Source organism: Ammospiza nelsoni, chromosome 5, assembly GCF_027579445.1.
Source record: "Ammospiza nelsoni isolate bAmmNel1 chromosome 5, bAmmNel1.pri, whole genome shotgun sequence".
Lineage (NCBI taxonomy): Eukaryota > Metazoa > Chordata > Aves > Passeriformes > Passerellidae > Ammospiza > Ammospiza nelsoni.
In genome coordinates, this window is record NC_080637.1 from 32836050 (window position 1) to 33124407 (window position 288358).

Genomic DNA, 288358 nt, shown 5'->3' on the forward strand with positions numbered 1-288358 from the left:
TAGGGAAACCAAAAAAGAAAAGTATTATTACAAAATTGCCAGGTTTAGCATATTCTGGTAATATGTTTTGAAAATGTGAACTGTTTACTTGGTTGACATTTCATTTCCAGCAAAGTGACCATAAAGCTAAAGACTGTGGAATAAAAATGTGTATTTCAAGGTAAAAATAGAGAGCTCTTTCTTGAAAATATTTGATAGCAATATATTTCATCTGAAATACCAAAATTACTTTCTTTCATTTGTTTTTAGTCTTGGGCCATACTTTTCTGTGTTTGTGCTCTTTCATTACCTGTAGTTACAGCTGGATGTTCAGAACCCTGAGTCTTAGACACGAGCCTACCTGTAGCTTATCTGATTGCTCAAAATCTGCTGAAACTCATCAACGCCAAAAGATGGCAGAAGTGTAATACTGCATGGTTATGGGACTGTGTGTACCATAAACAGTTTCAATGCTTTTTTGTTAAATGTAGCCAAAGGGATCCATTCCTGTTCTTGTGTGTGTGCAGTTCCCTCCAGTCTGTTCTGCTGAGCAGTAGGACTGCACACACACCGCTGCCATACCAAAGGGCTGTAGGAGCCACTTGTGCCTGACCACAGCATGACACGTGGGGTCATTCTCATGCAGCAATTCACAGGCTGTACAGCTAAGTAGTAGTCATTTGTGTACTGATTCTGCCTAGTTCTGGAGCATGTGTCACACAAGGGCAGTTCTGTGGTAATGTGAATTGTCTGTCTAACATGAACTGCTGTGACTTGCCATCCACCCATTTCATCTGAAGTGTCCTGCAGTTGCAGTACAATGCAAACATACTCCATTCAGCTGAGACTGGAAGTACTGCAGTGAGTTGATGAGAACTGCTTACAGGTTGACATTGCTAGACCAAATTCACAACAAATGTCCAGCACACTTAGGATTTGAAGCCCATCAGCAGTACACAGCACTCGAGGGTTAGAGGAAGCTTGAGTATCTGCGGTAACCATAGAAACGTGGAATGCTTTAGGTTGGAAGATCATTAACCCCCCTGCCAGGGCAAGGATGCCTCCCACTATCCCAGGTTGCTCAGAGCACCATCTAGCCTGGCCTTGGAATAATTCCAGGGATGAGGGCATCCATATCTTTTCTGGACAGCCTGTTCCATGTCTCACTACTGTAATAATGTAATCTCTGCTGTATTTTTCCTCTAGTAGAATCTTTATCTCTAAACAAGCTACAAAACTGCAGAACAATCATTTGGAGCAGTGTTTCTCAACTTGTCAGCAAGAGATTCCTTGGCACTCCTGCAGGATTTCAAGAAACTGCAGAAAACAGCTCTCAGAAGTCTTTACCAGTTAGGCTGAGGTTCTTATAAAAGAGGCTGCAGCTCCTAAAAACCTGTAGTGGTATGCAGGTTGAAGTCTGCAAAACAGTTGAGTGTGTAACTTGGCTCATCAGCAAAAGAAAGATGCTGCTATTGATGTGCTCATTTCTAAGTAATGTGTTTTTCCAAACTCACAGCAGTTGTATGTTAAGGGAGGCTAACGCATATACCAAAATTTTAATAGAATTTCACTTTGCAGCTGCTTGCCTGCTTTGGGAGTTCAAAGGGAATTATTTTATCTATTGAACCAATTCTTGACACTTCAAATTCACCTTTTTCCAGCAGGAGCTGGCACCAAGAGTTTTTTCTTGTGTACTATTTCTAGTGCTAATGGAGCAAAACATTTTGAAGTCAAGGAAGGGATTCCTAACACATTAGGCAGGTTGCTAGTGTTTTAATTGTTCTCTCATTCCACTGTCCAACATGTGGAAGAAATTGTCAACTCTGCTGTATTTAGATCCAGAGCTGAGCAAGACCACAAAAAGGACCTTGGTAAAGAAAGGATGAGACTGATGGAGGAAAGACAGTGGGGAATGCAAGAAATCAGAGATATTTTACAGTGGTAGAGAAACTGGTTAAAACAAGGGAAGTGGTTAAGCCACTGGCAAAAAAGATGGCATGCCACATCCATGTAGGAGCAGATAGTATCTTCTGTCTGTGGGAAGATGACGAATCAGTTCAGTTGTTTAATGCTAAGAGGTGAATGCACCCACTGGTTTTGTTCTCAGCCCTCAGGTTTGAGACTGGGATCATGGAACATCACTTTCCAGGCACAGAGCAATGCCTCTTGTAACTGTGCCTGGTGTTTCTTGGAGAGGTGCACAGAACTGAGCCTGTCTGGAGTTGGAATGCCAACTGTAGCTCCAAATGTTAGACAGATTGCTAATTATGTGGTGTTTTGCATCACGCTTACATTGGTGTGTGGAGTATATAACTCTACCAGTTTCATTATCAGAAGCATTTCCTGCTGATGAAGACTTTACAAATTAAGCTGAATTGCCTTGTTATAAGAAAAAGAGATCCAGCTTCTCCAGACCTTAGTGTAACTCCCTCCTACATTATTCTGAGCCCATTGAGTGGCTGTGAACATATGGCATAAACGGTTTAGAAAATCAGTTTCCAGAGAGCAATATGATTCCAAAGAAACGTAACCAGTCTTCTTAACTGTTTGTAATCCTGTAGGTAAGGATGTGGCTTGCAAATGACCCATCTGCCATTTGCTTACTATTCTTGGATATTTAAGTTGTGATAGTGTATTTCAGTTGTTAGGTTATCATCTTTCCATGGCTGAAACTTACAAAAGGGGTGATACAATGGAGAGTTTTCTAGAAGCCTTTCTCACAGCAATTACTAAGTCTGAATTAGGATCACTGTGTGCTGGAGCACCAGTTTCTGTCTTGGCTTACTGCCCTCACCAGAACACTTGCAAAGCCACAGAAATTCTGTTTCTTCTTGGCAAATGCTGCATGTTAGTAATAGCCACTAAGAACTGGGCAAACTCAGGAGCAGCTTCCATGCTACTGATTCCTAAAATAGTTCCAAGAATTCTTCCTGCTGTGATCAGAAAAATGAAGAAGATTGAAGAAGATTATGCTTATTTTGGCCTGTTCATAAAGACTGATGTTGGGAGAGGCAAGAAGTATTTCAAATGCGGTTTCAACTGTGCTGTAAGAAACTGTTGCTTCCAAGAAAACTGCTAGCATAAGGCATGTTGGGACTGCCATTTCCCAATAGCTAAAAAGGGCTTTAATGTTTATGTAGTGCTGTGAATGCTACACAAAGGGTTTGATGAGTAAGATGAAAAGAAGAGCTGACCTGATGAAAATGTGCCTGAAAGGATGATGTGCAGTTTGCATTGTATCCCAGGACTCCATGTTGGTTGGGATTTTTTGCTTTCTGAGTCCACAAAGTTAAGTTTAATAGTTTGTATTATAAACCCTTCAGGGATCACTCCAAAGTGATGCTATAAAAACCATGCTGTGCAGCAGAAGTGACAGTGGATCTAAAATCTCTTTCCATCATTTTATGCAGTTACACAGAATTACATAAAATTCTTACTCCTCAACAGTCCATGAATCATAACTGATAATCCTCTTGATAAAGAAACTGTTGCAAAAGGTCACATTATCAGTCCATATTTAAGCTATTTGGGTGGGTCAAATATCAGGATTTCTTCAGTGTCTCCTGAACAATAAAAACCAGTTAATGTTTCAATATATCTTACCAATGTAATTTCCTTTCACTACTAACCTGAGCAGGGATAACTGCTTTGAGTGTTAAAATGTCTCCACATGACTCTAGTTTTAAAGAATTGAAAGCTGAAAAGGCACTGGATGTAAAATCTGAGGACCAAGAGGAATGCTCAAGAGAAAATGTTAATGCCTGTATACATGTAGATTTTGTATTTATTTAATTCAAGGGTTTAAAGAGAAAATCCATCTCAGACTGGAGCTACATGGCAGTAAGATGGTAAAGTGAAGATTTTTAAAACACGCTGTGTGTACCATTCACCCCCCAGGGTCTGGTTGTTCAATTTGGCAACTATTTTAAGTGTCTCAATTCAAGGTCCAATAAAGAGGCCTCAGTCTTCAGAGGAAACTGCTACACATTTTGACAGTCAAGAATCTGTTCAAATTGCTGTAGTTCAGTACCCAAAAGCCAGTGCCTGGTGTTGAGAAGCTGGCCACCCAGCCAGGTAGTGGTACAGTACCATCTTTTACCTCCTAATTGTATCAAGTGCCCTGGCAGCACAGGCATTGGAATTCTCATTTTCTTCCCTGAGCACTCTTGGATCCTGAGTGCAACTCCATGAATGATGCTTTGGTAGAATACAAGATATTTCTGATCCACAGTCACACAAGATGTATTTCATATTTCTGATCCACAGTCACACAACACAGATGTGTTTCATCAAGCATGCCATGAAATAACATGACATTCTCTTAGCCAGTCTTACAGCAGCTTAATCACACAAGGATTGCCTGAGGTAAGAATCCTCAAATTGCTTCCTGCATTCAGCAATCCCATTTGACAGTGCAAAACTTCTGGACTTCACATGACAGCATTCACCATTCCTATAGTCTTAATTTTTTTCATCTTCAGGAATATATAATTTGTAGCTTGGGGGGCATTTTAAAATAAACAGAACTGGAGGTATTACACACAGTTTCATTGAATATGTGCTTTCAGAAGATATGAGATGCAAAGTGAATGCATCAAACAGAAATGAGTCATTCACTAGGATCCAGATGAAGACACAACCCATTGAAAGACAGCAAGTTATGCAGGTGGCCACAAACAAAGAAAAATAAATCTCTGAATGACTGGAATTAGCCCGATTCTTTAGATTAAGTTATTCAAGCAGCACCAAACTGTTAAATGTTTTATTTTGAGTTTGCTGTGTCAAAGGGGTTATGTTCAAGGCTCAAAATGTAAGGTTTCTACATAAGTGTTTATTTTCATGGTTTTTTTCCTCTGCAATGGAGTTCTTTTCTGAAGAATAAAGGTAGTCTGTGGTCATGAGTGGAGATCCACTTTAAGTAATATTTTCATAGCAGATGCTGAAACATCTTCCTCTGTGGCTGCTTATTTAATACATGAAGGTGTTTGTGACAGCCCTTGTCAGCAATGGGGCTACCACGGTGCTGTATCTTATTGCAGGGACTTCTCTGGGATGTGAAATAATCTTGGTTCAGGCCTTCCATCCAGCCTGGCCACTGCCACTGCCCAGCTGCCATTTCAGAAACACAACCACAGGGAGCCTCTGTGTTGAATCTCATTGCTCCTGGTGGGATGGGATGGTAATGGATTCCTGGGGAGAATGAGGCTACCCTAATTCTCACTGAATATGGAAATGGAGAATTAGGAGCAGCTCTGTTTCCCCTGAGGGGAAATAGAGTGTAATGATTAAATGCTGTAGGAGTTTAAATGGTGCTTCACACTTCCTTCAAATGCTAGCATAGCTTTGAGATAGCCAGTGATGTGTGTTTTGTGGTATGCAGTCTTTAATTGCATATCCCTTTTTGCTGGAGGGTTCAATTTATTCATTTAATAGTCTTATATCAATCTCTGTCTCTTTGCTGGTGATTGTGGAGTATCATGACTGTTTTACAGTGAAAACTAAATAGTCTTACTAACGCTAAAATTGAAGACAATATTCCATCTGATGAGTACATAAGCAGAGATCTGTACATTATGCCATGTGGTACCAATTTTGCTTCCTTCCCCTCTCTAATCAGGCTCTGACTGTTTCTTCTTCTGTGTCTCTTTTCTTTGCTGACCCTCTTTTCACATTGTTATTTTCAGATTAGAGAAAATTGCCTTCTGTCTGGCAGGGATATAATTTCCTTGTACCCATGGAGAATTTCACTGGGTACCCAATCTCAGAGTAGATGTAATTAGGCTTTTGCTGAAGTCCTACTGTAGCAAAACTCATGCTATTTCACAGCATGCTGCCAAAATACCTCTCCATAGGATATTATGTCTTCTGAGTGCTTGTTTCTTAAACATTTGGTCTGTAATTTAAGATTTTTGACTGTCTGTATCAAGAGTTCAGTAAAAAGGATTATGTTTGTGGGAGAAAAAAGAGGACTAACTTGAAACATCTCTTTGGTTTCCATCTTACAGCAAGGAATGCTCCTCATTCCCTGAAATTCCCGGACTTCATATGCAACTATAGATACCTGAACACAGCTTATGGTATTTGACACCAAAATCTCAGACACTGGCTCATAAGTTCTGGAATCTGAATTCGGTTCCCCACAACATAATTTACCAAGGGCCAAATCCACCAGAGATATTCTTATCCAGGGTAAAGTCTAGGGCAGTGCAGTTCTGCTTAGATTGACTGTCCAAAGGACCAGTGTTTTCAAATGCTGCTGGACAGCCTGTGGTGCTTGGCCTGCTGGTGAGCTATGCAGCACCATGAAGTGGTACTTAAAACTGTTCCTTTTTTTGTGTCTCCATTGCAAATGCACATTCCGCACACGCAGGCAAAAAAGAAGCCCCCCAATCCTTGTGTTGGACAACAATACATTTTGAAACTTGGGGAGTTTGAGTGTGCTTTGCTCCACTATCCCAGCCATTTCTACACTTGATTAGCATTTTCTGATTGTGATTTTTTATATTGTTTAAAAAAGCCTTTGAAATAATTTTTCTTAAGCAGCTGACAAGTGGATGTAATATTTTTCTGTTTAATACTTAAATCAAGCACTTCACCTGCTTCTGGGTATATAATCAACAAGACATTTCTACTGTGTATAGCAACTACCAACCTCCCCCTGTTTTCCTGTTGACTTTAATTGGGAGTATTTCAGTTATTAACTGAACCTCCTTTGAACATCAAATTGTTTTATCAAAGGAGCATAGCTTCTCTCTGTTGAATTCACAACTACCAGTAACACCACCACCCTCTAGCATCTTGATTACTCTGATATTTAATTAGAGATGGCTCTTCTCCTTCAGGGTTTTGACTAACTTTTGTTCCTCAGACTGCAAGACCAGTCATCATGGCTATCCTTCTACTACCTGCTGCTACAAATAGGGATTACTACAGATGATCCCGAAGAGAGAGATTATTTGTTCAAATCTGGTATCTTGGAATGACCACACATCACTGTAATGTACCTACGCTCTATGAGAAGTATAAATCTTTCAAAAACTTTGTAACAATTTGTCAGCTGCTTAATGTAGCTGACAAATGTGAAGTGTGTGCTGAATGGCTGACTTAAAACAGTTCAGGAGGCGGAGGAGCACTCACTGAATATTGTATGAACTTGGAACTACACTTGACAGAGAAACATATAAGTTGCTAAGAAATAAATATTACGGCACCAAATTAATTATGAAGTTTTTAAATCACCCACAATCAAACAGCACTCTGAGTTTTGGTGACCCTTTTTATAGTGTTTAGTAGCTTGCTTTTCACATGGATGGGTCAAGGTGACAAGACTGAGGGAGGAAAAGAAGGACAGAAACCTGAGGCTGCAAGAGCATGGGAAAAACGAGGTCTGGGCACAGCAGTAGCAACCTCTGCTTCAAACATCTTGAAGCACTGCCCAAGGCAGTAGCTTCACCCCCTGCTGTAAGAAACACTGTGCCGTGTGTGATGCTTGCACTACCCCCATAGAGTGTATTTCCTGGAGAGCATTGTTTCAACAGCCACCTGTGAAGTGACTCAGTAACCTGGTGCAGATGCACGCTTGCTAGAGACTAAAGACTGCCATGGTTTGAGCAGATTTTACCTGGGTTTATCCCAGAACAGCTTGACCTCCTGTGTTGTGCTGGCTGATGCTGGGTATGTAGGCTCTGAAGGGAGCTCTGCAAACATCTAAAGGCAAAACCATGTCTCAGGTAAGCACTCTTCAGATACATCTGCATGAAGAGAACTATAGACATGGAGGGTTACTGTGTGCTGACCAAGGGCTGCAGCTAAAGAACCCACACATCCTCATCAGGACAAGAGAGAGAACAGGAGTGAAAGCAAGAACACTCATAGGCTGAGATGAGAGCAGCTTAATAAGTAAGGGAGGAAAAAATAAGTAACGCGACAGCATTCATTCACCACCTCCTACAAGAGAGCAATGCCAAGGTAGTCTCAGAGCAAGAACTGATTTGGAAGAAAACCCTCCCATTTTTTAGTGCTGAACATGGCATGATATCACATGAAATACCTTATGGCCAGCTTGGGTCAGGTATAAGGTCAGATTTTTTACCCAATCCCATCCTGCTCACTGGGGGAAGGGGGAAGAGAGACAGCAACAACACTGCAAGCACTGCTCATTAGTGGACATAATATTGGTGGTGTCAACTGTTTTAGTCACAAACCCAGACTACATCACAGGGGCTGCTATGTTGAACATTTACTCTGTCCCAGCCACAGCCAATACATCTTGCTGTCTACCTTTCCCAGGCATCCTCCTTTGCTCTGATGGTCAGTGGCTGCTTTTCATGGCTGACTGCTATTCATGTAATTCCAGGCAGAGAAACTTGAAGAGCTTTTGTTTCAATGCAGTTATTATGTGAATTTCACCTCTGCCAGATGTGATTTCCAAGAGATTCCAGGGAAAAGCCATACTGGAATCATTCCAAAAGTGTTTTCTTCACCAGAGTAACTGAAGACTAGTCTTACCACATCATCCCTTGCTGTTCAGTGAAAGCTGAATCCACTGAGGCTGCAGCAAACCTAAAGGCATTTAGAGAAAGCCAATGATCCAGAACAGGCATTACTAACTTATCATAGCACCCTCTGTGCAAGAAATTTTGACTCAATTAATGAAGAAGTTCTGCACCACAAGTCCAGTAGCGGGTCTGTTATAATTTAAACATCCCTGGTAAGCACAAGAAGGTCAAACTACACTTGGAACAACAAAGGAAAAGCTAGAAATTTCACAACACAATATCTTTAGATTAATCTGTCCAGATTATCTGTCGGTACATGGAACAGATGGACAGTTTGTCACATGGGCAGCTCTGTAGATACCACAGGCTTCTATGTCCTTCCCAGCAAGTCTCTGAGGGAGCAGTGTGACCTCAGAGAAGATGCCAGCTGTGCTCCTACATCCATTCCCAGCTCATCATCCAAGATTCTTGTTCCTGTTGTATTTATGGCTCGTAATTCTGGTCCGTGTTTCTCCTGATAAAAGCAGAATCACAAATGAGGAAAGAAGTTCTTAGAGGCTTCTTGTTTAAAATCACATTTAATTTCTTTCATAGAAAGTAGATGAACTGCTCCTTTCTTACCCTGCCCTGCTGAGTTTTCACAGAAAGAACTGCTTTGCTGGAGAAATAAAATAAAAACAAACTGCAGAGAGCAGAGCTGTAACTATTTTTTATTTAAGGAATAAAAAAAGCAATACTCCAATCCTTAATTAAAGCAAGTTGAGACAACTATGCGGTTTAATGATCTGGTAGAACCCTTTTCATTTCAAGAAGAGGTACATTTGTCAAGACAGGAACAATCAGGGCACTATATCATGTTAATCTCACAGAATGGCTATTGTCTCCTGAAAATAGCAGAGTTCTCCATTTTAGGAAGTGCAGTTAGAGTCAGCTTCCAAGTTCCCTCTTTGTGCCCCTCAGTAAATGCATATGGGAATTTTTACTCAGGAGTACTCTCAGAAGACGTGGAGCTGGCATCACTGCTTGGTAGCACCTATTCTCCTTCATCACCCCATCCCAATAAGTTAGCAATGCCAGTTAATGAATTGCAGCACTGTAAAGGAGTATGGCAGAGGGCACTTGGCAATTCTGGACTACTGTTCTGGGTTGTTACAGGACTATCTCTCAACCCCTCCCTTTCTCAGCTCTCTTCAGCTCCTTATCCCCCAGGTCACACATGAATGATTTGTTTCTACACAGCAAGGCATCCTCTGCCTCCGCACTGGTAACATATTCTCTATCTCAGGTCCATGATCTTTCCTCAGCAGCAGCTTGCCATGGGAATGGAAATGGGAAGGGTCTTGCAGAAAAGCAACCCATGTCCTGCTTTGTCCAGAGGTGCTCCCCTGAGATGTCCTGAGCAGCTGTGACAAGTCAGAGTGGTATTATGCTCAGTGAAGATCATGCACAGACAGGTAACAACTGAAGAAACCCCTTGTGTCCTTAAATGCTGTTTTGTCCTAAAAGATATTTGAATTTGTCTCTTTTATTAAGTACAATGGCTTCCTCAAAGCAGCAGGTGGCTGGAACCATTTAGTCAGGTTTGTAATTTTCCTCTGATGCTCACATTTACCAGTGTTTAGCTCCTGGGAAGCTGGTGAGATGTCGCAGACATTTCTCCACAGAAATCCTTTCTTTCAGATTTCTGCATCTTCGGGAGGCCAGAGGCCCCCGAAGAGAAGGTAAACAATTATTATCAGCTGCTGGGGAATGCAACAGGAACACCTTGATTGGCTCATTTTCTATGTTTATAATTAAGGGCCAATCACCAGTGCAAGCCAGGGGACTGAGTCCTTGGCCACAGCTTTGTTGTGGATTCTTTTCTATCTCTTCTTAGCTTAGCTAGCAGCTCTGCAAACCTCTTTCTATATTCTTTTAGTATAACTATAATGTATTATATCATATATTAATAAATTCAGCCTTCTGATTCAAGAAACAAGATTCACCGTCTCTCTCTCACCAGCTGCGCCCACAGGACGCTGTAATAGTGAGACACATGCCCACAGTATCAAGAGCACTCTGCCAAACGCTGGGAGCTATGTTCTCTGCCTTCATGTTTTTAACAAACACAAACACAGCCAACCCTGCCAGCTGGGTCAGACAGGATAAGGAGAGGCTTATTGCTGGAACCAAAAAAAGATACTCTCTAGTTCATGAAGAGTATCTTTAGAACTGTTTTATGAATAGGATGTAAAAATTGGAAAATACATATCAGGAGAGAATTTTCTTTGTACTAATCTTGTCCTTTTGGGAATTCCCATAACTGCTAGGATATTGGACTACAGGGTTTTCTGTATGGGATGAGTAGGAAAGACATACTTTCAATGGTTACAAACTGGTATAAGCTAGTAATATTGAAGATGATCTGGGTTTCTTTTTAGATTTTCAAAGAGAGTATTTCTATTATGAATATTTAGAAAAAAAGATGTGTAGCCAGGCCAGTTTTCATATGGCACCTCTTCACAGAGGGAAATAGCACTTTATGATAAGGTGCTTTTCAAAGGAAATTTTTTACATGTCTTTTTCTGGAAAGCCTCTCTCTGTGCATATTTTGGTGTAAATCTTGTTTGTCTAATACATATTTAGATAATAAATTCAAGCCTTTTATTTCAGAAGGCTTTTGCAGATATCGACTCAAAGACTTGACCAGATCAAATGTAGCAGATCTGGTGGGTCTGCTCAGCAAGGCCTGAGATTAATCTTCATTTCTGAAAACTAAGCAGTTAAATTAAACTAAACAGCAGTAAGGCTGAGCAGTGGCTGCACTGCTGACCAGGTGTGCTCATGAGATGGGGCACGATCAGCCATGGGGAGAGGAGAGCAGAGCCCCTGCCTTGCCAGATGCACACAGGGTGCCCAGCACAGACACTGGAGCTTGACACTGTGAGAACATTGCTGCCAGTCAAGCAGGAGAGATCTTCTGGGGTATGTGTTCTGCTAGGAACAGCAAAGCAAATCCTCCCATATGAGGTGAGCAGATACAGGAGGGTGCTCAGGGGCTCCCAGGGCTGGTCAAGGCAGGGCTGAATGTATTTTGAGCTGACAAAAGAGGCTGTGCTGGTGGCTGTGTGCCATGGCCTCCTGCACAGCCCATGCCCTTGGAGGAGTGTGGGAAGCAGGGGAATATTGAGACCACTTTGAAACTTCCTCTGTGACTCTGTATTAGAGAAAGATTAAACCCATTCACAGTAAGGCCTCGAGGGATGTAAATTGTTGGTGCAGCACAGCCAGTGCTGGGGACACTCCTGACTCTTTACTCCCGTCCCAGTTCCCACTGCATCCTGGCAAAAAAGTAAAAATCAGCACAAATTTCAGCTGAACTCAGGATGTCAAGAACAAGAACTGACCCAGATGCCAAGGAATATAAATGAAACAAAGAAATAATTTTCAAGAGGAATTGAAGCTTTAAGAACATAAATTCTAGCTCCTTAGTGCTTTTCAGACCTGTAGGATGATTTGGATGGTAAGACTAACAGTGTCCCACAGCCTGCTGAAGAAATACAGAGAAGGCAAAAAGGAAAATTATGTAGGTTTCTGTGTCAAACATCAAATCACAGAACCACAGGATATGCTGGGTTGGAAGCAACCCGCAGGGTCATCAAGTCCAACTCTCAGCCCTGCACAGAGCATCCCCAAGAGTGACACCATGTGCCTGACAGCATGTGACCATTTCTCTCCAAGCCACTAACAGCTTGAAAATAAATATCCATGGTTACATCTGCTCTGTGAAGGCAGAAAGAGCCTTGCATGTTGATATTTGCCACAGACGAGTATATCACTTTGGTAAACATGAGCACCAGTACATAAACAGCTGTTGGTAACATGCAGGGAGAAAAATCAGGATCACTGTGAGGGATTTCAACATCAGTAACTTAAACAAAAGACTCATAAAGACAGAATGAAATATCCTTGAAATTCTTCAGCATTGAAAATGATGATTTGCTAACTAGCAAAATACTGCATCCAGTACTGTAGTCTTGTCAAAACTTAATCTTGCAAAGGAGAGAAGTCTGTGCAATAAAAAAGCAATAGTTGTTTAGGTTACACTGACTGTTTTGGCCATAAACAGCCTGTTTGCTGTGGAGAAGAATCTCAGCCAGCTCTGTAGACCTTGGTGACTGCCCCCAGAAAAAAACTGTCTGGGTTTGGGGGGCAGTTCTAGTACTGCAAATATTTAAATCAAGATTGGATCTTTTTCTGAAAAAACACATTCTGTTTCATTTCGAGCTATGAGACCTGAAGCAGCAATTCCTGAAATCTCTGCTCTGTATAATGCAGCAGATCACCCTGGGAGATCCATAGTGACTTCTTAGTAACTCAGACTTAATAACTATGACAAGTAATGTAGGCACGTGTCATAATTTAATGGTGATGCCATATGCCCAAGTACTTGATGTTCTCAGTGGAAACACTACAAGCTAAATTTCAGAAATGCAGTTTAATTGGAATGCTCAAAATTCTTTATGTACGCTTGCCCCTAGTAGAAGGTGGTCAGTTCACATTTTGCTGTTTATGCTCCATTTTACTTAGAGAAGAGCAATCTTTTCTAACACCACATGATGTGACATATCATGGCAAAAAAAAAGAGAATTGTTTTCATTTAAATAAGACTAATGAAAGGAATTATGCAGGGAGTCAATACTTTATTGACAAATAATCCCAGGGGCCATGAGCCAGCATATTTACAAAAATAAAGGAGGAGCTGGCACGGTGTCGAGCCACTCTAGAACCTACATTCATCTGTCGCTTGCTTTTCATTGTCTTCTTTTGACAGCTTTTATTTTTTATTCCTGGTCAAGACAGAATGTCAGGCCCCCAGAGATTTAAGCAAACATTTAGAAATTATGTGCTCTGTTAAAAAAAACAAACAAATTTAGTCTGATACTGTAGGTTCAGCATTGTGACGATGAACTAGTTATCATCCTGGTTGGGCACTGAGACGTCTAGACTTTATAGAATATCATTAAATCAACAACATGTGATCTTTAATGTTACACATGAATATCAAAAGGAGCTTGAAATGTTCGTTGAGTTGGTGGTTTTGTTCTGCTGGCAAAACAGGCTCCTGTATCTATCAATCAACCAGGTCAGGTAGTCAAAACTCCAAATGCTCTTTTATTTGTCTGTAACTTTTGAACTATTGTTTTAGAAGATACTATTGTGCTACTCAGTGCAGTCAGAAATACTGCTTTGACTCTTGTACAAACACCACTTATATTGCTCATCAATTCTACTTCCCGAGGCATTTTTATCTTAATCTGGTCACAGAAAAAAAATTAAAATAAAATTTTCTATGAAACACTCAGTTTGAGCTGTTTGAAAGAAGCAGGACTGTATTGATAACAGTATAAAGAAAGTGAGCTTTAAGCTTTTGTATTCAGATTCAATTCTAGCTCAGCAGGGTCTCTTGAATGACATTCATGGGAGGAAAAGTCAAGTCACCCTGAAATGGAAGAAAAAATATAAAGTCCTTTCTGGGAGAAACTTTTCAGAAGCATTTCTTGTATCTTAGCAACAGTATGCGTAACAGTGCACTGATTTTTTAAAATTTATTTTTATTTTTTTAATCTTGTTTTCTGCTGGTTTACTACCTGGGCTTAATGGATGAGATCAGACTGTGCATAGGCAGCTGGAGGAAAAGGATGCATCTCTGGCCCAGCCGTGGTGCTCACAGCATGTTGCTCTCAGCCCCTAAGGAACCACCACAATACCTTGCTGTTGTATGTCTATTGAGGAAAAGCTGGCTGAAAAGTCTGTTTATCATTACTATTTTTCAGCTGTATGTGATTTATATGATATAAACAGAGAAATTCAGTAGATTTCCTCGTTTTACAAATATTCCTCATGCTGTGTATTCTTCAGAGATTAATGCTCTAAACCTGCTAAATGTGTAATCTACCAGTGACACACTTCAATGCTTAGAAGTCCTTGGCCTCCAGCCTTGGCCATATCAAGGACCAAGCATGTTTCTCTTGGATCATCCTGTTCACTCCCTCATGGCTCACTGCTCAAGAGCCTAAACCTGCCCCCATTGAAGGAGGCGGCAAAGCTCCAGCTTTAATCATTGTGTGCAAAAACTTAAACCTTCTAACAATGGAGGCATTTTGTTTCACAAACAAGGTCAAATTAAGCATGGGGGCGAGTCTTGTAGCTGTTTGTGAGGAAGACTGGGATGATGGAGAGAGACCCAGATTTGGCAGCAGTTTGGGGTTCTGCCAAAAGATCTCCATAATTTACACATACCAAGTACAGCTGTACTACTAATCCAAGCTGGGCTGTCTTGTAGCTGTTCAATTGTGCCAGCTCTCTCTCAGCTTCTGTCATCAAGGCAGCTAAATCTGCGTTTATGTTATAGATGTTGTTCCACAGCACAACTTACCACATGGCAGCTGGTTTTCTAGTGAGATGACATTTTGTTCCTAATTAATGTATGCAGTTCTTTGCTCAGGATAGGTGATCAAAACAAGCCATGCCAAGATGAAAGGAAAGAACAACTCACAGCGTGAACACTGGGCCAGCTTTCCTAACTATTTCAGACAATTAGTTCTGAAGCTGATGTAAAATGTATCCTTCCTTTCTGTTCCTGGTACATCTGCTAGATTATGATTATATTGCCCTCCTCAAGATTGTGGACAAGTTAGACCACTGGAGAGCAAGCTGTTCTGGGTGACTGTAGGCGAGGAATCCTCCCTGTTCTTCCTTTTCTTCCTCAATGAATTTTCATTCTTGTATCATGAAAATTAATGCTGAGCTGCTGTGTATCATCAGAGAACTTACAAGTCCATTAATGGAAAAGAGATTTTGAAAGAGGATAACCTTTCCAAGTTATACTCTTGGATGATGGGAGCTAGAAGATAGTAGGGGGCAATAGATGCTGGCTAAATCAGTAGAGTACTGGAAAGGCACTGGAAAAAAAGCCTGCATCATTTAGAAGCTGGGAAAGTATAACTGGTGTAACATTTTGCTTACCAAATCCTGGCTTCTAACTCTGACTTTCAGGTGACCAGTGTGTGGCTAGGTGATTCTTCTTCTTAGCACTATTCCTGTACAGCCCAGTGCAGGTTGCTCATCATAAGCAATAGCTAAATTTTCTCTCCAGGAGCTCAAGGTCCCCAAAGCAAGCTGGAAGTGGCTATATTCAGACATATGATCTGGTGTATTTTGAAACTGAAGTGCACATCAGACTGCATGTGTGTAAATAAAGCTATCATTCACATGTGAGTAGGCAATGTGACTCTGGTACAGCCTCTCTCCGAGCTTGTAATGAAAGAAACACAAAACACCAGCACAGAACCAGGGTATCCTCATGCAGCATGAAGGCAGCTAGCCCCATCTGTGCCAGGTACAGTGCAGGCCAGTAAATCATCTGACCCATGTTTAGATTTCAGTAGAGCAAACAGGATACAGCCAGGCTGACAGGTCCTGGTGCAGGCAGAAAGCACACACAGTGACAGCTTGCTGTGCTCCTGAGGCCAAAGCACTAACTAACTGAAGACAACACTTCTGTGCCTCTGACTGCTGCTCCTAAACAGAGCATTGAAGAACTCATCTCTTGTCACCAGGCCTCAGCAAGGACCACCACTTAAAGAGCTTCAGAAGCCCAGGAGGTGCTCTGGCAAGGGCCTTGTAAATACCACAGATACAAAGTATCTCCATTGCTCCTTATGTTCAAAGGTTTATTGCTTCCTCTGAACTGTTTCTCAAATGTGGAGTTTGCATTCATCAACTGGTTAGCACCATCACTTCTCAGTAAAGACAGAAGGCCATGTGCCCCCTTCCCTGTCCTCTGATAAACAAAGCCTCTGCCACTCTGCCTCAGTGCTTGTCATTCCTAGCCAGACAGTTGGAGGACACTTGGGTACACCTGCATTGTCACCTTAACTCAGAGCATCAGCCTGCAGCTAGCCAAAACTCCCTGCTCCCTGTCATGCTCTGCCTCATCTATGCCATAGACCAGAGAAAGGTGACTGCTGTGACCCTCCCTGCAACTAAGGTAGCCCAGTAGAGAGAAACACTGGCCCACAGGTGTATTCAACACCCCTGGGTTGGTGGATGCTCTGGTTCTGCAGATTTGTACCTGGCAGAGCTAGCTGAGCCTCTGCACACCAGACCAGCCAGGCCAGCAAAGCAGCACAGACATGTTGCCCTACTCATGGCTCCTGCACTGTTGAGGCAGGAATGGCAGCTGCTGCAGTGATGGATTCAACTCAGTGCAATTAGCAGGAAATCTCATTTACCCCTACACGGTGGGACACACTTCCTTTCTTCCGAGGGGAGGATGGTCCTTTGTAACAGGCAGTGAATGAAGAGGACAAGGTACGGGTGTGGTTGGAGAGATATGGGCCAGAAAGGGTCAGAAGAGGGATTGAACTGACTTTACAGACCTGGTGACTGGGCTTATCCCATACATACATGGAGAGGTTAAATGGCAGGTGAGTGCCCATGGAGGGGCAAATGCTCTGCAAAAGGGAAAATACACAGAGGGGAGGGCAGCACAGGAGAAAAGTGAAGGGGAATTGTTATTTGTTTAATGCTGCAGCCTCTCCTCAAAGGTTGTTATTTTTCTTTAATTCCTCACACTACAGAAGGAAGTTATTAAAACATGAAAAGATGCTGGAATAAAGCATATACATCACTGTATGCTCAGTTTTAAAAATCTACACCAATATCCTAATGAACTTTTAGCTAAGGCACTGCAGTCTCTTCTTCTTACCTAGTACTGTGAGGAAAAATATCTTATTTATCCTCAAAGTATGAGTCATCAACAAAAGGGGAGATTATTGTGTGTATTTGCCATAATTAATGACACCTACATAGAATGAGACTTTTGCCCCCTCTGTGAGCTGAAGCTTAACTTTCAGAAGGAGCCTTTGAACACAGTGGCGCTAAACTTATCGGCGACTGAGCACAAAGCATTTGTATCTAGCTTTGAAGCCATTTATGAGGTTCTTGCAGAAAGAGAGAACAAAGTTACCTTTCTCTCCTACATGCTCCTTCATTACAAGCTCCCCAAGGATCATGGACAAGCAAGAAACATAATGAATATTCATTTCCAAAAGTTCAGTTAATACTTGTGCATGAAGACTTTCAGCAGGCATATGCAAAAGCACACTGGAGACTTTGCTGTATGTCTGTACATAAAGCCAAAAATATCAAGAACTCAGAAGCAGTCGTGACTCTCTTTCTATAAATTGAATTGCAAGACTTTATTCCTCATCTACTTCGTGTTTTTATCATCAGACAACTTTCATCTTGAGAACATTACAGGGTACAGTGGACTGAATATAATATGCAATAAGCTTTAAAAACTTTGCCATAGGACTATGGGTGGAATTGCCTCTCTTTAAATATTTTTTATACTTGATAATTTCCTTCTTTAAAGCACATGTGCTGCCTTCTTCATTAAAGTTAGTAACCATGCTGAATAACATTTCTTTTTCTTTGTCATATATTACGCAGAAGAGATTTTTTAAAATGTGGCTTCTTATTCAATGCCTGCCTGGGTTCAGTCCAAGTGTCTGAGCAGTACAACTTTAATTCTTTGCTTTCTTCTTAAAGTCAATTCTAGTTTCTTCTTTATGAGGACAAAAAAAAAAAAAAAAAAAAAAAAAAAAAAAAAAAAAAAAAAGAAAGAAAATTACAGATTTTGGTAATTTTTACTGGTTTTATTACTTTCAATAATCAAGAACCTTCAATTCTCATCATCTAAGCCACTTTCCACAGCATTGCAAAATTTCAGACAAGGCAGCATTTTGAGCTGGGCTTCCATGACATGCCTACTACCACCACCACCTCCTTCAATCTTACCCATGAGGTGGCTGCTCAGGCAATGGAACTTCCTGAAGTCCCCAGCTGGAATCCCACCACTTGGCCTCCAGCCCTTTGCTCTTCCAGCTCCCAGGAAGGAGGAGCCCTGTTCCTGGCTGAATTGAGGGAAAAGAGGTCTGTGGATATCTTGTGCCAGTGTGACAGGTCCAAGCTACAGGCAGGAATTCAGAAGGATGGCAAGACTGACTCTGTCTTGGTGCTGGGGTAATTTCTTGGGGCACAGTGTGACAGGAAGATTTAAGGGTAGTGTGACATTTGCACAGGTGCAGTAAAGGGGGCATGGAGCACTCCCTCTCCATGGGCCAGAATGCTACAGCCAAGAGTGCTGGAATTGCCACTCGTGGGCTCTGCTCCTCAACAGGGTGCGTGAGGGGGAAGGAAGGGAGATGGATCAGAGTTACAAGAGCTACCTCCTGCCTTCTCTTCCTGGCCACCCCAAGAGCTACACAGCTTTACATCCAGTGAGGCAGTGTGCTGCTGGGAAGAACTGAACCTATGTCCCTCTTCTTATTTTGTTTCACTCACCATGAATACATCCTGGAAAACAAGAGTTAAAAAGGCTTACTGCTTAGTCTGATATAAGATGAAAGGAAAGACAGTTTCTGGCTAGTATATAAGAGTAAGGCTTTGAAAATATTTGAAGAATTATGAAGAGCAGTACAAACATTCTAGTATTGTGGCAGGACACAGTGATTGAGAATGAGGTGAGGTCTCAGGTAACTGAGCTGAAATTAAATGGAACAAGGGCCCTGATCCAGCAAAGACACTTCACACAAGCACAGCAGCTTCTCTGATCTGTTCTGAAAATAAGCTTTGGCTCAGATGTTGTGATACCATTTATTGTCTGGTTTAATATCTTAGTGAATGAGCTACTGACGCCATAGCTGAAGAGGGGATATGTGCTTTTCTTAGCAAAAAGGATACAGAATATTGACAAGAAGAGAACTGCTCTCACTAGAGCTTAATTTTCTCTCCTTTGAGAGCCAGCTTTCTGTAAATGGCATTAGCTTCATGCTGCCTTGGCAAAATCAACCACAACAAGCATCCCCACTTTGAGTTGTGCAATACAGGAACTCTGAAATGTTCATTTTCAGAATAGAATACTCACATTATTATTTCTGTTGCCATGTTAAAAAAGGTTAATAAGAGTTCTGGTGGTGAGAGAAACATCTAGATAAAATGCTTTCTAAACATTAGATATAGACTTATTGTATCCTTTCTAAATAGGAACATCAAGCTCTTTCCTCCCAGTTCAAGATAAGTTGTAGCCACACATTCAGTGAGTTCCTGGGTTGACTCAAGATAAGTTAACATAGAAACTCCTAAAAAGAAAAGTGACAGAGGGTTTCTTTCACTATGTCTGTTTTTTTGAAAGAGCTAAAGGAAAGCAAGCTGGTTGAGATTCTGTTTGCCTGAGGTAATCAGTTTTTTGATGGGTGAGTAAGGTACAATTTTTTTTTTCATCAGAGTAAACATAGGGTGAGTAGGACTGTGAGCCTAGACTTGCAAATTTTCATGACAGCTTTGCATACTGAAATGATTCACATAGTGAAATAATGCTGGCAGTCAAGAAAAGAAACACAGCTTCTCCTGTCATCCAGATACTTTCCAAGATACAGAATCCTACAGACTCCCGAAGTCAGTAATTTTATATCAAATGAGTTCAGCAGTTCTGAACACACACATAAAGACCAATTCAAATTCTCCTTCCATGTTGGTACCTGCTTTGCATGATTACTTACCCAGGGCATTGTTCTAGCAGAAGGTAAGTAAAATACTTGTTTAACACTAAAGATAAATGAATCATTCCTTTGTTTCATTAGCATAGTAATGAAGATGCAGAAAAAGACAGAATCTAACTCTGAATACCAATCTGGACATAGGCCTGCCCTAGAAGAGGACTAAAGCATTGGCCAGCTTGCTGTATACACACTTGTCTGCTTGATGGTCCTCTCCATTCCTGCTTTTGTACGTGAATGGTTTGGGCCTGTAATTAAACATGTCCAGAAAACAGAAGCTGCATACTCAGAGAAAGAAAAAGAGAAAACAGAGGATTTAATGTCTAAAATTTACACAATGAACTTGAACTTATGCACTGCAGGGATTAATGTTGAATGTCTGGGCCCCAAAAGAGAGCCCAGGAGTTTCCTACAGCTTCATATGAATGCCCAGAATAGGTCATGTATTGCACATTGGCCTGCTCACACGTCGGTTTTATAGCTCTCCAGCCTGATATAATTCATTCTCCACAGGCACAGCACAGATTCTTACCTGAGTTTGTACAAACTTGGGAGATGCTTGTCACAAGCCTTGGGACTCTGTTTTGCATCCCAAATACTTCAAGGCCCGTATATTATCTAACTCAGCAGCACTCAAGTCCTCTCTTGGATTCTGCCAAGGGAAGGTGCAGCTTAAATCCATCAAACAGAAAATTGGGCCTCAGAAGAAAAGGAAAATTTTAACTGCATGGATAGATGTCAATATGCTATGGGGCCTTTGGGGAAGGTGCAGCTGCAGCTGCTTGATGATCTTGAGGAGTTGTCAAAAGCTGCTGCTCTGCACAGTGAACCTGATTTAACTTGTTCCCTGTGGCTCCCAGAACTGAGTCATCCTCTTCAGTATGTACTCCTTTGATACAAAACCTGTTCATTACATCACCTCCAGATCAACCATGCAAGTAAAATGGATCTGACACACATTTTTAACTTGCAATGATTGTTTTTGCCAACTTTTCCTAATTAGTGCAGATTCTCTCTGTGACCTATTTTCAGGAACTGAGCAGTTCAGTCAAGCCTGGATTATAAGAGCCTGTGGTTTTACTTCTACAAAACCACATAAAGTTCATCTGTAACTTCAAGTTTCCCTTTAGCTGCTGCTATTGCAGAAAAATTAGAGGTCCAAAACAGGATGCTTATTTTCAAGGTTAAACCTTGAAAGTCCTCAGCACTGAAGACATTTTTAATCAGAGAATCTCTTCTCTACTTGATCTCCACATTGTGTCTATAAAGCAGATGTGACTCTCCCACCTCATTCCTCACCAGTCTTGCTGCAGAGGAAGACTTGCTCTCATTTTCTCTCTTGTGGTCCTGCCTGTTTGTTCTTCAGTGATTATTATCCTATCTGAGCAGCCACACAAATTTAATGACTGGGGCAGAGACTACTTCCCTGGCCGGCTGTTGCCTAGGGTCTGGTGTTTCTAGTTACATTCTTGGGCACTAAGAGCTGTGGCTGTGAATTGCCCAGGCCATGGCAGGTGTGCTTTCTCCAAGACACCCACACTGGAGAGCTGAGGAGGGATCCCAGGCTCATTCCCGTTGCTGTGTCTCCTGGCCCACACAAGGCAGCTGCCACACAGCACACTGGATTTCCTGGGTAGTCACTTCTCCCCAGGCACCATGAAAGGCAAATGGACAGCTAGGACTGCCCTTGGCATTAGGCACTGCAGTGCTTGAATGGCAGGGACTAAAATCTTACATCGGACCAACCTGACAAATACAAAAGACAGCTTCTGAAGTGCACTGATGATCTTCTATCTATTCTTCACTTTTTCCTTCAGGAAAATCAATATAAAGTCCTCCCAATCTAATACAATTGGAAACCAAAGCAATTAACTCTCAAGAAAAAAAAAAAAATCTTTTGCTAGATGGTTCTATCTTGCTCTGGCCTGACTGGCCAGGTGGGATGCATCAGCTGCTAGTCCCCCAGCTCATTGTGGCTGCTTGGAAAACTGCCCATCAGACTCTGGATTTAAGGATGGGCTTTTTCATTCTGCTCCACAGGCTGAAATTGCCAGCTTCAGAGTTGTGTCCTAGTGCCATGGATTTGGATCTTGAGACTGATTTTCTTTCTCTGTAGGTATTTTCAAGTTAGCTGAGAAGGTCTGGGGAAAGGGAAAGGAAGGGACAGTTAGTAATTGGGTCTTCTGATCAGGGTCCCTTCACTGTATGTTTCACAGAATCATAGAATGGCTGAGGTTGTAAGGGACCTCTGGAAGCCATCTAGTCCAACCCCCCTGCTCAAGCAGGGCCACCTGTAGCTGGTTGCTTGGGACCATGTTCAAATATCTTATTAATCCTAAGGATGGAGACTCCACAACCTCCCTGAGCAACCTGGGCCAGTGTTGAGTTTAATAAAGTTCATATGTTTAATAAAAGTATATGTTCATATTCATATTAAGTGCATTTCCTACATTTTATCAAATTAGGTAAGGACTCCATACACAAAAGAAAAAAAAGCCAGAAAGTGTAATATAAAATTAATGTCTAATATTCTGAGTCTGAAGCAATAGTACCTGAGGAAATTTCTGTTCCTATGTAACCATACAGTGAAAAAGCTGTACAGAACTGAAAATGATTTGAGGGACTACTCTTAATGCCATCCCCTCTTAGATGATCTGTTAGGGCTATTTTTTTAGAAGGAGTCATCTCAGTTATTTCTTGAAGGTTTCTTAATGGACAATTAGGCGTTAAAACATAAAAAGAGCATAATCCCCATAGGGAGTTGGGATCATGTAAAAAAATAAATCAATAAAATAAAATTGTGTTTGATAAAATATACAAATAACATAGAATGGAATACCTATGTACAAGAATTCAATTCAAAGGACTCTGCAGCAGGTGGTTAGTAATGCTGGAGGCACCCTGACTCACTAGAAATTTGTCCGTGCCACTTGAAAATATTTGTTTGGTGTAGCTCAAATCTCCATTCATCTGAGATTTATTGCCTATGAGCAACTAAGCATCTCTTTAAGTCTCTTCAGAGGTTCAGTCCAAACAGGTATCTCAGAGTATATTTAAGGCCCCACAGAGCTGTGAAATTGTGACACCATTTCTATAACTCACCTTCTAGCTGGAGTATTCACCCCTAAAATAGAAGAGCTATTCCTAATCCACTCAAAGGGGGTTTGAATAGAGAGAGACTCCCATGGTGCAGGGTGTCCCAGGCAGTGTGCTCCAGGGGATTATTTAGTCCTTTCCTACTGAGGCTGGACCTGCAAAGATGGGTGATATCTACAATTTCCTCTCCAGGTATGTTCTTTGCAGAAGATAGTACACTGAAGGCCGTGCCTCAGCTCCATGACTTTGCAAATGTTTTACTAATGTGCTCCACTCTTAACAGTGCAGAAATTACTGTTTACAGAAATCTGGGAATATAGTATATATATGGGATCCAGCTTTTCAGGTGTACTTAGCTTACCTAAATCCAGCTGACAGATGTTGTAAACTACTGGTATGTGCCAAGTTGGTCTGTATATTAGTGCCTTTCCTTACACAAGATAAAGTCCAAGCCACAGGAGAGCCACACAGCCCAAATTTCTTGTCTCTGTGAGCTGAGAGATGTAAGCACATCCTTACAGAGAAAAAAAAAAGAAGAAGCAGTAGGCCCTGACTACATGAAGGATGCTTTATAAATTCTATAAATCCTGAACTATTCAGGGAAAAGAAGACATGTTCTGCAGAAGCACAGAATGCTTGATTGAGGCAAGGCATATTGATGGTTCAAAAAGGAGCATAATTTTTTAATAAATGTCATCTTCAAAGAAATCAGGCAGATTCAGTGTTCTTAATTCTGTGGTCATACAGTATCACAGGGACATAATTAAAAACAGTTACTTTTCCAAGCTGAGAGACATGTGGTTGCCAGGCAACATATTATATATTTGAGAACATACAACACTGCACATGATTTATGTAGTGCTGTTGTTTTGTCTCCAGATGCTGATACCATTGTATCTAATGCAGATTCTTATAGGCTCAGCAACCACCTATCTATAACCATCATGCTCAATCCATTCCCTGGTTTGCCAGCACTATCCATCAGCTGCAAGCCCATTTTTAAACCTACAGCTTGAAACACTACTAAGGAGTCAGTAATGTGAACAGAAGTTGATTGGAAAGGAGTAGTAATGAACTGCATTAAACTCCTTTCATTACTTTTCTTTTAATATCAAATAATAATATTAAATAAATAATATTAAATAATCAATCTAAAATTATTAACATAGATGTTGTGGTTTACAGTATTTGTGAAAATTAAAATATTTATAACGTGCTTATGTCACAAGACATCATCTCCCAAGAAAAAAGACACTAAGAATTAGAATTATTGGAAATCTCCCAAAATAACTGTTCTGTGTTTTCAGGTTCTTGGAAAGAAAGAACACATTTCCATTATGGATCTGTTCCTTAGGTTGGACTAGACTTTGTCATTCCCATGGACATGGCTTCATCCACTGCCACACTTGAAAACTCATAAAAGAAGGCATCAGCTCCTGTGAAGGTCCGTAAGTACCAGTAATCCATGTTATGAAAACAAACCTACATGGAGTCACATATGTTCAGATGATGTCATTTGTGTTGAACTTTGCAGTAGTTTGATGTTCGAGAATGATGACTTGGAGAATATAAACATAGGAAACCTTCCTTGTCCTACTACAACTCACATGTTGTGGTTTCACAGGCTATGCCACCCTACTCCAAATGAAAAACTGTATTTACATGGCAGTCAACAGGAAATAATTGGTTTGAGTCTATATGAAAATCTGGTCCATGTACGTTAATTTTCTCAGATTTTATCCAAGTCTTTGCTTCAAATATTATTATACTGTGAGAAGGGAGAATCAGCTACTACATTCAGGGGAAAAAATGCTAAAAAAAATATTTTGAATATTTTCTGTTTGAGGTTTGGAAGCTTTGGGTTGGTGCCTGCAGAATCCTCCTCTTGGAAGTAGCCCGCTGGAGGGAGCTGTGACATCTCAAATATATCAACAGCTTCGGCTGGAAACTGCCCTGGAGGCCCCCAGGAAGGATTTTCTACACATCTTTAGTTTTATGCTTTTGAAAACTATGAATCACTTCAAACAGATAGTAACTTTGGTCAAAATGAATTTTTGAAGCAGTTTGGTTTTGTGTCTGAGATACAGACTTTATAAAAATAACTTCCTTTGGAGACAAATGCCTGTGTGCAGTTTGCAATATTTGCACACCCAATTATTGTGACATTGGGTGGCTGAACAGAAATAACAAAAGGCATGACTAAGAAATGTTCTTAGTCATGCCAAAAATGAAACAAAAAGATTGCTCCGGAACTCCTTACTGATTTTCTTCCATGTGAGACACATCTTCTTGGACTCTGGCATAAAAGCTTAAAAGCTTTACCTTGAAGCCACAGTTGTGAGGCTAAGATCGTTGTATTTTACCTTTGAGCTACTGTGTGTCTCCTGTTGATGAGAGACAGCAGCCCAGGTGTGCAGAGAGGGTCAGCTGCAACCTGAGGATGTGACAGAAAGCCAGGTTTAACAAAGGACATGGGCACCTTCAAGCACCCAGTGATTCCACACCTCTGCAGCAGGGACTAGGGCATTGGCTGAGGAATCATTGACACCTCAAAATCCACCCAGATACTGAGGCTGCAGCAAGGAGCACCTTCTCTGTACAAAGTCATATTAGTATCAAACACCTAAAAGAACAATTTTCAGGTTAATCCTTGTCTTTTAAAATCCAGTGGCAGAAGAAGGACATCCCGATGTCTTTTAACACAAGGGGACAGCAGCCCTAGAAGCAGGTCTGGATTCAATTCCTTCTGCAGCCTGAAACTGTTCCAGCTGACACCACCCAGCTTACCCTGGAGTGCTCTCCGGCCATGCTAGCAGCTGGGATTTTGAGTGAAATTAAAGTGGTATTAAGCAAAATGTAGAGATTCTGGGTGTCCTCAGACCCATCTTGGAGATTTTTCCCTTCCTACCTCTATTTCACAGTCTAAGACTCAGTTATGTTGGCATCAGCATTTCCATGTAGGATCACAGAATATTTTGAGTTGGAAGGGACCCACAAGGATCATTGAGTCCCAGGTATCACCACCCCTCCTGCATGAGTCTGGTTTGTCTTTGTCCAACTGCGAAGGCAAAAGTAGCTAAGAGAAAAAAAACCTCAGGAAAGCAGCATCATGCTATCAAAAATCAAAAGAGAAGATGCTACAGAAGTAGCCTTCCTTTTCCACATTTGCCTCCCTCTGCATATGCCTTTTTCTCAGGCAAGGGCTCGGCCAGAGGGTAGACCAAGGGGCTTAATCAGAGAAAGGACAGCACACTGCATAGACCATTAATAGCCAGGCACTTTTTCAAGCAGATAGACTGCAGCTGTTCCCACCCAGCCAGCCACATTAATGAATAAGCAGACTAGCTGGATGCTTCTGAGAAAATGAACAAGGCTGACATTTGAAGTGTCATTGCTGGGCTTCAAAATTAATGCCCTTTTGAGAAAAATGAAGGCAATTCGCAGCCTTTAAATTACTGGCACAGACAGAAGCAGCCCAGAAAGCTGAGATTCCTGGATGGCCCATGAAGGCCATATAAGGATAGCAAGACTGGCAGTTGTGTTCCTCTATCTAAGTCCTGAGGGTACAATCCAGCAGCCTTGTTCATAGAAGCATTCCAGTTAAAGTCAGATAACAGCAGCATGATGAAGTAGGTAGGACTGATTTTTAAAAATGTGATGTTCTTAATTATCTGATGCTGCTTCAAGCAGTTCCTTCTTTTAAACATAACCCAGCTTCTAATGTTTTCCACTCAAAACCATTAGCATGAGAAGGTCAGGAATAAATAAAGTAGCAGAAGCATTTCATTTTTAGATGAGAATGGATAGAACAAACACAAACAATGCAAGCAGAAAATTTAAACCCAAAAGATGCTTATCAGAGTTGCAATTATCTGCTCATCAAAGACTTTAAATACCACTAACACAGCTCCTTATGCTCACTTGGAAGAGTTCTTTCAAAATACACTGGTGTTCCCTTACCAGCCTTAGAAAGAAAAGCCAAACCAAAAACAATCTTCCTGCTTCTCTGGACAATATACTCTTAAATTTAAGAAGTAAGATAAAGATACAGAATAATGCTAGTGTATGTAAGCTGGCAGGTATAAGGTGTGTAAAGCCTACAAATTAGGCATTCAGCTCATTACGTTCAGAAGCAGAATACTAGAGTCTCAAAGGCTACCAACAGAACAAAAGTAGCCCCACAGAGAACACAAACCCTGCAGTGAGGATGCAATTATTTCTATATTTCTTCTCCTTCCAAAAGGCAAGATTGCCTCAGTCTCTTCTCATTAAGTGAGAAAGTTATTACTTGGAATTCATTCCTCCTTCTAATTACTAGTCGGGAAGTGAATAGCAATACCATATAAAAAAGGATAATATTCTTAACAATAGTAGAAGGCATAAAGTAGCCTCGTTACTTTCTATATGTTAGTTATGTCATTGATCCTATTAGCACTGCTCAAAATTAACAAGTTAACAAGGAAACATTAAGATACACTTCAGAATTGTAAAACCAAAGAACTAAATATTAACATATCAACCACTTATTTAAGTCTCATTAATGTCTTCAAACAAAATAGCAATGAAACTAATGTAAGAAGGTTTGGGTTTGGTGCATTTCTTTTTGATTTAGAAGAAACACAAGGCTTGTTCAAGTCCCAGACTCTTTCAGTCCTCCAGGACTGAAATCTCACCTTATTGAACCAGAAGCATCTCTTAACATTTTAAGTCAGTGATTTCATTTGGAAGATTTTTTTTCTGCTATGTGAACAATTCTCCACTGGATTCAGATGCATTTCATGCTGAGAGAGCTATTGCACACATTTGAACATGGCAAATTGGCTGTATATGCACATGCGTGCACACGCATATACAGAAAACGTTACCTAGTGGCTGTTTTCCTGAATCCTCCTTCAGATGACCGGCCAGCAGGATTACTTTCCAATGTGACTGCAATTAGTAAATGAGCAAATGCAGTCTGCATACCCTTAGCTGTGCATGTTACTCAGCAGCAAATTACTATAAATATTCCTAATTGTTGTTAAGATTCAGCATATTACTTTCAGGTTTTATGAAGAGGATATAATTTCTGTCTTATATGACCTCTGGTTATGACACTAAGGAAAATGGGAACAAAATCTATACTAAATTAACTATCTAAAATAAGTGAATTTCAGATGCCCACCTCTCTTGATTGACTTTTGAAGGTTAAAAATTTAACCAATGATGGTTAAATTACAGAATCACAGAATGGGTACAGTTGGAAGAGACCACTGGAGAGCATCTAGTCCCATCTCCCTATTCAGACAGAGTTACTGAGGACTGTGTCCAGACAGCTTTCGAATATCATCCTCCACAACCACTCTGGACAATCTGTTCCAGGGCACAGTCACCCTCACAGTAAAAGAAGTTCTTCCTCATATTCAGGTGCATCAGTTTCTGTCTGTTGCCTCTTGTTCTATCTCTCAGCACCACTAAGAAGAGCCCAGCTCCATCATCTTGATACCCCTCCCTTCAGATATTTACAGACACTGATGAGGTCCCCACTCAGTCATCTCTTCTTGAGGCTGAACAGGCCCAACCCTATCAGCCTGTCCTTGTAACTGAGATGCCTTAATCATCTTTGTAGTCCTCCACTGGACTTTCTCCCAGAGCTCTATGTCTCTTTCATACTGAGGAGCCCTCATTTGAATTGGGCATATGACTTCAGTTGCCTAAATCAGGGCATGTGAAGCCCACAAAATGGATATTCTGATCATTAGATTCTAAAAAAACTCAGCATAATGGACAAAAAAAGTAACCTGAGGGGGTATGTAATAAAGCCTAGGGCTTGGAAATGGTCATGGACATGGTATAGCATGAACTTCCAGCATAACCAATTCTACATACTCCACCTGTAGACACTCTTACTGAGGAACAAGAATGCCCCTTCTTCCTGTGTCTGGAAGAAATTGTGTACACCTGCCCTTACAATCAATATACCCATGCCAGTGGTCAGAGTACTGTTCCTGGCAATGAAAGCTGAGTGACAACTTAGGCTCACAGAGAAACTTGGGTAAGGGAAATGTCTCTCCTGAACTACTAAAGTTTGGGCAGCTCACAGTCTTCATTTCATTTTTGTGAAGGTGCAGCTGATTGCTTTGGATCTGCTTGCAGGTCAGCCAGGGTGAAGTCCTGGCTGTTCTGCAGCCTATGACAAACCCCATAAGCCCAGATTTCATCCCCATGTTTCAGGAGTTTATAAGCACGGAGCGGCATTAAGAGCTGCAGTGGTTGGGGGCAGGGGAGAGAAAAAAAGCCTCACTGGTTTTACATCTTAGATAAGCAACTGTATTTGCTAAAATAATCTCATTCCAAAGCAAATAGATTTGATTCTTTAGAAATGTGCATCTTATCAGTGACAAACATTTGAACGAGCTCTTTCAATGGTGCCTCTTAGTGATTTTTCAGTAACAATCAAATGTTTCATTGTTTCAATTAAAGCTTGGTCTTTCACTTAGACACTTACTGTCCAATTGTAAAATGACTGATTGACTGCAATTATAAAGCAAGATGAATTATTTGTCTTCTTTTCTGACTAAAAAAAATAGTGTAAGGTTTTATTGTTTAAGGGGGTCAATAATGTTTCATTATGTACTCACAGAGAATAGCTCAATGATATTCCAGCAATCAGTTATATGGACTGTTTTTATTAGCAGCTGAAGAAACCAAATACTGCACAGCTCATCAGGCCGTGCAAATGAAATGCAATAATGAAGTTCTCAAGCAAGCAGAATCAAACATGCCTGTGTTACTTCCTTTTTGCACTAAGTGTATGAAGTATTGCAGGAACTGCTCTCTGAATAAACACATCTCTCTTCTATCATACATAATTCAGGTTTTCCAATTCCCTGGTGGAGTAGATTATCTAACTCCATACACTGAGGTACAGTCCACAAACCCTGCACCAGAACTGTACCACAACAGTACTGTACTACACTGCATTATTGATACAACTCGGTCTCTTGCAACAACATACGTGCTCTCCATCAGCTTTATCTTAATACTTTTTAAATGTCTATAGCATTCTCCCTGTGAAGACCTGATATGCTCTGCAAGCAGTAAGAGCACATAGAACACTGGATAAACATGATTTCTCTAGTATCATTCATGAGTGCACAGGGATTTATATAACAAGACTGTTCCACAGCTCTAGTACTCGCTGCTCTCAAAATTCATGGCAACTCTGTGGGGATCTTTGGGAACAGGCCTCAAATGACAGGCATTTCTGTAATAATCTTCTGTGTCCTGTAAGTCACCTCAAACGTGGCATTGCAGAGCCCAGGCAGGGTCTGCTCCTGTGCAATCACCACCCTCACAATGGGATTGCAGGCTGTGTAAATCAGTGCGGAATTGAGTCTGGAGACTTGAGCTGCCATGAACATCTTAAAAGAAGATTACACCCATGTAATAACACACAATCCTTTGCCAATCCCTAAAGAAGAGCGGGGCAGGGAGGGGGGGAGGGGGGGCTCAGTAAGCAGGGGGAGAACAGGGACAGGGGGCCAAAATCAGATTTCTCAGTTAGCTCAATCCTGGTTATCCTGGAGTCCAACACTAACTCAGGGATCCAGAATCTATGCAGCTCTAAGCCTGGCACACTCAAGCCTGCTGGGTCCCTGGCCCATCCTTCCTCAGTGGTCTTGCTATGGACACACAGCCCTGAGTTGAATGGCTGAATACAGGGAGGTCAGTCTCCAGAGCCCAAAGGTGGTTTCTTCATCTTCTCAAGCAGTAACATAATCTGTCTTCAGCTTCTCTTTTGGCTCTGTAGATCCAGGCTGATCCTTTGGACGCAGGATCTAGTGCAGAGGGAATGGATGGTGTTGGCATGGGCATTCAGCCTCTCTCTGCTCCCTTCTCCTCACAGTCTTTCCAGCACAGGCTCAGTGGTAAGAGAGGGCTGCATCCTTCAGGACTCAGGAGAGGATGCACAGAACATTTCTACACCTTCAACCACATTTTGACATGGTTTGTGTGCCCAAGTCCTAGGTAAGGGACAAAGGGACGGGCCTGGCTGGAGGTGCCTGCATAACCTCACACAGGGTAGAAGGGGACTTGAGCACTGTTCCCTGCCCTGTTTGTAAAAACACAGTGCTCTGAAAGACCAGACAAGACTTACAGCTAATCTCCAGCTAGTGCCTCATGTTCCCAGGGAAAACGGCCTACTGTCTTGTAAATCAGCCAGTCCCCAGCCAAATAGATGGACTCAAACAGCCAGGAAGCAAGATGCTGGCATCAAAGGTTGAGATGAAAATCAAAGTGGTTGGGATTACAGAGATGACTGCTCTTTTGAGGCTGGGCTTCTTATTCAAGGGATGTAATTTGACTATCCAACCTAAATTTTTAAATTGGTTTTAAACAATAACCTCCTGTACTAAGACAGTGTTAGGTGATCTGGATTGGGATCAGAGTGGAAAAAGATTGCACTGGGAGGACAGGAGGAAGAAACATAATAAAATTACAGAGAACAAAACATGAAGATGGAAAAGGGAACAGGAATCCTGTTACCCTGATCCCCTGGCAGGAAGAACATGGTACTTAATGAAAGATGAACTGCAAAGGACAGATGTACACTTACTGCTGAAATGCAGAGGTGTGGAAGTGACCAACTGTAAGACCAAGGCAACATGCTTATAAGAATTAAATATAAACACAAGCAAGAATGTCTGCATGAGTAAAGTTAACTGTGCCATTCCTCTCTGAGCACCAGGTCCCCCCAGCACTCAAGATCAAATCTCTTGAGCCTTTCCAATTGCAGATTTTCCCACAATTCACTTGTTTGTCCCTAAGAGTCAGGTCCTGGCAGCATCAGAGCTAGCTGTCCAGGACAGGATCTCTGGGAACTTCCACCACACAAATTATACAGCCACTATCTTTGGAATTTCATTGTAAATAGTGTGCATCTTTGCTTAATCACTCCTGGACATACCTGTTATCAATGGAGCCCTCTGTCTCCAGAATATCCCCTGCCTGCTTTTAACCTCCTCAGAGCTGACCTCCCTGAACCTCAAAGTCTGAAGCTGTGCCCTGGTTTGACTTTTGGCTTTGACCCATGAATGACAGCCACATTCTTTGCTCATCACAAGGCAGCAGTGTCCATCATTCTGCTTTTTCAATGTTTACTTTTTTCAGAAAGCTCTTTTGCAAAAGCAAAGTTTCAGAGCAGTCGGGGGAAAAAGAAAAATGGGTTGTACAACCCTGAGCCACACCTGAGCCCTTGTGCATCTCCAACATTGCAGCCGGGGACCTTAGAGAAGCGTGGCTACCAGCTCTGTGAACCACTGTGCTTGACTCCTGCAGGCATGGTCTCACTGCACCTATCACTGTGTTTGACTCCTGCAGGCATGGTCTCACTGCACCTGCAGAGCTGGCAGCCAGCTCTCATCCTCCACAGCCTCCAAGGGCTGAACCAAGTTCCAGCTCTTCAGGCAGAGGAGGCTGTCCCCACCGTAGTTGGAGGTACCCCAGACCAAGGGTATGCCAGGGTCACTTACACCCTTTCAACAACTGGCCCCATGCTCCAAATTTCAGCTATTCCTGCCCTTCTGGATGATCTTCTTCCCCTTTTCCCAGCCCTAGCTTTTTGGGGAGGACTGTGCACCACTGCTTGCTGGGCTAGAATCCATCCTTCTAAGGCTGACATTGAACGTGACTATCAGACATCAGGGCCAGCCCCGTGTGTGCCATGCACAGCACCTCAAGGGAGCATCATTTTGAGAGGCCTCCAGCCCAGCTTTGCTTGTTTCCCGCAGATGCGGGGAATGCCCCACACAGGCGCTCCTGCCCTGGAGAACGAGCTGCATCCACCGGGCTGACAAGAGCGGTGGAAGCGAGACCTGCCGTGATGAGGGTGCAGCTCTTCCCTTGGGCGCTGCCAAGCTCTGGCTCCCTGTGTCTGGACCCCTACGCACACCGGTGCAGCTGTGCCCTGTCTTCGGAGGCACTGGGGAGGCACATGGTGTCCCCAAAGGCCACTCGTCCCCTCCGGGCTCCTCCTCCCCGGGCGGCTCGGCGCTGACGGCAGCACGGGGCTTTAACTTTCCCCGCCGAATCAAGGGCCTTCTGTAACCGCACCGCGGCCTCACACCCCTGTCCCCCGAGAGCATCCGGCCACCATGTGCTCGATGGGGGCGGCGGGGCGGGCGTGTCCCTCCTCCCACCCCCACCCGAGCCCGAGGCCCCCAGGCCTGCTGGGCCTCCGGCTGTGGGCCGGCCGGGCAAGCGGGCGCTGCACCCACGGGTCCGGCCCGGGGCGGTGAGCGGCTGCCGGCGGGGCGGGGGAGGCGGAGCGGGCGGACAAGGCAAGCAAGGACCGGAGGCGGGCGGGCAGGCAGGAAGGGAGGAGACAGTGGTGGGAGGGCGGGGAGAAGTTTATTCCTGGAGACACCTCTCCAGGGCGCGGCGGGGGAGCCGCCCCGAGTCGGCGACTGCTCGCTCCGCGAGGTTGGGACATGCGCCGCGGCGCTGCCGCCCGGGGTTAGTCACGGCGGGGCGCCGGCCCCGAGTTCTCAGCCAGGCGAGCGCGGCGGCAGCAGTGACCAGTGTCTCTGGCGTACGGACCGAGCGCGGCCGCCTGCCTCCCGCTCACCGCTCTCTCCCTGCTTCCCTTCCCCTCTCCCGGGTGTGTGCGGACAGATAACAATGGTGGGGCGCAGCCGCCGGGCCCCCGCCCTCGCCTAGTGGAAGAGAGTGCCCCGCGGCCGCTGCTCCGCCGCCCCGCCCTGCGGCGGCCCCGGGCCGCGGACCGCGTTGCTGCCGGCGGCGGTGCCGGGAGGCGATGGTGCCTGCGCCGGGGTTAGTCTGATCGCTGCTCCTCGCCTCACCGCCTCCGGTGCCGGCGGCGCTCCCGCGGGGCCAGCGCCCGCCACCTCCCCGGCTCGCTCGGGCTTGCGGCCGCCTGACACAACTTGGGAGCACCTCCAGATAAACAAGAACAATTAGTGATAATAATTTAGAACGGGGCGGAGAGGCAGAAGAAGCGAGTGGATAATGTCAACCCCGAGCAGATTCAAAAAGGACAAAGAGATTATAGCGGAGTATGAAAGTCAAGTGAAAGGTAAGCGCGGGGAGGTAGCGGGGAAAGCGCCGCGGGGGCCGGGCGTCCTGCCGGCCCCTTTCCCCGGCTGCCGGCCGAGCCGCCAGCGCCGGTGGGCCGGCCGGTCCCAGTTGCTCGAACTTCGGGGCGGGAGGGAGCGGCGAGAGGGCGGCGGAGGCTTTTCCCCCTCAGCGCTCCGAGCGGCGCCGGTGGGTCCGAGGGGCCGGGCCGGACGGCAGCTGCGGCGGCTCTTCCACAGCCCGGCCCCGGCCGGGCACCTTCCCTTCCTCCGCCGGCTTCGGTAACGCCCGGGGGGGAGGGAAGGGGAAAGGGAGGACAAAAAAAGAAAAAAAGCTTGTCAATTACTGAGGCGAGAGACAATGCTAAGCCATACCCCTTTCTTGAGGCACATGGCTGGTGTCTCCCACCCTCGCCTCAGGGCTGTAGTTTCTGTGCTGGGCTGTAGAAGATGGCTAATAAAGAATTACCCTTGACTATTGAATGAGCCCATTCAGCCATCCCAGGAAGTATTTCAGCCTCGCATCGCCCGCTGTATCGCATCCAACTATTGTGCCAAGGACAGCGCCGGCAGATCCTGGCTTGAGCCAGCAGCGCTTCCAGACCCCTCGAGTTTCCTCGCCTAGCGTTTTCCTTCTGGCAGTGTCTTGGGTGGAACAGAGATGGGGAGAGTAGCGCCATGGCAGTGGGGTGTGGGTCTCTTGGTGCGCATCCTTCTGAGTGCTGTCGGGGAAAATATTGCATAATATATAAATTGCAACAAATCCAGGGATGGATGTGACCGTGAAACACGGCATTTAAAAAGCTATGCAACATCTGAACTCTGCTTTTTAAAATGATGCTGGTGTGCTCTTCACATCGGTAGGGTGTTCCCTCCTCGATGCTGCCCACAGTCTGCGATGTGCAGAGATGGAGCATGTCCTCATGCAGGTCCGTGGGCTTCAGGAACAGCCTTCCTGCTCCACAGGGCATGGGCTGGGGACCTTCCCTAGGAGGCGTCTGGAACAGGGTGGGAGGGACCACTCCTCAGCTGTTGAAAGATTTATTGACTTTGTGTACTTGCACAATATATTTCTCTCTCACTTGATCCTGTGACATCAATTTTTCAAGGCAATGCTTGTCCTTCTGTTGGAGTTTTTCCTCTTAAAAGTAAAGAGGTAGTTCTTGATTTTTTTTCTTCTTAAGCTTAACTTTTTGTGAAAAATACCTGTTACTATCAAAAGTCATTTTGTGTCCAAGAAAGGATCTATACTTAAAATAAGAGATCTGCCAAATAGGTGGGCAGTGAGGGGTCTGAGCTGGCAGGTGGGGCATGCTTCAAGTGTCTGTCTGACATGGGCAGGGCCAAGACAGTTCTCACATAGCTGCTGTATTCACTGCCATTGAGCCCTTGAAGGGTTGGCGCTTTTTCCTCTCTGTGGACATGGTGCAGATTTGTCTTGGTCAGTGAGCATAAAAAATGTTTGAGATCTTAAGCTCATTGCACAGTGTGCAGACTGTTCTTTGCCTCCTCCTAACTTGATTGTTAAAGGCTCAGCCTTTATTATCTGCAGCTAGTTGCTATATATGCCAGTCTTTTGAATAATGAAGAAAAAATGCCATGCCCTTCAGCTACATCTATTGTATCGTTTCAAAAGACACTAAAGATGAAGGCATGAAGTTCTGTTGATAAACCTTGCTCTCCTTTGGTGTCATGGTCCTCCATCATAATTGCAGAGGGAGGTGGCATTTGTAAATATAGCTTAATAGGATTTTTAACTTCTTTGCTTCTTTGTGGTGATCTGGGGTGTGTGCAGTCTGGTCCCACCCAAGTGTCTTGCTGGAATTGTTGATCAGCAGCTGTTTGAAAAGGTATGCTGGGCTAGATGCTTTTTCTTCAACCAGCATCGCTAGAATTGTATTTCAGATGTCAAGAACTGTCTGTGCTAAGATATAATTCTGCTTGACGCCAGCTGTGATAGTATAAAAAAGCAGTGATACCACTGTGTGATACCTTGAAAATCTTTTTGATATTGAGGGTTCAAGGCCTAAGAAATCAGCCCTAATTAGCCAGCAAGATAGCTTTAAAGGAATGTAAATTCAGGAAAGTCAGATCCCTATATACTGCTTGGAATTTCTTATATTAGGTTAGGAGAAAGGGTGTGGCCAAATTGCTTTTGCTGCCTGTGATTTCTGGTGTTTGCAATGGCTAGCTGATTTCTCACTGCTGATGTGTGTAGTTGCTGAAGGATGTGGGCAGCTGGGCAGCAGACTGGCCCTTTGAGGTCCTCTGGACAGTCGTGTGCACAGGAGTGCAGCAGCTCTCCTGTACCTCCTGTACCTTGGGGTGAGATTGCACTGAGCCCGGCTCGCTGAGCATCTGCGTTGGTGCTGCAGAAACCACGCCGCTGGTGGGTGCAGCTGGAAATCCTGCCCTGAGATTATGTCTGAATATTAATACTGAAGGAAGAGGGGCCTGCCCTGTACATGCCCTGTAGGGTATGTGTATGGTGCCATATTTGGAAATGAGGATTTGGTAGTGCCATTCTTCACATAGCTTTTCTACTCTTAACTCCTCAAATAGGAAGGAGTAACAGATGTTAATTGTTGTGCCTGGTTCCTGAGTGGTGTAAACTGACATCTTCTCCTTCGATTTTTAGCAGTATCACTAGATTGTCTATTGCTTTAGTAGAGGTCATGCAGGAGCAGCAGAAAGTCTGTAAATGTTTGTCAAACTGAAGTAAACAAGGTACTTCTGACTTGTTGGGCAGAGTATTTTATTGCACCTTTTTTTGCAACATCCCTGTTCTTCAGTCTACCTTCTGTCAAGAACTGTCCCAGTTGAATCAATAAGGTAAGTGTGTTTACTTCCCTGCATATTGTATAGAAAGCAGAAGAATATTTCTTAAGGATGTTTTAATACTGAAGTCAGATCTGTCCAGCTGGATACCTATACGTATGGTTTTGGGGGATGTAATAATATTATGATGGCATGGGTACCTTACTTTGTAGACATAAAGGCGCCTGGAAAGTAACACAACGAATAAAATATTCTTGGTCATCCACAGTATAAGTTGTATCTGTGTTTTTCTGAAGATTGAGGTAATTTTATTTGCACTCTGAAGTCATTAGATATAGTTTTGCCAACCTTGCAGCTGAGGTGGGAGATACAACTAGAGCTAGAAAGTGGAAGGAATACTTTTTAGATGAGCAACAGACTGGTGGTATAGTTATGAGCCAGGTATTAAATTTCTGCTGTATGACCCTATTAAATTTATAGTCAGCAGTAGCCTATCTTACATTTTGTGTTCTGAGGACCAGTGCTCCTTGGTACTGCTGATAATGTCAAGTAGTGTCTATTGATAAAGTTACTGAGCAATTCACACTAGTGAAGAAATATTGGAGCATCCTCTGATGTCTGTGAGTGGGTGTCTTGAGATGGTAAAGGGTGAGCTGGTAAGATCTTGAATACCTGGTTCCCTTCGGAAATTTATCCTTCTGAAAAATAAGTCTCTCGTAGGAGCAAGAGGATTAGGGATATACTGCTCCAGAGCTTTTCGATCTTTCATGTTAAGCTGGCATGTTTGCCTTCTTAGGACTTGCAACAGGCCTTCCACGGGCAGGAGAAATGTGCTTTGACTAGGTAAGCATTGTACTGCCTAATTATCCGGCCTGTCTCTTCAGAGAGATCCTCCTTATGGTGTGAACTGTTGAGAATCATTGCAGTTTAAGTCTCAGCCTTCTTACACTACTGCATCTCCAACTGAAATGGGCTGAGGAAGAGCTGCTTAGATCCCTCCTTTTTTCCACCTTAATTTTTCAGTTGGAATTGACCTAGTGGAAATGCAAGCCCAAAAGCAGTTTGCAGCAGTTCCCCAAGATCAATATTTGCATGGCCTTCTTCAGAACAAAATACTCCTATTTTTCATCAGAAAGAACTTGGTAGTAGTCTGTATTACATTCCCTAACTAATTTTTATGGAAAATTATAATTCTGAATTGTGAAACTGAATTTCAGCTTCACATTAAAACAACAACAGAAGCCTCTCTGAGAAAAGGCTGAGTTCTGAAGTACAAATTGGGCTGTTGTTTTAGTAAACTGATAGCTATTTTGAATGAAGTCTTTGTAATGAGACATTTGGTACCTTGGATGATGCCAGAATTCTTGAGGTTTGTTTAAAAAAATCCGATGAATAGATGCCAGTTTTAAAAGTTCAAGTTTATCAAGTGTGGTTTAGCAGAAGTTTTTCTGGTCAAAGAACTCGACCACACACAGGACTTTGTCTGATACAGAAAGGATATTGTTCTCCATGCTGTTTTCCAGTTGGAGTTATATTGTCTAATGATGTTCCTTATCTTTTCCCCCACCATTTTCTCCCAGCTCTCTGATCCTTCCTTTCAGAGTACAAACACCAGTTGTCCAGGTAAATGTTAATGAGTTTGTCCAGGCAAAGGTTATTGGGTTTGTAGTTGACTATGCAATTGAAAGGGGTATCTGCAAGTAAAGACAGTTCAGTCGTAAACAGAACAGTTTTTTGGTTGGTTTTGGGTTTTGTCTTGTTCTTTTTTCTTTTTTTTTTTTTTTTTTAGTTAACCAACATATTCAGTATTCTTAGACTTCCACAGCTTTCTTGGAATGAAAACTAAGGAACTTGGTTTATTACTATGCTGTGTACCAAAGTATTTGGGTTGTGGGGGAGCCCTGCAAAATGCCTGCTTCCCAAAGGTCATGACTCAGGAACTTCAGAGGCTTTGGCTTCTTAGTCTTTCTATATAATTAAAGAAAAAACCTCCCACCTTTTCTTCATGCCTTTTTGAAAATATGACAAAGAGTCAGGAAAGTACACTTCTTTTTTTTCTTGGTTTGACCACACACTGTAGCTGCTGTGTTCCTGCAGCACAGTGAAACGACATTATTTTACTTGAATTTAAAGGTGAATAAAGTCTTGATTACTATAGCACACTTTAAAAGGTAGGCAGTGAATGGATTGTCTGAACAGTGTTTCTTTCTGGCAGTATGGCACTCATAAGGCATATTTAATGCATGTGTTTTGTCGATACACATTTTTGTTAGTCTCTAGCATGAAGTTTTAACTTGCCTCTGACTCTGAAGCAATTTGGAAACTTTTTATGATCACTTCTTTGGGGCTTTTTTTTTTTTCCAAGCATACCTTATGAGCAGTTTTGCTGTTGCAGAGCAATGTTCTAAATCATGCTAAGGTCACTTAATTTCCTGCCATCATCATTTATTGGTCACCTTTTTATGAACTGGAGTTCTAGTTGCTAATAAAATTAAACATAGCTTTGAAGTGGCTGCAGTAAGACAGAATGGGATCCAAATTTCTTTCCATTTTCTGCTTCAGACTTGTGTTAGGTTTTGCCTTTTGTTAAAACTGGACTCCTTGTCAGTCAGAGGTGATGGATGGTAGTGCTGGAAGAAAGTGGGTCAGTGCTGTTGAGATTGGATAAGAAATCTGCTCCTGACCATTACACAGCCTGTTAGAAATCACTGACCATGACTTGACAGTGCAGCGTGTCTCATCTCTGCTTTGGGCAGGGATGGACACGAGGAAGAGCAAAAACAGAGCCAGCAGGTGTCAATGCAAGCTTCTGCTGTGTTACTTGTTCTTCCTTTTACCTTTTTTTTCCCAACCCTTCCTACATCTACCTGTCATGCTATCCCACGTCTAACCTTTGTGGTCTCCCTAGTGGAAATTGCTGCTACCTTGACTTGTATTAATCCCTATTAGAGTCTAATCTACTCTTACTGCTGGCTTTCACAGGGCAAAGTAGGCTTTGGAGTGTGGGGGTTTGTTTGTGTGTGAGTGATTAGGCTAAATGTGTAGCAGGGCTGCCTGTGCTCGGGGTGCTGCTGCCTCTGCTTCCTGCAGGGTTTAGTCTTAGGCAGCATTTCCTCTGGGAGTGCTTCTCCCAGCCTGCCATGTATGGATGACCCTTCCAGGGATCTGCCCCATGCTGTGAGCTGTGTGGGCTGATGTGATCGAGTGCTGCCCATCTCTGGGGCAAGGCTGGCTGACCTTGTGCTGTGCTGCTCAGTCTGGGAGCTGCGAGTCATGAATGGCCTCTTGTTCCTGAAGTTATTGCATCTTTTCTTTCCCCACTTTTTGTCTCTTGGGCATTGTGCCACACTCCCTGATGTTCAGGAGATTGTGGGAGTATGTGTGTAGGTATATACATATGGATGTGGAAGAAGAGCAACAGCTGAAAATTGGAGGCAGAGGTTGAGGGTGCAATGACTGGCATTGCTGCTTGTGTACCAGTAACAGGGATGAGGCTGGTGGGCTCTGCAGTAGCAGATATTGGGATGAAGGACAGAAGGCCATTGCTGAGAGCATGGGTCCATGTCTTGAGTAAGAGACAGAGCTGTCTGCACAGGAAGACTGCTTGCTGTGTATCTTTTACATTATGAAGGCTATATCTGGCGCCAAAACTGAAGGAGTTGGTTATCACTGCTTTTTCCTTTGTTTCCAAGACTTAAACAACTGCAGGCTGTTCTGGCAGTTTGTGTGGTGGCTTGGTCCTGTGGGAATGCTCTAAGACAAACAATTCACTTTGATCTGTTGTAATGGAGCCATAATCCTGAGGCACTACTTCCTCTGGAATCTACTGTTTTCTCCAACTTCTGGAAGTCATCTTCTTGTAGACATTGACATGTGTACAGGTTAGTTACAGCCACCTGGGAGGCTAAAGGTGTGTTACCTATGCTCTGCCCACTAAGCCATCTTGTCCAGGCAAAGCACTCATATTCTCAAGCCGTTTTCAGTTAATTTCAGTTTTGTAACTGATCAAGGAAGATCTCTTCAAGAGCTCCTTACCTCTCATTTTTTTCTCTTCTGTCACTATTTCTCAGGCATATACCTGTATGAATTTCAAGATGCAATATTCAGTCTTGCATTGTACAACCTGCTGGAAACCTGAATTTTACCTGGAGGTGACTGATAAGTCCTGAGATTGAGATGTAATGTCATTATGAAAAATGAAGAGCATTTTGGAAATAACCCCAAGCAAATCTGATGTCCTGTTTCCTGTATGTGGGCATGGCTGTGACTTCTTGTTATTCTCCTGTCTTCTCTGGAAGGTGTAAATGCTTGGTGTAGTTCATACTTGGCACAATAAAATAATCCCAGCTTCAGATGCATGGTAATGGGGTAGATGTTGCAGGTAGGAAGGGAAAACCTATGACATGCTCTAAGAAAATGGTGTGGATAAAACATATGCTTTATGATTTGACTCTTTAATAATAATATCTGTGAAATAAATTTAAGATGGTCTGTGTTATTTACTCCAAACTCTATCCAGTGCAGGACAGTGCTGTTGATCTGTCTTTAATGAAGTCTCTCCTAAGGTTCTTTATCTGTGTTTACCTTGATCATAGCATCTGGGGGGCTTGCTTTTAATTAAGGTGGTGAGAAGGAAGAAATATTTTTTCTTTGTCTATTTTTCTCAAAAAGTTCAGTAGAACTTGCTTAAAAGTGTGATCATGGATTCACCAGTTAGAATATTCCTGTTAACTTTTTTTATCTATTATTGACCAATAAAACATGCTTTAGTTTCAGTTGCAACGTCCTGAGACTTTGCTTTATAGATGCAGAAGTGCTGACAAGCAGGCAAGGGAGTTGTATTAGCATATTAACCAAAACATTCTTGAAATATGCTAGACCTAAGTGGGTTTTTTTTGTTGTAAAATAGAAGTTACAAAAAGTGTAATTAGAACACTTATGGTGCAGTATTTCTTGTTAGCTATATTGGGAATAAAAAGCAAATGCAGCTGGCTTACCGGATGATGACTTCCAGGAAGTAATGATTGTAACCCTTTACATAATTAGCTGTTGTGGGAAACAAAACTGACTAGAGATTCATGTAAACTATCCAGACTCCTTCACTGACTCAGTGCTTACTCATCCGAATTACTCAGCATGTAAAATCTTCTGGCAGTTTGTTGGTGCTGTCTTTTGTGGGGAGTTTTTGAGATGCTCATGTTTCTTCCTGCATGTCATAAACAGAGTGGTGCACGCTTTTGGATTTTCTCAGTGTGTAAAACTAAATAAGGAGACATGCTGATCCCCTTTCACTTTGCAGTGTACATTCTTTCATATGGGAAAAGAAAGCAGCCTCTGCTGTTTTAGCCAGTTCCAGAGTATCTGCTTCCTGAAAATCAGAGGAATCTGTTCATGTTTACAAAGTACAGAGTACACCAGAAGTCTAATAAGATTCAGTGATAGCTCTTGTATGACTCTGTTCTTTCGACAGCGTGTTTTTTTTCAAACCTTGCTGTTCACTGCTTTTCCCCCTGATTCTTTTTTAAGCAGAGAGAGGATAAACAATCTAAAGCATCAGGTCCGAGGCAAGATAAAATAAATGTTCATTCCGTACCAAGATGAGCAGGCATCTCAACTGAAACTTTCTAATTCATCAATTAAGTTACTGCTTTACACAAAAATGGAGAAATTAAAATGATTGCAAGTTACTTAATTGAATTTTTAAAATATAGATCAGGATGATGCTTGTGCTACTAAAACCAAGAAAAAACACCCTATAAAAGGGGAGGTGGCTTTTGTCATATGCTTCAATACTAGTCTCTGTGACCAGTTGCAGTGACTAAATTGCTAGGCATAAAGTTACTTTTATTTCTTTGAGAGTATTTCTGCAGGTGCTCAAAAGGCATGCTAAAAAGAAAAAGTTCTTAACCCTTATCATAGGATTCTTACCACACCAAGGTTGCTAAGTGGTTAGACAGCGCAGCAAGCTCTACCTCTTGCAAATCACTGATTTGCCAATGAGTAGAAATGAAAGTGTATAAACTCTTGTCCATAGATGCCTTGTGTATTTTGCAAATTGGTGTCTGCATTCTTGGCTTAAATAATACTAGTTTCTTGAGGAACCAGCTGTGTAGCAGAAAGCTAGCTTTTGTGTGTGTTGGCAAATGGATAACCAGTATGTTTAAGAACTTGACAACTATGCTGTGCTTACTGCCTAGCAGATTACTTGAGGTTAAGACCAATGTAAGAGGGTTCTTTGTATTATGTACCTTTTCTTGGGCTGTCTTTATTTGTGCCTTCCTAATTTCCAAGTAACAGTGCAGTGCATAAAATTAGTGAGATTCTTAATGTAATGACAGAAAATAGAATCCAATTGTTAATCTGCTCAGATACTTCAGCATTAAAATCACAACCATGTGTGGAGTGGGAGAAGGTTCCCCTGTGCAGAACAGATGAGGGAACCGAGTGCAGGTAGCAAGTCCACACCTGCTAGGTGCTCTCTCCTCTCCTGCCAGGGTGCTGTGGGGGAGCCTGGTGGCAGTGAGCACTGTTGTGCATGCCTGGCATCACTTCTTCCCCAGCAGCCTGTGATGAGCAGTCTATTGCATCTGCAGCCGAGCTCATCGGATTATTGTGGACTGTATTGTAATCCTGTAATTGCCAGCCACTTCTGATGCCATGGTAGTGTAGTTGTGGGTCATATTCTCTGCTTCATAAGCAATATTCCCACTTTACCTGTGGGATGGTGCAATAGACTATGCCTTGTGAACTTGGTCGTGTGGCCTTAATGAGAAAAAAAACCCTCACCACTCTTACAGTAAAGATTTTCTTCCTTATATCTAATCTAAAGCTACTTTCTTTCAGTTCAAAGCCATTACCAGTTCTTTTATGCCTTTCTAAAAATTCTCTGTCCAGCTCTCTTGTTCCCTTTAGGTACTGGGATGCTGCCCTAGGTCTCCCCTGAGCCTTCTGTTCTTCAGGCTGTACAGCTCCAACTCTCTCAGGCTGTCCTCATAGGAGAGGTGCTCCAGATCCTTGATCGTATTCATAGCCCTGCTCTGGACTTGCTCCAGCAGATCCTCATCCTTCTTATGTTGGTGGCCCTAGAGCAGGATGCAGCCCTCCAGGTGAGGTCTCACCAGAGCAGAGGGGAAGCAACACCTCCCTTGGCTCACTGGCTGTGTTCCTCTTGACGTAGCCCAGGATGTGTTTGCTGTTCTGGGCTGCAAACACACAATGCCAGAGCATGTTGAGTTTCTTGTCAACCAACATGCCCAAGTCCTTCTCAGGGTTGCTCTCAGTCCATTTTCTGCTCAACCTGTATTTGTCCTTAGGATAATCCTGACTTACGTACAGGACCTTACACTTGGCCTTGTTGAACTTCACGAGGTTTTCAGGGGCCCACCTTTCGGGCCAATCTAGGTGCCTCTAGATGCCATCACTTCCAGCACGTCAACCACACCACACAGCTTGGTGTCATTCTCAAACTTACTGAGAGTGCATTCAATCCTATATTTCCGTGTCACCAGTAAAGATGTCAAAATGCCCTGCTCCCAATATTAACCCCTGAGGAGCACCACTCAACACCACTGGTTTCCATTTGGCTGTCGAGCTGTTGGCCACAACTCTTTGAGTGAGACTATCCAGCCAATTCCTTGTTGACCAAGTGGTCCATCTGTCAAATCCACGTGGCTGCAGGTTAGAGACAAGGATGTCGTGTGGGGTAGCATCAAGTGCTTTACACAAGCCAAGGTGCGTGACACATTGCTCTTCCCTTATCCTCTAGCGCTGTAACCTGCATTACAGAAGGCCACCAAGTTTCTCAGGCACAGTTTGCCCTTATAAAGTCATGTTCACCCGCCACAGTATTTTCCGCCTGCCTTAGCATAACTTCAAGGAGGTTCTGCTGCATGATCTGTCTAAGCACTGAGGAGAGACTCACATCTCTGGGAAACCTTTCTGGACAACCATAATATTGAGCAAGAAGAACCCTCTTTTACATATCAAAAGGGATAAAAATCGATGGAAATAAGAGTCAAAGTGTAATTCCTCCAAAATATAATCCCTGAGAAGCCAACTAGTGGGTTGCTGGTGAGAGGGTATGGGTGTTGAGAAGGATTGTTCAATGAAATTGCAAGCACGTGCCTTGATAGTGGCCTGCTTGACAGTTCAATACAGCTCTGTGTTGTTCCCTGGTGGTTCCAAGATGGCCTCTGTAATTGTGGGCAGGGGGCTACTGGAGTCTCTGCTCAGGCCTAAGAAGACAGACTTTCAGGCTACAGTAACAGTTTTCAGTCTTCCTTGGGGGCTCAAAGAGACTTAAGGTGTAAAATATCCCATGGGATGAAATTAATAAAAGAGCTCAAGCTTGTGTTTGCCTTTCAGATGCCACATTCAGTTTGGTTGCTGCCTTGCTTCTGAGGTGTTGGTATGTTTGTGTGATTGCACATACTGGCCTACATGTTTATTCTGTAGTATAGTTTGAAATGCAGCATCTCTAATGTTTATAGACCAGAAACTGCCTTGCCTGCAGCTGGCAAAGTCCATCCTCATCCATGTTGATGTCATCTGAGTTGCCACCAGAGTAGACCTAAAAATGTTGCTTTTTCTGCTGAGCCATGTGAGAATATGTATGAAATTGTGGCATCAGGAATCAGATCAGTGCATCCTTCCTAGGGATCAGAGCATTTGTGTGAGGAGTTCAGTTCCATATTTTGCTGCCTCAATCTTATTCAAAATTGAGTCTTGAGTACAGATCTCCCACCTTGCAAATGATTGCTCTGAGAACTAAGGAGCTGAGTATTCTTGGACAAGTCTCCCTGGTTTCTTGTTTATTGAAGCTCTCAAGCTCTTTCCCAGACTTAATGAATATTTAATTATTTACAGGGTGATTATGAATCCATTGCCTGGTAGTTAGAGCAGGCACCATAGAGATAGGGTTCTCTATGCATTCCAGCAAGAGTGTGTTCCTGCTCTGCTTTTTTAAAGAAATGGAAAAGGAGGAGGACTGTAGAATTGAGATAATTACATGACCATTCTAAATTAAGAATACTTACTTTATTAATCTGGAGGGCAGAGTGTTCAGAGGCTACCTTATTTATTTATCACAGTATACAGAAAAAAACACAGCTCTTTCCTTTGTAATGATTTTTAATCTTAAAGCCCTTACAGGATTTGCACCAATTTTTGGTAGTTTGTCTCTAGTTTTGCAGATAATCTGTGAAGTAACCGTTTGCTCAGAGTTATTTTAAGGGGTCACAGATGAATGTCTGCTTGCTTGAACCTTTGCTTTCTGCAGCACTCCCTCCATACAGCAGTCAGTCCTCTGTCCCATGGCAATTCTGGTCCCCAGGTGCCTGAGCTGCAGATTCACAAACAGCTTTTTTTTTTTTTTTTTTTTTTTTTTTTGGGGGGCAGAAAAATTACTTCAGCTGATGTTTAAGGAGGAAAGAAGGTCAGTTGGTCTGCAAATATTACCAAGGCAAACCTGCAGGTTTTAGTCAAATAACAGTGAATGTTTTGGGGTTTAGCAACTAGAGATGAATGATTACTGTGCACTAACATAGCTCTAAGGAGGAAAAATGAAGAACTCTTTATCAGTCATGATAGCTGATCGGGTTATTTCCTTTGCAGAGCTGTTTTGCAAGGCAGCAGGCAGTCCTTCAAGAAGCCAAGCTACTTGTTACTGATTTGGGGCTTTACTTTGGTGTATTAATGGGGTTATTCTTTACTTCTACTGCTGCAGCTACATGTGGTGAGGTCGGGTTGTTTGAACAGCTGTATGCAAAATGCCATAGCTGAGAATCAGGCATGGAAATGTCTGAGTTCTTTTGCCACTTAATTTAAACGTGGATTTAAGACGACCCTACAGGTATGCTTCTGAACTTGTGCAGTGATATGTTTTGCATTAGAAAGGACAATTTGTTCTTAGTTCTGTTCTGTACTCCATTCAGTTATCCGATAATTTATGTAACTATTCATGTGATGATTTTTTTTAATTGTAATTGACTTTTGGGTTAAATGAATAGCTAATGCATCATGAATCAGTAGCACTTCCTACTGAATAAGAGTATTCTTATAAGTGTATTGAAGATACTGTAAGGAGATAGCATATATATGAAGACTTAATAGAAATTTTAGTTCCCTATTTACATGTAATCTATTGCTTTTTTAGTTGTAATATCTGACTTGGAAAGCACACGTTTGCATTATATGGCTTTGGATTTGCTTAGCAATGTTCGTGTTAAGATATTTGGAAATAGATTTAATTTAATTGCTTTTTTTACTTCCATCTCTGGAATTACTTTTTTTCTCAGTTTGTTAACTATCAATAGTGTGGGAGATCATGGGATTAGTTATGATCACTGAAAACTCCATCTTATGCATAGGTCTGTAGCAAGATGCTCTGGAAAAGAGCTTCTTAGGTTACAACTTCAACCATGTGTAGTGCAGTGGGGATTCAGACCTGTTACTAGAATCATACAGGCCATTATTCCTATTACAGTGTGTTTATAACCTTGGAAACCCCTTTGAATCTCATCTGAAGAGTCTGTGATTTTGGGAAGACATACCTCTCGTATAGTTCTTGTGCAAACAAACCTGACTTAGTGAAGAAAAAGCGAAAGCTTTCAGCCTCCCCTACATCAGGGTTAAGACTCTGCTCTAACTTAAGCAAGAGGATTTAAAGTGAGGAGATATCTTAATTCCAGGTGACTGAACAGACTGACAAGTGTCTCCTTAAGTATGGTGAAGGTAGCTGTACTTGAATCAAAAATGGAGTACCAAGTTCCTTGTTCACAGCATTAAATGAGTATTGATGAAACAAACTGGTATTTCTCTTTAGGAATTTATTTTTCCTATAATGGGTAATATTTTTGCCCAGATCTGGTATTTAGGTGGTTTCCTAAGCAATGAGGTGTGCTTTGCTGAAGCAGTGCTGCATGTGGATGGTGTGGAGCTGGCACTGGTAGGTGCTGAGGAAACTTCTCAGTTGTGTAAAGACACATCAGTGCTTTCTAATGTGCCTTGGCTACAGGAAGAGCTCGAGACCCACTGCAGTAAAATTTCAGTCAGTTAATGGAATAGGCTTTGATTGCATTCAGTGCACTGAATAGTTGCTATGTGTCCTGTTAGGACAGCATTGCTTACTTCACACACATCAATTTGTTGACCTGACTAGAGCTCTTAACCTTCCTAGGGCTACTAATCTCCATAATGTCTGAAGAATTTGGCTTAATTTTGGCATGGGAATGTGCCAAACGAATCCAACTGTGAGTCATCATTTTTGTAGTAGGACATTCAGACCTAGCCCTGCAGTCAATGTGTCTGGCTGATACTTGCCTGAGAACTTGCAGGATCTGATCCATGCATTTGGAATCCTGACTTCTTAAGTGTAGGAGAGACTGCTCTGAAACAAAGGAAATGTAATGCAGAATATACTGAAGCAAAGCAATAACTGTCACTTGAATCAGATGCAATTCATAAAATATAATCAGCGTAGGTTGTAGACGGGATTATGCATACATTACAGAATGTTTCAGTAGTACTCAAGATGCCTTGTGAAAATGGTAGCAGTGATGTTTTCAAGTTATTGACTGTTACTTCTTTTTTGCAAATGGCTAAACTAAAGCATGGCACAATAAAATAAAGTCACTTTTAAAATTTATTGAAGGCACTGAATTGTGGAGGTAATGGAGAATGATGTGAATGTCACTTTCATGTCTGCACTATAAAATGCAAAAGCACAAACATAGTAACCACAAGGCTCTTTTTGATGTTTTAATCTTTTAAACCTTTGAAATGGTGGTGTGCTTGAAAGGGCTCCTAAATCCATTGGTTAGTCTGTGCTGTCTCGTATTGTGTTCAAAATCATAGCAGATAAAGGAAGAGTGATCAGAAAGCTTAATGCAGGCAGAGCGTCACGACCTGTTATGTAAAGCAACATTTGGCAGGGCCTTCCCAGCTGCTGTAAATGAATGTTAACAGCATTTTATCATCTGCTTTCACTGTCTTTATTACATAATCTGAATATTTATGACCCTATTAATATGTTTAGCCTTGACATTGCAATATTGAAGGAATGAAGGTTCCATAGAATATTGAACAACAAGAATTATTTTATTTTTTGCCTCATGAACAAAAGTTGTGTTAATATTAAAAAGCTTTGAGTTCATATTTCAGATAAGTTTACTGAATTGCTTTACAGGTATATATTGTTCATTCCCTAAATTATGTATTTCTCTGAACATTGTTATAAGAAAGGTATCTTGATGATAGAATTGCATTGCTGACTGTGATGGGCCTGTGTGTATATATGAAATACAGAGCACTAACAAGAAAGTGATGACTTTTGTTGCCTGTAATGCAAGTCCTTGAATGCATTGTGATGATTCTCTGTAGCCTTGAGCAAGCATAGCCAACCTAGACCAGATCCTGGCTATCAGAATCACCTCCATCAGAGAACTGATCCAGGTGGATTCTGGGGCAAGCTGTGGACCTAGTTATCACTACAAGGGTTTTGTGTGGGTGGGTTTTTTTTTGTTGCTTGGTTGGCTGGTTGGTTGGGTTTTTTTAATAACCAAAATCTTACTTTCTACTGTACTTCCTCACAAACATACATGCCATTCCTCTGTTGTGACTAGCTATACTGTTGTCTTCTGACCTGAAATGCATATCACATAATTAGGGGTGTGTGTACCACATTACAGAACTGGGGACTGGTTGCAGATGCTGTCCCACTCCTGAATGCACACTTGCCTGCATCATGATTGTACTTGAAATTATGTGTAGGATGGTAATATGCGTGGTCAGAAGATGAATGAAGAGCTGCAAATCATTTCCCTTGGGAGCCTCTTGGGTTATATTACATCCCCAAAAAGAACTGAACATCACCATTTCAATAGTCATCTGCAAATTTCTAACAAGATGAGGTGTTCAGCAAGTGGCTCTCACTGATGGAGTTTATAAGTGACATTGGTATTGTGATTCTTTACCATCCTGCAGTTAGCGGCTCAGTTAGCTGCAGGCTTATGTTTGCAGATTGTCTACAATCATCCAAAATGGAAAATGAAATTTTACATCTGAGTAAAATTAAGTTCTTGATCACTTTTATCTTTAAGTGCAAAATCTATAGCCTGTGTGAAAGCTGCTGTCCTAGACTTTTTCCTACTGATTGCCAGGGCTAGAGTTGGAGAGATGCAGGTTTGTGGAGGTAGGTCCCTTGTGTTTCTAAAGGTCTCATGGGTGTAGTGCAAATTCTGTGGTGTATTGTGGCACTGTATCTAACTCTGACTTGTAATGGTCTGTACTTCCACCTCTCCACAGTCAAGCCTCATGAACTGGTACAGGAGGCAGCTGCACATGACTGTAAGTGTACAAATTCTTAAAGATCAGTGGTTACAGGGTATGAACTGTTAGAGTCAGGAAGTAAGTTTAGATTAACACATATTTTTTAACAGTATTTTATCCTCAAGCAAGATTGTTATAGTTACTGCAGAACTCCAAATGGACTCTCCTCCCTTGTGGGGATTAGAGATTTAAATATGTATTGTTCTTCTGGGCAATAGTATTGAGCAGTCAAGTAAGGTTCATAATAGAATAAGGAAGCCTTTAATTAGGACAGGAGTTTCAACTGCATTCTTTTTTGCTTTGTGTAAGAAAAACTTGCATTAAATCAGATAAATAAAACAATGGAGGGATGAAGGAAGTTTGGAAGAAACACATCTATTTACAGATTTAAGGCCGAGTTTACAATAAACCAGTAGTTTTTATTTGGGAAACTTAAAATATGATTTGCCTTCTCCCAGTCCCTGAGCATCTGAGTCAAGATATATTAAGGAGATGTTTTTCAGGTTATTCAGTGGTTTGAGGATTTCTTGCTATCTTTGTTTTTTTTCATCCAGGAGATAGCTTTATTGCAATGTAAATTTAATAGCGATGTTTACATGGTTCTAATATGTTGGGTTAGGTTGGTACATGCATTGTAATTGCATTCTTCCCTTACTCACCTTTGTACTTACTTTGTGTGACCTAAATACAATGCAGTATTTCCTTTAAGCATAAAGAATGATAATGAAACTTTTCTGGTATGTTCTGGAGTGTACTTTTCTTTGTGTTGTTGAGGTCTTGAAGTCAGTAACCTTCTCTACAGCCTCAGCAAGTTGCCAGCCTGCAATAAATTATAAAACTGGCAATTTTAAGGAATAATACCTAGTAGCTTCAAGGGTTCTTTAATTTGTTTTTGAAATTACCTCTGGCAAACAAACTCCAAACTAGTCTCCTCTGTCCATCAGACACTGGTAAGAGGAAGCCTTGCAGGTGTGAAGCTTTCTTTTGCACTGGCTTATTTAATGTTCACTAGTTTACTATGTGTGATGAGGCAATGGAATAATCTGTCTTAAATGAGTTTTTTAAAGGAAAAGCTCAAAAATATGATGGTGGTGAATTTGGTCGTGTCTTATGCCTGTCCTCTGCAGTTTAAATGCCAAATCCAGCAATGACAAAAGACTGCTGTTGTCTGGGAAACAATTGATTCTGCTCCTTGTTTGGATAGAAGAGCTCTCAGGCATGGCTTAAGGTAGTCCATTTCCCTCATTACCTATCTCTTTGAGTATTTTACAGCCTTCTGCTCAGTCCTGTCAGGAGAACGCTTTTCAGATCAAAATCCATGTCCCTTTAAAGAATCTAACCATTTTGCTAAATTCTAAAGAAAGCAGCTGTTGACTTCCTTGGACTTTGGGAAAGAAAATGCGGAGCCCTTTATGTTAAGTAACTGTTGTGATCTTCTTCCCTCAAAATTTTATTTTGTGGAATGCTCTTGAAAAATTTTAGTTTTACTAAATTTTCACCTTGTTTTTGGTTTACTTAAATTTCACCTAGTTTTACTGGGTGAGTGGTAAACTCCACTTTGAGTGCAGAACAGCATCTGAGTTGTGGAGGTGCAAAGAATACTTCATAGTAGCAGTATACTTGAAACTTACTGAAATCTCCTGCCCTTACCCTCATCTTTCATCCCCTTTAGTGCATCCCATATGAGTAATTTATTTGCCAAATAAAGCTATTATACTCCCTCCCTTGAAACAACCTCAACTGGCATTTGGGATTCTTTACCAGGAAGGAGGGACAGGGACATTGTGTTGCATTTATAGAATGTGCTACTAAATGGCTCTTCCTGTTGCCTGACTTGATCATGACTGGTTCTTCTTTGTCACAAGGATCAGTACAGTAATTTTATGTAAGGGAGGTATTAGTAATCTGAGAGTGGAAATTCAAAAAGGTCTTTTTTTCCCCTGAATATCAAGTAGTGTCTGTTACCTCTTGTTCTTTCTATTGGCATTGCTGAGAAGAGTCTGGCTCCATCTTCTCTCTTCCTTCCCTCTGTTCTCCATTAAATATTTTAATTCATTGATAAGATCCTTTGTTAAGAATCTGTTCTTCTTCAGGATGAAAAGTGCTCTTGTTTTTTAATCATTTTTGTGATTCTTTGCTGAACTCACTCAAGTACTCCTCACTAGACTGGACAGTCCAGAACTAGACACAACAGTGCAGATGAGATCTTACCAGTTTTGAGTAGAGACAAAAAATCTTCCTCTACCTGCTGACAATGCCTTCCTAGTGCTGCCTAGCAGGCTGCTGGCTTTCTTTGCCACAAGGACACTTTGTGGGCTCATGTTTAACTTGGTGTTCATTAAGACTGTTTTTTGTCAAGCAGTTTCCAGCCTGTACTGTGTACTGGTGCCTGCAGGTGCAGAACTTTGAACTTTGCTTTGGTAAATGTTACGAGGTTCACATCTGTCCATTTCTCCAGCCTAATGGGGTCCTTTTGAATGGAAGTTGATTCAACCATATGCTGTATCAACATGCTCTTCTCAGTTTTGTATTAGTAGTAGGCTTGCTGAGGATGTCCTCTGACCAATCATGTAGGTCATTAATGAAGATGTTAAAAGAGTAGTGGCCCCAGTATCAGCCCCTGGGGTATGCCACTGGCTGCCCGCTGGACTTCATGCTGCTGATTGTAAATCTTTGAGATTGACAGTTCAGTCAACTTTCAGTCCACCCCAGTGTTTGCTCCTTTAGCTCATACTTAATATCAGTTTTTCCATGAGGATATTGGAGGGGAACAGTGCTGAAAGCCTTACTAAAATCAAGATAGACAATATTCTGTGTTCTTCTCTCCTCTGCCAGGGGAATCATCTAATTGTAGAAGGTTATCAGGTTAGTCAATCCTGATTTTCTTTAATAATTGTATACTGACTATTTGAAATCACCTTCTTGTCCGTAACATGTTTGGAAAGTATTTCCAGAATTGCTTTCTCTTTCACCTTCCCTGGGGTCCTGGTGAAATTGGCTGAACTTTAGTTCCTGGATCTTTTTTCTTTTCTCTCTTGAGTATAAGAGTTGCCTTTGCTTTTCTCTTGTACTGAGGAAGCTTTCCCAGTACTTATGACCTTGTGAAGGTATTCCAGAATTGCCTTGTAATGGCGTTAACCATCTCTCAGCATTTATGGATGTATTCCATCAGTTCTAGTGGACTTAAGTATGTCCAATTTGTGTGTTTGCTAGACTAATTCACTTGTACCAAAGATAAGTTCATGCTTGCTCCTGGCTTTCCCATAGGTTTCAGGAACCTGAGAATGCCAAAGCCAAATCTTTGCCGCTCAAGTCCAAAGGGAAGGTGCCAGTGAACATCTCTGCATTTTCTCTGTCCTTAGTCACCATGTTCTCTGCTCCATTTAGCAGTGGTCCCACATTTTTCCCTCATCGTCCTTTTGTTGTTGATCTACTTGCAGAAGTCCTGCTTGTTGTCCTTCATGCCCCTAGCCAGATGCAATATCAGACGGGCTTTGGCTTTCCTGATTTTCTCCCTGCATTCTTGGATAGTTCCTGGGCTGCCTATCCCTGGCGCTTCCTCTCATATGCCTCCTTCTTATGTTTGAGTTTTGTCAAGAACTCCTTGTTCATCTATTTAACCTTCCTGCCACTCTTGCTTGATGTTCTGCTCACCAGGGCAGACCATTCTTGAACTTGGAGGAAGTGATCCTTGAAAACCAACCAGCTATTCTGCTGATAGCAAGTGCCTGAACAGACCAGAGTCTGCTCTCCAGAGGTCCAGGGCTGCTGTCCTGCTATTTATTTTCTTCCTTTCTCATACCATCCTGAATTCCATCATCTCATGGTCATTGCAGCCATGAGTGCTCCAGCCTTCACGTTCCTGGCCATTTGTTTTTGATTTTTAAGTATGAGACCAAACAGAGCATCTTCTCATATTTTTTCCTTAATCACCCATGTCAGGAGGCCACTATCAGGGTGCTCCAGAGACCTCCTGGATTGCTTGTGCTTGCCCTTCTCCAGCAAGAGTATTGCTTATAAATCTTCCTGTGACTACTCTTCAAGTAACAAGTGCAGCTTAGGAGCTTTTGGTTTTTTGATTGTTCTTCCCTAGCTCCAATATAAATCAGTTTTTCACCTTGATCCAAATGGGACAGATCACATGATGAGATTGTACCAGCCGTGAATGTGTATTTATGATGGATGGATTTCTGGAGCTTATTAACAAAATTTCATACAACTTAGATTACATAATTAAATAAACCAGGAAAATATGAAACTGTAAAATATATAAAACTATAGACTGTGCTGATACTACGGGTCTTTGTGAATTAACTTTTTGGTTAAGCAGTAACTTTATAAACCTTTTAAACTAATCTTGCACTGAGTAATTTTACAATAAATTCTGTAGGGTGGATTTAGTACAAGAATGCCCTAGGTTAGTGACACATGCTGACTATACTATTTGCGAGAAACAACTAAAAAAAAGGTGCATCTTCCATTTTAATTGAACCCTTGAAATTTGTGCCTGCAAACCAAATGAAAACTGATACTAGATGTCTTGTCAGCAAATTGCAAGCTATCAGTCACAGCTATAGATGAAAGTTAGCACGACCTACATCTGTCGTGTTGATACAATGGTGCCGGCATTACAGTTTCATTGTTCAGGTTTAGGGTCAAGCCTGTTGAGACCTCTTTTTATTCAGCTTTGAATGTATCCATTTTCATTAAGTTTTTCAAAGCTGTATGAAAGACTCAGCAGGGCAAGACGTGGTGATGCCGAAGCTACGTTAGTCTTGCAGCTATCAAACTGTCTCCTAGTCACAGATGGTCAGTGCGATTGTCCACACCAATCTACCGCCAGAGCTGCTATTGAAAGGGCACAAAACTGATGCTACAAAGGGACGCCTTTTTTCCCGCCACTAAATGAAGCTAGTGTTGCTGTGAGCTGGCATTGTCGGAGGTTTTGTGCAGGAGAAGAATGGTTGTTGACAAACCAGTTTCCATGCTGAGAAATGCTACTCTTATTCCTAACCTTAGGGATCTTTCCTTGGCTGAGTAACTGCTAATAGCAGAGTGGTATTTTCAAACTATTTTCATTGATTCTTTGGTTGATAGTTGTATTGGGAAGTCTAATAGTGACAGCAGTAAATGTGGGCTTCCTAAAGTAGACTTGTTTCTGTTTTGTGACTCTGTTAGAAGAAAACCTCTTTGACTGTACACCATTAAAAACATCAGAGGCCCTAATTGCTGTATTTCTGTGTTTAATCCTCAAATGTTAGTGTCCTTATATACATTGAAGGAGTTTGGACAGTTGTCTCTCTGAGTTAGCTAACTTAGTTAACCAAGTACCAAATATCTTGCTTCTCATGCTATCAAAATGGATAGTTTTGGAGTGGGTAAATAAATCTTTAAATCTTCCATTGTCAGTATGAATGTGCTTTTTGTTTTGTTTGTCTTTCAACAGAACAGATTTTCGTACTGCCATTTTCCAATAACCTTTTCTTCCTTTCAGGGTGGGGTGAAAGCCTCTGTACAATGACTTGCCTGTTCTTTAACAGACTGAAGAAAGTTTTTGTGAGATTAAAACAGTTCTTGCCTGAAAGAACAATAAAAAGCAATAAACCTGATTCCTATTGTATGGGATCCTTTGTGGCCTCTGATAGATCCTTTTACCAGTGGCAAAGGAACCTTTAAAATTCAAGTGACCACAGCGATGAAATGGATGCTTCCTGGAGGGCAAGTATCAAGCTTCTGTGGAGACCAATTGAGTAATTCACCCCATAACAAAGTACAAAGTAATAACCAAGTACAGATTAGAAATCATACTTTCATTATCATAGTATGGGGATGTTGGGGTGGTTTATTTCACTGAAGCTATCCATTGGTTAGCCTCCTGTGCTACTGTGGAGTTTTTTATCCTACTAAGGCCCTGAGTAATTTCTGAGTTGCCTTTTGCCCTTGGAATTTCATAGCTCTCTGAGTACGTGAATGTTTGTTTTTGTTTCTTCATCTGGATGTTAGTCTGTAGCTACATGACAGGTCTTAGACACATGTAAGTTGCAGAAGAGTACATTTCTACATGTGAGAGGTAGGGAAGCTGGTCATGTACTTAAATTTGCAGTCACGAGAATTAAATACTTCTGTGCCAAAGATGGAACTGAAAAAAAAAAAGGAATATTTTTCCCATAAAATGAAAATCAATTGCAGAGGGATGGATTTGACTGTCACAGAAGGAAACTTTGAACTTCTTTCTGGCTTGGTAATTCTGTTAACTAGGGAATCTAAAGAATGAGACTTTCTGCCAGGAAAGTGATGAATATTGATGAATTTCAGATTGTGCAAGAACTGAAATGAATTTGACACTAACCTAAAGCTGAGTCACTTTTGTAACTAGTGGTTCTTAATGGTTTCAGTCAGTGTGTCCTTGCTTCTGTGATCATGCTTTGTGCTGCCTTGCTTGGTTTCAGATCTTGTATTATTTTCCCATTTCTGCCATACAGTATACTACATGAAAATAAGTTCTTTAACAAACATGGTGTAAATTATTAGAATTTCTCAGTAGTGATTTCCTGGAAGCTGTGTCCTGTTTGAGGGGTGGTTTCCTTTCTCATAGCTTGTCTGTGTTTATCATGATGTCAGTGTAACTTACGCTGTGTATTTTCCAGGCAGAAGCTTTTCCCCGTTTTTTCTGATGTATCAGGTGCTTGTTAGAATAAGCAATAAATGTGCTTGAGCCAAGCAGTACAGTTTTCACAAATTGAAAGCCTTGTGCAAAAACAGTTCAGCCTCTCCAGCCCATGGACTGTGGAGTTCTGAGGAATGGGAGCAGGGAGTGGTGGGGGTGATATGGGATTATGTGATCCCATGGCCTGGAGCCTCCAATGCAGGGTGGAACCACCACAGCTGCTTCAGCAGCCTCTGTGCCAGCCAGCCCTGGCACCTCCTGCACCTACATGATATGCAGAAGAAGGCCGACTAAATTAAAGCACAGTTTTGGCTGACTGTGGTTAGGTCTGGGACCTTACCAACTATGGACAACCTGTTAGTGAGCTGGTCAGGTTTAATTTATTACCAGTTTGAGTAATACTGAAAAATAAATGTTTGGATTTTCCATAGTCACTGTCAGAACAGAAATATCACTTCATCCTCCCTTTGCAGCTTCAGTTTAACTTCACATCCAGAAAAAAATCAAGATCTTGCCTTGTCAAATGCACAGGAGTCAAGTAGAGGATCTTAAAGGCAGGTCCGTGAGTTGTGTCAACACAAGTCCTTGCCATGCTTCATTTCAAGATGTTGTTTTCTGGCTTTGCACACAGAGTCAGATTTCTAAGAGTAAAGGTAGGTAGAAAAATTTTGAAGTGCAGTGTGCTCTGCTGAGGAGGTAGTTCCTGGTGCATCTGGACCAGTTGTACCTTCTTAGTCTGGTTTCCAGTGCAGCTGTAAGTAAGATGGAACAGCAAATCCCTATAAAGTGTTAAAAGATCTAAGGTGTTAGGTGTTGTTTTGGGGGCATGGTGTTTTCTTTTTAGCCTTACATTGCAATTAAAGGAAAATCTATCCTGTTAGTTATCCTGCAGGTGTTAAGGTATTAAATAAATTGTACTGACTCCATAGGTTATATTGAGGTTTAAGATAACAGCAATATCCTTAAAAAAAAAAAAAAGAGAGGATTAAGGTTTGGATGCTTGAGGAAAACTCTTCCTCCTTAGTAAGGAATTACTACTCTGCACTTCAGGGAAAAGCCAATGTTTACACTGCAAAATTAAACACATTTAAAGTGTCCCGGTGTCATAGAAATATTGTACCAATTATCTACTCAATTGCTGAAAACCACTCGATTTGTACTTCCTTGCTAGTGGTTTAAAATGTTATTTTCTTATCTGATGCCTTTTCTTTCAGAAAATGCTTGTAAAATCAAGTAAGTGATTCCACGCATAGCAGACTCTACTGTAACTATTTTGTAGACTGTAAAATTGCTTCTAGGTGGTCATGAACCTTAGAACAGTGTAGGATTTTTTACCTTATCTGATGAGATGGCTGAAAGCACCTGCATGACCTTTAGAGAGGCATCAAGTTTTATGACAGAATTAAAACATCTGGCAAGTGTTCTATGTGCTGGTTATTACAATTGCCATTTCCTTCAAGACACCAATTTCCAATAACCTATCCTGCATTATGGCTTTTCTTCAGAAGAGAGATTCTACCCCAGATAATTGTAATCACCCAGACCATATCCATACTGCCTACAAGCCTGCGGGGTGTTATAGCATTGCAGCCTAGCCAGGAGCATACAAGACCTTAGACTTCATCAGCTTGGGGCTGTAGCTGCATGAGAGCTTTCAGTGTGAGGACACCTGGGAACTCTGCAGCCAGAAAACTAGGAAGACAAACCTGTAGATAATGGGTTTATATTTCTTGTTCAAGTGTCTCTTCTGAAAAATACTTGCAGAGTTGCTCAGCTTAAATGGGGTTGAAATGCAGTGCAGTCAGGGTACTGCATGCCACTCTATGCCTCAGCTTACAATTTATTTTATCTGCTAGGAGCATTTTTCACTGGTCTGTAATGCTTCCCTTCTTTTATGTTCTCCCCTCTTGCATTCTGTGTCTCAAAGGTGGCTGTTGCTACCCTTTTGCCTGAGGAATGCTGACAGTCTCACCTCTGAACTCTTCCACTTAAATTCTTAATCAAAGAGTCTGCAATGTGAGAACAACTGTACTCCCTCTGCATCCCCTCTGCCAAGAGCACTGAATTGATATGTGTGCCTTTCTATGGTGGATGGACCTTGCCCACTCTGTGTCTCTCTGGCCACAGAGGGGTTAAATGTCTTCCTTTTAAATGCCTTCCTGTGGTTTGGGGGTGTCTCCTGTTTGGGATAACTGGTGTTACTGCCATTTAGACAAATTACTGCTACTTTCAAAGCTCCTTTTCCTCCATCCCTTAACTTCCTTGCAAAAACATGCAAAACCTAAATGCAAATACTTTGTGTACTGCTGTTGTTATCAATGCAAACCTTTCAAGACATTATCTTGAGGGAAATTAGCAACACCTTATTCATCAGTGTACTTAACAGTAGTCTCACTGGCATGGGGTATGGGAAGGGGGAAACTGCATGTTTTGTAAGTGGCTTAATATCTGGAAAAACTGAAATTTGCTTTGACTCTTTAAGCATATAATTCCTGCATAAATTGCTTATTAAGTTAAATGATTGATTACAACGGGAGCTTTGTATAAAACTGAGGAGTTGCAGAGAGTAAAAGACTTAAAATAATACCTTGAAAGTTGTACATTGCACCTTGAAAGAGGTACATTGCAGAGGGAGCTGTAATTGGGCCCCACGCTTCCTGAAGAGTCAGCCAAAACTGTGCTTTAATTTTGTCGGCCTTGCTGTGTGGTGCTGTCTGTTTAAAAGTAGTTGAAGTTTGATTTTTTTAAGATGGATTTTAACCTTACAGTTGCTCAGTACATATAAAAAAATATGTTTTGAAAGTATGTGATATAAAAATCTCAAAATAAAAAAGCACAAGGGAACTTTTAACTGCTTGAGCTGCATATGCTTAAAGTTTATGAAAAGAGGTATTCAGGGACAGGGTGCAGCGTTGTGTCTCACATCCTCAACGCAGCTGCTTAGCAGTGATAAGGAAGCAATGCTCTATTCATGCTGACCTTGTTTCCAAAGAAGCCTTGTCCTGAAAACTACTGAAAATAAGGAAGAATTTCCTGTGACATGCTGCTCATGTTGGCTTTTTAAAGGGGAGTAGAATGAAATCTCTGAGCGCAACACATACTGTATCTAACCACACAGGATTTCCTGTGCTGGAATGGAAGCTCGGTGGAAGCCACGTTTTTCTCTTCCTCTTAATTCATTCAGAAAAACAGAGGTCAGCGTCATGAATTGATATGGCTATAGTCTCTGTTAAAAGCTAAAATCAGCAATTACTAATGGATACATTGTGATGCCAAGAGGACTGCAAAGCAAATTTTTTTTCCCTTTGTAACAATAAGGCCTGTACATATCCTGATTACACTTTGAAACTCTCATAAAAGAAGAGTTGTGCACTTAGAAATTCCATCTCAGTGAAGGTGAAAAAAATAATGCCTTAGACTTTAGTGTCTTTTGGTAGTAGACTTTTTGCTGTATTCAGAATTAATTAAGGAATTGATGAATTGGGAAAGACACAGAAAAACAGTTGGATTTTGCCTCTGAAAATAGAGAAGATGTTTATTTTTCCTTAAATTAAACTTCATTTTCTACTACTTTAGTTAAATAAAATTCTGTGATTTTCCTATCTGTTGCTCATTTGCAGCATTATCTTCCTGGAAGGGTCTCCCTGGGTTTGAATGGTAAAATCAGAGCTTCATGCTACAGCCACAGGGAAGGCTGAAGTTATGCAATGGGTTTTGATAGGATAGAGTGCATATATTTTTAATCCTATTTAAAATATAATCACCCTGTTTGCAGTAGATCTTCAGAGAATGAGATTACAAGCTTGTGCATAATGGCAAGTCATCCAGATGTGCTCACACTATGTCGTGGCTCACTTTGCTCCAGAGCCAAGCTGACCAAGCAGCCTACTGTGCTGTGTTAATGGTGAACCCAGAGCTTTCCTGGTACTTCTTGGCTTGGGTTCAGTGCTTTCAGGTTGCTCAGATATTTTTATTCTTCCTTTAGTCCAAATAGTGGTCTGCTGTAACCATGGAGTGTGGGTAAGAGTGACTCAGGGCTGTAGGATAGCACCTAGTGCATTTATGCTGTGTTTTCTGAACCTTTCTGTTGTACTAAAACTTAGCTGTGCTAAGAAGACATTAGTAGCCCATGTTTCAATTCATGACTTCATGACTTCTGTTTTGAAATTCTGTGCACAATGCCAGGTACAACTTGGCATACCCTTATCTGAATTACAGTTTGGCCTTAGTGCAAAGTTTTGTGACTCTGTACTAAGATAGTGTGATAATTATCCTCTGTACCTGCCTTTAAGGAAGTAAAAGTAGTTTTGAAGTGATAATTTGCTATTAGCAGCAATGAGATAATGTCCCAGAGTTAATAAAACCTAAAGGGAGATATCTGAAATTACAGAGTGTGTGTAAATCGGTGTGTGTCATACTGGTTTGGAGGGAAATTTTACTATATATTGCTTACCACATGCACTAAATTTATGCAGAGTATTAGTCCTTATTACTCTGGTCACTGGCCTTCCTTTCAGTGAACGAATGAATGAATGAATGAGTTGTGAAGAGTGTCTTTGCATCTGCAGATTGTGAATGAAACATTGGATTGCCTATTACTATGGTGGCCTTCCTGTGTGGCATCAGATATTAAAGTATCAAATTCCCTTTGATACTTAAATACATGCATTCCTTTGTGTGTGGGATCAAATAGATAGATGAGATTTGTAATATGTGTGGTATTTTAAACATATGGTCATCTTTTACTGTGTTTGTGGTAACCCAGAAAACCAGTTAAAAAATAATCTAATGTACTTGGGATTCATATGGCAAGCCTGCTGTGTCAGCATTTTCTTGACATTATTTGTGTGCCCACTGAGGACAGTGTGCCTGAAGGCTGTGAAGGGGAAGGTGGGGCGTGTGTTGACCTTTCTTGGTATCAGACAGACCGTTACTGAGTGAATATGTTTAATGCTTGCTCTGAAGATACTGAAGGGAAGGTCTGAAGTGAAAATTATTCCAGCTCACCCTTATTTGTGTTTTTCTCCACTTGTTTGAGGACAAAAGAAATTTTGGTTGAAGCCCAAGACACCAATCTGATAGTTGCTCATCTTCTTACTTGTTAAATAGTTTATCACTGTTGTCCATCTGGGAAAGTTACACTAGAACAGTTATCTGCATAGGAAAGAAACACTTATCAATGCTATGGAATAGACATAGTGGAAAGAAGACAGTAAGTATTTTAAATTAAATTTTAAGCCTTTTCAGTTTGAAAATATAAAATCATTGCTTTTACTTTGTAGTAGCAATGGTTGTTTCGTGTTGTTTGTAAACAAAAAGATTCAACAATAAACATGTCAGTCTACTAGCAAATGCATCTGTGCAGCTACTTAGAGACAATTAATGGAAGACAGTAGCATATAGGGATTAGTAAGGACCTATTGCCAAAATTAAAACTGGACAATATTCTTTTGAATAATAGTTGAAATGAGGAAAGAGGAATCTCTTTGTATATCTACCATGATGTATGTATTATGCCCATGCAGAATAGCAGAAGTTGTATTACTGAGCAGGGAATCTTTGATGTTGGAGCATGTGATAAGGATTTTATTACTTTGGGCTAATACTTTGTATTGTATTTTCTTTACATTTGTCGTGGGTTGACAGCCTTTATCCCAATATCGTGTGTTGTGTCTGGCAGCTGTGCCTTTTCTCTCTTCCCCCCCCCCCGGCCGTCTTGCCGCGGCGGGGCGGGGAAGAGAGGGGGGAGTGTGTGACCAGGCCTCTTTGGCTTTTTGCTTTTGCTGCTTGGCTTGGCTAGCCGCTTTGCTTGCTTGCTTTCTGCTTTTTGCGCTGTTTTTTTTCTTTTCTCTTGTTCCCTCTTTCTTACCCTCCCCTGAAGATACTGGACCGGCTCCGGACCTGACCTGAGAGCTCCAGGACACCCGAAGCTTGCAAAGAAGAGCGGCGCCCTCTCAACACAGTCTTTGTTTTCTTTTCTTTTCTTTTCTTGTGTTGGGGAGTATTCTTTTGTTACTTGTAAATAAATAGGTTTTGTTTTCCACTTTGCTCCTCCGAGAAATTCCTTCCCGAACCCGGTATTGGGGGAGGGGTGGTTGGAGGTTTGTTTTGTTTTGGGGGGCTCCCTTTTGGAGATTTCCCCTAATTTGTCCTAAACCAGGACAACATTTTTACTGAGTTGTTATTGCTTCACTCAATGAAAACAATTGCTAATCTGTCTAGAGTGTCAATAGTTTTGATTTGTTAAAGTAGACCAGGGTCACCATCTTATATCTGTTTCCATTTTCACCACTGGATGCCCCCATAAATTCTGCAAGGTCCTACACACACTTTGGTAAATAACAAATGGCAGGTGCAGCTGGTCACAGATGTTACCAGATTTGGCTGTCTGGTCAGATTGACGATGTTATGTTGAAGCCATGACATGAAATGAAGTGTTCCTGTGCATCTTCAGGGAGCTGGTGCCTGTGAGGTGCCAAAACCTCTTTGGCAAGCTGGAGTCACAAAGTACAGGTGGACTCACTGGAGAAGAGAAAATTTTAATTGCATTCAGAGAGGACAGCATCTTCTGGTAGATTGCTTATTTAAGAGATACTTCTAGAAATGCTCCGGTTTAGGTGTAGTCGTTTTACCAAAGCAATTCTCAGAGTCCACAGCCTGTGCCTTTCACCTTCTCTTTGGCCAGGCAGGAGGGCAGGATACAGACCACGCTGAGTCATCACTGATTACTCTGTGGTTCCTTTTGTACCAGGGGACTTGCTTACTCTTGGCTGCCACCAGAATGCTGGAGCTCTCCCATCATGCTGAACACACGTCTTACCACACAGGCAGATGCATGTGTGAGACACCTGTGTTGGCAGATGGTGATCACAGACAACTTCACTTGTGTGCCCGGCTGTGCCTCCTGCCGTGGCTGCTGCCTCTCTGGATACAGGAATGCCTACAAGCTATGGAACTTAACACTTGTTTCTCCAGAATGTTTTCTCTACTGGCAGAGTATCTAGATCACTACTGTAGGCAAAAAGTTGGAGGTGTCCTGGAAACATGTCAGAAATAGCATGGCCAGCAGGGCTAGGGCAGTGATTGTCCCTCTCTACTTGGCACTGGTGATACTGCACCTTGAATCCTGTGTTTAGTTCTGGGCTCTTTGCTACAAGGAGGACATTTTGGTATTGGAGCAAGTCCAGAGAAGGCCACAGAGGTGGTGAAGGGTCTGAAGCACATGTCTTGTGAAGAGCAGCTGAGGGAGCTGCAGTTGTTTAGCCTGGAGAAAAGGATGTTCAGGGATGCTGCTCTCTAGAACTACCTAAAAGGAGGATGTAGCAAAGTCAGGGTCAGTCTCTTCTCCCAAGTTAGAAGCAATAGAACGAGAGGAAACTGCTTCAAGTTGCACTTGTGGAGGTTTAAATTGGTTATCAGGAAAAAATTCTCCACGTTTCTTCACCAAGAGGGTTTTTCAAGCATTGGAGCAGGCTTCCCAGGGAAGTGGTGAAATTTTCATCCTTGGAAGTGTTCTGACAAAGAATGTGTAGATGTGGCACTTGAGGACATGGTTTAGTGGTGAAGATGGCAATCCTGTGTTAATGATTGGACTTCATGATCTTGAGGTCTTTTCCAGCCTTTATAATGCTATGTTGTTACTCAGCTGTTCATTTTCTTTCATTATACATTATTTAGAGCTACGTCAATTTTTAAGAAACTTTGAAGAGCAGAAATCACAAAAGCTATTTCAATATCACTTTGAAATTTCATATATTTATTAATTTATATATATAAGTCATATATTGACCTATAGCTGGCTCTTAATTTCTTCTGGCCTTGAATTCTTTAATGTGCCCTTTAGACTCTTGTCTAGTTTCTCATCTTTAAAATTATTAAGGTACCAATTATAATCTCTGGAAGAAACAGAGTCAGGATTAAGAAGGGGAGAAGAACCCCAAACAAGATAGTAGGTAGGTACTTCAACAGATCAGAAGGGTGAAGAGGATCAACAGAACTTTGAATTTTACCAGAATTTGTGATAGGAAAATACCATTGCATACTATTGTATTTAACTTGTTGAAGATAGGATGTGAAGTGTGTTCTCTATTTTTTGGTGAGGACTAAAACCATAATGACATTATTCAAAATATCTGGGTTTGCTTTGTGAACCAGATCATGGGACATCAATCCATTTTCTTTGCACTTGAGAAGGAACTTCTCTTTAGTATATTGTTTTATTCATTCTGTGTATTACAAGAGTTCATGAAAGTTCTCCAGGTTTTCTGATTGGTGTTTTGTAGTTTGTTTTTTTTTTTTCATTCACAAGTGCAATAAGTGTTTAATTATGCATGTACCAGATCTGGGCATGGTTATTGTTGCCTACTGCTGAAGAGACACAGTCTTATATTCCCTTACCTGATGAGAATGTCCTCACCATCAGACAAAAACCTGTTGGGGTGAGAGCCTCCTTTTTGCCTTCCTTCGGGCAGCATTTAGTTTTCCATGGATTCCTCATAATTGTTAGAGAGTCTGGGCTAAAGGGAAAGCAACTTCTTTTTAGTGATGGAAACTATCACTAATCAGTGGGAATTTTTTTACAAGTCCCTTAGTGATAAAGAGTGACCCTACCCATGCATTGTTTTTGCTAAAGACTAGATGTGATCATCAGACTGTGATCATGGAGGGGCTTTTTCTCCTGATCTCTTGAGGCAATGAATCTCTGAATTCAGGCAGCATGAAGCGAGGCTTCTCAGTATAGGTTTTGGGACAGACTGACTCAGTTCTCTCAGGTGGAAGAATTTCTCCTAGGCTGTCATACCTGGTGAATAGACTTCCCAACAGGCTTTTAAATACCATCTTGTTTTGTCTGCATCTGTCAAGGAGGAGTTTGAATCCTCTCTCAAAGTGAGCACCTGTCATGTGCATCTCAATGCAGGGAGCTGTTTTGAGGCCTCAAGATACAGCCTGCCAAGTACCTTGGTGGGCTACCCTTCTGCTACAGTGGAATGCAAAAATCTTCATTGAGGAGTCTAGAAGCACCTTATATGCATTTGCATTATACTGTGTTGGAGCAAGTAACTATTGCTTCTCTACCCAGTCTTCTCTTAACCTAAAGACTTGGAAAACTAAATGAATGCAAATATGGATGTTGTCTCTTCCATGGTAGAAAATGTCAAAAATTATCTGGAAAGAACAGAAGTATTATCAGGTTTTATCAAGAAACAGGCTGACAGTCTTATTTAAACAGAGCACATAAAAACAGATAATCAAACCAACACTCAGTCTGCAAGTGCTTCTATGCAAATGTCAAACTCTTACAAGCTAATATGCATGGATTGGAGTGTCTGATTTCTTTGTTAAAATACCTTAACAATGAATATTCCAGAGTTTAATATTGGTTTATGTGTCAAAATAGCAGCAGGTTACACCTTTGGAATAATGGCTTTGTGCTTTAAGGACAGTGAAACTGGATAGCATTTATAAGTCAAATGTATTAACAGGTGCCTCAGTCCATGTGGATAGAAAATGAATGAATATATGGTCATTATCCTGGAAATAGACCTGCAGTTATAGCACAGAATGGTGATAATGATGCAGAATATGGAGGAAGATGAGAATTGCTGTGATGTCAGAAAACAATAATGTCCAAAAAAATTAGTTACATCTCCATATCCAAGGGAGAAGTCACAAAAGGTATGATGTGGAAATGGTGGTTAAGTGCAAATGAGTTGAGGCACCCACAAAAAAATGCTGATTTTTTTTAGTGGGTCTTCATTCACAATTTATATGCTGAGGATTTGTAATAGATGATCTATTTTAATTCTGTTTTCTCATCAAATAAATAGGCCTCCCAAAACCCCCTTACTTCCCATTATAATATTTCAGAAAGGAAGTAGATAAAAATGAGGAAACAATCCAAGGCATATTAAAAGGAGCAGCATAAAGGGTAAAATACATAATAGACTTTGGATTAAACTATTAAACTATGGCTCCAGTTTAATGTGTTCTTTGTAAGTGTACTAGGTTAATAGTATGCTACTTGTCAAAAGAGTTTGCTGTGTAAAACCATGGTACAGAATTTATTAAACACTGTATATAATTATAGTCTCTCTATCTTATAACAAAGGTGACGTACTTAAAAATGTACAGGATGCATGGAACCACTTGGGTGCGAAGGGGATTCCACATGACCTGGGAACAAATGGCTAGGGAGGGAGATGGGAAATTATGTGTTGCTGAAGGCAAAAAAATAAATAGGATCATGGAAAAGATGACTTGGAATGACTGAAGTGGCAGCATTCTGGAACACATTCTTTCTGGAGCATGCATAGGACTGGGAGGGAATTAGACAGTTATTGGCCTTTGTTAGAAGTGTCCAGTGTGAGAGGTGGTGATCTTTAACCTGGAGAGCATCTGCCAGCCTACAAGATTTTCAGCCCCTACTCGAAAAAAATGTGTGTGCCCAATAGGATCAATATGAATATGATATCATTGTGACTTGCTGTGTTTAATTCCTTACTAAGAAGAGAATATTCAGTTCAAGGATAAAAACAAGTATTTAAGTCTGGAAAGCCTTATACTGTGAAAAATGTCACCTATTCAAAAGCTTTCTTCTTTTTTGAAGAAAGCATGTTTTCTCAGTCTTTCTGTGCTTTGGTAAGGTCACTTGCTGGACATGTTTCTTAAATTGACTTTTCTTGCTAGATGTTAGCATTTCACCAAATTGCCTGCTTTATAATAGAGCTGGAAAGGAGCTGCTTCTGTTCCTGTTTAAGACAGATCTTAGGAAACAGCTGGGGTTTCCTTTTAACATTTTCTTTTCCTTAAACTGACCTCCATTCAGTAATTTTGCTGCTTTTTGCAGTATATTGGTTGCATCTTGGAATAGTAAAATTTAGAACATGTATTACTTATATAAAGGAATACATTCATATTTTTATTCCTGAAGAATTTTCTTCCTAAAGTCTGAAATTGTCTTACATTCCTGCACAGATATTTTTCAGGAACAGAGGTAAAGATTTTTACCCTGAGTATTGCTAGGCTGGTCTGATCATGCTTATGTTTTTGGATGACACTTCTTCCTAAAGGTAATGCACATAGCAGCATGAGTCTGTCTGTGGCTGTCAACCTTGTCATATTAAAGTGTTTGAAAGAGCTTTTAATCTGCCCCAGTGCACATCAAATAAGCATAGTTAACTATCACTGCCTTTAAAGAACTCTTTGTATTCTCTCAGGGACATCTAGATGTCTTCCTGATACAGGCAAATTGTGTGCATGATGGCACTCAGTATTTTTATTTGGAGAATTATTTCTCTTATTTCCAAATGAGTTTAGTATATTATTCAGTTGAACAAAATTCTTTTTTTAGGGGACTGTCTACAGTCCAGGGAAGAGTTCATCTGAGTTTTCTTTAGCTGTAATTGTGAAGTAAAGTTATTTATTGAGAAGTAGGTATATGTGAAGAACTTGTATATTCGCTTTGCTCATGAATGTGCAGTTTATCTTTTCAGTCTCTGTATACAGTCATGATATAATTTAGGTTGGGAGGCATGTCTGCAGGCAGCCTAGTCCAGCCTGTTCTGAGCAGCCCCTTAGATGAGGTCGCTCAAGGCTGTTTGCACTTGAGCTTTGCATGCATCCAAGAATGGAGATTTCACTAACTCTCTCTAGGCAACCTGTCCCTTTTTTGACTGCTATCACAGAGAAGGTCTTTTTCTTTCCAGCTAATCAGAATTTTTTGTCATGCAGTTTGTGTCTACTGGTTTTCCTGGCATCACTCTGCCCTCTGGGAAAACCATGGTCTGCCTTCTTATATGTATGCCTTCCCATTAGGCAGCTGAGGACAGCACTAGTGTCTTCCCATGTATTTCAGTCCACAGTTAAAAGTGAAAAAACATTCAAGTTGCCATTTTGTTTTCCTGTGGGAATTGTAATGTGAAAGTCTTTTGCCTCAAAAGTCCTCTGTCAGCTGAATAGTCTAATTAAACAAAGTTTTTCCTCCTCTTTTAAGTGTAGGCCAGTTGAAGTCAATTAGACAGTAGTGGAAAGTATAAAGCACTTGAATTACAACTCTCTGAGAATTACAGTTCCATTTTGAATCCAGATATTTTCAGCTCAAAGTGTGAGGATGTTTTTCAGGCTTTCGTCCAAAAATATGTCAGAATCTCATGTGTCTAAAGCAGCCTCTTATAGGAAAAACTTGAGCTTTGCCATTCAATATAAAATTTGGTTTTTACTTAAGTTTGCCAGAAAGCTTTTAAGCAGATGTTTAATGCATCTTAATATAGCTGAATGTGTTTCTGCTGCTGGCAAAGGAATTGTACCGTAGTGTTTTTTGGAAATGACTGCCTTAATCATGGTTTCCCAAGCCTTCTAAAAGTCTATTTGTGTATTCTAAGTTGTGTCAGTTTTAGATGTTCCAACTAATTTTGATTAGGTTTCAGTTGTTGACTCTTTAATAACCAGCTAAATTTTTCTTTACTGCTACACTAGAAAGTATACATGAGTATAGTTTTCCTGTGCTTTTCAAGTATTAAACTTGAACTTTCTTTGGAATATTCAGAAGACAAAGCAAAACAAAAAGGCAGGAGAAATTGTTTTACTGAACTACAGTGTTTGGTTCTGTCAAATCAATTCAAACAGGCTTAACTGCTCAAAACTGACCATGCCTAAGTACAGGCACTGCAGCACTTTCAGCAACATGACTTTACTGCCGTGGTATTACAGAGCAAACATTAAACAAGATGGTTTTATCTTCTAAGGTTTATAAAGAAGCATTTTGTTTGTTGGTTGGAGGATTGTGAGATTTAAAACATACCGAATGCTGTATGTTTTCCTCAGTTTTCAACTGAGGAAAAAGGGAAAAGAAATACTGTTTATTGTAGCCTCTCAAGCAGTGAAACTCAACTTGTTCATATTCATGAAATAAAATGAGATTCTTAGGGCGCAGTGTGTGAGGCTGATGAACATGACTCCGTGGCTGTAATTTACTTTGCATCATACCTAGATGTGTTTTACCTGATTTGAGCCTTTTAAAAGGACAAGACAGCTTCATCTTCTTAAGCTCATTCCCTAGAGGGCAAGTTTTGAAAAAAATATTTTAATCTTGAAAGGTTTCAAAGTGGTTCATTGTGGCAGGAGGAGGCAAAACCTGTCCAGTGCTTGGATTCCTTGCAAGGAATGAAGAGAAAAATTAGAAGAATTTTTGACTTATTTTTTTATGGGCAACAACATTGATAAAAGTTAATAAAGCTAAGGTTAGAAGGACTGTGTGAAAGCAGTGAAAATTTATTTTTGTGTATTTCTCATGGCACATACTGAAAGTGCTCATAGCAACTATCACCAGGGAGACCAGTGAAATCCTGAAAAGCCCTAGGGTCAGATGTGAGCACCAGGAGACATTCCATTTTGATGAACTGGGCTTTGAAGCAAACAATCTCTTTCCCCCCATTTCAGTGGTTTTTGAAAAATAGTTGGAGAACACCATGCCTTAGAATAAAGTAATTCTTCATTGCTGAAAAAGTGACACAGATACAGACAGTAATACATCAGGCAAGCATGGGGCTGGCATTACAATGATGGCAAACCTCAGAGTAAGCTGTCAGGATAGCAAATGGCTGTAAAAATTAGCTGTAATGGACATAGTTAATGCATATTAGGCATGAGTCCACAGTCTAACAGCTTGCAGCTTCCTCACATCTGTAATGTATAATGTAATGGCCACCTCCTCAAGGCACTGACTTTTTTTTTTTTCTTTTTTTTTTTTTTTAACTTAATGGAAAATTTAAGGTAACATTGGCAAATTTCTGGTTTGGGTACCACGAGTTGTTAAAAGCAAAGCCTGGAGATATGCCAAAGAATGTATTGTTTGTGTTTGTTTTATTCTTAGCTTACAAATTGGGAGGAGGTATTTCACAATACTTTCATGAATATTAAGTTAAAAATTATATTAGAAATTCAGAATGTGTAATTGGTTAATCCTGGAACAATTTTTACCAGATCCATGCTGGATCCAAATGCCTTTTTGGTTTATAAGCACTTAAAATTGTGGGGATGGTGTTCTCAGTGGTAGTTGGGTATATTATATATAGTTTTATTTTCTTTTGGTGCTTTCTTGAGAGAGAGTGCCCTTGCATCTACTTATACATATCTCTTAGCTGCCTTCTTTTTTTCAAGTTTATATTGCTTTGTCCAGGGCTTCATTCTATTTCAATGCAAGAAGTCGTAACGTATATTGCTGGCTGGAGGGTTATCTGTAACTTCTGCCAGTTTTTTACTTGGGTTCTGGGAAATGCGTAACGCTGGACGTGACGGCCCGGCTCACTCTCCAGCCAGTCACCGTGCTCCCCTCATCTGACACATCTTCTGTTTTGTGGCCTTTTTATTGCTGCTTTTTAAACTGAGAGCATTAAATAGGCCAACTGGCATCAAAAGTGGAGATTGCTGTTTTCTGCTATTGATTAACTTACGCATGACCACACTTTTTAATTTGTGTGGATAAACAAAAACGAAGCAGCCGGTCCAGCAGCTCATTTCTTACGTAACCTTGCCAAATGAGTCTCTTTGGGCTGCAGCCTGGATCAGTCGGTCTGGCGTGTATTGATGAAACTTAGCAGTAGTGGAAAGACGTGGCAGCTGTTAGTGCTGTCACTGGCTTCCCTTGTCTGTGGCCTGACGAGCTCTGTGTAAAACAAATGGGTAGAAAAGTCACTGGGGTTTGTTCTGTGGTGGGAGTGTCCTTTACCTTCAGGAAGAAATCAGATCTCACTGTAGTGCTGTATCTAATTTTCTGTTAAGAGAATCTTCAAGATTGTTTACACCAGTGTTGACAAGAGGTTGCAGATCATGCTGTTTGAGTGCTTAATGCTGATGCACTTCAAATCAGCCTTCCTGATGCCATGAATGTCCCACAAGCTGACAGGACTTTGCAGTTTCTGGGGAGCAGTTACCAAGTGGCTCTGCTGGCTACAGCCTTCCTAACCCATGGCAGAGCCTGAACATGAGGTTCCAGGGGGACATGGTGCTTTGTACAGGGATCATCTGTACAGGTGAGGCCAGCCCAAGGCAGGAGCAGCACTGAGGGTGGCAAGAGGATGGCAGAGGGGGTGAAGGTCTGTATATGAACAGGTGACAATTAGTGCTGTGTTCCTAGAGGGCTGGGATACATCTGCTTTTTTTTGGGATGGTGGTTGTTAGAAGAAAACATAATAGGAAAGCAGAATGCCTTCTTACAGAATGGACCAGATCAAATGTCTGAGTCTTGTGTCACTTCCCCAGTATCAGGATGAGGTGTTACGCTAGAGACACTTTCATGCCCATGGTTGCAGGGTTAATACCAAAGAATTTATTTTGTTTTCCACTAGATTCTTTTATCACTTTATCTCAATTATGTAACTTCGGTGTATCAAAAAAATCAGTGTAGTTCAGAGCCATTAGTGTCTACAAGGGATGTCTTAAATTAGCAAACTATCCCTAATACTTTAAATTTTGCCTTAAAACCTGTAATTAGGTGCCTTTCAAATGCTGCTGGCACCATAATAATTGTGTTGTATGATATCTGTAGCTGGCTTTGTGTTGATTTTGGTTTCAGGTTAGAACAAGGCTGAAACTTCTCACTGAAGTTAGCTATGCTCTTAAATCTACACCCCCTTAATTCAAGCCTAACAAACAATTGGAAAATTTTCAATGAAATAATTGATTTGTTCCAGAAATCTAGGTATTTTTAGTGCTTTTCCATGTATGTGAAAGAACAAACTGATTTGACCTTGATTTTTAATATATGTAAAACTGAGAAAAAAAAAAAGTCGGAATTTTCCATACCTTCTATGTCATTTGCAGAACTTTGGGGTTTGGCTGATAGGAATATATTGTTTGGTTTGCCCTGGGCATTCATAGTAGAACTGCAAAACAGAAGAGTAGGAAATAGCTTTTCATGAGACTTCTGTAAATGCCTCTAATATGCCTTTCATAATGATACCCCTGCCCTGTCTGAGCAAATAAATAGCTTGACATTTGCTGAGAAATACATCTTGTACCATTTAATATTTTAGCTTTATAACAAAATGCTCATGAAAAGAATGCAGAGTTGCTTAAGAATATGTTGTTTGATCTCAATAATGGGAGGAAATGCTTGTGACATAATAGACATATTTTATTTTAGCAATAGTGATGGTGGAAGTATGTCCTGTGAGATGACAGTCTTTTCATCCAACAGAGGAAAATAAATCTTTCATTTCACTAACTTACTCAGAGGACATCCATTTACTTGGCAGGGTTATAAGATTCAGGGAATCTCAAGATGAAAAGAACTGTGTTGGATGGTTAACACTGCCTTTTAAGTATTGGATTCTTTTCTACCTTGTTTCTTTAAGGGGAGAACACGGTAATTCTGCAATTAAAAAGTACTGGACTGTCAGTGTCACCTTATTGATTAATTTATAAACATTACAAATTACTTTACTGAATTAATTGCATAGATTATTTATATGTTCCAGTTCTGATGGCAACAGGGATAGTTTTGACTTTGGAAGATTGCTTTTGTTTGGATTTACAAGGGGTAGCTCGAGCATTCTTCTTCACATTGGTTTACAGTGAAGTCTTGCTAGTTTAGTTCACCTCCACACTTATTTATAGCAGATTCATTCTGGTTGGATGGTCATTTTTCTGGCTTAAAATGGTACTGTTATGGTTCAGTGACTGCCACAAAATGCACATCCTGAAAAATCTTGATTGCTGGGTGGGCAGTAGCCTGCCTGTGCTTTCCTGGCATCTGCAGTTATGCTGTCTGAGCAGGAGATCTTGAATCCCCTCCATGTCTGGAAGGAAGCTTGAAACTCTCCCTCTCTTAGGCGGGCGGGACCCCGAGTTTCAGTCCTGCAATGATAGGTTGTGGTTTCCTCACCAAGCCGAATTTATTCCCTAGACAGTGTAATTTGGTATTTTTGGAGCAAAACCACTCTGGATTTAGAACAAAACCTGTACTATGTAAGCTTTGGCTTTAAAAACAGTAAAATGGTTTAAATGCAGTGCGTGTTTACTAAAGGTTTAGCCAGCACCGGATGATCTCAGATCCCTCTTTAGAGCTTCCCTCTTTGCTACATTTCTAGGACTGCTCACGCTTGGGAGCCTCGGGCAGCTTCTCCAGCTACTCTTTGTAGCAATGCCCTGCTTATGCTGTCAGGTAAGCCTTTGGTCTGCTTGTGCCAGTTCATGAAAGGCAGCATTGCACCTAATTGGAGATAGAGAAAATTATTTCCTTGAGACAAACAGCTTGGCCCATTGTATTTCCATGTTTGCTCTTCCCACAGCCCCACTGAATTTCAGCTTTAAGGCGTGCAATAAACACTCTATTAGACAATGCAGAGGTAGGTAGTCTCAACAGCTGGCTTAGGTCCAATGCCTTGCCTATTTTTCTGCATAGCAGCCTTCTTATTATTCATAGCTTTATTGTGTATCCTTTCTGTTTCACAGCTTTTATTACCCATCTTTTGAATTATGGCTAATATACTGATGTTTGTTACTCCAGGGCCAGAGTACGATCCTATTATGGCATTTCTATTAACTGTGCTGGACTCAAACAATACAATGTGCTTTTCTTTAAAACCGCTTTGCAATTTGTGATACTTCTGTCTTTGTAGAAACAAAAAGTGATCTCTGCATCTACTGGAATTTTTTGAGACCCATGTCTACTGATAAACTGCTTCCATCATCTCCAATAAAATGGGCATTAATAACCATTGAAAGGAGCCACTCATAACAAAAGCTTAAACACTTGCGGTTAGAACAGAACGTGACAAAATCACAGTGAAATGTATGATATGCTAAAGTTAAGTAGGGAAGAATTTAATGAGGCACTTGACCACTTCGAGTTAAACTGTTGATGACTCCAAAATGACAAATGACTCATAAGTGAGCTACAATTAAAAAAATTTTTAAGAGGAGGAGGAAAGTGGGTTGGCAAGCTGACTACACAAGGGGAAAAGAGGCTAAGGAGATCATACCTTACAGGAGTTAGTAGAGCACTCACTGAGGTAAGACCTCAGTTTCATCCTGCCATGGCTGGCAGTTGAAGTTAAATCTGGTCTCTGCAGATCCTGATTTCTTTCTCAGCTCAGCTGCATGGTTTGAACAATATAAAGTAGGGTGTGTACTTTCTTTGTGATTCTGCTGATGGTAAACTTCAGGAGAATGTTGTGCATTACTCTGTATTTGCACATCATTTAGCACAGTGGGGTTTCTTCTCAGCTGGGGTTTCTGGGAGCTTTTATGCTTAAGGAATGAAATATTTTTATCTACTTCAATTACTGAACCATGCATATCTTCAAAAAAATGAAGACGACAGCTAAGTTTTCTTGTGCCACGGAAGTAAACTTAGTACACTTAGCTTTTGTATTTAAATATACACTTGGTACTGAAGAATGTTAGCCTTGAATGGGAATATCCCACCAAATCTTTTAACCTCAAAACCTGCTTTGAAAGAGAAAGGCTTTTTAGTCCTCTAATGTGGAAACAGCTAGACCATTAAATTATATTAATGAATCTCATTGAAAAAATAACATCAAGATTCTGTCAGTATTGTGCACTCCCAGAGTATTCACATCAAAAATGTTTTTTGCAGAGGGCACTGTCTAATCAGGTGAGCTATAGTTTTTTCAATTGACAGAACTAGGCAAAACCTTCTAATTACAGAGTGCACTAGAAATCTTCCAGGGGATTTGAGTGAAATCAAGCTTCTCTTGTAAGTATCAACATTCTCTAGAGAAAGCCTCTTGCTGATTTGCATCAAGAAACCCCAGTTCTTCCTCTCTGTAATAATAGGATATCAAGCTGGTGTGTTGTAAAATACAGCAGAAGTCATGTATCTCCTTTATGAGATCACTGTGGTATATTCTCTTCTACTTTTCCAGAGTCATACTGAGAGCATAGTGAAGGTTGGATTAGCTGCTCTGATGAAAGCAATCAGCTTGTCTCCATCATGTTACAGAAATAAAGACTGTCCTCACGCATAATTGCCATTTATAGAATCACAGAATATCCTGAATTGGAAGAGACATGAGATTCCTCACAGGGCAACCTAAAGGTTAAACCATATATTATCCTAAGTGCATTGTCCTAATGCTTCTTGACCCTGCCAGACTTGCGGCCATGACTGTTTCCTTGGAGAGTTTTTTACAGTGCTTGACCACCCTCTGAGTGTAGGACTTGTTCCTAATACCTAACCTGAACATCCTGTGATGTCCTGATGGTACAGAAGGGAAAGGAACCACACCTCAGGAAAGAAGGTGAAGAGGAACAGATTTCTTTGAAAACCGCTTATCCTGTTCCTGCAGGACACTCAGGAAAATAGTCACTGGGAGGCAGCTACACAAATTACTCTGTTGGCAGCATGCTGTTTATGCCCAAACTCTCTCCTGGAGCTCTCCAGCCTTGAACAGGAAGGAGTTAGGATTTAATGGCAGGAGCATGTACTTGTGCTCAGAGTCATGTGTGTCCTTTAACTCCAGTGCTCACAGGGAATGACCACAAAGGGTGCATGATCTGCAGACGCATGAATGACCAAGTTTCGTGTACAGTGGAGACCACCTGTTCCACTCTTTCCCTCTATTAAAGGCTGTGTGGCCTGCCACAACAATAGAATTGGGAACTACTGTGCTGTTACCTAATACAGTACTTGGAGTTTCTGTGATGGGCTTCATGATTCTCTAGTTATAGCTGAACCCTTTGAAATAGGGTGTTTACTGTAGGAAATAATCTTCTAGCTAGTAAAAATCATTGAGAGATGTAGAAGCTATTTGAGTCTCTTTCTTCTTCCACTTTTAACGTCTGATTGTATTCAGCAATTGCCCCTGAAGTGCTTGTGGCTGTGCTGCTTCCTTATATGTGAGGTAATAAATTGGATTTGTTGACAGTGAATGTTCATGTGTTAAGTGTATTCTGTCTTTAGCGAGTTCCAAAGAGCATACTGTTGGTTGATAGTAACTGATATGTTCATATATGATTCTGAGTCTCCTTTCTTGTCACTTTTTGCTCAGGAAAAAGAAAGGTAATGACGATTGTAGTGTTGATGGCCAGAGGCAAAACTTAGTTCTGGATGTTACTAGACCTTATGAAGTTAAACTTGTTTCTCTGCCAGGTGTGTAGGTGAAGAACCGCAAGCAGGGACTTACTTCCTTCAGCAAATGTGGCAGTAGAACTTGCTTGGGTTTCATTGATGCAAAATTGGATCTTAAGTGAATAGTAGTCTCTTCATTCTTCTTACATGTTTGTCTTGGCTTTAGTTTTCATTATTTTTTAACTTAATTCTTTAAATAATAATTTACAGAGCTGTTTACAAATCCAAACATCAAAACATAATGAGCTGTAACCATCTTTGAAATGTTGAAAGGATCATGCACTGGATTTGTACTGCACTGCCAGTGGTGCCTTTTGCAAGACCTGTTGTGTCTCTGAGTTGCTTGTCTTGGATCTTAAGTGATCCTGAACCTTTCTGCTTACATGAAAACTGAGATGCTTAGGTGATCTCTTGTGAGATTAACTAAATCTCAACACATGAAAAAATTTCCCCTTCCTAAAGGTACACTTTCAACAAAAGAAACAATTACCATTTTAATTATTCTGGGTTTATGTAGTCTATTTTTTTAATATAAGAATGTCAACATAGTGCTGCCTGGGACACTTGGAAGTCTGGTTCTTTCCTCACATTGCATCACACTGACACATAGCTCTCTTAAAACCCAAATATTTCTGTTTGCAGTCTGAAGCCCCTTCTTCTTGACCTGCATTTGGGGAGCATGGCCTTCTCCTTTTTATGGGGGTCAGGCTTTCCTGAGTCATTGACCAAGTGAAGAGTTCGTGCATGTTTTACTGGAAGTGCCAGTAGCCCCACTGTGCCAGCATAACTCTGTAACTCATGTTGGAAATACATGTCTCTTCATGGGATGGTGGCTGCGTGAGAAATTTTTATATTGTGTGTGAAAGTTTTTGTTGAGGTAACTGTCAGTGAGATTTGATGGCACCACTGCTATGAGCATCAAAAGTAAATTATGGTTTAGAAAGTGGGCGTCGCTTTCATGTTGAAGTTCATGCTTCCTTTTCTGACTTCTTGAATATAGTGGAATTCTACAAACACAATTATGCTGACATAGTAAGAAGCTATCTTAAAATTTGAAGTTCTTAAATATACAAAGCTACCCATCAGTATTCCAGTTTGCCTTTCTTCAACCCACTTCCCATTTTCCTCCCAAAAGCTTCAGATGATGATTTGTTTTCTCTCAGCATAAAAGGAACTTCCATGTTTGTATTCCTTTATGCTTCAGACTTTTATCCTGTTTTCCCAAGTAAAGATGTATGATGAGATCCTGCTGTGTCCGTCTGTTTGGCTGCCTGCCCTCCTCTCTTGAGCACCTTTTCAGCTGGAGGGCAGATCTCAGCCACACAGCTCAGGGGGTCAGCAGTCTGAGAGACAGGATGCCCCTGAGAGCCTTTGCAGTGTGCATAGCTGTCTGTAGAAAGGAGGGTTTATTCCTGTTTCAGCTGAGGGGTGTACTAATTAGCTCATCTTTCATTAGCTATCAGGAGACAGAAGCAAACAGGTTACATCACTTCTGCTATTTTTCCCTTTCCTCTGCCCTTGCCTATACTTTTTGCCATTTGTTTCCCCTCTCTGAGCAATGCCACTCTCTTGGGAGATCCTGTTGTTTGTCATCCTGTTTTTTTGACCAATAGTCTGTCTTTGCTCCACAGCTGCTTATCTTTTGAACTTCGCTTGCCTAAAAACTATTGAAGATGCTGCAGGGAAACCAGCTGGGAGTCAGAGAAGTCATTGAAGCTGTGAGGTCTGTCAGGAAACAGGAAACCCAGGTTGTATACTGTGGGGGTTCTCTCCTGCAAGGCTGCAACCAGTGGAAAGTCTAATGCTGCCATCCTTTATTCAAGTAACTAATCCTAGTTTGTATGCTCATATGCTCAGGCTCTCAGAAGCCAGCAGAAGCTATCTGTGTTTTTGAAGATTGCTGGACCAAGTACTCATTTTGAGAGAAAGATAAATTGTTTCTTGCCTTTGAAACTGCTGCCAGCAGAAGCAGACTGCACACTCTGAGAAAAAAGTTGTACTTTGGGGAGCTAATCGCTTGAATGTTCAACACATGGCTAAGTGGTAAACTCTAAGCAGATTATGTTTCACTGAATTGTTTTCCCTGTTTGGTTTTTTTTTAAAATGTCAAATATATCACAATGTAATTTATGAAGACATGCCTTGCAGTAGAACCACAAACACTTATAGGGACACTTGCTTCAGACAGCATATGGCAAATCCTATGAATTATGCACAGCCAACATATGGAGAATGGAGACAGCCTAAGGAAATGATTAGACCTGTTACCGTAGCAGTGACTGTACATTATTTTCACTTGACTGGGAAAAATGGAGTTTTATTCTAGGTTGGGGCTGAGATTGTTACTGCCAGGTGCAATATATTAACATGCATATTAATATTTAATGGTTTCTTGGAAATGTGGTAGCTTAGTTCTCTTCTGTGCTAAACCATGTTTCTGATGTAGTTGCTATAGTCTTGTTGCAAGAGTAGCAGCATAAAAATATATCTCAATTTTTTAAAGTGTATTATTGTAAAATATACATTATACATCAGCAAATATTCCATGCCAGATGGGTGGCTTTCATCAAGTTTGCATTTACCAATTCCTACCTTTCTTGTTCTGAAAAGTAGATTATATGTTTTTATGCTCAGGTTTATTACATTTTTCCACCAACAGGATTTGTTCATCCTCCAGTGGAAGTGCTATTGGTAAAATGCTGATAATGTGTAGTTTGGACTCTTCTGGGGTGAAAGACCCAAAGGTTTTTCATTTAAATCCTGGATCTACTTCTGAGCGTTGTCAGATGTCTTCCATAGCATCTACTTCCTGAAAAAAAATACTTAAAACTGGCTTGTTGCACTACAACCTAGCCCACTGAGCTTCATTGAAACTCTGAAAGTGCCCATGGGTGATGAGACACCCAGGACATTTGGCCCAGCTATAGAAGTCAGTACTGGATGGCCTTGCTGCTCCCAAAATTTCTGTTACAATTAAAAAGATATCTGGAGGTGATATTTTAATGTTTAGATGGTTCCAGTTTGCATTATGGAAGGGAGCACCTTCTGAAGCTTCATCTGTGTGATTCAAGTATTTCAAAACCAAAGAAGCAGAATTCATAGAAAAAAAATACCTTCTTTTGCACCTCAGGGTTTCTGGCCAGACCTGCTGTACTCTGGGAAGGTGACAGAAGTTTAAGCACTAGACTACTTTTTTCAAGCCTATCTGGAAAGCACTTGGGCCATCCAATATAATCTCTTTTCTGATAGCATTAGCCATTTAATTCTTCCCAGATGACTGATACTTATTTAGGTTTTCTTCAGACTCTTAATTTGGTATCTTTCCATCCTGCTTTCTCCTAGCTGGCCTTCTAGGAAGTGCTGTGAGATGAGCTAAATCAGAATCCTTACTCCGTGTCAACAGTCTTACCTCTTTCACTTTCAGCACTATTTGTAGTAGATATATGAACATATGTTGGCTAAAGATAATAAAGCATCTAGTTGTTTACACTGTAAATCCATAAAACTCATATGATTCTATATCAAATTTTGATAATGCTTTCTGGCTTTACTTTTCCTGAAGATATGTGTCAGAGCACAATATAATAGCTTTCACTATGGAGAATGCACTAATGCTTCACAACATATGTATGCAAAAATTTATGGAAAAGCTGTTACTTCTTCTGTGGAGGAAGAGAAGTAGAGGGTAAGAAATGCCTCAGTCAAATGATGAACAACATTATTAGTTTCAGAAAGGGAAATTTATAAGTAGATCTTCATGGCCTTGTGCTAGGCCATATGGTGAAAGATATTTATCTGATTGATTCTCTGTATGAAAATTCAGGTTAACTTCCTTTATGAGGAGTTGGAGTGACCATGACTCTTCTCTATTTGAAACTATCAAGATTTAAAGCAGTGCTGCCTTTCTCTGTCTAGGTTTACATTTAGGCATTTGTGCCCATAATGATGTGCAAGACTAATAGCTTTGGATTTCATGTTCAGCTGTAGATGATGTGAGTCTTAAAAGATGTTGAATTTATTTAGCATGATGCCTCTAAAAATTGAGATCCTGGTTTTCCTACAAGTCTGGATGTTTTCAGAGTTTTATTATAAATGTGGAATCTGGGATCCTGGGTTTTGCTTTCTTGTTCATCATATCAACATCTGTAGGATTGAATATCCAGACTACAGGAAGATCAGGCAGTTCTGCCTTTTAGTGTATTGGACAAAATCCACATACAGTCAAAAGTCAACATAACATCTGAAAGATCTAAAATCAGAATCGAATATCTTGATAACATCTTTCAAAAAGCTCTGACTGAATAATTCTTCCCCTGTGTTACATTTAGTGAGATCAAGATTTTTCTAAGAGAAAATTGATTTCAGTGTCTTTTCAAACACCTTCACTTTCGCTCTAGTGCTCCTACTAAGCTTTGACTAGCCTTAGTTCTGGATGTCTTGACATAGATAGGAGTTTCTAAAATGGAATCGTGCTTTTAATGGTAATATTTCATATTAAATACCCTGATTGTTGTAAAAAATACATATGTGTTTTAGGACCTAAAGATGCAATGGACTTGGAAGTAAGTGAACAAAAAGCTTGTTCGTACAATGGCACAATGACCTAGGAGCTAACCCTGCAGTTCTGCTGACTGCTGCAGTGCAAGTCACCAGACAGGCTTGTAATCACAAAAATGGCCTTCTACTTTTGAAGGCAATATGTTTTTCCTCTATGGGAGGCAATGAGAGTAGCACCCTATATTTCAGAGGCACTTTTTAATTGAGAGTCACATATGGCTTTATTTTTGTGACTCTGAGGATTTGAACTTCAGCTTAGGGATTTTCCACAGTGATTTCCCCACTGTGAAAAATGCAATACATTGTTGAGTTTCTTCCGACAGGTTGAAAAGTTGAACTTCGACAATAAACTGGCAGTGACTAATGCAGATGTTTGGTTTGCACACTGAAGGCAGCATTGCACAGAATTTCCTCTCTTCATCCTACAGATACCTGCATATTTGAATTGAAGAAATGGACTTCTTGCCACTCAGAACTAAACGTTTTGCTTAAGGAGCAGGAGGAAGTTATTAGTATGCATACTCACAGCAGAGCTTTTAAATGAGATGTTTCAAAAGTACTACTAGTATGCAGGTAAACATGTCTCCTGTTTTCTCAATAATCAAATTGTTTACTCCTCCGGGATTTCTTCTGCCATCAAAGCCAGGCATTGTGTCTGTCAGTATGCTATGGAGTAAAGGCTATAGCTTGCAGGAGGAGTTGGTTTGGGTGTCAGAACCAGTCTGACAGCTCCTTATGCTGCTACTCACATGTTTCTTAAGTGCTGTGCCGTTGATTCCTCTGGTGGGACTTCAGATAAGTCCTCCTCCCCATGCCTGCCTTGGTTCCCCGGGCACTGCACCAGCATGCCGATAGCTGCCTCACCTCATACACTGTAGAAGCCCTGTGGTATTAACTGTATGTGTTTTAATAAGAGCAGCCTCTGTGAGTCCCAGCAGACAGGCAGGAAGGGATGGAGATGTGCTGTATAACCCTTCTCCCCTACTCACACCATGCCCAGTAGCCTAAGAAAAGCCAAGGAGGAAAAAATGAGAGGGAAGGTAAGGGACTGAAAAGTGAGCTTCCAAGACAGACAGCTGTGTCTTTGTAGCACAAAAAGGAGAGGACGTGAGGGAAGGAAGAATAACACTGAGATAGGATCAGCAGTGTAACACCCCCTGGGACTTGGCTGTTTGGAATATGGCAGATCTGAGCTGGGGGTCCATCCCATGCTCCACTTTGATGACCAGCAGCCAGTGTGAGGTCATGACAGTCGCCTGGAAACAGCAGTGAATCTTTAAGGAATACACTTAGCTCAAAAGATCAGAGGGTGAAATGCTTTTCAGTTTCTTGGTTTTTGATTCTTGTGCATTTCATTCCTAGTTAGTTTTCTCTTTTCATTTATAGCACTGATTCCCCTGGAGTTTTTCATCTTTTGTTGGAGAGTATGTTTTTAACATGTCAATAAAACCCTACAAAACACATAAAGTTCAAGTCGCAGGGTGACTTGAGATTGGAGATGGCTTGGAGATTGACTGAGTTGAAGTTGGTGGTGTTTCTTTAAGATTGAAAATGATAGGGGAAATCAAGCCAGGCCAACTGAGCTCTGTGGAGAGGCAGTTCTGGGAAGATTATCACCCCATTAGAGCTTCTCATTCTGCCATAGTTAAGGGCTTGTCATTACTGTGGTTTTCTAGCGATCATCTTACACCTGGAAAGCATTAACATAGGATTCAGTTCCTTGTAGAATCCCTTCAAATGCATTTGTTTGTGGAAGTAAGTTATCTGTTGCATTTGATGTGACATAATAATTATAATTCCTTTCTCCTGAGACAACTCCTTGTTTTGTTCTTATAAATGCTTTTTTTTACCACAGCATTTCCTTTCTGATATATTTGTTTTATAGTTTTAAGTCTCTTTGAACAAAGGGAATATTTTGTTTTGTTCCTTATTTAATTGCCATAATTACAGTCTTTCCTGACTAGTATGTTTGTAGGCATTTATAACTTCTTTTGTGTTAGCATTCCAACATTGACTAAGTGCCTCTGATTCATATTAAGTGCTGGCTATCATCTGCTGTGGAGCTCTTAAGCAGTTGCCTTAGAATGTCAAATATATTGCATTGTGTCCCTAACAGAATAAAAAACAAGTTGGAAATGGTAGCAGTAAGGGAAGTGTTGCTGTAGTCGAAAAAGTTATCCTGGTACAGGAGAGGTTGTCTCAAGTCAGTCTGATTTGGTGCACAGCAAGGAGGCATGTTTCTACTTCTTCAGAAAGCAGCAGTGTGTGTCCCTGTCTAGTATATCTGTAGTAGCCAGCCAGTGACCTGGCCAAGCTCCTGTTTGACAAATCCATCCATTTCACACACTGATGCATGGGCTAATGTTGTATCCAACCTTTCACTAGAGGGAGAAGCCCCGAGCAAGGCCATGGATCGATGTCCTACCTCCCTGGGACCAGCTGTTTCAGACAGCCAGCTCATGTCATGGGAGTCTTTTCTCCCTCTCCAATAAAAATAACCAGACCTACAGGATAAAGCATTTTCTTTTCCTCATACTGAATAACATCCTGACACCTCCATGCCTCAGGCTCAATGCACACATGAAGAAGCAATTATATGACAGACAGTTTCCTCCTCAGCTTCCTCCATTATTCAATTGCTTCACATTCCCTTGTCCTCTCAGCACTGGCTGATCTGTCCCTTGTCACAGGTGTCCCAGGACCCTCAGGACTGGCAACCTGCACAAAGGTGATGGACGAGATATTCACTCTGGGAGTTGTAGCTGCTCTCAATTCCCTGCAGGAGGATTTATTTCGTGGCATGAGGAATATTCAGGAATAATCTTGAACTAGGTACTCCTTAGTTACTTAACATGGATGCTTGCCTTCCAGAGGCATGGAACCTTGTGGATTGCTGCTCTATCCCACTGCAAATCCAATAGTGAGGTGGATGTGTTAAATGATGGTCTGATCCACAAAACCAAAAGGAAATTCTTCCACAGGAATATGGTGAAATGTGTGGTTGATCCTACTGCAGACTTTAGGCAAGAGAGTCATTTATCAAGAAGGAAGCTGTATCATCCTTCTTGTTAATGCTCTACACATGCATTTTTGCTCAAGTGCTTGACAATATCCACTGTACGTTATGGCTGACAGTAATAGAAATTGCCCGTGTGCTGTAGGATTTGGACTGAAAGACAGCAAGCCCTTGGCATTAGTGCCATTTCTCTTGCCAAGGCATCAGTGTCACATCCAGGGAAATGTATCCTTGCAAGTATTTCACCAGGGTGTCTAATGCACAGATGACAGATAAGACAGCGCCTGTGCCTGGCACTGGGAGAAATGGCACAGCACATAATCAGATGACAGTGTATCATGCAGGGCAAACAGGACTTTTCTTACTCTTCTTTTCCTTTCATGTGTGACTGCATATCTGACTAACTTAGGTGAATTTTCGTTTATATGCCACTGCACCTCAGTGCAGTTGTTCTTTCTGCCTCTCCCTGATTCCTGGTATGGGGGGCCGCTGGTTCCTGTGTGAGGTGCTAGAGAGCTGTGTTCCAGGGTGAAAAATAGATTATGCAGAAACTAATGGTTTGGAGCCATCGTATCCTTTTGGCAAGGGGGTGGTTTCTCTGGTTTCCCTCTGTCAGCGATGAAGAGAGTAGCAGCTTTCCCAGGGAGCAGACCAGAGTGCAAGGTACTTGGCTGCTGCTCTGAACCAGTGGCTGAAAGAGAAGCAGGGTGGAAGATGAACTCTCTTAGGCCAGAGTGGTAATGTAACCCTACTACAAGAGAACCTGCGTAGATGAAAAACAATCCTTACCCGCAGTTCCCTCACCTGATTTTCTTTTTTTTTCTGGTTGGATTCACGCCTTGGTCTGACAGATTATGCAGCCTCATGTATCTTACCTGGGGAGGGGATGAGGAAACAGGGAGAGGAGGGAAGGTGGGCCCATATATTTCTTTAACAGCCCACAGTTAATCAGCTAAGAGAGATCAGCCAAAGCTTCAGTCCTTCTGCACTTCCCATGACTCTTCTGGTTTGCAAGTAACCTTCTTAGCCCCCATCATACATTGCTTTCCTACTCTCTTAGGGTTGGCAGTGGTGTAGTTGCAGTGAGAGCTGATCTGAGGGATAATCTTTACCTTGTTAATTTTTAGTGATATCAACACCCTAAGCACACATAACACATGTTAGCACAGATGCGCTGCTCTCGATCCAGCTTAGGTTAGCTTAAGTTGCACCTCTGCAGTATGCAAAGGGCAGTCAGATGGAGACTGTTTAACAGCAAGTGCAGAGATAGGCAGTAAGGTTTCTGCTCTCTCATAACACCAAATTTGCTATAATAATAATAGCAATTCTAATTTTGATATTGCCTGGAGTCAATAGAATGCCTGTTGCATTTTGGTTCTGCTGGACTTCCTTTTTCCTCAAAGAACCACATAGGTCTTGCTTCCAGAACACAAAGGTGCACTCATTCTTTCCCTTCATTGCTTTATCTGAATGTCAGAGCTTGGGTTTGCCTCCCTGCTGTTGTCTTGAGGTCAGCTGGGTTTTAGGCCACTGAGAAGTGGCCCATGATAGAGAAACCACGGCCAAATACAGTCCTGTCAAATTGGAAGGTTATGCTTTTATTCTCAGCAACCACTCTTAGACAGCTTCATATTGAGCTCTTCATTTAAGAGTGCTTTCTAAAGAAAGTGCTTTAGGTCCTCTGTAACAATCAAACTTACTGGAATGCTGCTTACTAAAACACTTCAAGCCACCCACTTTGCTCTTTTTCTCTTCTAAGGAAGCTTAAAAAAATTATGGTACAAAACATTTGTGGTGAATAAGGTACAGGGCCTTATTGCACTCTGTCACAGAAGAAGGTAAAGCATCTTCTCAGATCACACGAGAATTTAGCAGAAACTGAGAATAAAATCTCTATTTCCCAGGTGTTACATTTGTACTGCCTTCATCCTCACCCAGGCAGCTCCTGTCTTTCCTGCCTTAGATATGGCGTGGGATACTTAATGCCACACAGAACCCACATTGTTCCTCTATGTGCAGCACTTGTCAAGCAGAGGTTTGAGATTTAGATGGGCATGTTTGATAGAAAGGTCACCATTCTGTGCTGCACAAGAATGAGCATGGCTGTGCATCCATTCATTTGATCAATACTGCTGCTGTTGGGAGCTGTAAATGGCTGTCTAGACCAGACCTTAACAATGGATGTCTCCTACTGAAGACGGTGCAATAATCTGTATTTTTATGCAGAAAAGGTGCAGTTTTCTGAGCTGACCTGACCTTTGCTATATTTCTTCTGAAGTAGCACACCTGTATTATGATGTTTGTCTACAGTCTTTAATAAGGAATGTCATTAATGTCACAAAATGTTGTTCTGTGTTTTTACAAAAGAGTTTTTCAGTCTTTTAGTTCAAAATCTCATTTATTCATCAAAGCAGATTCTTCTGTCCTCTGATGCTCATCCAAATGTTTGCTGTGTAAGCTGCCTGCAATGGAGCAAATGGTTCTGCTCCTCCAATTTATTTTTTTTTAAAACCCCAAAAACATATGGGGAATACAGAGGGAGCATATGCCTGCAAAGTAAAACATCCTGGTAAATAAAGAGGAGCATCCTCAAACCAGTGTGTTGTACATGGCTGTCTGATGCCTGTGTAAAAAGATACTGGAAGTATTTTGGTTTACCCCCAGACAATTAAGGTTCTTGCTATCCCTCCCTCCCTGCATTCAGAGAACATCAGTGGAGGTTCTTGATCTACAGCAGCATTTATCAGGATGTCTGTATAGGGCAGTGGGAATACAGAGAAGGCATCCAATAACCCATTCTCAAAAGGAGACCTGAAACTGTTACCAGGTTACTAATTTTGGATTCATTTGCATGACTCCCCATCCTGGAGTCAGCCATGCACAGAGGAATCCATAGGAAGGATGCAGGTGGTGGTGAGTCCAGCCCAGATCAGAGGCAGGTGTATAAGGAGCAGTGGCTGGCCAGACAGCGTGTTCTCTTGCATAGCTAATGAGTGCAGGCTTCTAATGAGACTGAGTGTCTTGAGATGTGTCACTGCACTGAGGTGATGGAGTGTGCACTGAGTGGCAACACAGGGAACAAGGACAGCACTTTCTCTTATTATGTCTCAGGGAGCAAATGCAAAGGTCTGAAGGTGCAAATTGGAAGGAGTCTGGTGCTCAGGAGAATGCTTACAGTCTTGTCAAGTATTCCCCTGCCAGATGCAGTCTCTGGCATTTCTTGCCTTAAATTTCCTTTGGCAGCAGTTTTCTAGGTTTTTTTTCTTGGAGATTTAAATGATAAAATTTCTGTCTAAATCAAATGGACTAATGACATATTAAAAAAAATAATCAGAATTTCCTTAGTGCAGGAAATTGCAAGGTTTGGAACTTTTGTTTACATCTTAATTACAAGCTTTTTATAAATTAAAAGCTGAAATGTTGCAGAGGAGGGAAGCTTTTTATTAAAATCATTAGGTGTTCTAGAATTGGAATATGTTTGTTCTCCTTTGTTAAATCAGAGTGCTTAAGGGCTTTCCTGATTTGTTTTGATTTTTTTATTTTAAATCATCTCTGCCTTCAAAGTGCTTGCATCTTTGTGGGTAAAGATATGCTTTGAAAGTATCTTTCCTTTTACTTGCAAAACGTGGGTGGATGCGCAGCACTGGCAATAGTACTTTCCTGCACAAAGTGCTTGAGAGGGGCAGGATCTCCAGCTTGGTGTTCCCAACAAAACACCTGATGATTGGGGGCAGGTCAAACTGAGTGATGCCCTTGATACAGGATGGCAATGAGGATGTGCTTTGAGAGGAAGGATCTTCTTTGAAAGTTCTAAGTGTCCTAGTCTGAAATGAAACTCTGGTGCATTCCTATCAAAGTGGTTTTTATGTTTAGCCTTAGTGATGATTCAAGAAACAACTAATTATTCAGCAGAGTTAAAATGTTGCAGATGTGCTTCTCACTCAAAGGACATGAGGTAGGTCTTCAGTTACCATCTAATCACGTTGCTTCCATCAGAGACTGCACTAATTCTAAGTGGCTTTTCCACCCACTCTGAGCAGCTCAAGCAGCTTGTTTGGCTTGAGTATGAACTGCCTGTAGGTCTGCTGGAAAACTTTTTCCTAGGAAGCCAGCTTACAACCAGCTTTTTCTGTTCAGGCTATTGGCTTTTCTGACCTGAATCTTTCCTTAGAGAGTGCCATATCACCTGTATGGCTAGAGGACTGTCTCTATGGAAAGTAGGAAAAGCTTGCTTTTTCCTTGGGAGAAGGAGGCTGAGCTCAGCAGCCTGGCTGGATACCATGTGCACTGGTCTTCCAGACCAAGGGAGGCTTTTGCCTATTCCTGTCTCTAAAGTAATTTTGTAAATAGAGCTTTAGGGGAGAAAAGTAAGTCTAGTTGTAACACCATGGTAGATTTCTATATTTGCAAGCAGTTTCCACATGATTGACAGTTTTGGGCATTGTTTGAGGACAGTTTGCTCTCCAAGCAAATTCATTTTTTTGGGAAGTTGGAGGAGGGGGTTCCTGCTGAGGTTAGCTGGATTCATCTGGGTGTTACAGTTCTATTGAGCCTTCTGACAAGCCTTTCTTCATGCTTGAAGTTCTTTATTTTCTCAGTTTTTGACCTCACTGGTTAAAGCCAATGCTAATTTGCAGTGAAACTGGGTTTTATGGACAGGAGAAGAACTATTACCTGCAACAGCGCATCAGAAAGGCTTAGCTTGCAGAATGCTTAAATACTGAGCACTTACAGTCTTTGCTTTCCATTCTAGGTAAAGAGTTCTGGTTTTTTCCTTCAAAGTAGACAAAAGTAAATGTTGCTCAAACCCCTTTCACAGCTGCTATCTTATTCTTTCTGACTATCTTCAGGTTCTTCATAACCTGAAAGTTTCTGTAAACAACAAGATCATTGTTCTATAGAGAAGCCACAGATGAGGTCTTTTAGATAATGCCCAGCTTGGACATGAGTAATCTGCAGTTTTAGACTGAGTCAACTGGGACAACTTGAACTTCATGCAAAGGTAGTCTTCTTTTCTTTGTGATTTTTACATGTCAAGGTTATGACAGATTATCACCAAAGTGACAAAGCAGTAGATGAGCACTAAGGTGAAAATCTCTATCCAGGCAGAGAGGACTGATGCTTCAGTAAGCACTGTCACTGTACTTTGACAGATTAGGTGCAGAAAGGAAGTTGCAGTGAAAATGCACATTTTGCAGAAACTGGAAAAAAAGAAATGCTTTTCAACTGGTTTATCTGTATTTTTGTGTTTTTTAAGGTTTTTTGATAGATTTTAAATGGAACAGGAATAGAATAATTTGAGTTAAAGGACTGCAGGTAACTTGAGGCGAAGGATTGCAGGTAACTTGAAACTGAAGGTCAGCTGGGTTTAAGTTATCCACTATCTGTTGATAAGCTTAAGTAACTCCAGTGGCTTGCCACTGTAGTTTTCTTTTCCAGGAACTGACCTGGTTTTTCCTTATCTCTCTACCTGTCTTTGTTCTATAAATATTTCTGATGAGAACTTCAGTAATTTAGGCAGAAGTAGCAATTTGCTTGCCTAGAACACACTGGCATCTCTCTCTGCTCCCCCTGCCCTTTCCAGGAGATGTTCTCCAGCTCTTTGGTCACAGCAGCCTCTTTCAGGAAAAGGGGACAGATTCTTGTCAGCAGTTTGGCCATTGCAGTCCTGGGTTCATCTAGCCTAGTAGGTGTGCACTGCCACACTTTGACTTTTTGGTCTTTACTTTATCCTTCTGTTTCAGTTATTTTCCCAGTGCTCCTGAGTGACTCAAACTTGCCTTTGGTGTTAAAAAAAAAAAAAAAGAGTGGACCTAAAGTTAACATTTGGAAATATAGCACTGTTGTAAAACCAGTATCTGGAGTATTCAGAGTATTCTTGATTAAGGAAATATAACCCAGGAGAAAGCCTCCTTTGGCAAATGGTCAGAAGCCTGTGAGATTCATATGGCTTGCTGGAATGTCTGGTTTGTCCTTCCAACCACCCTTGCTTTTTTCCCCAGTTGGTATCCGTGTTTATTGCATTTATTATTTCCAAAATATTCCCCTAGTATTTTGCTAATGGTTGGATGATGATCCTCTTACAGGATGGAGATTTCTTTATTGTAGATGTCACATCTTTCATTTCTTTACTAAGTTGTGCATGGCCTTCTGTGAGTTACCAAACAGTGTTTTTTCCCAGAAAAAAGAATAACTATTTTCACAGGTTACCACTTTGCTATTCAGGTGCTATAACTGCTAATGTGCTTCTCAGAGCTGGAACTTCATGCTTACAAAACGTCAAGATTCAATTTCAGTTTAGCCAGGGAAAAGGCCTAGGAGCTACAGCTCCTGCCCTGCCCATTGCAGCTCTTCTCCTTTACTCACTCCAATGCAGCTTTTGCTACCAGAATGTCTATTTACAAGTGGAGATTAGGCTAAAAACCTAGGTAATAATAGGGATTTTATAGCCTTTTTTTATAAAGGAATTCTGAACTAAGCACGTGAAGCATTATTCCGTTGGCCATTCAGTGAAGGTGCCCTAAGTGGCACATCTGTTTCCTACAGCTGTTTTTGGTGTCTTTGCTTCCATTCAGCAGTCATCAAAGCCCTGCTGGAAACCCTAATCACTCATATATCTGTTGGAGAGAAACATTTACACAATACACAAAACAGTGAATTAATGCAGATACTGGGTTCTACAAATCATCAGCTTTAAGTTTTGTTCGTTCTGATATTTCCTCTCATTAAAAAAATTGGAGTGATATTTTTCTTTTTTTTTAACTTCTGACAGATTGAAGACTGTTTCCAGGGGACCTGGAAAAATGCAAATTATTTTAGCCCAGAGTTCATTTTCTAGCAGATACTATTCTTCATTTTACTGTTGAGTGAGTAAGCAACAGTTACCTACAGTCTCATGGGATATTTTTTTCTATTCCCATTAGCAGGAACCTCTGGTGGTGGTGGGGGGCTTTCTTCTCCTGCTACTGTAACAACTGAAGATAAATTTAATGTGGTCCACAATCCAATTTATACTCCCCTGTAGCAGAAAGAATCTGCTCTGTGACACTGAAGGATTTGTTTTTTCCCAGCTGCTGTTAGTGGAATTTGAGGCTTTGAGTAATTGGGTTGAAAACCATCCTTTGAGGTAGGCGTTTTATCTTCTCACTTAGGCATTACACCTTCTACCAAATCAGAGCAGTACATAGACAAATGTATTTGAAGAATGGCAGAATTGATCTAATCTTGTAGGTGACATATAAAAATACCTGTCTGTTACTTCTACTTGTATAATAGTTATAATCAACCAGCATGGTGATTATCTGATTATCTATTTTACATTTATTAGTACTCCTACAGATAGAATAAGTAATTCCATCATGATTGGGGTTATTCTTTTGTTTAATTAGTAAAAATACAAATTTTCTGTTCAGAGTTTGTCATACAGAACTTTTTTTTCCCCCAAAACATGATGCCCTGTTTCTTAAATCCTCTACTGAGTCAAATTCAGTATTATTTGCTGTATGAAAATGAGACTAGATGCTGAAATTTACTTTTGGGTGGTATCATAGTCATGCTCAGAGCACCAGTAATCCATCACTGGGGCATTGGTTTTGCAGACTTAGGCCAAGTCTCTATAAAATACTATGCAGATGAAGGTCCATCTGGTCTGACAGACATTCTCCTGAGCCAGACTTGCACTTTTACAGTTAAATCTGTGCAAGAAGCCTGAAGCACGGTGATAGAATTGCATTCAGAGTTTGGCTGGGTGGTGGATGCCATCCTTCACTCAGCACTGGGTGGGTGAGTGAGGGCTCTGATCCCCAGGGCTGCCTCAGCAGTGCAGGGCTGGCCCTGCTCTGCGCTGCTCCAGAGCACGGTGCTCGTGGGCAGGGGCTGATGCTCTGCCCACAAGTGTGCCAGCATCCAAGGCAGCCTCTGCAGCTCTGGCATGTTGCCCAAGACAGTTTCTTTCCCCACTTGGTTGGCTGGGGCACACAGGGCCTTAAGTAACTACAGGGATGTACTCAGTGAGTAGTTAGCATGGGATATATACATAAAGTTTCAAAACCAGTGTTGGAGGCATCTCAGTGGCATAGCTGTTTGTCTCACTAAAGAGGAGCATCATGGATCTGTTGCAGAAAAAAAAAGTACATATTTATTTTAGAAGAAAAACACAAAGGTGCTCAGTGTATTAAGCTGGGGGTTGGAGTTAAATGTATCAAAGCTAAATGAACAAGAGTGAAAGTATTTTACTACATGTTAGACTGAAAAGTGATGTGGGTAAATTGCTGGCACACAGCACAGATTACTGTTTCCTTTTTGTGCTTAACTGCACTGTTACTGCACCTTGGGACTTAAAGAGCTGTCACTGAAAGTCATGGCTGGGTCAAATGCATGCTCTTATTTATGACATGCAGCAGGGTGTGTGTCATCCTAAAAATGTTTTATTGACCTCCTAAAGATGTGCTGTGCATGGAGAGTCATTTTCACAGGATGTAGGGAGGGAATTTTCTCTAGTTATTAATTTCTGAGTCTTACCACAGTGATAGTTACCAGTGTACAGGAGATGCTGTATCTGATTGATGTGCAGATTTCATGCTTTCTTATCCTGCTGCTCAGGAGTTCCTGGCCTGCACTTCTACCAGCATAACTCTCATCTTAAGAGCTATGCCACCTGCCAGAGGTTCAGATTAATTAATTTTTTTGTCAAGAAAAGGCACCTCTCTCATCATTTCATTTCTAGAAGAAGCCTTCAGATGTTTTCACTTGTCAGCTCTCCATCCAAGATATTAAGAAGGAAGGGTTTTATTGTGACAAATAAGTAGAACTTAACAAAATGAAATGGTGCTGGTCTGGATGCAATCTGTACTCAAATCTGTATGGTCAGGAGGTTTATGGTTCTCTGGATGTAAAGGATATGTGCTAATACTAAGACTGGAGTTATTTCAGGGTAGTGTTGGTGGACAAGCGATGCAGTGTCTGTTACAGAGTAGATACTGCTGCACTTTCCAGAGGCAGCTCCATCCTCAGCCTTGTAGCAGCTGAGGCAGGAATTCAACCTGATTTCACCCAGTTTACAAGTAAGGAAGCTAATGAAGAGTATTAGGTTTTCAGTACTGCTTGGATTGTGACAAACTGGGTTTTCTTTCCTACTGGACCCCCTGGTTTGTGTGGATTTTTTGTCTCATGGAGTGCTAGTGCCAATAAGGCCTCGCAGACATTGTGCAAAGAGTGCTTCTGAGAAGACCCATGAATCATCTTTCTGTTCTGTAGGCAGATACATCATTGGTGAGAAGATAAGAAAGATTTGGGCATACTGATTTCTTTTGCATTTTCTCATGTGCCCAGAATTTAAGACTGCAAGGAAAGGCTCATGGTATCTTTAACAAGCACAAAAAATGGATGATTGAAGCTCTTAAAAAGCTTCAGAAGAAGTTTTCCCATAGATCTTGACAGTTTAGATGCTCTTAAATGGGTTTTCAGACACCTACCTTATGATCACCTGTGTGCTTGGCAGACAGTTGCATGAACTCTTTTTTCCTCTCTCTCTCACTGTCTCTGTCTTTCTTTGCAGAACTGATTTGCTCATCTAGAGGTAGGGCAGCTGGATTTTGGGAGAGTATCTGCTCTCTCAGGGCTGGTCACTCTGGTGAAAGACCTTGAATCAGACTGTTGACGCAGAGGAGGCATCTTGCCCTTTGCTCTCTACTCTTCTGGTTGGCAGTGTTTTGAGATGAACTGAGCTTTTACTATTGAGCAAAATAAAGTTCCTTCTCTGCTGAGGGACAGAATTTTTTGTCCTCAGTCCCAGATCCTGTGACTACAAGGACAGAGTATGCCAGGCTCAAGGTTTGATAGGACATAGTGCCAGCACTTAGTTATGCGTGCAGAGGAGCAGTTGCCACAAAAGCAGTGGCACTCAAAACGTGGTGCAGGCAGACTGCCTGCTTAAATTCATGGTCACTTGGCAGCAGCATTGTGGCACAAGTGTCCTGCCAAGTCATGAGCTGGCACACTGCCCTCCATTTAGACTGGGACGGTAGGCAGCCAAGTGACCAGCAGCTGTGGCTGTGAATAGCAGGAGGGCGCTAGTCCAAGAACAACAAGAAGAAAAGCTTCTTCTTCTGCATCTAGAGATTTTGTTGGCTCTTCCAGACATGTCTTCTCATTTCAAAAGGATCTGGAGGGTGCCCTAATACAGCTGCCCTTTTTGAATCCTGTCCACTGGGATCCCCCAGTTACAGTATTCTGCATTAGCTCATGTTGTTGCCCAGTCTGTGACTGCAGTAGACAGAAGCGTGTTTCCTTGAATGTATAGAAATGAAATTTGCAGCTTTGAGGAGAGGATTCATTGTTTCTCTGCTCCCTTTGTTTGAGCAGGACAAGTGAAGTGACCCATAAAAATTTGTCTGCATCCTGCAAATGGCTTCTACACCAGCTTTCCTCCTAATGGCTGCATGAGGATTGGTTTTTATCTTTAAGGATGCCAAAGTGCTTGAATGAATGTGGTTTTTAAAGAGGTTGACAGATGTCAACGGGGGCATCAGATTGCTCATTCTTTGTACAGCCCTTCAGATAGCAGAAGTGACTCTCTGTCCCCATCCAGTTCTACACTACAGCCTGAAGATGTGATCTGTCACAGGCAACCTCAAGCACATCCCCCAAAATCCCCACATAAACAAAAAATCTGAAACGAACTCTGGAAAATAGCACAAAGTCAAACATTAAGTTTAATGCTGGGGTGTGCACGCAGAGGTCCCACTTCAAGTGGCAACATGTATAAAGCTGTATGCTCAATGTACTTAGTCAAATTGATGGGGTCAGGGTAGAACAAAGTCCACACAAACCCTGCCTATGGAAGCTCAAGGGCATCACTGTCTCTGCAGCCACACTTCTTACATGCTGAACGCAGGGAAGTGATCTCCCCTAGTCTGTCATAGAAGGTTAATGTTGTGGTACAGTCTCATGATCTATTTAAAGGCATTTCTGCATCAGCCTCCGAGATCTTTACCCCAGCATCTCTCATTAGCTGTCAGTCTGGTGGAATTTCCTGGCTTTTGAAGTGGATTTTCCTGCTTGTGGTCAAAGAAAATGGCAACAAGGACTTGGGAGAGAGTGTGAGCCAGACTCCCTGCTGACCGCAGAGCTTCCCTCGCCATTTGTCATAGAAATACTCAAATAGCTTTCCAGCCAAGTCTCTGAGAAATAAAAACTTTACAGCACTAGCATCTTTAGGCTGTGTATCTCAGAGACAAGTATTGGCAGCTGGGTCTGAGCACCCACCATGGATGTGATGCCTCTCACCATCTTTATCTTCTTGTCTGTTGAGAGGAACAGTAATGTCCCTGGGAACTGTAGGAGCACTGCTGGGACATGGCATTAAGGAGTACTAGATGTGCACAGGGACACCTCCCGGCCCCTCTCAGTGATTCCTGCTGTGATTTCTCTGCTGGCAGCATCCTCAGGGGGCTGGAGATAAGCACTTTGCTCAAGCAAAACCTAAACTGCGGATGTTGGCCAGCTGCACGCAGCTGGACCAAAGCTCCATGCATCTTGACAAAGAAGCCAAAACCAAGTCCTTACACAGGCAGAGGCTCGAATGAAACTGAAATGATTAGTCCCCTCATGCAGCACCCCAGCTTCTAGCAGCAGGGGTAGACATCAGCAATTCTTCATGCTAAATAACTAGGGCACAATGAGAGGATATAAGACTCAAGTGTCTTCAAGGAGGAACTGCAAGATGATTAATGCTGCAATAGCTGCTTAATTACAAATGCATGTTGGTCGCCAGATGATATCTAGGCTGAATTTAAGGTCTGAATCTTTGCCTGTGAAATATGATCTGGATATCATTGGCGTGACAATGAAGGATATGTGTGTTGATAGCTCACTGGGGTAAAAAAAAAAGACTAAGTGTAATGGTTTAGAAATACAAAGTCTTAAGATACCATGTATAGGTTTTAGTGCATTTGATGAGACATTTAAAAGCAACTCTTTTTTTTTTTTTTTTTTTTTTTTTTTTTGTGAAGAACTCATTTGGAGAAAAAGGAGAAGTGATGCAGCTTTGTCTGGTTACCCAGATAAAACCTGCAAACATAAGTATATCTTGTGGGAGCCTTGGTACTCTCAGAGTTCTGTTGAGTTACTTGCTTTTGTGATCTTTTGAAGGGTGAGGCCAAGGCCCCAAGGCTGTTGGTATGATTATCCAGTAATACCACTGTATTAATATGTCTGCATAGTTTGTGAATTGTAATCATGACTTAAATATAGCTCCTTGCCAGGCAGAGTGAGGCAGCGGGTGGGAGGCTTGCAGTGCAGCTAAGCGGGGTGACTGGGGGACATTTCCTGCTCTTTAGCATTTTCCAGAGCTTTCAGCAAACACCAAAGTCCATGTCAGGGCTGCCCTGCAAGCACAAAAGTTAAATGGGAGCTAAGAGTGGCAGGCTGCATCAGCTCTTTGAGTGGCTTAGGTGTCTTGAGGCAGGTGTGTTGGTAGCACCATGAAGCATTCTTTAGAGTTGCTTTGCTCAGGAGTTGGTGAGAGAGTTTGTGGTGGTCTGAAAGGCTGGGCACAGCCTGGTGCAGCATGGCTGGAGCACTGCAGTACCTCAGGGCAGGGATGGAGGTGGGCACTGCAGTGGAGAGTTCTGTAGCAGGGCAGAAGTGTTGGTCTGTCCATGGTTTAATTTGGTTAATACCATGTGTGTACACGTTGTGACCTATGAGGTCAGGAGGGGGTTTCCTTTGATTTCTTGGGGATGTTTGATGGGAGTCTGGTGCTTTTGTGTGTGGAAGTGAAGGTGTAGGACTAAGTTCCATGCTGGTGTGTAGCCAGCATTATGATTGTGTCATGTTGTAGTGTAACTTCACAGGTTCCTTCAGTAGGGGCACTGGCCTGTCACTGGTTCCATACGTGTTCTTCAGGATAGTACAGGGTATTACAGCAGTGCTGTGTAAGTCACTATTTGCAATACTGTACTGTGTGCAAAGAGGAAACCTTGATGAGTTGTTTCTGATTATGATTTGGGTGATATCAGTAATTCAGCTTCATCTGCTCTGACTTAACTTTCAAAGCAACTATATATCTTATCTCTTTTTACTTTTCATGATGCACAGATCTAACCACTTGTCAAGGAAATAAAGATTTGTTGAAATGTTAGAGTTATATTTTCAAAATTGGCATAAACAAAAATTGGCATAAACAAAATGTAATTTTATACTTAATGCTGTAATTGTAGTGGAGGGTGTCTGTGAGGGCATAACCAAAATAAATTTTAGCATAAAAATCTTTAGAAATAAAACTTTATTCAGTTTATTGATTTAATTGCCATCACATTAACTGTTTCCTCACTTTGATTGTGCAAATCTTGGACAAAGTGTAGGTAGATTTAATTTTTTCCCCAGTTGCTGTGATCTCAGTCTGTGCAAACTGCAGTATAAATGGATGGGATTCCTTTTGAGCCTGCCCCTGGCCAGAAAGCCAGTGAGCATTGACTCAAAGCTGCCAAGAGAAAGAAGGAGAAGGTGTTAACTCATCCAGGGTTTAAATGGGTCTTTTCCTGGCACAAAATAGCCTGGCAATTTGACATCAGCCACTCAGCAGAGCAGAATAGGACAATGTCATTGCCCATTACAACTGGTACCAATTCAACTTTTAATTTCAACGTGCCAGCAAAATAAGAGTAAAGACAGGCACCCTTCTTTTACTTGCTACACCTGTCTTTGTATCTATGGAGTTTGGACTATACTGATTTTATTTCTTTGAATACAATGCAGCAATTTTCCATGCCACTCTTTATAGCCTTAGGAAAATCACACATGTTAACTGATTAAAGAAAATAGCATTGCTTGGGTGAATTTTTCTGTAGCAATAGGTAATGGGTAGTCTATTATAGTTAATAGTACCTGGACAGTTGTGATTTTGTCACACACAGCCACTCAGGCTGCCTGCCTGTTTTTCCAGTACTTGTTCTGGGGGTTTATTGTTGTTTGCCTAGTTGGTTGCTTGCCTTTTTTTTTTTAATCCACCGCTCTCATCAGAAAATGGAAGTCACAACATTTTCTCATCTGATTTCTTATTCATTGCCGTCTCCTCAGCCTGCCAGTGTGGCATTACACATGTTATTAGTAAAAGAAAAGATAAAAAATGGAGGAGCAGAATGACATGAAAGACTGGAAGGAGAACTGCTGTTGAAGTCACTTCTGGACTGACTGTGGTCGGCTAGCATGAGTGGGATGTACATCTCCCCTTTTTCTCCTCCAGCAGGAGGCCACAGGCTTAGCCTTTTGGAATCAACATGTTCTTTCTCTTTGCTGAGATTCAAATAAACAGAAATTAGGAATCTTCCCTTCATAAAGCTGCAGCCCCCTGAGCCCCTAATTTTACCGGCCTTACTCAGAGCTTGTACATCTCCATCAGCTTTCATAGATCATGCTTCAATTTTGTTTCCTAAAATACAAGTTTGAAAGAAGCCACTATTGTCCACTGGAAATCCAGACAGCATTAAAAAGCTAAGGCAGTTTCTCATATTTTATCAGTTGTCCCTTGTTCATTGTTTCTTGTATTTCTATTCATATATTCCTGTTTCTAAAATCTTTCTCATTCTTGTTGCTATGGTAAAAGCCTGCCTAAAAAAGAAGAATTATAGCAGCAAGGTACACTGACCTACAAAATAATCAGAACATAGTTGCTCTGTACAAAATGCTGCTTTCAAAGTAGCTGCTAGAAAATCTTGAGTGAGAAAGGGAGATGGCTGAAGTATAGTGACCATGTACATGGATCTGGATTTAGTGAAAACTCCAGTTTGTAAACAAAATTGCTGCTTCTGATCAGTGGATCTGTAGAGCCAGTACCCCATACACAGGATTCTTCCATGACTGCAATATTAGCAGTAGTAGACACCTAAAAAAGTGGTCTTGAGCATCTGTTTCTGTTGTTAACCTTCCAGCTCTGATGTGATTTTCTCCTCTGTGTACATGAATGTCATTGATACAGTGTTGTGTTACAGTGGCTCATCCTTGCTGGAGGCACAGTTTCTTTTCCAACAAACTGATTTGAAATGAAGTGAAAACCAACCCGTGAATTTTTTGGTTCACCTCCAAGACTATAAAAATGGATGGTCTCATTAATGATTAACACAGCAGCTGGTAGCTCACAGGAGATCTGGAAGAAAATACTGCAATGTCTCCCTCCTCCAGCAAATATATTGGTTAACAGTTTTCTGTGCTCGTACTACCTTATTTTAGTATACACATTTGAATCCCAGCAGAGTGGATCTCTGCCTTCATACCTGCTCTAAGATCAGTAAGGATGCATTAGATCCTAGTTGTATCAGATAATATTTTGTGGTGTTATTAGTGCTTAGTGGTTTGCATTTCCATGTGATGTTAGTATGACTTTTAGAATGCTCTTCTATTTGAAACTATGCTGTGGGCTTTGAAGATTTCCAGGATCTTGTTGCCCACAGCATGGTTATGTCATTAAGAATCAAGTAAAATTTCACAACAATTTTGCATTTACATGAACACCACTTCTGGGTGTTTTGCTGTTGATAAATCCTTATTATAGCATTAAACTGTGCAAAAAATATACACATATATTATTGTCAGGAAGTGTTTATACTACTCCTTCTACTCCACAGTATTGGAGTACACCGTGCCCGGGCAGCTGACAAATGTGTAATGAACTCTAAAGAACCAGAGGGATCTTTTTAGACTAAATGTTCTCAGAATGTATTTAACTGGTCAGCTAAAAAATCACCAACCAAAATAAAAGAAAATCAAAAAACCCAGAAATCTCTAAAATAAAAACCTTATTACATAGTAATTTTGCATATGGCAAAAAGTGGTAGGTTATCTGGAGGCTTTTCTTTATTGCTCTAGAAGAGAACTGTGAGCATCTGTTCTCTTCTACACTGAGATTCTTCTAAAATGATTTTTTTTTAAATACTAAAAAGTATACTATAGTCTCTGGAACCTTGTGCAGAGGTGCAAATTTTCAAATAGTTGTCTCTAAGTATAGGTACATGTTTTGCTCTATATTTGCTGTAAAACGTTGTTGGATGCATGTATAGTACACCGGTTCCTTCCCTGGCAGAGATAGGGCAGACACAGAAACTCACCTGTGCACAATTACAATGGATAGTGCCTCCAGGGTTTATCACAAGGTTGTTTCCATGGTGTACATGAAGACAGAACACCTGACAGTCAGCAGGCTGATCCTGGCCCAAAGGCTGCTTGTTTATCCAGCCATTCTTCAGGGCAGCACCACACCTTCTGCAAGGAGATCACTCCAAGTGGAATGTTGTGCTAGTGCCAGTGGCCAGAAGAGGGATGGGACAGGAAGGTGGAGACTCACCTGAGCCCCAGCTGTTTGTAAGACAGGCAGCACGTGGAGGGATGAAGCGTGTGGTGGCAGAAGTGAGAGCTGACACTGTTGTGTCCCACCACAGGACCTCAAATCCTGCTCCAGCTGGTGTAGCTGTGAGGATGAAGTACACTGGAGTGTTTGTAATTTGGTTGGTAACATTCAATTAATTTGCTTTCACTGACCTGAGTGGATATTTGTTTGTTTCATTAGAGATCCGAGCTCAACTCGTTGAGCAGCAGAAATGCCTGGAGCAGCAGACTGAGATGAGAGTGCAGCTTCTTCAGGATCTGCAGGATTTCTTCCGCAAGAAGTCGGAAATAGAGATGGAGTACTCCCGAAACCTGGAAAAACTGGCAGAGAGGTTCATGGCAAAAACCAGGAGTACAAAGGATCATCAGCAGTACAAGTAAGAGAAACCTGCTTGCGCATATCACCCCCCTGTTGTACCTGTTGCTGGTTCAAAGGCCTGTTTAAAATTTCCAGCCCTGCTTAGCAGCACAGCAGGTCTCATTGCAGCTGAAGGTGGATGTGTGCCTAAATACCAGTGTTGATGTGGCTCTATGCAGTTACTCATGGCAGCTTCTGACAAGTAGTTTCAGTTTCTTAAAAGTTGAGTTGCACAAATACTATCCCTAACCTACCATATGGATTTTAAACTACCCAAAATACCGTATCTAGAAGAGATGCAGAGCTCCAAAAGCTTGAAAATGTGTGCTCATTTCTAGTGGAGTCGGTAGGATTTTGAAGCATCTGCATGAAGGTCAGTCAACATTACAACAGCAAAAAAAAAGACAACTTTGGCCAAGAGTGACATTAAGAAATAAAACTATTTTGATTTATTGTTGCATGTGAACTTTTCTGCATCTTCACCTCTCTGATTTCTAGGAGTAAAGATGATGTGAACGTTATGTGTTGTTTACAATTTAATGTATCCTTTTAATGGCAGAGTTTTGTAACATACAGTGCATTTTCTCAAATGCTTCATTTGCATCACTTGCTGACATAGTCTCATGTGGTTATTTTCCTGACTTGAGCTGATTAATGGATGCCTGTGTCTGGCTCTGATATGCTTAGGGATTTAGAACAGTATTTTGTGTTTGTAAAACTAAAAAATAATTTTCCCACTGTTCACTCAGTGCTGTGCTAGAGATACACAGATAAAACTGTTGTTTCAGGACAAAAGTCTTTTCCAAATAGATCTGGCAAAGGAAAGGTTAATCAAATACAGCTTGAACAGTTCAAAGAGCATTAATATATATTTCTTAAAATTCGTTTTAGTGACTCAATGATTCTCTGTAGTAACCAACTTGTGCATATGTCACCACTTCACAGAGAGCCCTGACTTTTATTCTGCTTGTGGCAAAATCTTTTTTCCTTATGTTTACAAACATCTTTCCTTGTTCTTAAACATGTTAAATGCAGACTGGCAGCTGTACATGGGGGTTATGACTTGAGTTCTACCTTTGGCTTTGCTCTTGCTGTTCTCTGCTTTGAGAACAGGTTACTGCAAAAGTGGTTTTAGTTGTTGGTCCCCTGAGCTGTTCCCACCATTGCCCCCAGAGCAATCAGGAAGGTCTGTGGAATCAGCTTCGGGACGTACAGAAGCAGCAAGGGCCAAGTAGTATCAGCATGGCCCTTCAGGAGTGCTCCTGTTGTCTGACCTGGCTGATAAAAGCCCTTGCTGTGAAGTAACACTGTTAAGATGTCTATCTGAAACAAATGGAGGAAGTTTTCTTAACTCCTGATTCATAGCAAAGCAAAGCACTGATGAAAAAGAAAATACTCTTCTCTGTTAATCATTCCTTGTTGCTTTGATTCTGAGGGTGAGAGCTGAAAGTAGATGATTAGATGGGAATTAAAGGCCATATTTCTAACAATGAGAAGAGCTAATTATTAGAAGAGTTAGCCAAGAGTTGCGAGAGTTTCTCTCAATTCATCACCACTTCTGCCTGTTTGATCCTCATGTGCTTTATCCTTTTAACTAAAGGAGAATCCCTGTAAAAGAGGGAAAAAAAAAGAGCAGCAAGTTTCTGGAGCAGTTAGTTGGAAGGCAAACTTTATACTTAAATGTCAATAAAATCATAAGACAAATTATATAAAGGTTTTTTTTGTCTGTGAAATAGTTGTGAACTACATGTATTTTTATTTTGTCTTGTGTAAAAGAAATGAGAAGTCATCCTTTATTTCTCTTTTTGCTACATTAAAGCTGGGAGTGGGCCTGCATTGCAAACAGTCTGTCATGGGAATTCAGAATTGGATCACTGGAAAAAGTCCAGTCCTGCTCTTTGTCTTGTAATTGACACATCTAGGACTAGCAGTAGCAGTGTATTTATGAATGCTGTGGATTTCTGAGCATTGCTCACAGAATATGGATGCTTGAGACATTTTCTTCTACTTCATCAGTTTATCAAATCCAATGCAGTGAAACAGCTACACCTGCAATTCTGCTCATTAAGAATTTGGGTTGTGCTTCCAGTGCTTGTTTATTTCTGATATCAAAAATTAATTACTGTTATTCTTCCAGGATGACCTTTACTGATTTTGAACATTTACATGTACTCCATCTCTAAGCTTTGTGGAAAGATATTTTATACTTTTAAGTTGGCTTGCAGAGTATCCATGCCTCATGGGACTTGAGTGTGTCTTCAAAGTCATCTGAGTCTTGCCTAACCTGAGTTATCCCAAGAATGGATAGATTGTTCAGATGCAGATATTTTTATGTAACAAGTTATGACTGTAAATGTCAGTGAGACGTTTCCGTTAATAACATTTCATTTCTATACATTATACATGTGTGTATCTCCTTCCTCAGGAAAGACCAGAACCTCTTGTCACCAGTGAATTGCTGGTACTTACTCCTGAACCAAGTGAGAAGAGAAAGCAAAGACCATGCAACGCTGAGTGAGATCTACCTGAACAATGTGATCATGCGATTCATGCAGATAAGTGAAGACTCCACCAGAATGTTCAAGAAGGTAATGCCTCTCCTGCAGCCCTCTATCCAGGCTTATAAGATGCATGAGGCAGGCAAAAGTGTCCTAATAGATAGCATGTGAGGAGAAGATTCAGCACACACAGCATAAAATCTGTTTTAGCATGCATATAAATTCTTCATGACTTGTCTTTTGAAGCAGATACCCAGTGCTGAAATGCCTGGGATCCTGCTGTATGTGCTGGTGACCTTAAGAGCTGAATCACAAATATCCAAAAAGCAGGGGGAAAAGCCTGTCCTTGTCTAAAAAGCACACTTGTCTGTCCATGCAGAAAGGAAACAGTTTTCACTTACGTCTCCCAAAATAGTAACACTGTATAATTAATTATTTTTAAAAATAATTTCATTGTGAATGAAACAGATTGAAGGCAAAGCAAGGATCTGCTTCTTAGTCCCTTGATATAAAGTTGGTAGCATATGCTGCAATTCTCCTAAAAGTGTTTCCTTTTCTTCCTAATATTAAATATGAACATATACTTTTGACAAGTATTTCTATTAGAGCCTTTAAGTGTTGTCTCTGTACATGTTTGTCCTTGTCCACGACTGTTATGTATTTTCATAACACATGCATGGTGTGTAAATCCCTCATGTACTAATCAAGCGCTCTAAGCAACCTTAGCTCAAGATCTACATCATGTGTTTGCAGGCATTGTTGTTCAAATGTTTCAAAAGAAAAATAGACTATAAATGCATATATATTAGTCACAGCGGGATGCTGGTAGACAATCAGCATACAAAACAGTTCAAGAAGAGTAAAGGTTAAAAGATGTAAATTGTGTGATGAAATGATAGCAGCAGTACCCAAGTTAATGTTTTCAGAACAGGGACTTGGTTTCACATATACCCAACCATAGATAGCCCTGGGGTGGGGAGAAGAATCATTTAGGGACCACATCGATTGTTCTTGGAGGAAATGAAAGTAAAAACTTAAACAGAACTTCCTGGTATGCATTAAAACCTGTAACAGGGACAGAGTTGAAGTTTATAGTTTCTCAATCAGTAATGGGTAGTTCATATAATATGTCTGACATGTAAAACTGTAATTTACTGACCACTCAATTTAATGAAATGGAAGATAGTTATAGAAATTGATCCAATAATGAGAAAAGTGATTTGAACAGGCTGCATACTGTCTATGTGCAGATACCTCAGAGTTCCAAACCAGTAGAATTCTTTTTTTAATCTGGAATAGTTTTCCCTTTGTTTATGTCTTCTTCGATAGGTGTGCATTATTAGACAAATCTGTTTGCTTTCAGCATAGTTCAGTTTTTTGACACTAGAAATTTTGCTTTTTCTTCCCTTTTGCCCAGGTAGACTATAAAATGGTATATTGTTAAAGTTTTCAGTGGACAAGTGTATGTCCTTTTATATTCACTCATAATTTATTAATGGAGATTGCTGCAGCTTCTCTCTCAAAAGGAGGAAAATACATGGGTATTTTCAGTGTGTTAACAGGAGGCATAACATCTCCCTGATAAACTTGTCTCTGTCCTCCATGTTGTTCCCATGCAGGTGCAACATTTCAAGTTTTCTCTTTCTAGCACAGGTTCTTGAAGAAGAGCTAGCATCTGTTCTTGCTTTTATATTCCTAACTTGGGAATATAAAAGGGGAAAGAAGAGCAGGGAAGTTGAGGTGGTCCTGCCATGCATAACTCGAAGCAGACACTAGTAGAGCCCAGATCCTGAGCAGCCCTTTGCTACCTTTCATCAGAGTTTGCCAGCTGACACTCAGCGTGGGAGTGTCATGTCAAACAGCTGATAGCTGAGGCGGAGCGTGGGCAGAGTTGAGCTAAGCAAAGGCTCTGTGCAGGGATCTGAGCCAGTCCCATAACTTAGGGCTTAGGGGAAGGGTGGCAGGAACACATGCAGCACCTCAGTATGGTACAAGTGAGCTTTGTGGGCGTGTGCACTCAATGTGGCAATGCTTGTTCACCAGTATCAATTCTGAGCACACATTTTTAAGACATTCTGAGCCCCAGTGTGCACAGTTCTTGCTATGGTGCTTGCTGCAGAGTACTGGTGATTTATTTGCTGTTTGTTCCCATGTGCAGAACTGATGATAAAGCTCTTCCAGCCCAAACCCTTCCATGATCCTGTGATAATTTGTGTGAGATGTGAATGAGCAGTCTAACTTAAGGCACTCACAGAACTGCATAATGGATGTTTACTGGGCAACAAAAAGATCAGATGAAAAACACATGTACTTTGCTACAGTTCTCTATGCAGGAAAGAGGTCACAGGGGCAGAGAGAAGGTGCACTTAGAGTGAGAAAGGTGACAGCCAACAATGTCCTCCATCAAAATCATATTCTCCCTGAAGAAAATGGCATTGATTTTGTTTGAGAATTTTTAACATCAAATAGCATATTTAAGCAATTTCTGTTAATTTCTGTGATTCTGCAGATTACTTTCAGAAAAAAAATGTATTTAGAATAAAATAATGTCGGAGAAAAGTATAATCAGTCTCAATAGGTGTCATATCCCTGTGAAAGCATATGGAATTTGTTCATTGTTCACAGATTTTGGATTAAAGTAGAGACAAATCATGTCCTGCAGATACTTCTACTCTGGAATCTGATCATACTATTGTGTGAAATATGTACTGTCTCTCTAAGTAATAAATATTAATAACAAGTAGAAATATGAAGATTTTAAAAATAGACTAACAAGTACATGCTTAGTGTCTTACTGCAGTCCACGGTCAAGAGCAGGAAATACCTGTACTCTGTTGGTTGCACACAAGAGCATGTAATGTCTACAACTCTGTGATTCTATAATTTACAAATACCAGCTAGTCAAGCTTCTCTGTATTCAATTGTTAGATCTTTCAGTTAGATATCTTACAGCTTATTAATCTAATGGTGTTACAAATCACTACTTTTACCTTGTTTTAGTTCTCCATCAGTCCTGTAGCAGCAAGGTGCTTTACTCCATTTCCAAGTGTGGAGAGTAAGTACACACACCAAGCCTTTGATCAGAACAGATCTTCATTGTGCTGCTCTGAAACCTCAGTCTTCCTGCTGCAGAAGGGGAAAGTGTCTCAGGGTGGATTGCCCCATTGCCCCACAAGCAAGATAAGGAGATAAAACAGCAGAGTCGTAATCACTCTGAATATCTTGACTCTTTCTACTTCCTCTTTTTTTCTCCCCCTTTCTCCTTCCAAGAGGGTGGGACTTCCCATTCTGCTTCTCAATGGTAGACAGTACTGACTTTTTCCATCTTGCTGGTGGGCGTGTTTGTTCTCAAATGAAACTTTTCCATGAAATGAGCCCAACATTTTCTAGAGGAGTGTGGCTTGAATTTGTATCTTAAGATTGACTCCAGCTTGAACTGTAGTAAAGAAAAGATCCTATAATTTCTTCCTTTCCCAGCCATGCTTTCCATTGGAGTATTGTTTTGTTACCCCTCCTGTGTGAGATATAGCACAAGCCATAAGTCTGTAGCAGCACCTTTCTCTTCTTGTTCTGTAAAGGTGTGTGCAGTAGCCAATGATGATCTGGTAAAATGTAGTGATGAGGGTGTCCTTGTTCCTTAGGCTTTGTACCTTGTCCTTGTCTCAGTCTCTCTTCTTCATCATTCTGTTTTTCCTTTGTGTGCATTTATGCATCTGTGTGTCTGGGTATTTGGATTGTTTTGGGGAAGTGATCCCTATTGGCTCTGCCTTACATGGTCTGAAGGGACTGGATGTGCTGTATTCAAGTACCTGATTGTATGTGGCTTTGGTGTCTAGTCTGGCCTCCTTAACATGTTGATATTAATTAATTTTGTTCTTTCAGGAGCTATTTGTCATCCTTTTTTTCCAGGGGTCAGGAACTGGCATCTGTTTAAATGTACTAAATGCAAGACAAAGATAGGATCTAGTACAGAGATTTTGTAGCATTTGTTGGGAGACATTATGTCGGACCTCATACTTTCAGATAGGCACCTAATCTCTTCTTTTTAGTTGCTGGCATACAAAAGCAGTAAGATTTTGATGCCTGCCCTTCATGCTGCACATAAAATTACAAAAATAAAGTAGTGGAGTTCAAACCTTGCATACTTACACATTTCTTCAGGCAGATGGGGTAGCTGGCCTCATGGGAACAATTAAAGAATAAAGTAATAAGGAGAAATGTCAGGCGGAAGGGAAAAGTATTATGCAGAATATTTCATGCAGTGATTCTGGTTACCCCAGCAGTAATAATCAACTATATAAACACATACTCACAAAATCCTTAAGCAGATTTGTATATTTATAATTTATAAACATGTATTTTCCTTGGACAGAAATCTACATAAGCCAAGAAGAACATATCTTCCAATGTTTACAGTAAAAGATGCTGGAGAAACCAAGCACAATAAATATTTTAGTTCCTTAATCTGGCTATTAACAAGGAATATGACTACCTACTGAATCTGTTTGGTGTTATACAGATTGTGGCATATAAATTTTTTGCATCATTTTCTTAAACATATAAATGTTTAAAAGGATAGCAAAACTGTTTGTTGCTACAGACTGGCAAGTCTGGGAAAAAATTTTACTGAGTTGGCTATGTTAGTGTCACACAGCTCATGAGACCTCCATAAAAGAAGGGTTTGCACTTCACTTCCCACAGGGACCAGCAGTGGACTTATTTAAAAGCAATAGGCACAGAATATTTTCCTTAAATTATGTTAACTGAGCAGTGTTGTATAGGCTAAATACAGACACTAAAGAGTCCCAGGAAGAACTGGACTGATGCTTAAATTTCAGTTAAAATAAACAAGAGTAAAGCTAGAGTGCCAAATTATACTTTAACTGAAATGTATGGACAAAATTTTAATAGATTTCAATGGAAAGATATTAATGTGGAATAAAATTTTAAGTTTCTCAGACTTTTATCCAGAAATACAAATCTTGATAACATCAGTAGGAGCACTGATGTTTTGAAAGTTGAGCACATACCAAAAGGAGGTTTTAGGTATGTTTGCTTGTGGGTTGCATGTGTATGATCTATGCTGCCAGCAAGTGAAAAAAATACACTGCTCTCTCTTAATGTCTTGAACCAAATTAGTAACATATTTAATATTTTTAGCAGGAATTTGCATGTGCTCTAACATTTTTATTATATTCTTCATTCCTTTGGTTAATAGATTACTAGTGCATTTCTCAGGGGCACAGTGAGTAACTAAGCACCTTCAGTGATTGTTTGTCAGGTTTTAATAGCCTGATTAGAGCTATCAACTTAGCTTTGGGAAAATGTGTGCTGCATCTTATTTGCTATTGTTTGAGTACCCTGTGGACAGGCTCCTAGAGGAGCGCACCATTCACACATGCTGAGCCCTACTGCAAGGAATAGGTAGCATAAACAAGAAATAGGAAAGCAATTAACCACTAAAAATAAATTTACTTCTTAACTGGTGCTCTAACATGCCATATATTACATGCTAAAAGCCATGTTGCTTGCCACTCAAGTCAGCTTTCTTGATCCTAAATGGTAAAGAAAAATGTGTTAGTTCTTGAAAAATAAATCCCTTTTATACTGCTAAATTTAACCAAATTTCTTTTTTTTTTTTTTTTGGACAATTCCTACAAAATATTTCATCAGAATTGAAATAATTTGAAATGTTATCCATCACTGCAGGCATCATCTGCTAGTTGGAGTCCACAGATGAAGTGGTGGAGGGATGACTCCTTTGTGATTGTGTGGCATTGCTCGGTTGTCACTTCCCAATTTTCACTCTTTTTGCTGATCACCTCCCTCCTTCTCTTTATGCTTTCCGTTTTAAAGCTTATTGTCCTTCTATAAAAGCATCTTTCTCTGTTGTGATCTCTTCCATTCACTTTCAAATTTACCACTGATCGCTGTGTTGCCCTGGAAAAGATGATGTATGCATGATAGCCAGTAAATCCTGAGGCCTGGACTGTTTGTATTTCAGTGCTGGACAGAGCTTGAAAGGAGCAAAGGGAAAAAATGGCTTCTAGTAAATAGTGCTCATTCACCAAATCCTCAGCTCATCTGGTGTCTACCTGCATCAAGGTGGGACTGCGTTGAGAGGAGAGTCCATCCTTCAATGAACTCTGTGTGCTTTGCTTACAGTAAAACCTGAGAAAATTCATTTGGGGGTTTCTGTCTCACCTTCTCAAACAAACTTCTGCACTACCAGGTTAAGGCATCCTGCCTTAGAGTTGCTGTTGCTGTATTTAGGGTTTGATTCTCATCAGCCTCAGGATGGCTGTGAGCAACAGTTGAAAGGGATAAACTGCTTAAAGCTGGACTTCATCTAGAGTTTCCTCCACATGGGTATGCTCTCATCTTAATGTCAGACATCTTATTTGTATGTCTTGCCCTTCTTTCTGCTAAAGTAATTTTAAAAACTACTCACATTCAGCACTATAGAAGTATCTATCCAAGAATAAACAGGTGGCCTCTGCTTGGAGCTTTGAGGAGATATGTAAGCTGTGTTACAGCTGTGCTGCTGACTTTTAAAGGCAGGGTACCAATGTAAAGCAATGAAAAGCAGCTCAGAATTTTTCCTAAAGATTTTATGGCATTTCCCTAGAGCAGCTTGCAAATCTGCAGTCCTTTTCAATTCTTCATAAGCACTCTACTATTACATATATGAAATTTTGTCCTTCTTATTAGATAAAAATAATATGATATTTGCAGAGAAATGGAAGTAGTAAGCCTTGTATTCTAGATACTTTGGAACTAATGCATACCTCATAAAATGCATCTTTGAAAAATGTAGGCAATAAGGAAAGTTTCAGTGTAATTCTGTGTACCTCAGCTTCAGAGCAGCTGTCTTATTGTGCCTTAGCTACTACAGCTAATGCCCTTGGGAATACAAGAATTTCACTGAAGTGTTTTTTTAAATTATATTCCTAGCTTCTTGTCAGTGTAAAACCATCTTGCATTTAATGATTATAGTGACTACTGATAAGTGATATGATGAGTGCTTTAAAATATTGCCCAGAATTAAAGTAGGATAGTAGGAGCAGGAGAAAAAAAACACCCCAAATTTTCTGTTAGAGCTACTGTATGTATCTGTTTCATCCTCCTGCAAGACACAGTGGGTGGGATGTGTGATGTAGTTTTTCCTCATACATGGATGTCGTGCTGCTAATTCTCATTCAGAAACCCATTATTCCTTCAGGTGTTTTAGTGATGGCCAAGTATGCGCTAGCAGCTTTGGACATGAGTTGTCCATGAGGATTTTCCTTTGGCTTCCATACAAATACAAAGTACTTCTCATAGCTAAGGCCATTATCTATCATGCTGTTGAAGTTTTTAGAAGCCAGACTAATTATCAATTTATTCTCAGAAGAAAAATCTGATGCTTCCAGCATGGATGTTAGAATGCTGAGCATCACAGCAGAAGTGTAGCCAGGCTGTTTGCCAAGTCCTGTAGCTCTGTTCTGTAGCTGTTTTCCTAAGGCTGTGATACAAATGCCTTCAATTCTTGCACAGTTGCCACGATTTTCATCAGATTGAGCTGCTGTGGAAAACTAACAAAGGAATATATTTCAATGAGACTTCAATTAAATGCTCTTGTTTTGACATATTTGCTTTGATAATAACTGCTGCTAAGCATTTCTTTTTTTTTTCTGGGTCAGAATGAAAGTAAAGTCACAGTCCAGAAAAGCTAAACAAAGCTGGTTCAGCAGCCCACTCTGTGGAATATTATGCAGTTGGCTATCTGTTTCAAAGAGGAGCCACAATTATTTCTTGCATAAATATTTAGATAGTTTTATGTGCTGAGAAACAAAGACTAGATGCAAAATTGGGCAGGATGTCCCTCTAGAATATCACATTCTGCCTGGTTTTGTTTTTGTATATATTATAGCAATTATAAAAAAGTACACAGTTTGTTCTATTAAAAACATTAATCTTGAACTTTCCCCTTTCTGTTGGCACCTAATTTCCTGATGCTTTATGGGAAAAATACCTTAAAACTACTTCTGGGTTTCTTTTTAGGAGTCTTCTGTCCAGATGTTATCTGTCTGCCTCTGCATCCCTGAATCACTCTTTTTAGTGCACTGTAATTCAGAATGGTTTTTGGGAGTAACGTTGCATTCACTGTCTAGGATGAGCAATGAGTATAAATATCAAGAAACAAATGTATGATGCAGTTTTTACATGCCCTTTTCTAATGATTCTTTTTAATTACAGAGTAAAGAGATTTCATTTCAGCTTCATGAAGACTTAATGAAAGTACTTAACGAGCTTTACACAGTAAGTACAGTTACTTACTTAGCTTATCTTATACAAATTCCATATCAGACTACTTCTGTAAGCTTTAAGTGGACTTTCATTGACTAAGTTACCCCCAATGGAGTTACTTATTTTTATGTTTTACACAAGCCTAAATTATATTTTTGAAAAGACTACTCGTTTAAAAGACGTATGATAATGTTGTCAGGATTACTCTTTACTTGCAACCCTTTTTGTCCCCCAGACTCTGGTAAGCCAGTTTATTAGAAGTTTTGTTGTTTATTAATGAGACATTTCTACTCAGAGCTTACCAGAGCAAACGTCTTTCTTTTCTGCTTTGTTTTTGTCCATGCTGCCATCTGCTTAGTTTGACTTGTGGTCTACACTCTATAAAAATCATAGGTGTTTGCAGATCCATTGCTGTGCTGTCTAAATGTTACTTATGTGCCCTTCCCCATCCCTGACTCAGATAAGTAAATAATTAGAAGAAAAACAGAGGGTTTTGTAGACTTCCCATACCATTTAGAGAGATCAAGAAAAACCACTGTGAACATTCTGGCAAGCTCCTGCTAATCCATAGGCAAATCCGAGAGAACTTAGGTCTGAATTTTTTTTTCTTGTTGAAACCCATTTATACTACTTGGTAATACAAAACAATGTCTCATCTACCTGATAACTATTTCCCCAGCTATTTTCTGAAGTGATGTGTTGTGAAAAAGAAAAAAAAGCAATAATTACTTTTTTTGAAACACAGCTGTAGAATTAAGATGAATTTGTGATGTGCATTTCTTATAAGAGGTTGTTGATTTCTGCTCATTCAGGAATTATACATTTAAATGCTCTTTTTTTTGTCTGGAAGAACTGAAACATATATGCTCCAGTACCCTGTGTAACAATTTCTAGGCACCTCTGTTCCCCATCCTCAAGATTTGGAGGACCATAAAAAAAACTTTACTTTAGTATTGATATCAAGAAGCATTTGTGAAGTTTAGGAAGCTATCAGTGATCACTTCTCCACAAACAGAGCCCAAACATTAGTTTTGTGCATTTTGGTGATTTTTCTTTTCACCTAGGGAAAACCATGCAGCCGTCAGTGGATGAGGAACATTTAAACTCAAGAAAAAGTTAGGTGGCAAAAAGGAGATGCAAAGAAAATTAGTCTTGTCTTTCTGCCCTGAGTTCTTTTTAATTGTTATGGACAGATTCCCAAAGCCTTCCCAAACCACCACTTTTTATTTTGTTTGTTTGGGACTTTTTTTGGGGTTTTTTTGTCTGAAACCATCAGGATTTGTAGGGTGTGACACTGCAAAGCCTTCTTGGCTGAGGCCTGCAGTCAGTGAAGTGTTTTGGGATCAGCTTCTGCAAAGCAGCGATAGGCACAGACAGTTCCACCGCTGGGGGATCAGCGGCTGCTGCAGCCATGGCACAAGTGGGACTTCAGTGCTGAATAAGCCCTGAAGATACAGCCTTGTTTCAATTAAACAGTTGCATAACTCCAGTGTCTGGCGAGGCTTGGGATTAGTGCCTGTGCTCCCAGGGTAGGGAAACTGTGAAGCATGTGCTGAAATACTTTTCTGAAGTACCACTGAAAATCTGCAGGAGTGGACTTCAGTATTTTCATTCTTTTTCTTCACACTAGTGCTATATATGCACACTGATAACCATCAGATTTAATCAGGCATTAACTTCCATATTATGTCTTCCAGTGCATGCTAATACCTTTCTTAGAATTAAAGATTTATTTTTTAAATGGGAATATTTTTTGTGTTATAAAAATTCTGAATTTGTCCACAACTTGAGTCAGGCTACGGCTGCAAGATGGTTTCTTGGGATGGAATTTACTCTACCTGATTTTCAGACATCTGCAGTGTAGATACAAATATCTTAGCATGCTATCTGTGTTCCAGCTAAAGTCCCTGGAAATCTAATATAGGCAGATGAGACCCCTTTAATCAGATACAAAAATCTGCTTCAGATTAAGTGATCTGTACTGTTAACTTCATTGTCCAGCTTTTCATTGATTGCAAGGGCTTGGTCAGCTGTACATGTCCACATTTAGCTAAATAAAGCCCACACATAATAAAGTGACAATATGGTGCAGAGGAGCATCTGTTTCACTGCTTGAATTTTTAGAATGGCCATCATCATATCTGTGTATTTTATCTGCTCAAGTACATAAAGATAGAACAGTATCTAGACAGATGGGGACCTCATGCACAGGTTTTTAATTCTTTATGACATTTACTGTGTACAGAATAAGATCATAGTGGCCTTATCAGGACAAGTATCGACAGTTTTAATCTCCAGCAGTTGACATTTCTCAGTCACAAAAAGGAAATGTCATCTACTTGTTTGCCCCATGATTTATAGAGTGGAAAAAGTTTTTTAAAAAATCAGTCTTTCTATTGTGAGATAAATGATTGTGTCCAAAAAAAAGCAAACTGATATGAAATCTGTGAGTAATATACTAATACTGAAGTCTCTCCCTACTGCTTAGTTCTGTTTGTTTGAAAGGAAAGGTGCCTTCATGAAGTGTAACTTAGAATGTGGTGTCATATTGGAATTTAAATACCTCTAAAGCCTTTGAGTAAGGGGCAAGTATCAGAGCTTTTAGTGTGTACGAAGCTTTAATAATCTGGTTATTTCTTATCATCATGCCTTATCTTAAAGCAAAGGTCTGTAAATTAAGGCCTTTAGGTTGTGCTGTCCTCATTAAAACTACACATCATGTACAGGATTGTTGAAGAAATAAGAACAGAAGCAGCTGAACCACAACTTCAAACGTTCTCAGAACAAAGCAGACTTATTTCACTGGAATAATCAGAATTTTGTGAGGGAAACCTTGCTTTCTAATTTTCCATCTCTTCTATGTAAAGGGTTTTTAAATGTTACATTACATAGGTTTTTGACATGCTTTACAACTAACAAAAATGCATTTTAAAATTCTGTATTTTCGATTTTCAGTATTTTATGCATGCATTTTAAAATTATGACTGAAAACGTCATTCTAAAACGAATTTAATAGCTAAGCTTCACTTTGTATCTTTGTGAGTTCGGTGAATTATGACTGGCAAGTACTTAAAGCTGTGCCTGGTGTCTCTGTGGCTGTGCCAGACAGTTGGTATTTTCAGGTCTGCAGCATCCCAGCAGCTGCACTCCTCCCTTACTCCTCTCCTTACCACACTTTCAGCCAGTGCAGGCCAGGAATCAGTCCTATGTTTCAGATAAGAATATAAGCTATAGAAACTACAATGAAATGTACCTTTTGAGTGAGGGGGATGGGGAAAGGGGAGCTCAGTTAGTTGTGTGGGGTCACAGATAGGAGTTTTCCTGGCATAAAAGTTGGTCAGACTGAAAGCTGGAAGATGTTTGGTTTATTCTTTTGTGAACTGATTGATTTAGAAATCTTCTTACACACTGACTTAAAGAGACAACAGATTATTGACTTGGCAATAAATCATCTTTGCAACATAGAAAACTCCCCAGTCAAACTCTTCTTCTGTTTCTCTGGGAAGCTAAAATACCTTGCCTTGTCAGATCAGGTACTGGTATATAGCAATAATATCTGAATGATGGGGAATTACAGGGAACAGAAGGTAGGCAGACACTTCTCTTGTGTTGCAGAGAGGCTTTCACTGGACTTATTTAGGGGTCAGGACATATTCATAAATGTCCTCTAAAAACGTCAGGAAGGTCACAGGTTTGCTGAAAATACAAAGCTGTTCCAGTAATAAGGCTGAGGGCAAATGGTGTAGAAAAGTGATGCACATCATAAAAGTATATTTTCATGTCTCCCACTTGGCTTTTCAAATTAATCCTACTGGCATCACACATTTCACAAGCAATGCAAATGTAAAGTGCTCAGAAAAAGGAAAAAGTGAGAGCAGTCCAAAGCAACTTGGATGTTAAAAAAGACAGGGCTGCTGTGCCACTTGCACTTTCCATTGATTTATCTTACTCTTGAAAAATCCTGGCTATTTAATTTTTCAAGGTAGTTGATGCCAGATTTTCTTTTTTTCTTTGCTGAAATAACACAGAATCTGATTCCTCTTCAAAAAGTTAAGTTCCATTTACTGTGGCACATCAGGGATCTGAGAAGGTGAAATTAGTAATCCTGTATTGATAGTAATATATGTGACAATTCCTAAAACCACAGCAGAGTTCACCTTGGAATGAGTGAACAGGATGCTGACAACAGCTCAGCTTAACTGGTAGAGGCCACTGCTGTGGTAAAATTGGCATTAGATTTTGCTTATTTCTTGTGCAGAGCACTAACTAACCCAATTTAATGAAACCCTTGTGACTCCACCTTCTGAGAGGAACTCAAAGCTTAGCAGAGACAATTCTAAAACAATTCAAACATGGTAAATACACCAGGGATGAACTAGGAAATTACTATTTCCTGAGAAACACTGTGAAAAGGCTCTTAATTATGCAGTTTTATTATAAAAATAAAGTGCATGTTAACACAGTCATTTCAATCTATTTTAACTCTTTAGCTTTCAATCTTGCCTTGATTTGAGTTTTCTAGAAAAGAAGGATGTGTGTAGAGATGGAAAGCAAGTCCCCTGCTATGGGAACATTCTTCACTTATGGCCCATAGAAGTATAGCGCTAATTACTGTCTTGTTGATGGATTTGCCTAGATAACAACTGTGGGGTTAAATAAAATAATGACCTAAGAATATACTCTAGTGTGCCCTTCCTTGTGATAAATACTGTCTTCTGCCTTAAGCCTATTTGCTGAGCTCTTACAAATGATGCTGAAACTTTGGCACACAAATTGAGATGTTTATGCTACCAAGTGAACAGTCTGTCACCTACAAATGTGAGAGTACATAGTTAGGGTAGCAAAATCTTTTTCATCTGCTTGTAGTCTGACACAGTCATCTGACAAATATATATTTTACATCCCTGGATCAGCAGAATAAACCTGCTAAATTAATAGAAGATAAACTCAGTATTTAATTTTAGAAAGGTACTAGTATGCTTTTAACAATGCTGGTTCACTACAGTGGAGAAATGCAGCAAATATCATTATGGCAGTTCAGCATCTGCAAAATTGCAACCTTGCTCTCTTTTTTCAGTGTGTACTTGATGGCTGATCAGTAAACACTTTGGAGACTAACTAAAGTCAGTTCAGTGATGGATACTCACACAGGATGATCTGTCAGTTCAACAGTTTGGTGGACATTTGAGAAGAATTATTACATGTTCATAGTTTGAATAACAGATCTGTGAATCTGTTGCATGTTCACAGATCAGAGGCCTACAAATCTCAGAACCTTTCATACAATAAGTCTATTTAGGAAAGCCTGTTACTGTGTTTAACAACATCTAACAGTCTTAAAAACTCCAAGGCAAAGAGATGACCTAGTGTTAAGGGGAAGAATCATATATGCAACTTAGCCAGCAAATTGTAAGCCAACTTGTTGGAGAAGTATGCACTGAAATACTTGGAAGCCAATTCCCTAGCTTATTCCCATTTATTTTTCCATACGTGTCTCTCTAATGCTTTCTCAAATTAAGTTCAGCTGCTGCAATATCAGCTCTTAAAAAAGCATTGACACATCATGAAAAAGGCTGAGAAATCATTAAGACGTTTTCCCCAAAGGCTTGCAAAATAATGATGTCACTAGTGCATGAGATAAGCATGCTATCAATATCACAAACTGGACAGGAGTCACGTGCCTAGGCTGATCACTGCTCTTTACAGAGTCTGTATTGATTCCTAAGCCAGTGAGGCATGAGTAGGACTGACTGACTGATGTCCAGCTCTGTGAATACAGAGAAAGAACTTTTTTGAATTTTAATTTATACTCATTTATACCAAGAACTTGTGCAGAGTTTGTTTTGAGAACATGGATTTCAAGTAGACATCTTCATTCCCCGTGAAGGCTTTGAGTTCCATGTAGTTCTCCCACAAAACTTGCCTATCAATCAGTGTGGAGTGAGACACTGGATATGGGAGCATGAGCTGTAAGCAAGCAGTGATAGGAAAAAACCCTCCTTGGTGATGTGAAGCTAGTGGAGTCAGTGTGGAGATACTGGTGAGAACAGAGATACCCTTGTACTCTTTCAAGGAGTGCTTCTTTCAACAAGGAGGCAAGCTGAAGTGTCAGCCACTGCAGAAGGACATTTATGCTAGTTTAAGAACATAATCTGCTAGTTTAAGAACTTCTTGTTGCTTTTGGCAAGCAGAACAAATCCTTGTTTCACCACTTAGGTGCTTTTAAACACAGTTAGAAAACTTTAAGATATATTTGATACAGAATCACAGAATATGCTGAGTTGGAATGGACCCTCAAGGATCATAGAATCCAGCTCCTGGCCCTGCATAACACCAGCCTCAAGAGTGATGTCATGTGCCCAGGAGTGTTATCCTGAACTCAGGCAGGGCTTGGTGCTGTGACCACTTCCCTAGGGAGTCTGTTCCAGTGACAAGCCACCCTCAGGGTGAAGAACCTTTTTCTAATAGCCAAATTAATCTTCCCATGACAATTTCAGGCCATTCCCTTGGGACCTGTCACTGGTCACCACAGAGAAGAAATCAGTGTCTGCCTCTCATGAGGAAGTTCCAGATGGCAATGAGCTCTCCCCTCAGTCTCCTGTTCTCCAGGCTGAAGAGACTGAGTGACCTCAGGCACTCCTCTTACAGTTTCCCCTCAAGACCCTTCACCATCTTTGTTGCCCTCCTATGGGCACTGTCCAATAGCTTTATATCCCTCTTCTATTGTGGCTCCCCAAACTGCACACAGTTATTAAGGTGAGGCTGTCCCCTCCCTTACCTGCTGGCAGTGCTGTTCCTGATGATTCCCAGGACATGGGAGGCCTTCCTGGCTGCCAGGGCACCGCTGACTCATATCCAACTTCCCCTCGACCAGGACCCCATGGTCCCTTTCCATGGCACTGCCCTCCAGCCTCTCATTCCCCAGTCTGTCCATTCATCCAGGATTGCCCCTTCCCAGGTGCAGAGTCCCAATACCTTTCCTTTGGTGAACTTCATGAGGGTGGTGATTGCCCAGTTCTCTTAATTTGTCAAGGTCTCTCTGCAGGGCCTCCCTGCTTTGGAGGGAGTCAGCAGCTCCTCCCAGTTTTGTATCAGCTGTGAACTTGTTTAGTACCCCTTCTAGTCATGAATCCAAGTCATTAATGAAGATGTTGAAGAGCACAGGACCTAAGACAGCCCTGCAGAACCCCACTAGTGACAGGTCACCAGTCTGATGTCACCCCATTCACTATAACTGTGCCCAACCAATGGGCCAGTTGCTCACCTTTCACATGAGGTGTTTATCCAGCTGTGTGCTGGACATTTTATCCAGAAGGATACTCTGAGAAAGATCTACTGAAATCCAAGATTACATCAGCTGACTTCCCTTGGTGGGACCTAGGTGGGTTACCTTGCCATAAAAGGAAATCAAGTTTGATCAACAGGACTTCCCTCTCATGAAGCTGTGCTGGCTGTGACCAGTGACTCTGTTGTCTTTCAGGTGTTTTTCAATACGTCCCAGAATAATCATCTCCTTTATAGCTTTGCCAGGCACTGAAGTGAGATTGACAGACCTGCAGTTTGCAGGGAGGACCCTTCCTGCCCTTCTTGAAAACTGGGGCAACATTTGCCAGCTTCCAGCCAGCCTGGACTTTGCCAATTCCCAAGACTGCTCAAAAACTGAGAGAGAGGTTTTGTGATGACATCAGCCAGCTCTTGGAGAATTCTTGGGTTAATTCTATCAGGACCCATAGTTCCCTCTGCAGGCAAAGTACAAAAGAAAATAACTTTTCTAGGTGGTAAGACACATTAATTAGTCTTGTTACACCAACTAAAAAGTCTCTAGAGATTACACAGAACAAAAGATAAAAAATAAAAGCAAACACCTCTAGCCTTATGTAAAGAAACACTTAGAAGATTTGAATAGAAAGGCCAGAAGAAAAGGGCACAACCTTGCTTTTAATTTCCTTTCCCCATCATTTTTAATAAGAGCCATATCACTTTCTGTGCTTCTCTGTTTTATTATATAAACCATTTCTTTGAAAAGTCCTTTTCTTCTCTTTGCAGTAATTCATTTGTTTCCATGTGGCTGTATGAGTTAAGCTCCCTGGGAACTGATCATCAACAACTCTAACAGTGCCTTTGGAGCAGTGCACGATACAGGAGACTGAACACTCTTTAGTTAGACTGGGAACCTTGCAGACCTCGCCCCTGTGGGCTTGCCTTCTCTTGCTAACCCAGCTTTGTCTGTCTCTGGGAGTTTTTTCTGCCTCATCCATGCAGATGTGAACTGGTGGGGCAGCAGCTGTTCCCAGTGGCTGTAGGCAGTGTTTGGGCAGGGAGCTCTGCCCTCTGCTCGGGTGTTGGAGCCCAGAGTGCTGTAGAGGAGCAGCAGCAATAACACAGTGTCCTGCTCCAGGCAATTTGGTTTTTTCCAGCACAGAGCTGTAAGCATATGTTTCTTAAAATAAAAACAGGGCCAGTTTTAGTGTTTGTCACCAGCTGTTTTACCTTATTACAGGAAGCTGGTGAAGAGTTGTCTGTTTCATTTTTAGTATCATTGGCATGAGCCTTAAGTAGTGGCATACACAGTTATGGTGTATAACATACATTGTTATGCAAAATTGCATTTCTCTGGAAGTGTGTGTCTTTCTGTTGCACAGGACTTGAAATAAGCATCAGTTCAGCCACCCACTGGCATGGCATGCAGTTAGTTTGTGTCAATCCGTGCTAAGATGTGCTGTAGTGAATTGCCATATCTAGCTGTAGTTTTTGCCACTCCACGGATACGCCTTAGGCCGGCCTAAATACTCAGTTACAAAAGTACACTCTCCCAAGGGAATATTTAAAGGCAGCTTCCCAAAACTTTTTCCTCCATGGGTAACACAAGCAGCTGGTTTGATTCCTCCCTGCCTGTGTGTCCTTCAGTTGAATGGTTTGCGTGGCCTCCACCCAAAGATAATATCTGCTGGTGAGAGCTCTGGCACCTTTTAGAGGAAGAGAGGAGGCCTCTGGCTGCCTGGGGATGCCTTCCTGCTTTATTCAGTGCTCTAAACTTCAAACAACACAAAGAAACAAACAACAAAAGACTGGGGAAGGCAGAAAGACACTTCCTTTGGTGGAAGTGGGCAGAGTCAGCCCTACCCAGCAGAGGTGGGGCTTGTGATTGACTGCTGTTCACTGTGCAGGAGTCAGGCTGAGAGGTTTTTCTTGCTTGGAGAAGGAAGGGAGGACTGGGGTAACCCAGTCCCTTTTCCTCTTCATGCAAGCATGTATTTGCATACTGGCAACCCAAGCTCTCTCATCTGCAGACCCAGCAGGTGTGTAGAGGAAAGATGCTTTTGGGTCTGGCATTTTCACAACTTAGATATCAGGCAGCTCCTTCTTCAGTTCTCATCTGGTTTTAGATTGGGCCCAGTCTGCAGGCTGTGCAGTGGGCAGACACTTCTTCCCAGGCCATGGACACTTCTTTCCCTGTCCTTCATTCCCCTTTTCTGGTGTTGAAGGGATCCTTCTGCTTTCAAACATTCAGTGTCCACAGCCAAGCTGTTACTTAGCCCAGAAGATGGCTGTGTATCAGATAGATTCAGTACTGACACAGATTTTTTGTTGTTCATTATTTTAGATTTTCACTTGAAAATAAGAATACTGAAATTTATTAAGAATGGCTTTTGCTGTTTCCTATAAGAGAAAATGAAAGAAAAAAAATCCCTTTTTGGAATACTGTTAAATAAATCAGAAAAGAAAAATGCAACAAAAAGTCCTCAATTTCCACTGGCAAAGAAACTTACACAAGATCCATGTTTATAAGTTAACATTTTCTCAAAGACCCTATGATTTTTCTGTATATACCTTTATATTGTCATTTTCTCTTAATTCTTCTTTAACTCTTGCCTTTTGCAGGTCATGAAAACATACCACATGTATCATGCAGAGAGCATCAGTGCTGAAAGCAAACTGAAGGAGGCAGAGAAGCAAGAAGAAAAACAGATTGGGAGGTCAGGAGACCCTGTTTTCCATATTCGACTAGAAGAAAGGCACCAGAGACGGAGCTCTGTGAAGAAGATTGAAAAAATGAAGGAAAAAGTAAATAGTCCTTTTATTTTGTCTCATTTGAAATAAATTCAGTGCATTTCTGACATTCTTTGGCATGATATTAGACAGATAAATCCAGCTGGGAAATTAAATTAAGCAAGGTACACATAATAAACTAACAGTGGGTTATAGATAACTCATCATAATTTTAGTTCAGAGAGGGGGATACTTCATTACATATATAATTCTTACTGTAAAGTTTGTCACATTTGGAACAAAATATTAAGTTTTCACTTTGGATTCTATCTGTTGTATGTATAACAGGCTGGAAATTAAGTTTCTTTCTTGTTACTAGAAATGTGTGCTTGAATTGTTACCATTTCTGCTGCACACCAAAAATGAAGTAATTAAAATACATTAATATGAAATGTCTTTCCTAGCGTCAAGCAAAATATTCTGAGAACAAGCTGAAGTCTATTAAGGCCCGTAATGAATACCTGCTCACCCTTGAAGCAACCAATGCTTCTGTGTTCAAGTATTACATTCACGACCTTTCAGATCTGATCGATGTAAGTATTGGCATATTGGTGTTTATGTTTATTATTTCTTCCGTAATAATCCTTTTTTCAGTTTTAAAGGGAATGTATTAGTCATATGGGATGCCTACAGTACATTTGCTATTTATAATATTGTATGATACAATGAGAATTTTTTCCCTTATTTCCACAAAATAAAGTGCCAGTAAGATGCTGAACCCATTCCTTTAAAGTTTGAACGTTGTGTTTGCACCCCATGCGTCAATAGAAAATACGACATTGCAATTATGTGCACTCTCTGGAATCAAAGTATTTTTACAAGAAAAACTTCTTAACTGGTCATCTAATGATATTTAATTCAAAAGAAACAATTTCTTCCATGTTTTCAAAACTCTTTAAGTTTCATTCATTTAGTCATTGAATCATACATACAATGGCTTCTTACTCTTACTTCATGCAGTTTGAAGAACAGGCACAATCAGTCCTGTACTCTGCACTGTCAGTATACCTGTTACTTATTTTCAGTAAGTTGTTTTTATGAGAACATCCTAGAAGAATGAGGTTATACACTAATGTTGACTTGTGCCAGCATTTAATGCTCTGTATTACTGACATTTTTACATTATGCACCCTCATCACATCCCACTCTCTTTGTAAGCTGACTTCAAATGTGATAGAGAAGATACAGAGACAGCAAACACAAGCTACAGAACATTCATTCACTGGCATTGTAGGGTTAAATGGCTCAGTGGATTCACCTCTGAAAAAGTGGCCCATTTAAATTCTAGATATTTGAATATGTTTGCCTGCTGCAACAGTAACATATGTTACTTCCAATAGCAAACAACATTCATACACAGCTCTGGTTTCTAATATAGAATAAATTAATACAGAATTTGACAAGAAGTCTCATTTCTACTGACTGGAGAAGCAAAGCTTCACAGAGAAGGGGAAAAATGCCTTCTTAAGATTAATGGACTAAAATAGCTCCATATACGTGTTTTATTATATGTCATCTAAAAACTGATATTTTCTTTATAATTTCTAGTGTTTCTGTAATTTATAAAATCTTGCTGGATTTTGTTAAAACTTTTCCCTTTCAAATGGTTTGCTTCTTGCTTTCTTTCTTCTTTCTTGCTTTCCTGTAAAAGATGTCAATTAATCTTTTTTTTGTTTTCAGAATTTTTTTCTGTCTCTATTTCAACATCTCTTTTATTCCTTTCCTAGTTGCTACTGCATGTTTGCTCCTGATTTCTTCTGGTTTATTCTGTGTCCTGTCCTTGTCTAGTCTGTATCCATCCACTTGCACAACCTGATCCATCCATCTAGGTTGCCCAGGCAGTGAAAGCATTTACCAGGGCCTATAGGTGGAAGATTAGGGCAGAAAACAAAGGACAAGCTGTGTACCTGCTGGGGTATCCCCCAAGTGAGAAATTGAGCCTACCTAGTGGATGATTTTCCTGCTACTGCTTAAAGGATGACAGATTTTTGGTCAGTAATTAGGGCATGTCTCATACATGTGAACTTCATAAATTCTTCTTGGATTATGGAAGGAAGGAAGGAAGGAAAGGTCATTTTCTTTTTGTTTCCATCACCCATACCCCTTCAGAAGCTGGATAGATGCTCATTTTGTCACCTCTCCTGCTTTCCCTTTCCAAGTTCACATTTCTCAGAGAATGTCTCCAGTGTGTGTTTCTAAAACTTTATCAGGTTGGAAGATGCATGTGATTCTTCCCAATTCAGTGATGTCCACAGAGGTTTCTGTAACAGTGAAAACTGAGGGCAGGACCCACCAGTCTGGAGCTTTACAAAGAATTGTGAGGGGAGGAGAAGTGTAGCTTTCTATCCATACACACACACAGAGCCAGCACTTACTGGAGTTAGTGTGTATGTAAGGGTATTTACAGAACCATGAGGACTAGAGCTTCCTAACTGCTAGTCTTAATAAAAATAAACATTCTACAATATTTAGTAGCACAGAAAAGTTGTATCTACTCTGCCTGTCTTTTTGAAAGCCATGGACCAGTGTACACAATGACATTCTTTTGGCAAAACGGCTTGAGAAATTACTCTTCCCTAAGGAATTTAAATGGAAGGTCTAGCTGCCCTTTCCATCACTGTTTTGTAAGAGTAGGCTGTAAACATGTGCAACCAGAATTTGCTTCAGAGCTAATTTAATCCAATTGTGAGTTTGTTTAAATGAAATGTCTTTCAGACATTTGTATTTGATCAGAATATGCTGTGAAAGCACTGGTATTTAGACAGAGTGTTTGCCACTTGACAAAGGAAACTCTTTTTGTAAATGCAAGAATCTTGGCAAGGTTTTGGAGTTATATCATTGGAATGTGAGACATGCTTCCCAGTGGCCATATGTTGCAACAGTCCAGACTACCTCATTCTGTAAATCTGTTAATGTCATGGTACAATTTGGAGTTTTCAGAGCAGTGGGGGCAATTTCATTTCTTGCCCTCTCTATTTTGTCCCATTTTACTAGCCTGACTTCTGTGCTTCCCTGAGCTCTCTCATTGCCTGTACAGAAAGGGATTATCTCTGCTCTGTGTCTCAATTCCAGTGGACATGGAAGAATTTAGATCTCCCCTAGCTGTTGGTGTTGCCCATAAATGAAATGAAATGTCTTCCTATGCTAGTGAAAAATATGTCTAATGAAAGCAGGCTAAGTACATGCAATAAACTGTTCCATAATTTTTTTTTCTAACAAGGCTGAGGAGCAGAGTGGGACTACTCATTTTTACAAAAGAAAAAAAAAAAAAGCCACCTATTTTTGATTTGGATTCCACTCTATTTTCCATATATGAGGCTTATATGGAAAATCCTAAATTACTGTTCCCCATTTGAACTCAGTCTGAACTGTTCAACTCTGTCATTTCATTAACAGAGCTCAGCGCTTCTGACTAAAAATTATGATGTGTTGCTCATTTTAAGCTCTTGTGATAAAAGTAATATAAAAATATTGCTGGAGTGTTAGCTGGATGATTTAATGCAGTTAGGGAGCTGAGAGATGAGACCAACATTTGCAAAGAAGCAGAGAGGTAAACAGGATTTGATATGCACAAATATCAAATTTGTGTATTTCTGTCCCCTGCATCTTGTAGAGGAATTTGAATTTTCTGTTAAATATTTCTTCTGTGCTGTATAGAGTGGTATCTAGTTCAAGTGCAGGAGAGAATTAGTTATTTTCTGTATTTGTACCTATGAAAACCAGTAAAGATTAGCTGAATTTAATAAGCTTTACCTAGTATGTAGAAATTTTTAAAAGATTCTGAGTTTCAGAGGAACAACAAACTATACAGTGCTGCTAATCTGGCTGTTAGTGCCAGCATCTGTCCATATGGCACATACTTTTACTCAGTTACTTTAAATCTGTCTAAGAGGAAAGTAAGGACCTTTTTTCAGACTTACCATGCATTTATATGGTCTGAAGATAAATACTAGGAAATAGTGATCAAAACAACTTTACTGTAGTTCTGCTGCTGAAATAAATAAAATACCAATGTGTGGGTCTTTCTTAAAATGTGGTTTCTGAATCTCTAATTGCAGTATGCATGCTTTGGACCATTAAGAAATTAAGGAACATTTAGCTATTGTGAACTTAATTTATTCTGTAAAGGTTCTTTATTAATCATTCATAAAACAGGGTTTAAAACTAGGGTAAAATGTGTGCAGCTCACAGTCTTTATTACATAATTACTCATAAATATGGTATGTACCCTTAGATCCCTTTGATTTGAATGCAGATGTCTGTGTAACAAAATACGTAGAAAGTGACTTATTCAGAGATTAAGGCTTTTTTTATTAATTCCTCTCTCCATTGACATTAGACTTTTATTACTTTTCCTGAAACAAAATCAAATGAAATAAGAGTAGCTTGGTTTGGTTGAAGCTCTGTGCTAAGCACTTCAGTTTGTTTTGTTCAAGCCTAAATATACTCTGGGGTAAAATAAAGGCAGTAAATGCTCTTGAGACTGCTTCCGATTTAACTTCAAATAAGAATAAAATGCAAATTACAAAATTAATTTTTCACACATATCCCAAATGCATCCCTCATCTGACTTGATTCTGTTATTTCTCATCTTCATGTCTTAGTGCAGCAAGTGACATCTCACCTCTCTAGCCCATAGACAGGTAGCAGACCCAGAGATGGATGAGCACCCTGGCTGGACCCTCTGTGCTACTAGTGAGCCTCTAACACTTGTGGTTGTTTTGGCTAACAGTGTGGTTGCTCACTTGAACTGTAGAAGTCTTTCCACAAATCTACAGATTTTTCCTGAAAATCATGTAAATACGTGTGTGTGTGTGTGTGTGTGTGTGTATAGACAACTCTCTTTTCTAAACCATCCTTCCAGCAGATTAAAACAGAGCATTTCTTTCTGGATAACCAAGATGCCATGACAGAGCTGTTGTTACCCTGTGTAAGCTTTTAGGGAAAGTAGGCTGTGGTATGGCAGAAGTAAGAGTTGTGATGTCTGAGTGTTTAGTTTTGCTTTTAAAAAATAACTTCCCTCATACAAATTCTATTTTTACATAAGTAATTTAAGCAAAATTTCAAATTCAGATGTTTTTAATTGCATTCTAAGAGACACTTGTGATAAAGCATTAGTTCAGGATCTGCATTTAATTTTTGTTTTCTCTGCTGGCATTGGCATTGCAAGAAAATGCCTTAGCCTGGCAAGATACTCTGCTTCACTTGAAGAATCCTCTTGTCTGATTTGTTGCCTTGTTCAGCTGTCATCACTTGCCAAAGATGATCATGATAGTGACTGAGTAGATTATGGGTTAAACAGTGAAGTTGTGTCACAGCATAAAGACTGCAATTTTATGTTCCAGCTTGCAAAAAAGCTGCATCAGAAACCCACACAGCTCTAATTGTAAATCAATAAGCTTTCTAGTAATACTCGGATTAATCCACCAGAGCCAAAATTCAGACTGTAGTTTTCTAACACATGGGTAGTTGGCAATGCTAAACCTGGCACTGCCCTCTGTTTCTAATTCCTTTTCAGTTTAATCTTCTATGAGGTCTCTCTGAAACTAATGCACATGAAATAAAACAGCTGTCCCAATTCACTTCCTTATCAGCACTTTTAGTCTGTCTTTTTCATCCAAGATAGTGAATTAAATATGAGATCTGATTTGACATAGAACAAGAGAAAAACACCAAGAGACTTTTCCTTTTAGAAACAGTATTTTTGAGGCTGGTGTTCTTTGAAATATGGATGCACTTCAGTATAAAGGTTGTGTGGCTGTTTTAGTAAGTGTAACAAAAATTTCCATTTATGAATGCAAAAGAGAGAGGTTAACATATGTGTGTGTGATTGAACATGACATCTTTTCTATTTTGTTTGAATGCTTCAGCATCTGGTTTTTTGGAAAGCCACTGTCCCATCTGCAGTCACTGCCTGAGTACTTGCTAGAAGTGAAAACAGTCTTTCTGGAAGCTTTGTTGTGAATAAACAGCTCTCTGTTAGATTTCAGAGAGCAGCTTCATCACTAGTCATTACCCTACCTAAGTCAAGGTGTAAAGTGTTTCATTCCCTTCTGTTCACCAGTGAAGTGTTTCATTCCCTTCTATACGCAGGTTTTGGTTTGGTAAATAGGTTGAAAGCTCTTTCCTTCTGTCTCCCTCTCTGTGTATTTCTCTCCTTTTTCAAATAAGTAAGAGGAAAGGGACGGAATGTGATCCCATGAGTCCTGTGGGGTTTGTAATAGCTGTGAGGGGGGTACTCATATAAAGAGTGCATATATGCATGTAGGATACAGTGGACTGAATCCAAATTGCTTCTTGACCCAGCTCCATAGTTACCCTGGGAGTCTTGCAGGGATGGGTGACTCCAGGCTGTTGTTGGGCACCAAGGAAAAATGGCTGGGGACTGAGGGGTGCCCTAAAGCAGAGTGCTCTGACTGCTCTGGCCAGGCACTGGCCTCTGGTTGGGGCCCATCTCACCTGTTTGGATAAAGAGCACTGCTTTGTATGCAACTGTTTGCAAACTGATGTGCCACTATTGAGGTGACATCTCCCCTTACCTGGAGGCTCACTGAGCAGAAACTGAGGTATTTACTGTACAATGTAGGGAAACAGTCAGCTGATATGCTACTGCTGTGACATTTTTAAATATATTCAGCTGTTCTGTAAAATATTAATGAAACATGAATAATGCAAATTGAGGACGTTTAAAATTCAAGAACAAACACAACTTTATGTTTTACTGATTAGGTTTCAATTACATTCCATTTCATAGGAAAAAAATTACATAAATTATGACTCTGCATTTTGTAACATGATGTACATTTCTGGCTTTATATGAGCATGGGAAATAAGGTGTTTACATTAAATACATTTTCATGATCAGGGAAAAAGATATTAAACTTTTCCTGTTGTTTGAAAAAGCATTTTAGATGGTTTGCTTATGCTCAAAGTATTTGTGGAGGTTTTGGTTTGGGCACAGGCAGGGTAAGCAGGAATTGCTTCAAGTGCACTTTGCTGCTGTCATTAACTTAGATGATAGTTATGTTAGGGTGTGTTTAAATAAGGAATTCAGGGCTTACAGATGCTATTGATGCTAAGAAGCCCACTTGTGGGGGTGGGCTTCTGAGGCGAGGCCTCAGATTTTATTGATAAACAGTGCCTGCACTTCCCTGTCTGATAAGCAAACTGTCACGTGTACACTTGATCTCTTTTCTAAAACTGTCTATTAATCTTTGCAACAGATTGAGGATACTAAATACTTACTGTCTTGATCCCAGTAGTGTATTTTAATTTAGAAGATATTTTGTTAAATACTTCAAAGATTGAAAAATTTCAGGACAGAAAATTTTAGCGACAGTTTAAGGATTGTGATATTGGAATGGCATTTCTCCTTTTAAATTTGTTTTCTTTTCCCTTTGTTGTTTTTTTAGTGTTGTGATCTTGGATACCATGCTAGTCTGAACAGAGCCCTAAGAACGTACCTTTCTGCAGAGTATAATCTTGAAACTTCCAGGCATGAGGGATTAGACATCATTGAAAATGCAGTTGACTGCTTGGAGCCACGCAGTGACAAGCAAAGATTCATGGAAATGTACCCCACTGCTTTTTGTCCACCAATGAAATTTGAGTTCCAGTCTCACATGGGTGATGAGGTCTGTACACTGACAAGTATCCCCAAGTGACTGTTTCTGTATACCAGGATAGAGAGTTTATTATTTACCAAGCCCTTTTACAAAGAGTTTGGTAAAAGCTACTGAAAGTCAGTGGATCAGCAATAACATTTTGCAAAACTTTACAGCACTGTCTGCTGCTTAAAAGTTCTCACATAAAAACTGTTAAGTGTTCCTATATTCTGTATCATTTATAATGACATTGCTATGAATTTGCTGGCCAACCTGTGCTCAGCCCAGCACCAGTGTAAGCAGTGACTTTGTCTTTACTACCTGCATCACTCATAACAGAGTTTGTGGGTGCTATTTGAGAGCAGCTACAGAGCTGCTCCAAATTATTCCTGCTGCAATGCAGCCTTTCCCCCTTCTTCTTCTCCCATTTTATCATTTGGAGATTTCAAGCATACGAGGTACCCCAGCTGTGCCCTGTTCTACTACACCAAAGGCCAGTAGCAAAGCAGAATTTGAAATCACCCATGTACATCTTTTTTTCTGAAGATAACTCCAGGGTTTGCATTTCTGTGTGATACAAAAGCTACAAAAAGCACACATACAAAAGTGTTGTGCTCTTTATTCATAAGCTGTAGGACATACTTTCACACCTTACAACACATAAGTACTTTAAATTTAGATGGGCACATTTTATTGTCTGCTTTATTAAGTTTTAATAGCTTTGGTAGGAATTCACCTAGTTTTAAGAAGAACAGCAAGAATATTGACTGTTTTTTTTTAATTGCTTGCATCTTACAGCTCTTTTTGATTCTTTGTTAGGTTTGCCAGGTCTCTGCCCAGCAACCTGTGCAAGCAGAGCTTATGCTTAGGTATCAGCAACTGCAGTCACGATTGGCTACACTCAAAATTGAAAATGAGGAGGTAAGACCTATGTCTACAAGGGCTAAGCATTGAACATAATTTTCAGGAAGGTGCAGTGTTTTCTACCTTGCCAAAAGCTTCTAAATGACCGTGGCTGCAATCTGTATAAGCGGTTTTAATTTTAAACATCAAATACTGGCACATAGGCTAAGGTGAATCCTCACCTGCTTTACAGAGGTTTGGAAACTTTGTCTTTTACCGGTCCATACATTCACATTCCTGAGTTCCGTGTTTTGCAGATGCTTCAGTGAAAACTTGTTGGAGCACATATTTTTAAATTCTTGTGACAGAAAGCCACTGAGAACAGTTATTGTCTTCTGTGACCACCCTCTGTCCAGTTCTCAACTTGCTTCTTCTGTAGTACAAAGGAATTTGAAACGTCTTTTGTGGTAGCTGAGTCAAGATCTCTTATGCTCTCAGCTACAGCTATTTATAAACATGACTAATGAATGCCTGTGATGGGAACAGCTCACCTAGCAAAATAAAATGCAGTTTTTTGTAAAATATGGAAAAAACTATGCTGTTGTCTTTCCTCTGCTCTGGCAGTGGAAATAAAATGCACTTTTGTCATAGTTGAGGCAATGTTAAAGTCCAGTTTACATGAGAATCCGTTCCTAAAAAGAAAGATAGAAATAATGTACTTTACTGTACTTTACTGTACTTCTTATGTACTTTACTGATAAGTTTTCAAGATGTCAGTTTTTCTCATTCTAGTTTGTATGTTGAATATCTAGAACAAAGTATTAATGTCCATGAGACATGTACAGTAGTCATAAAATAAAAAACAACCACCTGCATTCAGAAAGTCTCTCAAGGTAACAAAGATAGAAAGATAATATCTTTTAATGAAATGAAGTACAAGAGCATAGCAGGAAAAATCATGTTTGACAGGCGTGGGAGGGATATTTGACTACATTGGAGTTGTGTGCAGACATGTTCATGATTTGGTTGACCCTACTAGAGACTCCATCTGAAGCAAAACTGGGAAGTAATCACATCCTTGTGAACCTTACCAGTTACTTTATTGCACTGTGGAAACTGCATCCCTTGTCCCCAGCATCCGTGCCCGGGTTTCCACCATGAGCAGTGGTGCTCCATAGGTCATAGGAGGGCTGGGAGTCTGGGCTGAGAACAAACAAGAAATTTTTCTTTCTCAAGCCCTCTCTGTCAACAATGTATTCCACTTCTGCAGTCTGAACATCACTGTGGCCCTCATCACAGCACTGCACAGTACAGGGGTCAACACAAGGGTACATCTGTGTTTGTGGGTTAGACCATGCTAAAGCAGAGAATGAGACAGGATATCTGTTACATAGATATCTGTTATAGCACACCTGACTTTTCACATTTACACACCAGTTTGTTTGGGGGAGTGTGCCAGAGAAATACTGTGAGTAATGAACTTCCCTGTTAAGCTGTTCCTTTATATATTTATCTGGCATTTGGCAAACTGTGCTTTTTAATACCAGGTTAAGAAAACAACAGAGGCTACCCTGCAGACAATACAAGATATGGTCACCATTGAAGATTATGATGTGTCAGAGTGTTTCCAGCACAGTCGCTCAACAGAGTCTGTGAAGTCAACAGTCTCTGAGACATACCTGAGTAAGCCTAGCATTGCAAAAAGAAGAGCTAACCAGCAGGAAACAGAGCAGTTCTATTTCATGGTATGTTGGTTGCTTCCTCATTCATGTGATGCAGACCAAACACCTGAAGCAATCATTACCCAGAAGTTCCTGGGATTTATGTGTCATGCATAGTAATAGATTCATCTGCATTTCTACAGAAATTCAGAGAATATCTGGAAGGTAGCAATCTCATCACAAAACTTCAAGCAAAACATGACTTGCTGCAGAGGACACTTGGAGAAGGTAAATATCACGCAGTAAACTGAAAAATGATTCCAAACTATACAGTGAACCTACTGAAATGCCAAAGATACACTGGAAAAAAATACAAAACTTAAAGCTTAATTGTCCAGTAAACATAGATTTGATTTTTACCAATCACAGTTTTGGTGCCAGTGGTAAGAGTATACACAGTAAATTGATTTTATTTCCTCAACACATACTTATTTCCACTGCACAGATATTTAGACAAATTACTGTATTTGGCAACAGAACTATTGAATGAAAAATCTTATGCCTGCAAGGAGAGTGACACAGTCAGTGCAGGTTTATTTAAGAGCTGTGACAAATGTAGTATTTCTACACCCTAACCATTTCTGTTGACTTGAGGTTTTTAATGAATCACACACTATACACAGCTCCAGCCTTTTACCAGCCCTCCCAACAGACATTTCCTCATGCACTGAAGGGAAAAGGGGAATTGCAGTACAGATCTTGAGGACTAGACAAATAGAGTGGAACAGACTTGAGAGGAAGTGAGATTACATCACAAAGAATAAAAATCTTCTTCTGGAAGTTGAAGACTGTGATTTAAAGTTTAGACTCAAGAAAGGAAACCTGTTTGCTAAAATAATTACTCTAAAAGATGTATCACCTTATTTTCTTTTTACTGACAAGTATCTGTAGTTAATCACATCTCTTTTGCTTTTAATACAAAAGCCCAGATCCTCAAACCATGTGGAGGTGCCTGAACAGCTATTAGCAGTTCAGTGGCTATAACCCAAACAGTGCCTCTGTCCAGGGAGTGACTGAGCTTGGGGGTAGGATATAAGCAGCATTTTCTTTCAAAACTGAACTGTAGAAGATGGCAGCTGTTTTTAGACAGCTACCTATGTTACCTTCTTTCTCATGGAAGTTTTCATTTAATAGATTTTTATTTTGAATGTGTGTGTGAACAGTTTATTCACACAAAACATTGTGCAGCTGACTTTGGTCAAAAAAGAGGACATTTTTCTTCTGGAAGCTCATTGAAAATGTCTTTGGAAAAATACAGTGAAAGGGAGGGAGATAAAAGGCAACAGAATCTGCTGCATAAACGGTGTTGGAAAAAAGCAAGGAAAGAATTGTTTGAAAGGAAACCTAAAGAAAAACTTCTCAGCAGGGTGACCCAAGTGATAAATTGCCATTAGGCTCTGGGCCATTCTGCCATGCTGAGGCATGCTTGGACTATTCTGTTTGAAGAGTTCCCTTCTACACGCCATCTGTAACCCCCATGTAGTTAATCTGTGTTGCCCACAGTGGTTTTGCACATACTTGTTGTCCCAACACCATAGCATGGCACATGCAAATAGTACCTCAAACATACACATTTACATTCAAAGCTGATATTTGGAGCCATCATTTTTACAGGTTAAGAAGTTCTAGTACCCCCTTCAGTTGAGGCATGACCTGCATTAAAATGGCCATGTCTTGGATGGAGGACCTGGATTCTGGAAGTTTCTTGAATTGGGAGGATTGAAAGGATCGAATTACAGTGGTATTATGAATGTTATTGCTGTAGCTAATATAGAAATGAATTTGTGGGACATGAACTGCTCCCCTGCTCCCCTCAAACTGCCTTTTCTGGAAGCTTTAATATCAGCAAGACTGCTGACAAGTAACACAGTGTGCTGTGTTAAATAAAGTGGGGAGAAGGAGAGGATTGTCTCAACTGCAAGTTTTCCTTTGGCACCCTTTCTTGCTTTCATTCAAAACTATACAGTGTAAGGATTTAGGCTGAATAGATCCAGGTTCCATCTGCTGCCCACAATGTTAACAGCATTTGGCTTCTATTCTGGTTCATCACCTGCCTACTACAGTCTTGCTGTTTATGAACACAGCAAATACATATTCATGATCTGCACAGGGAAGATAGATGAAGTGCTTTGTGCTGAATCTGCTTCTACAAACTTGGAAAGTAAATAAAAAACACTCAAATGAAATTGATACTAAACATAGGAAGCACACTGATCGTCAGATTAGTTCTGATCCAAAGGCTCATCTATTGAAAGAAGAAATCAACAAAGCAAAGGGAAATGCAGGAAAGAAAACAAGGAGTTGTGGAAGAAATTCCCCTAATGCCCAGACACCTTTTGCCCTAAACAAAGATGTGCTTAAAACCCCCCAGGCACAGCATTTGTAACATCTTCTGTTTTACTAACGTTTATTATTGGAATTCTTAGTCTCAGTGAATTTCCCATAGTAACCTGAGTACGGAGAAGTCCCTGGCTTACTCTTTTTCTGTCATAGGTTATTTTTCATATTCTTCTTTGATCTCTCTTTTTCACCTAGCTAAAATAGATGCCAGCTAGATTCACGTGTCTTACTGTCAGAGATTGTTCCCAGAGCTTTTTCTTTGTGCTGCACACTCTTCTAGTATTGCAAAATGTATTTTCAGACTAGGATCTTCAGTACTGTGTAGTACTTTGCGTGCATCTGACACTGGCACGTAACAGTGTGTTTTCATATCAGTGTTATTCATTCTTCCTGGAGTCTGAAAAGCTGTTTTGGTGTCACTTTCAAACTGGGATGTGTACTTGGACCCAGCCCAAGTGAAGCTCAGAGTGATTTTCAGAGATCATATCCATAGATCTGTTCACTGGCATAGGTGTTTAATTCTTCACTAATACCTTACTTGAACCTGTTAATAGTGAATTTTGTTTGCAGTGTGTGTCGGTTAACTCCTTTAAAGGCCTTCACAGTTTTGTCATGATTTGATACAAAAGTATTACAGTTATCTGCACAATGCTCTGCTTCCTTAGCTGCTGTGATGTCTCAAGATATTAATAAGTGCCTTCTGGATTGAATAAATAGTCCTAATGGGATGGTCTGAGTAGATGGCTGCTACATTTTTTGCCATGATGAAAAAAGACCATTAGAAGTCTGCTGGGTTTCCCTTTTCTTTGCTGGTTTTTGATCAGTGAGAATATTTTGCCACTCTATCCATGGCTGTTTAGTTTCCTTCGTCACCTCCTGTGAAGAAAGTTATCAGTGGCCTTTGAAAGCTTAAGTAAATTAATTGAACTGATTCTTCATTATCCAGTATTTTACTGACATTTTCAAAGATTTTTACTAAATTAATAGGGCACAATCTCTCTTTGGCAATGCTGGGCTCATTGGAACTTACCATACCATGATCTTTGTCCTGTTTCATTATTTTGCTTTTCATTATGATGCGTCAGTCATGCCTGATTTACTGGTCTGTTGATCTGCCAAGGAGCCTTTATGGAATATGATATTTGCTTCTTTGCAGTTCCCTGCAGTTCTCTGTGGTGTTTCTCAGTGATAGTGTTTTTTAGGCACAAGGCACAGGGGGAGATGTAATCTAATCTTGGCACAGCTCTGTTTCCATACTGATTTAGCCACTGAAACATATGAGCACCAACAATAGACATTGTTTGGAAGTTTTGAAATTATTTACAGTATCAAGTGACTCTAAATCTTTGGATAGGCTTCTTAAAAGTTGTTCCATAACATGGGTTGTGTTTGTATTTTAAATGGAACTGTGGAGATAGTAGGTTACTACAGTGCCCTATTTGTTGTATAGCTGTATATCTTTTGCTGGTAGTATGAAAGTTAGAGCTAAAAATAATTTGCTAAGTATCATTTAGATACAAAAATTTCAACCTAAAACCTACAAATCATTTGTTTCCTGTTTATTGAACTTTCTAGGTCACAGAGCTGAATACATGACAACAAGGTAAGATATTTTTATCTGACTTGGTTTAGAGTTAAAAAATAGGTAAAATCTTAGCATTTACAAATGTTAGAACAACTTCATAAGGCTTGTTGCTGTTGTTACATAAATTATATACAGACTCTGTGTGTTTTAACATCCAGCATTTCTGTTTCAGCATGCTGATGAGTAAAGGATTAGCCCATTCATCTTCCTCATTTTTGTGAGCTGCTTTGGCCAGTGCCAAGGGTAGGACAAGCTGGGAGATCCTCAAAAATATTTGTGAATCACACCTCAAATTTGGAAGTTGCAGGGAGGACTTAAAGGCTCAAAAAGAAATATTTTTCAGTTGTCAGAGATACCTTGCCTCTCATGGTTTGTGATTCAATTGGTCAGGATACACAGTTTAAAAGAAGCTGGTAGGAAAATCAATTTGGGCAATGGGCTGTGTCTTGGTAACCCAGCTCTGAACACAAATACCTGCCTCCCCCTGCATCCATGTATTCCATACTGAAATGGGTCTATATATCCACAGAAGAGAAGGGATTCAGTGTTAGATCTCCCAGCTTTGTATTGCATGTACTTTTTCAGTTGTGTAATGCCACCGCTTTGAAGTTGCTTCCAGATATAAACCTGGATAAGCTCTGCAGGCCCCAGAGGCTAGGAGGGGGCAATGGCAACTGCTTGAATTTGCAGCTGCCACTTGTATGTATCACTGCTACAGGCAGTGTGCCCTGCTACAGCAGGAACATCCAGCCCAGCTTGCTTGGTCTCACTCTTCCCTTCCCTTCCCATGCAATACATCTTTATCCAATGCCTTCAAGAACCGTATTCCCTGGTCCTGATGCTTCCAGGACATCTCTACAGACTTTGTGCTGGATTTTCTCCCACCACTCCATGTTCTTTATTAGCTCTGTGAAGTTGGACTTACTAAATTTCTTTGCTTACATGACCTCAGTTGAAAAGTGGTTACAAATCAGAGCATTCTTCCCAATTGCTGCCATTAATTCTGACAATTGTACCTTTAACTCTGCCTCCAGGTGCTACTATTCCAGGAATGCATGGAAATCAACAAGTTTATGTCTAATGAGAAAAACCTCCTTTCTTGACTCCAATGCAGGCGACTCATCAGGCTCACATCATCTTAAGTTCCCTGCTGTGTAAATAACTGAAAGGAGATTATGGATTCAGTCAGTGATTTTACCTTAGCAAAGTGGGGGAGCAGTGAAGCCATCTTACCTCATATCTTGTTACAGCTGGTCACCTAGAGAAAATACTCTGAGGAGCAGGGCCTGCCCATCTGTTCCTCACACCAGCTCCTGGGCTTTGGCTGGGCCCTGCCTGTTGCCCCAGGGTTCAGTTATGTTTCTGGACTGTTGGACATGCAAACAGAAATGTTCTTTAAGGTCAAAGTTAAATTGTAGAAGGGAAGAAGATGTCTTTAAAGATGAGTTTAAAATAGCTGACAGTATTCAAACAAACTGAAGTCCTACTGCTGAATGCTCTATGCCTTATTGTTTCTCACTGATCCCCCAAAAACATTTGATTTTTTGCTAAGTCTAAAAAACCTGTAGAAACTGCTGGTGCATGGGTACTAAGGAAACTGTTGGCATTTAACTGTTGGCATGACGTTCACAAAGTTGTTTGTGATCTAGAGAACAGTATTTATTTCCTGTAATCTCTTTCAGTATTAGTCACCACATGTAACACACTAGATAAATTTTGCAGACCAAAGTTTTGTGTGTTCTTCCTTTACTTCTTTATGTGTTATTCTGGTTTTATTTATTTGTTCAAGTTGATATACTTCTAATTCCATTAGCCAATTAGCCAAGGCGTTTCTTTTCATGTGTGAAGTTGTTGATTGGTTGGATGTGCAAAGCTAAAGCTCTTCCACCTTCTTGGCTCTAGTTGAAAATGCAGACAGTTTGGTTTTGAAGCATCTTAGGAGTGTGCTGAGGAGCTTTAATTTGCATTTGGATTTTCTCCAGCATGAAGCAACTTTTCTGCTTGATAAGAGGTGCTTCGAGTGGTCTGTGTTCTGCCATGGCTGGCAGGATGAATTCTAGTGGTGCTGCACATTTTATGCATGACCATGACAAAAAAGCCATTTCAATTGTGCAGTGTTTGGAATAAATTTATATGGTAAAACTGCAAAACAGGGATTCATAAAGAATGTCATTATTTAACCATAAGTAATTTTTAATGAGGGAGTTCTCCACTCTTTAATGTGGTACACTTAAATTTGATGGAAAGTCTTTATTTGATAAGTATTGTGTTTATTGCTCCCTTTACAATGTTCTGTTGTTTTGCCATGAGCTTACAGACATTTCATTTTATTGTGTGATTAATTCTACCTTGCTCAGTAATCATATTCCCTTCCCTTAGGCCTCCAAATCTTCCCCCTAAGCCCCAGAAACACAGGAAGCCCAGACCCCGATCACAGTATAGTGCTAAGTTGTTTAATGGTGATTTGGAGTCCTTCATCAAGGTACTGGCACCAGCCACCCCCATGGCTGATCTCAACACTTCTTACTATAATGGTCACCAGCTCACCAAGCTGAGGCAGATCATTATGTTTAAGTCTGTCCTGGGGCTCTTCTTTCCCAGTTGATCAATATAATACTTCCTGAAGTCAAAGGGAGAGACGGGGAGTCGTTTCTCACATTAGTCTCCCAACAGTTGTGTTAATCAAGTAGGAATAGTATTGTCAGCCTGCTTTTAGTAGGAAACTTTGCTCCATGTAGTAGGTAGGATGTAGTGGTGCATCCCACAACTTACCACAATTTCCTGCTTGCTATTGTCATAACATCCAGTGTTCAAAGTCTGTGGAGAAGCAGCATTTCCCTGGGTTTGATATCCAGATTTTGATTTCCTATGACTTTAGGAATTTATTATATTGTGTGAAATTGTGATCAACACTATTCTGGGTCTTGTATCTTTGCTGTATTTACTATCTTCTTCTTTCTCATACTTTTATTTCTAATAATGCTTCTAGCCGAGGCCGAAGGAACTCTCACACGAGACATCAGGTATCGTTCTGGTGGCAAGAGAACAGCTCTGCCTCGCTCTCGGGTTGCATTCCTGCCTGGCTCAAAATGAGTTCTTTCAGAGACCTGGAGGGAGAAGTTTGCATTAAGAAATGAGTGTACAAATATAGCAGGCAAAACTAAACCAGAGCAGCACTCTGGAGGGATTGTAGTCTTAAATGATGGATATTCCCTTACTCATTTTCAAGGACTCGCCCACATCACAGTTTGTGCCTTTGGACACTAGCTGACACAGCTACAGAAAAGAAATCTTTAAAAAATTGTAAAAATACATTTATAAATGCAGTGAATTAAATTCTTGACTGCAAGCTCTGTGAATTGAGTTTGAATATTACAGGGATTTTTTTTCTTGTTCAGTATAGCTAGTGGTAGACATTTTGCAGAACAAATTCTGTACTCAGTGGCACTGTATTGATTTAGCTGTCTGAATCAAGCTTTCAGTCATCCTCAGTACAACTAAAGGGGAAATTATTATTATTTTCATTGTTACTGTTACACAGGAGGTGCTATGAAATGCAAAGACCTTGAGAAATCATCACAAGAGAAATAGATGAGTATCATGAGCAGTTTCTTGCTTAAGGGTGAAGGTTAGCAAGGAAGCAGAAATTCTCACAGTGAAAGCCCCATGACTAGAGAAGGACAAAGCAAATCAGGAGAAATGGTACCCCATCATTTTCGCTCACAAGGGAACATGGCAGTGTGTCTGACAGGGCTTACTTGCAAGTGGGGAGTCCTACACAATTAGTCTTTGAAAAGGAAAGGTCAGAAAAGCTGGTAGCCTTATGTCAGATTTGCCAATGTGAGACAGCCTCTCTGCCCAAAGACTGTGTCATTCCTGGTGGGGATGAGTCATTTTGACAGGCACAGCTAGTGAAATACAGTGTCAGGCCAAACTGCTTTGTGTTTGAGTTTCACATCATTAGAAATTATAACTAGTCACAAATATCCATTCACTGAATTCACATATCAGATTAAATTCATAATAGCTGTAGGGTCACTGTTCTTGACACTCAGCAACACAGATTGTTACTTCAAATTATTTTTCTTTGATTAGATCCAAAAGGCAAAGCTGTTAGTTTAGATTATTTCAGGGTATTACTTAAGTACAAAGTTTTGTGTGGTTCTAAACAGATTCTCCAAAAACAGGTATGAAAGGATTTGGGCTTTGGTTTTGTATTTTTTTGTAATTTCTTACTGCAAACACTATCTTTTCCTAGGCTTTACATTCTTTGCATGAACCATGATCTACTAACAAGAGATGTGGGTGCATGTTGTGCATTTTTGCTAATACTCTGCTTTTTCTGGAGAGCCAGGCTGCTCAGCGTTGGTGAAGATTATGATGTTCCTGGGCTTAACAACTGACCTGATCCAAGGGGTTTTTATTTAGCTCTTACTGAATCATGACACAAGTCAAAGGGGAAATGATAATCCAGCCATTACTAGTTTTTGGCTACCCAGTCTTTGCTAGGTTTCAAATTAAGAGACAAGCCACAATTTAAATAGCATAGTCTGTGATAAGAGTCTTTTGTAAGCCCCACTAAAACAGTGCAGAGTGTACACATAAGATTAGGGGGCTAGGTTACCTCAGGAGGTGCAATTGCTTTACTGTGTGTTATTTTTCAAACTTTTTTAGTTGTTTTTCTACTTGAGCTGAATTCATAAACTTCCCATTAGTGTAGTTTAGCATGAAAATTAAGTACTAATTTGTAAGAGGAAATGTGTATTCTGAGTTACAAGGTGCTTTTGCATTAATGATTTTATAATTCAGACTGATTTTATCCTAAACTTCCAAATGAATTAGTCAATTCTCTGAGCACTTACATATTGGAAACTCATTTGGAAATAAAAATTACGGCTTCCAAGGCAAGAAATTCGAAGATTATTTATGAAACAGTAATTTCTGCAGCATAAGCACCAACTTTTCCAAATAATTTTTAATCATATCATTTATATCTTTAATCTGTATTTGATAACTTCTGGTCACTTGGATTAAAATATCAATTTTTTGAAGTGCCAAAACAAAAAGCTTCCAATGGTTATTTTGGAAAATAAGCAGTTTAAAAGAAAAAGACAAGTAATTCACTAATATAATTATTGTATAGTCATCTTCTCCACCTCCCATCACAAATGCCATTTATCTCTTTTTAAAACAATTTGTGCAGCTGAAAATGTAGCTACAGACCTACTGCTGTGTCATTGCTGAGATGAGGAGCTGTGATTCCTGAGCTCTGCAGGTGGGGAGATAGAGGCTGTGACCTCACTTTCCCAGTAACCTTGTGCATAGGGACAAAGCAGCTGAGCCACGTGCTCAGCTCGGGGTAGCTGCAGTTCAGCACCCAGGGCTTGCCAGCCATTTAGAGCAGCCAGAAACAACATGCCAGCCCATCACTGCCCCATGGCAGGGCACACAGACCAGCAGAGCCCATAGCAGTGCTTCAGTCAGGAGGGACATCGTGGTACCCCATGCAATGTCATTTAGTGGCTCTGCTCCAAGAATGTTTCTCATAGTCCAACAAATCCAGAAAAGCCTTGTAAATTCTTTGTGACAAACTTTTTTCTTGCAAAAAGAAAACCCCACATTGAGGAATTGGGTCCTGTGTAATTAGGTCCATGTAGGGTTTTCTTCACCAGGAAAAGAAAGGTCAGTTAAATAGATATAGAGGAGTCATCTTCATAATTAATTATTATTCTTAATTATAATCTTTTTAAAAGGCAAATTTACTGCTTTAACTCATTTTGCTTCAAAAATCTAAAATGCATGCATGACCTTAGATGTCACATACAGTGTTAGCCAGATATGGTGACAGAGGTAGAGAACTGAATTTCCTGAAGAAATTATTTTAAGAACCATAATCCTTTGCTTTACCTGTTCCTTTTCCTCCCTCCCTAAATGGGAAGAGACCTCTGTTAAAAGTGGTATTTTTTCTTAGGTGTTTTTTTGCCAGCACTGTATGTCCATCTAGATTGACCAAGTGCATTTTCACATTGAGGCCATAGCAGGGAGGTTTCCTCTTTCTGATCTGCAGCTCACTCATACTGCTCTTGTTTTTGCAGGATTCAGGGCAAGTCATTCCTCTTATTGTGGAAAGCTGTATCAGATTTATAAATTTATATGGTAAGCTCTGAAAAAAACTATTTCATTATTGTCCTTTTTTGTGTATCTTTGACATTACTCATTTAGCACCACACCTTTGTTTTTAAAATACACATTTTAAGTATCTTAAAAAATAAAGTAATCTTTCAGCACTGTCTCCCATCTTTTCTGCAGGTCTTCAGCATCAGGGGATTTTTAGAGTGTCTGGTTCCCAGGTGGAAGTCAATGATATTAAAAATTCATTTGAGAGAGGTAATTTGATTTGCATTTATTTGAGCTCTTTAATATCTGACATTTAAAAATCTTTTAAATTCTAATAATTTTCTCTGTGTCCTGCACCTAAAACTTTCCACCATCACATGCTTAAACATGAAGTACAATGATGACGTGCATGTTATCCCCCCATTATGTCCTAGGAGCTTGAGGGTTTTTCTCATTTTGTTTAGACAAGACATAGGGCTCTACAATCAACTGTAAACATTAGTTTTTTGTTAATGGTAAACTGCAAATAATAGTTGTTTTTATATTTTATTTTAAAGATCCTCACAAAAGAAAGGTAATGAGTTTAATTTGATTCAAGAGACTACTTAATGAAATTTGGAAGTCCTGTTGCTTGATCTTCTGGAATACAAGTGCTTAACTTTCTGGCCCCTCTGCCAAAGTTGCATCATGATCTGGGAAAATAGGGAGTTAAAAAAAGGGTCATTCCATTTTTCATTCCCAAAGGAAACTTCATCCCCCCAGAGGAGGAATTACTTGAAAAATGCCAGGAAGTACAGCTAGCTTTTTCAATATCAGTGGCTTGCAACACCCAGCCTTGGATTGCTCTGCTAGGGAAGCGAGGATCCAGCCATCCACCAAGTGTGTAGAAGCAATATTGTTACAATCTTTGTAAATCTTACATTCTTTTTTTCTTGAGTGTTAAAAGCTGGGTTGTTTTAATTTCTAGAGAAAATTAAAATTTCTGCAGATTATCTGCAAATGACAAAACCCTTCAATAAGTCTTGTGACTAAAAGCATAAAAATATGCACAGTATTTTTCTCCCCAATATTAGTTATATATATCTTTTTAAACCTGATCTTTTCTTTGACAAGATACATAAAGCAGCTGTTTTCACTTGCTAAGTGAAGCCACATTCCTCCACTCTGCAGCTTTTAAATCTGCTTATTCTTAACTCCTCCTCCTAGGTAGCATTATCCTTGAAGATCCATACATTTTAAAGTGTTTCAAAATAAAGATTATTTGTGTAATTTAAAATTACATAAATAAAACAGTGCAGTCATGGTTGAGGTTGCAGTTAGATTTTCAACAAAGTGGTTGCACATATTCCTGATATTTTAACTTATTAGAATGAAGACACATATTCAATTCAATGAGTGGTCTAACTCCATTTGTTATATGTAGGGCTCCAAAGAAAAGTCTGCAAAACTCTATTCAATTAAGAGTGTTTGGGTTTTTTTATTTTACTAACTGTAAATCACAACATGGCCATAAATACCTAGCTGGAAGTTCAGGACCTAAGAGATCACTAGGTTATGTAATTTTAAGGAAGCTTTATTTAGGCTGCCTTTTTTTAGTTTAATCATAGCCTGGGATTTCTAAATCAGTGTTTATTATCTTACTTGAATGCTTGCATTGCCACCTCCCACATACTAAAAACAAAACCCGCCCAAAATGTCACTCACTTCTAAAAATGTTCCATGCAAGAATGCTCCTGCATGTGTGTTTCATTCACTTTATTTACTTTTTAAGGTGAAAATCCTTTGGCAGATGACCAAAGTAACCATGACATTAACTCAGTTGCTGGAGTACTGAAGCTCTATTTCCGAGGGCTGGAAAATCCTGTCTTTCCTAAGGAAAGATTTAATGATCTTATTTCTTGTATCAGTAAGTATAAATTTCTGGTTTTTCTCAATAGGATTTTACTTTCAGATACACAGTAGTAGCCTGAAAAAACAGCTAACTTCACAGATTTTCCTGAGATTATTTGTTTGCTGTGTGTAGCAGTCTGGCTCAGTTGTTAGTCATACTCACAGCTGTGGTTGTTCCCTTTTTCCATTGGGATTAATGTACAGTACAATTCTTTGTTTAACAGGACAGGAAGAATATCTTTTGGTATACAAGGGATAGTTAAATTTAAACACATTATTATTTTCCCATGTGCACTGAGGCAGACAGAAGTGAATGAAGTCGTGAACATGAAAACAGATTGTGTTACTTTCCAAGGCTTTCATGCCCCACAGCTTGGGGTCAGCACTGGTGAATAAGTAACTAACTGCTCAACATTGTGTGATTCTGGGCCTTTATTGTGTTCTGCTGAAAACCGCCAATCTAACCCAGAAAACTCTTGGGTGCAGGGATGGAGGGGAAGAGCTGAGTGTTGTCTGCAGGAGAGCCACACACGAGTTACAATGGGATGCCTTGGAGGAGCATTGCATGATCTGTGCCCTGATGGTGCTCATGACCAGACATGGAGAGGTTGTAGTAATTTGGAAAATTGTCAGTGGATGAGTGAATTGCTCTGACATGCACAAAACCTCTTCCAGTTCACTGACTCCTGCAGGTGTTGAGGGGTGAGGCCAAGCCAGTCATCAGTAGATTTGCTGTTCCCAGTGGGCACAGTGGTCAGAGGAGCTAGCTTTGAGGAAGAATTTCCTTTCTACCCTTCCTTTATAACTTGCCCCCTTCAACCAAATGGAGAAAGAGGCAGTTTCACAGGTAATGAGAGCCAGTCCCTTGGGAAATTGATGAGGTGAGGCTCTCCAAACTGTTACTTTGGCAGAGATCTCAGCCCAGCAGGCAAGGCCACCAGTGATGGGTGCCCAGTGTTCCAGGCTGGCAGTCAGGTGTGGTGTTTGGCTCCCTACTTGGGGGACGCAGTGTATGTGGTTTGCTTCCCCCACAGGCAGGATTGCAGTAGTTTCTCCTGGAGGTTACAGGTGCTTGCAGCACTGTGATCACGTCTGTGTGCGATATTTTGCGTTTCATTGTTTTTGCAGGGTTTTCTGCAGCTGTTGCTGCTTGCAGACTTGGTGGCACTGAGGAGTCCTAAAGACCTAAAAACCACAGTTTAGCAGTCTGATCCCTGATACTGAGGGGGACGGTGTCTTTTTAGGAAGCACAGTCCTGGTTCTGCTTCAGTTCAGCTTTAACTGACTGTGGTGCCACTGAAAATCTCTGCGTCATAGAAATTGAAATGTCAGAAAGTATCATTTTGACTGAGTGATTTTCTGCATGACAGGGATGATAGAACTCTGCCTAATATCCTGTGCTGGTTTCCATAACTTCTGGATGAATTAAAGCATATCTGCTGGAAAAATTTGTTATTTAGTGGCTTTGGTTGATAGAAAATCTACCACATTCTTGGATAAGCTGTTCAAATGAATAATCACTTTCATCATTAAACATTTGTACTAGATTTCTTTCTCAAAGTTCCTGCTATCAGATTCTGCCCATTTGATGTTTGTATGTCTTCATTATTTCAACTAAGCATAAGAGAAATATAAATGGTGGTTCTGAGCATGAAGATGTTACTGCAGTCTGCTGTGTTGAAGAGCTTTAAATACATATGTAAACTAAATTTTAAAATACCTTGAATGAGTGTTCAGTTTACAGAGATTATATAAGTGAATGCTCAGGAGATGCAAAGATACGTGCCCAGAACAACCTTATAAATGTGTTCCAAGAAGAGGAACCTGGATGATTTCAGAGTTCTCCTTCACCATTGAAGGTGCTGAAGAGGGAATGGGGTGTTTGGAAAGAGGGGTAGAAGTTCAGTGGACTGAGCTGACAGATCTGTGTGGCACCTGCACGGGCAAGAGAGATTCACCAGCCTTCCAGAGCATCACTGTCTGAGAGGGTTCCAGTTCAGTTACCCTGAAAAAAGTATTTCTTTTGTTGTTAAGAACTTCAAGAAAAATGGCTGTGAATACTAGATCCCTAGTGCTAGATCTTGTTTTTTATACAGAATGTCCAACTATAGCATGTTCCTAGTAGGCAATTAATTATTTTCTTGTGAAAGAGTTGACAACCTTTTATTTAAATAATAGTATCATCCAGCAGAACTGAAATCAGTAACAACAATAGCCTGGAACAAAGTCACTGCTTTTCACAACAACATTTTAAAATGTTTATTGAGAAAGAGGTGTTGCCATCTGATCCTGGTTTAGACTGAGTGTTCTCTGAGGATATCATAAAAAAAAAGGAAAATTGTCTAGACAAGATTTCTCCTTCATTTCAGATTTTGAATCAGTCATAGTTATATTAGGTTTTTTCTGTGCTTATGTGGCCTCACATATTATGTATCTTGGTCTTCCTGCTAATGGGAGCAGGGCCAGACTCCCTTTTTCTGTGAGAGCTTAGGTTAATGTAACTTCTTTAGATACATAAAATCAACAAAACTTTCACATGTTTAATTATGCGTTTTTAAATACTCTTAATTCATGTTGCATTCATGATCTGAAAAACACTGAGGAAAGGAATAAACATTCTTTTCAAATAGTTTTTCAAGATAAATGTCAGTGTGGTTTCTTAATTGTTGGCAGAAATTGTTACAGAAGGGTAGAGGGAGAAAGGAAATTTGTGAAGTCAATGTTCACATAAAACTGTAAAAGGGCAGAATGTCACACATTTTATATGGAAATGTAATGTTGCCAGTGAAAAACCCCTTGAAACTGAAGTACTTAGTTATGGATGTCAGGCATAATTGAGACTACAGCTGCAAAATGAACCTTTCCTCAGTACAGCCACTGAGAAATTCCTTTACATTTATGCATATATTTCCAAATGAAAAAGAGCATTGTAAGTTAATGCTTTCCATTTTGTAAATACAGTGGAAACAATGTGAAATTGCTGTGATTTTTATGGCAATTTGTATTAATTACACTCATGAGAGCAATGATCTAATGTAGATAAAATGTGGGCCAAGTTGTATGCGCTGGGCCAGAGCAAGCATGAAAGGTAGAGCAGAACATAAAGAATCCATCTGATTATGGGCCATAATGGTTTCTTCTTATCCTTAGGAGTGGCTACTCTTGGTCCCAGCAGCATTCTGTTATCCAGAGGACAATCCAAGGTTGGGGTGGGAAGGAGGAGAGTCCTAGTTCACTTCTTTCTGCCCCTTTGTAGGAGCAGACTGGGCCAAAGGCAAGTATTTGTAACAGGAGCTACCTGGAGGCAGAAGGTGCAGGAGCTGAGCTCAGTAGGGCTGGCTGTAATTCACTTCACTGCTGGTGGACTGCAGTTTCTCTCCTGGTGTGAGCTCTCACGCACATGGCTTACTTAAGTCCACATTTACATAGATAGCTGTGCCATACAGCAGGAGACACACCTGAGCTATTCAGATTGCTTAATGTCTGCACAGAGCATTACAGTTCTTCATGGTTTCATCTCCCTTGCTTTAAATTTCATAGACAAAAATGGCAAGATGATTGAAAACTTGTGTCCTTTTTTTCTTCTGATTTTTATCATTTTAGTCCCTTGCCACCAGCAGTGCCTGTTTACCTGAAGACATAAATGTTATGAAAGATTTTTTTTTTACTTCTTTTCCAGACTATTGCCCATTACTTAAAGAGTAAAAAACTACTCTGAATTGTCAACTCTCCATGAAAAAGTTTCAACAAAATAGAAAGTATTTTCCTCCCTAAGTGACAGTGGAGACTGCTGGGTTTGTCCTCTTGTAATGCCTTCTTAAATAGATCTGAAAAAGCTGTGAGTGGCATTGCTGAGTTAATATATACATATCTTTGAGCTGGATTGGACTCATCGACCAAAATGAAAAGAGGCACAAATTGTTAACTTCAGCACTAATACATATTCATGTAGATAACTTGTCAGCTGCAAATTGACCATAAAAATTACATCTGCAAGTGTAACTCAGTCCCATTTGGCATTCACAGGGTGTGTAAAATATGCATTAGGCATTCACTGTTACTAGTAGGCACCACACCAAGTGGAGATAGCAAGTAACCCCCACAAAGAGATATTACATTGGATTTTATCCTTCAAAGCCATGGTCCTAAAGTGGAAAGGCATCTTACATTACCATTGTTTGCTTCCTCCTTTGTGCTCCCATTGCTTGTGAAATTTGCTTACCTTGCACAGCCCTGTATATTGGTTGTAACACAATTCATTAGTTGCTGACACCAGGTTTCTCCTTCCATATGTTTTGATCAACAATATCTTCCCTTTGCCAAATGTTTGCAGTCCTGTTGTTCATACTGAGATTGGCCCATGGAGGCTGGCTGTTTAGAGTGGCTGGTCAAACATTCACAATCCAGAACTGATGTTTTCAGATGCTTTCAGATGTTTTCAGATGTTTCTGAGCTCTGCCAGCTCCCAGGCTGAACCCTCTCAGTTGGAAAACCATGTCTCACCTCCAGTGCAGGAGAGGCCATGTGTATGACCAACTACAGAGCTTCATCTGCTTCTTTAGATTAAAACAACAGAATAGTATGCAGCTGTCCAGTTGGTCCAAAATACTTTGAAGCCAACAGTAATTGCTCTCATGCAAAAGAGTTGTATTCTGCATCACTGCATTGATATATTTGAGTATATTGCCTTTTACATGTTCTACTACCTCAGAGTTATTGTTTAATTAAACTTTAATTTACATTTTCTTAATATTATTTGGGATGAATATACCCCTATTTTCAGTTCTAATTTCATTTTTGTTTATTTGTGTTTGGTGGCTTCTGTTAGTAACTGTGTTTTCTCCCCTCTTAAGTTTCCTTTACTCTTCTGTGGTAGATTGTTCACTTCTGATCTGTTTTACTTTAGAGTTACCTTTCAAAAACCTCATCCTGAGTGACCAGGTAGTTAAAACTGGTATTTCTCCTGGAAGAGAAAAGTAGAGATTCATTGTTTCTGTGTGTCTTTACAGTCAATGAAGGTGACAGTACCTCTCCAAAAGAGGTTCCAGTGTTCTTGGGGACTGAAGATCACACTTTTCAAGGCTTGAGTGCCTAGGATTTATGTCTATCTCATGTGATTGAGAGCCAGTCCTTAGTGTGTGGCTGACAGAGAGGCAGCTAGCTGATAAATATATGCAATGACATTAATGTCATCTGGATTCATTCATCCAGATGAAGGACATGGAACATTTGCAGAGTAAGTCCCTGTGAGATCAGTAAATAATGTCTTTTCCAAAAGCAATGTAGGATTGCACCTCAACAGATTTTCTTGTGGAGCTTGTGATCTGCCTTTTTGGAGGATTTTATGAACAAGTTGAACAGACATCTCTCAGAGGGGATTAAAGTGAAGTCAGAGGCTAAGATTGTAGACTTAAATGACCTCTGAGCTCTCTGCTTTTCATTTTTTGTAATAACTAGTAGAGGCTTCTTAGATCCAAAACACTACAGAAACTTAGATGCCTAGATAATGTTATGGATAGACAGAAAATAAAATTCTTTATATTAGTAGAATACTTGTTCCACTCTTGTATGATGAAGGTACATTAATGGTTCTGGCTCAGGTGCCTGGCTCTTCCACAAAGCACTACAGTCATGAAACTCCAGAAGCTGCCCCCTTCCCCTTCTCTTGTTTCACCCTACAAGTGTCTCCTGTACTCTGCTTTGACTGAAGCACAGTGTTCCCACAACAAGCAGCTTCTCATTTTGCTGACAAGAAACTCTCTTGCTTATGGGTTTGACCCCCATGGCAGAGATGGGTCTGGAAGGCAGATGTGTCAGACCAGAGCTCCAAAAGTTTTGCTTTGCTCTGAGAACTGGGAACTAGAAAATAATAACCATTTCACTTTGTGATGTTTACTTGACATTAGTCTTGATTTGTAGTTGATATTCCTGTGTTCTTCATAGAGATCTTTCTTCCCTGTCTCTCTCCACAATCAGAAAAAATACATTAATTCTCAGTGTGTTTGGCCTTGCCAGAGGCTTGTCCTCTTGCTTGTCTTTGGGAATATGAGTCTCATCATATCATTAGAGTAATGAACCAGTTTTCAAATCCCCTGATTTCTATTTCAGCTCAGCAGTTAAATTGCATTACTAGGACAAATCATGTAATAGCAAGCACTTCTGTTTTCTTAGCTGAGAAATGGGTAATAACTCATCAGGCACTCAGGTAAAAAAAATCAGAGTAATGAAAAGAGTGTCTCCAACAGAAGTACTGTGAGAAGAGAGGTGTGTCCAGCTCTCTCCAGCATTGAGCTTGCCAGTATTTCCTTGCAGCAACCAGCATGGATGGTCCTTCTGCCCTGAGGCTCTCATTAGCAAAGCCATTGGAAGCAAAGCAATGTTTTAGCTTTCCTCTGCATGGGAAGCAGCAGAGCTGCAAATTCTTTCTGCCTGCATGTAAAAAGATTGCTCTGTATTCATTCCATCTTTCCTAAGTACCCAAACACTCATGTGCTGCAAACACTCAAGCAATGGGGAAATTCAGCTCCACATTTCAAAACAGCATGCAAATACATTACATCATTACCTAGCTCCTTTAAATCAAATCAGTGCAGCCTCTTGAAATAATGTGGAAAGTAAATAAATTTACCGCTTGACAGTAGTTTGGATTTTCAATAAAGGGACTTTCATGGAAACTGGATCCAGTGTTACCAGGAAGGTACTGGTAACACACACCTCATTCAAGCTTGTATGGCTTGTAACTGCTTCAGTATGGAGTGCAGGTCACTTCAAGTACTTAGTACTGATCATGATCCTAGTAGGACAGCTGGGACAGTTCAATACATGACTACACAGCCAGAATCTCTGTACCTGCTCCACCATCTCTGTGCTGCCTACTGGGACTGGTTCCTGACTCACGTATCATGTCAAACTTGTCCAGGAATTGCTTGGAAAAATTGTAGTTGGCAGGGACTGCAAGCACACTGGAGAGTGTGATAACTGAGTGGTAGTTGCCTGCCAGTGTGCCCCATCCTGGTTTAGCTCACTAGTTTAGACAGAGCTATTGCAGCCATACAGGCGACACACTGCTAGAAGGAGCTGCTGAACCCACCTTGGGTCCCAGCCCGGTGCATTTCTCAGGTCTGATTTGAATTCAGCAATGACTGAACCTTGAGCAGGGCCAGTCTCCAGAATTGTCTGGAGAAGGCAGGACTGTAGCACAAGGCATTAGCCGGGAAAGGCTGTAATGCAGAAGGCAAGTTCTGGTGTTGCATCAAAACTGCCCTCCAGCTTCCCACATGCAGCACACAGTGCTGCTGAAGCAGGAGTGTTGAAAGATGCATTGGAATGGGAAAGGAGAGCTGTAGTTGTTCTGTGGATGTTCACTGTGCAAGCAGCTCCCAGACTTGGCATGTCCCTGCCGTGGACACCAGTTCTTAACCATTAGTCAGAAATATTTCTTGACTCATGCAGTCCATGTTTACAAGAAACATAAAAAGAAATTTCAGGTCCCATGCTCCACTTGAGACGGCTTGAACTGATTTCCAGCTAGTGTTTGGGTTCAGAGTTACTCATTAAGCTATAAATTATACAGCTTGTCAGCAGTCCTTTTTCCTACCAGCTCTGCAGCAGCTCACCAGGGACACTGTCCAGCCTTCAGGGTCTCTGCTGGGGAATACATTTTTACTTCCTGCCGGAGTTTTGCTGTTCTGCCTCTGCAGCAGATACCATAAGCCAAATGGACCTCTTCACGCAAGCAGTGGTAGGCTGTTTGCTTCCACAGAAACTTTGATGGAGGCCAATTTGATCCCATTCCAGAATCTTTTGTTCCAGCATGCTAGTGGTGCTGAGCCAGTGGAATCTCCTGTGAATGCTGATGTGGGAGCAGATCTCACACTCTTTTGCTGCACTGGCATTTCCTAGTGAACTATAACACCTAGGTGGCAAACAAAGTCTTGCTGCCAACATGCTCTTCTGATGCTTAGTTTTTAATACCAAAACAACAGTTACTAGATACCAATTTTCTTCTTAGAAATGTAAGTCAACACACATTTTGCATCTGCAAATAAATACTGAAATAGCCATACCAAAGAGCACATAAGTAATGCCAGTAATTCTGATGTGTATTACATATGTACACTTTCACTTAACACATTTTTATGTAAGTAATTATTTTAATTGTGCACTCCTAAATACCACATTTTGTGGTACAATCTGTTTTTCAGGTATTGGAATCAGCTCCTGTTTCTGATTTCCAAATTGCTGAATATCCACTTTAGTGCCACTGGACAGGATTTCTCATCTTAGTATGCTAAGATTTCCCCTAGATGTTGTTAATTGCAGCATACTTTCATGGCTCACATAAAAAGCATTACTGAAATTTGAGGTTGTTCCCACAGTGTCATTTACTGTGGACTCAGAAAACACACTGAGTTAAAAACTGAGATACTGCTTTTTCTGAAAAACACTTCAAGCTTTTATCCATCATTGCCCAACTTGCAGACACATAGTCTTTCTGACCAACACAGAAAATAGTGCATCCTTGTTACAAGATATTAGGAACTGATGCTTTTATCAGATGATTTTCCCACTTCAGAAGAATTTCCATGGACTACTATAAAATCATTTGAGAAAAATGCAATCTTTGTGTTTCTTGGCTCCATAAAAAAAAAAAAAAAAAAAAAAAAAAAAAAAAAAAAAAAAAAAAAAAGAAAGAAAAAAGGGTCATTTCTCCTATTTTGCCACTAAGAGAGTTATAGCTGGATATTTGATTAAGAAAACTTGCTGGAGAAGCTTGATGATTGGATTAAGTGTTTGATGGGAGAATTCAAATTTAGAGAATGCATCTGTATTTGAAAGGAATGGCCAGCATCTTTCCTTGGTTCCTTCAGGTTATTTATGTACTGATTTTGTGGTTTTGTGAGCTGTAAAGCTCAGCAAGTGTCCAGTGTTTGACTTAGACAGATTTGTATCTTTAAAAACTGTTACTTTTAAGCTGTGGGGTTTTATTAAGAGGGAAAAGAACTTCTAGATCTCATTTTTCTAATATGCCAGAATTAGACAGTACTGACTAGAGGCATGTGATGATAAAAAGTCAAAGTAAATTGAGTAAATTGACTGAATGCTGTTTCTGACAATCATATACAAGGGAACATAAAACACTTTCTTCTGTTTGCAGGAATAGACAATCTCTATGAGAGGGCTCTTCACATCCGCAAACTGCTCCTTACTTTGCCCAGGTCGGTCCTTATAGTGATGAGATACCTCTTTGCCTTCCTCAACCAGTAAGTACTGACCCCAGTGCTGCCGTCTGCCTTTATCTGCCTTCCTTTGCTGCTGTTGAAGTTCTTTGGCTTCACTCATACTCTATGTAGAATTCACATTTGAGCTCCATTTAACAAAAAATATGATCTTCTAATTGGCAGTGGAAATAGAATGAAAACGCTGGATTTCGTTCAAATTAAAATTCCATTTATCCAGAATTGAACAAGACACATTAAAGTGTTGTCTGAAATGGGGAGTGCAGTCTACAGCATTAAAGCTGGCAACAAATTAAGCCGATAAGAAAAATAACAAACTGCAGCTACATTAAAACTAGTTTATGCAATTTAAAAATGCATTTCTTTTCCTTATCTCAAGCTGATTTCTCCTGATGGGAAAAACCCCAGTATATTCAAGCAACACAGGCGCTACAAGCTACCTGTTTGATGCTAGGCAGTGCCAGGGTGAGACTTTGTCTTGCTGCTTCTGTTTTCTGATAACAGGAGTATGGGTACAGAGAACACACATCCCCTGAGTATGCTTTGATGTAGAGTAGCTTGTTTCTCACATTGCAAAACACAGGCTGGAAGGAGGATTGTTTGAGAGGGAAAGTGGTGTTCGTGTATTTATCATCCCAGAAAAAACTTCTTCTTCCTATAAGAGAAAATAAAAGATAGGCTGGGCAATTGAAATGTGTTTCTTCCTTCAGTCCTTCATGGCCCTCTCTGGTTTTGCTGACCCTAATGGTTTCACAGAAAATTCTGCTTATGTGCACTTTGCCCTGATTCTAAGTTTTCTCTTTCTACTGTCAATTTGTCTGTTTCCTGTTCTATCTGTTTTCATATCACCTTTTTCCTCTTTTTTCCTAAATTTGCCCTTTGCTGATTCATTCTGTCTTTGTGACCTTCCCCATTTCATTCAGCCTGCCTGTTCCTATAGAAACAGGGTCTTTTGCAGCCAGGTTATTTGTTCATGCCTGTAGTCACAGCTGTTCCTGTTTCCTTTCTTCTAGCAATTTCTGAACCACTTTCAAGCAGTATGTCAGAGAGAGACAGAGATCTAAAGTTTTATGAAAATAACCATTCATTTGAAACTGAATCTGTCCCCCAAAAATTACATCATGTAAATGTCATAAAAGCTTACATCACAGCTTCTCCTCTGCAGAGACATACAGATAGACCAGAGCTGTCTAGGGTTGTACTTCTTATGTGATCATGTTAGCTACATCTGTGCTCTCCACAGGAATGCAGTTTGGAAGCAGATTAAATACCTTACTGCCTCTAAATTGCTCCTGGTACATCCACAGGAAAAATATTCCCATTATTTGACTTCCTGCAAATCCCATTCTGCTTTTTGCATATGTAGTTATGCCTGCTTGGCAACATGAAGTCATCACATCTCATGGCAGACCTAACCTGGTGTAGCTTCCCACACAAGGCTCCAAAGTTAGATCAAGTTGCTGAAGGCTTTGGCCAGTCAAGAGCCTCAAATGGCAGCAACTCCACAGCCTCTCCAGGCAGTCAGTCCCAGTACTAGGTCACTGTTATAGTAAATAAATTTTTTGTGCTTTCATTGGAATGTCCCTTGCTGTGTCTATTGCCTCTCATCACTTTGCACCTGTGTCTGTCTTGCTCTTGTTAATAATCTTATATATAGTAGGAGATTGCAGCTAAATTCTCCAGTAACCTTTTTATCCAAAGGCTGAACAAACCCAGTTCTCTCTGCTTTAGATTATAATTCATATGCTTCAGCTCCCCAGCCATCTCTGTTAGTAGTCCTCTTCTGGGCTTGTAACTAACAGAAGTTGCACAGAACCTCATGTGCCACTTCACAAGCACCAGTTGGAAAAGGAATAATTCATTCCCTTAACCTGCTGCCTTTTCCTAATATAGCCATAAATGCTGTGGAATGAATTCCCATTTTTCCATTCCTCCATCTTGTCGAAGTCCTTCTAAATGGTAGCCCTGTATCTGACCTTTGGCACATTGACTGCTCCTTTCCCAGTGTGGCATCACCTGTAAGCTGGCTGAGTGTGCCGTCCATCCCCTTGTGTAGGTCATTCATGGAGATGCTAACCAGTACCAGCCTTGCCTTTGAGCCATGAGGAGCGCAGCTTGTTAACAGCCATCAGCAGAATTTCACATTTCACAATGATTGTTACAGGCTTTTTTACAGTTGTGCATGTATAAAGTCTGAACCACCTGATAAATCAGAAGAACAAGACATCTCCAATTAACACACAGGACAGGATAGTAAATCATGGCATAAGAAAGGGGCAAACATGATTAATTTTAAAAGCTAGTTATGAGGGTAATCATGAAGAAGGTTTGCCTCATGCATATGTATTGATTAAACGTGGAAAACACTCTCTAAAGTTCCCTTTCTGGAGGGAACATGGTGTTGTATTTGAACACAACCAGACATCAGAATTCCTATGCTGGTTCAGAGTACAGGACAACATAGTATAGGGCATCCCAGCACATCAGATTCTACTTGACTGGCCCCACATAGAACCATTCAAAAGCCAGCATTGGCATTCAGTAAAAATGGGAATAGATAACAACTTCTCATTCAAATTAGAAAATTAGTAACCTTGCATTTTCTGGAAGAAAGGAAAGCTTGCAAAAGTTGATTAATAACAATGAAAGCTTTTCATTTGGACACTTCCATAATGAAACTCTTGTGGGAGTTTGTGGGCAGAAGGCAAGGTGCTTAGGAATTTTAGTCTGTATGTTAAAAACAGAAACCAAAAGTCACAAGAGCCCTTGCAAGATCCAGGAACTTGTTGCCTGCAGAATACAATTCTGTGTATCTAAGTTGTGTAGCCAGTGGTTGAAAGAGATGCACCCAGGTCCAGTGAGAAATGTAGATTCACTTTGCATCCAGTTCACTTGGAGCATTGTTGTGCTAGAAGCAGCAGCAGATGTTAGCCCATTAAGTCAGTGTACACTCAACATGGTAGCCTGGGAATACATGTATATACATAAATATATATGTGGAATAAACTCACTTCATAGTGTATATAACCTACTGAAGAAATCCTGGTTTTTTGTTCCATTACTTTATGTGGGATTGTCAATGACAACAGGAAATCTCTAAGAGGTGATTTCAAAAAGTTTTCTACAATTTTCAGAATAAGGTTAGTCACAGTGGAAAAGTCAATTTTTCTTGATTTTTGTGTTATAACAGCCTTTCACAGTACAGTGATGAAAACATGATGGATCCATACAACCTGGCCATTTGTTTTGGGCCAACCCTGATGCCTGTTCCAGACATACAAGACCAGGTGTCTTGTCAGGCACACGTGAATGAGATAATCAAAACTATCATCATCCATCATGAGGCTATTTTTCCAGATGTGAAAGAACTTGATGGACCGGTATATGAAAAATGCATGGCTGGAGATGACTATTGGTAAGTCAGAATATTATTCTTCTGTCTCCTAAACAAAATCATTAGGCTGGTTAGAAGTATGAAGATAAACGAGAAGAGCATTTAGGTCCACATAGTAAAGTGTTAAATATGAAAAAGTGAAGCAAAGGCAATTCTGATGATGTTTCCTACAACATTTTGTGGAGGAAGCTGCTTGGTGTTCAGCCAGAGATAGAATTCCAGGTGATCAGAGCACGCAGGCAGGTAGGAAATTGTTTCTTTGGCTGTGAACCACCTTTCAAAATTTCAGCCTTCTCCTTTTCTTTATTGTGCTTTAATGGGGCAGATAGCTAAATACCAAACAGCCACTCACTCACTCTCCCCACAGTGGGATGGGGGAGAGAATTGGGAAAAAAATGTAAAATTCTTGTGTTGAAATGAAGACAGTTTAATAGGACAGAAAAGAAAGGGCAAATTACAATAATTAGAATATGCAAAACAAGTGATGCACAATGCAGTTTTCATCATCACTGATGAGTGCCCAGCCAGTGCCTGAGCAGCAGCCCTTGACCAGCTTTGTCCCAAGTTTATGTGCTGAACATGATGCCACATGGTCTGGAATATCCATTTGGTTGGTTGGGGTCAGATGTTCTGGCTGTGTCTCCTTCCAGCTTCTTGTGCCCCCAAGTCTACTTGCAGGTATGGTGGGACGTTCAGTGTAAACACTGCTCAGGAGCAGCTAAAACATCAGTGTGTTATCAACATTATTCTCATCCTAAATACAAAACACAGCACTGTACCAGCTACATGTAAGAAAATTAACTCTATCCCAGCCAAAACCAGGACACCCCCTTGGCAGCAAACACACACAGTTTTTGTTTATAAAGGAATCAAATGTTCTGAGGGCTTCTTAATGTTGGAATTTTGTTTCAAGGAAATGCATATAGGCTTCTTTATTAATTATATATTCATACCACACTAAGATAATTATGTTGCACATGACTTTGTAGCATTATAAGAATGCTTCTAAATAATCCCATGGAGGTGGCATATTTTTGATGTATGTGGTTCCTCTCTGCTTGCCTCCAGTGACAGCCCATACAGTGAGCATGGTACCTTGGAGGAGGGGGACCAGGATGCCAGTACAGAGCCCCACACCAGTGAAGATGGTGAGTCTGTCACTTTACTGTGCCTTTGATGGGAGTAAGTCCTACAGGTGTTCCAGGCAGGACACCTTCTTCCTTTCCTAATTGTGTCTTATTTGAAAGAAGGAAATTTCAGTCCTGGTGTTCAGTAGCAAATCTTCAATCTCTGTTTGTGTGCTTTTGCACTCTTGATTCATCTGTGTTTGACCAGCTGTTTCCTTGTTCACTCCTGATTTGCCCAGTCACAGGAAGGGCAAGAGAGAAACTATTTCAGTCAGTACATATTATTTTCTGACATAGTGTTACATTTTTAGTGACTCTTTTGTCTATAAAACCTAAACTTGTCAAAAGTGTGCCCTTTAATATTGCAGCTAGAGGATATTTGCCATTGAAGCTCTATTTTTATATGAATTTAAAAGCTGCTCTCCCTAAAGTATTTATACAACTTAAAAGCATGTGTGTACCCCCCACAGTGAAACTTTTGAACAGTAATAATTTTCTGTAAATATCAGTCACATATACTTCTAGGTATGAGAGGTATCAATGAAAAAACTGATGCAACTCTATTATATTAATTCTTTTTGTCCAGGTCATAAATGTGTATTCAAGTGTGACAGTTTGACCATTCTTCTGATGTCCCTCACAGTAACTTCTGCCAATTTTCAAGCAAATTTAACAGATAGAAAAGGATTCTCAAAATTATTATATAACTACTATTTTGTGATAATTAGTAGTTCATTAGAGGTGAAGGATTCAGAGTAACACTCCATGTAGAGAACAGCAGCAGTGTGAGCTCTCTGCCTGTCTGGCCAGCAGGCAACCCAGACAGAGCAACCAGCACACGTGCAGCAGTAGAAACAAAAGCTTCCCCTTGTCCCTTGCAGAGGATGTGTGGAGGAAGGAAGAGGAAAAGACAGAGCAGAGGAGAGGGGAGGAAAAGAGCTACTGCAGAAAAGGATATTTTTTTTTAAATAATGTCATAAGGGATATGTTCAGGAGCTGGGACAATTGCTGTGGGGAAGGGAAACCGGAAGGTGTATGGATAGGAAAGCTGGCTGCACTGCTCCCATTGCACACAGAGCAGAGTAAACAATGGTTCCACTCTAGCTGCACCCCTCTGCTTGGTCACGTACACAGGCTGTCACTGACAGATTGTCTGTCTCTTCCCCTTTGCCAAGGTGAGGAGGGGCAGGCAGAGTCTGTCAGTGCAGCTGTTTGGACAGGAGGGACATGTGGGTGGGCAGACATTACAGAAGGAGGGAAGACTGAGAGTAGGAGAGAAATCTTGGTCTCCTGCCTGGGTGTATAGCCATGCCTGTGCAGCAGGGAGTACCAGCAGCTCTACAAGACAGGCTGTGCATGGATTCCCCTTGACCAGCTCTGTACAACTAAACCCACCATCTTTCTACAGCACATCTCTTCTAAGCAGTGTGAACAAACTCAAAAGTTGCACCTTATTTTTCCAAGACAGTATAGCTATACTTTAGAAGAACTCCTTCTTCCATTGGAGGTATGAAGCAAGAGTGGAAGCTGAGGAAGCCTGCCTGTCTCTCATTTAGAGCACAAGTAAAGTGTAGCTGACACACCAGTTCAATATGTTGGGGCCAACTTCAGGGTCCCATGACCAAACTGACAGACGAAGGCACAAGTGGACATGGAGAAGAAGTGCAGCTTTTCAGCAGCCATCAAAGCAGTTACTTCAAAGCCATGCCTAGGAAAGATGAAAACATCAGCAAGGATACAGAGGAGCAGGACTGTGGCATCGTGTGATGCAACATTTGGGTCTCAATCATCATGGGCTGTACCCCACCACTGTGTTGTTATACCAGTTTTACATTCCTGTCCTGGTACTGCTTGTGACTGTGTCACTGGGGAAGACAAACCCTGAAGAGAGTACCTGTCAACAGGACAAAGTTCTGTTGAAAGATTTGACTGCTCAAAGACATGGGTTTTTGTTCACCAGATCACCCAGTAGTTTAATTCTAGTTTCCTCATCACACCTTTTTAATTAATTCAGTGCCAAAAGAAAGCGGACATCTGTGTTTACAGAGAAATAATTGTTAGAACAAAAATATTTGTAAGCTAGATAAATACTGCTGCAAAGCTGAAGATTAACAGGCCTGGATTGCACACAAAAACTGTTCATTTTCTATTCCAACCTGCAAGCTCTAACCCATTTTTTCCATTAATATGGCTTTCTATTGTAATAGCACATTTTTCTAATGTGCTATTTCTAATAAATTAAATACACTCACTCTCTCTTTGCACATACATTCATGTGTTTGTGCTCTAGACAATTCATTTTAAAAAGTATTTTTTACACCAGATACGAGAATAGGTGAAAATTTTTCAGTTTGCTTACTGAACTTTGTGAGTCACTGATAAACATGTGGTGGATAACAAAAACCCTTCTACTAAAGGGTCTGGAGTATTTTGGGGGTTTAATGTGATTGATTCATTGATAATAGGCTGGATGCATCACTGCCAGCTGAATGTGCAGAGAGAGAAAGGGAGGTGCTGCATGGCTGCTGCATTGATCGGACATGTGGTACTTCCATGGCTCCCTCTGTTAGGACATGGAAGAAGCAGATTCTGTAAATGCTAAGGGGTTTTTTTCATGTTGAAAATCTGATTAGTTTTATGCTAAAATGTTGTGTACATATGTAAGACCAAGCTGCCTACCCCACAGGAATTACAGGGTCATCGAAACATAATCCAGAGGTTACAATCAAAACCAAAAGGATTTATTTTACTTACTCTTGCTGTAAAGTTAAACTGCAAGTTTAAACTGCTCTCTGTGCCTGCGAGGAAAAAACCCATCTGTAGGGGCTGTGTCAGTAGCGCTAGAAATGTTCATTACAATTTAGAAAACAACAAGACTTTAAAACTTAAATTTTAATTGTGTCCACAGAGGTAAAATGCAGTAGATTAAGGGAAAAATACTAGCACACATAAATGAGCTTTTAAATATTTCATAACTGCTTTATTTTAAGCATATAAATTGTTGTGGGTTTTTTCCCCCTAAGATGACTGGTGTTCATGTATTTCAGTTGATCACTGGAAAGGGAAACAGGAAAGAAAAGGAGCTGCATTTTTCTGTAGTGTTTTCAGGCTTTTTTAGATATCCAGAAAATATCCTGATAAGAAAAACATAGAAGTTTTTCCTTTCTCCTCAATCTGGAAATGAAATTTAATTTGTGAAGTTCAGAACTTTTGTACTCAGCTGAGACACAAAAAAATATCTACCTGTAATTTTGCTGCAGACAAACCTTTACCTGAAAATGTCTCTGCAGTAAAGATTCAAAGGACGTTGTTTATGTTTTACTGAAACAGCTGTTACCATATTTCCTTTACCTTCAAACTGATGGAGATTTTTTTAATCTTGTTGGAGTCATATGGTAAAGAGTGACTAGATTGTTTGCAAAGGAAGTAAACATTTCCTGAGGAAGTTAGACAGATGGAGTTCTCCTAGGAAAACATACATAAAATTAATGCCATACTCTCCATAGATATCTCATAAACTTAGGATAAAACTTTAGCTGGTATTTCTGCTGAAAACAAAAGTAGGGACATGTCAGACTGTACATTGTTGTTCCCAACACATACTAATTTTCTTGCTCTTCAGAAGTGCGTGCTGCGATCGATACTTTGCCAAATTCTGTTATGTCAACACCTTGCAACAGTTCTTTGCTTTTGCTCTTCCCATTCAGAAAACTGCTGTCCTGAGGACAGGACTTTGAAATTACAGAACCACTCTATTCTCTGATGGGATGCAGAAGATAAAGAAATAAGGAGATAGATTCCCATCTTCCTGGGGAGTGCGGGACGTACTTTATTCCAAACAGACTGGGTACACCTGGGAAAACTGAGGAAGTATACAGCAGAGCAACAGCAACTCCCCTAGAAAAAGTGCAGGGAATGGTGTCCCCTCCTTTCCTTAGCTCCTTGTGCCCTGAGGCATGGAGGGCAGCCCAGGGCCAATTCACTGCCATCACCTCTGTAGGGAGGTTAGGTCTACATCTGGCACTCCAATCTCAAAGATAAAACTAACACATTTATTCTGCCCTTTCAGCTCTCCCAAGCAGAAGTTGTTCCCACAGTTCTTCAGTTTGTCCTGATTTTTCCTTTCCATAGCATTTCCTGATTCACTGGAGATGATAGCTGGTGAGATCCTGTATGCCACCAAACACTTCTTGATATTTTAGCTGAATGCCCGCAGGTACGGACAGAGCAGTGCAATTACACTTCCCTCTGAGCTGTCAGTTTTACTGTTAGACATTCAGTACCACACAGAATTTGAGTTACGGATCCCAAATTTAGCTTTCATTTCCTTAGCTTTTTGGAAATACTCATCTGTCATTCAGTAACCTTGATATTAAATGGCTTAACTTTCCAAAATGCATTTATGTTTGGGAGTAACTGTCATGGTACTTTGGTTTTGACTATTAAAGCTTGACCTGTAACAAGGTGAATTACTATTTAAGTGCAGTCTCAGTACTGTTTGCTATAGGAAAGTTATCTCTGTGTATAAAGAAATGAAAACACCCCTTTCACAGTAGGAAAACCTGTCTGAACTCATTTTTCGTCCTCTTCATGAAATCTGTGTGAAATTTTCTGGGCACTCCTCCCTGAGGAGGTGGGATTTGTTACCCAGGCAATCTGATGTACATGTCTCAGAAGTCACATCCATTATGGGTACATTAACAATTCATACAGCTTGTTCCAGTGGGACAATGTCAGTCAGACCTCTGAGAAAGAATGTGAGTCTTGCAGGTGGTAGAAGGATACAATAAAGAGAATTCTCATTTCACACCACACTTAGATGAGCATAATTCCACTGAGCAAGACAGAACTGTTTCTAGTTTAGTCCACTGATTTGTAAATAAAAAGACCTGTGTACTTAATTGTGGGATACTGTATGGTCTGTTGACGTTAGCAGAGAAACAGGAAATTCCATAGCAAATCAGTGTTGGGGTTTGTCCATCCATCCAGTACTCATGAGCACTACCAGTTAGCTGTGGAGAATGTCTAAGGAAAATATGTGCAGGAAATTTGGGATTTTATGACTTACTGTAAAACTTTTTTGTTTGGTTGACTTTTTTTTTTTTTTTTTTTTTTTTTTACATTTTAAAATATTGCCTGTTAGTGAGTGACTGGCTTTCCAAAGCCTGGAAGGTTTTATTTCTGAATTCTTGACCAGCTCTACCATAACCCATAAATTAGCTGTAATCTGAGAACAGAGTGCTCATAAATGTCTGCTCCTTTTCAATCCTACCTAATTCCAGTGTTTCCTTCTTATAATAAATTCCACGAACAATACACATGATAGGAGAACTGTGTTCTTTTCTCAGTGTTACACTGTTGCCATTTCATATTGTCATTTCATGTTGTTCTCATAAAGATGATGCAAGATAAACAGGCACGTTTGGTTTTACCTCTTTTCATTTTCTGTGCCTTACAGTTGCTTTGTGGCCTCTGTATTTTCTGTTAGAGGCTGTAGGAATGACAACAGGGTAGCATATCATAATATCACACCACCATTAGAGGCAGCCCAGATTTCCAGAATGTTTCTTTCTGTGTCAACATTATAGTTTCTTTGCTTAAAAACATAAACCAAGAAACCTTCAGCCCCACCCACCAGGGAATGCCAGTGAGCGAGACATTCGTAGGGGCCGTGATGTTTGTTAAAAATTCTCATCAGGCTGAACAAAGACATTGGACACATATCAAGGAACTCCTAGGTTTTATTGTACAGTCACCATAACTTTGGCCACCAGCCCAATATTTAGACTCAAAAGGTATTGGCTAACACACCCTTAAATTTCTTACAACAGACTTCCACAAGAGTGGGGGTGAACGAGCCCTTTGTTTTGTACAGTACACTTCAGTAAGTTCTCAACTCCCACAGCACACAGCCAAAGGTGCTGACTCACAAGTCACAGTACATTTGGTATTCAGAGGTGCTGGCTCACAAGCTCTTCCTTCCCACAACAAACTTCAGAGTATGGGGTAGAATATGATAGTTGTGCTTTGTCCATGCAAGGCAAGGGAAGAAAACAAAAAATAAAACCAGTGATTAGATCCCGCATTGTTGCTGCCATGTCAGTGGTCTAGAGCAGGGGCTATGAGACAGAGAAAGCAAAAGAGAAAGAGAGGAGAAAGACAAAGAACAAAAAGATAATATGGTCCTCTATAGCCATCCAGTAGGGATGCATTTTCAGGAATGTATACTGTTATTGCTAGGTTCTTCATTGTATTTATATAATTGAAATAATTTCTGCCACCATACATTTCTTCTGTGTTTGTAACAGTAAATTCTCCATATCATTGTATTCCATCTGTGTAAAGTTTCTGTGTTAGTGATTTCTGTACACACTACAGTTTGTCACTGACAGGAACACTTAAAGTGACTGCAGAAGCAGCAAACCACAAGACAGTCTTCTGCAGGCTGAGCAAGTTATTAAAAAATTACCTGCAAGCTGTAACCTCAATAAAGGTGCTGTCATTATGTTTTCAGACTGTAGAACAAAGTTAATTTTAAAAAGACATTCCTGTGCAAAATGTTGTCATAAAGGGACAGTGGCTTTCATTACCAGTCTGGTTCTGTAGGGAATTACCACCTCAGCAATTTTAATTCACATCAGACAGAAAGTTGCTATGCTAGTCATTAGCCCAGATGTTAATTTCCATCTAAATATTGCTCTAATTATGTAAAGAAATTAGTCATTTCAGGGACTCGAGTTACTGGAATCATCAGAGTATGTGATTTTTAGACCTGTGTTTTGCAGTTTTTTCTTTATGTTTTGAGACTTTGATGACAAAATTTAATCTGTTAGAGCTCAGGTGCTTTTGGTTTTATGCAGACAAAATGAGAGCTTGTGAAAATCACAGCTTTTTGCTGGATGCCTGGGCACAGCTCTGGCCATAGCTGCAGGGCCCCTTTGCTGACATCAGTAGGTCTCCATCCCAGCACAGGTTATGGGATAGAACCCATTTCCAGCCTAAGGCTGGTAACTAAATCTGAATTTACCAGCATTCTGATAGAGGATTAGCCAGCACTGCTGTAGCCAGTGTTTGGTTTCAGAAAACACCAGCCTCCCCTGCAGAAACCAGGGCAGCTCAGGATTTTGGAGCAGTCAGAGCTGCTTTAAGCAACTTGAGGCCACACAGGGACTGTCCCTGTGGTCTGGAGCCGTCTTGTCTCACTCCAAAAGGGCATTAAGGAAGTGAATTAAAGGAGGAGGCTTTGGTGCTGTGCAAAACGCTAGGTTTCAGTAGGTCTGCATGCTCGTCACGTAAAAGACACAAATTCCATGGCCCAGTTCAGCAGGGTATCCCTACTCATGCACAGGCTAATCTTGTCTTCCTTCCTTTGACACTGCAGATGGTAAAAGCATTCTTGTTTACTTTTCCCTTATCACGCTGGTTCCTTGGGCCTTTGATTATTCATCTGAGTTTGTTCTTTTTATTTTCAGAAGTCTTTATTGCCTGGCCTCCATCCCACTCTCCAGCCATGCAGGATCCTTTCCAGCAGGAGGCAGAGGCCTCTCTCCCAAAGGCAGTTGTAACATTTTAGTATGCTGTTGTTTTCTGCAGCTCCTGAAGCAGTCCAGATGTTTCACACCTGGGGCACAGATTGATTATATTTCTTTGTAAGGGGCACATTGTCACCACTGCCTGAAGTTTGCCTTCCTTCAGCTGATCTCTGTCAGAATGAGCACTGAGAAAATGGGAAAAATGGGGTTGATGAAACCAAAAAGAGCGATATGTAACCTGATATTTGTTGTTCTTCCCCCCCAGAGTGCGAGCCCATAGAAGCTATTGCCAAGTTTGACTATGTTGGAAGATCTGCACGAGAGCTCTCTTTCAAGAAAGGAGCTTCCCTTCTGCTCTATCACCGAGCATCTGAGGACTGGTGGGAAGGAAGGCACAATGGAATTGATGGCCTCGTTCCTCACCAGTACATAGTGGTGCAGGATATGTAAGCAGTGTCTGGTGTGACTGGGTTCTTGGGGGGATGTAAAGTCTGCAGTGCTTAGCAATATTTGCCAAATGGGTCAGTGGTTTGAAGGGTCAGATAGATTAAACATTTGCCTTTTATGCAGGATACCTGTCTTTACTGCCCTGAATTGAAAGCTCCACCAAAAACTACTACTAGGCTAAGCTGCTTCTATGGATACGTTCCCAGTACATTAAGAGACAGATGCTGCTGCACCTATTTTAATTTGACTATCTCTGTGTAGTAGTTGCTGACTTTTAACTTCAGAATAGCAAGAACTGGGGAAATACAGCCCTGAACTCGTTTTGTAGCATTAGGCACGTGCTTTGCCAAGGATTTCAAAGTTCTTTACGGAAAGGTTACATACACTCAGAGTGCAAAGAGCTCAGTAAACAGTGGGATTATAAACAATTTTGGGAGATGTGCAAGGGCTGCAGTGCATTTATAACATGCCTGCTTTTCTTAAGGGGATTAAAATCTGAGAGTGCCAAGGTGCTCTCACTCACTGACTTCTCATCTCACCGCCTGTGTTCTGTTCAGGGATGATACTTTCTCAGACACACTGAGCCAAAAAGCAGACAGTGAGGCCAGCAGCGGACCCATAACTGAGGACAAGTCATCATCAAAGGATATGAACTCTCCTACTGACCGTCACTCAGATGTGTATTCAGGAAGGTAAGCCTCAGTGTAACGTGTTTTCAGCAGTCCTGTTCACAGCTCAGCTAACACAGTAATTACTCCTGCACTTGCTTATGCTGGCTCACTACAGTTTGTTCTTCCACCACTTCCACTGGTGCAGGCAGAGAAAGAGATCAGAGCCTCCGCCTCCCCTGAGACGCCCAGGCAGGAGCAGTGACGGCCACTGCCCAGTACACCCCCCTCACCCTCTCTCCAACTCGGCCCTGGAGCTGGGCTCCCCCAACCTGGCAACTCACTGCAGTCCCAGAGCCCTCCTTCAGAACCGCAGCCTGAACGCCGACAGCCCTGAGCGGCGGCGCCGGCCGGGCCACGGCAGCCTCACCAACATCAGCAGGCACGACTCGCTGAAGAAGATCGACAGCCCTCCCATCAGAAGGTCCACATCCTCTGGTCAGTACACAGGTTTCAATGACCACAAACCACTGGACCCGGAGTCAATAGCTCAGGTTTGTGTCTTTTTTATTTATGGCACTGTCTGATTTTCTGAGCAGCAAATCCCATTGAATAGCACAGCACAGAGCACATGCTCTGGTGGGAAGGTGTGTGCAGGGGAATATCCTACTTGGCTTTCCAAACAGAGTGTGTGTGAAAGAAGATGTATTAAGCAATCCTGAATAGAAGAAGCACAAAGGGAAGTAAACATTGCAGAAGCAATAAAAAGAAATTATTTCCCATTACACTGTAATGAAATTGCCTCTGCCATACAGAACACTAGGACAGTCTTACAACAGCTACATAGACCACTGTGCTCTGTTGAAGGCTGGCCTATTCTGACTTGCATGTAATAAGTGTTCAATTATGTCTCAGTATTGTGGTAAGCAGAAAAGTGCTCTGACTGGCTAGTAATGACCATTGCCATTCAAAGCAGAGATTTACAGTCCAGGGTCTTGTGGATTTTATAGTTTTCATACAGTTCATACTGTGTGTTGCTTTGAGGCGTGTAGTAGAACCTGATGTGCAAGATGTCACAGCTGCATAAATTGTGGGCCATCTTACTGTGTAAACAGTCACCTGTCTCATTCCTGGCAGTGAAGAGGTGAAGAGAATGGAGTAGGAAGTACCCTGATCATCAAATTGGTCTGTTGTACTGAGCTGGTAACAGCTCTTGAGTAAATAGATGCCTCTGTCTTCAGAACTCACATTTTGTCTAGGAAGGAAAAGGTGATTACTAGGAGCACCCTGAGGGTGCTCTATCATTGCAAACACATTTTACAATAACATTGGCACTCATGTTTTAAAATTTAATATACTGACAATGCTTGCTTTCAAACTCTGCTTCCAGTGAGGAATAGAAGGGACTGGCATGCTTAGGTCAGAACCCATTTATTAGGATTAGAAAGTGCAAGTGTTTTTACTGTTTTATTTTATTCTAAGCTGTTAATTTACGTTCCTGGAACAGCACTGTTTGACTTAAGATATCTCTTTTTTATGCCTAGACTAGAACCCAAACTTCGATTAAACTATGTGAAAGACAGTGTGAGCAGGCAGGGAACACAAGATATTTTAAGCTTAGTTGTATCTCAGTACCACTGAGAAGCAGTAAACTAGTCTCTTGGTACATTCTTTTAGCCGTCAGGCCTGAAATCCTGATGAAGAAAATAGTTTTTCTTAGGTACGCATACTGACCAATATCTTACAGATTTTTTCTGTTTAAGATTTAACTTGATGAAACAAGAGGAGACAAGAGCTGATAGGCACACAAACTTTATTTCCTTAGAAAACTGGGTTTTGTAATCCATGTGAGGGAATACAGACCCTGAGCACCTGAGGCTTTAGATGAGCGGAGCAGCTAGCTAAGAGTGAACAAATGGACTAAAATCTTTGCAGTTGTCAGTAACCAAGAGATGACAGAAATCTTCACCACTAAAACATTGCTAAGCAAAAATCAGTTGTCCTGAGGATCACTTCATAAATGGCTTGCAGATTTTGGTGTAACACCTTTTTTTGATTCTCTCATATGAACAAGGTTAAATGTTTGTAATGTTCACCCAAAACTGCCATGTTGTCAATCGTAATGCCTTTCATATAAATCTGGTGGAAATTAATTTTAGCATTATCATAACTGTTAGAGGATGGTTGGTGAAGTAATTAATGCATTTCCTTACCCCTCCCCTTGCTCCTCTGGCATTCAGTAGCAACATAAATGACACGCTGCTGTCTCTGTGCTCTGACGCAGGACATCGAGGAGACAATGACCACAGCACTGAACGAGCTCCGTGAGCTGGAGCGGCAGAGCTCGGCCAAACACGCCCCCGATGTCGTGCTGGACACCTTGGAGCAAGTGAAGAACAGCCCCACCCCTGCCACCTCAACGGAGTCGCTCAGCCCTCTCCACAGCATTGTTTTGAGGGGCTCCGAGCCTCAGATCCGCCGTAGCACTAGTTCTTCCAGTGACACCATGAGTACTTTCAAGCCCATGGTGGCCCCTAGAATGGGAGTGCAGCTGAAACCTCCTGCTCTTAGGCCAAAACCTATTGTTCTTCCAAAAACAAATCCTAGCATAGGGCCTTCTCCTCCTTCCCAGGGTCCAGCCGACAAATCTTGCACAATGTAGGCAGCTCAGCCACCCACAGCGCCCAGCTGGTGTGTGCTAGGGAAAGAGATGGATTAACAATAGAAGTCAGGGCTCCGTAACATCATTTGTTCATGTTTGTAACTGGAGAGGCTTTGTTTTTCAGTGGTTTTGAATGTATTGTCTGAAAGTAGCTACATTAACATGGGCATTTGTATTTTGTATGGTTTCGATTAAACGAAAAACTGGACAATTGTGCATAGTTTTAAAAAACAAACATAGACTTACTTGAAAACTTGATGCTGCACCATTTGTAATAAAACCAACACAGATCACAAACAGCTTGCCACGTTGTACCATACTTCACAGTCTTACTGTAGCTATATAATAACAGATCCTGCACAAAATTAAGGGGCGGGAGGGGGTTCAGAGGACATGGAGTCTCTCATTTCTGGGTCACCAAACCAAATCTCAAGCAGGTTAGTAAGAACTGAAACTTAGCATGTGAGGATTACGTGTCTGTGTGGAATGTCTAAGTCATCTCAGGCCACATTTCTTATTTAAGACACAAGAGAAAAAAATCACCAAACCCTCACAAACTCATAATTGGCACCAAGTGTTAGCTTTCTTGTTGGCAGTCTCACTAGAGGCAAGCGCTGGATGGAGCTGGAGATCACATTGCTCTCACTGATACAAGGCAGCATTCCAGGACACAGCTAAAGCACATCTCCAGGATAGTAACTAGAAACTCCTTTTGCTGCCCTCTGTAATAGTGTACCTTCTCCCATGAAGTCAGACCTTCATTCCCTGATACCACATTTTTTACAGAAGCTGAATTTGTTTGAAGTTCACAGAAGCCAGGCTCTGGGGAGTGCCTGAACCTGCTGGTCCATCAGGGAGCATGAGGGGCTATTAAAGGGATCAACTACACAGTAATTCAGAAAAGTCTCCCATTGACTTTATTGCTCAGTGTCCAATTAAGGACGTGATTTGGGTTGCAATAGTCTGAGTTTCCAGCTGACCCAGCTGTGCTGACTGCCTTGCACAGCAAATGCTCAGTTGTGCTGACAGCAGCAAGACAAGGACTCTGAAGGGGGACTACCCCCTGCCAGTGGTGCAGGGGTCACTCACAGGACAGGCAGCTGAGTTTCTACTGCCTAGATTCAAGCTGACTAAAGTTTTCCATAACCCTTTTCCCTTCCACTTCCCTTTTCTTTAGTGACAGAAATCAGTACCTTTCTTATGTCTGTGCGAGTGGCGACTGTCAACTTTGCTTAGTGCTCTGTTGTTAAACTTTGTTAGGCATGAGCTAAACCTACAGCTGTTTTGCACATTGCAACAGTAAGCCATAATACTATTTCTGGGAATATGCTTTCAAGCATCCAATCCACAAAAGAAGGTTCAGTTAATAAAATGGGGAAAAATCACTTGTGGTCCACCTACAGAAGTACAACTGGCTGTAATTAAGATCTGTTTTTCCACATATTCTGTAAGATCTCACTTTTGGAAAGCTTGAAATTTTACAACTCATTATACATAAAAAATTGAGTTTGGGAGGAGAAGAGTAGGGACAAAATTTGATAGACATAATTGCTGAGGTGACAGGAGTAATTTCCTGTTGTTATTTAGGAGCAATTTATTCCTGCTCTGGTTTACACCTTCTAGACAGGTGATGCTATGTGAAAATCTAGGTGTGAGAAGTACCCCATAAACTGCCTCTGAGCCTCAAACTATTGCTGATATTTGCAAATACTTTTCAGTGCAATCTTAGACTTCACACACATCTAGGTAAGAGGCAAAGTCTTAATCCACCACAGTGGGCTGTGCAGCATGGGTCAGCAAACCTTCCATCCTTGGCCTGGCCCTAATGCCGGGCCAGAGCCTAAGCCAGACCAGCCCCAGCTGCAGACCAGTGCTGGTCTGCTCACTTGTTTGGGACCAGAGGTATTTTCAAGTAGTTCCCCAGTTTACTAGACTCAGTGGAGCAAAACTGGAATTTGTCTAGCATTTTTAAATTAACCCACCTGGCACAATTGAGATGGATACCTGTATCTTTAAATTGCATAGGGAATTTTGTATGTTTAAATAACTGTACTGGACTCCATAATGCTTTTATTAGAAATTGTTTAGCAAAAGAAAATATTAGAAACAGTGCATTTAGTGAATGCATCCACTTAGTGCATTCACACAGTTAATGTGTAGTTTGATGGTTATTATAGATACTTTAAAGCATAGTAAGTGGATATGTAACAGGAAAGACTGCTACATCTACAGGCGTACTAAAGGGTAACTCCTGCACACCTAATCCAATCAGTATTGTCCTTTACTGTCAAGTTTGATGAATTGCAGTACTGGTAGCTTCCTGCTTGTTGACTGTTACCTACTTGTGTCAATGTACATCTGTAGTATGTACATGTGAAAGTGCCTTTAAATTTTAGAGGAGCTTTAGCTTTGCTCTTGTACTGTTGCATTTCCATTGCATCCTTTCCTGTTTCGTGTATGGCTGCATTCCCATTGCATTCCTTCCACTCTTGAAGATCAAATAAAAACATGGAAAACCCACAGTTCTGGAAGAGAAATGTACTGTTAATCTGTTGTGACAATGCACTTTTATGTATAGTACTGTACATTCTTGGCATGTACCATTACAAGCTTCAGTATACATTCAAGTTTGTTCCTCATAGTGTATCTTTATAATAAAGAAGATAGTTCTGTCTGTGTGTGTAGTTTTGCTGGGGAAACCACTGTATCTTCCAACATGGATTGATGATCTACTTCCCACATAGGGAAGCAACCAGCACACCAGCATCCCCCAGCTACCCACACCCCACACTGCATCAAGAGCTATCACACTCTTGGCCTGAAGAAGCACTTGTTCCTGGAAAGTTCCTTGCCTAACTTAAAGTCCCTCTTTACCTGAAAACCCCTCGCAAAGAGCCACCAACTTCACGTAGTTCTGCTGAGAACCCATCAAGGGTAGTCAATCCTGCTCACACTGGCCGAGGAAAGCCCCCACTGCCCGCTTGGCCAAACACCCTGCCATCCCCCTCCTGCTCCCACAGGAAAAATGGGGTGAGGAAAACACTCCAGCTTACATATTTTAAAAATAGAGTGAAAAGAATTTTAAAAGGGACGTTTCTTAAAATGGGGATATTTCTTAGAACAAAAGAGAGAGATGCTGTCAGGCTGGGAGGGGGTGGGAGGAGTGCCACAGTTAAAGATCATCTTCAGTGACCTTATGTCTGAGACATGGTGGCAATACACAGCCTCCCAGCTGGCTCCAGGAACCAGGGGGTATGATTGTCAGGCTGATAGCTGCAGAGAAATGTTCTGCCATACAGGGATCAGATGCTATCAAGGACAATTCCTGGGCTCAGACTACAGCTGCCCAAACAGGCTTGCCATGCTTTCCCACCTTAGATGTTTAGGGGCAGAAGAGCTATTTGGAAATGCATTCTCAATCCTTGCCAAAACAATCCAAACCAGTCATCCCTGGTTGTTGTTGAGGACCACTGTGTGCCTGAAGAAGACAAATGCCCCATTCCTAGGAGTGTTCCAGGCCAGGCTGGATGGAGCTTTTAAAATAATCTGGTTTTAAGGTGGAAGGTGTGCCTGCCTATGGCAGGGGGTAGGAACTGGGTGATCTTTAGGGTGCCTTCCAGCCCAAACCATGCTGTGGTTCTGTGTCAGTGTGGGGTGGTGTGGGGGAAGGGGCACCCCAGCTCAGAGCAGGGCTGTCACTCCTCGTGCTGAGAAAGCTGTGACTGCTCATGGATCAGCCCGTGGCAGCAGCCTTAGCACCGCAGTGTCCAGCGACCTACTTCAGGCATTTCTTCTTGTCCCCTACTGCACAAAAGCTGACTGAGGCACACAGGAGGGGACAGCAAAGGTCATTCCTCTTTCAAGGTCCTACACAGCCCAGAGGATGCATAACCCAATTTCCACAGTCAGATCCTTCACTGGTGAGGGGAGGGGCTTATGTGGTGGCCTTGAATCTGTTTTAAAATAAGTAAGAAAACACAAGAGGAGTCTTGCCCTGTTTTATAGTATGAAGTTTCAGTGTTGCACAGTGCTGACTTCCTTACTTCCTTCCAGTTTTTGTAGTGGAAAGAAGCCCAGCTCTCACAGAGACAGCCAAAGCTTTTGGCAGGTAGTGGAGGAACTGCTGACTCTACTGATGCTCGAAAAGCAAAAGGGTGATGAGGTGTTTTGCTGAGAAAAGTGTATTGGCCAAACAGAAAAAGAGTAGCAGTGGCAGCAGAGTGTTTAGGTCTCAGGTCACTGCTGCAAATCATTGTTTCAAGCCACATGCAGCTCCAGGATGTGGCACTGCCCCAGCCTGCACAAACACCTCCTCAGGCAGCATAAGGAACCCACAGAGGATCCACCCAGGATTTAAGTTCTCCTTGGCAGAGACACACAGTTTATTTCTTACTCTGTGGCTCATATGGACTTATCCTGACCAGAAGGATCCATATTTGCTCTGTTCAGTCGCTGCTACCCCGGGAACAAGCCTTGATGTCAGTCTGAATGGAACTAACACATGGGGAGCAACTGAAACGGGAAAAGTATTAACTGGAGATGGTACAAGATTAAGGTACCATTCTTGTACATGGGAATATTGCTTTTCCATGAACTTGCCTCTTGAGGGAAAAAAACTCCCACTATAATGTATGAAATCCTAAACAGATCACCAATTTAGCATCCTAAAACCCAGTTAGCTGAACCAGCTAAATTATTGCTTAAAAAACAAACCAACCAACTGCTCATTCAGACATGCCACTGTAACTGCAGCTACTCCCTGTCTCTCATTTTGCACAAAGGCATTTCCAGATCACACAGCTGGCAGCACCGGTCTCTGCCAGCACTCCGGCTCCGGCAGACCCAGCCAGAGGAAGTTTTTCCTGCCAGGGAGCCCCTATGCTCGGGGTGTCCCTCACTGCACCGCAGTGCCGCAGCTCACCGGGACCGCGGCGGCCTCGGCCTCAACCCCGGGTCCTGGCGCCCCTCAGCCTTTCCCGGCAGTCAGTCCCACTGGACGCCCAGCTCCCCCCGGCCCCAGCAGCGCTGTGGCCCTGGCACAGTGTTTTGGTTCCTCTCACCCAGCCAATCCTGTTGTATTGCACAAAATAGTTATTTATTTATTTGCACTGGGTGTTTGGAAATTTGCAGTGTTCACATGATTGGTATCCTCTCACCACATGGCCTTCCCCTTTCCCCCCGAGTGTCAGTGTTGGTGGTCTGTTCCCGGTTTGCCCCTCCCCTCGCCCCTCCTCGCTGGTATCCCACCGGCTGTTGCCGCCTTCCTCCGCCCCCTTCCCCGCAGCTCAAAGTCCCGCTGGAGAAATCCACCCCCTCTTTTCCACCTGGGGAGTCGCCTGGACCGCCTCGGGTTCTCCTGTTTAGGAACAAAACAGGACTTTGTCCCCACGTGGAGAAGAGCGCTTCTCGTCTGTTGCCTTTTGCCCCATGTAAGATGGTGTGGGCTGGGGTCCATAGCCAGCCGGGTTGGACCCGAGCAGCCCGTCCAGGCACGGATTCTTACAGCTGGAGCCTTCGTGTTCGTCTCCCCCGTGGTTATGAGACGCCACGCTGAAGCTGGTAATCCAGGTGTGGATTTTCATAAGCTTTTGGGACTTGCAGACCACACAGCTGGCAGCACCGGTCTCTGCCAGCACTCCGGCTCCAGCAGACCCAGCCAGAGGAAGTTTTTCCTGCCAGGGAGCCCCTATGCTCGGGGTGTCCCTCACTGCACCGCGGTGCCGCAGCTCACCGGGACCGCGGCGGCCTCGGCCTCAGCCCCGGGTCCTGGCGCCCCTCAGCCTTTCCCGGCAGTCAGTCCCACTGGACACCCAGCTCCCCTGGCCCCAGCAGGGCTGTGGCCCTGGCACAGTGATTTGGTTCCTCTCACCCAGCCAATCCCACCGATCAGCAGGGCTAAAACCAGTGGAAAGGAAAACAGAAAATGTCAGGCCTCGGAGCAGCCTGCCTGATGTACCGTCCACACCAGGTGGGAGAACCGAACTTGTGAAGTGGCACTAAGCTGGAATCCAGAGAGAGGAGAGCTCTGTGTTCCCTTGCCTTCTTACACAGCAGGTACACTGAGAGCTGGCAGGCCCAAGGAAGGAGAACATGAACAATTTGATGCTGGCTGAGGGATTAAATAGAGTTAAATGACATGATCTGGGTCTAGCCAAAATGGACAGGTCAGCAGGTTTTCTCTTACCTTGCTCAATATATACATGCAAATGAAAAATGCAGGAATATACTTTTAACTGTAACTCTGCAGTCAGCTGAGCCTCTGCCCCATGGCTGCACAAGTAGTGTGCCCATGTCTGTCTCTTCTCCCAAGTAACAAGAGATAAGCCAAGAGGAAATGGCCTCAAGATGAATCACAGGAGGTTTAGATTGGATGTTAGAAAAATTTCTTCACTGAAAATGCTGTGAAGCACAGGAAAAGGCTGCCCAGGGAAGTGGCTGAGTCACCATCCCTGGAGGTATTGAAAAGCCATATAGATGTGGCACTTGGAGACATGGTTTGGGGGTGGGCATGGCAGTGCTGGATTGGCAATTGGACTCGATGATCTGAAAGGTCTTTTCCAACCTAAATGGTTCCATGATTCTGTGATCCCCAGTTGTGTCACTGCCATCTTCCAGCAGGGTCAGGCCACACTGGTCACCACAGACAGATGAGAGTGGCTTAATGATTCAGGGTTGGAGGTTGAGGAATTTCCCTTTTTTAATTAACAAGCTGCATTGATTTATTTTTTTCAAGTAGCATACTAATGGAATATGAACGTGAAGTACAAGGCCAAAAAAATAAATTCAGATGTGAAATATAGACAAGTTGTGCTGTACAAAGGAGGTCAAACACTTGTGGGATCAAAATCAATAATAGCTGCACTGACTGCAGCACAGTGGATAAACCAAAACCAACCCCTGCCTGTTCTCATCTCTGTGAAGCACATTGATTCCTCCCTTAATGTCTGCCATGTGCCTTTTCAGTAGTGTACACTGACGTCTATAAACCCTGACCAAACAACATAAAATAGTGATTTACATTTATTTGAATGAGTTATGCTCCAGGAGGGACAAATCACTGAGCCCAGCACTCCTCTGGAGGTGAATGAGACACTCACTGAAATGGTCAGGCTTCTGGCAGTGAGTTTTTGATTGCAAAGAAGTGGCATTAATACGGATGTTGGTACCAGAGTCATGAATAGAGAATTTAAGTGTGTTAAAGGTGGAAAATGCCTAAAATATTTCATTACTTCCACCCAGAACTGCTGAGTACCTTAAAACAACTCACTGCAACACATATTTTAATTGGGTTTTTACCTGCCTACAATCTTTTCCAAGCCAGACATTACAGTAGCACCCCAGCACCCCCAGCAAACAGCATCAAGGTGAATACACAGGGCTATCCATCAATACTCACAGGTTTAAGCTGAATTTCACCTGGACAGTTTTCTCAGCTATTTAGTTTTTGTTTTTTTTTTTTTTTTCCTGAAAGCTACTAAAAAAATATGTTAAAAATTCATTTCAGACCTAGTGTGTAGATGATTTTTAAATGTGTCATACACATCACAAGGCTTACTTTATGATTAAGTCAAAGTTATTCTGAACAGATCAGTTTATATACAATGTTACAATCAGAGATAGAAATGTGGCTAATCTGGGGCTGCTAAATCGTGTAGCAATTCTGAACTCTTCTCTGTACCTGTCCCAAAATTACAAACTAAACCCAAATAAATATGTATGTATGCATATATAATGTCTTGAAAGCATTGGAGCAGGTACATTGCAAAGTTCCTGCTGCATGTTTTATTTCTGGTTAACAAAGCACAGTAATGGGGTCTGTTTTGGAGGGGGAGAGCCCTGCATCCCTGTGCAGCATGTGAGGAACACCAGGCACCCCCCATTTTCCCATCCCCACAGGACCCCCCTATCGGAATGCATGGATCCTCTGACTCAGGGAAGAGTGATGCACAGAACTCCATGGTATCAGAAGGCTCATTAATTACTTTATTATACTATATCACACTATAACTATACTAAAGAGGTACATACTATACTCCATCATATTTCCGAGTCCTACTCAAAACCTCATGACTGTCAGCCAACAGTCCTGACACCCACACGTGGATTCAATTGGTAAATGAATCAAAACACCACCACCAGAATTTAATCAAACAATCCCTCCAGGTCAATAATCTTCCAACACATTCCAGATGTTCAAAACAACAGGAGCAGCAAGCAGAGATAAGAATTGGTTTTCCTTCTTCTCTGCTTCTCTCACAGCTTCTCTCTGTTCAGAGGGCATGTGAATACCACACCACCCTTCTCCTGCCCTCCAGGATGGCAGACAGCAGATTCTGCCCAGCTTTCTCCAACCAGACCCTGGGCAATGCTCTCACTACACCTCAGGCCTTCAAAATTCTTCCAGTATTAAAAATTAACTTTGTCAAACCCTGCACGTTCAGAGCTAATATAATTTATTATGTACCATAGCCCTAAATGCCATTTGCATCCGTGTCCATCCATGAGTTGTGCACATGAAAATGTGCATGTTCAGTGAAGCAGCAGCTGATTTACAAGCTTTTATGTAAAAACTTGAGTTTCTTCTGTACCTACGTGGTGATATTGGGTCTCTGGTTTGGCCTCTATCAAAATAACTTGATATTCTGTTTGCATGCCATCAGTTTGTGTGTTCTCCATTTCTCTGTTTTAATTTTCTTCCTGCTTTATAGGCATACCAGCAGGCTCCAGCATCTCAATGCCATTTCTGTGTGCACTACAGTTCCATCTCCAGTACCAGGTGCATTTATTATTACCTTGAAGCAAACACAATTTTTTAGAGATCTATTAGTAACACTAGTCACAGAATAATTCAGTTATGCTTAATGTGCTTTTCATTCTCAGTTAATAAAATCAATGGTAAGGCAGTTCCTGAAGATAATTTAACTTTTCCCAAGGTTTCCTTTTCTTGGTGAAAAAAACAAAGAGTTTTTCTTGGGCCTTACAAATTTAGCAGCATCTGCCCCAGATATCAGCTGTGGGAGAGCCCCATTTGAATATGCCCATGCAGAGTGGCAGCACTACCCTGGTCCCTGCACTGTGACCTCCAGGACTCACCCCTGGTCACCACAACATCAGTGGGACATTTTCCCCTCTGCTAACCTGAATGAGACAAAGAGTGAGAGCATTCAAATCTGTCCATCTCCTCTGACACACTCTGAATCCCATGTGTCGTGGTCAAAGTAAAGCAGCACTCAAATGCACTAGGATTCAGTCCACACCTTGCTCCCCTGGAGGAGGACTGGAGGTAAATATGTCACCTGTGCCACCTCTACAAGGCTGCTGAGTGTCACACATCATTCCTGAAGCCCTTTGCCCTCTTTGCTAACCCAACACAAACATCTCCAGTGCCTGCAGTGCCTCAGTTTCCCCACTGCTTCACTTTTCAAAGCGCTGGCAGCAGTCATGTCTCATCTGACTAAGGGAAGGATTCCAGCATCAAATAAAACACAGCAAGTGGGGAGAAACCCCACTTGTATGTGGCAGAACTGCTTGTAGAATTAGGTGCTGCAATTCTGAAAAGGAAATACAAATCACTTTGAGGTTGTGCTTATGTGCAGGAACATTTTCCAGTGTCACTTGCAGTAGTCTGAGTAAGAGTGGGGGATAATCAGGTTTGATCATAGCTTCTGTTGAGATAGCACTGAAGTGGGAGTGGTGCTCTTCTCTCCAGGGCTTTTGTAATTCACTCCTGTCTCTGGGAAATGCTGCCCAGCACCTCTGGTGTGCCACTCCAGCGAGGCAGAGTTTGATAGGAGAAGGACCTGAGTGCAGGATGCTCTTAAACTGGGCAGAAGATGACTCTGTGTTAGAGTGCCAAAAATATGGTACAAAAATACAGCCAAAGAGGCAATGAGCTGGGTCCAGCTTACTCTCACATGCCCAAGTGATACTTCACAGCAGAGTATCCTTGCTGCTGGCTCAGGGTGTGCAGGGAAAGGAAGCAGCAGGGCCTGGGGGAAGTTGCAGATGTTTCAACACTTAGAAGAGTGGGGAGGAAAAAAGAGGTCACTGTAATTCAGGTGAAAAGTGATGCTTCAATTCCTGTCCAGCTTCCTCTGCACCACAAGTGATTTTGTGTTCTCTGCCATAGTGTTGAAGGCAGGAGTGGCAGCCCACACCTAGCTGGCCACTGGGGCTGTGCAAGGAGCCTGGGTCATGCAGGAGGTGAGACACCAGACATGGACAGGCAATGAAAGGCACCACCAGATTTTGTGCCCACACACAGCTCTGGTACAATTCTGTCTCCAGAATGATTGTTTGTAAAACTGTCCTGTTAAACCCAAAGCAGAGTCCTCTGGAAACTTCATTTCCTTCATGTATTGTTGCATGCACTACTCAGAGTATGAAATATAAAACAATTTATTTTAAGCTCTAACTTGTACCTCAGGGTAACTGAATATTAAAAATTCATGGTTCAGTTCATAACAGTTTCTCATAATTTGTGTGGGTTTTCCATGGGGTTTACCTTTTAAGGGGAGCTGAATGCACATTTCATGGTGGGAGCACTGGCATTTGGCCTCAAGCAAAATCCCAGTCCCCAGCTAATTAACCTATACAGGAACATAAAACTTACTCTATTGGCTTGTAGTACAAAATATACTGTCTGAATTTTTTAAAGGAAAAATCTTCCAAAAGGCCTAAACCAAACTGTCCAGCAGCCTCTGTTTAAATCTGACTATTTTACAAGTGGCATGCTCTCTTCCAGATTCAAACACCAAACCAGAGAGTCCCTCTGTCTTTTAAGAGACTCAAGAGTTAAATTCAACAGCATCTCTCATTCCATATATAGGATGTGAACTACGTTGCACCTTTGTGAAGTTTTGTATACCTAAGTTATAAATTACAAAAGCTTGGACTGTAAAGATATCATACAGCAAATAAATTTAAGCAAACAAAAAGTCAACCACAAACTGAGAAAAACATTTTTTCTTGCACAGCTGAGCACCTCATTAATACAAGACATAAACCAAAGCAAAGCAGCACAGAGAGAGAAAACAAAGCTGGCTTTAATAGGATTTCCCCTTTCACAGCAAATTCTGCAAGCTTAAATATATTTTCCATAATAAAAATGGACAAAAGAACCTCTGTAACTTGGTCCTAAAGAAATATTTTATTGAAATGCTTTGCTGCATTTTTCATGCTTATAGGATAAATGCATTTCATTGTAAAATCTTATATAAAACAACTCTGCTTTAACATAAGAAAAATGCTTTTTTGTTTGTTTGTTTGCTCTTTCTAGAATGAAATACTGCTGTGAAGTATGTCTTCAGCAAACATCCTAAGCTACACAAAGTGGCATTTCCTGATGGCACAATGACTTACTGGAAAATTACAGGTCAGTTCTGCCAAACAGCTTTGGGATGTCTCAGCTCCCTCAGCGGAGAAAGCCCCAAGGGCACACAGAGAAAACCCAAAGTACAAGTCAGGGCACTGGAGACCAAATATTGCTATTAAAATAGTAATGCTTAAGAATCCAAAGGAAAAGCTGTCAGACTAAGAACTTCTATTTGAGAGAGACAGATGAAAAATTTACAGCCTTGTGTTTTATTTAAGGAGTTCAGCTCAGCAATCTGAGGACACTGCTCTTCCTCCCTCCAACAGCGCGCGCTGCCCGTGGCTTGGCAGCACCCCAAGGAGGAGTTCAGGTATATTTATAAGTCATACCATTTGAGGTTTTCCTAACACTCTTACAAGTGGCAAATCTTCCCCATACTCATGATTCTCAGCTCTTACCTACCTAAAGATGCTTCCTATGTGTTTCCTTCAGTTGTGAGCACCACAGGAAGGGATGGAAATTTGCTGCCTTTTAAACTCCATCTGTTAATCACTCATGGTTTGCAAATGTCCTGCAGCCAGTGACCTTTCAGAAACATTATCAGTTTGAGACTTCTTCCTTTTAAATGTATCTGATAACATCAAGTGTCCCTTGGTGAGATCTTAGGGTTTTATAGAGAAATAATCCCCATATTTATTTTTTAGAAGCCACTTGATCATATTGCTACAGCATCACTTTTCGTTTCTCCCATTTATTGTGTAACCAACTACTTCTGGGTCTCTGCAAGGACACAATCAGTATCTCTTAGTTTCTGTTTTCAGTCTCCATTACACACACATAGGAATACACACATGCAGACAGGTTTCACACCCTTATCCCAAATCTGGAGGGCAGGTGTTTCCCACTCCCAAGGCTCTTGCAAATTTCCCTAATATCTTTCCTAAGTTGACAGACCCACCAAATAGAGATAACATTCCTCAAGTGTTTTATGACTATACATGTGTTTTCATATTCAGGAAGACTAAAGGAGACAATATCCAATGTTGAAATCACCTTTGATGCAGTACATGTGTTTTCCACCACCAAAATCCATTCATAAGCATCCTTCAGGTGGATACCAACTCCTCCTCCCTCCTGGACTTTGCATTTTGGCAAGCAGTCTTCTGCAGTCCATTCATGGCAGAGCATTGAGAGCCTGTCATCTCTTGCTTGACTGCTCACAGAAGGAAAATGGGTGGGCCCCATTGGGCCCACCAATTTTTTTTGGCAGTTCCTTGTAGCATGCTGCAACATCTCATTAACACCCCTTGCCATGTAAGGAAGCAGCTGATGTACATATCAGAGGAGTTTCACTCCTGTTTAAAAATGTCTCTACTAACTTACTAACTGCAATAGTTTGTTGAACATCTTGGAAAAATCTCTAGGACAAACATTCCGTCATCAGAACTTCCTATTAAAATAATTTGCCGCAATATTCCTTCTAACAAGAGAACCAATTTCTGAACCAATGCTGTCCCTGTAAATAAACACTTTCCCCAAAGACAAGGGGTTTAATAGTATCTTGTGGAGTTAGTTTAACATCACTGAAAAGTTTCCTCCAAGCTCATAAACCCTGAATTTACTCATTGGTGGACTAGCACAACCTCTAATCTTGTGAGCAGTCTCTGCTGTAAGAAGTTTCCAACATTATCTTTCATCTCATCGAGCTTCAAAGTTTTTCAGCAGCTGAACACAGTTACATCCACCTCTCTCAAAATACAATGACAGAAACTGTCTTTTACATGGGAGAAATGTAAAGCACTCAACAAGTCTGGGCATAAATCTTCTTGTCTATACCAGAGTAATACAAGAGACTTTGATTATTTCAAAAGCCAGTTTTCTTTTATCATCAGAAAGACTGATAAGGCAGAAAAAAAATCAGCTTGGTATAAGATTTCTTGAGGTCACTTGCCAAAAATCATATACAATATTATACCTGCAGAACAATAGCAGAGTTTACAAATCTTTATGCACTGACGTCACCTGATCTGGGACACAGCTGCACTGACATCACAGTTTATGCCTGACTAGATATCCAAATAAAGATCCTATGAAGTCTTTCATACTTCATTTATTTGTAATTGCCCCATGACCACAGACTTGCATTAACCCAAACAAAAGTAAACTGAGCAGATCCTAGCAGAGAGCAGGGACTATCTAAAGTGGCTTTGAAAGGCTTCCAGGGCTGATGCAACATCAGAAGAATAAGATGGGCACTGCACAAGCCCCCCCTTTGTGATTATTTTTTATTGTCAATGGGACAACTCAATGACATGCTGGATTTAACTCCAGCACTTGAAAGATTCAAGTGAACAAAAGCTTGGAATATTCTGTATGAAAAGCAAACAAGTGGACATACAATGAGATGATACAACAGAGCACATTTGCCAAATCTTTAATGAGATGGAACAAACATTTTCCCAATGTTTTACACAGCTCCTGGTAAAACTAATGGCTCTGAGAAGCCTAAGAAGTCAATCAAGGAGGGCTGCACCAGGTTTGAGCACAGGTCCATGTAGCTCTGTACCTAATCCCTAACAGGGACTCAGATCTATCCAGGGTATTTTGGAAAAGCAGAACCAGCATGCAGTGGTAGTTCAGTAACCTGTACCTTAGAGTTTACCTCACCCAGATGCCTCACTTTCTTTTTTTTTTTTTTCTTTTTTTTTTTTTTTTTTTTTGCTTAAATTAGTAAATGGAAACCACACCACTCAGTGAATTTCTGAAAACTTAGTTCTTTGGGTTGATAAGTTTAACATTACTTACTGGAGTAATTATAAAGGTCCAAACAAGAAGAAAAGTAAAACTAAAAAAAAACCCTGTCTTCTGTAGATGTCAACAGTGGTGCTGTAAGAGCTGGACTTTGCTTAGAGGAACTAGAACAAGGACTCCAGGACATGTGCCAGTGGTGCTCCTCATGTCAGTAGAATGCTGAAGCACACAGTAATCAGAGCTTTTTAAAGAAAAAAAGGACTTAAAACATATCTGTGATTACTTTCCTAAATCCAAAGTGACACAGCCTCCAGCATAGCCTAGATTCCTCCCCAGCACTATACAGGTCCAAATCCCAAGATGCCTCTGAGCCAATATTGTTCCTATGCTCCCTGGCAGTAAATACAGTTCTGCTGGCATACCCAAAACTTACCTGCAAAAAAGCACAGGACAAAATGAAATTGGAGACATTTAGGAAATATTTGTGCTATTAGGCTGTACATCCCAAATTGAGGTTTTCCCATTCCTGGACTTCCTGGTGCCTATAAATCAGCATTTATAAGAGCAATATGTAAGCCCTGATGTGAAACACCACTACTGCCATTTATGAGGCTTCATTTTGAAGTGTATGGTATAGCACAGAAACTAACATGTGAAGGGTTTAGGGATTTTTAAAAGTAGCTGATGAACAGAATATTATGCTCTTTTAAAACAGCCATCACCCTGCATCAAGTTGAATGGATTTCTGTCCTCACAAAACCAGATTGCTGGATGTGCTCTGCAGTTAAGGAGGTTGTTGTCTTGCACAGCTGCAGAGAAATAGCTGATAAGAATGCTCTTGGTCCCTACAGGGGTAAATAGGCATTACACCCCATCTCCTAAAGAAAGAACCATTGAAAGCAATATCATTTACATACAGGGCCCTGGTCCTGTGGATCACCTATACGAAAAAGGCCCTGACAAGGAGGAATTAATGCCTAGCTCATGAGTAAGGAAAGACAGTGTATTGTTCTTAAAGCCCAAGGAATAAGAGAAAGCAAAGGCAACTTAAACAAAACTGAAAAAAAGATGCATTTTCAAAGCAGAACATACATTTTTTTTTTTTATTAAATGGGAGCATTTGAAGCAAAACAGCTTAAAATTACTTTTTGCAAATGGGCACCTAATGTCCCATTGAGTTGTGTCATTGGCAGATACAGAGGTGAAGAGCACACACAAAGTGTTTGGGAACAGCCCCAGTGCCAAAACAATGGGTTTTTAACACACCTTATATAATAATAGTGCACATAATTAGGTTTGGCTTAGCAATTTATGGCTGATCAGTGTTCTTAACTTTATAAATATGAAAGAAAAATTTAGCATGAGGACATGGAATACCAGGTAATGACACTGGAAGGGCATGTTCACTGACTGCAGCAGGTGCAAGTGTTTCTGTGCATACGAGGCAAATGGTTCAGAGCCTCCCAGAATGGCATCCATCACCCTCCTGAAGGAACGTGATGAAAATTCTGCTCCATCACCATGACAACTCGTGCCACACCATTGCTATAGTAACTGCCTGAACATTATTAGTTTTTAACCACACACTCAATGGCCAGCGTGCAAATGAGGAGGAGTCACTCAGCTCTGCCCTGCTGCTGCTCCCACCCCAGCCTGTGTTTTTGCAGTGTAATCTAAGCTCCTTCCATGTTCCCCCAGCCCCACAATGTCAGCCAAGCTCCCCACCACTGCCAGCTCTCCAAACCCAAGTCTGTCTCATCATGGGAGCACTAATTGCACCTATATTACTGTTACATTTGTGGTTCCCCCCCCTCCCCTCAAGTGATTTATCAGGCTAAGATTAAGTGCAAGTAGAAAATTTCATCTTCCCAATGATTCATTGAAAATCTGTTCTATTAATCCAGTGCACCACAGGGTGGCTTTGCATGCTGCATTAGCATCCTACGCACGCAGTCACACTGTCAGTTCAAAGGCACCGTCCTGTCCCCTGAAGAGCCAGGATTTCAACATTGTCATGGTGCAGGAATGCATTTACTGCACCACCAAACCCCATGTGATCATCATTTTAATACTCCAGCTCAGCCTGCAATGCTGCCCCCCAGCAGCATAGCTGTTGTGTGCAGTGATGTAAAACAGCAGCAGGGAAACACACACTAATGCTTCTCAGATCACATCAAAGCCCAAAAGGCTGTGGCTAGATAGTGCCTTACATCCAGCTACCAAAGAAGGGAAAATATATACAATTATTACTGGGGTTTGACCCAGGCTGGGGGCAGAGGGTGAAGCACAAGCTTGGCTGTCATCACAAAAGGTTGCAAGAGGTTGGGAGGAGTTTGTCACTCTCTGGGGACACCATCCCCACCTGACTCCCGGCACAGCAAGCCCACACCCCAAGGTCAGGCGGGTTCATCAACCATGCTGAAAGGGCCATGAAATTGGCTTGCTCTCCTCTTGGAGGACAGATGGGAGAAGAGAAGGTCCTGCTGGCTTCTCCTTTGACCCTTGTGTTCTTTCCACTTTCCCTCCTCCTATGCCTCCTGCAGGTTCTCTCTGGGGCTGGTGCAGGCTGCAGCATTGGCAAAGCTCCCCCGCCTCCATGCCAAGGGCAGCAGTGGGGTGGCACAGGCTCTTGCCCGCAGCCCTCATGCCCAAACACAAACCCAGCAGCATCTTGTGGGGCTTGTGAGAGGTGTCTCTGCCCATGGAAGAGGGTTGGAACCAGATGATCTTTCATGTCCCTCCCAACCCAAAATCCCAAACCATTCTGTGATTCTACCACAACCCAAAGCAGCACAAGGACATCAGCCACAGGGCCTGAGCCACCAGCCCCTGCAGTGCCCTGTTCCTGTCCCTGCCCCTCAGCCCCCAGTGCCCAATGGTCTGGCTGTGCTTTGGCTGGTACAGTACAACCATTTATCAGGGTTACATGGTGATACCATGGTGACATACATGGTGTGCATCATGTGCATATGAGTGTACCACACTCCATACACACATACACACATACACACACTGTTATGCTAGATATATTTATACTTATACACCACAGTAACTCTTCCCACTATCAAAAGACTATCAAAAGATTATCCCACTATGAAGACTATAAAAATCTTGTTATTACTTTGCATTAGGCTTAAACCCTAGCCTGATGTTCCCTATGAGATCTTTAACAGGTCATACTGCATAGCCTTGGTAAACAATATTGTTTTCATTTTCTCACTGTTTAATAAGAAAAAAAAAAAAGGAAAGAAAAACCCACTCCATCTTTTCTAAACTGGAATGCAAATTTAAGTGAATGGGTAGTTTTCAAGAGAAAAAAAGTCATAGAAGTTCTTTTACAGGTTTTTTTTGGCAATCAATAAAAAAGTTTCTTGCAGAGAAGATGAAACAACATCATTTTAGTATTCCTAAATACATTAAGATATGAAACTAGATACCTGCTATTGCTGTTTACAGCTAAAACAGAACTACAAATCATCCTATGGGGAAAAAAGCCAGCAAGACTCAAACAAATCTGACTAGAGCAGTAAAATCTATCTCATGTTTATAAATGTGTAGGAGAGTATTATTTTATTCTGGAAAGAGATTCCTAATTACTTTTTTCTTTTTGTTATAATACCACCCTCTAGTGGCACTTCTTCTGCCTTACTGAAGCAAAAATGTGGTTTAACATATCAATCACATACATTAAGAAATTGTACAAAAATTGCAAATAGGAATCTGTTGACCTGCACTGAATTTAAGCCAACATTCTGCAGTCTCTGAATCTCTGTATCTGGCTCAATTCAAACATAACATACTAACTCAAGAAAGTGCTACCATGAAAAGCATAAATAAAGTCCCTTTAATGCACATTTGGAGAATAACATTCCAGATAGATTAATTCCTCAGTGTTTGGTGAGTAAATCACACTCTGAAGTATGAGCCTTATAGTTTCAATTATTATCTTAGTCCCTTGAAGATATTTTCCTTGACAGCTTTAAAGCTAGATGTAGCAAGAGCTTGTGACTGCTCCTTCTCTCGTTTTGCATTTCCTTTTTGAACATACTAAAAATTCATCAATAAGGTGGTAGTGGGATTTTTTAACTGTTCTCTGACAATTTCAGATAGAAACAACTAGAATGGGCCATTCCTAACTTACAAGCCATATTTTAACAAAACAGTCCTAAGCAGAGGTGAGCCTGAGGTACCCACAGCATATTTAGATATTGAGAGCCTTACATTTTCTGGGGTAAGGATTTGGGATATCATTTCAGTCTACAGGGACAGCAGGAAAAATCAGATAGTGCCACAGATCCTACTAGGTTGGAGCAAGATTTATACCCATTTATTTTTATGCTTGACAGACAGTGAGTAACACACAACTTCAGAAATTTGCCTCCTGCTTTTCTCTCTGTAAGGTACAGTCAGGTCAACCAGCTTGAGGCAACTCCTGTGCTGGGAAAATTCAGTGTACAAAATTTTGAAGTCCTCCAAGCAAAGCCAGCCTGAGCACACACAGTAAGTTCATAGTAGCTGATGGGCTACATCCAATTCTATTGAATTTGCAGGCAAAACTGTAGATAAATTGTGTAGGAGGGTGAGGTGGAGACTTGATTCATTGCACTCATTCCCCATTTCTGTAACAATAAATGAGTAACAGTTTTTTCCCAAAAAGCTACTATCTATTATTATCTAATGACACTTGAAAGTAACTTGCTCTTGCTCTTTCTAGAGAGGGATGCATGATGAGAAAGGAAAGGCAGCTTTTATTTGGCTTACACATCTTGCTTTCAGCAGAGCTCCAGGCACTTTACTCAGAGATGAGCTCTACATCTAGAATGGGACTTAATCTGTCAACTTTTCAAAATAGTTTGGACAGATTTGCATCATGGGATTAAAAGCAGAAAGCTAAACCTGTTAGGACTCCCAGTCTCTCACCCCATCCCCCTGAAGTGCTGGCATCCCTCAGACTGAGGACAGGAGCCAGCTGTACTGCTGGAGGCAAAAGCACCAGCACCTTTCCCACTGCAAGTCTTACACAGAGCCCTCACATGAATGGTATTATAGCCCAAGTTTTCACCATTTACGTGTTGCCTTCCTAGAGTTTTACCTCTAGGTGATATGGAGGTCTCAGGCAGTCACAGACAGTCCTTGGTGGAGCCTCACTCCCAGTCCCTGAAGAGCACTGGGAGAACCTTTGGCGTCAGGCTGCAGCAGCCACCACAGATCCTGCTGAAAGCCTTTGGCCACTGCTCACAGTGATGACTGTGAACCAGTTCTGGGCTGCACCCACCCAGAAAGCAGATGAGCTTCTCCTCTTCAGACAATTGAACCTCTCCTCCCTCATCTGCCAAGAGAATTATCCAGGGCCAGGGAGAGGAAGCTTATTCCTTACCTGTGAAAGCAGAGGAAATACCTGGAGGCTCTGCTGAACATCTGCGTAACCACACAGAAGAGGGAGAGGTTGACTTGGATTCCCCTGGTCAAAGCCAATGTTGATATTGGGTATGACATTTTACTAAACAAATGTTTAAGAGACCATCAGGCTATTCCTACTGTGGGAAGCAATTCCCTCTACCTGGGTTCCCTGAGAGAACTAACTCCAAGACAAAATCAAAGCTTGGGAATTCACTTGAATAGGGACACGCCCAGCCTGACCTCAGCATCTCTCACTGGTCCTCATTTTGCCAAGGATCACATCATCCTTCCCACAGGAACCTGACAATTCTTGGTTCAAGGTTGTGCATCCCAGTACAGGACCATGGTGACATTGGCTCCTCATGGCTCTGATCTGAGGAATTCAACTTGCACACACTAAAGAGCCTCTCAATACCTTTACAGCAAATGATGCATATATCAGAGCCAAAAACTTAGTGCCACTAAATATTTTATCAGCAGTGAGCTGCACAAATGAAGCACAGCATTTCACTGCTCTGAAGCTTCAGATGTTAGCTTGTAGCATTGTAGCAGCATATTCCAGCAAATAACAGGATACCACAAAGTTTGTCTTAATCATCTGCCCAAAACCAGCTGCTTTGCCAAGGCTGATGATACCTAAAGATGGAACATCACCCTCATGGAAAGAGTATAGTTATTTTAAAGTAGTCACATAAAACAAGCAGCTGCAACTACAGGTAGGGTCTAGCCCAGCTTTTTCAGCACATAAAATTTATATAGATTCCTGTGAAATTAGGCCAGCAATGCAGAGAGGCCAACAAAATCTTCTGCTCACAGTCCATCTACAATGCAGCCCTTCTGCATCTCTTTTCTCCCTGCCTGTCTTCCCCAGAGCTTCCATCTGCCCAAGCCCATCTTGTAGTGACTTGTCTCCCCTTCTTCTGCATTTTGCTCTTCTTGCCACTGCCCTATGCAGCTGGGGCAGAGCCAGGTCCCAGTTGCAAGGTGGAGAACTCTGTTACCCTACCACAAACCCAGTGGCTGCAGCACCAGGTTGGAAGTTAAGAGAGAACTGTACTGAAACAGGCAAACTCCCCCAGAAAAGCTCCATAGCAGTGATCAGAATAAGTCAGGCTGTGTGTTGAGTGTATGCAAGCACCAGAGAGGGAAAGAAGCAGTTCCTGGAAAAAAATGATTGAGCACTTAAAGCAATTTTGGTACAAAAACCTTTTACCTCTATCCTCCAAAGGAGACTTCCTGTTTAAATCAGTCCTTTGCTATCATGAAATCAGAGTCCAGTTCCATCTTGCATTTGACCTGTATATTGCTTTTGTCAGATTTGCAAAGCTGTGCTTTGTCAGCATTCTCATTTCCAGAGCCTCTTCTGCTTTTCCCAATAAACAGCTCCCACCTTTGCACAGTTGCAGCCCAAAGGCCATCCCTGCTGGGCCATTCAATGGCTGTTCTCAGGGGCACAACACTGACATACTGCTCCTGAGGCTCAGGCAGAGCCCAAGCAAATGAGCAGTGCTTGGCCTCCGCTGCATCCACCCAGGCATGGCTGGCTTACACCCCTGAGAGTCTGAAAACAGGACTTCTGGAGCAAACAGGGCAGAAACACCAAACTTTTCAGCCAACTAAGTCAGCTTAGTGCCAGCACTTCTGGAAGCAAGCACAGAGCTCACCAGAAGCCCAGGACCAGCCACGCTGTGTGATGTCCGGCTTTCTGCAAGATGAGCGGTTGTAGGCAGTGGGCCAAAACACAGGACTTGAGGAATGAAGTATGACACACTGCTGATTTTCTCAAGAAAAGCTTGGTTATGAGAAGGCTGGGACACAGTACAGTCAAAGGCAGCAGCAGGCTGAAGCACATACACAAAGAAGCCTCAGAAAAATGATGTCAAAGAACCACCACTAGAATGATCACAAATGTCTCAAAAGGCTCATATATGAAGATGAGTGGACCAGAGCATTGATTAACTGTGTGAGTGCCATAAAATTACTTTCTGCTATAGTGCAAATATTTTTTTAAAGTGGATTGGATGAACACTAGGTGTTAGCATTCAAACAGATACCAAGAGTTACTTTTAGATCATTAGAGCCTCAATATTATATGCATTATGCAGATGTTGCAGTCCTTCGCAGCATAATACAAAATATATTAGTTTCCATTCCCTGCACTGTCTTTATGCAAAGGGAGGAGAAATAGAAAAAAATGTCTTATTCAAGAAAAAACCTGAATGCCACATGCAAAAGAAAGCAGCTTACAAGACATAAATATAAAATATGTCAGACTTAGAATACATTTGCTGTCAAAATCACACTGCAGGCAAAGGATACTAAATTAAATATTCCCCCAGTATCCTCATGGACTCAAGCAAGTGATGAGGTACATGAAATTTGCTACAAGATAAGCTCCAACACAGCTATTCTAAGCAATCTGAATGGCACTGGGAATATCAAATCTCAGTACCTGTTTTAAAAATGTTTAAATATGTCTGGAAGCAATGGCTTTCAGTATGCTATCATAAATATATTTACATCTTGTATTTAAAGCAGTCATTTACACATGACTTTCAAAGATTTAATCTTAGCTAAATTGGTGTAGAGGAAAAACTGGCAGATGGGCTCTCACCCAGTTCAGCAAAAGTCTATTTGTTTTCCAGTTCTTATAGTAAAGACACTTATCAACCTTTCCAGTATTGGAGTTAGTAATGAATGCATTTTTTTCCAGTTACTGAGTTTCTGGTCACCTTTACTTACTCCACAGATATGTTCCCCCCCTTGCTTAATTATGCAGGTTTTCATTTCTGGCCTAGCCAGTTTTACATCACAGATACAGAATCACAGAATGGTTGGGGCTCACAGGGATCTTAAAGACCATCTGCATTCAAGCCCCTGCCATGGCTGGAGACACATTCCACTAGACCAGGTTGCTCCAACCTGGCCAGGGGTGGGGCAACCACAGCTTCTCTGGACAGCCTGTTCCAATGTCTCACCATGCTCATAGCAAAGAATTTCTTCCACATATCTAATCTTCCAGTTTGAACCTAATGCAGTCTCCCCATCACCTCATTAGTAATTTAAAACATAAACTCCATAAAGCATCAAATAAGAAACTGTGCCATGAGTGTTCATGGATCTAACAAATCAATAAATATTCATTGATTCCACACACTCACACCCCCCACACTTTGTTTTTGGTCACAGCACACCTCAACCCTGCAACACTGTTTCATATTGATTGTATGTCACCTCTCTCTTCAGCTTCACCTGTCTTCATCCAATGGCCTTCCTATGGCCTGAGTTTTCTGCTCCCAATGTTATATTAATTTAAGGCTGAGATCTTGCAAGGAGAGCACCAGGGACAGGACCCAGAGACAGCCCCACAAGTCTCTCCAGAACCCAATTCTTTCTGCCCTTTGTCTGCAAATCTCTCCCATTCCCTCCTTTCACACACCACAGAGTAATGGTTATGGTTCCCTTTGGTTCTTCATCAACTGAAATATTCATAAATTCTTACCCACAAGTCACAAGGCTCCTGTGATTGCTTCACCAAGATCCTCTGAAGAAAAAAACTGCAGCAAACCACCTCCTCCTGCACAAAAACATCACCCAGCATACCTTCCCTTCTGAGACACCATTTGCCAAGAACAATGACAGGAGTGTGATGTGACCTACCAAGTCTGCTGAACAGTCACCCCCTTCTCTTCTCCCCATAAAAAACACTGGGAACAGCCTCTAGACATTTCAGCAACTGGCAAAAGCTGCTGGTCTGCTTCAAAGGGCAGAAGATTTCTCTTCCCCCTTTTCCAACTCAGAAATGAACATGTCTGTACCACACAGAGTTTCTTCCTCCAGTTTTCTCTCCCCTTTCCCACAGACACTATGACAGGGAAGTACTGTACAGGCAGACAGATTTTGTACAACATTTTATTTGCACTGCTGAAGACTGGGAATCAGTTTCTTTTGTGTTACTCAGGCTGAGGAAGTCAAAACTACACGTTATTACAAGGTCACTGTCCCACAGAGGGAAGCACACAAACTCTCTGAGTATTGTCATTTGCAACTTTGTCCTGTTAAAATGTAATTCAAGATGCAAAGGGTAACACTCTTACAAAAAACAGGCACCCTCCGACTGCTGGTAAATTTGCAACTCCTGTTATTTTCTAGTGGCAATGAGTAGAGCTTTTTCAAGTGGTGCTGCAGTCAGACCAAGACTTCGGGTAAAAGGCAGTACCACAGATACTCAAAACAGGCTACACACAGTTACAGCAAAGCAAGGAAGGTTCCATTGGGCACAGAGTGGAAAGTCAGAGTTGTATTTCAAGAATAGAACGTGCTCATGTGATTGTAAAATGTCAGCATTTGCAGAGAGGCAAGACAAGTTACCACAACCTTCTGTGGGAGAGAAAGGGAATCATTTAAAGACACATTTGAAAAAGTATCTTTTATAATTCAATCTTAACAGAAACCAACATTTTGATTTAAACTCCCTTTTAAAACCAACCTGATGATGCTATTATACATTACACAGTATATGACCTTACTTTACTACACTTATATATACATCAGTTCTCCTGAACCCCTGTCAAAGTGCGTGCACAACTGCATAGCTAACAGTCAGAAGAATCCTGCAATGTAAGGCTAGAGGCACAGCCAAATTGACCCCTTTATTGTATTTGGAAACCCTCATTTCCAAATTAAAGCACTTTCAGGGTAACTAGAAAACATACTTATTCCAACCCTGCAGCCTAGAAGTGGTGAAAGAATGAGGTAAACATACTGCATAGGCTATATATTTAAATCCAAATCCCCAAAGTGTTTTGGCTTAATTGTGTAATTATTTAAAACTGAATAGAGAGAAAAAATAGTTATAAAAATCTGAAAACAAATCTAGGTCAATATTAACAGCGTATTAGACAATAAATCATTCAGAAAGGGCATTTTCTACTACCTTTTTTAAGTTAGCCAGACAAAAAGCACAAATTGAAAAGAGCCTTGGTGCTTTGCCCATGGAGCTGCTGCTTCTAGAACACCTGCTCAAATTCACCTTGTCTGCTTCAGTTAGCCTGAGCCAAGACTGGCCCCACACTGTCACACACCAGCCTTCCAGGCCATGCTGCAGCTTTTCTTGGCCCAGCCCAAGTCCTGGAGCAGTGACCAGGCTTTATGACACAGGGCCTTTAGAACAGATTACCAGTGCTTAACAGAGTGTCAGAGACCTCAATTATCATTTTAAACAATTTGGAAACTAAATTATAATTAACAGTAGTGACTTCTCTGATTCTCATCTTTTTATTTAAAATGTGTCTTTGCAGGTTCACTTTTTTAAAATATTTCCTTGCATCAGTGTTTAATTCCCAGAAATCATTTCTGTCAGGCAATGCAGTTTTCTGAAAAGATACTATCTTCCATCCTCACCACATTTTCAATAAACTCTGTAGAAGACAGTCAATGATCAGACTATGATAAAGTGCATATATTCCTTTCTGACAGGCAACAAAACTGTGGACTAAAAAAATAAATCATACTGGAAATTGAAAACCACACCAAAAAACCCCATGGTGGCCCTTTACCACCCCACAATGAAGTTGCCCCACAAAGTACTGCCCAAAAATACTTTTCTTCAAGTGTCTGTTAGCTTAAAAAAAAAAACCAAACTTATAACATTAAAAAAAAAAAAATGGTTCCTTTTCAATTAGACTCTGAGAATCACAAATTTATGCAACTTTGAAAGCTACAGCTCCCTCAAGGCTAGCATAGCACCTTGACAACTTTTAAATAGTTTGTACTTCACCCTTTGGATCCAGGTTTCAAACTTGCAAAAGCTTTGGAGTTCTTAAGGGAATGTGAAATTTCATTGAGAAAAGAAATAAAATGATAGTCCCTTTCTGACTTCTTGGACTCAAAAATAACTACAATGGTAAAGTGAGGTTCGGGGCGAGTCAGAAAGTAGGTGCTTTGGACTTTGTCATCGTAGAAGTGAACAACCTTCTCCAAACTGTTGAGGTCAGAGGTTCTATCAGTCATAATCATGATGACATTGGGCCAGTGCATAACAGGCCTGTCACTGGGCAGAGACACCACTGCAGGATACTGATCCACGCCCTTGGGGGCTTCCCTGTATGAATGGGGATGATGATAACCGTGTCCCTGAAAACTCTCTGATCCACGATTGTCAAAAATTAAGGAAACATTGACAGCATCGTACTTCCGGATGAAGCTGGAAATTTTCCCAAAGTAATCAGGATTTGTTTTAGCAGTCAAAGTTTTCATTTCAGATGCTGTTGTCTGTCGACTAAGAGCCTCATGAAAGTAAAAGCTAAACTTGGCAAGGAGAATGTTTTTGAGCTTCATGAGCCAGAGGAAGAGGTGTGGAGGCTGCACAGCCTTCTGAGACTGCCCTCCAAACAGGTGCTTCTTGGTCTCCCGCTGTTTCTCAAAAATTTGGCCCCAGGTTTGTAGCTTTGTGTGAGCACTGTGCAAGTTGACCAGGGATGGAAGGAACTTCCACTCTGAGATCTGAGCCTGAGCCTTTAAGAGGTGTGCAAGCACATCTACCTCCAGCTGGAAACTGCTTTCAAGAGGACTCAGGATTGGATGATGAAATCTAGAAAACATAACATTAGTCAAGACATGAGAACTGCTGTACACAATGGTGAAATAATCAGAAAATATTTGCCAGTTAACAGACAAAAGATCAAACATCAAAGCAGAGCAAAGTGTAAATCAAAAAATAATACTCTTAATTTAAAGAACAGTTCTTTTTACATAATTAGGGTAAATAATTCTACAAACAAACAGTGTTTCACATCAGACAAAACCACCTGTCAGACATTTCTCTACCAAAGTAAGGGAGTTATATTTCATCGGTTCAACAATCACAGTTTATCTTAATCTGTGAACTACTATAACACCATTTCTTTTTAAATTCAGATGATCTTGTTCCAATTTAAAATCTCTTCTGGCAGTCATATATGTCTTGATGGTTCTGGAGCAGCAGTAAGACATTAAGTTAAATCAAAGGAATTATGTTATAGATCTATTGTTCACATAGGGGAGCTATGAGGAAGTCAGGCTGAGTTTGGTTTTGCTGTCTGGAACCATAATTAATTCCTTCTCTTCTCACTTTTCCCCCTGACATTTAGAAAAAATACAGATGCAGTGTTTTTTACCTCTCTTTCCATGATACTCAAGTTATTTGCAATTTATAACATCAGTAATAACTTGATTGAAACAGTGAAAAACTAATGTAAAATATATAACTTTAGAAAGACGTGGTCTTTTTAGTAAGTTCTCCCATTGGCATTAAGGATTCAAAGAGGTCTCTAATAAAGAACAATGAACAGTTCAAAGACAAGACTTGATGAGGTTACCATTTAAGTAAAGACAAATTTATCATCTCACTTCAGAAAAATATCTTGGGTCTTGTTATTGGTTTAAAACAATAAATACAGAATTTTTCCAGCTTTTAAAACTAAAGCAATGTCATTATTCCTGTCAGCTTCTAGGACACAACAAATACAACCTGTTTTGGAAATAGCTGGTTCAAGATCAAAACACTTCATTTTGTTGTAGACCAGAAGAGAGAATAAAAATGTTAGGCTTTTCATCCCCCCTCCACTACTTTTCCTTTGGCTTGTGAGAAATGTCTGACTATTTGATCACTGATCTGCAAGCATCTCTTTTTTTTGGAAGCCAAAATTTGCAAGTATCTGTTATTAAGATTCAAGTCCAAATTTATTTGAAGAAAATGAAATTAAGAGTATCATAAATCAGCTGATGCACCACATTGGGCAAAGCAGCCTGGCTGGTGACCAGGCACCTTCTGCACCCAGCACATGTCAGCAACCCCCAGTTGAGCTGCTAGAGCAGAGAGCCAGTGTTTGCTGGCCACTCTGGTGGGCTGAGAAGTCCAGAGCATATTTATATTTCTCTGAACAAACAAGAGCTTAAACAAGAGTCAACAAAAAATAATTTCTAACAGTCAACATTAAATCTTTCCAATGGTTTTGGTATTCACCAGAAAAACAGTTTTGTTGCTCTGTATTTTAGGAGGGTACAAAAAACATTATGCAACATTATTTGCTGCAGTCCCATCAAATGACACACAGCACAGTGATTTAAATACATTTGCAGTCAGATCAAGAAAATTTTCTTCCATTTTAAAATCAATTTAAAAATCCTTATCAAGGCAGCACTGCCAAAGTCTCCTGGATTAACATTCTGATGTACAGCTTTCCACTTCTACTTTACTTCATGGCTTTCCTAATTGCACTGTCTAGCAGGATTTGCTAAACTGTTTTAATCAAAAAATACACACCTCAGCTACAGCTGAGAAGCTTGATATGGTTACAGAGAAAACTGATGAGTTATGCACTAAGTCTAACTGCTGTAATTGGGTTTTATAATGCAGAAGCATCCAACTGAGCTCAGTATCACGTAAAACAGACGAGTTTTTGCAATATTTCATAAGCCAGAGTGTCAAAAACTTAAGAACACATTGAAAATTTGATTTTTTTTTCCTCCTAATCATTCCTGAAAGCAGAGGGATGCTAGTTTTATTTTGCAGATTGTGAAGAAGCCACATTTTCTTTTTATTTCCTTCCAGAGATCACACATACATGTACATATAACACAATGCTGACTAGATAAAATACATTAAACATTTAAAAATTATTACATTAAAATAGGTGTTATAGTAACTTATTCAGTTTATACTAAGCTTTTTAAGGATCTTGCTTCTGATGCTGCTTTGATTATTTAAGATCCCACCCAAACCAACAGCTAAAAACTTCAGGAGAAGTTACTCCTCCAGATGTATTCTACAGAAAAATGGAAAGGAAAATGTAGAGTACTGGCAATGAACAAGTCAGCAATAAGTAGTAATAACACAGTAACAAAATAGCTTTAAACTGTTTGAGAATTAATGATATTTCAGATACAAACAATATGTCTTGTTAACTGACAATTCTGCTGTTCCTTTCCCAGCTATTTCCTCTATGTTATCTGCCCAGCTACTTTCACACATAAAGGAAAGAAACCAAGGCCAGAAGCTATCTAAAAACAAATGTCCTGTCTGGCCTTAGCACAGCTGGCTGAAATAATGGCACACATCCTCAGCTACAAGTGAGGAATATACTGACAGAGGGAAGAAGCTGGGTAAGGATGAGTTTATTTGATCTTTCACCTGTAAAGCAGAAATGCCTAGCAGCCAGTACATATCCACATAACACACCCCAGAAACTGATTTGAGATACAAAGAAACTAAAAGGAAGGACTAAAGGAATATATTCTTATTCCCACTTTTTCCAGAAAGGTTCTGCACGTCACTGGGGAGGAGCACACTGCAGCTACTGAATTAGATCTGACAGCACCTTAGATTGTCTCCATCTTAAAGACTGCTTGTTAACCCAAAGCAAGATCATCAGTATTTTTTCCAGAGAGACATTGCTTTTTTTTTTTTAAGATGTTATGATATAGTTATATAATACATATTATATAAACATATTATGCAACAGATAATGCCTTAGAAGTACAAATGTACCAATGAAATTTATTTAAAAAGCTTAGTAAAACGTGTCATATGCAGGTATAGGCTCCAATCTCTTCAGCAAAGTAAGAATTTCGGTTCTCAGATTTTTAACAGTGCTGTTGATTCAGCACATCCTCAGAAGAGATGGCAGTTGTTAGTGTGCAAGAGAAATCAACTTTAAAAAAAAAAACAAACAAAACATGCCAACAACAAACCCACCCAAAACCCTAAACTTACTTCCCTTTACTCATTAAAGTTTGTCACACCGAGGAAAAATATCTAAATTTCAGGTTTTTACTAGACTAACAGCCCTGATATTTTAAGTGATCACAAGCCAAAAATTGAAAAACATCACTACTAAGATCATACAGACTAGTTTTGATTTTCAAATTGCAAAATTACATAGCAATTTGCTAAAGGTATCCCTAAAAAATAAGGGAATCAGCTGCAGTCCTTCTATTTGGAATATCAGAAAGCAGCACTGAATTATCTTCATTTTTCCTAGGTGAACACTATAAAAATAATAAAAAATCACAAAATTAATACCTATGAATATTCTCCCCAAAAGTCTTAGACATTATTTCACTAACAATAATTTAAAGAAATTCAACCACATCTGACAGTTAACTTCCTTCAATGGCTACCTTTTTTGGTTTAAAATGAAGAGGCAGACATTGAGTGTGTTGAGAAGCATTCAAAAATTCTCTTTTAAACTGCTATCACTTTCAAGGCTCATAAGTTAGATGTGAAATACCCAACCTACCCTCATTTAGAAACATCCCAGGATATTTGCAACACGATCTATTAAATCTTAACTTCAAGAAACCACAGTGGCAAGGACCAAAGTCTCAGAGCTGCTCCTCCTACTGGCTCCAAGACCTCTGGAGAAAAGTGGTAACAGAGCACCATAAAGCCCTCCCAGCTAGGAGGGTTGTGGTGTAGCTTCTAGATCTAAGCAGACATATATTTTTAAAAAGTAAGATTGTCACAAAAGTATTTGCTTTATTTATGCCACCTTTACTGAAGTCCATACAAAATTAAGGCTTGTTTCCTCTCCCCTACCAAAGAAAAAAGTTCAATAAGCCTTGCATCTTATAAAAGGAAAATCACTCCTGTTCTCTCCTGGAAATGAACATGCATAGGGAGGAAGGCTCCTAGTACACCATGAGCAGACTCCCTTTGTTATTTTTCTTCTTTGGAAGAAACTTCATGCATCTGATGCTGCAGGCCAACACAGACTTCACACATGAATTTGGGAAGGGACTGTGCTGCTCAGCAGTCAAAGGACAGCAAAGTCTTTGGGTTTGCTTTGAACTTCAACATCAGGTATGACAAATCACGAGCCTGAGTATGTACTGCCAGCAAAGAAACACTGACCTTGAACTGTATTTCTTTAAGATGGATTCCAAAATGTTTACCAGTTCCTCAGAGTTAATGAACTTTTGGGTGCTGAGCGTGTACATTTTTTCATAGAAGTCAGCAATTTCCATCCGAGCCTGAACAAAAAAACAGAGCTGTTCAGACAGGTGAGAAAGCAGCTCTTCCAAGTGAGGAGCTGTTCCTCCTAGTGCATTGTGACCCGTCGCCACCACCTTCTTCAGCTCATTGTGCAGAGATGTGTAGATGGTTCGGATGGAGTCCTTGCGGCTGAAGAATGACTGACCACCTGTTCAGATAAATATGGAGGTATTACCAAAATCCAGGGACAGCAAAGACAGACAGCAAAACTGGAAAATGCTTGTAATTATAGATCTAGTTGTTTGTAAGCATTGTTTAATTACAGTACTTCTTTTAACAAAGAAACAAAAGTCAGTATTTTATTCTGCACGTAACTGAATTACAGAGCATATGCTCAGAAGCACTTTATGTAATTTCATGCAAGCTACACTTGTCCCACTTCATGTCTCAGCAGTCAATGGCTGCTGCAAAACAGTAACTCCTTCACAGCTGCCTCAGCTATGACATGACTTTTACAAAACCCAGGGTTCAGTTAAATTTGCTACTATGATACATAACCTGGAAATACTGTTATCTGTGGAAGTCAGAAGAATTAAGTCATCATGACTTGACTGATCAAATTTTAATAGCCTCTGCTCCTATTAATAACTCTAGATGTTTTCCAGAGAATTCACTTAACAATCCCTCTTCCATCATGAAGCACTCAAATTCACAAAGCAACATTTAAATGGGAGCCATGTGACATCTGTGTGTACAAATAAAATGTTACCAGTCCCTATACAATCTAAATATAAACCAGAACTCAAAGGGAAAATAATCACACTTTATCCCAGTGAGAACACAGTGCAGGTTAATCCATAACTAAAACTTGGAGGGCAGGAGGGAGGACAAGAAGTCCTCTGCACTCCCTTCTACCTGCTCAACACTATGAGGAATTTAAAATAGAAGAGAGGAGTAAAGGGTCAAAGATATTTAACTTTGACATTACAAAAAGACTGTACAAATGTACTAGCCTTATTTCATAGCTTCTATTTACAGAAGACCTAATGTGCCATTCTGGCAGTCAACAGCTGCAGCAGAGCAAAGACCACAGAGATTGAATCAGAGTCTTTTAAAGATTCCAAATTTAGGTGCCTCTTTGAAACTGCTTATAAATTTTGTAATGCTGGATAGCTCTTTCCACATTCCTTTTACACATATAATGTTCAAAGGTGACCACTGACATTTGAGATAGAAAGGTAGAGAATTGGCTATCATAGTGAAACAGCTCCCATTGTAACACAGGAGTAGCCCCCCAGCCATGGGCAGGAGGAAGAATCATCTATTTCAGTTGTTCATGAAATAAATAAATAAACAAAACTTTGCCCCTTCTGTTGTCACCTTTCTGCAAGCACAAAATTCACTCTTTAAAGTCAGCCTTACAGTCAGAGTTTTGGCTGTAAAGATCTTATAATAGTTCCAAGTCATCACTTAAATAAAAAAGCTGAATTTTCTTGATGGTTTAATGTGCTATACATCAGACTCATATCCTTTGATCCATTTTCCATACCCATCTGCACTTCAAAAAGAAAATAAGCAGCTTTGTCCAGAGTGTAGCATCATGAAAGCTCATCCTGTGCCAGTTTCGAATTTTCTATTCATGTACTGATAAAACATGAAGCAGCTGCTATCATGGCCAAAGCTTCCTGAGATCCTGCAGTATCTGCATGGGTAATAACTCCTAGGATGCTATCTATCTCCAGCCTCGAGTACTTGCACACATACACCTCTGATGCAAGGTGGAAAAGCTTTAACGCTTTGGTCACCCCAGGAAGGTCATGTTTGCCTATATCTCAGCCAGAGCATCTCAGCACAGAAACACCTCTGGCTAATTCTTGGGAAGGGCGGGCAGGTGCCCTGCTGGCCAGAGAAGAGATGCAGCGAGTGGCACAGCAGCCAGCGTGCCACCTGCACAGCACCTCTGTCCTCTCGTCCGTTCCTTAGTGGCAGCGGGCTCACGGACTCTCACTAAGCCAGCACTGGTTTCGGACGCACAGGCACGGACCCGCCGAGGCAGGGCCCCCGGGACCGCGGGTCCCAGCGCCTGCAATCGCCGGCTGCCCGGTGAGCTCCCGGCCGCCCGCTCCGCACCCGCGGAGCCCAGCGCGGGGCAGGCCCTCCGGCTGAGGCGGGCGCGGCTCGGGCCGGGAGAGCCGGTCCCTCCCTCCCCGGAGCGGTACCTAGCTTCTGTCCCAGGAAGGTCATGCTGTGATAGGCCTTCTCGGCCGCCGCCAGGTGCGCCAGCCCGGCCAGCAGCGCCAGCCAGCTGGAGCCCGCGCTCTTGTTGGCCTCCCGCTCCTTCTCCACATTGTCCTTGGCCTTGTCGTAGGAGAAGATGCCCAGGTGGGAGAAGAAGGTCTCCAGCACGGCCTGCTCCACGGGCACCGGCGCTCCCAGCGGGATCGACTCCCCCATCCCGCCCGGCGCCTCCGCAGCGGCCGCCACTTCCGGGTCCGGCGCCCGCCCGCCCGCGCGGGGGAACACGTGACCGGCGGAGAGGGGAGCGGCCGGCTCGGGGTCACGTGAGGGGCGGGGGCTCGCGCGGCCGGCGGGCGGGGCAGCGGCAGCGCGCGGGAGCGCCGGGCCCCGGTTTGCGCGTGCCCGTGCGCGGGCCCCTGCTGGCCGCGCGCTCCCGCCCGCCGCCCTGCGCTTCACGGGGTACGCGGAACGGAAACGCTCTCCTGCTAAACTTTATGTACGGCTAAAACCTTCTACAGCTCCAGGTCCTTCTGAGGCCCTTCCTCCCACCTCTTTCACTCCCACAGGGCCCTCCAGCTACTTTGGCTTCAGTTTCCCCCTCCCTTGCGACTGGGGATACTGTGGATTGCCCACATTTATCCCACCTTCTTCAGTTCATGTTTCACACAGACGAGCTGCCTGAACTCATTCTCCGTGCGGGCGATGAGGAGCACAAGGCTGAGCCGCGGAATGGGAACTCTGGCCACGCTGACTGGACCCAGTTCTGCAGAACTTATCCACCCTTGCACTGACAGCACCGCTCCAGACTGAGTGGCAGCTCTCCAGTCAACCCAGAAAGGACACATTCCCAGCTTCCTCTCTGCACAGTATTTCCCTGCACTCTGACAGCACCTGCAGCTGTTTTTAAGCTGAAATCTGGACAAGACACAGCATCAGTTCTTTTACACTGGCATGACCCACGTACTTATTTAAGTAGCTGACTGCCTCAGGAAACACCACCACTGAAAATGGGCATCAGATGCAAGCACCACCTTTAGCAGCCTTTTAAATAAACCTCAACTACAGTGTCTGCAAGCTTCTTACTGTGAACAAAGCAGTCTAAGGATTCAGATTTGGATATAGAAATTGTCATCATTTTCATTCATTGGTCTAATAGAAAAGGATAAATCTGCCAAGCGATTCATCACTTTTCTTTTCTAGGCACAGGCACCGCCGTACGCATCTCTTATTCAGAGTGGTGTGTAACATCCCTGAAAAGGTTCTGGTTAGAACTAGAATTTTGGCTTCAAGTGCTTAAAATTTGAAGTAGCTTAACTGAAGTTATGAGGTCTTTTTTTCTTACAGCTATGTCTGAGTTCTGTATGCACCAGAAGCCGCCTTCTTCCTGAACTCAGCTGTTCACTTAGTGTGCCAAAGGGACAAAATGGAAGCAGGATTTTACAGCAGCTCAACAACAGATGTCTCTGACCTGGAAAGCTGGTTATTAAAAACTGATTTATTGATGGAATAGTTCAGTAATTTAAGTCAGCACCTGAAACACTGACTTATTCAAGGGAATCACAGCTGTGAATAGTAGGCTGCCAATAGTTTACAGAAAAGAGAAGAACAGGAATGGGGACTCCTAGATAACCAGGACAGAGTCTCCAAAAGACAACTGGGAGTGAAAGCTTCCAATAAGACCTTTATTGCAACACAGAGTTGACAACATGTTTTTGTATTTAATAGAAAGTATTTGGTCTCTTGGTGGTGAAGCGTGGTTTGTGCTGGCGACGCAGAACTCTGTGTGGCAGCGGGAACTTGATTTTAGAATCCTGCAAGAAAAACGTTTCTATGTTAATTGAGGTATCAGATGAACAACAGAAGATAGTTTGGAATAAATGGCCAAGCTGTATTCTGTGACTACCTTATGCTTAGGAAAGTAATCCATTCACAACTTAAGATATACTTCACAGGACTTAATTAATTTTGCATTCTTTTTTTCAAAGTAATGCCAGTCAGAGGCATGTCTTCTGTACCATAACATGTATTTACTTTATTGTGACTTTCTTCCCAATACTTGTAGCAGCAGAAGTCTCGATCATAATATACCATAATCATGAACATATGCACCCAGGTTTGGTTCCTGCACTATTTCTGGTTGCAAAGCACACAAGAGAGATCCCCTCTTCCAATCCAATGCAGGCCCAGGACCCACCAGCCAGTGCTGGCTCACTTACATGGAACTGCTTGACTGCAGGTCTGCGGCACTTGCTGGCAGCAATTTCCTCAACCTTCATGATCTGGATAGAGTGAGCACGGGCACGATGACGGGCTCCCATATCACGGTCTAGAACAACAGAACTCATTAAAAAGGAATTTTATTACATGTTCAGTTCAACCCCTTGGTTCAAGAAATGTTCATCGTGTCATCTACAACTTTTAAAATTTCTGATCAGCTGCAATTAAATCACTGTTTCTATTATTTAAAGTGATACCACAAACATCACGAAATCAACAAGCAGCAGCAAACTCCTCCTTGTAAGTTCTAAGTAAGCTCCACAACAGGAAGAGCCATTTGAATCTTCTTGTCAAATTTCAAGGTACACATGGACACAAGTAATATATCTAGGACTGCTTACTCTCTTGCAAGACAAAAAAAGCCTGTGGTTCAGATTCAACACTGAAATATTACTGGAAAGACACATGAACTTCAAAACACTTTCCCTTCCAAAAGGAAGGTGCAAATAACAGTAGGACCTGAGGATACCTTTACTTTTATTGAAATTGACCAGCAATAGAAGCATGAATTGATGTTCATCCCACATAATCAGGCTTTTTGAATAGGAAGAAGTATCTGAACTTAGGCTACCTGAAAATTCCTCTATTCAGCAGTGCAAATCACTGGCTTCAAATCATATCCATAGCTAGCTCCACAAGGTATGACTGTTGAAATACTACTGTGTTTCCCATGAAGATCTAACACACCTATTAAAAACTTACCTGTCACAACTAGTCTTGAACATAGAAGTACCAGTCATTGTATCATGAAAAATAAGGTTTTTGGGTCTCTTAAGCAATCCTTCAGTATGTTCATTAAAAGGGATTATTGAACATTAATGTAGAACCTTAAATTTCACTTTCAACAGCACTTCAGCTTTTGAAAGGCGACAAGATACATTTAATATTTGCACACATGACAAGAATATCATTATTGAGAACAATATTCTTTGGGTTTTTATGTGCAATCTGTAGTGCTTATAACATTCTGGAGTCAAGTCTCAACAGCAACAACTATACAAATGGTCTATCCCTCAAGTACTTCACAAAACAGTCTGAATTTAGGACAACTATTACTTCTCAATGAAATGAGGTGATGAGATCTTGGAGTTACAGTATTGGCTTTTTCCCTGCGTTTTTTTTTTCCTACTTGCTCAATAAAGGACAAATTCCCCAGAATCTCTGAAATATCCTTTTCACAAGACCTGGGAAGATATATTCAATTATCTTAAAACAGCACAGGAAATACACAGAGCACCTGGAAAGTCATTAAATTATCAGTTTGTATAGCAACACTCATTGCTAGAATTATAGAAAGACACACCAAAAAGAAGTGTGAGTATTTTCCAGTCAGAGAAACTGTATAAAGAGAGGTAACAACAAGTCACCTACCACATGTATAATAGATAAATATCTATGGAATAGCTGGCAACCCCCTCCTGTAATTTTCCAGTGTTTCAGTTATTTTATCAAGGGTTAAGATAGCATGCTTTATGCCTAATTTGAGACTAATCTTCTGCTTGTATACTGCTTCTATTATTTTACACCTCAAACAGCTACATATACTTACAGCACTGAGTGACAGCACCCGCAGTGGTCAAATCTCTGTACTCCCTGTACATGTTGTGGGTCCCACTACGAGAATCGTAGCGCAACCAAATACCAAAGTTTTTTACCCGCAGAGGGGACTTCTCATACACCTGGAATTACACAAGAACATGGAAGTGGTTAGAGATGATGTACTCTCACCATTTTACAATTTTAAGAATAAATATTTCAGAGTTCTAACAAAACCCCTGGTTTAAGTCTTACTGTCAAAAAACAACTCTTTGCTCTCTTTCGCCTTACCAAGATGGCTGGATATGTCTTGGTAATTCAGAGTAGAGAGCTTTAGTAATTCAAAGAAAAACACAAGACTTCAGCTCTAAAGAGTGTTCTTGAAGTATCAAGAGGAATGTAAGCATACAAACGTCCACTTTCCCAGGGCTACAAATGTGCAAATGCCTCTTAAAAGGTATATTGTACAATGAACCTAAGTCTAAGATGCAACACATGACTCATCATTTTGAAGCAGTAAGTAAATTTGTATTTCGTTTACAAGACATATACCACTACTTTCAAAAAGCAAACTTGTCACTCCTTTTCACAGCAACTGAAAGACAATGGATTTCAACTTCACACCCCATAACTGCAATTCCTGTAAAATCCCTCCACAAGGAGGATTTGGAACTGGAACTGCAAATCCTGTAAAATCCCTCCACATACACCTGCTGGAACTCCATAAGAAGCCTTTAGGTTTATAATTCTTCACCTGTCCGCAGTACACAATCTCTCCAGAAGACTTCTTCATCTTCTTCAGCTGAGAGACGAAGTACCAGAATCGGGACTTGGCGACGACGTGGTTCGGAGCGAAGATGCGCATGCGGTACAGAGGAGGGGTCGTGCATTTCGGCGTGGGCAAGCAGCGCCCGACCACCTTGTACTCCCGCAGCTGGAGGGACACGAAAACCAGGCGGACCTCAGTGAGTGAGCCGCGGAGCCACCGCCACGCCCGCCCCGAGCCCTTTGAGGCGGCTCCTCGAAAGGAACAACGCGACGAAATGAGCTCAATCCTTCAGGGGAGGGAGCCCCTTGCGCCGGGCGGGTCGATCCGCGGCAGCCCACGCCGATCTGGGTCCGCGCCTGGCGGGAGCGGCGCCGCCGCCATGTTGGCCGCTGGCCGCCCCACGGGCCAGGCGGCGCCGTTCGGGCACGCACGGGCCACTCTCGAGCTACAACCCGCCACCGCCGCCCTCCCGACGGCCACCCCTGCCGCACTGCCGGCCCCGGCTGCGCCCGCCGGGCCCCGGTCCGTACTCACAGTGCCCGACGCCTTCATGGCGCTCCGCCGCCGTCGCTCTCAGGAAAGGAAAGGGATGGGCAACGTGCGCCGCCGCCTGACGTCATCACCCCGCCCCGCCCCCGGAGGCCCGCGCGGCGATTGGTTGCGAGAAGAGCGCGATTGGAGCACGCAGCTGTCAGTCTCCGCGCGCGGCCCTGGCTTCCGGGCTGGCGGCACCGCGTGGCCCGGCCTGGCTCGCAGGCAGCGCGGCCCCGGCCCAGCATGGGCCTGATAGAAGGTAGACCTGGCTGTGCGTGACTCCGTCTCCAGCCCGCCCTGCTGGCGTTAGCGTGAAGCATGTGGCAGGGAGGCTCCAGGCGGAGACACCGAAATTCCCTCGGGGCGGTAGCCGGCAGCGTAGGGGTATCGGGGGAACCTTTCTCACTCGTCGTCCTCCGGGATAGCGAGGTCACTGGCTACCGTGAGGCTGCCCCCGAAGATCGCCCCAATGCACTCAGTTCCATGGGATGCGTCTTGCGGCTGGTCCCGCCGGGCGCTCGTTCCCCCGTGCACTGGGAGCGGGCAGTGGCTCTACGGGCAGAACAAACAAGTTTCTCTCGAGCTTTGGGCCCCTCACGCCTTTTGAGAGCCGCGCTGCCGTGGCCATGGGACAGGCGTGGGTTTTGCCTCGGAGATACTGTAACAGCCCCGGGGCTGGCTCGGGTTTGTAACGCAGTTGCTCGTGTTTGGGTCGGTTTTCTGTCCGGCCGAGCGGCCCCGCGGGCGTGTGGCGAGGCAAAGCCCCGAACACTGCGCTGCGCTGCGCTGCAGAGCTCTTTGCGCAGGAGCCCAGTGCCACGTGTGCAGACACAGCTGTGTGAGAAACGACGCTCACTTTTAAAGTTTCAAAGGTTTATTAAACCTTAACAGAATACGAGAGACTGAATAAGGAAAAATTGCAGCGCCCAGCGTACGCCCCCATACGGCCATGTGCTCGGCTACAAAATGGATACTCTGTTTTTTACATCCTCGGCCCCCTCCAAAGTCTTGACAGTTTACTCCTTCTCTGTCGTCCATTGGTGGAGATCACTTTCCTACACCTCGATTGGAGGCCAGGTGTTGCCATGCCGCGCCTCCTACTAACAAGCCTACCTTTCCTAAATGCCCTGGCTAGTGACAGCAATACCCGGGAAAGGGAAGAGGACTGTGGGGAGAGCATACCAAAATAACATAACTATACATCTATAAAATTTCTCTTAACGTACACATAATGCCCATCTCTTAATTCTGAGAGCCAACCATCGCATTAGCTATCTACAGCAGCTGGATTCCTCCTCACGGACAAGAGCACGCCAGCCCGGGCCCTGCCCCGTGCACGGCCCCAAGACGGTCGCTCCGGCCGCTACTGCAGAACTTGCACCGGCGGCCGAGCCCCGCCCCGCCGCCGCTGACACGGCACTATTTCCAGACACTGCAGGCAGTTCGGTGGCGGCCCGGGACATCCCTAGTTTATTTCACCGCTTCGGCCGGTTTTACAGCGGTGCTGGCTGTACTGAGGCGGGGGGTGGGACTACGACTCCCAGGCTGCCTCGCGGCCGGCGTACATCCCGGCGTGCCTCGCGGCCGGCCGGCTTGGCGGAGAGGGGTGGTCCTGCTTGGTCTTCTCCTCCTCCTCCTCCTCCCGCCGCCAGCCGAGGCGGCGCAGCCCGGCCCGGCCTGCTCCCTGTGCTCGTGGCGGTTGCGGAGCTGTGGGGGTGGGCAGGAGCCGGCGGCGATGGAGCACTGACCGGGAAGGTACCGGCGGGGGGACGCGGGCAGGACGCGACACGCGGAGCGGGTGACTCAGCCCGGGGGGGAAGGGGCAGTGTGGGCTGAGCTGGCGGCGCCTGCGGGCTCCTGCGAGTCCCCCGGCCGGTTTCCTCAGCCCGGGGCCGCCTGCCCACCAGCCGAGAGGCTCCGGGAAAGGGGGGGAGGCACCGTCGCGTCCGCGTGGCCCAGCTGCTGGGGAACAGCGGGGGCTGCAGCCGACCGGGCCCCGCCGGTCCCGCCCTGCGGGTGCCACGAAAAATATCTGTGCTTTTTCTCTGCTAATGCACGCTGTAGTCTGTGGTGCGGTTCTGTTCGCGGGAGCTGCCGCCTCGGTGGCTGTCCATCCGCTATGGTTCTGGTGGGGGAAGGAAGAAATCGTAGGACGGCAGCGTGAGGGGACGGAGGGAGGCACCTCCCCGCACTTCCATATTCCGCTGGTCGCGGCGTGGTCGGAGCGGCCGTTCCCCAGTGCGGGTGCTGGGTCCCTGCCTGCGGCCCGGGACGGCGCCGGGCCGGTTTAAGGCCAGGCCGGTTTAAGGCCAGGCCGGTGGCTGTGCCGCGGAGCTGAACGCGGTGAATGCCCGAGCGCCCGGGCCGGCTGCGCTGCCGAGCCCTGCTGGCTCTCCCCGGCCACCGGAGACCGGGCTCTGATCGCCCCTGGGGAGGGGGCAAGGAGGCCTTGATCCTTACCGGAGTTCCTGCCGGTAAAATTGTGCCTGAAACTAGGACCTAATGTCACTTCCAGAGAGAAAAACTTTTCTAGTCCAGTTGAAAAGTTGTCGAAGTAGCAGTAGTTACACAGTTGTTGGCTTTAACCGCCTGTTAGGTCAGTGTAAAGGGTCTTGAGCCCAAAGAGGCTGTAAATATGCCCAAGGTTTGCGGCAAGCAAAACCGCAAAAAAGACTATAAAGGATGAATTTTAATGTCTTTGTTTTATTAGAGAGAAAACTTGAGGAAATGCAAATGAGGCACACCACTGGCTCCCCCTGTGTTACCGCATCTTGTAAATACTTAAAATGACTGGTGAACATGAAGCTTTTTATAATTGCTGATTGTTCCCGTGGTTAGCATCTGTAGTTAAAATGCTTTGAATGCTTCCATTATTGGGGCATATCTGGATTGAAGTTACACACTTTGGCCACGTCTGTGTTGCTCATTGGGGAGTCTTGCCCAATTGAAGTGGGTTGAATTTTTTTGTTTTTCTGCCTCCTTTACACTATGAAAACAGTCTTTACTGTCAAATGTGCTTTTAAGTATTTAGTAGGGGAAAAGGAGTAAATGATTTTGATGTGACATACCTGTATGACTTTGTTGGTAAGGAACTGCAGCCTTCTAATTACTGTAAGATGAGCTTGCCACCTGTCGTGGTGTACTGCTCAACAAAAAATAACGTCTAAGACAATACTTTCTGCACAGCTGCATATTAACTATTAACATTATCTATTTTTTTTTATAAATAAAACTTGCTTTAGTGACATATTTGATGTTATAGCCAAGTGAATTTTGTGAATTCTTAGTACTACTAAAATCAGTTCAGTTTTGCTTTTGAAGTGTAACTGGCTGGTTAAGTAGACACGTGGCAGAAAAGCTACCTGCTTAAGTAAAACCATGAGGCAAGAAAAGCTATTTTATTAGTTTTCTCAAGAGGCTCATTCAAATATTTTATCTCATTGATTGTCTTTTAGAGCTGGCTAGTCAAGATGAATCTGAGAAGTCTATATGATAGAAGTTGAAATTTTAAATGCACTCATGAGGCATTTAGAAAATCAGGAGAACAGTTTGGTATTGCTGTTAGCAGTAACGAAGGAAGGGAATACATGTTTGAGTCATGTTATTTTAATTAGTGAAATTTGTCACCCAGGTATAAATCATCTGCCCAAAAGATAAAAATGTACTGATACCAGCAGGTAAATATGCAAAAACAGTCTCTGTATATTAAATGGTTCTGTAACTCTGGACCAGACCCTAATCACAGGATGCAATAAAAAAAATCATTTTCCCCTACAGTATTTTACCTTTTTTTAGTCTGTCTTTTCTAGGTGTTGATTGTGGGGAAAGCAGATTGGGGGCTGGGGCTGCAAAGGGAGAAGACTCAGCACAGCAGTTTAATCCCTAAAGGTTCTGCCCCTGAGGGGGATCACAGTGACTAAGGCAGTCTGTGAGGCCTCCTTTGCCAGGAGTCATCACTTTGTTCCAGACTTTCTGGTTTCTGTACTGCCAAAACCTGCAATTTTTTTTGTATGAACTCAATTTTACTTATTAAATTGCTTTTCATTATGCATAGTGTATTCTGTCTTGACTTTTCTATAAAAGTCTGTTACCACGTTAAATTTTGGGCTCTCCTTTTCAGTTCTGCTTGCTGTTGCTTGTCACTGTGCCACCTTTCTTCCCGTGGGGGAGGGTGAACAGTAGAGCTCGCACGAGACACAATACTAAGAAATTAGAAGTTCTACCTATGGGTATGTAGGCAGCTTGGAACCACAGCTCCTTTGTATTTCATCTCTTCCTCTTGTCTCTTCCTTTCCCCTGCCTCCTACATGCTTACATAACCAGGCCTGATTTCAGGCCTAATTAACTATGTTACCATGGGTGGGGGAGGTGGGGCAGAGAACTGAAGGATAGATGGATTTTTGTCCCCTCTTGTTATTTTACAGCATCCTGTGATTTGACAGAGAAGTTTTAATTTTTTAAATTCTCTGTGTTTTACTGGAGCAGTGCAGAACAGCCCATAGCATCATACCATCTTTAGAACGTTTTTCTAGCTTAATTGTTAATTTTACACTGAGTTTTATAAATAAAAATCATTGCTAGTGAATAAGCACCCATTGGTAGGAACAGAAAACTTTTATTAACAACTTAGTGTGGTGTGTTTTTTGCTTAATTTCTAAGACACTTGCATGTGCTTTAGAAGAAAGATCTCCTAATGACTTTGCCCCCACCACTGGAAATACTTCATAAGTGGGTGTATGAAGCATCTTATCTATATTGGAGTTGAGTAGAGATTCTTTTTTGTGTTTTTTTGTAGTTAGGTTTGGGGTGGGGAAAAAACAGTGGCCTTTCATTTAAGGAGTAGATTTGTGCTTATGTTGTGTCTTGCTGAAACTTCTGCGTGCTTGAAATTTGTATTTAAGCCTTTCAGCTGAATACTATACATAATGCCATCTTCCTGTTAACCAAGTTCTCTTTTCAAGAGCATTGAAATATATGGAGACTTTTAAGTTCCCTTATTCAGTACTAAATACAGTACTGTGAAAAGTTGATTAAAGGACTTAGAATTTGTACTGTAGCATTCATGTTTAGTTGGAGTACATTCTTTGAGGTTTGTGGGCCACCTTGTGTGATTGTTGCTGTCCAGGTTTTAATTTTACTTGTTCTGCTGAGCAAATAAAATTTCTCTTTCTGTATTTGCAGATGATGGTATTTTGCCCTCCAGAAGCAGTGGGCAAAGCAGTTAGGAGCAGGAAACAACGAATATAGCAATAGACATGGATGAACAAGCCCTTTTAGGGCTCAACCCAAATGCTGATGCAGACTTCAGACAAAGAGTATGTAATTAATTTCCTCTTCTCTCTGATAACTGGAGGTGTATTGCAGTGCAAAAAATCGAATGTTTTCATGGGCTGCTCGGGGTTTGTTGAGTTTGTTCTTTGAGCCAAATGCGTAGGATTTGTGGTGGCGAGTACAAAGCCAAATCATGTTGCAAACATGTAAGCTGAGGGATATGTATTATCAATTCTGTTACATTTCAGTTTGATTTCATTTAACATGCATAGAATTTAATTTTCTGGACTCTGACTGTTTTATTTTTTTCAGTTCTTTGTACTTGTTGCTCAACTCCTTACATAGATTCTCATAGAATGAAAATCAGCCACAAAAAACAATTTGCTTGAAATTAGCCTGTTGATTCTTAGATGTTTTTAACTATCATCTTAATAGGTTTAGTGTCATTTTAATGAAATATGTGGATTTAATTGTAGTGAAGCTTGTGTAATTGTAAAGTAGGTTAAGAAAGTAATCATGATATGTGGGTAACATTTACTGCATAAGAGATGATCCTATGAAAAGACATAATCATTTATATAGCTATTTATTGAGTAATTATCTCTGCTAAATGATTACCATGTTGATTTAACTGTCTACAAGATAACTTCTAGTAAAATCTTCCAGGAATGAGGATGTTAATACCGTGGTTTTGTGTTGGTAAAACAGATCCTGGAATGTTTAGAACAGTTACAGATTTGCTAAGTGGCCTGTTAAATATGTTGGTTCTGGGTATTTGTCCTTTTTAAAGGATGGATATAGCTAATCTTTAGTGATCTGTCAATAAAATATCACTAAAATTGGAAACTTTTAGATTTGACCTTTTGACTATGCAGTCTGCTGAGTTTTTAAATATTTCATAGCAGAAGGGGACCTGCCTTTTCCACAGTCATGTCAAATGTGACATAAGGGTAGTATCAAACCATTTCTAGTAAAATCATGCATTAAGAATAAGGAAATCACTAGTACTAACTACAGGAAGTGAATTCTTATTTTAGGACTTAGTTCTGAATAAATACTTTGGAAGATGACTATGGTTAATGGAAGTCTTTATGAACTAATACAAAAAGCAGCCCCTAAAAATATCCAACAGCCAAGCCCCCTTTGAAATACATGCATTCATAGAATTGATATAATGTTGTTAATCTAATTTCTGCTTCAAAACTTGCTTTACTGTTCTGTATTACAGGCCACACTGAGCCTTAAAGCAAGTAAGTGAAATTAACTGTTGTCAAAAGCTGCTTAGGAGTCCTGATAAGTAACATGATTATTTAACATTTGGTAGAGGTTTTCTCAATTTCTGTAGAAGATTCATATACTGACAGTTGTCCAGGTGGTTAGTTTTTGAATGTTTTTTGAGCTTGGAGCGTTGAATACAAGCAAAGTGGTGCAACAAAACAGGGAAACGTTTTCAGTGAAAAATCTAAACTACCACTTCTTTAGAATGTGTGGAAGGAATTGTAACTTGGATGTGAACTTCCCCCTAAATGGAAAGGCCCTGAGCAAGCTGCCCTGCTCTAAATGTGTCTCTGGAGTTCCATCTAACCTCAACACTTCTGATTCTATGACTTCCATATTCAAGTTACAAAAGTCTTTGTGTTGAATGTGAAGTGGAAATGGGTACCTATGATATTAGCATTTGGAAAAAAGCCTGCTCAGTGTCAAGGTGATTAGGGAGCTACTGGAGTGTATCCAAATAGTGTTGGTGTTTTGAAGAACAGTTGTTTAAATACAAGGGAAAGTGTGAATGAGATGTATTGCTATGTGCTTTGTTCTTTTTAAAGTGTAACTTACTTTGATTTTTGCAGGCACTAGCCTACTTTGAGCAGCTCAAGATATCTCAGGATGCTTGGCAAGTCTGTGCAGAAGCCTTAGCTCAGAGCATATACAGGTAATGTAACTAATAATTTCTTATTGTCATTAGTAATATGTGTGGGTCTGATTTAGCTGAGCAGCATAATAGGCAAACTAAATTGTTGAATGTTAATATGTCTTTGTACTAGTTTTAGTATCATAGTGATCTGTGGCCTCTGTATAATGCCTTTCAACCAGGAGCAATGTATAAATCCAACTCCATAGTAATTTAGGAGCCCAAAGACTGCTAGGTTTTGAAATTCTGAGGAAAAGTGCTGAGAATTGCCCCCTGTGAGACTATAGACTTTATATGCTGTAATATCATAAGTAGTTCCTTGCCCCAGTTCTGTGGACTAGGCCATCCCATTTTTCAACATGCATAGAGTGTGTAATCACCACTATTTTTGCACATAGTTGTGTATTTACATCAAAAATACTAGGTTGTCACTGTTTTATGGAATAATTCAATTTGGAAAGAAATTGAGGGGTGCATATCTCCTGAATAATAGCAGTAGTTTATAGAAATGCTTTTTTGTAAATGATTTATCAAAACTACTGACTCCATCAGAATGTGCAGTAATTAAAACCACATAAGATTAGAAATTATAATCTTTAAAATATTCATTATGGTTGTTGCAAGTTTTAGATAATAAGATGAAAAAGCAGTGTAGATAACAGAGTGTGGAATGTCTGTGCTTAATCTACACCCCAGTTTTTCTTTACCTTTGATTTTTAAGATGCGGAGTACAATCTGCACTTAGCGTAGTAGTGGGCCTCAAACATACCATTGAAGCCTGACAGATTTTTGTAAGGGCAGGATACTGTAGGTATTGTAGTTTTGTTTATTCAATACTGAAATCAAACCATAACAAACAGGTGGTTGTAGAAAAAAAGACTAGTATCAAACATAAATATTAGCTTAACAGTTGCTCATTTCTACTAGATTGACTGCTCCACTATTTGTCATTTTTACTTTGAAGTAACAATAGCAGCAGGTTTGGTTTTTGTCTGGTGCCAAAGGGGCAATCTGATTGTAATATTTGAGGAACTTTTTTCTTCACAGAAATGTGAACCTTATTGCTTCCAGTAACAGAATTTTCTTTTCTAGTGATGATCACATAAAGTTCTTCTGCTTTCAAGTTCTAGAACATCAAGTTAAGTTCAAGTGAGTAATTTTACTTGACACCATCCATATACATCTGTTTAATTTTCTGTTTTTATTCTGCTTGCTAATGAAACAGTATTTGTTCCCTAGTTGTGATTGATGAGGTGTCTGTAGTCTGGTGCAGAGAGCTGTCTTGTATTTCTTTCCCTTTTCCTTGGAGAGGTTTTGAGCAGCATGCTGTGCTCTCAGCTAGTCTAACACATCTGTGGCCCAATGCAGACCCAGTGAGCAAGGACTGCTTGAAACTTAGCTATCCCTGTCTGGAGATTCAGGCCTTACTCTGTACTCTCACTGATTTTTGCAGCTGTGCTCTGTACTGAGTCCTGGACTTCAGACAGAGCCCTATTCATTGAATGGCCATGGCAGAGATATTGAGAAAGTAGTCTTTTCACTGAGTGGTGGTTTCATAGAACCATGACTCTAGGGAAAAATACTTTTAATAATATGAATGTCATTGCACAGAACTGTATTTTTTCTCACTTTGGGCTCCCTTGATCTGGAATTGAGCATCATGGAATCTTTGAATATCATTGCTTGTGATACACTGAACTGGTCAGGAACTTAGATAGGATATAGATGTATTTTGTGACTGATTTTTACAGTTTGATATGAGTGCAAATGTTAAACACTTTATTTACCCAATTTTACCTCACTGTCTAGTTTTCTCTGCTTGTTTCATTCCTGTGACCTGCTTCCTGCACTATGTTTGTTCTTGTTTCCTGGTGCTTATTTTCTTTCAACATTTTCAGTGGGGTGTTTTTTTTCTTCTCTTTAATGAATAGTTGGCTGTGACTGGAACACTGGAGTCCCATTCAGCAGTCATTCCTATTAAAGACTCTACAAGCCAATAGCTAACTCTCTTTGCAGTAGAGTATTCTCAGCCTCACTAGTCCTAGCAGGGGTATGACTGGTTTTTGAGGTGGGCTGGATATAATGTCAGTTTGCCAGGACTCTATGTACGACAAAAAGCAGAATTACTTCCTTGGGTTTTTTGACATAAGGCTGATAGTAAATGTAGTGTAGGTCAGATCAGTGAAGGACCTCTTGTACTCAATAGTGATAGTCTTCAATGTGTAGTGAACAAGTTCAGGCATATACAGATGTCTCTTCCTTCTCCCTTTGGCCTGTGCTGAAATGTTTATTTTTATCAGGGTCATATGTCCTGCCCCTAATAGAGCAGCCTTCCTGCAAAATTTCAAGCTTCTACTCCAATATAGGACGCAGTAATGACTCAAAATGTGATGCATTACTATGGATAAAATGTTTTTTATTATCTTTGCCTTTGAGTCAGAATTTTAACATGCAAATAGCTTTGTAAATTGCTGTCCTGGAAACTTTTCATTTACATTCATGTGGAGCATTACATACCATATAAAAGAGTTTTTGCTTTGCTGAGTGTTGGTGCTTGCCATGAAGCACAGTTGTATTTTGACCTCAATATTTTTTGTTTCAGATACTCTGAACTTACTGAAGTCCAGCAGCAGCTAATTAGGGAAACACTCATAACATGGCTGCAAGCACAGGTATGTGTGTTCTTCACTGCAGTCTTACATGTTAGGCTTTTAGACTAACATAGGGCATTGAGTGTGGACTAAATGTTTAATCTGTTGTTTGAGTATAAAGATGGCTTCCTGAAGATATTTGGTATCTGATTGTTAAAGGTTTGTGAGAAACTTTTAAATCAAGTGTTGTAAAGAAGTCCATACCTGAATTTAGTATTGAATAGATAATTCTTGCATCAGATAATGATTGTGGTTTAATTTATTATGTGTGAAATAAGGTGTATTAAAAGTTCCCCTTTAGAGAGACTAAATACAGATTCCTGATGTTCCTGAGTGTCTGGAGGAAAAGCAGGCCTGCAAATTATTTTTCTAACACCCTGCTGAGTGAACTCCTGTCTGCTTGGAGTGTTGGCAGATGTTTATCACTCCTCTGTGATAAACCATGTTAGTACTGTGGCAGAGTATGAACTATTCTTTCTTGTGGATTAGTTACTGTAGCCAAACTTGTAGTATCGGCCCCACCCAGGAGTTTGCAGTCAGCAGAAGTATCCACTGGTTTGCCCACAGCTGCCATTATATAGCGTCCATTGCACTTCTGCACCAAAGATTAACGTAGTTGCCGTGAAGAAAACTTAACAATAGGAAATAGAGTGTAATACAACTTTAAAAACAACAGATGATTTTCAAGTGGATTAAATTGCTCTTCTCTTTGTGGCAAACTGTTCTGTTTAGGAGTTTCTGAAAGGAAAAGGAAAGGAGATTGGTAGTGGCGGATTTTTTTTTCCCCCTTAGAGTTAAGAACTTCCCTTTCTATTTGTAGGAACACTAACTTTCTATTGCACTAACATCTAACACAGGCACAAGCTAGCTACAGGAGCACTGTACCTTTCACCAAAGTGGCAAATGATCATTTAGTCTTTGAGTAGTTGTGGTGGTTTTGCATGGGAGGCATTTATGGAAGACACTTTGTCTTGTACTGAATGAAAGTCTTAGGAGTGTATTCCCTATTGCAGGACACTTTGCCCAATTTTCCTTCAAATTCCTTGGAAATGTAAGGGTTTATTTATTGGTCTAGGCCAGGAAGAGAGGTAGTATATTAACTACTACAGAGAGATCAACAAACCTGTAGGATTCTTCTCTAATTTATTGAGAATATACAAATGAAATGTCTTGTTTCTACCAGATGCTGAATCCCCAGCCTGAGAAGACTTTTATTCGCAACAAAGCAGCACAAGTCTTTGCATTGCTTTTTGTTACTGAATATCTCACAAAATGGCCCAAGTTTTTTTTTGACATTCTGTCAGTAGTTGACCTTAATCCACGAGGTGTGGATATGTACCTCAGAATCCTGATGGCTGTTGATGCTGAGCTGGTGGACCGGGATGTTGTTCATACATCAGAGGCAAGTTATTATTGTGCATGAACACTTGTTTTAAAATTTTAAGTTCTCTTACTTTAATTAGAGTAGAAGGTTTTTAGATATGCTTTTTTCCTGTGGCAGCTCTGCCTTAGACATATTAGGTGGTTTAAATTCAAAATATTATGTTTAGCTTTGTTGTTTAATGCTTTTGATGATTTCATACTTTTCAGCTAATTTTTTTTTTTGCTTGGAAGCTTGCAAACAAAAATTAATCAACCAGGTTTGCCAGTGTAATGCTAGACTGACTCATTTTTAAATGTTAATGTTTTCTAGTGCATGTTTTTAGGGGTCCTAACCTCTTAGAAAAGTCCATTTAATGATTTAGAGGACCGCTCTTCTTTTTCTGACTTTTCTTTCAATTTTCAGGCACTGTGGATAATAAAAGGGAAAACTTAGGCTATTTTGGTTTTATTTGTTGGAAAGGAAAGAAACATTCTCTTTGGGTTTCTGATTTATCTTTCTATGACACATGATGTCTGGCATCTGGATACAAAAATGCTACTCATTTGACAAGATGCTGATCTGTGACAGGACTGATTTTATCCTTTTTCTGTATTGATAGGAGGCTCGTAGGAACACCTTATTAAAAGATACCATGAGGGAACAGTGCATTCCAAGTTTGGTGGAGTCGTGGTACCAAATCTTACAAAATTATCAATATAATAACTCAGAGTTGACATGCCAGTGCCTTGAAGTAGTTGGAGCTTATGTATCCTGGATAGATTTAAGCCTGATAGCCAATGAAAGGTAAGAAGGTTTTTATGGAAAGGGTTTGCAAAAATCACTTTGGCAGTGTGCTGACTGTACAGAATGAAATATATAAAAGTCCTTCAAAGATGACTTTTAAGTCATCTTTGGAATTTTGGGAGTTTTAGGAGAGTGATTGTTTTTGCAAGCCAAGCTGATATAATGGCCAAACTAAACACTACCCTGTTTGCTGTGTTCTCTTTAAAAGGCATAAAATGTTGGGGTTTGCCAGTACAATAGAAAAAGAATTGTAAAAAGAGATCATTGTAAATATGCACACAAATAATATAAAGCTTCTATACAATGTTACTTTGTATGTATAAAGCTGAACTATTTTTTCTCTGAAGGTTTATAAATATGCTGCTAGGTCACATGTCTGTGGAAGTTCTCCGGGAAGAAGCCTGTGATTGTTTGTTTGAAATTGTAAATAAGGGAATGGACCCAATTGATAAAACAAAACTGGTTGAGTCTTTATGTCAAGTATTGCAGTCTGCTGGCCTCTTCAGTATTGATCAGGTTTGTGTACTGATTTTTAACAATAGGAATGAGTCATAGGTTTCTGACATTTTTTAAGTAAGTTGATGCACAGAAAATTATAAAACAGTCCATAAATTAGAGGGAAGTACTTGGGCTTCTGCATCAAAACTGAACACTTCTTACAGTTTTCTCATGCTTAAATTGAAGAGCTTGTTATTAATGTTCATTATTAATTTGAACACACAGGGTTTCGTTCTAGAAGCAGGGTATTATGTAACTCCCCTGTTCTGTTCCTCTCCTAAAGCTTGTTGTGCTTACTGTTAATTTGGCTTCTGTGTTTCCTTGTCTTGAATCTTCCCTCCTGAATGATTCTGTAATAGGTATTGTAGGCAATATAGCTGATCTAATGTCTCACCTTAAAAAAATCTGTGCATAATTAAGTAGGGCAAAAAGCTTTCTTAAGGACACGTATGCTGTTTTGCACATGTGCACCATCAAACGTGAGGCTGGAAATGCTTATCTGTTAGCTGGAAAAGTGTACCTACTAACTAAACATATTTTTCTGGCAGTTGCCGTGTTTAAGGAGCAACTGTTCGCTCCCTGCTGTGGAGAAAGAGCAGCCAGTCCTTATGAAGCTGTAGTTCTTAGATTGCAAGGCTTTTAACTCTTTTGAAACCTTTGTCAAATTTGTCTTCCTACTAATACAAATTTTGCCTCGGTCTTTCTTAGATAAACTTGTTATTATTTCACTTTTGTCTAGTTATGGCAGAGACCAAAATGTCCTCTTGAGGCGGCTGCTTTAGGGGTATTTCTCGATTCAGATCAATGTATTTCTGCAAAGCAAGCCAGGAATACTTAATATTAACTCACTCTAACAGGCAGTACTGAAAGGTACTTGTTATCAGTATTTCTGAAGTGAACTGCAGCTGGTAACTCTTTGAAGTTTTTCCATAGAAAGATTTTCCTCTTATACAGCCTAGAATTTATGGTAGGCATGTGCTGCTGCTTTTATTTTGAACCTTATTGCTGTAAAGAGAGAAACAAACAAATCTGAAGAGATGAAGCAAGCTACTGTTGTGTAATGGAGGGCACACAAATCTGGCATTGCTTTAACTTTTTTCTCTCTCCATTCCCAGGGGGAAAACAACCAATTGTAGGCAATTGGTAGTTTCCAGCTAGGAGACAAGTGTTGGTTTAATTCTATATAGTAGACATGGGTGGTACAGTCTGTAATCTTGTATTAATTAAACATAAGCTCTGTTAGTATTTTTAATCAGGTGTCTTTTCTTGCAGGAAGATGATGTGGATTTTCTGGCCAGATTTTCTAAGCTGGTCAATGGGATGGGGCAAGCATTGATAGCTAGTTGGACTAAACTGATAAAAAATGGTGATATGAAGAGTGCTCAAGACACTCTACAAGCTATTGAAGCAAAAGTGGCCCTGATGTTGCAACTTCTAATTCATGAAGATGATGACATCTCTTCTAACATCATTGGCTTTTGTTACGACTACCTTCACATCCTGAAACAAGTAAATACATCTGGCTTCAATTTAACACAAATTCTGACATAATTTCATTTGATTTTTGTGGGAATGTCTCATACTGACTTGCAAAATGGTTGTTTTACTAATTAGCATTCTGTTTCTTCACTGCCTGTGGTTATGCTATTTCTGTTGTGTTTAGAGATCTGAAGGAGTTGAGTTAAATCTTGTGTTAAGGGGAAAGGCAGATCATATGGCTGTTAAAAAAGCAAGTCTTTCTCTTAGACAGTAATGAAGGAGTAAGAATGCAAAAAAAATAATGCTTGAATTTTATTTTCCAGCTTTCTGCACTTTCAGACCAACAAAAAGCTAATGTAGAGGTAGGTATTTTTTACTACAGATTCTATACTTCAAGGACACATTAGATCAGAATGTTTCATTTTGCTGAAACAAATAATATTTAATTTTCATGCCTCGGTGTGTATGTGACAGTAATTAAAAGTAAGGACAGTGTGTTCCATCTTTTGCTAAGTAACTACAGTTGTTTCTTTAAATAGTAAGCCTATATTGAATTGTGTATGAAGATGAAAGCTATTCTAGAGCTGGTCTTCCCAAACAACCCTTAAGCATATGCTTGGCAAGCTCCTCTGCAGGCTATACTGTTCAAAGAATATTCTTAAATCAAACTTGTTTCTTCAAGTTTTTATTTTTATTAAAACTTGCCCTTATTCCAAAGGATTGGAAGAAGTCTAGGAAGGATTGTCATAAATATATAACTCTTAATAATATAAGTTAAACTTCAGAAAGAAGCAACAATTGAGAGATAACAATTGTAATTATTAGCAGTCATATGTTAAACATTACATCAAATATACATTAGCTCAAGTCAATAATCTCAAATTTATATATAAAACCTGAAGTTCATGTCCAGTTTTGGAGGTAGTAAGCTTATATGGATTTTTCAGTCCTGTCTGCACCAGTGTAGATGTACTGATTTGGATGTTGAACTGGTTAGATTGGTGTAGTTATTTCGTAAGTTCATACAGCTAGCAGGTTTGATTCCTTTACAAAGAAAATGAAATTCTGTACCTGTTCTAACATGACAAGTTGAATCTGGATAACTGCAGTGTAGAGTATCTTGATTTCCTTTTGTCTAATGTCTGTTTAATTTGGATTAGGTAACACAAAAAGCAAATTTTGATAATAGCACTGAATCTTTTTATTTTTGTGACTGTTTTTTGTTGTTACAGCTAGATCAAATAATGTTACTACTGCAGTATACTTAAGACACTGAAAGCTGGAATATATTCCTACCCTGAAATATGTTGGTTTAAGTTTCTTTCATACTGGAGATTTTCTTGTTGCAAATATTTCTCAATTTTACTGAGCACTTCTTGAGGATTTGTGTTAAACGGGGAAACAATTGTTACAAATATTTTTCTTTGATCCACCTCATAATAAGAAAGTAATAGGAAATAGTCTAAATCTTATTGTTATTTGCCTTAAGCTTTAAATGTTGTGCTTAGCAGCATTCCTTTAAAGTTTTGCATTTTAAAGTATACACTTTCAACTTGTTCATTATTTGAACAGGAAAAAAAGGAGGCTTGTTTCTTGTGCCTCTGAAGTTCCAAAGCTTTTTCTCATCAGCAGGATCACATTTTTAGTTCTTAGAATGACAGATCTTTCTAAACATTTTTGGCTACAAGTGTATTGCATTAAGGTTTTGCAGTTATTTTAATTCTTAAATATCACTTCTTACAGAGAAGCAGACACTTCTCACAGGTCATGGTGACACTTAGTGTCAAGGTATCTATTTCTGCAAGACGACCAAGAATTTCACCTCAGTAACTTATGTTTAATCCATTGGTCTGTTTTGGTGTTGATGAATTTCAGGTTTTGCAGTTAAAATGAAAGATAGTAATCATGGTTTATTTGTCAGAAGGTTTTTTTGTTTCATTTTGTATCATTCAGACTTAAGTAGAGCTAAGGTCAAGCCTTTAAAGCTGCTTTAAGATGTACCAGCAGTCCCTACTAAGGTTATATTGCACTTTATTGCTCTAACTGTCCGACAGCTTGCTGCTGCAAGTTATGGACAAAGTGTAGAGAGACCTTCCCATTGAGTGACAAGGTGCAGAAGGGGGCCCCTTACTTTCTAAACTCCTCTAGAGAGAAGTCTAGGTGCAGCTGGATCCAGTCTATCTCCCAGACTTGACAATGGTTTATGTATAAAGGATTGTGTAGGTGAAGCTTTTTGCACCTTTGTTCTGCAGGATTAAGGATGGTAAACCAAATCTATAAATGATTGATTTTATTGATGTTGATGATAATGATTAGACTAAAAGACTCAAATCAGAAGTATTTACCACATGCAATGGATAGTAGTTACAGGTACTACAATATAGTGACTGTTTCTTGAAGCAATGTTGAAACAGCTGTGTTAAAGATGGCAAAACAATTATTGAATAGAGATGGATTTTACACACACCGATTACTATGAACTATTAGAGAAGTTGATGTTATACCTAAGCTGACTTATCCCTTTAAAATAGTATTTTGGACAGCCTTTTCAGTTTCCTCTGCCTAGTTCAGTCATCTTGATTGTTTTCCATGTGAACTGAGCAGCACAAATTACAAGCAGGAAGTAAAGCTTGATAATACTGTCAGAGACTGAGAGCTCCAAAAGGTCTTTGCTGTCTGTCTGGAATAGCATCTGTGTATTGTTTGGATATAATCCATCTATTTTGATTTGGGCTGTTAACTTTTGTTAAACCTCTGAAAAGAATAGTTTAAAAGGATTAAAAATATTTGTAAACGTATAACACTAGCTACAATGTTTTCTTTACTGTAGTATTTTTCACGATTGTTTCTTATAACTTGTCTACTTCTATGCTTAATGTTCTGTTTTTATCCTAGGCAATCATGTTGGCTGTTATGAAGAAGTTGACATATGATGAAGAATATAATTTTGAAAATGAGGTATTGTGTTGTAGTAATAAACAGACATATGCAACTTAATTATATGTAGTAAAACTTGCTCACACTTACAATACGTATTTTTCATAGACTAAAGATTTAAAGGCAAGAAGTAAGGTTCCATAGGCTGAGGCTTTTTCCTATATGAAAAGCTTCTAGACATGTCTGCATAGGACAAAACAATATAGTAAAAGTATATCCAAGCCAACTGAGTTTACAGTATTTGTGGCTGTGTTTGTACAGAGCTATTCCAAGCCAAGTACAGCTGTGCTGATAACTAAACATAGCTGTTGAGGTTCAGTGCAAATTTGCATGTTTCTGCATGTCACTTCTGTCTTGCAAAAATACATGAGAAATACTGTGTAATGAAACTCAAAAGAAGTGCCACTTGTGCTACTGGAGACGGTCAAACCTCTGCAAAAATGAGCTAAGGGTGGCGTAAGGTCTTTGATTTCATTTTCCTTCCATGCTTAACATCTCTATCAACCAACAGTAATGATTATGTGGGACAGACTTTGTCCCAGGCTGTTGAGAGAGCAATAGTCTTAAAAGGGTTAACTTAAGCTGTATCCAGTCCATCATAAATGTTGTCAGTCCAATTCAAAAACTAAGCTAGATGCTAAGAAACAATGTCTTTGAGGACTGAGTCAATTTTTAAGAATTGCATTAATAAGGCTTTGCCAAAGGCATTTTCTTTCTTGTACTTTTGGCTGGTTTTCATTTTGGAAAGCCTTTTTAGTATGTTTCTGGACAGAATGCAGTGATTCTCAACATACTATATCCAGCCATAAAAGAAGCCTGCTTATGCTACAAGAGCCCTGGATGAGCATTATTGCATTCTCTGAGTGTGCTATACTGGTTTTGTATGTATGTGTTTTTGCTTTAGGTGTATTTGTCTAAAATAGTTGTGGGTGAATTTAAACATGAAAATAAAGACTTTACTGATGTGAATTTTTCTTTGGTAGGGTGAAGATGAAGCAATGTTTGTGGAGTACAGAAAACAGTTGAAACTGCTGCTGGACAGACTTGCTCAGGTTTCACCAGAATTACTGTTGGCATCTGTCCGCAGAGTTTTTAACACTACACTTCAGTAAGTTGGGGTTTATAACTTGATTTGTATGAAGCCTTTTGGGCTTAGGTTTTTATTTTCCTTTTGTAAACCATCAGTATGTAGTGAAATGTGTGATGCAGCAAGGTGAAGTCAGTTGACAGAATGAGCTCATTACAACTTAAAGATAAATACGGTTTCGTATCATCTGTTACTCAGCCCTCAGAAAGAGAAAACTTTCTTTTTGTAACCTTAAATGGCAGCTTTTCTTTCCTAGAGATGTTTCTGGATCTTTGTCACTTACCTACACAGCACCAGCTGTTTGCAGAGGTGTTCACTTTGCCACATCTCATAACAGTGTCCTTGAGGTGTAAATATTATGTATTACTTTTATCAGAAAAACAAAGTTGGATGAGGGGAAAGAAAATCTAATGAAGTATTTTTGTAAAAAAAAAAAGGTAGATCAAATCCTGGAAACTGCACACAAGTAAAGAAACATTACTAGTTCCCTGGCTAGGAGGAGAGTTTTGTGTATACAAACAGAAATCCAGTATTGTTGGTGGCTACCTTGTACCTTAACTGAGTCTCTTCTTATGTGAAGCTGAATGGATTGCCCTTGTGTCATAGTAGGTGTGTTTTATATCTAAATAAGCACAACAGAAATCTGTAGCTTTCAAGTGGAAACTGGCAAAAGAAAGCTGGTGGTGATCTGATGAGAAGGTGGTATTTTCGAGGATAAAGTCTCTCAGAAGCATCTTGAATAACTGTCTGAGCCTTCCAGTGTTTTACTTAGTTTAAATGTGTTCTTTTTATGCTGTGCATCTGAAGAAGGTTTAAAAGAAAATATTAACATAGTATAATCGTGATTATTTGATAAAGTACTAAAGACTAACATGATCTTCATATTCTTGCCCTAGGAACTGGCAGACTACACGATTTATGGAAGTAGAAGTGGCAATAAGGCTGCTGTATATGTTGGCTGAGGCTCTTCCTGTATCTCATGGTGCTCATTTCTCTGGTGATGTTACTAAAGCTACAGCTTTACAAGACATGATGAGAACGGTAAGCATGTCTTGAGAGCTTTTAAAAAGCACCACTAAAGCCTAGAATGTTTCAGTTCTCATGGCTCATTGTAATGACCAGCATATGCTGCAGTTAGGTTTTCTAAACAGCTAAAATACTAACTTGCTAATGCTTTTATTTGTAGCTGGTGACTTCTGGTGTTAGTGCCTATCAACACACATCAGTGACTCTGGAATTTTTTGAAACAGTGGTTAGATATGAAAAATTCTTTGCTGTTGAACCTCAGCACATTCCAACTGTACTAGTAAGTTTTGTCTCATTTACATTTTTAACTAGCTGAAAACTAGTAAGTTCTTTAGACTTAAGAAATTTTCCTATTCTCTGAAGGTTCCTAAGGAAGCTGGGTTTCTTAACTTGTTGAATGATTACATTTTCCCCCTGCTTTGTTTAGACACTGTAAGACTGAGATGCTTTATTGATTACAGATGGCATTTTTAGATCACCGTGGTCTTCGTCATACAAGTCCCAAAGTACGGAGTCGAACAGCTTACCTCTTTTCCAGATTTGTCAAGTCTCTGAAGTGAGTAAATAAATGTATCCTGATGGCACTGAAATGACTACATAGAACATTTCTGTGTGTCCCAGTTGTCATTGGAACAGCCTAGGTTTCAGATGGACTGCAATGAAGTAAAATACCAAAGCAGTGCTCTAGCAGCATTGTTCCACAGTGTAGCAGTGGAAATACTTGTCTCAGAACAAAGAAGTGGAATACATATGCCTGGTTTATTTTGATCAGACGTTAAAGCTGATCAACAATATAAATGCCTTTTCTACTTTTTCTCAGTAAGCACAGCTGAGTGTGAGAGGATCTAGAGACTTTCAAGAGTAACTATTCCCTGTCCCTAACTAAATTTTGAATTCTTTTGGAATTTATACTGATGAAGTTTACTCAGTGTATGAGTCTGTTGAACAGTCCTGTCCTTTAGGTCTTATTTCACAGGCATGCATTTCATTTAGAGGCAGAAGAAGCTCAGAGGTGGCTCAGATTTCGGTATGCTTTTATTTTTTCAACTGTTCAAAGTACTTCACTTAAATGAGGCATATTTTTAAAAAATTAAAGAAATGGTTATTTCCTACTATGCCATGTATTTATTTGGCCTACCACTGGCATCATACCTATAAGCCAGATTTTTCTGCAGCAATGCTTTGATATTTATAGGGGATTCATATATGGAGAAGGCAGTTTAGCACCTAACTTCACAGCTTACATAAAGTATCTTGAAACCTGTGAAAATGAATGTGCTTCTAAGTAGTGTTATGTACTTGTGTTTTACTTCAGTAAGCAAATGAATCCCTTCATTGAAGATGTTCTGAACAGAATACAAGATCTGATGGAACTTTCTCCTCCTGTGAGTATTTGCAGTAGGATTTTTTAAGGAGTGAAGCTTGCACTTACCAGTGTGCCTGAGTACTTCTTAACTGTAAGCTTAGCATGCAGACATTTAAGCACAAATAATTATCCTGCTTTTTTTGTATGAGATCACTTGCACACCTTACTTTTGTACCTAATTGTAATCATCTTGCTTATGTGGGTTTCTGGGAGTATAGGGTCAAGATGGGTGTATATATAGAAGGTAATAAAGCCTTGATAGAGGACACTTAGTCAATTATGCCTGTTATCTTCCATTGTAGGAAAATGGCTACCAGGCGCTGTTAAGCAGTGATGATCAACTTTTCATTTATGAAACAGCTGGAGTGTTAATAGTTAACAGTGAATACTCTGCAGAAAGAAAACAGGTTCTGATGAGGAATTTGTTGACTCCGCTGATGGAGAAGTTCAAAGTATTGTTAGAAAAACTGATGATGGCACAAGATGAGGACAGACAGATGGCACTGGCTGACTGCCTCAATCATGCTGTTGGGTTTGCTAGGTAGGTACAGCACAGTAACACTGTATGTTTCTGGTTTGAGTAAAAAGGAAATACAAAGGCTTTACAGGGAGGAGGGACTGAGATTTCTATTTATTTACCTAGAAAGTCATCTGTGGTTGTGGAATTTCTTGTGATAGCTGAGAAAATAAGTAAAGTCCCCTTCGAAGAGTCTGCTTTAGATGGATATACAGAGAATATTAAGCAAGTTCATAATGAATCAGCATGTATTTCTTTGCTCAAATAATTGTATGGAGCTAATTGAATCATATGTTGTTGGTAAATTGTTAGAATTCTCAGAAACTGCCAAAGTGATACTCCTTCACATGAAAATATTCTGTTCATTACTTCCACTGGTTCATGAAATGGAGTATTATAGTTTATCAAGTGCCTGGGTTGGAAAGCATTTGTTCTGTGTTACTGCTTCTTCACTGTACTGGAATGGGAGCTTATGTAAAACTTGATGTGTGCTTTTGCAGCCGGACCAGCAAGGCTTTCAGCAATAAGCAAACTGTAAAGCAGTGTGGATGCTCAGAGGTTTATCTGGACTGCTTACAGACGTTTCTGCCAGCTCTTAGTTGTCCATTACAAAAGGAAGTTCTGAGAAGCGGTGTCCGCACTTTCCTTCACCGCATGATTATTTGCCTAGAGGAGGAAGTTCTTCCCTTCATTCCTTCTGCCTCTGAACACATGCTTAAAGATTGTGAAGCAAAAGATCTTCAAGAATTCATTCCTCTTATAAACCAAATAACAGCTAAGTTTAAGGTATGATAGTGCATAAGCTTTTCAGGGTCAAGGTGTTGCTGAGAGATCTTTGTTTCTAGTTCCAGAAAAACAGTTATGTGTCAGAACCCGCCCTAAAAATACTACAAAAAATAGTATTTTGAAGGCTGCTATTGGGAAACATTGTTTTTGATTACAGTCATATGTTGCTGGACTCAGTGTGATTAAATGACTGATTTTTTCTTTGATTTGTCTTAAATGTTTATATTGTGTAAAATTTTTCGGATTTGATATTTTAAAATACTACTTGCATCACAAATTTTTCTTATTGACACAATTAACTTCATGTTCTCCACTGAAGTTTTAAGCTAATGTTGCAAATTAGCTTACAAATACACAAGCTTTGAAGTGAATTCTCATCTTTTATAATGAGATTTCCAGAAGATAGAGATACAGAAGTATCAAATATGTGTGTAAGGAGGAATACAGACTTATATCTGGGATAACAGATAATTAAAAATAGTCTGTGAAAGATGAGAAAGGTAAAATAAAAAAGTCACAGGAGCAAGGTGGAACAAATACCATGTTCAGGTGTAATGTTTTAAGTTTGTATGATACAGTACTATTCTTATTGTAATATGGTAAAATAAGCTTCTACAGTCTCACCTTGAATACTTTAAAGGCATAGTAAAGAGAGGGTAAAAGATAAAATCTTGCTTAAGCATTAACAAATTAACATATGAGTTGCTTCTTTGTGGAATTCTGATGTGACTGAATAGCACATGCCTTCAGTTTTTCAATTCATAATTAATTTAGTGCCCTTAGCTATATTTTGCACTAAAAGTGTTGTGACAAGTTTATTCTGTAATGTCAGTAGGAAATATTTAGTAATCCTTAAAGAAAATTTCTATAAAACCTGACCTGTTGCCAGTTTTAATGTCTTAGAGATGGTATTTCAGGATATTTGAAATTGTCTGTCTGAACAGAAGAATGAAAAATCCTGAAAAACCTTTTCCTACACAAAATTATGCTAGGCAGGACTAGTTATTTTTGTGCAAAAGGCTTAAAATAGGTGGTGTGTAATCAAGGTGCTGTAATGTTCATGGTGACCTTGATGCAACTTGCTGTGTTGTAAGTAATTATATGACATTACTAACATTAAAAGTGTATCCAAGCTGAGAATTCTAACAAGACTTTAGTTTTAACTTCTTAATGTTCAGTTTCTCTTTTTGAGCTGACACCCTCTTCTGATCTTCACAGACACAGGTTTCACCTTTTCTGCAACAGATGTTTATGCCACTACTTCATGCTATTTTTGAGGTGTTGCTCCTTCCAGCAGAAGAAAATGACCAGTCTGCTGCTTTAGAAAAACAAATGTTACGGAGGAGTTACTTTGCTTTTCTGCAGACAGTAACTGGAAGTGGAATGAGTGAAGTCATAGCTAATCAAGGTAAGGAATCCAGTTTCTCAAAGGATAGTACTATGGTTATTCTCACCCACCTTTTATTTAAAAAAATTATTAGCCCAGTTCCTGGCAAGTACTATTAACTATCTTACAATAGAATGGATTCATGGAAGTACTGGGTTCAGCTTGCATGATTCAAATTATCTGTTGTACAGGAATTTGAGGTTGTGAAATCAAGCTATAATAGGCATAGTCTTCCTTTTGTACTTTTCAGCTTAATGTGATCATTGTGCCTGTTAAGACAAGAACAATGTATCCTGTCTTCGTGTATCATTGTACTTGTCTGGTGAATTGGAGATCTACACTACATACCAATGTATAGCAGTGTTCAGACTGCTGGGCAGCACCACTCACAGCTGCCACTATTCATTCTATTTTTGGAAAGACACATCAGTAAATCCTGTAAACTTTTATTACTGTTGCCTTATCTTGTTATCTATGGTAGAAGGCATCATGTGACTTAGTATATGTAGTTACCAGGTTTTCCCCACCTTTACTGGCCACATGCAAATTAGTTATTTTTCACGGTGGGAATTTGAAGTCAGACATCTAGTTGCTTGATACTGTAAGTGATTCTTTCTATTTAAATTCCATCAAAATGGATAGGGACTTCAGAAAGTTTAAAGTGACTCATGCGGTAAGTGAAGCTCAGAATTCCTTTTCCCTGTCCTAAAATGGTGGTAATACTGCTGGGACAGAAAAAAGTAGTGAGAGCTTTCTTGAAAGAGGCACTTGGTAGTTGTGATGGGCCAAGAAATTTTTAAAGAGATCAAACAAATAAGCATAGATGCAGCACAGAAATTTCAAATGTTTGAAAAATATCTTGTCATATGCTGCAAGATAAGCTAACTTACTTCAGTGCTGCTGAGTTTTAATTAACACTTCCAAGTCAGGTAGAGAGGACAAATTTTTTTGCCCTCACCTTTGTGTGGGTTAAAGGCCAGAAGAGCAGTTTAAATCTCCAAACTTAAAAAAAAAACTAACCTAAATAAGAGTTGTCTTGCATCGTAGGGGAAACTTCCCAAATATATTTGAGATTTGTGCAAAAAAGAGCTATTTTGAAGTTGAAGCATATCTTCCAGGTCAGTATTAATATAAAATAGTGTATGAGTACCAAAACATTTTAGGCTACAGTTTGAAGTAACGAGTTCATTTTAATGTGTTTAAGGTGCAGAGAATGTGGAACGTGTGTTGTTCACTGTCATTCAAGGAGCAGTGGATTACCCAGATCCTATTGCACAGAAGACTTGTTTTATTATTCTTTCTAAGCTGGTGGAGCTCTGGGGTAAGAATGTCTTTCCAGAATTCCTTTCCATCTGCTACTACCCATGAAGAAGTAATAGAACTGGAAATATTTTTTTTCTTTTTAGGAGGTAAAGATGGACCAGTAGGTTTTGCAGACTTTGTCTACAAGCACATTGTTCCTGCGTGTTTCTTAGCACCTTTGAAGCAAACATTTGACTTAGCAGATGCTCAGACAGTACTGGTGTGTATTATGATTTTTTTGCATTCATTCCTCTGAGGCAGACTGAAGCTAACAAACCTACAATAGCCATGGAGATTAAAGATTGTCATCTCAGAAAAAAAATCCTTTAGGTTTTGCTGGACTTTTTTTACACTTAAGTATTTGTATGATTAATTATTGAATATTGTGGTGGTGCATCCTGTAGTTTATCTAGGCTCGAAATCAATTGGAGATCAAAGTATTTAGCATTGACCTGCATTACCTATTAACTAATGTTCAGGGAAAGCAAATAACACAGAGTGGTCTGTTCTCTAGTTCATTTTGGATTCAGCTGTGCAGAAGCTTTTCTGATTTTCTGATGAGTGGAACAGAACCTGGAAGGTCAAGACTTGGCATTGTGTGAGGGGAAAATGAAGGGATAATAGCGTGAACTAGCCCTTGTTTGGGGTCTCATTAGGTTCTTCAGCTTTGAATAGTGAACCAGTAGACCAATGCAACAGTCTAATGCTCTGTATTACATTTCAGGCTTTATCAGAATGTGCAGTGACATTAAAAACAATTCATCTCAAAAGGGTAAGCTTCATCATACTTCATAGGGAATAACTGTCACATGTTTCTTTCTAGTGGTTTTATCAATTTCCAAAAGTTAGATACTTACAAGGATGAATTCCTACTGTATTTTTATATAAAATAACAGAATTATCATAATGCTGTGCATGGATACAGGATCCAGTAGTTGTACCTCTTGATAAATGAATGCAAAATACCAACTCTTCATTAAGGAGAAAAATCTGCTGACTTTGTTGCTGTTCTAGTTCCAGGGTAACTTATGTGAATTGGGAAAGTTGATTCACTTTCCCTTGGTAGATCTGTTGGATTATGTTTGTATTCTGCCAGCTTGTGCAGTAATCCTTCCTGTGCTGAAAGTTATCTGATAAATATAGGTAAAGAAAACAAAAGCTGAACTGTTAATCAAAATGTTTGTTTCACTCGAAGGTTTGGACATTCCATTTTATTATTGCTTAGTTCACTGCAGTCAATGTTACAAAAGAAGTACTGTGCTCATCTTCTCTTGGCTACTGAATTTTGCAATGGGAGTAGTATGGTAAAGCAGTAGGCAGATGCTAATACCCAGTTATTTTATTTCTTCCAAATGTCAGTGAAATTAGAGTTGCCTCCATAATTAACTATCTCTTACAGTTGACATGTAACAAACTGTTTGGCTCCATTGTAATTCTTACTTCAGTGCAATTTTTAGTGCATTTTTCTTCTGTGTAACAAAAGGTACCAAATTGCAGTAGAATCTTTAATGCCAAGATTGAGAAATCTTTTTTATGTGCTAACAGCTAAGAATAAGTTAAACATTTGAAAAGCATTAATTTTCTGTGAAATGGTGATGTAGACCACCATACAGTATAGGGCTATGATTTTTCCATCTGTTAAAAAAAATGCATTAAGAAAATGTGTACTGCTTTTTTTTAGGGTCCTGAGTGCATTCAGTATCTTCAGCAAGAGTATTTGCCTTCTTTGCAAGTAGCTCCTGAGATAATCCAGGTAGGAGTTCCTAAAAGAATACTTGGAAAACTCTTTAACACTTTGATTGATTGTTAAATGCAGAGAAATGGATATTTACAAAGTTAACCTCCTTTCATCTCATAGTAAAATTTACTCAGTTATTGCATATGAGAATAGGATTAATTTATCACAAGGAGTAAAGATACTGTAAAGGTACCTTGCAAAAACAAAATTCGAGTGCATGTAACTGTCTAAGCAATCTTCCTACTTAAATTCAAATTTTCAAATTTTAACTTGAAGATATCTTTATAGATAGTCCCATTTTTGTCTCCTCAGCCAAAAGTGAACAAGATATCCTGTGCTTGGAAAAAAAAAAAAAAAACAACCCACCAAACAAATAGTTTTTCACCCTAGAGTCTATTTGCACTATCATAGCCTTTTACAAATTTTTATCTATAACATGCTTTTCTTCAGTTGTACATTAGGGAAAATACAAATGAATACCAATGGCTTTACATATGAATGTATCTCAGGTTGCTTTGTTGCTTCCCTGAGTTACTTCTTAGTTATTGCTTTTAGTTATTTCTTTGTTTTTTCCTACAGGAATTCTGTCAAGCACTTCAGCAGCCTGATGCTAAAGTTTTTAAAAATTACTTAAAGGTATAAAGATTTTTTTTTTCTTTCAATAGCTTTTAGTTCCATACCATTCAGTCATAGTAGTGACTTGGAGTAAAACCAAAATACTGAATTATTTAGTAGTTTTCAGTAGATTCCTATTGGGAATCTCAAAGGAGCAAAGCAGTTAATTGGAAAGACAGAACAAACAACAACCTGCATCTATAAAGTTGTCACTCATTCTTAGCACCTTGCTGTCTCAGTAGTTTGATATTCTTGTGGCTTTTGTTTAATAGCTGAAAAAGCAATAATGTGATCCTATAATTGTGGAAAGTGTTAGATAATTTTTGAGGGTGTGAGCATAAACAAGTAGCACAAGTCAAACCCTTAAACTTAATGTGTTAACCAGTATGTTAAACACAAAAAATAGCTCAGTCAAACAAGTTCTCTTATACCTCAAGCATTCCATGTCTTACATTTCCTTTGTTTTAATTTTTTAAAAATAATTTTTTGCAGGTTTTTTTCCAGCGAGCCAAGCCCTAAGGAAAGTACTGGAATCTCATGTACCTGTTTCCATAATGCAGAACTCTGGTCCTTAATTTATAAAAATGCTAACTCTTGTGCCATTCAAACTGGTCTTGTTTTAAGAAATGTTGCTTTGTGCTCACATCAGTACGTACTTTAACCTTCTGCAAAAAAGAAATGCAAATCCCCCACCTGTGTCTCAGACATGAAGGTATGTGACAACATGAAAAATTATCTGTATACACAAACTTTTATTATGTATAGGATGAGTTAAGCTTACACTGTAACACATAGAGCAAGGAAATGACACTTATTTTTTAAATTAAATGAATGAAATGTAAAAATACCTTCAGACCATAGCAATGGTTATTAAAATGTGTACATTTTTGATACGGAGTAAAATGTTTTAATAAGACATAAAATTCATTTGTTCATGTATGGTGACATGAAAATAAAACAATCAAAGTCCTTCTTGTAGATAGTCATTTTATTGAAGTTGTCTTAATGATAAAATATATATATATACCTCCTATAAAACAGATTGGTGTAATAAATGATTTCACTTAAAAGTAGCATCTGGTTCTATCTTTTTTTTAATAAAAACAATAAAATTTGATGCAGTGAAATGTCTAAGTCTTTCTGAATCATTTCAGCTGAATCTTTAGAAGCTACAGCATTCTTGAAACTTCTGACTGTTACATCTGAGTGGAACCTGGCAATTTTTCTGGTGCTTAGGTAATAAATTATATTGCTCCCTTGCATGTGGAAGATGCTGGCACAAAGAATTGCATTCACTGCAATATTTCAGTAGCATTAATGGTGTAACAGTGATTTTTAGTAGAATGCTGCTACTTTTATTTTTTTAATTCTGTAACATAACAGGTTTTTATAACTATCTCATAGGGGCAAGGGGAAAGTTTGAGTCTTGCCATGCATGGGATTTATAATACTTTCCTCATGAACTAATGTCCTTAGTAAAAAGCTGACTTAGTTCTAGTGTAATCAGATGAGCATTTTTCCTACACCCTGTGGTGCGTGTTCTTTAATTGAAAAGTAAATGGGAAGATGGGCCAGAAGCAGCATCCAGGATCAGACTGTTGTGATGTTTTGAGCATTTTAATTTTTCACTGAGGGAAGAAAGTACTGTTACTACCTTCAATAGGACAATATTACTTTTGTAAGATTTTGTTCCTGATTTTTATGTGTTTAATCAAAAGTTTCTTGTTATTTATTTGTCGTATCACAGAGTGAGTGCTTATTGTGCTTTTCTTATTTCCTAGTTTCACAGTACTGTTTCCCTCCCTTTCCTGCCATACCCATGCTCCATTTCATTTTCTCCCATAGCACTAGAAGCCTTCCCTCTCTGGCTTGGTGCTTTCCAGGTGTTGCAGTTCTCCTGCACCTCCCCAGCACAAAGGCTGCACCTCTGACACTGCAGCTATGGCTGAGGATTTGCTGTCAGTCTTCTGTGTCTGTCTTGGCCTCCTTCCCCACAGTTATGGAAGCTTCACCACACCGAGGAGAGAGCTTTCAGTAGGCAAATTATGAAGTGAACAATAAAGCTTTTTGGGTTTTTATATGTGAACTAGGGTTTTGCCTTCTCAAGTAAGGGCAGTGCTGCTAAGAGGATGATTTAGCTGTTATCAAATTAGACCCTCATGAGCAAAGTCTTTAAACTGGCCTCTGCCAAAAGAGACTCTCTTCATTCCTCAACCCCACCATCTTTCACCACTCCTGTAGGTTCCTTTGTGCCAGATCTGGAGCTCATCTGTGCCCATAATCAGCTATCCAGGAAGCCGAAGCAGCAGAAACACTTCCCCCTCACAGTGTGTTGCCTGCTCTGGTGGTGGCAGGTGAGAACAGATAGAAAGCAGGGTGTGCCAAGTGTAGGCTAGAGCTGTGTGTGGCACCCATTATGTGGGTGTGCCTCTATTATAAACTTGTACCCTGCCTTCCCATCCATCACTGAATGAGTATCCTGTAGGATGAGTAGTCTGGATCTTCAGAGACTCTTAATTGATTCAGCTTGAAGAATTAAAAAAGGATTGTTTACTTTTGTATGCTTAGACTGTTCAATCAGCATATTGTACTGTTGGGTCTTATGCAATGTGAGCTGTAAAGCAGCACCTTTGGGGTAGTTTCTGTATCTTTAGCCTAACATGTAGTTACTGATTCTGGCTACAAGCAGGTTTGCTTCAGTGGTGTAGATGGCAGGTCTGCAGCTGCTGTGTCACAGTTGGGTTTGTGGTGGGTATGCAGTGCCTAGTAACATTCTTTGCAAAGAATTAAGGTTTAGAAAGGCAGTTGCTGGGTTTCTACATCTCTACTTTGAATAAGTGGATTCCTGCTGTGCATGGTTTTTTTTTTAACATCTGGACCAGGAAATTCACTACTTGGTCCCAATAAGAAATCTTGTGATGCACCTCATAATCAAGAGTGTGAACTAGATTCTTCAGGCAGTGTTTACATACTTAGAATATAATGTGAAAACTACTCAAGCACATGGTGACTCTCAGGGATGGTCTTGTGCAGAGCCAGAAGTTGCAACTCAGGGATGCTTGGTAGATCCCTTCCAACTCAGCATATTGTATGACTGATATTTCTTGTGGGGTAGGAAGGGGAAGAAGATAAGAGATAAATGAGAGCACTCCATGGAGAGATTGGGTTGGCAATCACAATTTATCCTTTTTCAGACAAACATTAGTGATCTCACTTAAAGGCTGCACCAAACAACCACCTGCACCTTGCCTGTATGATTTAACATTGCTGTGGTCAAAATGCCCCTATATCTAGACTGCAGGTGTTTAAAATCATGGTGGTAACTCCTCTAGTGTGTAAGGCAAATTTCCTCTTGTAAAGAGTGTCTAAATGAGAAACAGAACTGCAAGTCATAACTAAAGATGAGGCACCTTTTCTAGAGAGATGGTACCTTTTATTTACAGGCTGCTGTAATGGCTAAAGACTGATAAGCTTTCAGGCCTGTGCAGCTACAGGCTGCTGAATTTGTGAACAGGAATGAGAATCCAAATACGACAGAGGGGAGGAATACCAAAAGTTTTACTTGTATGTTAAAAACAAATGGAAGCGAAGTAAAAAAATTCTAGCATGAAACCGCAATGGCAGTTTCCTTTTTTGTGTCTGTTTTCTCCTATTCTTAAATTGGACAAAATGTTTTGAAAGATGCAAGGACAGAACCCAAATGTAGTAGGCGACTATCCCCTCTACAATATAGCATTATAAAGCAAAGTTCAGATGCCAACAAATGGAGAACATAAAGTAGGCATTTATATTAAGACCATAAATGCATCAATGTATCAAAAAACCCTTTGTGCCTTGGAGCAAATTTATCAGTTTCACTAGGGAGAGCTTCAGAAAAACTTGAGTGCTCTGTAAAAAGTGAAGCAGAGAAAGTCTGAACTTTTGATAAAACTTATGAAAGGTAAGATCGTAACAACAAAGAAAGCCTGGGAGCAAGAGGCTGCTGTCAGTTCCTCAAGAGAACAGGCTTCCAAGATTTGGGAAGATGGCAACTCCAAACAGGAAATACAGAGCATCAAAAGAGGGATCGTCTTGGAAGGTAAAAAAAATCTTTTCAGTATTTTCCCACTATAATTATGATCAGATTACATTATGCATAAATTATAAAGCTATCAATATTTCAGTATACAGATCATTTACTGGAACAGCAACATTACCAGACAGACAAGAAACACATAGCAAGGGATAAATCAGCCGAGAACTTTGGTTTAAAACATACCAGTAACAACTAAGCGGGAGCGGGAATGTGGGAATTGCCACGATTTCCTGAGGTTTTAACGAGGTGAAAGAGAAATTACACGGAGTGTGAAGACATTTCTCTCGGCTATCCCTTGAGCCCGCCGTGGGGAGTCGGGGGTCCCACAGCCCCGGCTCAGCGCTGGGGCAGAGGCAGCTCTGCCTGGGGAGTCGAGAAAGCGAAACCTCCGCCGGACCGATTACGCAGCAAAATAATCGCCACGCAACCCTCCGCGGAAACGCTCCGAGCGCTGGTAACATCGCGCCAGCGAAAACACCCGGAGTGGCCACTTTTATCCAGCACCCCGCTCCCACTTTCCCATGTTCCCACATATTTTCCTGTCCGGCGATCCACCGCCTCAGGACTGGGCGGCGCATCCTCGGCCCCAACGCGCGGGTCCCCGCACAGGCCCCGCCGGGCGGGCAGGGCGCGGCGGCCCGGGCGGTGCCTGGCCCGCTCCGCCTCCCCGCGCCGCGGCAGGAAGCCGGAAGCGGCCGGGGCGCTGGGCAGGCCGGCGGGAGCGGCTGGTGCGTGGGGCTGCGGGACTGGGCTGGCCAGGGCGGGCTCGGGGGTGGCCGCGGAGGGCCGGGCCGAACCGAGGTGGGCCGCGCCGTCTCGTGCCCTCGCCGCCATCGCGCTGGTGCCCAGGGGAGGCGGCAGCCGCCGGGCGCGGTGGTTTCAGTTTCCCGGGGCGGCGGCGGGGCCTTCGCGGGAGCTGCCGGGTCGCGGGCGGCGCGCCTCGAGGTAGCGGCGGGCCCGGCCGTGCAGTCCGGGGGGTATGAGGCGAGGCCGGCCCGTGGCCTCTGCGGCGTTCCCGGGGCCCGGCCCATACCCCGGTCTCGGTGACTTCTGTCCCCGTGAATGTGACTCAGGAAGCGGCGTCGCCTTCGTGGCTGTAGGAGTTGTTAAAGTTTTACGTCGGGAATCTCGTCCTGCTGCGGGGATGAGCCCCGGTGCTGTCCCCACCCCCTCCCCGCCGAGGGAAGGACGTGGCCCTCCGCTGGTTTCCAGGAGCTGCAGTCCCACACAGGCCGAGTCCTCTGCCTGCAGTACGGGTTGGACATTCCTAGAGTAGGGGTGGTGAGCAGCACTGGAGCCAGGCTTGCCATTGTGTGTCTTTGTTAGGGTTCAAGCAGCTCCTTGTGTGGCCAAGGGCAGGATATTTCCGTGATTGAGATGCCAGCTGTTGGACTGGAAACCCCCTAAGGAGGTTGTAGCTGAAGAAAGCAGGGGTAGGAAGCAGGAGCTTTAGGGGGAGAACCTTATTTTCTAAGCCTTGAGAGACGGCATACAGGGAAGTATAAAACGTTAATAGTTAAAAGACTGTGAAATACATTTATTTGGAATCTCAGGACCTTGTCTGTTGGCTTTGGTGGCATATAGGATCTTGCCTGTAAGCAGAAAGTGCCATCACTTAAACTTCATCTGTCCCTGCTTGCCTGGTGAAGTTGTAGATTGCAGCTGTCAACAGGGGAGCCATACCTGCTTTGTGTGCTTATCCCGTGTGCCTGAGGTAGCAGAAAATTCCTTCCTGTTAGTTAGGAGCAGGCAGTACTCCTGCTTCAAAGCATTGGCAGTTAAAAAAAAAAAACTGCATTAGCAAAGCAGTCTTTTTTTGTTACAATCCCCTCTGCTGATAGATTAAAAGAGTAGTAGCATGACCAGAAGCAGAAAAATCTTCAATAAAAAACACCTAAAAAGCAGCCCCCAAGCCCCTGAAATGCTAATGAGTCAAGGGGGATAATAAATCAAACTGCAAGCTGGAGAGATTTCTTTAGATGTATGTGAGGAGCTTTTGACTCATCTAATACCAGACTCAGTGACCATAAGTGAGATATGAAGAAATAGCAAGTTCAGCATTAAGTCTAGTGACAGGATCAATCACAGAGTTAGAGCCTTTTTAAATTTTTTTCTTTATTATTATTTTAATAGGAAACCCTTAGTAACTTCATTTAGAAATATAGTGGAAGAAATGAAGAGAAAACTTGAGATGCTGATTATTTAGCAAATATCAGTTATGACTTTGTCAGAGAACACAAAGTATTAAAGGAGGCCTAACATGTTAATCGATCTAATTATTATAATTTGAAGGTTAAAGCTGAATGAGACTTTATTCCTTAGACATGAAGACTGCCAAAAAGAGTGTACTCTTTTAACAAAAAAGGATAATAGTGCAATACTGACTTTGTTTTGCCACGTAATATGTACCCTGGGATTAATATTGCTATATTTATATCTATATTTTGTTTTAAGAGTGAAAAACTCGAGACTTTGAGAATCCATTAAATGACTTTCTGATCTGGGTTTATTCTTAATATCAGAAGATCATCTGTTGCAGTCATGTTCTTTTGTTTTTTCATCCATTGACCTTTGTGCATATTTAATTATAGATTAAGACTGTAAAGAAAAAGAGCTGATCTTGTACATAAGCTACCTCATCTTTATTATTTTGGGAAATGTAATAATTCAGTCTGTTAATGGGCTGCTAATATTTGTTTTTATTTGAATAGATTTTGGTGGAGAATTTCTGTGCACTGTCTGTCTGATTAGAAAGGATTCGTTATATTTCTGTGTCTTGCTATGAGTCCATGAATGTTGTTTTGAAGTAAATCACAAAATCCATGCTTACTGGTAATGTGCCAGCTGGCCTGTTAGAAGCAGGAGTTTAATTATGAGAGGAATGTTTTAACTTGAAGATTTTACAAATGGTTTGCAGAGCAGGCTGTGCATTATTTCTTTGCATCCTCTCTTCTGTACCTTCTGTGTCTGCATTGTAGAGAGATCATTGGCATCTACAGTAATTGCCTGATGGGAGAAGTCATCTTTTCCTACTATTGCAAATTGTCTTGTCAGAGTGAACCAAGAATTGTCACGGTTGAGAATGTGGTGTTAGGGTTTGCTTTTTTTGTTGTTGTCTAAATTTGACATAAAATCTTTTGTCCCTTCCAGAGGCATTAAGAACTTTTGCAGATGGCATTGCTGCGTGACTCTCAGTTAACTGTGGAGTAATGTCAGGTCTTTGCTTTGTGTCTTTGCATGCTGTACGCTGCATGTCATTGCTTGGATGCTTTGGGACAGCTTTGCAGGAAGCTGCACATCTCACCTGCGCGAGCAGCTAGAGGACAGTGTGCAGTCTGCGGTCGCTGCAGGCAGAGGAGTGCCCGGAGCCCGTGTGCGCTCGGACAGGAGCGGGGCCGGGAGAGCGGCGCTGCCGAGCGGCTCCCTGCGCTCTCCTGGGTGCGCACCGTGCGGCTCCTGCGCACCAGGGAGCTCCCAGAAAGTGCCGCTTCTGCAAGCGGATACAGGACATGCTGTCATGCCTCTTCTTCAGCACTTACAGGCTTCTTTCTTTGAGTATCAGTCAGCAGTTTCCTGTCAGATACCACGTGCAAGTAACATGCAGCGTCCCCTGCCAAGCTGAGCGGAAACCAGCACTGTAGGAACTTCCCTGGTCCAGTTGCCATTTTGCAATTCTTTAGGTTAGGCAAGCTCCATCTTTGATTTTAGAGCCTTTTCCTAGGTTTAATGGCAAAATCAGTGTGTTAATTAAACCAGAAAGTTAAGGGTATTCACCTGCAGCTCCTGCTGTTTTGGCAAACAGGAAAATGTGGCAGTTCTAATGTTCTATTTTATGTTAGTAATTTTAATTTAATCAAACTTATTTCCTCTTTCATGTGAATCTGTGTAGACCGAGTATTTGACAGTTCATATTTCAGGAAGGGTGGGGAAATTCTGTAGATGTGGCATACCCAATATGAACTTTTAGAAATGAGAGAAAATGTCTCTTGATTTCTTTCAGTAGTAATTGCTAGTTCCAGGTAGTGGATGTAAATGCTTCTGTCAATTGTAGCTTTTTTCAAGCTCATGTAAAAGTAATTTTTTATGTGTTGCTAGTCCATCTCCTTTACGGTTCTACTGAAATGCAACTTGCAGAGCCAAAGTGATGTAAAATATCTCTATACATATCTAACATAATCTCTAATGTTTGTTCTTTGGCATATGTACAGAATAATGGAATTCAGTTACAGGTCTTGCTTACCTTTAGAAGACCTTGTACATGTGTTTTTGCCTCTTTTCTATATATTTTGTTACTTGATCATTTCCATGCCATGTACAACAGTAAAGAGATTGTAAGATTTTCACCTTTCCAGTTGATCTTTCAAACGAAGTCTGGGGGGATACAGACCTTAAATGCAGAGAGGTGTTGTATCAATGGCATTAGTTTTGATTGTTTGGCTTATTTTTGTTCTCATATTTCACTTCTAGTTCCTCTACTTGGTCATTCTTCATTCTACATGTCGTTGGGGTTTGGACATTTATATTTCCTTCTAATTTAAATAAGTAATGTATTTTACTAAATTATAATTCAGTGTATTGAACCTTCTGTTTTAAGGTGAAAAAGAAAACTGTCTGATCAAAGAGCAAAGATGCAGAGCACTCCAAATTACCTCTGGCTGTTGTCTGACATTCTGGGACAGGGAGCGACTGCAAATGTTTTCCGGGGGCGACAGAAGGTTTGTGAGGAATTTTCATGTGCAAGTAGCATCATGAAATCAACAAAAAAAGTTCAAAATTTAGGCGTAAAGCAAATGTATCTGTGTAATTATTCATGCTTAGTTGTTAATTTTAGTGTTTGTCCATTGAATTAGAGTTCTGTAGTTAAATTTCTAAGGATTTGTTATTAATGTTGCATTATTTTTCCTTGTAAAATATGTTTCTTCATATTTCTTCATTCCTTTTTCTTCATTTTTACCAAAAAATAAAGAATTCTGAATAGAAACAAATGACTTACCAGTTTCTATTACATGATCCTATTATATATATCTTTGTTAAACTGTCTTTTCTTTGGTTTTTATCTGTTGTTTTGAAACCTGTTCTGGTGATTTTTTTTTTTGCGTGAAATATTCTTATTGTAGTGGATGAAGCAGTTGTTAGTTGTTATCAGTAAGTCAGAGCTTTTTATATGTCTTCTTGGTGACATGCCTTGGGTAATCAGTGCAAAATAGTAATTTTTTGCTGTGCAAATGATACACTGCAGTGTATGTTGCAACCTGAGTGAGGGGCTAAGAGGACCTTACTTGTGTAGGTCATTTGTTTCTATGAATTTCACAATATGTCTCACAAAGCAGAGTATAATTGTGAAAGTTGCCTTACAGTAATGATAGTCTGTGTGAAATCAGTACAAAGTGATTTGTAAGATACAGTGTTTCTGTGTTGCACATACAAGTGTGAAACAGCATTAAGCAATAGTTTAGCAGTTAGTGTGCTTTTCTGGGTGGGTGAATTTCAGCACAGAATGATTCCCCTGTAAACCATGGTTGCACCTCTTATCACCCTCACTAGTCTGAGCCTGTGACCTGTGGCTCATTGTCAATGGGAGAAAGCTTTTACCTGGGCTCCAGTAGTGCACGTGAGTGTGCTGCAAAGCACACCTTGTCTGAGCACAGCAAGGCTGTGTCCTTAGAAATAATCTGTTGCACCAACTGCTAGTGCAAGCTTAATCCTAGGGTGGGCACAGGAAGATGCTTTGCCCTGAGAGGGACACGAGTTGCACTTCCAGCGGGTGCTGTTGTTGCCTGAGTATGTTGAGGCTTAGTCCCTCTGGAGAACTTAAATCTGATTAAGCTCCTGATTTATGCTCCTGACACTTATTATGTGGGTTTGAACTGCTTCAGGATTTTACATGAATGGCATGTAGTGCTCAAAACTGCCTTTGAAAAAACAAAATACTGGTTTATCAGTATAAACAGAACAGTAAAGAAAGAAGAGAGCAACATTCAGCTACCAGAAATTGTCTTTTAGCTTAAGTAAGCCAAGTATGTGCGTGCCTCTCATTACATTGATTAGTGCAAGTAACTCTTGCCATGAAAAAATATTTTTCAGCTAAGTTGAGGAGTAATTTTTAAATGTGTAGCCTTTGTTATACTAACAGTCCTCTTTTTTAAGAACTCTTAGGTTTTGTGACCTAATGAGTTTCCTTTCAGCTGGTCTTTTTGCTTCTAATCTATATTAAACTAATACAGTGTTATTTTTTTAGCAGAATCTTTATTTCCACCTTAGCACAAAGTAGTATTTTGAAATATTTTTAGACTGGCTATACTCGCATATATAATAGAAAATCAGAAAATGTTTGGATAATGTCTATGTGTACATTTACAATTTTTTGCTTCTGTTTGATGAGTAGTTTGTTTGTTTTCAACAGAAAACTGGGGATTTATATGCTGTCAAAGTATTTAACAGTATAAGTTTCCTTCGTCCTGTGGATGTTCAGATGCGAGAGTTTGAAGTATTGAAGAAACTAAATCATAAGAACATTGTCAAATTGTTTGCCATTGAGGAAGAGGTAATGAATTGTGTTTGTGATCTGAGATGCATGGCAGTAACTGCAGTAACTGGTTTTTTGTTTTATCTACAACCATAAAGTGTACGGTTGCATTTTTAAAGAATGGTAACATACATGGTGATACAAATACTCCCACCCAACCACCACCATATTTTGGTTTTCTTTCTTCTTTGTTGTTGTTGTTGCTGTAAGAAAGAATATGCTTGCTTTCAGTAGGTGAACCATCTTCAGTGTGTAGGCTCAAGTAATGAATCTTATCTTGAGAAGCCACCTGTCCTAAGTTTTATCTTGAATTAGGATTTTTGAGGTATCTACATGTACTAATATTTAATAGTTGAATAAGGGAACTGTTTATAGTTGAAGGTGTTTCGGTAATCCTGACAATTTTATGCTTTTTTTTTTCAACCAACTAAAATGATGACATAGGATACTATTATACAGTAGTATAATAGTATAAATTGGAGCAGCTGAACTGAAACTGAGACTCTTGAGTTTAAATGATCCAGATGATGAGATGAGTAAAGAGTAAAGGACAGTTGATATTCTCAGCACTTATGGTGTGTAGTTTCTCACTTGTCCACCTGTTAATGCTGCTGTCAACCTGCTAGTGCCTAGAACTTGAGGCTTTCCTATTTTCCCATCTCCAAGTTGGAATACGTGAAACAATATAAAAATCCACCTGCGCTTCTTTTGAAGATCACCAGAATGGAAATTATGATATAGCTATAGATTTTACTTTTCTTTTTTGAAAGTAAGGTCTTGTGGTTATAGGTAATTTCTGACATTGGTGTCACAATAGTCAGATTCTTAATCTCTTTTTGATTTTTTTTTCAGACAACTACTAGACACAAAGTACTAGTGATGGAATTTTGTCCATGTGGGAGTTTGTACACAGTTTTAGAGGAGCCGTCTAATGCCTTTGGTTTGCCAGAGTCTGAATTCTTAATTGTTTTGAGAGATGTGGGTATGTAGACTTAGCTCTTTGGTCTAATTTGTTGACTGAAACAATCTCATACTTGTTTTATTTACCTTGAAACAGCAAGAGACAAATTTACATGACTGTCAACTACTTGAGCAAATTAATATGGTCATATGGAATCACATATTTATATCTGTGCTTGTATAGGTATCTGCATTAAGAAGCCATTTATGTGCAAAGTATTTATGTAATTTTTTTCTTTATTTCAAGATTACTTTTCACATATTGAACAGACTTCTAGTGATAATTTCAGAAGAGTTAATTAGAAAAATAATATGGTTTACCTTTGTTTACCTGCTATAAAATTTACTTTATGGGAGAGATGTTACTGAGGGCGAGAAATGCTGTAATTTAGCTGTTTAGGAAGAAAAAAAAGTAATCTGCGGTCATGGTCTTTCTGTTAATGATGTGTCCCTTCTCATTCCCATTTCCCAATGAGAACATAAGTGTGTCTTCCTAGCATCAGTTACAATTCAGTGTTTGCACAGAGTGTGTCCCAATGTGTACATGAATTCTGTATTTGTTTTTTCAATTGAAGTGGCTGGGATGAATCATCTCCGTGAGAATGGAATAGTGCACCGTGACATCAAGCCAGGCAATATAATGCGTGTTATAGGTGAAGATGGGCAGTCTGTTTACAAACTTACAGATTTTGGTGCAGCAAGAGAACTTGAAGATGATGAACAATTTGTTTCTCTCTATGGCACAGAAGAGTATTTAGTAAGACCATATGATTTAATTTTCTGTTGAAGAAATTTTTGAAGCCTGAGGCCGTTCATGATTGTAGTTGAATAGATCAAGGTCAGGTTGTTGGGAATTAGTATTTAAACCTTTGTATTAAAATTGTTTTTATAACTTTCCACTGGACTGTTTCACCTTGGGTCATGCCATCTTCTGCTGGTGTAAATACATCAGCCTTGAAATAATTTCCAGGTCCAGCTTTAACTGTTGCCTTGTGTGAAAGGAGGAACAACTATATTTTAGTTATGAATATATTTGCCTTTATCTCTGTTGATGTTTTAATTTGTATTTGAGCTACTTGGATGACATTAGGTGTGGTTAAGCTTCATGTGAAACCTTGGCTAACCAAAGAGAGGCAGGTAGAGAAGTATTGAGACAAGCACATTAGTATGGTTCTTTCCTGCTGTGTTTTCCCACATGTGAATCACAGCTGATACTCTTCTCTGCTGTGGATCTTTTTTCCATTTGGTTTCTGTTGTTTCAAAATCATCAGGAGGAATACTGAATTTCTTCTCTTTTTTAGTGGTCTTTTATACTAGTAGTCACTCTCCAACTGAATTTTAAAATATTTTTTGCAAAACTTTTTAATAAAAGCAACAGTCATACCTAGGAATATAGTGATGTTTGTCAGAATAGCATAAGCATCTTCTATGATACAAGCAAGCTTTTCTTTTTTAAAGAACTGAAAGTTTAGACTGACAAATTACCTTGCTGTGAAAGGATAAATTGGGTTTTTTTCTTCATAAAGCTTCATAAACCAATTGTAACTTTTTTTTTCTCTTTAGCATCCTGATATGTATGAGCGAGCAGTTTTGAGGAAAGAGCATCAGAAGAAGTATGGAGCTACAGTGGATCTGTGGAGCATAGGAGTGACCTTTTACCATGCTGCAACGGGGAGCTTGCCTTTCCGACCTTTTGAAGGGCCTCGCAGGAACAAGGAAGTGATGTAGGTAATTTAGAAGGAGAGTTTTATCTGTTGGTAAATGAAATCAGCCCTTGAAATGCTTTTTACTAAGGAATCCTACACACATCTAGAAAAACTTTAAAACAGTGAAAATATGAAAGGAAAAACACTCTCTTGTTGTGGTATGGCCCCAGCAGGCAGCTGAACATTACAGAGCTCTTCACTCACTTCTCTGTAGTGGCATGGGGGAGAGAATTGTAAGGGTGAAAGTGCAAAAACTCATAGGCTGATCAAAAGACAGTTTAATAAGTAAAAAAAAAACTCCACAAGAAACAGCAGCCCTTGCCTCTTAAACCCCAAGGGAAACAAAACCAAGGAACACAAAGTAATGCAGAAAAATCCCCAGTTCCTCATGAGCAGCCAACTGATGCACAGTCAGTCCCTGACCAAATGCCACCCTGGCAAATTCTTCCCCCCCTCCTCCTTAGCTTCTGTGTCTGAGCAGTATGGTGTGGAATGTCCCTTGGGTCAGCTGTCCTCCTGTATCCCCTTTAAACTTCTTGCCTGGCCCCAGCCTACCTGCTGGTAGGGCAGTAGAAAAGTAGAAGAGGCCATGATGCTGTGTAAGTGCTGCTCAGCAATGGTGAAACATGCCTGTGTTATTGACACTGTTTTGGTCACAAATCCAAAACATGGTACCATACACTACTATGAAGGAACTTAACTCTAACCCAGCCAAAATCAGCAGAAACATTCTGCTTCAACAAGGATTTTACTGTGTGGCACCTTAAGATCTGAATTAAGCATTTAAATTGAGAAAGACCTGAATTGAGTTCCCCCAAAATACTGGTGTTTTTCCACACACCTTTCCTTCAGCGTGGCACTAGCTGCTCTGTTGCAGTGCCATTTATGTAACTTGGATGCTCAGGTGAAATGATGGTATTCTGAGAAGAGGTTTTGGTGCTGCAAATTTTTGTTGTCCTTTACATGATGGCCGTACCCAGCAGTCTTGAAATGAGTGCACTACCAATGAGACTGACATTTGAGTAGTATAGTTGTGGAACTGCAGCTGCAGATAACAGGGATGGCTCCTGCATGGAAAACAGAAGATATGCCTATGATGTGAGGATTGTATTCGATTCCGGTTTCATCTTAGTCTGGTTCTATTTTGTTTTTCTGTGTGTTGCACTTTAAGAATAAAGCAAGATGGTACTTGGAACCTCTAACACATCAATACCATCTCTGTTCTGATGCTCCATGTAAAACTGACTCCAGTTTACTTAGTTGAAGAAATTTTCCATCTTGTGATTTTTTTCACATAAGAATTCTTGTAGCTGCTTGAGAGATGTTTTGTATACATCTTGTCCTCCAGAAGAAGAAAGCACAACTGAAATATTCTGTTGCAACAAGTTTATTGATCCTCATTTCGTTTAATGAAAAATTTGAGAAATACTTGCCTGTGCAATACAAAGTTAAACAATGCCAAATTGTGTCCAGATTTCTGGATGTTCCTTCTCTATGCCCAAGCCACTTTGTGGTGGCTGAATGTTGTCTATGGCTGTGGAACATGCTTGAAGTTAGCATGTTAATGTGTAAATTGAACTAAATTGACTTTGATTCATTAATCCTTGTGAAAACCTTTGGTTTCCTTCAGTATGTTGGAAATATCTCCAGAAGTTTTCCCCAAGGCTGAGGTAGACAAAGTTGCTTCTCCAGCATAGCACTTACTCTTTTAGCACTGCTCTGTCAGCTTGTAAGTGAAGTTTGGGAATTTTTGCACCATCTACAAATTTAGGCCAGCCTGTCATTTAAATTTGCATTTTTTCTGCCCCTTTGAGGATTAATTACTTAACCTATATATGTATAAGAGGTAGTAGTTGAAGTTTCCATCATTTTTGTCATGTATTGCAGGTATAAAATAATCACTGGAAAGCCTTCTGGTGCTATTTCTGGAATACAGAAAGCAGAAAATGGACCTATTGAGTGGAGTTGGGAGATGCCTGTTTCTTGTAGCCTTTCAAAGTAAGTTTGAACTTACAAATGTTCACAAAGTGTTTCAATGTCACTTGATTGGGCTTTTCCAGTTATTTTCTAGGATTGGGTCTTTGGAGCAGAGGTCTGATGCGGTTTTTTCTTGGAACTTTTCAGTACATCAGTACAGTCTGATATTTGGTTATCAAGTAGTTTTTTTCTTCCCATCTGTCCAAATAGTTCTGATTGCTAATTTTCAAATGAGCACATCTGATGTGGTTTGAGAAGAAATACTATTACTGCACTTTTTCCACCCTCAGGAATGAAGAAACAATAACTTTGATGGCCCTCATTTCTTGCAAGAACGTGACTTCAGACGTGACAAAGATTATGCAGTAGGAAGAAAATTATAAGCAAAGACAATGCAGAGGCTTACTTTTTGCTAGGAGAAAGGTCACAACAGTGCATTTTAACACATATTTGTATTTTTTCAATTTTATCATCATATTTTTGCTTCATATGTCCATAATATTCAGTAGGAAGAGCCATGGAAGATCTAATTTTGGTTTGACTTTGAAAACACCTCCCATAGCCCACTTACCCATTTTTCGTCCTGAGACTTCTTCCGTACTTTAAAGTTACTTATCTTTCATGGTAAAGGAGGAAGTAAGTTGTTCTATGAAGAGACGGTAGAAATAAACCTTTTTGAAAGCCAAATATGTACATCCTTAAGGGGTGTAGAGTCAAAGTCTGGTTTATATGAATTCATTAGTTTAGAATGTGCAGAATTTGCAATTTGCATGTATTTTTCATGATACTGCTCATTTGTTCCTCTGCTTATTCTGGACAATTGAACTGCTTGAAATAATAAAGGAAGGAGATTTTTTCTCATTAAACATCTGCTCACAGTAATCCTTTTAAGTAGTATTCAAACAGTATTCAAAGTTTAGTACTAAAGTGAGTTTGAGCACAGCATTCACTGACCTCCAATGCAGTCAGCAGTGTGCTTGCAAGCCACTGCAGCTTGCTCCAGAACGTTACCAGTTCTACTGCTGGATTCAGGCTTGATGAGTACATAATGTTAAAATTTCAGAGAAGTTGTTCATGGTAATGCACAAGTGGGATCCATAAAGTTCCTTACCATTCAGATGCTCAAGGCAGAAATGCAAGAAATTTAAGCTGACCTTTCTCCTAGAATAGTAATAACTGTAAGGCAATGGGTAGCACAGATTTTTTTGCAGCATTGAAGCTGCATGTGCAGAGTACTTATTTAGGCCCATCTCAATCAGGATGAATTCTTAGTGTTGACAGTTTAAATAATGAGTCTTTGCTAATCCAGCTGATTTTGATTGAAAGCAACATGGTGTGCTCACACAAGCATCACTAGGATTTAGGAAATCCTAAATGGTAGTAGCTTCCTTCAAAGTGATACTGTGGTGTGTGGGGTGAGCTGGGTATAATGCTACGGAGATGGCAGAAAATGGCCTCAGCTCTACAACGTAGACTTCGTAAATTTTATGTAATTTTTGCTGTGTGACTGAAATTTCTTAAATACAAAAAAAACCAAAAAAACTTGATAGTTAGGCTTGAAAAGGAAAGATGTAAAGTACATGTGTTAATGAAAAACAATGGACATTGCCCTTGAACATTTTGTTGCTCATTGTAGGAAAAAAGGCACTCACGTATTCTTTAAGGGATAATAGATGTGTGTGCGTGAGACAAGTCAAATGAATTGTTGTGATTGGTTGCAAGATAAAGTGTTCCAAGTAGAACCAAGTTGTCTCATCTCTCCCTGGTGTCCTCTAGGGGTCTGCAAGTACTGCTCACACCTGTCCTTGCGAATATTCTTGAAGCAGACCAGGAGAAATGCTGGGGATTTGACCAGTTTTTTGCAGAGACGAGTGACATACTGCACCGAATAATAATCCACATCTTTTCATTACAGCAGATGACCTTGCACAAAGTTTATATTCACAACTATAACACGTAAGTGCTCTCTCTCTTTGTGTTACTTTACTCTTGTTCAGGCTAACAGCACTGTGACCTCAGATCACCAGTTACAAATTCACTAACCTGTGACCTCATGTCACCAGTGTTACAAGTTCAGTCACCTCTCCTTGGCAGTTTCTCTGAGGAAGTAAAAGGACGCAATTCTCCTGCATAGTCATAGTGCATATAGAAACATGTTGACCAAAAATAAAAATAATGTCTTCAAGCATACAAAGTGTGCAGATTGTCTGTGGTGTAAAACTCTCACAGGGGCTCTGAAGTGGTAATTGGTGCAGTTTAGGATCCTGATTTGGATGGGGTTCACTTTATGACCACGAAGTGCTGATGTTAAAATCTGTAAGATGTACAAACATAAATGCCTTTTCTCTGCTGTGTTACAGGTAATACAGAGCACGTGTTAATTTCTAATACACAGATACATACTGTTATTTCATCAAATGTGTAAATACAGTCCTGCCCACTTCAATTTTTCTTTTCTATTCCATCACTTTTATTTTGAGAGAGCCCAACTACTTTTTTTGCAGAGAAATCTTGCTTCTAATTTTTATTATTGTTTACATGTGTGATTATTTAACTAGTTGTAGTATTAAGAAGTAATAGTGTACTAGTGCTGCACAGGAGGCAAACTGGTCCTTCCCTTTAGTGTACTGATGTTTTTTCTTCTTTGTGGGAGGTTTTGCTAGTTTGGTTTTTGGTTGCTGTTGTGGTAGTAGGCTTTTGTGGTGGGGTTTTTTGGGGGGGAGAGGTATGGTGGTATTATGAGTTCTTGTCCTTGTATCTATTGGTTGCTGTAAATAAAATTCCAAAGTGTCTTTGCTCTTCCTTATCACTGCTGTTTTAGGAAATAATCTGGCTATCTGTTAGCTTACTGGCTGAACATAATTTTTTGACATGTAAAACACCAGACTCTGCTTTTGGAGAGACCATCCATGTCCTTTCAAGAAAAGGATATGCCTTAGAAAACTTAAGTAGGCTTCCTTCCCCTCATTTAGTGTTGCATGTTTTTACTGACCTTCAGACCAGAGCAATTTTGTTTAGACAGACATGCTTTGGCAGATAATCAGAGGTAGAAAGGAAGTTTAATATTTTCCAGGAAATAGCTTTTATTTTTGTAACACAGCAACCTAGGGTCTTAGGCACCATGCTACTGGTTTTTTACTTAGAAGTCCAGTGCTTTATGTGTAAACCCAGTTCTTAATTAATCAGAAATAAAAGCATTTAAATAATACAAAATCTGAATTGCTGAACTATTGTAGTGAGTCTAACTGTGACCAATTATATTGTTTGTATTATAGAGCTGCTATATTTCATGAGTTGGTCTACAAGCAGACAAAAATACCATCTCAGAATCAAGAACTGATATATGAAGGTCGGCGCTTAGTACTAGAGCCTGGCAGATTGGCACAGCAGTTCCCCAGAACAACAGAGGAGAATCCTATCTTTGTAGTAAGCAGAGAGGCTGTGAACATTGTTGGATTAATCTATGAAAAAGGTATATGAAAGTAATTTCCCTTTTCTCACAGCTGTCTTTTGTAAATAGTTTCTGTTACTTAATATAATTGTTTTATGTCTGTTACGTCTTAAAAATAATGATGGAAGTTTTCTTTTGTTGATATCTGAAGTTCTAAGTATGCAGTCCAATGTTTTTCAAAACTGCTGAGTATCCAGAACATTTTTACAGAAACAGTAGGTGCTTGTAATGTTCCAAGTCCTTTGAACCTGAACATCTATGTGCTAAGATGTAATGGTGCTTATGGAGTTATGAACTGTTTTGAAGCATGACACTTTAAACAAGTAGAAAGAAACATTATAGAAAGTAACTCAAAGCTGGTTCTTTTGTTCCATTATTCACTAAGTGGAAAGTCAAGTTTTACTGTTTTTTTTAATTTGTTGTGAATGTGGTTAGCCTTTCAGTTAACAGAGGAGGTCTTTGCAATGTACATTTGCTCGGAAGATGAGGTAATACCATAACAGGGAAAAAAAAGAAATTAAGGTTTTGAATTTCCATTTATCATTGTGAGGCTTTTAGAGGGGCCTATGCCAGAGCCCTTTTGTAGTAAATGATGAGCAGGAGGACATGGCTGCAGTTGAGAGGTCAGTGTTGCTTTTTTCAGTATGTCCTAAATACTGACTGCTCTGGCCAGCTGGCACTCACACAGAGGTGCTGAAGAGTGTGGGTAGGTTAGCTGTTTGTGGAAGGATCAGCAGGGCCTTTGTATTGTGTCACAGAACTTTCTGAAGGAGCTAGTGAGCATGAGAACAAAGGAGATTCAGGTGGTGGGGACTGCCTGAGGCTGGTGAACGACTGAGGGAGCTGGGGTTGTTTAGCCTGGAGAAAAGGAGACTCAGGGGTGACCTTATCACTCTCTACAACTTCCTGAAGGGTGGCTGTGGTGAGCTGAGGGTCAGTCTCTTTCTCCGGGCGACAACAGACAGAACAAGAGGACACAGTCTCAAGCTGCGTCAAGGGAGATGCAAGTTAGAATTAAGAAGGAAGTATTTTACAGAAAGAGTGATCAGATACTGGAATCATCTACCCAGTGAGGTGGTGGAGTCATCATCCCTCGAAGAGTTCAAAAAAAGACTGGATGTGGCACTTGCTGCCATGATCTAGTTGAATTGTTGGGTTGGACTTGATGATCTTACAGGTCTCTTCCAGCCTTGAATTTCTGTGTTTCTGTGGTGAAGTGCTACCCTTAAGAGCCTCAGTGAAAACAAGGAGCCATGTGAGGAGAAGGGAATGGTCTCCTATGTGGGCAAACGTGGTGCAGAAGAACAGAGAGAAACAGTTGGCTCTCTCAGTGGAGAGAGGTTGCAAGTGGAGACCTGCATGAATTCTGTGCTGTGCAGAATGTTCAGAAGTGAGTCTGGAAAAGGAAGGACAATTTGCTGAAGATACCAAGTTATTTAAAACAGTTAAGACAAAGGCTTGTTTTAAAGGAGTGCATAAGAAGCACATGATATTAAAAGGCATAAAAGTAGTGTACAGAGTGGGGAGGGAAAACAATCTGAACTTTTGAAGTCTCTTCTCAAAAATAAAATACAGACACTTGTTTTATGTTTCAGTTTTACTTCCTAAAGTACATCAACGTTACGATTTGGATGGGGATGCCAGTATGGCTAAAGTGAGTAATTACCATTTTAAATAATATATATGGATAATGATACTGAAATGAAAGCTACTTAATTTTCAAATTAATAATGTTAATAAAACTATTTTAGAATGCTAATGAGGATAGTGGCTGATAGAAATATATTTATTAACAAAGGATCTAAAACTATATTCAAGCTGTACTTTTGTATGCAAAATATGGTTTGGGTTTTTTTTTAAAACCAAACCCAAAGTCCAGTCTTCTAAATTCAAAATGCTCTGTTACTGTATAATTCAGTGTTGGTGGGGAAAGGAGCCTTACACTGTGTAGACCTGAAATGAGTTAGAGGCTTCATAACTTCTAATGGTGCAGAATTTAACATTAGAAAAATAACTCTTGCTCAATAGAGAGATGTCTGCAGGACTCTGCAGAAGGGTGGAATTTCTGTTGCCTCTTAGAAACTTTCAGAATCTGTGGGAGACAAGTAAAGGATGTTGCATTGTTTTGGTTGTTTTTCTAAAACTACTGAATGTATGCACAGCCCTACTTGACTTTGTGATTTTCACTTATACATGTGAAATACTGACTGCTGAGGAGCCTTTTATTCAGACATGGTAGTGTTGAAAATGTATGCCCCTTTAAATACCAGTAATCTTGAAAATTAATTAACAGAAAAGCATCAGTTGATACTAATTATTTAAAGTATTGTGAATTATAATATTTGAAACTTTGTTCTCAATTCTAAATAATACAGCAATCTTGTAAGTGGAATTGGCTAAATTTAGAGAGTCTCTAGCCTTAGAATTTTAAAAAGGGTCAGTTTTTGCAAGTTCATTTTAGTGTATGTGCTTGATTCCTAAAATATTGAAGAAATGTACTTGTAACTTTGACAGAAATAGTAAGTTGAGTCATTTTTGTTTGTGAGATTTGTTTTCATCCCTAACAGGTGCTTCAGCATAACTGGAAAACCCATGTTTAGCTCTGCCTTCGTAATGGCTGTTTGGTTGTTGCCTGACGAAAGCTTAGGCCAAGTTGCACATTTTAAACTACCTTCCTCATGTTGCTTTCTTTTATTAATCTGTATTGCTTTGTTGTGATGTATTGTCTTGAAGCAATTGTTAAGAGAATGCCAGATCATTACTTATGCTGGGTATTTTTCCTCCAGGCAGTGACAGGCATTGTATGTTATGCCTGTAGAGTTGCCAGTTCTTTGCTACTTTACCAGGAGCTGATGAGAAAGGGAATTCGATGGCTGATGTAAGCAACTGACTGCATTTCATTGTGCTTTTTTCTTTTAATTGAGATATGCCTTGATTATCAATACATAATTCTGTCATGTCTTGATATCTTGGAGGTTTTGTTTATCCTTGAGTATGGATAGGCTGAATTTCTCCCTTTTTCCTGTCATTAGGGAAACAATTTTTTTTTTAAATAATTAAAGTTAAGGTGTTTGCAAATTTACTTTCCTCTGTGTATAATTTAAGTCTAACTTCTGGTAACATGCAGATGGCATTGAACAGCTTGCACAAGGTATTTTTATATGAGGATTATGTTAATGCATCTCTAACTGAAAACAATTCCTCCTGGCAATTATTGCTGCAGCTATATTACTGTGTTACTGATTGCTGGTAGGATGGCAGTTGAATACTTTTATTCATTACTTTATACTTATAGACTAATGCTTCACTTTTTTAGTGAAATAATCAAGGATGATTACAATGAAATGGTTCATAAAAAGGCAGAGATTGTCATCAGGCTGGATTTCTGCAGCAGAAACATTGAGAAAGCTGAGAAAATGTGAGTAGAAGCAGTACATCGTACACATTGATTCTTCATTATCATTTTTAGTGACAACAGTATTATAAGTTATGATTATTTGCAGTGTTTTTGCATATAAAAATTAAATTTGAGTCAGCATGGATTTTCTGATGGCACTGACTTAAACAGATTTAGTCATATATGTTACTTAAGTTAGAGTATTAATTTTGCTGCTTCACCTTATAAGAACAAGTAATTACTAATTAGTGGTAACTGTGTGTGTTCTTTTTCTCCTTCTCTGACTCAGCTCATTTGCCCTTACTGACTCTAGAAGCTATAGTAAAGCTTGGACAAAGAATCAAGTAGCTTTGCTTTCATTAGTGCTTTTGCTGCTACATTTGGTTGCATATGACTTCAAATACTGCCCCTTACACAGTTTTAAGACTGTAGCATTTTCTGTGTGGAAGGAATTTTCATGTCGAAATACAACACAGAGCAGCTGCAAAAAAACCCCCAAACAACCAAGCCCAGCCCCCCTTGGTCCCTTCCCAGGAAGGTGTTATTCTTAGGCAGTGTGATAGGAACTTTAAATAGCACCTCTTCTTAGCATTCTCCTATGGGTGGTAGTTTTCCTGTTCTACCTACTGCCAGTCTTTCCCAAATGGTCTCTTAGTCATGAGATTTTCTAAACTTCTCACCAGGCTGCTCTGAAAATGCAGATACCCACGAGGTGATTAACACACACATGTAGAACCACTGGGTTTGCAGAAGAGACTTAAGAATTAGACTTAAACCTGTTGGAGCTGCTATGCCTGTGCAAACTGAGCACCTTGTACGTAGTAATTGTGGATGCTCAAGGGTTTGACAGATTTGCTCTTTGTGTGCCAAGCCTACCTTAAAACCCAGGTGTGTCTGTTTGTGCTGGCTTCAAAACCACCACAAAAGCACAACAGTGAAATAGTGAAGTTGGTAACTTGCGACATAAGACCTGTGCAGCCTAGATACAAATCATCAGGGCAAGAACCCAAACTCCCTTCAAGCCCATTTGTACTAGCTGGCAGGACTAGATCTTGCTCAGTCTGTGTTTGGTTCAGATAGTTTCTTCCTGCATTCTGCCAGAAGAAAGCCACTCAGAAGAAACCACTGTCACTTCTGTTTTGTGACTCTGAGTACCTCAGCAGTAGTTTGAAAAAAAAAAGACATTCATTTGCTAACTGGAGTAGTTCTCATGTGAACAGAAATTTTCTATGTTGTTTGCACGTGGTCTTTTGGCCTCTTACAAAGGGGCAGGATTTTCAGTTTGTTTGACTTTGCTAACTCCTTAAAAGTCTTCTAAAGGACATGTCCTCTTGTTTGTCCTTCCTTTTCAAGGCTGTGCTTCAAAGCATGACAATACAAAGTCCTTATTTGAAAAGAAAGGCTTTGAAATATTTGAAATAAAGCATTGCACTTGAGTGAAGCATGTATTTTTTGAAAGCAGTTGAACTGTTTGTGATAGTGTTTTTAAAACTAAATTGTACATGAGACTCAATAGAAAAAATATTGTCCTGAATAATTTATTTGGCACTTGAGCTATGGTCATATGAAAAGTATCAGTAAGAACAGATGGTCATACTGATATCATACATATCCCAGCCTTTAAACATTTAACCCAGTAAGTTTTCTCAGAAAAGCATTTTGTTACATTGAAGTATTAGTGTGTTAATGACTACTTTAAGTACCTTTAGTTTGATAAGATTAAAAAAATTACTTGGTGAAGGGAAATAGTCTTCCACTGCCTGTCAAGTACAAGTAATAAAACTAGAATAAAGAATTCAGGAATGGAAATTTCAACTTTATTTTAACAGTTCCAGTATACGAAAAAAAAATCAAGGAATATTTTTTAAATCTAAAATCTTTCCATTGTTAGTGGCCACATAAATTTGTCAGTTTCATGGTTGTTGCTTGACAGATTCAAGAAATACTTTGAGTGTATTCACTGCTTGTTTATTTTTTTTCAACTGGTTTTTTTTGCTGGACAGATATGAAAATTTGATGCAGATCAACTTGGAAGCATCAGAAGTGGAGGAAATTTCAGAGATACATACGAAACTCCTGCGGGTAAGTGTCTGACAAAGTTACACTGTCATTCTGAACAGGGTGTTCTACAGAAAATGCCAAATACACAGTAACACAGGCTTCTGGGAATAGCAACTCAGAAATTTCAATGTAGCTTCTAGATTGCCAGTTGTTAAAATGTCCATACTAATGTGAATATCTTTCTGAAAACAGAGCAGATCCTTTCATATTAGCTCAGTGTAATGAAAATGGGTTCCTGAAAATACATTCCTGTTTTCTAATACTCAAGAATTATAACATTGAAATATATTTTGCTGTGCTGTATTTTCTTTTCCATTTTTTCGTTTCCTTAAGGAATTATTGACTACTTTGTTGGCTTTCTAAAATGTTACATTCATGAACACACTTCAAAGTGATCTGCTTTGAAATGTGCATCATGTTTCCAGACATGAAAGGAAAAATTAAAAATAACTTAATACACTGGGAGCAGATAAACAGTTCTCCATTCTAAAAGGAAAAGATGATTAGTGCATTTTTATTTTGAAGATTGTATGAACTGCAGAGAAAGGAAGGTATGAATCATGTGGATAGTTATTATATGAATTCTTAATAAACCAGAAGAATAAGGCTAGAAGTAAATAAGGGATTTATGAAAGGGTGAAAGTTATTGTTGAATGAAAGTAAATTTTAACTAACAGAAATGCCAGCATCAAATATAATTCTTTCTTTAATAATACCTTGCTTTATCTGCTTCTAGCTAAGCCTAGGCAGATAATTTGACATATTTCTTTAATGGAGATCAGTGAAACAAACAAGTTTGTAGTATTAATGTGCTCAAGTAATAATTTTTCACTTTACCTAGTGGTAAGATTGAACCTTCTTGCTCTTATGCAGCTCTCCAGTTCTCAGGGCACTGTAGAAACTAGTCTGCAAGATATCAAAACCAAACTTTCTCGTGACGGTTTACTGTCTGACACCTGGGCTAATCAAGAAGGCATGCATCCAAAAGACAGAAAGTGAGTAACTACTTACTGTTCTAATATGTGTTGAATTCTGCATTGAGTTGTAGTTCACAAAGCTCCTTTATAGGTACTTGAGTTTATGTATAAAACATCTCATTTTCTTCCTTTTGTCACTCTAGTCCAGAAAGGCTTCAGGCACTGCTGTCTTCCATTACAGACATCTACTATCAGTTCAAAAAAGACAAAGCAGAACGAAGTAAGTAATTTATTTGATTCACTTTTAACATAAAATGTAATGCAAGGGACAGGTCAGTCTTAGTTTGACTAGGGTACTAGTGGTAGGTATGGACAGTTAGCCACAGTGCATATGTCTGTAGGTCCTTAGTGTGATACCATGCTAGAGCCCTTATGAATGAAACACCACTATTAATAGCATAAATTTGAATTGCAAGACTAGAGAGGAGGAAAAACATGTATGACCACTTTGACCTGTAAAAAGAAGGAAACTATGTAGGAAGTGGATAAACTTAGTAGAGTTTTGCATAAATACATCTAGCAGAGTTAGATTGGTAATGTTTGTCATCTGCTCTGATCCTAGGGCTTCCTTATAATGAAGAACAAATACACAAGTTTGACAAGTAAGTTTTGAAGTTACCTTTGGGAACTACCATGATTGCTTTCAGGTCCTCCAAATGCTCTTGCCAATAACCCATTCTATTAATTTTATTGTAAATTGTAACCTCTTTAGGATTGCTTTGTAAAAAATTTCTTTTAAAAATCTTAAATACATAGGGGTACTAGCCTATGATAATGAGGTGCTTTCTGACTGTAGAGTTTTTTGACTGATAGGCCTTCTAAAAGGAAAATACCTGATTGTTATCTGGGCATAACTGTTTTGTAGGAAGTTCACTTCTTCCCTGTTTTTTGTCAGGCAGGCAAAAGCCGCAAGTAAGATTGAAATGACTTTGTAGCTAAGTGGACATAATTTTCTACAGATGAGTAAAGTGTGGACTAGCTGAATTAAATTCCAGAATGATTTTATCTTACAGGAAATATAAAATTAATTTTAGTCCCATTCTCCATGCTTGTTTATGATTGTCACTCATGCAAGGTGTTCACATTAAGCATCTGTGTGTAACTTGGGTCTCTAAACTCCCATAGTTTCCACTGATTCTATACTGCTGTACTTGTCTCAGCACTTACTCAGTTCCTCATATGCAGATGGCTAATGCCATTTAAATTGCTTTAAAATATCTGAGACATGCTCTGAGACTGGGACAAGTCAAATGGGAACCCTGTCAAATGGACAGGTGGTCAGAAGCAGGGCAGGATACCTTTGCTGAAGAAGAGAAGGTTGCATGGAGTCCTCCCAGTGGCCATCCAGTAGTTGAAGGGGGGGCTACAGGGAAGCCTGAGAGCCACTCTTCATCAGGAGCTGCAGTTATAGGACAAGGAGTGATGGCTTCAGGCTGAAAGAGGGGAAATTTAGGTTGGATGCATTGAAGAAGTTCCTCTCTGTGAAGCTGATGGGACACTGGAACAGGTTGCCCAGAGAAGTTGCAGCTGCCCCATCCCTGGCAGTGCTCTGTGACGGGGGGGTTGGAGCTAGATGATTTTTATGGTCCCTTCCAACCCAAACCATTATAAGATTCTATCTCAAATGGTGCTAGATGCTTATGTTTAAGTAAATGAATTATTCTCCTAGTGGCTGGTCACTTGCATGGTTCCCTAGACTTTGCTAAATGATGCATGAATTTAGACACCACTTAGATAATTTTCTAAAAAAATCTTTCTCTTCCTACCTTGAATGTGGCTTCACTTACAATTACAGATAAAAAGCTGTCATGCAGAGGGCACAAGTTTGCCACTTGATTTTCCCATTGTGAAAGCTAAACTGAATAACTGCCAAGCAGAGGAGAGGGTTTTCTACTACTAAAACCATGTCCTTGTCTTAGTGTATGATAAACTTCAAATAAGTATGCTTAATTTTCATGAAATGAATACTGGTATATTGAATAGTGGTTTGAATACTGGTATATTTTCTACCATAGATATATCCCTGGGACTGTACAGGTTTGAGGTCCTAAGTCCATCTTTTTTATACCTGATTCACCCCACAGAAAAATGGCAGTGGCTTTTCTTAAAGATTGTGTGCTATTGTCAGCAGAGGCTGGCCTTTGTAATACTTATCTCTAGGCAGATAAGGGTAAGGGAGCAGCTCTCAATTTGAATTTTATTTTTTTGGTTGAATGATAGGTATGCATTCCTGATGACAGTCCAGCTACACTCTATCTGCAATTTCATTAACAATATTTATTATGCAAGACTTAATGAAATGCCTGGACTAGGTGTTGGTCTGCAGTGTTGCCGTATCCTTTACACTTACTGGTGCAATGCATAGCATGGCTAGGCAACTACACTGGGACTATGTCTGCCACACTAACAAGAATTGGGGTTTGTTTTCCTTTCTTTTCCTTTTCTGCTTGTTTCTTTTTCCTCTTGTCATAAAATTAGGCTGACACAAAAGTCCTGTTCTTTTTCGTGCATGTATGTTACTCAATGCAAAGGATTATTCATATATGCTAGAAGTGCCAAGTATCTGCAGTAGGCAAATATGAAATAATTAGGACTGTTGTCCTTTCCATTTAGAATTCTGAAGTATACCAGCTGACTCAAGGAAGACATTTGACCATTTATTCATATACAAATATGAATATGAATACAAACAAAGTGCTTCAAATAATTTTTTTCCTCCATGCTAGGATATATTTTTGAAACAAATTTTTGTCATATCCTGTAGAATGTTGAGTTCTCACACATTACAACAGCCTGAATAAAGGTGGCTGCACAGATTTTAAGTTCACAAACCTTTCTCCAAATTTCAGAAAGTTAGAGGAATGGGGTTTTGAAAGCAGTATGACACTAGTTTGGTTGTTTCTCTGTTGCAGGCAGAAGCTGTATTTGCATGCTACAAAAGCCATAGCTCTTTTCAAAGATGAATGTGTCAGCAAGTATGAAACATTTTTGGACAAAGCTGATGACTGGACAAGGCAAGCTGTTGATTTCTTTAATGTTTGGCAATGTTCATTGCACCACTTTTATATAAGCAGCTCTTAAATGAAAACTCTTTTTCTTTTAGGAAAATGCTTCACACAAGGAAGCAATTACTGGCTCTCACCAACCAGTGTTTTGGTATTGAAGAAGAGGTGTCCAAATACCAGGATTATATAAATGAGGTAGAATGCTTCAAAATTATGGGAAGCATTTGCATAGTTAAAAGACTTCCACATATTTTCATGTCAGTAGTGTTGCTAATAGTGAGTCTTACATTAATGCAGTTGTATTAAAAGTGCTGTATGTGGTCTGCAGGAGCTTCATTGCCATGTCATATTGAATGGTGGTTTTTTTTGAATATATGAATAATGTGATTTTGTGAATTGTAACTTGATTTTGGAATTTGGTGCGGCTAGTTTGGTTTGGGATGGTGTTTGTTTTTACTTGCGTGGGGTTTTTTTGGTGGAGTTTGTGGGTTTGGATGAGTTGGGGGTTTTTTTGATAATGTTAGCAATTCCCTCCCAAAAAAAAAAATCAGTGCAAATGGATGTGGGTTCATTGAGAAATGTTCTGTGCAACTGTTACCATAATATTTTCAGAGCACCTAGAGGATTATCCTCATTCTCTTATGAAATATAAAAATGCTGCTTACATATTCAAGATGATGGGATACAAACTTAAGGATGTTAAACTGATGATTTGGATGGTGACTCTGCAGGGTGCAAACTTATCAGAATTACCTCAGGATTGAGAGAATAAGAGCATTTTCATGTAAAATTATTGTTTTCTAGAAAGGAAAAAAAGCTATTGCTAATTGTAAAATCAGTTTAGGAATGGTGGACAGCAGCATTTTACTTGTTCTTTGTACTTTAGTTGCACCACTAATCCATTGATTGGAATCCTGCTGCCCTAGGATATCTACAGACATAACAAACAGATAATTCTTCCTTTCCAGAGTTTATTATGAAAGTATTAGATAAGAAGATGGAACAAACCAGGGAATTATTGGTCATGTCAATACAAAACTTGCTGTGATGATCTCATCTTGGAGCTTATCAGCCACCTTAGTACTGTAATGAATTTATGACATATCACAACAACAGAGAATTTTTAAAAGGATTTTAAGGTGGGCATCAAGATATACATGACAACTTCTATTGTAACTTAAATTTCCTTTTTATCTATTACAGTTACAAGATGCCCTGCCACAGAAAATGTTTGCAGCTTCCAGTGGAATGAAACATACGATGAATACAGTCTATCCAAGCTCAAACACATTAGTGGAAATGACTCTTGGGTGAGAATTTTTTAAGGGGATTGATGTAATACTGTATGCTTGCTATACAGGGAAATTGAAAAAAAAATTTAATTGCTTAGTGATTGTTGTATTAAGATCAAGAATTTTAGATTGCTATAGGGGTGGCACAGATTTGGAAGTGAGTGAGGGACAGCACTACTGTATCATCTGTCTCTTTGTAAATAAACAACTTACCTGTCCCTTATTTTGTATGTAATGGCAAGTTGCTGAAAACTGTTGTAGTAAGGGATCAGAGCAGCTATCTATACCAATAAAAACTTTAATATTTATTTTGCTTCTGGTTACTACAGGATGAAGAAACTGAAGGAGGAAATGGAAGGTGTTGTTAAAGAGCTGGCTGAAAACAATCACATTTTGGAAAGGCAAGCAATTGTTTTCCCTTTTGGGGCTGAAACTTGGGGGAGGCTTCATTTGGTACATTTAGATCCAGAATTTAAAGTAAGGGAACAATTCTTTAATGTCTTTAACTGTAAATATATTTTGAGCTGTTCAAATGAGATATAACAAAAAAATAATTACTTAAAACCTTGGAACAGGGCTGTGTCAGAATGCTGATCTTACAGTAATTTTGTTGCATTTTTGTTTCATGTTACTTTTGTTTGGCTATAAACATTAAAATATAATAAAACAGAAATATAATAATATAAAATATAAATATAATAAAAATTCCTGTTGCACAGATGGATCAATTCTGAATTTAAACACAATAATGTTGCAGCAATGCAATGGTGCCTTTTAATTCCTCCCATTTAGAAGTTATTTTTGACAACCGTGGAATTACACCAATCTGAATTGATGATTTTGCAGTTTTCAGATTGCTTAAATAAAGTGAAGAGGTAAACATTTTTCTTAAAATACTGAGAGGTTATTGTCATTATCACATACAGACTGATTTTGATTTTTTTTTCCTATGAAGATGAGAAAATATATAAAAATAAGTATCTCTTTAAAGTTCCAGGGTAAATTGCTGGTAGAGTGGAGTTTAGCTTCAATCTGAATTAGTTTTTTGTTCCCCACTCCCAGTCCCATACTTGCAGCAAAGCTTCCTTTCTTCCATCTTCTTTGCAGATATAAAAGTTAGTTACAAATGCTTCTCTTGGCATGTAACAAGTGAAAGGAAAGCCCCATAAAGAAATTAAAGATTGATTCTATAGTCTAATCAACCACCTAAAAATGTACTTTTTTATGGTTTAGATTTGGTGCCTTGACAATGGATGGTGGCCTGCGGAACGTGGATTGTATCTAGCTTCCAAAGGACCTGAAGTGGACTTGTAAATTTTTTCAAAGGGAAAAAATATTGTTGGGACAGTTGAAAGCAGAACCTCTATCCAGGATTTTTTTTTCCTTCAGCAACTGTATTATTAAAGAAAATGTAAATATGTATAATATGTAAATACAAAAGAAATATATATCTTTTCTTGGTCACTTTTAGGATAGAATAATTTCTGGCAGGGAATTGAGCCCCTTGGAGGATCTCTGAGGAGTCCTGAAGGGAAAAGTATTGTTGATGAAATTGACATTTGTCTGCTTTGAATATTGCCCTTTTTTTCAGAATGCAATTTAGTCTTCATTGCAAGAGGACTTGCAGTACTCCAAAACACCGTTGTATAAAGGGTATTTTGGATTAACTCCAACAACCACTGTTATGTAGGAGTCTAGCTGAATGACTGTGATCATCACAGAACATGATGAATGTTTTAAATGAAATGTTTTTAAATGAATGTGAATAGGGACTAAGAGTGCAGAGAGGACAGAACGGAAATGCATTTCTCTTTCCTTCACATTCAAATTGTTAGTTCTCTTCTACTTGAGAAAGCAAATTCACAATATTTTTTAAGTTCTCTAAATATTTGGTGCCATGTTGTCTGTAATTGACTGCTTGGTATATGGAAGTTTTGCACTCCAGCTTGTCAGAATGAATGTAAAAGTCATTTTTTGGAGTCCAGCATTTTCAGACTTTCCCTGAAATCTTGTTGCTCACCACAACAATGGGTACTTAAAATGGCTTCTTCTTAATCTTATTTGCAGATATAATTTTTTTAAAAGGTTAAAAATTTGGTATGAGAAGAGTTTGTGGACAGACAGTATACTGGACAGTATCACACCTCAGTAGTAACTGAATGGTGGAGAATAAGTTACCAGTCTAGATTTGAAAAGGGACCACTCCCACTGCTGCCTTACAACTTTGGTACCAAACATTGATGGAAAATTTAATAAGACTGTATATTTATTTTCCATCATCAATAGTTACTACTTTCAGTGGTACATGATTGGGATGCAGAGATGCAAAGTGAAACATTCTGCTCCAAAATACATAGGAGATAAAGAACAGGAAATCAAAAATTCTGGAAACATCCCTTTGTTTGGATACTGCAGATGTACATACTTGTTTCAGATGAGCATGCAAGTATTACAGAACTCATTCCTTCCTTGTGGAAACCTGGTCGTGGATGTTCAGTGGTGTCAATAACACTTCTCATTGCTGCATTACACCTGTAAGAGCTGGACCAACTATATTTAGAATTTTCCATAATTACTGGTGGAACATTTAGATGTAAACTAAACAACATTGACCAGTGATAGCATCTGGTAATTTTGTGGTGCTTATTCCCTGCTTATCTGTCCAGGTCAGAAGACAAAGCATTTTAATTTCCTTTTTAGAAAATATTTGGAGAGAAACTTAGGAAATTTATAAATTAGTGTTTCACTTTAAAGAAAAAGGAAATTTGCTTGCCTTGATGTCCAAGACCTGCATTCCAGTGTTCTTGGTGAGAATCAAAAAAGGGAATTCAAACATTTTTACATTCATGTGAGCAGCTTCTGTCTCTGTCACCCAAAAAATCTAGCTATGCAAAAGGAGTGCAGCAGTTTGTCACATATCTTTCTTTGGCATTCTTAACAGTTTTAAAATACTGGAATTATATCTAACTGGAATGTTTTAATGCCTGCTTGTACATTTGTTCATTCACATCCACAGTCTCACTGAGTATCAGTAAAACACATGAATAAATGTTAAAAGAATTGGGCTCTCCAGATGTGCATAAACTGTATTTTGTTTCCAACATTATAACACTTTGTTGTTTCAAAGTTCTTAATCTTGAAAGAAATCAAACGCTAGGTGGAATATATAAGTTTCAACTTCCTTATACTGAAGCAGTCCAAAAAAGAAAGTTAATTGTAGTATAAGTATAGTCTGTATGTTGAAATATGTGCAGCATTCTTTTACATGTTTGAATTTTTTTGTTATATTTTATGTTCATTTTAAACATTGCTGGCTTTAGTCTTGCTGAATACATCAGTAATCTTAATCATGTTAAAATTTCTTTTTCTAAAGCAATTTTAACAAAGCAGTAGCTAAGGAACTTGAAGTAATCAGTTCATAATCTTCTGATTACGTTATTATGAAGCAAATAATTTTTCAAGTCAAAGCATAGTGTTGTACCATCAACTTTTTGCTCAAACTAAGTGTCCTGATGCTATGAATCTTGCTATTCATTTGCCAAAAAAAGTAATAGAAAGTAATATATGGTCCTTCTTCCTGAAGCTGGTTTACTGGTTTGGGGGGTTTAGCTGCATATATTAATTATCTGTTACTTGAACAAACCTGTCTTCATATGAATTGTGAAAATGCATGAGTGAACAGCTTAATGGCATAAATACATCATCAACCACTTATTGTACAGTGTGTACTTCTGCCTTTTCATAATTTAATTTTCTGTTAATTTCAGGACATCCTTACGAGATTTATTTTCTTGTAAGCACAATAGAGAGCCTGAAACATGAAGTTGCCAATTGCAGCTCAGTTTGCATTATGCACCTGTTCAGAAAATGTGCCCTGCACAACAGAATCACTAGCGTTGGCAATATGGTAGAGCCACTAATTCTTCTATTTTTTTTTTAATTTCTTGGTTGATATATGTTCTGAACTACAGTAATTCTTTTAATGGTGGTAAAAGTCCTAGTCTCTGCTCACTGGTAGAGCTCAAATCAGTTCTAATGTAGTCAATCACTGTAGAAGTAGTAATTGTAGAACAGTTCTGGATAGGCCTGAGCAGAACTGGGAAAAAGGGGAGTTGTTGGCTGAAAGAAGGGAGTACTGGAAGAAGAGGGAAGTAAAAGTCTTTGGTAATCTACAGGCTGTTCCAGGAGATCAGCATTCACTGTGACTGTGGTGAAAGCATTATACATTATTAATATAAACTGTTATTGAAACAAAAAACTCAGCCTACAACGTTGGTAAATCCTTTCTAATGGTGAAGAGAGGCAAGTGCCAGAACAGATTGCTCTGAGAACAGCAATACTGTTTGAAGAGGGTTTACAGGAACAGGTTAAGTTCTTGAGCTCTTGAGACTGATTCTGCCATTGTCAAGGCTTCATGACCTTCTATTTTTCTGTGCCCTAAGTAGCTTTATTTTTTATCAGTCACAAAAAAAAATTGGTAGGGGTAGTATCCCTCTGTGGAATTTGATATTTTGTCCCTGGTATTAGCTCAGGCAGCAGTAGTTGTAGGTGCACATCTTTTGGAGAACTTTGCTGCCTGTGTGCAGTAAGGCCGGCAGCGGCAGGTGAGCTGCTGGCGTGCTGCGGGCGGGCACGGCGCAGTTCTCCAACGCTGTGCTCCCGGAGCTCACACAAGTGTTGGATGCAAGCTCTGACCACCCCGGCCGCCACAGCCTCCCCACCCAGGTGTGGGTTACAGCAGCTCTACCCAGCTCTGGGAAGTATTTCCCAGTAGCTGCTTTAGGGAAGGGAGGCAGATCATTTTAATGAACCCATTGAAGCGCATCCCCAGCTCTTGTCAGCTCTCCCTGTGCCCAGGGCTGCCGCCGCATCCCGGAGCGCGTTCATGCCGAATGACGCGGGGTGTGTGCCTGCCGGGCGCGGGGCGGCGGACGGGCGGCGGGACTCGGGAGGTCGCGGGGAGGACGCGGAGCGGTGCAGCGCCTCCTTCGCCCCCGCCGCCTCCCCGCTCCCCTCGCCCGCGGCTGCCGTGTGCGTGAGGCGGGCAGAGGCGACGGGGCCGGCGCGCCCCGCTCCGCTCCGCATGGCGGCGGCCGCGCGGCACCGGCGGGAGAAGCCTCGGCGGGGCCGGGCGGGGCCCCCGCAGCCGCCGGACGCGCCCGCCGCCCGCCCGGGCCCCGCGCTCGGCGGCCGCCGCCGCCCGGCGCCGCCGCGGCCCCGCCACGTCCGCACCATCTTCGAGGCGCCGCCGCCGCCGGAGCCCCCGCACCGCTTCGGGCCGGCGGCGGCGGGAGCGTGGTGCGACCTGTGCTGCCGCTTCGTGCTCTCGCAGGGCCTGCGCTGCGCCGGTGAGCGGCTCCGGCGGGAGCGGGCCGGGAGCGGCGGGGCCGGGGGGACGGGACACCCTCACAACACCCAGGGGCGCGGGGCCGGGTGAGGCGACTCCCGCTCCGCGCCCGGGAACGCGCTCCTCGCCCAGCCCCGACCGGAGCCGGGGTTTCGCCACGTGAAGCGTCGGAGCACGACGGCTGCCGAGAGGGAGCTGAATTGCCGGGACACCGGCCTGGCGTGGGGGTGGATGCGGGGTGATCCAGGTAAAAGTGCCCCGTCCCCACCCGACAGGAAGGTAACGCGGGCCACAGGTGTGCGGAGCGCTGCCCTGACGGCTCGGGTGTGCTGCCAGCCCTGCCGAGAGCCATGCTCTCCGCTCCCGGGTGTGCTGCCCGCCCTGCCCAGAGCCATGCGCTCCGCTCCCGGGTGTGTCCCCAGCCCTGCCCAGAGCCATGCGCTCCGCTCCCCGGGTGTGCTGCCAGCCCTGCCCAGAGCCATGCTCTCTGCTCCCGGGTGTGTTCCCAGCCTGCCGAGAGCCATGCTCTCCGCTCCCCGGCTGGCAGGGCCAAGCCCAAGGCAAAGCTGCGTCAGTGTTGCGCATCCCACGTACACAGCATGTACGTGAACGTCCTTTTGCTCTCTGGCCTCTGGTTCTTAGTAGGCAAAGGTGTGTTTTCCTTTTCCTGCATAGAAAGCAACTTTCCTCCTTTGCACGCCTTTCGTTACCAATGCCACACTCTAAAATACAGCTATTTCATTCACCTTCTATCTACTGTGCTTTACAGTAGGACAACATACGTCACCTAGTGCTGGTGAAAATTCCTCTTTTACCATCCCTTGATTGATTGAAAAGGCTTTGGCCTTTTGTTGGGCTTCATGGTAACCTCGAGGGTGATTTCAGCATAGAACTCTTGGGCACGTTCACTTGGCTGGCTGTTCCTCACCCTCAGCTGCAGTGCTGCTGCACTTTCTAGGACAATCTGGAGCTATCCCTAGTGGTGTGACGTGTTCAGGTGTGTGGTTTGCTCTAGATTTACATCACTGAGCCTTTGTTTAACAGCTGGTATTTGAAACACAGGGTGGAAAAGACAGGTCAATCTTCTCTTTTTTTTTCCGTCTTAAGGAGATGTAATAACCTCATACTGTCCTTTGCTGATAAATATAATTTATGTTACAACACATTCTTCTCATGGTTACACTCACTTTCAGTAGCTCTATTTTTACAGTCATTCTTGGAATGGAAATATTTTGGCTGTGAAAATAAAGTACGTTTATTTATCATTTGCACTAATGCACTGTTTGTTCTGACAGGATGTGTAGTGCACTGACGTGAAAACAGACCTTAGAAATAATATTTTTTTTTAATGATCAAATGCTCCATGACAAGGACTTCAAGTGTCACATTGGATTATGTATCTTCCAGCAACATTTTCTCAGAAAAATTACAGCTTACAATGTTTTTCCTTCTCCTCTGTGACAAGCTCAATTTTTATGAGGCATAGTACTTCAAGCTGCTCTTTTAAATTGCTGTTTAAGTAGCAGAGGAAACATTTGACTTTCATGATCTAGCATGAATATAATATTTAGAAGCTGTAAAGTGCTATGCAGATGAAAGGAGACACCAGCTAAGAGCACAAGGGCTGCTGTGAGAACCTCTGTTCTTGCCCACTTGGCAGCAACAACGGGTGAGCCAGGCTGGTGAGCCAGGCTGAGAAAGTGGCTGAAGGCAACAGAAAGAGGGACTGGGTCAGGACAGCTCAGCAGACCTGAAGGAGTGTGAGACTGGCTGCCCTCCTGGCTCAGAGTCACTAAACCCACTCTGGCCAGATGTCAGCCTACACCCAGAGTCACAGGCTCCTCTGTGAGCAAGTGAATGTAGGAGAGGCAGAAGTCCCTGCTTTAGGCAGCAGGCACGGCCGTGCTCAGCAGCTGAGCTGTGTCTGGAGTGGCCTTGAAAGCTGAATTGGATGCATGCAGGACTATAGCCAAATCTATAGTGGCCTCTGTGGTGACCTCTGTGAAAATGCCACGGTCTCCTTTGGGTATCCCTTGCAATGCAGAGATTACAACAGAGGTCAGAAGTACCTTTCAAAGAGTTTAGTCTGCCTGGCAAGGTGTGACAGTGCTGGACGTTTCCCAGATAAACCTATGCTTTCCAGAAGCCACTTAATGTCATCTAAAAAGCCAAATAGAACAGCATCTTCCAGATGGGCATCTGGTAATAAAGCAGGATCTACATACTATATTCTCATAATTCTGAATCACAAAGACACAAATACTATATTTATTTAACTTACCTTTTCTCAGTACTGGTTGAAGTCAGATCAGACTCCCCAGATCATTGCCATTAGACATGACCTAAGTCAGATGTGGTGAGTGTAGTGACCAGGATAAAATGGCATGAGAAATTTCCTCTGGGATGGGGAAGCAGTCAAAAGGCACATCAAAGGAGTAATTTTAAAGTATTTAGATACAGACTTTTTTTCTGAAAGAAAAGTCTTTGGTTCTCTATGGGACTGGGGATTTCTTTGACTGTCTGTGTCCTTCCTTCCTTCCTTCCTTCCTTCCTTCCTTCCTTCCTTCCTTCCTTCCTTCCTTCCTTCCTTCCTTCCTTCCTTCCTTCCTTCCTTCCTTCCTTCCTTCCTTCCTTCCTTCCTTCCTTCCTTCCTTCCTTCCTTCCTTCCTTCCTTCCTTCCTTCCTTCCTTCCTTCCTTCCTTCCTTCCTTCCTTCCTTCCTTCCTTCCTTCCTTCCTTCCTTCCTTCCTTCCTTCCTTCCTTCCTTCCTTCCTTCCTTCCTTCCTTCCTTCCTTCCTTCCTTCCTTCCTTCCTTCCTTCCTTCCTTCCTTCCTTCCTTCCTTCCTTCCTTCCTTCCTTCCTTCCTTCCTTCCTTCCTTCCTTCCTTCCTTCCTTCCTTCCTTCCTTCCTTCCTCCCTTCCTCCCTTCCTCCCTTCCTCCCTTCCTCCCTTCCTCCCTTCCTTCCCCACAGTGTATATGAGGAATTCCCAAGCTGAGCTTCAGGAGAGGTTAGGCTTTACTTTTACCATTTTTCAGTGGGTCTGTGCTTGTTTTAGAGTTTTTGTACACTCCTTGGTGTACCTCATAAAGAGAGGTGTAATCCCTGAACTACCAAGAAAAGATCTTTCTGCCTTTTGTGAGATTTTTGTTTGGAATTCACAAGTTTTCATGCTTCTGATAGAAAAATTCAAAATACTTTCATTTTATTTAGGGAAGCTAGATCTGAACAGAATAAAAAAGTGAAGATTAAGGATTGTCTATTTCAATGCAGTGCACAAGGTGCACATTATTCAAGCCATTTATTTTTTGAAAAGAAGTAAGGCAGTGCTGATATTCCTGGACCCCAGCCCAGAAAGAAAGCCAAGTGTAATGAAATCCCTCTGGGAAGGATACTTTGTAGTATCAAACTTCTTGCTGTCGTTTTGGATTCCTTTTCAAGAGAGGCTTAATTGGTTTTGCAGTTCTCTGCTAAATAGTTTGCTCTGCCATTCACCTTTTCACCTTTGGGCGAAAAACCTGGTGCAGACACAGAATTCCATTGCCTGGCCTGACTTCTCTGCACAAAGTTGTTTGAAACAGAAGCATCAGGATTATTCCAGTTTATATCATGGAATGGTGTACAGTAAAAACTGGGTTTTGTTTTCTGGCATGCAGTTTTTCTCTCAATCTGAAGGTAGTCTGGAGTGAAAATGCTCCATTTCTTATATCTTATTGATGGTGTGTAGCATTATGTAGTGTAAGAGGTTGTTGCATTGTATCAACATGTCATTTGGCATTTGAAAAATGAGGTATTTATCATAACTTTGGGTGAAAGTCTCTACTGCCAGGCTATGAAATATAATTTCTGAGCATTTTTACTTTCCTCATAGTCTGGAGAGCAGGCTGGTGGTGGGAGTGCAAAAGCAACTCCTTTGTGGACCACTTGCTCTGGACTTCCTAGTTAATTTCTGTAACTTTTCTTTTTCTTTGCATTTTACACTTTTCCATTGAACCAGATGAAACCAAATTAAACCTTTTCAGAAGTTTTACTCTTCACTTAAGAGAATGTAAGAGAATATAGAGAATACAGAATATATAGAAATTACATGTCCTACATGACTTTCACTTCAAACTTTCTAAGGATATTTAAGCAGATGCTTTGGAGGTACCATGAAAACTAGGTGGCTCCTTTCCTTAGTGATGGGACATGTTCTCTTCTCTACATCTCTTTTTTAACTAAATTTTCAGTCTGTTTTTTTAGCAAGCATTCTCTGTGAAGGGTATAGCACAGTGTCAGGGCTTGTCAGGGCCTTCTCTTTGTTTTTTGTCTGCTCAAATGGGTATTTTGGTGGGAGCCTTGTTCAATTTCTAACATGTTTTTATATTAGCCCTGAATATTCAGTATCTGACTCTTGCTTTAGTGCAGTTGAAGAACAGAGGTGTTATGTTTAATATGTAGTATAGCTCTCCTACTACAAGAACTTTTAAATATCTGTAAAACAAACAACAGCACAAAAACCTGAGGAAAAAATAGGATATATTATCTAGATGCCTACTAATTGTCAGGAGTAGCAAAGAAATAGATGCCCCTGTAGAGAGTGAAATATGGAGGAAAGGAGCAAACACAGAGATTAGTGGGGTTTTTGCCTTCAGAAAGTACTTTTTTGACCACCAATTTTGTGTAGCACACATTTTATTGGTTTTAGGTAAGAGAATAGACATTGCCCATTATCTCTTCAGCAGGACTACATTCATGTTTAATTGAATATAATGAGGGGATTAAGTTGCTGAAACTACAAGACTTACTACTGGAATTACCAAAGCTGTTCAGAATTGAAGGGGCCTCTGAAAGCTTTATCTGTAGAGGGAGCACTGGGCATCAGATTGGAAATAACAGTGGTGGGAGTCTGCTTCCCTTTCCCATTCTTTCTGCAGAGAGTTTTTTAATGATGCACAGTTTTGCCAATGCTTTACATTTTCTTTTAAATCCAAAATGATCACATTTTCTGGGAATCCTAGAGGCTGGAACAGCAGGAGGGGGCAGGGTTTGGGTTTGCTGGTGGAGCTGGGCTCAGAGAGAGCTCTTTTTTCCTCCCTGTTGGATTTAAGGAGTGTGGGTGGTCTGCTGCCCCCAGTGGGGTGTTTGCTGGAGTTTGCAGGGCTGGTAGAGCTGGGGAAAAAATGAGTCCCTGTGCAGTGCAGTGGTCAGCGTGTCCTGCACTGGCAGTGGGCTGTGCCTGGCACAGCGTGAGAGGCAGAGCTGTGGAGATGGAAAGAGGAAGCAGCTTTGGTGGAGCTTGCTCCTCAAGAGTCATGCTTGCTGCCTTCCCCAGTGCCTCTCTGCCCCCTGGAGCATTTCTGTGTCTCTGTAGTCACAGCAAGGTTCTCACTGCTCAAAGCTGAGTTCTTTCCCCTGCTGTTTGCAGGGAGTGGTCACTCCTCACTGAGCTTATGGTGGATCCTGTTTTCTTAGGCTCTGACATTTGTATTCCTGTGTGAGTCCTATCTTCCACTCCTAAGCCATACACTGTCCCACGTAGAAACTCTCACCTGTTTCTGAGCATTTTCTTTGTTCTTGTTTTCACCATCTCAGTAATGAATGGTCAGTTATTAGTTATGGCGTTCTTCAGAGTCTGAGTGTCTCAGATGCAGACTTAAAAGACTCCAGAGAATACAAGCAGTTGTTTTGAGGCTGCATAGCAGTGTAGAGAAAAATTTTCTAAATCACCCTGTTACATTTATGTGCCATCACTGAAAAGAAAGGCTCTGAAAATGCTCTGTGGTTTTCCCACTTGTCTCCCTCACACGCTTTGGAGCTGCTCTTGGAGCTCCTGCAGAGGATTTTTCAGTGGTCAGGAACCTCCTCTGCCCAGGGCATCTTGATGTGAGACACCCTGTGCTTTGTTTCACACACAGGGGGAAGGACCACAGATGCCACAGGGCTTGGTTTCAAACACACCAGTATTTGAGAGATGACACAGGAGCAGAAAGGGGTCTGCTGGTAGAGACATGATAAAACAGGTGTTTCTGTAGGCAGTGCTCCTAACCTTGAGTGTATTCAAGATGTGTAATAAAACATCAAAGCAATGATGTGCTTACAAAAGCAAAGATCTTAATAATAAAATTAGTGGCATTTCTTGCCAGTGTGATAACTCCTGATTGTCTGCTTGGAGAAAGTCTTGGGGAACCAAGGAGGAACTTGATGTTGTCATGGGAAAGCTTGGAAGAGCTTCCTGTGACTTGATGCTGGTTTTATACAGTTATACCATGCTCAAAGTTCAGCAGATTAGCACTGCTTGGGCAGGAATTTGGGTCATTGTGGGGTGTAATGATCCAGGTGCCTTTTAAATTATGTTGTGCCTGCATGCTATATACATATTGCTAGTTATCTGTGATTTTAACACACTGGAGACAAAGGTAGAACTGAAGGTTTTACTGGACAATATGTACTTTTGTTAAATGACTAACATAGTTTGGGGTTTTTTGCATTTAGGGCTAGCAGTAGGAGGCCAGTGAACATCCCTACTAGAGAGTATGCTTGGACAGGAAGAAGCAGTGCCCACTTTGAATTGCTGTGAGCCAAGCAGGCAGCACCAATATATTAAGTAACATTTTACCCATGAGGTCACTGTTCAAGCCAACATTAGAGATCAGCTCGTGTCCAGGGACTGTGGTCATCTCCTCCTTCTGCTGTCAAGTGGGGTTGGCCAGAAATCTCCAGCCTTCTTGGAAGGATCTCTTTATCCAGCCAGTGAAATGCAGGCCAGCAGTGTGCTGCCGGGGTGGCTTTAGGAGCTGCTAGACATGCCATTTTTCTCCACACTGTACTGAGCAGTGAGCAATGCCTTTTTTATTTTACTCAGCAAAGGAAGAGTGCATTGTGTCAGAAGCTGGGGTGCCATAACCTGACAGTGAGTGTAGGAGCTTGGAGGAAGGGGTGAAGAGCTACAGTGAAAGTCCTCTTGTATTGTATTTTTCTCTTATACTCCTGTTCTAAACATTCACTTATTATCTAGTAGCTGCCATGGCTAAAGGAAGAAACATTCTACTCTTCTAAGAGAGAAGAAATGTACAAGGTACACCCTTGTTGATCTCAAGTGCAAAAAGCAAGTAATCACTCCTACTGCAATGAGATATCTAAAGAAGGAGGGTCACAGCTTGCTTGAACCCTAAAAATGATCAGGTTTTAAGCAGATCAGATTAGGATTGAACAAATTTACTGTTTTAGCAAAGTTTAAGATGTTTTTGCTTTTCTGCCTCAGTCAGTTTTCTCTCAATGATAGTTCCCTGTGAGCTCTCACTGGGAAGTCTGCTAATTTTGGCACAAAGTCACCAAAGCCCACGGGCAAGTTGGTCTGTGTCACGCTGAGTCAAATCCTGTGTGTCAAACTGTGTCACAAGGCAACTCAGTGTCTTCTCTCCAGTTTTAGCCTTGAGTTTTATTTTTCCTCTGCTCTACAGTGTGGCTGTTTACATACAAAAGTGGTTTTCCTAAACACTGTTCAATAATTTCCCTGAATTTGCTGCTACTAATATAATGTCTACTGCAAAGCTAAGATTAGCACAAATCTGTTCTTTTCACACTACACTATTGTTCTCTTCATCTGGCTTTATAATCTTTCATTCAGCCTTAGTTTTGAAGCACAAACCTGCAGAGATGCAGTAAAGCTGTAACCAGAGCACATTAAGAAGGAGCAAGTGCAGCACCAGGAAATGGTGCAATACCTTCCTGATGCTCAGCTGCAGCAGCACAGCAATCCCTCCCTCACACACTTCATCACAGTACTCTGCTGCTCCTGCCTGCCTCTGCACATCCCCAGCATCTGGGAAACAACATAAAGCAAATTACAAATCACAAATTACAAATTTTACAAAAAGCAAATTTTACTGATTGAAGTATTTGAAATAAAACAGGGAATGACTGTACAGTACAATGGACGATAGAGAAAAGAATCAAGAAGAAATATTGCTGAAATAAACAAAGAAACATTATTTTCCATGTAACAATGCAGGAAGGTATTTATTTACAGTGTAATATATTGTAGAGTTAAACAAGAACTAATCAGATATGAACTAACATGCTTTGAACAGTGATTTTCCTCCTCAAAATCCAGGATATGTTTCATTGGAGCTATTGCTAAGGAGAAACTCATTACATTTTAAGGGGAGAAATCAAATTATTCTCCAAAAAGAGTCATTAATAGATCATTAAATCTGATAACGATGTATTTCACATCAGTTTGAATACTACAGTTCTTCAATTACTACCTTTCAAAAGGAGGCAAGGTTTTGGAAATTGCAGATTGCCAATCACTGTTTAATTTTTAGTCCTTTCTTTTTGTGTACATGCAGCTGCTGAGAATCAAAAGTTTTTTTAGAAAGCTCACAAATATAGCTGCTTATTTGGATTACGGAGGGATGAGCAGCTGAGCTGGAAATTGGAAGCATTGTGCTAGTTTCACTGATTCAAAGTCAAATACAGCAGTTTTTAGTTTCTTTTCTTTCATTAATTGTGTTCTTTATTAACTTCCTAGCAACTGCATTGCCTTGCCACACATCATGATGTTATAAATTATGTTTTGATATTAAATCAGTGATGCTGTGTCTTGACAGTGTCATGGTAATGCAGTGGTGCTGAATCCTAGGAACTATTTAGGCAGGTCCCTTTTTGTGATAGCTGGAGAAAATTTACTCTGGCATACAGCTGAACAGAGTTTGAGGAAGGTTGCAACTTTTGTTTATAATTTCTAGGTAAATATGTTTCACACATTCCATTGTTTCAGTTTCCATGGGTACAGTGTTTCTCTGCATAACCCAGTTCAGGATTGCAAAAATCTTGCAGTCTGTTTCAGATCTCTGTCAAGAAAAAAACAAAACAAAAAACCCCCCAAGCAAACAAACAAACAAACAAACAAAAACAAACCGTGAAGGGAAACAGTTTATGGAGTTCTGGAAGTCTCTTCTTTCTTCTCTGGAAATTCAAGGTCCATCAATATGGAAAATACCCTTGTGAATACTTCTCCATTCTGAACTGTGCCTGTGTGTGTGGCATATAGCATTGTGACACTCCTCCACATTGGGACAGGTTGGAAAGACACCACCTTATTTTCCAAATATATTATTGCCTGCAAAGAAAGCAAAACCTCATTTTGAGCCTAATTAATAGGGACATTTGCCAACGTAGACAAGCAGATACTACTTAACACACTCAGCTTCTCCTACACACATTTCTTACTGTGAGCAGGTGTGTGGGGATCTTTGTTCCTGAAACCAGACTAAATGGAGAAGTTGCAGTTGAAGTCAAAGCAAATGAAATCCTTTACTCATCCCAGCCATTTGCTGCCTAAGAGCTGGGGGAGTGGAAATGGCAGTGAGTCCTCACTGAGGAGAAATGCTCTTCTGCTCCAGAGCAGAGAGTTCTGCATCTGCCCCACATCTGGCACCACTGTGTGTGCTCCTCCTGATTATTATTATTATTATTATAGACTTCATTTTTATGGTATCTCAGCACTGCTGTGTTGCTCTAAAAAATGTATGTTGGCAAAGAATTTACTTTTAAAATATATAAACTCAGCACACCCCAAGAGAATGTTTCCAGTCAAGCATGGCTGGTTGTTTACAGTTCATTTAGGAGTATTTTATTGTAGCAATGAAGGTTAGTTTGGGGTATTTTTGTTCTTTCAGCTCTGTCAGTGGGCGTGTCACTGCAGTAAGGCAGTGGGGTCACTGTGTATCCCCCTCTGCTCAGAGCTGGTCAGGGTAGACAGGGACATGTCCAAACTGCTGGGTATTTCATCAGCACCCTTTTGCTTCCCAGCTGTTTCTGCCATGCAGAAAGTGGGTTGGGGGGCAGATGTAGAGAGCTGTGTGGTGGAGCCAGCTCTGCTGACCAGGTGGTGACACCCTGGGCACCACACATGGAGGCTCTGTGGGCATTCCTGCCTGCACAGGGGCCCTCTGAGCTCTGACCCCTGCACTCTGGTGGGGAGGTGGGAGGTCAGAGGCTGCCTGCACAGCAGAGGGGACAGCTGCTCACCTCCCTTCCCAGGCAGGTGGGGCAGCAATGAAGGCAGCAGTCATTCCCTGCCCTCCTCCAGACGCTGCTCAGATGAGCAGAGTATGACCTGGGGGTTGAAGCCTCTTGCAGGGAAAAGCCTTACATGGCTTTTTTTCTCTAAAGGGAGGCAGGGATCAAGAGTCTGAGTCTGCTCACATTTCAGGTCCCTTTGTCCTCCTTGCAAAGTATCTCTGTGCTGTCTCTCTGTCAGAGTAGATTGAAAGGTACATATGCAGCCCTGTGTGGTACCTTTCTAATACAGTGAATTCTTAACTTTAATAATACATCAGTGTAATGTGAGGAATCAGAGCTGTCTTAGGAGGAGCTCTGTGGACTTTCCTGAGTCCAGCTGAGAGCAGTGCATTCCTGTGCAGAGCACAGTGGCTCATATTCTAAAGCTAGCAGTTCAGGTTGAGGGGAACCCCTGTCATCATCACACACCCCTGATCCCTGAGCTGTGGGAGGCAGGCTGTTGTTCATTAGCTTTACATTTTGGCCTAACCATGGCCTAAAAATGTAAAGTGATGGAGAAGTTGTGAAAATATTATATTCTAACCATTGCTGTTCAGTTTAGCTTGAATTCAGGTCCATATTCTCAGCTGTATTACCTGGTTTGTTGCATAGTATAATTGTCAGATTCGTCCCAGTGATGTTTTTTGTATGGAGTAAGTTCTGTTTGTTTAAAGTAGTACACAGTGTTTTATGCTCTTGCCTATTTTTGTTTCACTAAACATTGTAAGGGATAAACATCCACAGGTTTGTTACTGTCATCAACAAAGTCAGTTTATCCCCTTATGTTGTTCCAACTGGATATGTTTTACTGAGTATTTTTAAGCCTCATAAAATACCAGTACAAAGATACTGTATCAGCATTGTTCCTGTGCCCTTCATATCCTGCTGAAGGACATATATATATATATATATATTATATATATATCTGGATTCTATGGATTCTTTGACAAATTGCAAAACTAGTCAATTTATTACATATTTACTTAGGGTTTGAAATCGTTCAGGTTTTTTTTTATGCTACTTTGATTTTCATTTAATTTTATGTGTATAAATTTCAGAAAAAAACAAGTAATTGTTTGATCTTGTATTTGGCAGATGCCTATACACACTCAGACCCCTGCTATTTCCTGAGAGAAGCAAGTTGTCTGTTGGGCCTTTAACTCTGCTCCTTGCCTGTTCTGAATTGGGTGACAGACCTCCTACTTGTGCTAAAACCGTCACTTTGCTACTAAATTCCTTCTGGTATGACAGGGTGGAGCTCAAACAAGACAAAATCCAGTGGTCTGTGTCCTGCCTTCTGCTCTTTTCATTGGCACTGGCTAAGGAATTGTGACAGATACAGTATAAATGGAAATGTTTATTTATGTTTTTAGAGACACACTGACAACAGGAAATGCAATCAGACACCAGTAGCTCAGTCCTGACAGGCAGCAGTATGTTTAAAAAGTCAGATGCATAAAATGGGGTTAAATACTTGACATATTTTAGTGTAGAAAAATACATTGTGAATTCTGGAAGATTTATTAACTGTGTGCTGTGAACATAGCTGGCGTAACAAAGCTGTTACTTTCTGTCGTTTAAAGGTTGATACAAAAGGACCTTTGTTTTGTAATGACATCAGTCTTCATTTTCCAGGGATTTCTGGCATTCAGGTCTAGCAGAAGCAAAAAAATCAAATCAAATGTGAGAAGCTGGACACGTAGTTGGGAAATGGTTACATACTTTTGCTGTTTAAGAGTGTATACTAGAAGTTTTGATAAATGTTGCAGGGGACATGGCAGTAAATAGCATCCCTGGATTAACAATTTAATAAGCACCGTTATTGAAGCAGATGTAGGCTATGTACTGAGATGCTGTTAATTTTTTTGTATAGACATATCTTGATAGATGCTCAATTCTTAAGTAAATTGTGGCAGTGAATGATTTGACTCTTGCATTTGCCTTAAAATCCATTAAGAGGAAAGTTGCATTTTGAACCACGTGTGTATCCATAGAAATCTGTTAAATTTGCTGCTCAGAACCTTCAGAAAAAAGTCTTTGAGAGACACTGTCTCCAGAGAAAATTCTGTGGTTTACATTGGGGGATTTTGAAAGAGGACTTGCCACTATCAGCTTTGTTGTTTATTTGTTTTCAGCGTGGAGAAGGTAGCTAGAGATGAACAAAGGAGCCCTTCAAAGCCTTTCCTGCAGAAAACATGCCTTAACATCATTGGAAACACAGTAACAGGTTAAGACTCCAGAGCATTGGTCTTTCTTTAGCTGAGCATCTATTAAAATAGCTGCTTCTTGTAATGCAGAGGGAGGTCTGGAGGGCTGAGAGCGCGGTGACGGGGAGGGAGGGGATTTAGGGCTGACAGGTGGTCCTGAGCCGCTGAGCTCAGAGCAGCGCGCTCGCTGCGGGTGTCCATGGGCTCCGCTCTCTCCTCTGCACACATGTGCCTCTGGTTCCTGGGGTAGTGTGGAGCCCCTTCTGCCATGGCAGTGAGAAATGATCTGAACAAAACCATCAGGAGGATAGCACGGTTTTTTTACAGGTTTCCTAAATCATTGAGCAGTTCGAGGAGGAGGACGGTAAAACTTCTCTGGAAATCTCCTGGTAAGTCTGCTGCTATTTTTCCCCAGAGTTTTTTTCCTGCTAAACAAAACAAAACAAAACAAAACAAAAAAAAAAAAAAAAAAAAAAGGGAAAAAAGGGAAAAAATCTGTTTTCATTGAACTGGTTAACTTTTCCAGTCCGGAATTGTTTGCATTTTTTTATTCTTGGAGGCTCATTAGGAAAAACAGTCAAAATATCCTGGAAATGCAATAGGAGGTTCATCAGGCATGTTCTGACAAAGAGTTCCCTTACAGCTGCATAATTTATTCACATCACTGATATTTGGTATCTTGTTTTTGCTGTGTTTCTCCCTTAGGTATGTATATAGGAGCTCTAATATGACTCAAATAATTGCCTGAAAATTATTTGGAATTGCCTTGAGCTGGTAATTGATCTAGAAGGCCGTGCAAAGACTGAGCTGACTAAAGTCTTTAACTCATTGTATCAGTGTTCACACGAAGTGATGGGCAGCTTAGAGGGGCTTGTGTTCAGCAGTGATGCCCTTCCCTTCTCTTCCCTTTTATCAGCTGAAATGAAATGCAGCACAGCTCACCACTTAGTAAAAGGCAGTGTTCCTCACAGCAACTCAGTGCTCTGATCCTTGTCCAGGCCTGGCAGAAAACTGTTTGCATCTCTCAGATTAACATTCTCATAGACACCCTTAAGGCCCAAACATGATTTTGTCCCTTTAGCACGTCTGTGAAGGCTGAGGTGTGCTCTCGGGGGTTGGAAGAATGTGCGGTGTCATAGCGGAGGAAGCTGAGTTCCTGCTGTTCTTCTTAAGGGAGACTAGTGGTACAAGGTCAGTTTTCTTTTGGTTGGGACTCTTTGGAACAAGATGGTGAACTTTTCAACTCTGCAACATTAATAGCAAGTTTGTATTTGCATGAGGTAGAATTTGAGTCAGTTCCACAGCTTAGTGTTGTACTTCAGACGAGAGATCTGTGACTCTTGAAAGGGGATGTGCCATCTGAAATCTGTCACAGAAAGGTTGTTAGGCCCCCTGTCTAAATGACACACGACTTCTTCCCAAAGGAGTCCACAGATTTCAAATATTCAGAAGGAAATGCCAGGACATTGAAGTCTGCATTAAACTTTCCTTGATGAATCTAGAGTTTTGAACCTTTCTTGGAATACTGGTAATCTCAGGTCCTCCTAATACATGAAATCATCCTGAGTCCTCATAACACATCAGATCATTCCTGCATCTCTTTTATTACTGTAAAACCTATCAATAAGTGTTATTGAGAGCTTTAATTGCTAGCTGGGTTACACACATGTGAAAATGTTTGCATGCATGAGTTATCTCTTCCTCCAGTATTGCAAAAAAATTATTGCATCCATGACTTGTAACAAGAAATGAGGTGAACTCTGAGTACTTTAAAAAGAATGCTTTTTGTGGGTTGCCTTCCTTCTCCCTCTACATCTAGTGGTTTGAATAAGATGTACCTTTTTACTATTATTTTAGTGTATGTTTTAGCATCTCTTTTGAACTGAATTTGTAAATAGGGTCTGAAGTGCCCTAAAAGTCTTTTGCAATGAGATATTTGTCACAGACCTGTGGGTTTGATGGAAATATGTCATTTCAGCAGAAGGTTAAGTCCAAGCAGAAAAAAAATCGCAGTGTGAAAATTCAACTCAAATTTCTTGTAAGTTTAGAGAAGGCAGTCTCATAAGCTGGAAGCTGAAGTCCTGATGCTCCTCTCACAGGGGAGGAGGCACAGCTCCTGAATGCTCTTTAGTCTGTACAAAGACAGCAAGTTACACCTGTGAGTTAAACCTTAGCTGCCCTGAAGTCCATGGACATTTCTGCCTCCTTCTTCAGTGTCCAGAATTTTCCTTTTGTTTTTTGGTGAATTACAAAATTACCCACTTCCTCAACTTCCTCGACTCTGAAACACCACATTTTGGTAATTCTTTACCAAGGTGCCCTTCTGTCCTTCTGGGAGAGTTGTTCAACACAAAAGCCTACCCTGAGCAGTACTGACCATCTACCCTGACAGAACTGGCTACCATGCCTTGGTACACAGAGATTTTGCCTTTGCTTCCAGCATACTAGAATCCAACTTTTTGCTGTCCTTCTGGTGGGTTTTACTCCAGGACTGGCACTAACAGAATTTTTGATTCAGGATGACCCAGCAGAACAATTCTGTGTTGCTAGGCTTGCCCCACAGATGAATAACCCAGCTGGCAATTAAAGCTTTCAGTAATACTTACTGATAATTTTTGACCACTTGTGCTTTAATAGATAAATTAACATCTTAACAACAACAAAAGAGAAAAATTCATTATTTGGACATGTTAGGAAGATCGTAGATTTTGGGTGATCTCATTCATCATGTGAACCAAGAGATTGGCACTGTGCCTCTGCCTAGTACCCTCAGACTTGTTGCTCTTGTTCTGCTTCTGTCACTCCGTGTCTCAGGATGCCTTATTCTCTCTGCTTGACCCAGAAACAAGATCTGCCAAAGCACAAAATTAGTTTTTTAAGTATAACAACAAATTTAGTACTGTTGTAGGTCACTGTGTTCAGAAAGGTGCATTTGACACAATTTAAGAAAGAGCTGTCAAAGCATAATTAGGTTGCTGTCCCTAAAAATTCTTAGCTTTTCAGCCTGTCCTTGGATGGGTACTTTGGGATTGTTGACCACAGACTTTGGCCTACATCTAATGTGCTCCTTGCAAAGCTCTAAAAGAAGGAAGGAAATTTGTGGGTGCTCTTCGGCAGCTGATTTTTATTAAGTTACTTACTGAGGTATTAAAAAAAATGTCTTAGACATGGTTTAGAATATACTAAATATAGCTGATAATCTTCTAACGGCATTTAGTTTGATCAAGCATACATAACATTTTATAAGAGGCTTAAACTGAAGGATGTAGATTTTAGGGTTCTGTAGCCTTCATTTCTTTGAAATATATTTGAATTTTTCCTACAGCTTCTTAGGAGAATTTATGCTGACACATCATGTGACTAGAAATTTTATCATGATGAAGTATGTATGTACAGGGAGAGATATTGGAAGACAAAGGAATTAGCAAAACTATCATGAAGGGCCATGATAAGACTATAGAATGATGCAAAAATTCAAAATAGACAAGTAACTCCTGTTTTCTCTGTCTCATAGCAGAGGAATAAGGTGAGGGGTGACAAATATAAAGCAGATAAAAGGATTTTTCAAAATTATTTTTAATTCAGCATGTAATTAAATTGTAGAACTCATTACCAGAGGATGCTGCTGAGGTCAGGAATGTAACAAGATTTAAAGAGGGTCTGGAAAAATAAGAATATTCCATATTATGATAATTGAACTACAATAAAAGCTTTGAAAGACACATAAATCTTCTTGCTTAAGGGTTTAAGATAATTTTTAACAATTAAGGATTAGTCTGAGATAATTTTGTGGCTCAGATCTCACAACTGTTACTGTTTCATGCAGTTTCTCCTTAAGCAACTAATGCGCCCCCCTGGAAGAGATAATTTTATGATCTGCATTGATTTAAACCTTTATGATATTTTTTAGGCTTATATAGAAAAAACCCCAGATTTTAAACATGCTCAGAGGAGAATCCCATATTATCCTGTGGAAAACATAAAAAGCACAATGCTTGCTGACTTTTAATTTTTTTTTAACTTTGCAAAACTGCCCCAGGGGCAAACCCTGCTTGTTCTGCAGCCATTACAATAAATAAATAGCTACAGAAATGAAGTCTGTCTGAGGTGGGTCATTTTGTGTCCTGTTTCTTGCCAAATTCTGCTAGGTCATGAAGACCTTTATTCTCAGCTCTCATCTGGTGAGAGTTCTCATAATTTTGAGCTACTGTTTCTACTAAGTACTTTGGAATGTTCTTTCAGAGGGTAGAAAGTGAGAATTTATTGACAGAATTTTAAACTGACTGTATTTCAGGCAGCTGGAAATTGATTTTTACCATTTGCTGTTGGTTAACATTTTTTGCAACTTTTCTGCTCTATTGAGTTACACCTTTAGTCCTTCTCTAGTGTTTAAGTTAGAATATTTTTATTGGTTTCAAAGGACTTTTGGTCAGAATGACCAAGCAGGATGACCAAGCATCCAGTATAAAATTACATTTATGTAAGAATAGATGTTATGGAAAATAAGTGGAAATCTTTACATGGGTATGTTGATATGCTTTAAACTTGCTACCTCCTCAAAGAAATAAAATATAGAGTTTTAATTGATCATGCAGTACAAAAACTCAAACTTTCAGCTCTCTCTTCAAAATATATCCAGCTGACAAAATAGATCGATAACACATCTGGGATGGGAGGACAATGTTAGCTCATATGTCAACTTAGATTGTCTTAGGTTTAAACATTTGTAAATTAATTTGTTTGTTTTCATTTTTGGCCAACTAACATATTAGTTTTGGGCTTATGCTGTGAGTGCCCATGTCCTTCTGTGACACCTTTAATTGGATTATTCTGGCAATAGCTTGGGTATGTAGAGGCAGCATACCTTCATTTGGGAGACTATTTGGCTATCTGGGAAATTAATGAACAGACAATGTCACTGTACTTCAGTGTTCCTGTCAAAAGCCAGCTGGTGAAAGCCATTGCCTCCCTGTGTCCCTGAGGCCAGGGGTGGGTGACACCTGTGCAGCCCCTGTGGTCAGGCCTGTGTCTCCTGCATGGACTCTCCTGGTCACCCCCACAGTTCTCTGGAGCCCTTGCAGTCTCTGGGCCAGTGAGGCCCTTGCAGGCCCAGCATGCAGAGCTTGCAGAGGGGAACTGAGAAGGAGAGTGGCCACCCGTGGGAATGATGGAGAGAGCTTTGTCCTAACAGAGATGATAGATAGAGCATAGAGGCATTTGGGAACTGTAGCTCTGAAGCTCTACATCTCTTGTTGATGCTACATCTCTTGTCTCTTTTGCCAATGTCAAGCAAAGGCAGTTGGAAGATGCTGTTCCTTTCTCTCCATGCACCTCTTTGCTGCCCTCAGCACTAGCAGGAGGATGAGCAGATGATGATGACCAACTGTTGTGCGTTTAACTAAGCACCTCTCCAGCACAGGTGCTTCAAGATTCACTACCAGGGCTGGCATGATGACTCATAACACCTGAAATAAAAGCTGGGAATTGGTCATTTATGAAGAGTAACATTAATGAACTAGTAGTTTGGAATTACCTGTTTTAAAGAGATAATGTAACATTAGAGCTTGAGATGTAAACATAGACCAAGCTTGGATGCAGCATGCAAAAGCAGGTTTAGAATTGAGCTGTACCCAGCACGAGGGGTGATCTGCACAAATGCAACTATTTTTGTATTAAACTCCATTTAATTTGATGGGTTTGAGTCAACTGTGTTCTGATCTCACGTTTAAACAGAAGAGACTGCAGGTTTTGTTTGGCAGAAAGTTCAAGCTTTAAAATTTCATGTGATCTGTCAGTTAAAGGTCTGGCTTCTGTCCTGGTAGACATAAACTGCTGTTTCACTCCTCTAATGGAGTGATCATTGATGCTGCAGCAGCTATTCAGAATTGACTCCCAGTCCCAGTGTTGTGGCCAGGTAAAGCAGGGAGCCCTTCTGAGCTCTCGGGACTGGTTTTCTATGATCCATCTCCACTGTGAACTTGTAACTCTTGTTTGTTACCAATTGCAGCAAGAAGAGGGAGTTTTTAACTCAAGTCTGGTCAAGAACTCACGGTTCTGGGAGTGTACAGATGGAGAGACCTAAACTATACTTTTCTTTCCTGTTGTGTTTTCGTTGTGTTTCTCCTAAAAGGAAAACAAATGGAAGTGCTGCTTTGCGAGTATCCATAACGCTGGCTATTTCAGGGATTCAGCAATAGAGGGCACTAGAGTAAATGCCTTATAAAACCAGTATTTTTATTGGATTTGCATTAAAAAGTGAAAGCTCACTTCTGTTTTTTATGTGGAAGGGGTATTGTACCAGTTTGTTTGGGTTTTTAATGTTAGAAAGAGGATAACAGTCAAAGCAAGTGGAAGTCCCAAGATACCAGCATGACACATAGTGGAACCACATAAATACTTTGGACAGATTTTTGACTTTTTAGACAGAAATTCTGCTATTTCTTTCCATTGCATTTGCAGTGCAGAAGTGTATGCAGCAACGTTTTCCTGAGCCAGGTGTTTCTTGAATGTAATATCTGATGCCTTTGGTTCTGTTAAAGGTGGATTTCAAATGCATTTTACGAAGCCACCACAAAAGGAAAACCAGGTGTGAGAATGTGTGTAGACCCACACCCCTATTCTTGTTCAGGCTCTGTTCCCTCAGAAGTCGGGAATTCAGCATGTGCTCTGGGCTGCTGCATTTTGTGGTCTCCATATGAAAACCTAATTTAATTTAAAGACAACCTAGAATTTACTGGGTCTGGTGGATTAGGTTGGTAGCTGGTATTCAAATGCCTGTGGACAGGTTTGTCAGAGGAAAAGGGCCATTTTACCTGCTGCCACAGGATTACCCACTCTGCTGCCACATTGCAGGTGTAGCTCAGTGCAATGCCGAGACACCCCTCTGGCTGCTTGGCCTTTTGGAGCAGGTGGTAAAAGGTGGAGCAGCCAGAACTCCTTAGGGAGCTGCTGGTATCTGTCCCTCCAGCCTGACTCTGGGGCCTGTGTGTGGCACAGCACAGGGCTGGATGCTGGCCAGGGGCTCAGTCCTCTGCTTTTCCCCTGTGCTGCTTCATGATGGGTAGAGACACCTAAAAGCTACTGCAGGCTTGCGCAAGTAAGCTTAAAATCAATAGTTCTGTAGGAAATCAAATGTAAATGAATTATTGTAAGCTGGATTAGTAAGGATTTTACCTGCGGGGCACTTCTGTGTGTGTCTGTGTGTCATAACTTCACTGCAGTTCAGAAATGAAGAATAAGATTTGTTTTCTGTTCCAGAAATGCTATCTCTTTGCTCTTGAGCTGAAGAAGAAATCCTATGTGGTACCCTAGTTTTGCCACTGGTACCTGCAGGGGGGGGGGGACCTTACATGAAGGAAGCATTTCAGGTTTCCTGGGGAGGGAGAGCTCAGCTATGTACCTCTCAGTCTGCCTCCCAGAAACTGGC

General features: G+C 40.6%; 6 protein-coding genes and 1 non-coding gene across 14 annotated transcripts in view; 4 read left to right on the plus strand and 3 right to left on the minus strand.

Moving 5' to 3' along the window:
* Positions 1–167, plus strand: part of RXYLT1 (ribitol xylosyltransferase 1) — a 10959-nt gene extending 10792 nt beyond the window's left edge. For all 4 annotated transcript variants that reach the window (XM_059473169.1, XM_059473170.1, XM_059473172.1 and 1 more), the window contains one exon: positions 1–167. This exon is cut by the window's left edge and continues 813 nt beyond it. The gene's annotated coding sequence lies outside the window, so the exon portion shown is untranslated.
* A 33843-nt stretch (positions 168–34010) lies between these two features.
* Positions 34011–172042, plus strand: SRGAP1 (SLIT-ROBO Rho GTPase activating protein 1). Of its 3 annotated transcripts, none has more exons than XM_059472736.1 (22): positions 34011–34256; positions 101252–101447; positions 103854–104016; positions 112165–112227; positions 122098–122280; positions 122670–122798; positions 129678–129899; positions 130689–130790; positions 132260–132457; positions 132577–132661; positions 136349–136376; positions 138738–138840; positions 142454–142514; positions 142668–142745; positions 144247–144381; positions 153523–153628; positions 156795–157019; positions 158067–158146; positions 165923–166103; positions 166662–166796; positions 166921–167266; positions 168997–172042. In XM_059472736.1, the coding sequence occupies exons 1-22, from the start codon at positions 34190–34192 to the stop codon at positions 169372–169374; spliced, it is 3264 nt and encodes a 1087-aa protein (XP_059328719.1). In that variant the 5' UTR covers positions 34011–34189; the 3' UTR covers positions 169375–172042. The 3 variants fall into 3 exon arrangements, with proteins under 3 accessions (XP_059328719.1, XP_059328721.1, XP_059328722.1); XM_059472738.1 differs by lacking the exon at positions 138738–138840 and adding an exon at positions 139348–139381; XM_059472739.1 differs by lacking the exons at positions 153523–153628; positions 156795–157019; positions 158067–158146; ... (2 more) ...; positions 166921–167266; positions 168997–172042 and adding an exon at positions 145494–145593.
* A 20695-nt stretch (positions 172043–192737) lies between these two features.
* Positions 192738–202280, minus strand: KICS2 (KICSTOR subunit 2). 2 transcript variants are annotated; one of them, XM_059472773.1, is made up of 4 exons: positions 202034–202280; positions 199949–200022; positions 199734–199852; positions 192738–195431 (listed from the first exon to the last, which is right to left on the minus strand). In XM_059472773.1, the coding sequence occupies exons 1-4, from the start codon at positions 202266–202268 to the stop codon at positions 194615–194617; spliced, it is 1245 nt and encodes a 414-aa protein (XP_059328756.1). In that variant the 5' UTR covers positions 202269–202280; the 3' UTR covers positions 192738–194614. The 2 variants fall into 2 exon arrangements, with proteins under 2 accessions (XP_059328756.1, XP_059328755.1); XM_059472772.1 differs by having other exon boundaries at positions 199734–200022.
* Positions 202281–203713: 1433 nt separating this feature from the next.
* Positions 203714–207257, minus strand: RPL18A (ribosomal protein L18a). Its single transcript, XM_059472267.1, has 5 exons — positions 207169–207257; positions 206620–206799; positions 205879–206008; positions 204269–204378; positions 203714–203863 (listed from the first exon to the last, which is right to left on the minus strand). Exons 1-5 carry the CDS (start codon positions 207184–207186, stop codon positions 203771–203773), a joined length of 531 nt encoding a protein of 176 aa, XP_059328250.1. The 5' UTR covers positions 207187–207257; the 3' UTR covers positions 203714–203770.
* LOC132074031 (small nucleolar RNA SNORA68) lies at positions 205146–205277 on the minus strand. Its single transcript, XR_009418574.1, has one exon. It is a non-coding gene; the product is annotated as a small nucleolar RNA SNORA68 (small nucleolar RNA).
* A 1437-nt stretch (positions 207258–208694) lies between the features above and the next one.
* On the plus strand, positions 208695–235032 carry XPOT (exportin for tRNA). 2 transcript variants are annotated; one of them, XM_059472180.1, is made up of 26 exons: positions 208809–208923; positions 211289–211397; positions 212350–212483; positions 214287–214369; positions 215441–215497; positions 216951–217020; positions 218183–218401; positions 218982–219166; positions 219514–219682; positions 220937–221173; positions 221467–221505; positions 224039–224101; positions 225064–225188; positions 226064–226208; positions 226354–226473; positions 226655–226749; positions 227509–227578; positions 227862–228100; positions 228577–228862; positions 230081–230270; positions 231454–231570; positions 231656–231771; positions 232276–232323; positions 233233–233304; positions 233869–233925; positions 234397–235032. In XM_059472180.1, the coding sequence occupies exons 3-26, from the start codon at positions 212424–212426 to the stop codon at positions 234421–234423; spliced, it is 2889 nt and encodes a 962-aa protein (XP_059328163.1). In that variant the 5' UTR covers positions 208809–208923; positions 211289–211397; positions 212350–212423; the 3' UTR covers positions 234424–235032. The 2 variants fall into 2 exon arrangements, with proteins under 2 accessions (XP_059328162.1, XP_059328163.1); XM_059472179.1 differs by lacking the exon at positions 211289–211397 and having other exon boundaries at positions 208695–208923.
* A 3640-nt stretch (positions 235033–238672) lies between these two features.
* Positions 238673–267050, plus strand: TBK1 (TANK binding kinase 1). The gene is made up of 21 exons (XM_059472266.1): positions 238673–238707; positions 242574–242694; positions 244383–244523; positions 245358–245487; positions 246041–246222; positions 247029–247189; positions 249059–249169; positions 250925–251104; positions 252424–252620; positions 254195–254253; positions 255386–255477; positions 255916–256017; positions 258000–258078; positions 258931–259052; positions 259178–259254; positions 259597–259636; positions 261947–262048; positions 262138–262234; positions 263243–263349; positions 263661–263732; positions 264565–267050. Exons 2-21 carry the CDS (start codon positions 242608–242610, stop codon positions 264614–264616), a joined length of 2190 nt encoding a protein of 729 aa, XP_059328249.1. The 5' UTR covers positions 238673–238707; positions 242574–242607; the 3' UTR covers positions 264617–267050.
* The last annotated feature ends 21308 nt before the right edge of the window (positions 267051–288358 follow it).

Coding starts and splice junctions, on each gene's coding strand:
- SRGAP1 (XM_059472736.1), top strand. CDS start 34,190: ATGTCAACCCCGAGCAGATTCAAAAAGGACAAAGAGATTATAGCGGAG. Junction 132,662..136,348: donor GCAGAGGACACTTGGAGAAG/GTAAATATCACG, acceptor TGAACTTTCTAG/GTCACAGAGCTGAATACATG. Junction 166,104..166,661: donor TACATAGTGGTGCAGGATAT/GTAAGCAGTGTC, acceptor TGTTCTGTTCAG/GGATGATACTTTCTCAGACA.
- KICS2 (XM_059472772.1), bottom strand. CDS start 202,268: ATGGGGGAGTCGATCCCGCTGGGAGCGCCGGTGCCCGTGGAGCAGGCC. Junction 200,023..202,033: donor CTTCCTGGGACAGAAGCTAG/GTACCGCTCCGG, acceptor TTATCTGAACAG/GTGGTCAGTCATTCTTCAGC. Junction 195,432..199,733: donor TTAAAGAAATACAGTTCAAG/GTCAGTGTTTCT, acceptor TATGTTTTCTAG/ATTTCATCATCCAATCCTGA.
- RPL18A (XM_059472267.1), bottom strand. Junction 206,009..206,619: donor AGATTGTGTACTGCGGACAG/GTGAAGAATTAT, acceptor GTGTAATTCCAG/GTGTATGAGAAGTCCCCTCT. Junction 204,379..205,878: donor GGGTGCTGTCACTCAGTGCT/GTAAGTATATGT, acceptor CTGTTGTTCTAG/ACCGTGATATGGGAGCCCGT.
- XPOT (XM_059472179.1), top strand. CDS start 212,424: ATGGATGAACAAGCCCTTTTAGGGCTCAACCCAAATGCTGATGCAGAC. Junction 212,484..214,286: donor ATGCAGACTTCAGACAAAGA/GTATGTAATTAA, acceptor TGATTTTTGCAG/GCACTAGCCTACTTTGAGCA. Junction 215,498..216,950: donor GAACATCAAGTTAAGTTCAA/GTGAGTAATTTT, acceptor TTTTTGTTTCAG/ATACTCTGAACTTACTGAAG.
- TBK1 (XM_059472266.1), top strand. CDS start 242,608: ATGCAGAGCACTCCAAATTACCTCTGGCTGTTGTCTGACATTCTGGGA. Junction 259,255..259,596: donor AAAAGACAAAGCAGAACGAA/GTAAGTAATTTA, acceptor CTCTGATCCTAG/GGCTTCCTTATAATGAAGAA. Junction 263,350..263,660: donor TTAGTGGAAATGACTCTTGG/GTGAGAATTTTT, acceptor TGGTTACTACAG/GATGAAGAAACTGAAGGAGG.